Here is a 229,170-nt window from a genome sequence, read left to right on the forward strand (position 1 = left end):
CAGAGGAAACAGATATCAAATTGTCAGCATTCGTTGGATCAAAGGGAAAGCAAGGGAATTCCAGAAAAACATCTACTTCTGCCTCATTGACTCTGCTAAAGCCTTCATGTGAATCATAACAAACAGTGAAAAATTCTTAAAGAGATGGGAATACCAAACCACATTACCTGCCTCTTGGGAAACTTGTATGCAGGTCAAGAAGCAATGGTTAGAACCTTATATGGAAAAACTGGTTCAAAACTGGGAAAGGAGTAAGACAAGGCTGTATATCGTTACCCTGCTTATTTAACTTCTATGCAGAGTACATCATGCGAAATGCCAGGCTGGATGAATCACAGGCTGGAATCAAGACTGCCAGGAAAAATATCAACAACTTCAGATATGCAGATGATATGACTCTAATGGCAGAAAGCGAAGAGGAACTAAAGAGTCTCTTGATGAAGGTGAAAGAGGACAGTGAAAAAACTGGCTTAAAACGAAGTCTTCAAAAAACTAAGATCATGGTATTGGGTCCCATAACTTCATGGCAAATAGAAAGGGAAAAGTGGAAACAGGGACAGATTTTATTTTCTTGGGCTCCAAAATCAGTGTGAAAAAAAAAAAAAAAAACCAACAACAAAAAACAAAATCACTGTGAATGGTGACTGCAGCCATGAAATTAAAAGATGCTTACCCATTGGAAGGAAAGCTGTGACAAACCTAGACAGCATATTAAAAATCAGACATCACTTTGCCGACAAAGGTACATATATTCAAAACTATGGTTTTTCCAGTAGTCATGTATGGATGTGAAGTTGGATCATAAAGAAGGCTGAGTGCAGAAGAATCGATGCCTTCGAACTATGGTGTTGGAGAAGACTCTTGATAGTCCCTTGGACTACAAGGAGATCAAACTAGTCAATCCTGAAGGAAATCAACCATGAATATTCATTGGAAAGACTGAACGTTGAAGCTGAAGCGCTGGTACTTTCGCTACCTTATGTGAAGAGCCGATTCACTGTAAAGACCTTGATGCTAGGAAAGATTGAGTGCAAAAGGAGAAGGAGGTGGCAGAGGATAAGATGGTTAGATAGCATCATTTACTCGATGTACATGAATGTGAGCAAGCTCTGGGAGATAGTGAAGGACAGGAAAGCCTAGCATGCTGCAGTTCATGGGGTCACAAAGAGTTGGACAGGACTGAGCAAATGAACAACAGCAACTTCTGTTGTAGCTACTACAGGATGGGTTAGATCCTGTCCCTTTCTTGACATGCTCTGGCTTTGTGGGGGATGTGATCACTGAGGGCATTTCCTTGTCTTTTTAATGATTTAAAAAATATTTATTTATTTGGCTGCATCAAGTCTTAGTTGGGTCATGCAAGGTCTTTCGTGGAGGGGCACAGACTGTGATTGTGGCAGGCAGACGTCCACGGTCTCCAAGCCCGGGTTATGGAGCACAGGGACTCAGTGGTTGCATTGTGCAGGCTTAGTTGCCCCATGACATGTGGGGTCTTAGTTCCCTGACCAGGGATCGAGCCCACGTCCCCTGCATTGCAAGAGGAATTCTTAACCACTGGGCCACCAGGTAAGTCCTGAGGGCATCTGAAAGGGACATTCAAGGGGCCATGGGAACTCAGATGAGGCAGACACTGACTCTAATCTGGCTTCACAGAACCCAGGCTTCCTTGAGCCTTATGTCCTCGGGTTCTACCACCCTCTGTTCCACCTCCTCATTGACATCTGTGGACTCCTCGGTTCCTTCTCCTTCCTGAAGACTCTAGCACATCGTCACAGACCTCCTTTCCACGCCAGCTCCTGCCATTCTGCTGGGATCCTTAACCTCTGTGTGGTGACCCATCCTTCTAATTATCTGGTCTCTTGGTCTTTCCCACCTCATCCTCAGTGACCTTCTTCCCACGCCAGCCACCACTGCCATGACCACACCTTGGCCTTAGTCATTACCCGGAAGCGCAGGGCACATAGTGAGCATTTACCACGCACTCACACCACATGCCAGGCCCTGTGCCGAATGGTTTACACGTTTACTCCTCACAAAAACCTGTAGTGTTGGTATTTTAAAGATGAGGATACACACTCAGAAAAGTGAAGTCACTTCCCTGGGTGACACATTTAGTAAAGGGCTGAGCCAAGATTGTATTAATAACACAGAACTCTCTGGGTCCCAAATTAGAAATCCCTGGGTCTTAACCACAACCCTGTTCTGTCTTCCATGTTCAAAATCCAGTACTCTGGGCTCTGATCCCAACACCTGCCTTCCAGGTCTGGCAGGCATCAACTGCCGTCACACCTGTAGCACCAGCTCAGAGAGAGAGCTCCACTGTCTTGATCCCTCTGTTTCCTGACAGTTGGCCAGATACCTCCTGGCTCCTCTCCCTTCTCTGCTCAGCCAGAATCTCACGTTGGACCATCTGATCTCTCTGGCTAGCTCTCTAGCTGTCAGGGTCCCAGAGGGAAACAGAGGGCTCCGACAGCTGGGATTTTGAAGATAATTTAACGAAGGGACTTTTGCAGAGAGTGTGGGTCAGGTTGAGAGAACCAGCAAGGGAGGTGAAGGCAGTAGGATGTTGGGGCCCCTCCGTGGTCTGCAGGGGTGAGGAAGGGAAAGGGTGTTACTGGAGCATGGTGAGACCATGGAGCATACCTGAGCGGTGTGGAGGGTACGGTACTGATCCAGAGCTGGGAGCAGGAGATGAAAAATCCAGAACAGTGCTTCCCCACCCCCCCGCCACACTCTCTAATGTCCTGCTGGTGCTGTGCCTGAAGGACCCAGTTAGAAGTCAGGGGGCAAGGGAGCCCAGATAATGCTGTCCATATGGGCTGAGAAGGGCAGAGGTGGGCCTGGAGGGGGCAAGGGGAAATGGCCAGCACGCTCTTGACTCCCGTGTGCCCTAGCCTCTGCCTCATCTATCAGCACACCCCTACCCTTGCTTCGAGATTGGCTCAGAGGAGAATGCTGGCACGTCCAGTGGTTAAGAACCTGCCTTCTGATGCAGGGGACACTGGTTCAGTCCCTTGTCTGAGAAGATTCCACATGCTGTGCAGCAATAAGCCCGTGCGCCACCACCCCTGAGCCCACGCTCTGGAGCTCATGCACCGCAGCTGGAGAGTAGCGCTCTCCATAACTAGAGAAAGCTCGGGCGCAGCAACAAAGACTCTGTGCGGCCAAAAAAACACAAATGGTGACAAATGATACATACAGGTGCCACTCCGACTTCTTGGTCAGCCCCCTCTCTCTGTCACCACTCTCCCATGAGCATCCCCCAGTGATCCCCTTTCAGTCTCAACACATAAAAGTAAGGCTAATCAGTCATGCATTTCCTTCAGCTTCCTATATACACCCACAGGAATTCACACCCAGATTTACTTCACTGCTCCATGCTCTGTGTGAGTGCAGCCTCTCCACCCATGCATCACCTGTCATCATGACTCCCAGAATATCACTCCATCGTTCTTCCCTTCTCAGCTTCAACAGTCCTTCCTTCCCTCTCCTCCTTCTTAGCTATAAATATGTGCAAATTTTTACCATTAAAAAAAAAAAAAAACGAACTGAAAACCTCTCCCTCCCTTTACTTTGTGCTCCCTCTAGTGCCTGTCCTCTATGTTTCTTTTCATCCCACCCAGAATTATTCTTCTTTTTAAAAATATTTATTTGCCTGCACCGTGTCTTAGTTGCAGTATGAGGGAATCTTAGTTTCAGCATGTGAACTCTTAGTTGCGGCAGGTGGGATCTAGTTCCCTGACCAGGGATTGAACCTGGGCCCCCTGCAATGGGCGCCTTAACCACTGGACCACCAGGGAAGTCCCCCGCTAAATTTCTTAAAAGAACAAATGTGAGTTAGCGTTCTTTGGCTACAAACAATAGAGACTGACTTGCTAATTTAAGCAAACAAGGAATTTATTAGAAGGAAATGAAGATGACACACACAGTGGAGGAAAGATGGAAAAAACAGGCTTTGGAAAAGGCTGGAACCAGGGCAGGGGCAGGAATCAAGAAAGGAGGAAAGAATAGCTGTATGATTCAGCTCCAGCCAGGTTCAGGCATCCTGTCACGTCAGCTCACCATTCAAATTCCAGGGAGAGCTTCTGATTGGTACAGTTTGAGTCATGTGGCCCTCCCTTTGGCCTGTGGAGGGCTGGGCACCCTGACGGACACAGCTTCATGAAATCCTATCCCGTAGGCCATGGGTGGTTGCTCAGAGAAAAATCAGGGAGCTGTTGTAGCCGATGGGGAAATGGACGTTGGGCGGGCAGAATTGACAGACGTCCACTGCTCGCCGGCCCCAGCTTTCACCTCCCATTTGAGTCTCCACTCACGGAAACCATTTGCACCAAGCATGTTAATGACCTTCTCTTGCCAAACCCAAGGACATTTTTCAGTTTTTGTTTGCAGTTTTTAATTCCATTGACCAGTGCCTCTCTTTTGAAAATTTTTCCTCCCTTGGCTTCAGCATAAGAAATCAACCCAAAACTTCGCTTCTCAAAATAACAAACATTTGAGGACTTCCCTGGTGGTCCAGTGGTTAAGAATCTGCCTTGCAATGCAGGGGATGTGGGTGTGATCCTTGGTTGGGGTTAGGGTACTGAGCCCGCATGCTCTAGAGCCGGTGCTCTGTAACAAGATAAGCCTGTGCACCACAACTGGAGAAGCCCGGGACACTGCAAGGAAGGCCCAGCACAGCCCCACCCCCCAAAAAAAAACCCCTAACATTGATTATCTCATAGTTTGAGCAGGTCAGAAATCCATGAACAACCTAGCTGAGGGGTTGTTGTCTCTTCTGAAGGCTTGGGTTGTGTGAGTGTGGATGGATAGCGTGGCCTAGGAGAGAAGGGGAAAAATAAAGACATGCACACATACCAGAAAGCTGTGCACGTTAAGTCGCTTCAGTCATGTCCAACTCTTTGCAGCCCCTTGGACTGTAGCTTGCCAGGCTCTTCTGTCCATGGGATTCTCCAGGCAAGAGTACTGAAGTGGGTTGCCATGCTCTTCTCCAGGGGATCTTCCTGACCCAGAGATCAAATCTGCATTTCTTATGTCTTCTGCATTGGCAGGTGGGTTCTTTATCATTAGCTCCACATGGGAAGCCCACATGGAAGCTGTGTTCCTCTTTTTTTTTTTTTGGCTTGCAGGCTTTTAGTTCCCCAACCAGGGATTGAACCCCAGGCCCTCAGCAGTGAGAACAGGGAGTTCCTCACCAGGGATTTCCCAGTGTGATCTTTTTTAATAGCCTAATCTTGGAAGTGACACCCCATCACTTCTGCCATATTCTATTCATTAGAAGTGAATCACGGGACTTCTCTGGTGGTCCAGTGTTTAAGACTCTGCACTCCCAATGCAAGGGGCCCAGGGCTAATTCCTGGTCAGGGAACTAGGTCCCACATAACACAAGTAAGAGTTCATATGCTGCAACTAAAGATCCTGCATCCCGCAACAAAGATCGAAGATCCTGCGTGCCACGACTAAGACCCAGAACAGCCATATAAACAAATGAAAATAAATATTAAAGGAAAAGAAGTGGGTCATTAGGTCCAGCTCACACTCACAGAGAAGGGATCACAGAAGTGCACGAACACCAGGAGGTGGGGGTCACAGGGGCCTCTTAGGGGCTGCCTACCATAGTTTCCTTGGTGCCTCAGATGGTAGAGAATCCACCTGTAATGTGCGAGATGCAGGTTCAATCCCTGGGTCGGGAAGATCTCTGGAGAAGGGAATGGCTACCCACTCAGTATTCTTGGCTGGAGAATTCCATCCACAGAGAAGTCAGGCAGGCTATAGTCCAGGGGTGGGGGGTGCTAAGAGACGGACACAACTTTCACTTTTCAGCATAGCTTCCATGATGTAGTGATTCTCCTTCCTTCCCGACAGCTTTTCTAGTCCAGGTAGGGGTTCCTCTTACTCTGCCCACCTTTGAAATATGGCTCTTCCCCTGGGCTCCTTCCTTGGTCCATAGCTCTCAGTCTACATATTCTTCCTGAGAGGCATCATCCATCCTCGTGAATTCAGCTATCACCTGTCTGCTGCCGATGCCCAAATCTTCAGTGCCGACATAAATATATCCTATTGTTGGCTGCAAAGCCAACACAGACTCATATCCCATGAGCACCTCAGACATAAGAAGTTCCATAAAGAACTTCATTGGATAAGTTCTGTGCCACCTTTCATTTTCTCCCTAGTCAGCAGATGGGACCTCCACACACTCAGGCATCCAGCTGAAGAGTGAGGCCCTGACACCATCTCCCCCTCAACCTCATATCAAACACGAAGCCTGGCTGATTTGGTTCACCTCAAGGTTTTTCCAGCCCACGCCCTCTTCTGTGTCCTTGGTACCACTGTCGTAATGCCAGCTTTTAGCACCTCTAGCCTGGGCTATTGCAACAACTTCCAGATTTTACAGGCTTCTTCCTTCTTATACTTGCCCCCTCTCAAAAACGCAAAGCTGCCCTTGAAACAAACTCCATGGCCTCCGAGATCAAAAGATGTGTAATGCCCGGGCCCCCTCCAGCCTTTCCAGAAGCATCTTTCCTTCACAGCTTGTGCTTTAGTGATAGCCCTGACTGCCCGCACACAGCCTGCTCTGCTTCAGGTGTCTTTTTGTTGTTCTTGTTGTTCATACCATCTCTCTGAGTTTCATGCCACCTCCAACTCAGGAGAATGAGTTCCCCTTGAAAACTGAAGAGAATTTGAGCTCTTTAAAAAAATATATTTATTTTATTTATTTGTCTGAGCTGGGTTTTAGTTGCAATGTTGCCTCTTACTTGCATTACATGGGATCTGGTTCCCTGACCAGGGATCAAACCCGGGTCCCCTGCTTTGGAAACACGGAGTCTTAGCCACTGGACCACCAGGGAATTCCCAAGGATTTGAGTTCTTGAGGGCAGGAATTATATTCTCTCCTGCTTTGCATCCCTAGCAGCTTCCATGGAAGTCACACATATAGGTCACTCAGTTTGTGTATTGAGTGGAAGAATGTATAAACTGGAGATGGACAGTAGCATAGGATATGGGAGCTGGCTCTTCAGGTCTAATAGGTTAGCCAGTGGGCAGAAGAGTGGGAAGAGCATCCTTTTTTAAAAAAAAAATTTTTTTATTTGACTGCACCAGGTCATTTTTAATAGATTTTTTTAAATTACTTAACTAATTAGTTGTTTTTGGCCGTGCTGGGTCTTCATTGCTGCCCCCAGTTTTTCTCTAGTTGCGGTGAGCGGGGGCTGCTCTCTGCTGCTCTCTAGTTGTGGTGCTTGGGCTTCTCACTGCAGGGGCTTCTCTTGTTGAGGAGCGCGGGCTCTAGAGCGCAGGCTCAGTAGTTGTGGTGCATGGGCTCAGTACTTGCGGCACTTGGGCTTAGTTGCTCCGAAGCATGTGGGAACGTAGTTCTACCAGGGAATTTCTGGGAAGGGTATTCTAATTATAGGGAACTGCATGTACCAAGGCCAAGAGGTGAGAGGAGGCAGATTCAAGGAAGTGGTGGTGGTCTGGTGTGGTTGATAGGATACGTGGTAGGAACTGGAGGGGACCGAAGCCAGATATTGCAAAGGTTGTGGAAAGCTGGCTAAGGGGTCTGGCTTTTGTTCTGTTTGCAACGGGGAGCCCTGAAAGAGTCTGACTCAGGGAGCGGTTTCATCAGAGCCATGTTGTAGAAAGATCACCCCAGGGGTCAGACTGGACACTGGGAGACCAGGTAGGAAGCGGTGCACCGGCCTGAGCAGGAGGTGTGGAGGCCTGAGCCAGGACACTAGGGGCAGGGGAGAGCAGAGGAGATGGACTTGAAAAATACCAGGTTGAAGTTTATGAAACTGCTCATTTGTAAGGAAAAGCTGATGAATGATTGGTAATTTTCGTATGGTTCATCTTTTTTTTTCTTTTTAAATTTATTTTTAATTGGAGGATAATTGCTTTAAAATGTTGTGTTGGTTTCTTCTGTACAACAAGGTAAATCAGCCATAAGTATACATATGTTCCCTCCCTCTTGAGCCTCTTTCAACACCCATCTTTTTTTTTTAAGTTATTTTTTTCAGTTGGTTTTTACATTGTATTTATTTATTTTATATTGGAGTGTAGTTGATTAACAATGTTGCGTTAGTTTCAGTTGTACAGGGAAGTGATTCAGTTATACATATCCATGTATCTATTCTTTTTCAAATTCTTTCCCCATTTAGGTTATTGGAGAACATTGAGCAGTGTTCCCTGTGCTATACAGTAGGTCCCTGTTGGTTATCTGTTTTAAATATGGCTGTGTGTACATGTCAGTCCCAAACTCCCAATCTATCCCTCCCCTGCCCCCTCAGTTTATCTTAATATTAAGGAGGTAAGTGAACTGAATTGGATTTTGAGCCCGATTTGGATGTAAGCGTGAGGAGGAGGCTGTCAGGCTTGGGGGACATTTTTCTTGAGTTGGTTGCCAGATCTAATGGAGGTGCTAACACAGGGAGAGGGAATCCAGGTGTGTGTGTGTGTGTGTGTGAGAGCATGTGTGGGGGGGGCATGATGGGGAAGAGGCATTTCAGCTTGGACTTGTTGATTTTGAGGTGCCTTTGGGACCCCCCAGGAGGTGGCTGGATATCTGGCCTGAAGCTTAGGAGAGAGCAATAAGCTGGGGACAAGTTTGGGGTTACCAGCAGAGAGAAGACAGTTTCTGGGAGAAGAGCCCAGACAGCAGGAAAACCAAAGGAGTGAACTTTCTTAGATGTGAAGAGGAGGATTTTTAAAAGATAGTTGTGTGCTGCAGAGAAGGAAAGTCCCGAAGGATTGAAAAGTGCCTGTTGGATTTAGCAAGGAGGAGGCCGTTTGGAGGGGGGACACTGATGGGCGTGGCCTGGCCTGGGCTCTGAAGTGGCAGACTAGGGCCTGGCCTGGGCACTGTCCCTTCATCCTCAGTAATGCATGACTGTAGCCACCAGGGGGCAGTGGCCACACAGAATCCAGGTTGGAGGGATCCACTGGGACCTGCAAGCTTGCAGAGATGTGAGCTGTGGGCACAGACGGTGGGGGTGTTGCTGGCCCACTGTGAGGGCTGTTGCCTGGTGGGGAGGGACGTTCCCACGTGAAGGGAGCAGGGAAGAAGTTCCAGGAGGGCAGGGAAAGGAACTGTTTTTTGTGGGGTGGCCGTGGGCAGATTACTAATTCCCAGTTCTGTCTTGCATGCAATGGGTCTCTGGGGGTGCTAGTGGGGTTTATTCAACCTGGCACACCAGGGGTCACGGGATTTGCATTTTGGACTCTAATTTTCTCTGCCCACATTACTTGATAGTCCTACTTTGCATTCTGTGTTTGAGACACACTGAACTTTTCTCAGCTCACACCTGCTTTCGTGTGAAAGTCCTGCTTCCGTGGAAATGTCTTACCCCCACCCCCATCCTTAAGGTCTTATCTCAGGCGTCACCTCTTTCTGGAAGCCCCCTTCACTGCCCCTTCTTCGACTTCTTGGTTCCTCCAGAGCACAGTTTTTACCATCTTCAGCCTTAATATTCTGGTGCATAATATTTGTTTATTTACGTATTTTTGGTCAGTTTTATTGCAGTATAGTTTTTTTTTTTTTTTTTTTTTGCCACAGTGCATGGCATGTGGAACTTCTCTGACCAGGGGTTGAAACCATGTCCCCTGCAATGGAAGCACAGAATTTTAACCACTGGACTGCCTGGGAAGTCTTATTGCAGTATAAATACAATAAAGTGTTAGTCGCTCAGGTGTGTCCAACTCTTTGCAGCCCCATTGACTGGACTAGAGCCTATCAGGTTCCTCTGTCCATGGAATTCTCCAGGCAAGAATACTGGGGTGGGCTGCCATTCCCTTTTCCAGGGAATCTTCCCTACCCAGGGATCAAACCCTGGTCTCCTGCATTTCAGGCAGATTCTTTACCGTCTGAGCCACCAGGGAAGCCCCAAGAATATGGGAGTGGGTGGCAATAACATTTACCAATTTTAAGTTGACAGCGTGATGGGGCTTCACACACAGGGCAGAGCCATGTAACTACCACCACAGTCAGGGTGCCAAACCTTCTCATGACCCCCAGTGTCCCCTCCTGTCCCTTTGCTGCAGTCTCTCCTCCCAGCCCAAGCCCCTTTCCACCACGGAGCTGCTTTCCTGTCACTACAGTTTCGCTCCGTATAGAATTTTGTGTAAATGGAATCCTACCACACGTAGTCTTCCGTGACAAGCCTTGTTCACGTTGCTTTTCGGGTTCATCTGTGCTGCTGTGTGTCTCAGTAGCCACGTATTTCATTGTCTGTTTTTTATTGTCTGCCCCAGACCCGGGTCTCTATGAGCGTCACGTTGGTGCCTTCATGCCGCCCTCCAGCTGCTCCTCCACTTGCCTTGGCCATTTCAAGCCAGCAGGCTCTCTCTCCTTGCCGCTTTCTAAGCTTCTTCCCCCGCCTGGTTCCTGGTTCCCCACACCTGCCTGCTGGTTGGGACGCCTCTGTACCACTAAGCTGGGGCCTCCTTGCATCCGCCAGCCCCTCCTCCCATCATCTCCAGGACCTGCCTGCTGCAGCTGCCTCCCCACCTCAGGTTGGCTCTGGATACCTTTCTCTGTGCCCCAGGAGCCCTTCTCTCTGAGCTCCTCTGAGCTGCCCCATCCTGGAACACTGTGTTATTTAATTTCTCTTTCCTCCTGTCTTCTGCTTCCTGCCATCCCCTTTGTGCCCCAGTCAAACATTTTCCCATGGGAGGACCTTGGGGGAATCTCTAAATTTTGTACAGGCCAGAAAAACCTCTGTCTCTCTGGTTTCCTTCCCTCTCCTCCTTCCCTCCACCTCGCATTTTCTTTCTCCTCTCGCCAGTCTGTGTCCCTCTTCTTGATGCCCTCAGCCTGCTCACTTTTCTCTGGTCTCCGTTCGCCCCACTCACCTCCTTTCTGCTCTGGCCTCCCCTCCATTCTCAGGCATCATCACCTGCTGTCCTTGTGTTCCCCTTTCCTCGTCCACTGTCTCCCGTCTCCTTCTGTCCTCAGGGCCTCCTTTCTTCCTTCCCTAGGGCCCATTCCACTTCCACTTCTCTTTTCCCTCCCTTCTTTTTTTGGCTATGTTGTGCAGCATAGGGGATCTTAGTTCCCCAGCCAGGAATTGAACCCATGCCCCTGCAGTGGAAGCGTGGAGTCCTAACCACTAGACCGCTAGGGAAGCCCCCCACTGTCTGCTTCTTCTTGTACCACTTCCCTCCTCCTTCTCCCAGCTTTCTTCCCTTCTCCTGTGCTCCCATTTTCCATAAATTACCCCCTTTATCCTCAGGGGTATAAGGGAGATCCAAGACTTGTGACCCAGACACAAAGATACACACACACGCGCACACACACACAGGTGGCCGCATATGCATGAATAGATACGTTGCATTAGTGAGCATGTGCCATACATTCAGATATGCAGACACAATGACAAGTGCCAACAGCTTACAACGTAGTGCATTTAGTATACACCAGGTACTGTTATTTTTACACGTTTTTGTATATGAATGAGCAGGCCAAGGAGGGCTAAGAGCTAAGCATCCAAGTTGACTTACACAGGAAGGGCCACGTGCATGCACACCTGTACCCGGACATGGCCCTCACACAGACCCGCATGCACACACTCCTCAGGGGAATCCGGAACTTCCGGAACTGGGGCTCTTTCAGAAGCAGAGAGAGCACGCACACACATTTTCCCAGCGTCATGTGCCATGTCCTGCATACATCTTTGCGTGTGCCTCGTGGCTGCCTCAACCCACCCGGAGTTATGACTCAGGACGGGGTGGAGCCCTCGAGAGCATTTAGGACCACCTGCACTCAAGGCTCTCCTCCTGGCTGAGGCGTGTCAGCTTCTGCTTAGGGTGGATATTCTGGATAATTAGGGGTTATGACTCAACTCACCATTCAGCACCCTGTCCAGTGAACACCTGAAAGGATCTCCCACGTAACAAATCAATGTTTTTTGGATCCTTAACACTGGTCCTTGTGTCTTTAGTGTATATTCATCAGTTGCTTGTCCAGGGGATCTTCCCAACCCAGGGATAGAACCCGGATCTCCCGCATTGCAGGCAGATTCTTTACCATCTGAGCCATCAGGGAAGCCCGTATCCATCACACACATAATTATCGCAGACTTGGTCATTCTTGGGAGGGATGAGCACCCAGCACGTGCATCCTTTTAGGATGCTGGGGGCAAGGCAGAGCACAGCCCATGCTTGTCCTTGGCCCCAGCCCTGGCCCGGAGCCTCCCTTCTAGCAGTCACGCTCTGTCTGTTGTGCACACACCCGGGTCAGTTGGGTCCGTTCATTGCAGGGTCCGTGTTCCTTCTTGCTCCTTCCAGGGTGGGCAGTTCCTGTGTTGTCACTGTCGTTGTTGTTGAGTTGCTCAGTTGTGTCCGACTCTTTTGCAACTCCATGGACTGTAGCCCTCCAGGTTCCTCCTCTGTCCATGGGGTTTCCCAGGCAAGAATACTGGAGAAGGTTGCCGTTTCCTCCTCCAGGGGATCTTCCCAACCCAGGGCTGGAACCCGCATCTCCTGCATTGATCGGCAGGTGGATTCTTTAACACTGAGCCACCTGGGAAGCCCATGTAGCCATTACACACACCGTTTTTGGGTGTTTCCTTATTACCAGTGGGACCCACGTACCTTGGTGTGCAAATAGAGTGGGGTTTCTTATAGTACCTTGTGATATACTTATGCTGTGGGGCGCCAGGCCCTGCTTGTGGGCGTCTGCCATGTTCGCACTAGGGAGGCCCGTTGAGTCCTGCGCCTGCTTTACAGGCCGGGGCCATCAGTGCTCCTGCGTTCATCTGTGCTGTGCATAGCTGTGGGCTCTGACCAGCTGCTTGGTAGGTGGTTCCTTGTCCTTGATGTTCATGCCTTGTAGGTCTTGTGTGCCTAGTCTGTGTGCGGGTGCGGCCGGGAGTTTCCTGTATCTGTGTCCTGAACAGGTAGTGTGGGGCCTGGGGGCCTGTGCTGTGTAGTGGGTATTAAGTCTCTTATGTAGGGGCTGCGAGAGTCCCTGCACCTACTTGGTATGCAAGGGGGTGGCTGGGTGGGTGTTTCTTGCATTTATTTGTGTTGTACACACAGAGTGGGTCCCAGGAGACTGCTGCACATGGGGCAGAGGGTTGGGGGGCAATAGGTAGTTCCGTGTCTGTTAAGCGCGCTGCGCAGTCCCGTGTACTTACTTTGTACGCCCGCGGGGTAGGTGTTTCCTGTATTTAATTCTCTTACTCACTTGCAGTGTAGGTCCCGGGAGCCCTCTCGGTACACGTGGGCAGTTGGTGATTCTCATGTTTCTCTCACGCACCCAACGCGAGGGTCCTGTGTGCCCATTCGGTCCGCGCGGGGCAGCCGGACGGGTAACAAAGCGTCGGGCGGCAGCTGAGCCCAGACCGCGCGGCGCGCGCCCGCGCCCTCCTCCCCCAAACGCCTCCCGGCCTGGGTGCCACTCGTAGCCCCTCTCTCACTCGTAGTCCTCCTCTCCGCGCCGCAGCGCCCCCACCGGCCGGGGCCGGCAGACACGCGTCCTCCTCAGACCGTGCGCAGGCTGGCGCAGGGCCCAGGGTGCCCTCCTCCTCAACCTCCCCAGCCTTACTGTGTCCCGCACAGCGGAGGTGTTCCGTGACCAGGCCCTGCCCTTCTTTGCTCCCCTCCCCTCCCTGCGGCTCTCCCCCCACCTGCTGTCTCCCCTTGCTGCTCCCCTAGCTCCTCTTTTCACGCTCCTGGCCTCTGTTCTCACCCCAGCCTGCACCTTCCCGCTTTCCCTCGGCTCTGTCTCTTTGTCCCCACTCCCCACCTTTTCCAGTTCCCATTCTCTATTTCGGACTCTCCATTATCTCTTGGTGTCTCTGTCGTGGATCTCCCTATGGATCTCTGTCCACCAGGGAGCTTGTTCCAGTATCTGTTCCCATCCACCATCTCTCTCTGTCTCTTTAGATGTCTCCTTTTCCAGCTCTTGCAGTCTCTGTGTATGTCTCTGTCTGCATCTCTGTGTTTCTCTGCATCACCACTTTGACTCTCTCAATCTGCCTTTGCTTTCCGTCTCTCACTGCCTGTATTTCTTCTTGTTCCTTTTTCTGTCTTGGTCACTGTGTCTCCTTTGGCACGTTTCTGTCTTTCTGTCTCTTAGGTTCCTTCTCAGAATCCTTGTTTTGTTTCTCTGTGTTTCTGTCTGCATCTCACTAATCCCCTGCCCCTGTCTCTCTGCCCGCCTCTCTCTGTCTCTGTCCCCATCTCTGTTTCTTTTGGTCTCTGTCAGTGTCTTTCTGGTATTGCCTCTCTCTGGCTCTTTCTTCATGTCTCTGACTCTGGATGTCTCTCTTATCTCTGTGTCCATCTCTCCACGCCTGTCTCTTTCTGTGTGTCTTCCTATCTCTGTATCTCTCCAACTCTGTCTTGCCTCTTCCTCTTTCTCTGAGTGTGGCTCTTCTATCTCTGATTCTTGCATGTCTCTCTCTTATCTGTGTCTCTGTCTCTGTATGGCTATTCATATCTGCTGTCTGTGCGTCTGCTTCTTTGTGGCTGTTTTTCTGGCTCTTCGTCTCGCTTATCTCTGCCTGGATCTCTTCTTATCTCTTTGTCTCTGAGTGTCTCTGTCCTTAGTGCCTCTCTCTGCTTTCATGTTCCCATCTGCTCTCCCCACTTCTGTCTCCACCCCTCCCCCCATGCCTGTGTCTCCATGTTTCTCATGTCTCTGGCATCTCTCTGCCTCTGTTCGTCTCTCCCTGCCTCCATATCCCCTGTACTCCCATCCTCTCCCTTTCCTTCCTGTGTACTGTGTCTCTGGTATCTCTTTGAGTCTCTGGCTCTTAGGGCCTCTCCCTGCCTTTTGAGTCCTGCTCTGCTTCCCACCCCTCTCTGTCTCTGTGTATATGTTTCTGTGTGTCTCTGTATATCTCTGTGTCTCTCTGACTTTATGACTGTCTCTGGGCATCTCTTTGTCTCTATGAGTCTTTCCCTGTCTCTATGAGCACAGTCCTCTGTGCTCCCTGCCTTATTCCCTCCCCGCCTCCCCCCCCCCTTCTCTGTCTCTGGATGTCTCTGTGTCTCAGGGTGTCTCTGTGGATCTCTGAGCCTCAGGGTGTCTTCCTGCTCTTGCATCCACCTCTCTTTCCCTGCCCCCCATTTCCCCTCTGTCTCTTTCTCTGTGTCTCTGTGTCTCTCTGTGTGTCTCTATAGATCTCTGTGGGCTTCTTGTCTCTGTGTCCCCCTCGACTCCCCACCCCACTCTCCTGTCTCTGTTACTGCATCTCTGTTTCAGCCTGTCTCTGCGTGTCTCTGCGTGTCTCTGTCTCTGCGTGTCTCTGTGTCTCTGAGTCTCGGGCCTCTCCCTGCCTCCGTGTCCCCTGCGCTCCCCGCCCTCTCCCTCTCCCTCTCTCCCCCCTCGCTCTCTCGCTCGCGCTCTCTCTCTGAGCATCCTTGGGCCCGGGGTTGCCATGGGGACAAGGTGGGAGCCGGGGATGGCGCGCGCCTGGGCTCGCGCCGGCAGCTCAGGCGAGGAGCAGCGGCCAGAGCAGCGCCAGCAGCAGGCAGCGAGCGGGCGCGGGAGCGGGAGCGGGAGCGGGGGTAGCGTTGGCGGCGGCGGCTCCTCCTCGGCCATCCCCTCGGAGCCGTGCAGCTGACGCGCATGGCGAAGACAGCGGCGCCTACCGATGGGAGCAGCGGTAAGGCAAGGCGGCGCGGCGCAGCCGGGCGGGCGGGCGGCGGGCAGCCTCCTCCTCTCCCCAGCTCGCCTGCGCGCCGCCCGCCCGCCCTCCCTTCCTCCCTCTCCCCTCGCAGCCCCTGCCTGCCCGCCCGCGCCACGCTCGCCCTTCCATTTAAAAATCTTTAAAACTTTGCATATTAATATCTGCGCTTTGCATAATCTGACCCGCGCTTTATTGATTGCAAGAAGCTTAATGCAGCCGGCTCGGCCTATTGCAGAGAGCTCTCCGGGCGGGAGCCGGGCGGGCGCCGCTCGCTCCGCACCGCGCTCCGGCTGCCCGCCGCCGCTGCGGCCCCGGCCCTCTCGCCTCCCTCCCGGCGCCCGGCGTCGGGGCTTTGCCCCCTGGCTGGGTATCTTTATTATTTGGGGGCGAGGTGTGTGTGTGTGGTGGGGGTCGGCTTACTGTCTGTGGCAGCGAGGGAACCGAAGGAGAGATGTGCGTGGTGGGGGGCTGGGGAGGGATAGGAAGAAATGGGGACGAAGAGGAGGTGAAGAGGGAGAGAAAAAAGGGGAGAAGGGGCAAGAAGGAAGGGGAAAGGAGAGGCGTGGAAGAGGCGGCCGTAGAGAGAGGAGAGAGCAGTCGGCTGAGGACGGAGCTGAAAGGACGGAGGAGCCGAGCGGAGACAGAGAAGAGAAAGGAGGGAGGCAGAGGAGCGCAGACTAGAGAAAGAGCCACCTGCCCGGAGCCTGTGGAGGGGACCGGGCGGTGGGCGCTTTCATCGCTGCCGTCCTCAGGCCAGAAAATAAAGAAAAAGAGGAGAAAAAATAACACCAATAAAAAGACGAAAATAAAACACACCGCGGCCGGGGCCATCATATACAAAAAGGAGAGAGCGCAGAGAGGAGAGACAAGGCGGCATGGGTGCCCGGCAGGCTTCGGCGCTTTGGAGAGGCTCCCCGGGCTGGGCGGGATCCCCATTTTGGACCCTGCATCTGGGGAAGGGGCGACTGTGGAGAAAATGAGACGAGAGGGGTCATGGATGGTGGCGGTGCCGCCTGTTGTTTTTTTTTCCCTTTGCTAGGGGTGTGGGGGCCGCTGTAGTGTGATGGTGGTGAGGATGTCGGTTGGTGATGCTGTCGGAAGCTCGGAAGCAAGCAGGGCGCATGGGGGGGGGGGGGGCGAGGTAAGAGGGCACGGGGAAGCAGGAAGGGCTGGGGTGGGAATGAGGGCGAGAGAAAGAAATGGGGTGCCTCGGATTGCGGGAAGGGTGGGAGCTGAGATGGGGAGCAGCTGGGATGGGATTCTGAGAGGTGGGCGGTGGAGCTCCAGGGCCCGGGAGCGACGCCGGGGAGCCGGGTGCGCCCCTCAGCTCTCTAGGCAAAGTCTGTAACTTGGGGAGCCCCCTGTCTGTCTCCTCCTGCTCCTCAGCTCCCTGCTCTTTTCTTCCTCTTGTGTCCTTCTTCCGGGCTTCTTTTTCTCCATCTCCTTTGCTGGTTTCTCTTTCTCCTGTTTTCCAGTTTCTCTGTCTCTTCCTTCTCTCCATAAAAACTACCCCCCACCCCCTCAGGTTTGTTTTTTTTTTTTTTTTCAGGTTTTCTTTTTTTTTTTTTCCAGCTTCCTTTTTTCCACCCCTCCTTTTCTTTTTCTGTCTTTCCCATTTCCCCCTTTCTCCTTTTCTCTCATTCCCCCTCCCTGCCACTCATTTCCCCTGTTGCCCTGTCCCTTCTGGCCCCTCCCTCAGTTTCATTTATTCTTCACTTTTGTATCATTTGCCCTGAACAGCATGCCAGGGAGAGGGTCTCTGTGCAGAGACAGGACTCCCCCAAGTTCCCAGCAGAGCATAACCCCTATTCCACATCCCTGTTTGTTCCTGCCCTCCTTTTTCCCAGCTAGGGGCCTGGATCTGCCCTGGGGAGGGGGGCTATAGCGCCACCCTCCTGTTTTCCCTGGCCTCCTGGAGAAGTCCCGGAGGGTGCTCACTGGGGCCATAGGAGGGGGAGGGGAGGACTGTAAGCGAGGGCTCAGGGCTCTGGACTCAGCCCCACTGAGAGAGAAGGGTGTGGACGAAGGAGAGAATGACACGAATCGCTAGTGGGAAGTGGAAAGGGGAGGCAGTCGGGGAGGGGGTCCATCTGAGAGGGTCCTCAGAGCTTTTGCGCCCCAGGTAAAAGATCTGAAGAGAAAGCCTCTGGCCTGCCAACCACTCCCCGCTTTCTCCCTCCAACCTGGGGCCTGTGGAGTTGGGGAGTAGGTCTTGGATTTCAAAAAAACCCAATGAGATGCTTAACTCAGTAGGTTTTAGTCTCTTACCATTCAGCCAGGCAAATTTGCCCCCTCCCTCAGGGCAGAAAGGGAGAGCGTGGCGTCAGTGGGTGGTGGTGGGGCTGGTATGTACAGTCAGACCATGGCGGCTGTGTGCGTGTGTACATGGCCTGCGTGCATTGCAAGAGGCGTGCTGGACAGACTGACTGTGTGCGGGGCTTGGGAGCCTTGGCAGAGTGAAGAACCAAAGGGGTAGAATCGTGACACGTGTGTCCAGCGGGGGGCCGGGTACGGGGGCTTCCCATTGTGGACGAGGTGTGTGCAGGAAGGAGTCGGCGCGAGTATTTATCCTGTGAGGTCCTTCCCTTGTCTCGATGTTCATGGAGCCCTGGCTGCGTGTGTACTCGGGAGGCACTCTCTGGCTCTGTGCGAGGCGGCCGTCGGCGCGTGTGCGGGTCGGCGATGGGTGCGTCCATCTGGACGGGCTGCGTGGTTGGCATAGAGACTCTGCATGCAGGTACTAGGTCTGACTGTGGTGTGTGCCCCGAGAATACACATGAAATAAAGTCACATATGTGAAAGTACCATGTCGACGCAGAACTGTTTTTACTGTTGTGCTGGTTATTCTTCTTAGGTGTCTCTGGGTCTCTGTGGCCTAGGTCAGAGGGAGGCTGGGTTTGTGAAGCCGAGCCCGGGTGCAGCGATGAGAAATGTGCGCAGAGGTCGCGGGCGTAGGGGTGAGCTTAACAGCATGCTTGCACAGCAACCTTGAAGCTGGGTTCAAGAAAACAAAACAAGAAAAGATCCCCCCTCCCTGAAGTCTGCCAGCCCACAGAAACCTTCCCTGGCTCCTCCGTGGTAACAAAGCGTCGTCCCGTGTCAGGGGGTGGCAGGCTGGCCAGGAGGGAAGTGGATCAAGGCCGCGGGCAGCGTCTCCAGTTGCTGGTAATGTGATTCTGCGTCTACGTCCCGATTCCTGGGTGATGGTGGACAGAGGCCCACCCATGTCCATCGGGAAGGTCCAGATCCCCAGTCCTGTAGGCTGCTGGCCCACGCTCTGGCTGGCTGCCATCCTTGGGGGTCTTAGTCGTCCTCACTTCTGTCAGTCTTTGCAGGGAAAATGGAGGGTGTCTGTTTCAGGGATCACGATATGAAAAGAACGCAGCCACAGTGTGTGTGTGTGTGTGAATGTGTGTGTGTGCGCGTGCGCCCACACCCATGCTGAGTGTGTGAGGGAGGTTAACTTGTACCTCCTTAACAGCATGTTAGCCAGATTTTTTTTCCAGCGGATCCATCAGTGCTCACCCCAGGACACCTGCATTCTGGTTCACACACTCTTGCTCCTTGCATGCAGGGGCCACAGGCCAGAGGCCCTTCCCCCACCAATGAGACAGCTGCACCAAGGGCCCCAAGCTCAGCACCCCTTGGGTAGAGCCTGTCACTGCCCTGGTGGTATTCCTAGTGTGTAGGAACATGACCCTGGTGGGGGAGACAGATGGGCATGGCAGAGGCTACTTGGGGAAGCAGTTTCCCCATCTAGCACATTCTCGTTAATTTCCAGTATTTTTTTCAGGATCGAAATGGTTGAGAATCCTGGGTGTGGAGAATTGTTGGGAGGAGAGAGTAGGTGTGGGGGTCTCCTCAGACTGGGGTCTGTTCTTCTAAATATATAGCACTCATTGTTATTCCCATAGGCCCAGCACCTCCTGATCTAATTATAATAATAATAATATTGGCGATGATGACTCCCCTTCCATCCACCTAGCTCTTAGGGCAGCCCTGATGGTGCCCCCTTTCACTGATGAGGGTTTGAGGTCCATATGGTTCTCTCAGCCTATGAGTGACCAAGCAGCGCCAGGACTGAGGTCTTTGGGCTCCTGGTCCTGACCCCGGCCTGTCTCTGGAGGTTTGTCTGATCCTGTCCCCGTAGCTGTCCCAGCACCATTTGTTTTCTCTGGCTTCCCCCTTCCCCCTTCCTCCCTGCCCCCTGAGATGTCTGTCCACAGGCCCGTCTCTCAGTGCCTGTCAGGTGGATGGATGCCTTATAGGGCTCAGCACGGGCTTGGAGGACCTGGGCTTCGCATTGTGTCCTGAAGAGAAAGCCAGCAAATGAGAGAGGTTGAGAGCCCACTCTGGCTGACAGTTTGGCGCTGGGCCTCTTCAAAGGCAGGATTACTGATGAGCTTCCATCCCTTCCGCAACCTGTGCTGGTGAGCCCTGTGCTGCGCGGCCAACCGGGAAGCCAGCGGTGGGCTTGGGAGGCAGGACCCCCTTCCCTCACTCCCCACAGCCCCACCTTCTTTAGCTCCTCGGGACAGGCAGTTTCCCCACGTCCCAGGCCCCTGAATTCAATAGGCATTTATTGAGTGGTGTGTCACCCCCCGAATGAGGTACAGTTAGTTTCCTGAGGAAGTCAGGTGATGATAGCATGATCACTCCTTACCTGAAAATGATTGTCACGGGCTCTGAAGTGAAACCAGGCTTACACAAGATTCTGGGGTGCCGGGAGCACAAAGGGAGCTTCTGGGTCCTGGGGAATCTGGAGGAGGGAGGTGCGGGTCCTCAGGCGCTGAGGAAGGGGGCAGGAAGACGGGCGAGGGAGCGGGGAAGAAGCGGGCTAGCTGGGGGCACGGCCCTCAGAGCAGAGACGCACTTGGTGCCCCGGGCCGTCCGTGGAGGTTCTGAGAAGTTTGGACTTGGTCTCTGCGGCCCTGGGGAGCTGGCACACCCATGTGCGTCTCGCGACAGTGTGCCTTGGACAACATGGACTGGTGTGTGAGTGTGAGTGAGCGCCCATGCACACACACACAGAGCCCTTCACCCTGGCATCCGTTCGGACACACTGTCCTTCAAAGACACTGGAAGGCGGGACTTCAGTTGTCATCCTCAGGACCCTATACTGTTGAGGGCTGTGGCTCGCAAACATGAGTGTCAGCGCAGGCCGGGGACCCTCCCCCACCGGGGTGCAGACTCATGTGGCATTCACAGACTTAATCCGCCGCAGTGAGGCCAGGGAGGCAGCATCTGTCACTTTCACAAACACAGGCAACGGAGTCTGGAGAGACACACTCCACTTGCTCACAACCGTCTGAAAAGCAGATGCCTGTACCGCGCTGACCCCCACGGCCGAGACAGAAACAGCCCTCATGGCCCCCCCGCCCCAGGGCCAGACCTGTACACCTAGTGCCCCCTGCATTCAAGCACACACACATGCGCACACGCACACACACACGTGTGAAGCATGTCCCAACATCCTAATTCTGCACAGGCACTATCACACTCAGATACTCCTTGACTTTAAGCACAGCTGCTGACACTCTAACCCCTTATTCACATGTGTGCACGTGCACACACACACACACACTCTCACGCACATACAGTCCTTTTGACTTAAAGCACAGCTGTAGCCACCCCACCAGCCATACACACATGCCTCCGAGCAGACTCACACACACACATGCTCAAACACACAGGCTCGAGACCCACCAGAACCACTGTGGGCAGCGGCCATTGAAGAATGACCGCCTGAGCGTTGTGCTGAGGGGAGGGGTCACCCTGAGGCCTGGGCTGGGGGCACACGACAGGGGGCCTCGGAATCCCTTGGGGAAGGGGTCAGGCAGACCCTGAAAGGGCTCCGTGGGTCTGGACGGTTCTGCCAGGTAAGGGAGACTCGACAAACACAGGCCAGAGGCGGGAGCCGAGTAATGGCCGAGGCTGCTGATGGCCGAGAGGGCTGGTCAGCAAGGAGGGAGGCTCGACAATTGATATGACTCAGGGCTGGACAAATGGTGGCGCATCTGGCTGGGGCTGGCTGGGGGGCCAGGGACCAGAGACTGGGGGGGCCCTTCTCGCCTCAGTGGGGAGAGGGCCGGAGCTGGCTGGATTGCGGCAGGGTGCATTTCCCAGCCCGGCTTGGCCAGCATCCTGCCTGGTGTGGGTGTCTTGGGGTCTTTGTATGTGTGAATGTGCGCGTGTGCATTTGTGTGTGTGTATACGTCACTGTGCACCTGCCTTCATAGAACTTTGTGTCCTGGGGACTCTCATGTGCATCTTTGTGTGTGTACTTGCATCTGTGTGTATATAAACACGCCCACCCACAAAGTGGATGGGGCCCTTCTTATTGCCCCGTGCACCTTTGTGCTCACGTGTGCATATGTGTATTGAGTGTGTAAGAACGTTTCTTTATGTGAGGTGCTATGCACTCTGGTGTGCTTGTGTTTTGTGAGGTTTTTTGGTGTTGTGTGAAGGTTGGGGCGAGGGAGAAGGGTGTCCCTGGATTCCGGCTGTCCAGCACCCGGTGGCCCGCAAGGCCGTCTTTGTGTGTCCGTCAGAGCCTGTCGGGGCGTCAGCGGGTGTGGGCTCGTGTGCCTGCCTGCTCCAGAGTCCAAATACCCGTGTGTCCACGACAGCAGCTCCCTCTGCACATGGCTGCGGGTGGGGTGGGCCGGGCTGGACGAGGGGGACAGCCCCCTGAATCTGTGTCTCATCCCTCCGGAGCGGGTCACACAACCCCTCCGGGGCCTGGCTGGGACCCAGAGGCTCCGCGCGGTGCAGACCACCCCTCCTCCTCCCCGCCGTGACCTTTGAGCACAGCAGCCCCAAATACATATTTATCAGAGGGGCTGTGGGGACCAGCCCCGCCCCCATCACTCCCCTCAGGGCCCAGCCTGCCTGGCTGCGGAGAATTAACCTTGTGACACAGGAGCTCGCGGACACCCCGGCCCCCTCCCTCCCCGCACGGCGCATATGAGCACGGGTGGGTGTGAGAGACAAGGCAGAGAAGAGAATAGGTCCTCGTCCAGGCCGGAAAGGCAGCCAGCCGCAGCCGGGGAAAGGGAGACGCACAGGTGTACACATGTCCATGTCAGTCTTCACACACACACACACTCAAAACTACAGAGTATAGTTGGAGACTTTGAGATTTTGAAACACATCTACATGCAGACACATGCAGTGGTTCTAAAATAGACACTCACACAGATTCTCAAGTCCACGATAGATTCATGCGCCCGTGGGTCTCAAGACCCAGGTACAGATACCCTTGGTCAGAGATTCTCTTAGGAAATGCACAACTACTAATGCCTCCGGATTCACGCACACATTTCTGTCCACATCTCCGGACACGTTGGAATGGACACACCAGGTACAGAAACAAGGATAGGCACACACTCACACACAGGTGTGATAGTCCAGACAGCCACATGGGCACGTGGGGACCGAGACATCACAGGGCAAGACAAATACTGAAACGCCAGGGTGCTCCTCGTGTGGAGAGTTTTTTCCAGCAGCAAAGGTACAAACACAGTAACTGTGGCCGCACCCCAGTCCACACGCCCATGGGAGCACACAGGCCACATTCAGACATCCCCGGGGAAGCCACATGCAGCGACCAGAAGGGACATGGCCTGTTACTGCACACACACAGCCCCCCTGTGGACTTGTCCCCTTCCAGCAAAATGCACATAGGTAGATGCTCAGGTCTGAAAACGTTCACGGGATGAATTTGTTCGTCACATGGGAACTGGGCCCGACATGAGCCAGGTCCATCTTAGAAGTTGGAAAACTGACTTATAAGACAGACCTGGGCTGTGTTCTTGGAGAGCTCTCAGGGCCAACAGGATGACCACTGATTGGACCTCCGTGTGTAGTTAGTTATAAACAGAGATAACGTCTTGGAAGGAGAGGAACACGGGGCTGGGGAAGGGGACATGAGAGAACCCGGTTTAGACTGGTAGGTCAGCTGTTCCACCTCTGCGGAAGTGACATTTAAGCTGAGTGTCAGACGCAACACATCGATTCTAAATGCACGCTCACAACCCTCTCCAAATTATCTGAGGCAGCACAGGCATGGAACATGCAGGACCCAGAGGCCCCACCCCACTCCTCTGTGCCTTAGTGACCCTCTAGAAAACTCCTCTGGTGGGAAATGGGGTCCCCCTGGCTGGGGTCCAGATGTCCAGGCTGACAGAGGTGCACAGCGTGTACCAGAGCCATGCTGCCTGGGAGGGTCCAGGGGCTTCACTGAGGCGGTGACGTGGAGAATGGGGGTCAGGGTCTGGAGGAAAAGGGGAGGCGGAAAGCTGTTCAGGCATGGCACTTCCAAGGGACTCCCCCGGCGGCCCAATGGTTAAGACTGCATCCCTGGTGGCTCAGATGATAAAGAATCTGCCTGCAGTGCAGAAGACCCGGATTCGATCCCTGGGTCGGGAGCATCCCCTGGAGAAGTGAACGGCTATCCACTCCAGTATTCTTGCCTGGAAAATTCCATGGACTGAGGAGCCTCGTGGGCTACGGTCCATGGGGTTGCAAAGTCAGACACAACTGAGCGACTAACACTAACACTTTCCACTGCAGGGGGCACAGGTTTGATCCCTGGTTGGGGAACTAAGATCTGACGTACTGCATGGCGTGGCCAAAAAAAACCAAATAAGTAAAAATAAAGAAACAGAGGCATTCTCTGTGCACAGGCATGGAGGTGTGAGCAAATGTGAACATCACTGGACCCGCGGGTGTGTAGGGGCGAGAAACAAGGCTTGACACCACTGGGAAGGGCTAGGAGGCTAGGATTTATTCTGGGCGCACCGCACACACAGAAGGGACTTGACAGGATGTGAGCTGGGTACTAAGTCAGGGATCTCAGAGTCTGCTGCGGAGGAGGGACGGGAGGAGGACGGGGAGGCCCTGGAGGGAGTGAACTCCTGCCCTGCCAGTCCATGCTGGGAACCCCGGACAAGGCCTGGCCAGGGGAGGGGGCTGACGCGTTTGCCTTCCCCTTGCTCCAGCCCCTTCTGTCTCCCACTGGACAGAGTTGAACAAGCTACACCTTGCTTCCACAGGGAGATGTGCTGAATGGTAGAGGTCAGGGGTTACAGTTCCTCTTAGTAACCATTGACACCCTGCTGTTTTCTGAGGCCTCCTATGGCTGGGCCTGAGCTGGGTGCCAAGGGGCGTGGATGAGCCAGTCCCTCCCGTGACCCACACACTCCAGTGTTCTTGCTTGGAGAATCCCAGGGACGGAGGAGCCTGGTAGGCCACCGTCTGTGGGGTCGCACAGAGTCGGACACAACTGAAGCGACTTAGCAGCAGCAGCAGCTCTCGTGACCCAGAGGAGTCCCCAGGTAGGGGAGGTCAACACTTGAAGGCCTTATCTGGGACTAGGGGTTCACTGAAGGCGTCTAGAGCTTGTTCTTAAAGAATGAATGGGTCACACGTGGTTTGCAGGGAAGTGATGAAGATGGAGCTTGGTTTTTGAAGGTGAGACCAACTTTCAGAGAGGCCAAGTGACTTACCCAGGGTCACACAGCATTTTGACCACCATTATCTTCTGCTGCATAGAATCTCCCACAGTGAGGGAAAGCCTCTCATTCCCCCATTGCACTTAGAGCATCCTCTTTAGCCTGGAAGCCCTGCAGGAACAGGAACCCACCTGCTTGTTCAGTGTCCACTCCTTTCCTCCTGCCTCCAGAGGCTCAGGCCACTCTGGCCTTGCTCAAGCACATCGACCTTGTTCCTACCTCAGGGCCTTTGCACCTGCTGTTTCTTTTGCCAGGAAAGCTCTTGCCTCCAACACTTCATTCAGGCTACTACTCAAAACCCACCTTCCCCGACTGGTCTTTCCTGACTTCACAGTCTAAAGTGACATCATCTTGTAACCCACTCTTTCACCTGCTTTATTGTCTTTCCTAGCTCCAAAGTATATATTCTCATCTATTGTGTCCCTTTCTCCACTGAGAGGTCAACACTGTGAGGGCGGGGACTTTGTCTTGTTCGTGGCTGTATCCCCGCTGCTTGGAACGATGCTCAGCACACTCAGTGCTCAGAGGACGTTTGTCGGGTGAATAGGAGCTGGGCCCTTGCCATCCTATTGCCCAGCATAATGGTGGAGCTGGATGTTGGAGGTGCTGAGCAAGCGTGGAGCAATCTCACCTTCTGGGGGAGGGGGGGGCACACCTACCAGTGTAGGGGCATCGGCAAGCCAGGCCACCTCCTCCTGCCTGAGGCTCGATGCAGCCGGACTCCAAGCTCATCATCCAGGGCCCATCCACTGCACTCCATCTTCCTGACAGTGCTCCCCTCACCCTAGCCAGTGCATCCTTGCCACCCCGCCCCGCCCCGCCCTGCCATCGGCACCCCTGCTTCCCCCCTACTGTTTCCCTTCCCCCACTCCCAGGCCCTGACTCCTCCCCCCCCAGCCAGCCACAGGAAAAGGCAGACCCCAGACTGTGGGGTCGCACACACCCCGCTTTGACTCCCAACCGCGACCGTGGGCAAATCACATCACTCCTTTTAAATCTCAACTTTCCTCGTCGGCAAAATAAGGTTTTTGTGGGGATCAAGAGTGATCTGGTGTGTGATGATGATGCTAATAATAGCTACTATTTATCGAGGACCCTGCCAGGTGTTAGGCATTGTGCTCGGTGCTTTGAACATTTCTTTTTTCATTAAAAAAAAAAAAAAACAGAGGAAAAAAAAATCGAGCCCGGCTTGTCCCCAGAGTGTCAGGCTTGGTGCATGCGACTGTGAAACACAAAGATGGACACAGCCCATGTGCACAGAGCTTACTATCCCTCTGTGTGTGAACACACATCCCTGAAGTACACACTGGCCTCACACTCCTGCTCAGCCCCTTTCAGCGGAAACCTCAAGGGACAGTTGGGAGGCCTCTGAGGCAAGCAGCTCTCACAGATGAGAGAGCAGCCGGGCCACCCCCAATTCCTCTTCACTATCTCAGTGGGAACTTCCATTGTTCACGTCCAGATTGCAAGGCTTGGCACAGGGTCTAACCTAGAACTGGCCTCAGGAAATGTTTACTGAATGAATGAATGAACAAAGGAATATCTTTTTTTGGCCACGCCAGTTAGTATGTGGGAATCTCAGTTCCCTGACAGGGGCTTGAACTTGCGCCCCCTGCAGTGGAAGCACAGAGTGTTAGCCACTGGACCACCAGGGAAGTCGCCAGAGGAACATACTGAGCCAGGTGTCTTCACTGCATTTGTTCACCCCAAGTCAGGGCACCAGAACAGACCTTGCTTCTTCCCGCTTCCCACTGCATTCCTGCCCTCACCCTGCACATTCTACTCATACACATCACTTGTGGCGATAATCATAATATCATTTCCACCATTCACCTGCCCCTTTCTCTGTCAGCTCTCTCTAAGTTCATTATTAGCATGGTCTTGTTGACTTCTCTCACTGGGTCTGTGAGGCAGGGGTTATTATTATTCTCATTTTGTGTTTGAGTAAACTGAGGCTTCCCTGATAGCTCAGTTGGTAATGAATCCACCTGCAATGCAGGAGACCCCGGTTCGATTCCTGGGTTGGAAAGATCAACTGGAGAAGGGATAGGCTACCCATTCTAGTATTCTTGGGCTTCCCTTGTGGCTCAGCTGGTAAAAAATCCGCCTGTAATGTGGGAGACCTGGGTTTGATCCCTGGGTTGGGAAGATCCCCTGGAGAAGGGAAAGGCTATCCACTCCAGTATTCTTGCCTGGAGAATTCATGGACTGTATAGTCCATGGGGGTCACAAAGAGTCGGACATGACTGAGCGACTTTCATTTTCCCTTTCAAACTGAGGCTCAGACAGGTGAAGTGACTTGCGCAAGGTCACACAGATTTTGGACCACCATGCTCTTGAGCTCTGTAGAATTGCATACGCTTGCACTAGTCCCTGGCCTGCATGCACATTTGATCTTGCAGGTTTTTCTCATCTCAGAGGTGAGAGAGTGCAACCCAGGAGCCAGCTTGGGTCCTAGCTCTGTCACAAACAGCTGTGTGATGATTTGAAAATCTGTTCCCTCCCTCTGGACCTTGGCTTCCCCTCCAACCGTCCCCCCTGCCTGTGAGCCCTCAGTCAGATTCCTGAAGCAGGGACAGGGCACGGAATTCGGCTTGGTCCTACCAAACGCTGGAGCAAGTATTTCTGCACTGGGCAGATTTCAGATTCATTCACGTTCTGAGGGGCTCTGGGCTTGGCTGGGCTTGGACACAGGGGGAGCTTATGCTGGGACATAAGCCAGCTAGCCAAGCCTGGCTGGGAGAGGGAAGGGGCTCCGAGAAACACTGCCCATTGTGTGTTTGCCGCGAACCTCGCCACAGTCCCGCCAATGCAGGATTCGTTAGCCCCACCTTTTGCAGTTGTGAGCGAATGTCAACTCATGTGACGCATGTTCACTGGAAAAAAGTAGGAAATGCAGATACTCAAAGAGATGAAAGAAACCCCATCATGATCATCTAGTTACATGAAAAAAAGTTTTTTGATGCCTATCTTTCTAGATAGCTTTTTCTCAAATGGGAGTATGTCTACGAGTTTACCCAAAGATGGCTCAGCCCTAAAGAATCTGCCTGCAACGCAGAAGACACAGGAGTCTCAGGTTCGATCCCTGGGTTAGGAAGATCCGCTGGAGAAGGGAGTGGCTACCCACTGTAGTATTCTTGCCTGGAGAATCCCCATGGACAGAGGAGCCTGGTGGGCTGCAGTCCATATGGGTCTCAAAGAGTCAGATATGACAAGGCACGAGCACAGTTTCACCCAAAGAATAAATTAAGATTCAGAAACCTGGAACCAAATTCAGAATGTTGACTTCTGGGAATTCCCTGGCGGTCCAGTTTGTAGGACTCTGTGCCATCACTGCTGGGGCCCAGGAATAAGGCCCAGGTTCGAGCCCTGGTCAGGGAACTAAGATCCCGCAAGCTGTGTGGTATAGCCAAAAAAAAAAAAGAATTCTGACTTCTGCTCTAAACCTTTTTCTTTAGGATAAAAAAAGTGTGTGTGTGTGTGTTTCATAAAAAGGAAACCATCACCTACATACCAGTTTATAATCTGTCTTTTATTCCTTTCTAACAATGGATTATGAACGTCGCTCCCTTGTCAATGAATTTATTTCAAGCATATTTTCTACAACTCTGCAGCCCTCCTTTATCAGGCTGCTACACCATCACGTATTGTCCCAGTCCCCAGTCGTCAGGTATCTAGGTTGTCTCCTGGCATTTCCTGTTATAATTATCACCAGTTTGCAGAACAGGACATTGAGATTCAGAGAAGTCCCTCCCCTGTGTGAGAAGCTAAGGTACGAGCCAAGAGGACCTGAGGGTGGCTTGGGCACTGGGGACGGTTCCCAGCCTCAGTCAGGACAAGCCTGAGGAGCCCTGACCAGAGGGAGAGGCTTGTGTAGAAGCCCCCACATATGGGACTTCCCTGGTGGTCCAGTTGCCAGTGGTTAGGAATCCACCTTCCAATGTGGGGGACATGGGTTCAATCCCTGGTTGGGGAACTATGATCCCACATGCCACAGAGCAGCTAAGCCTGCATGCCACAGTGAAGACCCAGCACAGCCAAGGGTAAATAGATTAATTTTTTTTTTTTTTTTAAAAAGAAGCCCCCGCAGAGAAGACCTGTGACTTATCAGAGGAGTGGTGGGTGGGGTTGCCTGAGGAGGAGACCGCCCTCTCTTAGGCCCCCAGACTTGGCACGCTGCCCATCCAGCTTCCCCCAGCCCTCTCCCTGCTTTCCTCCCTGAGCCCACTCACCGCCTGCTCCATCCTTGCCAGCTTATCAATAGGTTAAGTGGTCAGGTCAGCGATATTGACCATTTGATTAGGACCTTGTCAGATCAATCCCTGGCTCATCTCACGGGCCTCCTCACCAGCCCACACCCCCGCCCTGCTGCCGTGCTGGGAGCAGGTGGCTGCAGAAGGCTCCCCCTGCACCCACGTGGCACCCCAGAACCTGGAGCCCTCAGGCACGTTCAGAGAAGCTGAGGGCCAGCCCTGGCCTCCCGGCCTCGTGTCCTCGTCCTGCCAGGTCAGGAGCTCCCAGTGTGTCTCCAGGTCCCCTGCCCTGCCCACCCCACCCCTGCCTCCTGGGCCTGTGCTGAGCCTCTCCTGGTCCCCATCCAGGCGCTGGGTTCCTGTACCCCCTATTTGTACGCACCCTCTTGCTTGCAGTCATTGGATCTTGCTTGCCCTGTGTCCTTCTCCCCTCAGAGACTGGTCAGACTGAGCTACTGGCTGTGTGACCCCGGGCAAGTGGCTTCACCTTTCTGAGTCTCCATTTCCTCATCTGTATCGTGAGAATGATACTCACCAAATGGTTGAGACTGCAAGATCACACCCGCAGAGCAGCTAACCACACCTGACACGTAGCTAGCACCCAGGAAATCCCGGCTGCTCTCACTCAGGGCCGCTCTGCTGGACTAATCTGAGCTGATGTGTTTGTGGGGGACAGTGGTTCCACCGCATGTAGCTCAGCGAAAATGTATGTGGGCAGTCTTCTGTGCAGCCAGTGGGCACTGTCATCCTCACTTGTCTAAGCTCAGGGTCATACTCTGGCCTGGGCAGTGCTGGGGACCCCCAGAGAAGCCAGACCCCAACCTGCCTGCAGGAGAGTCATCCTGGCTTCAAGGAATGCTGAGGGGCCAGGACTTCCTTTCCTTCTCCTGTGAAATCAGTCAGTTCCTTCCCTTGTCTGTGGTGCAGCTATAAGGAACAGAGACTCTGGAGTCAGAGAAGTCAGGGTTCTAGTCCTGGCTCCTTAGCTTCCTCTGCCAGGTCACTACAGGCCACTTGCTTTCCCTCTCTGCTCCTCAGAGTTCCTGTCTGTGAAATGGGGAGAAGGCATCTTCTACACAGCTCCCATTCCTATCTTCCAGGCTCAGGGCCCTGCTGGGAATATGGCTGCAATTGCACAGGGTTGCCTGCCTCTCCCGAGAGGAGAGGCTGTTTACTTGGGAGAGGGGTCTGTCAGGCAGGGGAATGGGGGGTGCGGGGCCCAGAGAAATGCCACGAGGAGGAGAATTGGAGGCAGACAGGCCGGGATGGTCCTGCCTGTGGGCATCGCCGCCGTTGAGGGTGGCAGAGGGCAGACACCAGGTGGGGAGGGGGCACTGCTGGAGGGAAGTCCCAACTAGGGGCGCTGCCTTGAGGGAAGACCCCAGCCCGAAGGCGCCGTCTGACTCTGGGCCCCCGAGAGGCCCGGGGAATCCCCCTCCCGCCCCGCCATCACTTACACCAATATTGACGGTTAATGCCGTGTCGCCACCGTGTTCAACACTCAGCGCGGCTAATTGTTTTGACTGGGAATCGGCAAGGCGATTAAACGCCATCGATTTTGCCCTGCGCGCTGCATCGATTTTTAAATTTCCTATTGATCCCGGCCCTAAATCTCCTTAACCAAGACCTCACGGTGGAGATGACAGCCGCTGATTAGCTCTGGGGGCGGGGGCGGGGGTGGGGAGCAGACCCTGAGTGGGGGGAGAAACCCCAGGCCCTCCCTCCCCACAGGGACGGAGGGTCCTGGTCCCCTCTGCCCCGGAAAATGGGGGCCCAGATAGAGAGAGGGGGAGGAGTTGGTCAGGCCCCTTGTTCCTTTGACTCCCCTTTATTCATTCCTATTTGGGCTTTCTGGTCTCTCTGCTTGTGTCTCCCTCCACTCCTCACCTCTGAATGTCTGGGTCTCCCCAACTCTTTCTCTTCTAACCAGCCATCTATCCATCTCTCTCGGTTCATCTTTTTGTCTTTCTCTTTTCTCCGTCTGATCTCCAGTCCTGCCTTCACCAATCCCTTGTGTCCTTGGCTGGTCCTGGGCCTCAGTTTCCCCATCTGTACTGGCAGACTTGCCATGAGATAGCCAAGCACCTGCCAGACATCCAGGCCTGTGGCCATCCTTCCCGTCCCCCTGAAGGTCCCCCTCTGGAGACACGCAGGTGTCAGGTGGATGTGAGCCTTCTGGCTCTGTGACCCCCCTCTACCCAGAGCTCTCCCTCTCTGACCCCCAGCTTCTGAAGTTGCCCACTGTCCACTCATGGGGACCCGCCTGGGAGGAAGGTCTCCCTGAAACCCTGTCTCCTTCCCCCGTCCTACAGTCCCCGCACCTTCTCTGACTGCCCACGACAAGAGTGGTCTTTGTACAGGTTCAAGCAGCTTTTTCAAGACCACGTTCCCAGAAGGCAGGAAATGTGGGTTTCAGTAGGAGGCACGTAGGCCTGACCTTGATAACCAGCTCCGCCCCTTGCCAAGCTGTACAGGACCCTGGGAAAGTCATCTGCTCACAGCCTCGCCTGCCCATCTGTAAAGTGGGGATGACACCAGCCGTCGCTTTGCCTTCCTGTGGGTCTGCGGAGAGGCTCAGCCAACACTCCTTGGAGAGGGTCTCCCCATTTCCCGTCGACCTCTCTATCCTCCTGTCTCTTACACAGCAAGCAGCGGGACTTTACCTGAAGACAGACTGCATCGTCTCCTGGCTGTTTGGACTGGGTCCTGCCGGCTGTAGCCCCAGTCATCTTTCCCAGCCCTCTCGCTGAAGCCTGGGGGATCGAAGGCTTGACATTGTCTTTCCTCCCACCCGGTCCCTCCACCTGGCTAAAGTGGGTTTGTTTGCCAGGCTTGGTTCGGAGGCCACATCCCCCCTGAGTCTTCCCTGACCTCTTCTAGGATTCCCCCTGCATCCTCTGCTTACACCGGTGTGTGGGCATCGGCTTTTTTTTTTTTTCAAATTAGGGTATAATTGCTTTGGCTGTCCTGATGGCTCACTGGTAAAGAACTTGCCTGCCAATGCAGGAGACGCAGGAGATGTGAGTTCCATCCCTGGGTCGGGAAGATCCCCTGGAGGAGGAAATGGCAACCGCCTCCAGTATTCTTGCCTGAGAAATCCCAGGGACAGAGGAGCCTGGTGGGCTACAGTCCAAAGGTTCGCAAGGAATTGGACACTAAAGTTGGACACTGAGCTACTAAACAACAGCTGTTGCTTTACAATTGTTGTGTTAGTTTCTGCTGCACTGCAAAGTGATTCGGCTATATACCTACATATATCCCCTCCCTCTTGGACCTCCCCCTGCATCCCACCCATCTAGGTCATCACAGAGCCCTGAGCTGAGCTCCCTGCGCTACACAGCAGCTTCCCACTAGTTGTTTTAGCATAGCAGTGTACACATGTCAGTCCAGGTCTCCCAGTTCATCCCACCCTTCCACCCTTCTCCATGTCCCTATGTCTACATTCGTTCCCTATGTCTGCGTCTCTGTTCCTACCCTGAAGATAGGTTCATCTGTACCATTTTTCTAGATTCCACGTACATGTGTTAATACATGATATTTATTTTTCTCTTTCTGACTTACTTCAGTCTATGGCATCAGCTATTCGTTTGGTCTCCCTAGCTCACCTTCAGGCCCCCAGTAGACAGGGCAACGACCTGGTTTGGTCCATCTCCGCATCTCCCACACTTGATCCAGAGCCCAGCTCAGACGAGCCTCCGTATCTGCTGCTTGTTGTTTGTTGTTTAGTTGCTCAGTCGTGTCCGACTCTTTGCAACCCCATGGACTATAGCCCGCCAGGCTCCTCTGTCCATGGGATTTTTTTCCCAGGCAAGAATACCGGTGTGGGTTGCCATTTCCTTCTCCAGGGGATCTCTCCAACCCAGGGATTGTATCCGGGTCTCCTGCCTGACAGGTGGATTCTTTACCACTTAGCTACCTGGGAAGCCCATCTTCTGATTAACCACATGAATAAATGAGTGAACAAATATACCAGTCAGAAGCATCATTGTGGCTTTTATTTTCATCTCCCCACAGCACATAGGCATCTGATAATGAGTAACCCTGTCACATTTCTCATTTGTCTCTCCCTGCAGTTGTTGGGCTTTTTTATGTATATATTTATTTACTATTTATTTTTGGCTGTGCTGGTCTTCGTTGCTGCTCGGGCTTTTCTTCAGTTGCACTGAGCAAGGACTACTCTCTAGTTGGGTGCGTGGACTTCTCATTTCAGTGGCTCTCTTGTTGTAGAGCACAGGCTCTGGGGCGCAAGGGCTTCAGTAGCTGCAGGCTTAATATTTGTGGCATATGGGCTTAGCTGCCCCACAGCAAGTGCGATCTTCCCGGACCTGGAAAGGAACCCATGCCTCCTACACTAGGGGGTGGATTCTGTACCACGGAGCCACCAGGGAAGCTGCCCAGAGTCCTTTGAGACACATAGTTGGTCAATTAGTTACGCCCTCTCGCCATCCATCCATTCACTCAAATCATCCAGCTTGTCCTTCCTCAGTATCCCATGTTTGCCAGGCCCTCTGTCAAGGGCTGAAGGTGTAAGACACAGTCCTTGCCCATTAAGGAAGCTCCAGTCTAATGGAAAATACAGATGTTCAACAAGGGAACGCATCAGAATGCCCATTCATGAGCTGGGGTATCTGAGGCTCAGAACCCGGAAATGCAGGTAGCCAGTGGCTGTCAGGACCTGAGTCTACAGTCACCGACTTGTGACTCCCGATGGTGTGACAAGAGCAGGGTCCCTCTGCCTCAGGAGGGCCCCCTCCTGCTCAAGGAGGTGATGCCTCTCAAATTCCCCAGCATGCTGACTTCCTTCTCCTCTCTCTCCAGGTTCTCTACTGGACCGGGTTGGTGGCCTGAATGTATTAGCTTCGCTGCTTCTGCCCAAGAGGTAAGGGCTGCGGCTCCCCAAGCTCTGCTAATTGCGGAGTCTTGTCTCCTCTCGGAAGCCCTGGCTTTCCCATCCTTGTCCCCGGCCCATCCCCGGGGTGCTGTCCTTTCTCTTCCTGCCTCCATGCTCCACGTGGTCAGTCTGAGTGATGTGCGTTTTCATCCTCTGTTCATCCTGTGGCTTCCTGGCCAAACCTGTGGTTCTGGACATTGGCGACAGTGGGAATTTCAGCTGATGAGAGTAGGGGCTCAGGAGGAAAGGTGGGGGTAGCTTGGTGGCTCAGATCACAGCTTGGGGTCAGGCCCTCCTGTGTTGGAATCTCTTTTCCGTCCCTTCTTAACTGCAAGTGGTTTGGGACAGTCAGAGCCTCATCTGTAAAGGGGTGTAGTAACAGAACCCGTCGGACATGCTGTCCTGAGGACGGAAGCCTAGGAAGGCCATTCAGGTTCCAGTTTTGGAGCCAGGGAGCACTTGCCCTGCCGGCGGCCAGCTGTGCGAGCCTCAGTTTCCCTGTCTGTCAAAAGAGGGTGATAACAGCACCCCCCTCCCCCACCCCACACACACATGAGGAAGTGAAGATGAAAGAAGTTAACTCGATGAAAGCAGGAGGTTTCAGGAAGCCAGGACTTGAGATACTGCTGGAAGCTTCCCTGGACAAGTTGGGGTTTGTGAGGTGCCTCCTTGGATACCACTGAGACCCTGAGCTGGAAGCAGGGGTTCTCCAGCCACTCAGCTTGCAGGAAGCAGAGGCTCTGGGCATCAGCTCTGGGGTTTGTTCCACCAGCTTGGTGAGGCCTCAGCAGTGTGCGTCTGGGGAGGGGTAGGGACAGGGCCTCTGAATTGGAACCCGCCGAGTGCTGCACCAACCAGAGCAGTTTAACTGTACACATCTCAGGACCCCAGGGAGGCCTCTGCTTGCTCTCATTGGCTTCTTGCTCTTGGGGGGCGGGGGTGGGGGGGTCACAGCCTGACTTTAAGAAACAGAGAAAGCTGTAGCCTAGGGATGGCGATCTGGTGTGGTAGGGACTGCACCAGACTGGAAAATGCATTGGCAGGAGTTGGGGTGCTGCTTTTCAGCCCCATTGACTGTCCCTCCATAGAAACATGCCCCCCATTTGTCAGCTTTTTGGATTTTTCAAGAGAAGCCAGAAGTCCAGACTGTTATGTGAAATCTCTCAATTTTTAAATATTGGTAACTCTCCACAATTTCAAAAATCTCCTTGTGGTTCGAACCACATGTTTCAGGCAACCTTTGGTCCATGGATTTCCAGTTTTGCAACATTTAGTATAGACTTTCTCCCAGGAAAACGCATCCCTACATCTACTCAATTGTGCTCTGACCTCAGGATGCTCACAGACCCCCCAAAGCGCATCTATAGACCCCATTCTAGCTGGTAAGGGATGTAGGAGTCTGAACTACTTTCTCCAAGAACCAGAAGTGTAGCTTTCCCAGGAACTGCTGTGTCTTCTGCTGCTCTTGATATTGAAAAGAAGGTCAAGGAGCTTCCAGGCTGCAGAATTCATCTGGGGGCTAGAGGCTGGCTTTGAGGAATGCCCGGAAGTTGGGCTAAAGTAACAGATGTTTAAAAAGAATTATGTGTCAGAGTTGGTGGAGGTTACAGTGGAGGCTATGATTTTAGGTCTTTGTGTTCAAATAGATGTTTGTTAAATAGTCAAGTTTTCACGGACAGACACATGACAGATTGGATAACACATGCCAGAGAGCTGTTATAGTCTAATGGGGAAACTGATATTTATCTGGGGCCACCTCTATGCCAGGGCCTGTTCTGGGCACTGGCTGCCACCCTGTGAAGTGGATGTGAGTCACCTGTTGTAAAAGAAGGAAACTGAGCCAAAGACAAGAGATGCCACTGGCCTCAGGTCACCTAAGGTTACCATGGTAACCGTGATAGAGTCTGAATGTCTACCTGAGCTTGATGCTCTCATTCTTCCATTTCACCAACACCCACCCCAGGTTTGGAATCTCCTCGAGGTGGCCAGTCTTTGTGCTTCGGGGATGAATTTGATTTGTGGGATGGGGTGCAGAGGGGGATACCCGAAATCTTATTTGGAACCAACTCTGATCAATTTGGGGCTTCCCTGGTGGCTCAGATGGTAAAAAATCTGCCTTCAATGCCTGGGTTCAGTCCCTGGATCAGGAAGATTCCCTGGAGAAGGGAATGGCTACTCACTCCAGTATTCTTGCCTGGAGAATCCCATGGACAGAGGAGCCTGGCAGGCTACAGTCCATGTGGTCCCAGAGTCAGACACGACTGAGTGACTAATACTTTCACTTTTCTGATCAATTTAGCAGTGCTGATACTAATAACGGATGATACTGTGACTGCTTGCCGGTGTTTTGATATAAACTAGAGACAATTATACAGTAGAGATGTTTTTGCTGATGGAGTCTGTAAACTAAAGCAGACTTAAAGGCTGTTGCCAAATTACCTGAGTGGTTTGAAGATAAGTTCAACCCCCCAGAGAGATGTTTGAAGGGAGCCACACCCTTTAAAGTCTATAATTTTGTTACAAAACAATTACAGCAAATGGCGTTCCCATCCCCCATTGTTTCTTGGGAGGTGACTAGTTCCCTAAAGGTGTCCAGAGGCCTCCTCAATGCCCCAGAAGGAACTGGAACGCTGGGTCAGCCTCTGGCGCCCACGCGGCGGCTCCCCCTCCTTCACTCCCTCTGGCCCTTCCTCTGGCTTGCCTCCCGTCCCAGCCCAGGGCCTTGGCTCCACTCTTGGTTGGGCTTACCTTTCCACCGTTCCATCTAGGGCTCCCCGAACCCCCTGGCCTGGCCAGGCCCCCCACCTTGTTCTTCCTTCTTGCCCATTGTCCCTGCATCTGATCGTATATTCTGTGTAGTGTTTCCCCCGCTTAAGCTTCATGGAGGGGACAAGAGAGATGTCTCTACTTATCCAACACGTCGACACCCAGCCCTTAGCATAGTATAAGTGTTCAGTTAAGTATTCATTGAGGGGACTTCCCTGGTGGTCCAGCGGTTACACTCCATGCTTCCTCTGCAGGGGGCACAAGTGCAATCCTTGGTCAGTAACTAAGATCCTGCATGCCTCATGGTGCAGCCAAAAAAAAAGGTATTTTGTTGAATGAATAAATGAGTGAGCACATAGACATTTAAACCCACATCCATCCATTTATTCCTTCAGCCACCATCTCCTGGGGGTTCTTGTGTGCTGAGCCTTGTGCTGTGATCAGGTGACAATGCAGAGGGGAAGCAGCCCGGTGTGGCCTCTGGGGGGCTTCCTGGCTGGTGTGCAGGGGGGTGGAGATAGGCCCAAACGCTACTAACCTGAACCTGGGGCTCAGGGAGGGACTGGACCCCGAAAGAAGGAGGAGTCTTTGGCAGGAGGAGGTGGGAAGGCGTCTCCTGAGGGTCTTGGAAAACAAAGGGGATGTTACAGTCCAGGTTGGAGGTGGTCACTCATGGAGACCATGAATGCTGGCTTGACTTGAGTCCCTGTGGACGTCTGAGGCAGGAGCAGGGCTGTGGCCCCACCTTGTCTCCCTCCCTCCTGTCCTTCCATCCTTCCACAAAAAGACATGATGGCCTTCGGTGTGGACCCAGGACCTGGGGGCCCAGAGATGACTGTGGCCCAAGCGCCAGGGCCCACCTGGAGTGCCCGTACATCCCACAGAATGCCCTGGAAGCTGGAGCTTAGCGGTGGGTGAAAGGCTTCTGGTGCTGGTCTGGTGGGGTGATGGGACGGAACCCAGGACTGCATCAGGAGGAAGACGTTGAGCTGCTTGGTGGGCAGGTCCTCTCTGGAGGGGGCGGGTGTGGCCTGGGACACTCCGGGATCAGAAATGCCAGCCTGTGTGGCCGCGCAGGTGTTCTGAGAGCCGAGGAACCAGAAAGTGGGGCCGGGAACTTGCTCTGATCCCTCAGGCCCGGCTAGCACCCGGGGAGGGGGCTCTGGCTCCAGGAATGGGGTGTGTGCTGTTGCAGATGTGGCCTGGGGGTTGGGGGCTGGGCCAGGCTGGAGCTTCATGGCCCTGGCTGCCTGGATGCTACTGTTTGGTCGGCCCCCGGCTGGTGCACAGGGCGCAGCTGGTCTGTGCTGGTGCGGGCAGGCCGGCCAGGCCATGGGTGACGGCGCTCCTTGTCGAGTGTAGAGTTGGGTTCCCTGGGGGGCTGCTGTTTGTCACTGTGGGGTGCTGTGAAGCAGCAAGAGGTCCCTTTGGTGCCTCTGCCATCCCTGGGTGGGTGGAGACGTCACCCACCCAGGACTGGGAGTATCTCAGGTGGGGCCTTACAGATGTGGAGGAGGTGAGAGTGGCTGGCCCTCTTAGTAGTTTCGGGGACCGATGAGTGCCTGGCGTCCCTGACAGTCCCAGGGCAAACAGAAGCTGGAGTGCCTGCCATCCAGCAAGCGTGGAGCCCCTGGGGTTGAGGGCACACACCTGACCCTGATTGCACACCGAGGGAACCGGTGAGGGCGCGGTGGCAGCAGACAGGCCACAGAGTCTGACCCCAGATGCTGCCGTGAGCGCCCGCCCCCACAGGGGCACCGTCCCGCTCCCGCTGCTGCATGGCCTCTGCTTGTCTCCGAGTTCCCTTCTCTCCTCTTCCTCGCCCTGGGGCTCCACCTCCGTCTTCCTCTTCCTTTTTCCTTCTCTTGGTCACCTTCCATGTCTGGTCTCTCCATCCTACCCTGGTGGCCTCCTTTTCCTCTGAGCCTGGATTGGCTTCCAGTCTTGAGTGCAGGGTGCATGTGGGTCCCTGTATAGCTTTCTGTCTGCAGCGAGAACCACGGCGGGGATGTGGACCTGCTGCAGGTGGGGAGAGGGGCCAAGAAGAGAGAAGGAGAAAAGGTACATGAAGGAGAAGCAAGACAGGAGGGGCACCCCCAACTCCAGGACAGCTTCTGAGGCCCCTGAAGGGCCAGCATGTGTGGACAGGAGGGCGGGCCGAGGGGTCTTCTGAGAAAGGGGGGTCCAGGCATATGCCAGAGAAGAGTGGGAGAGAGAGACTCGGGGAGACTCAGAGTATACCCCACGACAGAGTAAGGCCTGGAGAGAAGGGGCAGTGAAGAGCAGGTAAAGAGCCATGGAGACAGCACGAAAGTCAGCTGGACAGAAAGAAGGCTGAGCGTGCGCTGCTGAGGCCGCCAGGCTCGAGGGGAGGAGGCAGCAAGAAAGATGGGGCCTCGGGCCACGGGAGAAGGTAGCAGAGCCGTGGGGCAGGAGGGACACGCTTCATGCCCACCCCCCGCTAGCCTGCTGAGCCCAGGTGAAAGGGACCTGCCTGAGGACCCTGTGTGCGTGAGGGCATGGTGGCCAGGAGCGGGCAGCTGGGGTGTGCCGCCGCTACCCGCTCTGTGGTGCTGAGCCCAGTCTGCCCCATGCCCTCCCTGTCCATTCGGCCTGTCCCCTCCCCAGCTCCTCCATCCCTGGGGTTTTGGTTCTGTTGTGTTCTGGCCCACATGGAGCCCAGAGGGCCGTGACCACGGAGAGTGCTGGGGCACCGAGAACTTCTGACCTGGGGGAGGGGGAGAGGCGTGTGTGTGTGTGTGTGTGTGTGTGTGAGAGAGAGAGAGAGAGAGAGAGAGAGAGAGAGAGAGAGACAGAGAGCTGGAGTCACTCTGGGCTTGGCCGCCCTGGGCTCAGCTCCAGCTGTCTGTCGGTCTGTCTCTCCTGCGCACCACCTGCCCCCACCTCTAGCTGCGTGTGTCTCTGGAGCCCCTCTCACCAGCCATCTCTCACTCGCTGTCTCCCCTGCCTGTCCCTCTCTGTCTTCTCTCTCTGTCCCGGCCTCGTCTCGGGCTCTCACTGGCGTTCCAGTTGCCTCTGGTTGGCTCCCGTTCCCCCTGTCTCTGTCTCCCTGCTCTCTGGCTCTCCGCGTCCTCCTTGTGCCTCCGTCCCTGGCTCTTCGGTTCTGCTGTGCCCTGGCCCTCTTGTCTCTCTCTCCTGTCTCCCCACTCTCCATTTCGGCGTGTCCCTCCATCGGGCCCTCCCGTCTGCCCTTCCCCGGCTCTTTCTCCCTGCCTTTGCCTCCCGTGTCTGCGTCTGTCTCTCCTGGTCCCTTTCATGTCCTGTCTCTCCCCGTCTGTCTCTCACTCGCTGTGGATCTCTCTCGTCCCTCATCTCTGCGGGCCTCTGGCCGTCCATCCCTGCCTCTGTGTGTCTCTCACTCCCCCTCCCTTCCCCCTTTTTTTTCTGTCTCTAACACCCACACTCACATCTACCTCAGGAGTAATTGCTTTTGTCTGGGTTGGACTGGACTTGTGGTGGGGGGAGGGTGGGGGGAGCGGTGGTGCTGGGGGGGTTGGGAGGGACGGAGGTCGCTTGGTGGAGTTGAGGTGGCCTCCGCCAGAGCAGGGGGTGCTGAGGGGCAGAGGTCCGGTCACCCAAGGGGGCTGGGGGTGGGGGCCCTGGACCCATGCTGGCAGGGGTCTGGGGCTTCTGACGGGGAGGAGAAGAAGGCAGACAGGTCCTCACGTTCGGATTTGGAGACAATGTAGTGGCAAAACAGGCTAGCCAGCGTCACAGTGGCAGTCTCGGCCTCGAGCCCTCCCCCGTTCAGATACCCACACTTCCCCCACCCCTGAAACGCCATCGTGTGCCTCGAGTCACCGTGATACACATGGGGACACACCCAGAGCCTCCAGCCACTCGTGGAAACACACGCGGCCATTGGCACGCAGGGACATGCCAAGTCACGTAGACACACAGGAAGCACACTGGGTCTCTGACACTCACCTTTAAGCCGCCAACACACCAGAGACAAACACACCTACAGCCACCCCCGACACAGGCACAGAATCCACACACACACAAACACATGGGGACTCAGGTTCTGGTTCCCAGACGCTCACAGAACCATCCACGCCCAGACATACTCAGCAGGGGCTGGAGCACACACACCAACTCCCACGGGTTTCCTAGAACCCAGGAACATGAAGGCACCACGTTACTGGGCCCCAGGGGTCACTGAGATGCCCCTGGGCACACACCCACACTTCCGGTGGGGACAGGCAGATCCGCATACACACACTTAACATACTCGGGGACACCCAGGTGGAGGGAACTCTGGCGGAAGCACACGCGCACAGAGCCACCGCGTCCCCTGGGACACACCCACCGCCTCGTGGTCGCACGGGGTGACTCAGTGGATGAGACACGCGGGGATACACAGTCCTGGAGCCCCAGCACCGAGCCAGAGGACTCACGGACTCGCCTCTCCAGGCGTGCCTGGGATGCACGCACGCCCTACACACATGGCCGCTCGGCCACTGCAGCCTCCCCTGGAATCCCCTGTCAGATGCCTCACAAGCCCTCCCCCACACCCCACGGTGCACGCCAGGCCTTGGGGCGAAGCCAAGGTGGAGCTGCCCACAGAGGCCCTAGGAGGGAGCAGCCAGGACTCTGTGGGTGGGCACCAGGCTGCCCGGGGGCAGCCCCAATGTTCTTGGCATCCACTCTCCCAAGCTTACCCCAGCACCCCCCACCCCATGGGCTCCGGACAATGCCTCCCCAGCCCCCCGGTGCCCACTGCCCACCTCCCAGAGGTCCATCCCTCTTGTACCTTCAGAGGGTTCCATCTCCCTGAACCACTCCCAATTGAGCAGGGACCTGCTTTATCCCAGGAGCTCTGTCCCTCCATGTCTTCCAGCCCCCTGACCTGACAGTGGGACCCCCATCCCCACCTGCTGCCCTGCCCACCCCCATACTCACCCCCTCTCCTGGCTGTCCAGGCTCTCCCCCTCCCGCTGTAGGGGGCTGGCACCGGGTGGAGGGCCTGGCCCCTCAGAGGCGTGGGTAAGGGGTCCATGGGGGTGGGGGGTCTGGGCGCGGCTCTGGGAAAGGGAAGCAAGGCAAGCGGGGGAGAGAGAGAGAGGCAGAGGCAGGCAGGCAGCCAGCCGGCTTTATATCCCTGCCGTATTGATCTACCATGTCACAGACCCGGTCGATAGCCAGCCGAGAAGGAGAGGGAGAGAAGGGAGGGGAGGTTTGGGGGAGGGCAGTGGGACCCCTATAGCCCTCGGCCCATCTGGGCCCTTCCTGGCAGGCTTCAGGGGGTCTGTTCCAGCTGCCCCCTCCCCAAAAGGGGCCGGTTGTGTCCTCCCCGTCTCCCTCTTGAGTGCGGCCCTCTTTCCCCGAAAGCTGCCTTGGTAGAAGACTTTCAGCACAGGAGATGGGCACATTTCTTTCTGTCTCTGGCGGCTCTCAGTCTCTCTCATGGGCACAGGGAATGGGGGTTTGGGAATGGGGAGCTCTGTGTTGTTCACTGTCTCAGCTCCCCTTGGCCCTGTGTCGGGCTGGGCAGGTGGGAGGCCCAGTGACAGTGTGGGCTTAGGACAAGGATGGGCGGGACTACAGATCTTCCTTCTTTGCTGTGTGCATCTTGGGCACGCCAGAGAACCTCTCTGAACACCCTCTTCTGAAGCCATCTTTAGCACAGGAGGGTGCTAAAACCCTCCCACCTTTAGCACAGGGGGCTCTATCCTCATTGGTTTTCTGCCCTTTTTGACTTGAAGTTCCACCTCGAAGCTGTACTAGGCCAGCGCTAGAGACAGACGGTGTTCAGCGGCCTGAGAGGAGAAAACAGCCTCTTGCTCGCCTCAGCCTCCTCTTCCCTCTGAAGAAACTGCTTCCACCTGCTCCCCACCCTATCTAGGGTTCCCCTGACAGGGCGGGAAGGGAGGGGTGTCTCCCTAGACAGGAAGCGGAGAAGAGTAGGGGCTCCATCTAACGGGACAGCGCTGAGAACCCTGGGCTGTGCCTCCCTTCCGGATCCAGCCCTGCCTCTGTCTCCTTTCCCGGCCTCAGTTTCCCCCCCAGCCCCAAGCTGGCTCTGGGATCCACAGGGGTTGGTGCTGCCGGGAGGCAGGGCCACCCGGAGAGTGAGACCAAGGCCGGAGGGGCGCCTGCCACCCCACCCTCCGCCAGGAAGGCCTGGGTCCCAGGTGCGGCCCCCTAGCCTCCAGCTCCCCGGGGCTCCAGCTCTTTGTCTGTCCAGACCCTCCTCCCCTCCCAGCCCAGCCTCCCGGAGAGGTTGAGGAATCACCTTAGCCTTGACCCGAGGGGGAGGGCAGCGGAGGGGCAGGCAGGCCCCACCCCGCCTCCTGCCCACGGCCATCCCCACAGCCTCCTTCCTGCTTCCCCGAGTTCCAGGCTGGCGCCCCCCCAAGCGACAGGCCGCTGCTCCCTTTGTTAGGGAGGGGGAGGGGAGAGAGCTGAGCTGAGGGGACGTGGCTTGACCCTCGACCTCTCCCCTTCCCTCCTCCCATCAGGGTCCCCAGGGGCTCAGAGCCCCCTTGACGGACAGTTCTGACCATCAGCCAAATGGCTCTGGGAGTGAGCAGGGAGCCAGGTAGGGGGGAGGGGAGGAAGGCCTGGCTTGGGCCCTGAGCTCCCCAGAGGGGGGTGTCATGTCATGGGTTGGGGGGAGGCCCTTAGGACGAGGGGCAGGGGACGATAGGCACCCATATCTTGAGGGGAGCCTGATTTGACTGCGGGCTGTGGAAGCAAAGCGAGGCTCAGCCCAGAGACAGCAGCTCTGGACACCCTATGCGTAGGGGCCTGGCCGGGCAGATGCCCCCACCCCACCCCCACCCGGCCTGCGGCTTTGGGAGTGCAGCAAGGTTTTTTTAAAAAAAAAATTAAAAGAAAAAAAAAAATAACAGGAGCAAGAGAAGCTGGGGGAAAAAATATATAAGAAAAAATATAATAAGAACTAAGCGGTGGCTGCAGGAGAGAGAAAGGGCAGGAGGCGGGGAGGGGGGCGCAGGGGGGAGGGCGGCTCGGGCCCTGGTCGCTGCGGAGGCCCGGCCGCCGGCCTCCGCGCCGAGCCCTCCGCGTCCCCCCTGCCGGCCCCCTCCAGCCCCGATCGATCCAGTTTCTTGGCAATAAAGCATTTTTATTGTCAGCTGCCCTGAATGCCAAATGTGAGCCTGGTCCTGCTCCCCCCTCAACCCGCTTCCTCGCCACCCCTCCCCCAGCCCTCTTCCACCCCCTCTCCCGCTGGCCCCCACCGCAGAATCCGCCTAGTCCATCACCGCGACCCCCTCCTCTTCCTCCTGGTCCATGTCAGCCGCAGTCCTGTACATGCTCAATAATCCACCAAGCCCCCTCCCCAGCTCGGCTGCTGGGCACCCCTCCCTGACCCCAAACCCAAAGGGGAGCTGAAAGGTGGGCTCCGGTGGAATGGCCTGGGGGGCACAGAACGGACAGGAGGCTGTCGGGGCAGGCAGGCGGGAGCTGGTGGCCACAGGTTGAGGGAGCCGCAAGCAGAGGGAACAGGTGGGGGGCGCAGGCCCAGCCCCTCTGGCTCCTGCCCCTGTCTCGCCGTCATGGTCCCCCAGGGTCAGCTCGCTCCCTCCACACTGAACCCAGGTGGGCCCCGGTCCATCCAGCCCCTGCCGCTGTGGGCAGGGAGACAGGCTAGAGTTGGACACCCCTGGCACACACGGCCGCCTCGGCCCCTTCAGGTTCTGGGGACAACGGCACACACCCCACAGGACCACGGTGTGAGGGCCAGAGGAGCGGGTGTCGGCGAAGCAGCTTGCAGAAGGCCCTGGCGGCCCCACCGCGGCCGTCTTTCCTCCTGCTCTCCGTTCTTTGTCCCTCTCTCCACTTTCCCCATCTCTGTCTCTGTCTCTGCATCTCTCTGTCTCTGACTCTCTTTTCTGCCGCCTCTCCCCCCGGGGATATAAGCACACACACCTTCTCTGTTCTCCCCATCCAGTCCAGCGGCTCCTCTCCACACCCCTCTTATTCTGCCCGGCTCCCTGCTTTTGCCTTTCTCGTCCCACCCGACCCCTGCGTCCCCCTCTCATTTCAGTCTCTCTTGGGCTACCTCCCCTCCCACGGCTGAGAAAATAAACAGAGGCCCAGGTCCTGGAGAGCCAGCAGAAGGCGGAGGCAACAGGGCTCAGCCCTCTCTTTCTCTTTGCGTGTAGGCTGACCCTGTCTACACAGGCTGGCCCTGTCTACACCTGCAGAGATGGAACTGGAGAACCCGGTTCTCCAGAGATGGGCTGCAGAGACGGCCTGTGTTTCAGCCACTTGCCTGCTCTGAACCTTGGTTTGCCCCTGAAAAACGCTGCTCAGAGGGCACTTATGGCCCCTCCTGTGGAAAACCCGTGCTGCAAAGGCCTGGAGTTCTCTGGGGAGGGCGCGGGGTGGGGGACCGAATCCTTCCACTGGGGGGCATGGTCACCCCTCCACACAGGTGCCCCCGGATGGCATCTCAAGGCTGCAGGCCTGCTCTCTCCTTTCTCCTGGCAGCCGGGGATGGCGAGCTGAAGAGAACCCGGGTGCCAGGCTTTCCACTCTTGGTCTGGGCAGGGGGGTCGACTGCACTAGGGTGGTGCTTTAGGGAGCAGTGCAGGGCGTGACCTCAGCCCACCTCCCCTGTCAACTCTGGCGGTCAGGGGCTGCCTCACTTGTCCCCAGATCCGGGTCTTCCCACGGAAGGGTTCCGGAGATCTGTGTGGAGCCAGTGAAGAGGTGAGGAAGGACCTGCCCCATGTATAGACCAGAGGAGAGAGGGAGGGAGGGAGGGGAGATGGCCGGGAGGCGGAGCAGAGCGGGGGCCAGGGCTGCGGGTTGGGGGAAAGAGCAAAGGGGTTCAGACACCTGTGGGTTGAATCCATGGGAAGGTGGGGGACTCTGGGGAGGAGGAAGACTCCGGGACGACCCCAGTCTCCTTGCCAAGCCGCCAGCCTCCACTGAGCACTCGGTGCCCCGCCCTTCATCACATGCCTACATTAGGGCATTCCCCCTCGCCCCCAACCCCGTTTGCCAAGGGGAGGAAGGAGCTCGCTGTCAGTCCCTCTGGCACGTGGCACCAGGCAGTGTGGTGTAAAGGGTGATGTCTGCGCGCGTGCACCTCCTCACACATCATGTGCTCACTTACGCCTCAAACACTTCTTACTTTTCACCATGATGAGTTCTTTGGTATTATCTTCAGATGCTAGTTTCCCGACTAGTAAAGAACCTCCCTAACAGGAGAGAGGAAGATCCCTGTGAGGGAGGCTGGGCCCCCCTGGCCTGGGCCCTGAGATGGAAATGAGGCTTACAGGTGACTGGTGTGTGAAGGCCTGAAAAACCTGGAAGGAGTTGGGGGAGGTCTAGGCGGTGAAGGGTGGAGAGGGGCAGATCGAAAGGCTCTCTCCACCATTTCCTGGTTCCTGCCTCTACAGCCAGCGCAGACTTGGGAGTCCGGTTCCAGATGCCCCTCCTTTGAGAGGAACTTTCTGGTGACCTTGTCCCCACCGGCCTCTCATCATTTCCCAAATCTGCCCCCAGGCTTTGCTCACGTGGTCCCCTCACGTGGAAGGCAACCAGGTAACAGCTGCTCATGGACCACGTACTGTGTGCTACACACCTGGGCTTCAGGCTCTTGCCGGATCCCCATCAGATGGTGGGGCATGATCATTATTCCCATTTTGCAGATGGGGACACTGAGGCTCAGGGAAGGGAAGTGGCTCATCCAAGATCACCAGCCAGGGAGCAGCAGAGCCAGGACTGCCATTCAGACCCTCTGCATTGGTCCAATCCCACAAATGTTGGTCAAGAACTCACTGCAGGGACCTCCCTGCCCCAGTGGTTAGGATTTCATGCTTCCACGGCAGGGGCCATTGGTTGAATCCCTGGTCAGGGAACTAAGGTTCCACGTTCCCACATGCCCTGCAGTCCAGGCAAAAGAAGGAAAAAAAAAAACCACTGTGAGGGGATCAGGTTTTGTTGCACATGCGTGGTAAATGTAACGACCTTGATGTGAGGGGCTCCAGTCCCAGCTCTGCCGTGGACTTGCTGTGACACCATGGGAAGGTGGTTTCTCCTCTCTGAACTTGGATTTCCTCCTCTGGGTTGGAGCCACCATCTCCTAAGAGCCAGAGAACAAGGAGCTGTAAAATGCCTGGCAGATAAGGTTACTTGACAAATGGCCATGCCCTCCTCTCTTGTTCTTCTCTGATCGTGGCCCATCCTCTAGGTTCCAGCTCTTTCAAGCTTTTATATTTGAAGGGTATTTTCCCAGGTGGCTCAGCGATAAAGAATCCGCCTGCCAAGCAGGAGACATGGGTTTGATCCCTGGTTTGGGAAGATTCCCTGGAGAAGGAAATGGCAACCCACTCCAGTATTCTTGCCTGGGAAATCCCACAGACAGAGGAGTCTGGCGGGCCATAGTCCATGGGGTCGCAAAAGAGTCGGACACGACTTAGAGACTAAACAGCAACCACATCTCGTGCCCAGTCTTGTCTCTTTTTTTTCCCCGAAACACTGTCAATATTTTTTGTCTCTTGGAATCCTCACCACTACCATCTAAGGGAGGCATTATATATATTTGTATACACACATATATATACACACACAAAAGGTATATATAACTTTTCTTTTTGGCTACATTGCACGGCATGCGGGGGTCTTAGTTTCCTGACCAGGGACTGAGCCCTTGCGCCCTGTAGTAGAAGGACGGAGTCTTAACCGCTGAACTGCCAGGGAAGTCCTGGGAGGCATTATTGTATTGATTTGACAGAAGGAGAAACTGAGGCTCAGAAGACTCAAGTCTTCTGCCTCAGGTCCTCATCCCCATAAAAGACTCATTTGTCTGAGCACTTGCTCTGTGCCAGGCCCTTGGAGATAAAGAAGTGAACAAAACTGGCACAGTTGACGTCCACAGAGTCGACAAACCAAGAGAGGAGGCAGATTTTTAACTGTAAATATTGGTTAAATGCAAAATCAGAAATTGTGATAAAGTCCCCTAAAGGAGAGACAGAATAGGGAGCCCACACGGAGAGGGCAGGACGTTTAAGCTGAGCCTTGAAAGATGAATAAGATTTAACCAGGCAGAGAGCATTTGAGGAAGAGAGACCGGCACATGCAAAGGGCCTGGGGTCGGAAAGAGCTTGGTTTGAGGAGCACAGAGGAGGTGGTGAGGCTTAGAGAAGGGGAAAGTGGTGGGGGGAGAGGGGAGAGTGGTCGGCAGAGGTCAGATCACACAGGACTCCAGGCTGAACTAAGGGGCTTGTTTTCTGGTTTAGGTCTTCGTTTTTGTTTTGGCCGCCACGCATGGCTTGCAGGATCATAGTTCTCCGACCAGGGACTGAACTCGCATCCTTGACAGTGAAAGCGCAGAGTCCTAACCTCTGGACCACCAGAGAATTCCTGGATTAAGGGGTTTGGGGTTTATTCCCCAAAGGAGAGAGGTTTCTGAAAAGCCTGAAGCAAGGGGGCAACCCAGCCTGATCAAATTTCAGAAAGACCCTTTCTGGGTACAAGGGGGCAGATGAGACTATCAGGGTCCGGCGTGGACACCCAGAGACCAGCAAGAAGGAGGCTGCTGACATCACCAGGGCCAGAGATGGTGGCGGCCCGGGCAAGTGGAGCAATGGGGAGAACCTTTGAAACTGTGCCGATGGCAAGGCTCAGAGAAGTGGGGTTGCTGATCCAAGGTCACACAGCTGGTTGGGCAGAGCAAGGGTCTGACCCAGCACACACCTGAGATTTCCTCTCACTAGACAGGCGAGAGGCTGCTTTCCTCTGGGGAGGCCTCTCGGAGGCAGAGTGTATCCATTTGATGTTCTCCACACACACCTCAAAGTGCCTGGTGTCTTGGGCACTGATGGGCAGTCCAAGGTTAGAAAGAGGTCGCCCATGGAAGTGAGTGAGAGGGCTTCCCTGGGGAGACTCCAGGAAGGAGGTGAGCAGGGAGTGAGCAGGTCTGAAGAAGTGTGAGCCTGGAAAATGGACCAGGGCCCAGAGACACGGTTCATTGTGCAGCCCAGCCTTGCTGTGACTCAAGGTGGGTCACCAGCATGACAGCTTTTAGGAAATGGTTCATATTGGCAAGAGCCCCCGCTGGGCCAGAGGTGGGAGGCATGTAGCTGTCTCAGGCGGCCAACCCAGGTCCAAGTCCAGTGTTTCCTGCCACACTAAAGGGAAGAGCCGGCAAGGGTCTGGGGAAGAAGGGGAATCCACCTGCCTGGATGCTGTTCCTGGTTCCATCTGGGGGACCCCAGGCACATGATTCAACCTGGCAGAGCATCAGTTCTTTCACCTGTAAAATGGGCATGGTGACAATGGTTTCTCCTTGGAGCGCGTGGAGGAGATTCAATGAGAAGATGCATGGAAAGTGTTTCTAACTGTAGTTCAGGGTTTCACCTTGAATCGTCTAAAACAGAACTCTTGATTCCCTGTCCCTGGGCTCTTCTAGGAGCTGTCCTCCACCTCAGTAAATGGTTGTTTTGTGTGTGTGTGTGCTCAGTCACTTCAGTTATGTCCAGCTCTTTGCGACCCCAAGGACTGTAGCCTGCCAGGTTTTCTATCCATTGGGATTCTCCAGGCAAGAATACTGGAGTGGATTGCCATGCCCTTCTGCAGGGGATCTTCCCAACCAAGGGATCAAATTTGTGTCTCTCCATCTCCTTATTGGCAGGCGAATTCTTTACCACTAGCACCACCCGGGAAGCCAGTAAACCGGTAAATGACTATCACACAAAAAACCCTTCTCCCAAGATCCTTCGCTTCCTTTCAAGTGTCCAGAGCTCGAAGTTTGCTTCCATGATGGCAGGAAGTATGTCTCATAGGGTCTGGGTCAACCTGATTCCATCAAGTTAAAATATTTGTGGAGCAGGGCCCTCTGCAGATGCTGCCCAGAGACCACACAGTTCTGGAAGAGGTACAGAGAGGTTGAGTGGTTTGCATGGAGTCACACAGCAAGGACTCAGCAGGCTCCACAGAGTCTGAGAGGGGCCAGGCCACTTCTCGTTTTTGAGCCTCCTAGGATGCTGAGAGTGAAAGAAAGCCAAAAAGGAGTTACAGGCTGGGCTCCAAGCAACAACAACAACAAAGTGCCACACTAACTGATATTTACAAGGTCATTACAGGATTTATTAGAACAAAATTCAGCGCGTCCTACGGCTGATGTGGTTTGGCAGTGGCACCCAACTGTAAAATCAAAAATGCACATCTCGGTTAATGAGGCCCTTCGTGAATATAATACCCGGGCCAGGTGACACCCCCGCCCCCGCCCCCAATGCCTCCCTGAACTCTGCAGCTGGGACCTGACCACTTGTTACATGACTTCAAAGTTGACACCTTTTCCATCATCCTCAGTTACTTTTGCAGAGATACAGGAGGCCTAGGACCTCCCGGATTTTTGAGGGGAGAAGCATGCACACGATCACGCAGGCAGCGTGCCTGGTGGTAAGGAGAGCCAGACTCTGGGGTTGACCTGCAGGCTACGGTCCACCTCAGGGTGTGCCTCTGAAAAGCGGGGGGTAATAACAGCACCTGCTTTATTGGATCGCTGGGACGATGCCAAGACAGGATGTACAGAGCCCAGGGCTGCCTGGAACAGGCGCCTCCCGGTAGCTGCTCTTATAACTTACAATAATCATGGGACCCTGAAGGGGTGGGATGGGTGGGGGGAGATGAGGGCACCGGGAGGTTTGAGAATGCTCAGGGGCATGGCCAAGGCTGATTACCCCAGTGTCCTCAGCTCTTTCGAGCTTCCCTGGTGGCTTAGTCAGTAAGGAATCTGCGAATCTGCCCACAATGAGGGAGACCCAGGTTCGATCCCTGGGTCGAGAAGATCCCCTGGAGAAGGAAATGACAACCCACTCTGGTATTCTTGCCTGGTAAATCCCATGGACGGAGGAGCCTGGCGGGCTACAGTCCGTGGGATCACAGAGTCGGACACGACTGAGCGACTAAACCACCAACCAACTCTCTATCTTTTTAAAATATTTTTTTATTTGGCTGCACCAGGTCTTCGTTGCAGCGTGCGGGATCTTTGATCTTTGTTGTATCGTGCAGAACCTTTAGTTGTGACATGCAGACTTCTTAGTTGTGGCATGTGGGATCTAGTTCCCTGACCAGGGATCGAACTTGGGTCCCCTGCATTGGGAACTCAGAGTCATAGTCACTGGACGACTAGGGAAGTCCCTCTGTGTCCCCAGTTCTTGGCACAGGGTCTGGCACAGTGGGCCATCCATGACAGTGTAGGATTGAATTGTCTTGAAGAAACTTTGGCTAGGTTGAACGAGGGGGTGGGAGCACCAGGGAGGAGGGGGGAGCTTATGGGAGGGCATGGCCTTTGGTTTCTCCTCCCCCTCCTTGTGAGGCCATGCGGGCGCTCCTGTGAGCTTCCTGTTGCGTGGTGCCCCTTAATTCCTGCAGCAAACAGATCCTCCTCGCTGGCAGGTACAAGGGACACAGCAGTGCACACGTCAGACACGAGTCAGTGTGACTTGTCACAGTTCTAATCTATATGGTGAGTAGTGGCTTTACGTGAACACATAATAATGTGTCCACATAATTTATTAAATATAAATTAAATAAACAAGCAAATAAAGAATAGAAGAGGGCTCTGCCCATCCCAGTGATGGGAGAAATCCATGAACCACGGGTTGTGATTAATGCCATTTTGTGCACCTGAGGCCCTTTTATATAGGAGGGTGAAACCGAACAGAGCAGACCTGCTCCCTGTCCTCCCAGCGTGAACATTCAAGTGGGTGGAGATGGATGATGAACAAGCACGTGAACACACAGAAACTCGAATGTCAGTGACAAGTGCTGGAAGAAAACGATAGCCAGTGAAATATGGAGAGTGATGAGGAGGGGAAAGGCTGTGTGGGTTGGGATGATCAAAAAGACTTCTCTGTGGAGAGGATGTGTCAGTGGACTCCTGGAACAAGTGAGGGCATGCTCCACTGCCATACCTGGGCAAAGACAGCACCAGCCGGCAGGGAGAGAGAGCAAAGGTCCTGAGGCACATGGGAGCTTCAGCCTGGAGGACGTGAGCGAATGGCGAGGGGCAACGGGTGTGTGCACGAGCGTGCTCAGTCTCTTTGGTCGTATCTGACTCCTTGCAACCCCATGGACTGTAGCCCACCAGGCTCTGTTCCATGGGATTCTCCAGGCAAGAATACTGGAGTGGTTTGCCATGCCCTCCTTCAGGGGATCTTTGCAACCCAAGAATTGAACCCACGTCTCTTATGTCCTTTGCATTGGCAGGCAGGTTTTTTTTTACCACTAGCGCCACCTGGGAAGGCCTGGGGAGCAATGGAAGGTGATGTGTTAGAGGCGAGCAGGAGCCGGGTCGCAGAGGGGCCAATTAGGATATTGGGTCTGGAAGCTGTCTTCGTTGGCCAGCCTCCCTGAGGCTTCCCAGGCTTTGGACTTTAGTACCCTGGACAGCAGCCTTGGCCCCTTGGAGCTCTAGCAGCCTAGGGTGCACGCTACCGAATCTGGCCTTTTATTAACATCTGCTTCTGGGCAGTGAACTGGGGGTGCAGAGCAGATGATACCAAAATGAGTGGGAATTGGCCCTGCCTGCAGGAAGCACGCTTATTTGAGAGAGTTATCAATGCACAGTTGAGTCCATCTTTATCAAGTGGACGTCTGTGGGGTTGCCACCGAGGTTTGTATACAGGAGGCAGCCAGAGCCCAGGATCCGCCCCTGCCCTGTCCCTCCCTCCCTGCTGAAGGTGACCACTTTCCTCACTGTGGGGGACATCAGCCCTTTGTTTCACTTTGTAGTTTGCTACCTATAGCTCATAGACTAATGTTAATTCAAAAATGAATACAATCTCATTATAAAAACCAAAACCATAGCAGAAAAGGTTAAAACCTCATTTGAGGGACTTACCTGGTGGTCCAGTGGTTAAGACTTCACCTTCCAATGCAGGGGATGGGGGTTCCATCCCTGGTTGGGGATCTAAAATCCCACATGCCTTGTGGCCAAAAAAAAAAAAAAAAAAAAAAAAAACCCAAAACATAAAACAGAAGCAATACTGTAACAAATTCAGTAAAAACTTTGAAAATGTTCTATATAAAAAAAAAATCTTTAAAAAATCCCATTTGAGTCCACTCTGCTTTCCCAGGGGGCTTCCCAGGTTGCTCAGTGGTGAAGAACCCATCTTCCAACACAGGAGACACAAAAGACGTGGGTTCGGTCCCTGGGTCAGGAAGATCCCCTGGAGGAGGAAATGGCAACCCACTCCAGTATTCTTGCCTGGAGAATCCCATGGACACAGGCGCCTGGGGGCTGCAGTTCACGGGGCTGTAAAGAGTCAGACACGACTGAGCCTGCACACACACGGGGACACACTCGTGTGCTTGCCCACTGCTGGTCCACTCACCAGAGGTAGTTGTCATTAGCTGATTAGTTACCCTTTGGGCCTTTTCTCTGCATTTGTCAATACCTGCACACCCAAAGAAAACACATAGAGGTTTTGGTATGTGATTTATATCAGTAATGTTAAGTTGTGTCAATCATTCTGCACCTTGTCTTTGCATTCAGCAGAGTCTTGGAGAACTTTCCGTGTCCTATTCATAGATCAGTTCCATCATCTCTCATGATCACATACTGTTCCTGAGTATGAATATGCCACGCTTTATTTAGCCACTGTCCTATGGTAGCATTCTATGTTATTTCTGATTTTCTCTATTTCAAACTTTGGTGTGATAAACACTGAACTTTCTGAACTCCTTGTGCATGGTAATCAGTATTATATTTAAGATTAATGATAACAAGTCCTACTCTATAGCACAAGAAACCGTTAAAAACAAACAAAAAAAAAGATGAATGAAGTTCCTGTCAGCCCACGTTGCATGCGTGCTCAGTCTTGTCTGACTCTGCTGTCCCACGGACTGTAACCTGCCACGCTCCTCTGTCCATGGGATTTCCCAGGTAAGAATACTGGAGTGGTTTACCATTTCCTTCTCCAGGGGATCTTCCTGACCCAGGGATCCGAACTTGGGTCTCATGCATCTCCTGCTTTGATAGGTGAATTCTTTACTACTGATCAGCCCATGTTACTGCCCCCTTTTCAAAGATGAGAATCCTCAGAGGCTCAGAGAGGTGAAATCACCTGCCCAGGGTCATACAGCAAGTGAATGGAAAGACCAGTTTCCAGGCTTTCAAATGTTCGACTCCCAGATCAGTGCTTCCATGCTAAGTTGCTTGTCGTGTCCAACTCTTTGCAACCCTGTGGACTGTAACCCGCCAGGCTCCTCTGTCCCTGAGGTTCTCCAGGCAAGAATGCTGGAGTGGGCTGCCATTTCCTAACCCGCATCTCTATGTCTCCTGCACTGGCAGCTGGGCTCTTTACCACTAGCTCCACCTGGGAAGCGCTAGTGCTTACATCCAGCTCTACAAAGTGTCAGTCTGCGGGGCAGGTGTCCTCATTCAACGGGGCTTATCTGCAGACCAGTGCTGGACTCCATTCTACAAAAATGAATGAAACCCCACCCTGCCCTCCAGCCCTGCCTGTGAGGGCAGCCTCATTGGGAAGTAATTTCAATGCAGTACGATTAGTGCTAAGCCCAAGATGCCTGAACTGTGGGAAGACTGAGGCCATCACTATTAAGTAGGCCTCCCATGGAGTCAGAGACAGCTTCCAGAGAGGAGAGATTTGAGCTGAGGCTGTAGAGGCCAGTAGAATTTGCCCAATGAACACAGGAAGCTCGGAGGATGGGTACATAGGGAACCCCAAGTTGCCGAACCCAGAGGAAGAAGGTGAGCTCTGAAGGCGATTTGCCCATGGAGATTGGCAGAGGCCCATGTCCACTTGAGCTTGGAAAGCCAGCCCTGGATTTCATTCTGTGGGCTGTGGGAGCCTGGAAGAATCCATTCATTCAACAAATAGCATCTAAGCGCGTGGTGTGTCCCTTTCAGAAAGGAATACCGCAGAAAACAAGACCAAAAAAACCACCTGCTTTCAGAGAGCTTACATTTCAGAGGGGGAAACAGTAAGGCAAGGTGACAGCGCCTGAGCTGCAGACAGCACTACAAAGAGAACAACACTGGCCACTGGCTCGAGGGGTGTGAGCCCGAGCAGACGCCGGCCGACAGTGACGGACAGGGAAGCCTGGCGTGCTGCAGTCCATGGGGTCGCAGAGTCGGACACGACTTAGCAACTGAGCAATAGCTGGAGTGGAGAGTGGCCGAGGGAGGGCTTCTGGGAGGAGGCGGCCTTTGAGCTAAGTCCTGAAGGGTCAGAGGAAAGGGAAGAGATGGGGAACAGCGTCCTAGGGGAGGGGTCGGCAAGGTCAGAGGCCCCAAGTGGGAACAGACTTGGCTTTCTCTGGTGTGGCAGGCACACAGTGCTCTCATTAGGAGAAGTGAAGTCCCGCGGGTGCCTGGAGGCCATCCATGGTGAGCAGGCCGGGCTTTCCTGGAGACAGCAGCAGGGTTACTACTGGAGGGCTTCTGGACTACTCCGAGGGCCCTTGCATTTCAGCCTTTGGACAGCTCCCTGGGCTGGGAGGAAGGAAAGAGCCATCAGCCTGCAGTCAGTGCTGGTGCTGGTGCTGGTGAGCAGGAGGTCTGGGCTGGAGCAGAGTCTGCAGCCTAGGGGTGGGGTGGGGGGGCTCCTGTGCCCAGGGCAGAGCCTCCTCAGGGGAGGCCCAGGGCCCGGCACCTGCCTCTTTCGATGTCCCGGTGGGTCTGTTCCGGGACAGCCTACAGCCTGGGACACGTACAAGCCCAAGTAAGGAGCCGCAAGCCCAGAACAGCAGTCTTGGCGCAGGCTTTGGGGTCAGAGAGACTCAGGGTCCACCCAGGCCAGCTGTGTGAACGTGGCTGCTAATGGAGCCATCAGTCCATCTTGCTGTTCCTGTCCCTTTCAAGCCACAGAATGTTAACAGCTTGAAGAAGTCTTAGAATGCTCCTCCAGCCCACCTCCCACTTTTAGGTGGGGAAACAGAGGCCCGGAGATTGTAGGGGGCTGGCCCTGTGCCACCAGATGGCCAAGTTCAGAATGGGGAGCTGCTGGTCTTCTGACTTTTATCTTCTTTGGGCCATGATGCTTCCTAATTTCTTTTTGTGTGTGGTGAATTCTGGGATTTCTGGTGGGTCTGGGAAACTGGTGGTAGGCAGGAGATGCGTGAGGAGTATTTGTGTCAATGTGAATTTATTCAGCATCTGCTGCCTTCCTGGTCCATAGACCTTGCTGACCTCCCCCCAACCCCCAATCCCCGGCACTGACATAAGCATCTTCCCCAAATCTGCTCCCCTTCCCAGTGTCCATCAGTGATGGCCTGAGCACCCACCCATCCACCCTGCTCAGCTGCCTGCTTGCAAGTCCACCAAAGTCCTCAAGACTCTCACTCAAACTCATACTCTCATCTGCATCCTCATGGCCACATTCTCTCCTGTTGTCTAGACCACTGTCCCAGCCTCTCCTCTGGTCATCTTCTCCAGCTTCTACCCACTAGCCTGCTCTCACACCAGTCCCCGGAGGACCTCTCTTATACAGACTCTTCCTGCTCAGAATCTTTCCACCTACAACATCAAATCCAGCCTCAAGTCTATGTCTTGGGATTCATCTTTGACTAGCATTTATCGGATACTTTCTGAGTCACTTGTGGAATATCAGAAAACTCCCATCAAATCCAGTCTCCCCCTTGGACTCTGAGCTCCCTGAGGGCAGATTTCAGATCCAGTTCTCTTCTAAGTCCTCAGCACCCAGCTCACAGCTTGGCTCTAAGGAACACGCAGGAAAAGCTTGGGGGCTTCCCAGGTGGCACAGTGGTAAAGAATCTACCTGCCAATGCTTGAGACATGGGTTCAATCCCTGGGTCAGAAAGATCCCCTGGAGAAGGAAATGGCAACCCACTCCAGTAATCTTGCCTGGAAAATTCCATGGACAGAGGAACCTGGAGGGTTATAGTCCATGGGGTCACAGAAAGACTTGGACATGACTTAGCAATTAAATACATCAAACAAATATCACTGATTATACTGCAGGTAAATGGTCTCAGCCTGGGGTTGGCAAACTATGGCCCACAGGCCAGATCTGACTTACTGTCTGTTTTTGTGCAGCTCTGAATGCAAGGCTGAGAATGAAGGAGGTGTGTAAACAGGAAACGAAGGCTTGAGCCCAGAAGTCAGGAAGAGGTGGACAGGCAGTGCCCGGGGTGAGGGGGCAGGCGGGGTTTGATTCCAGAGTATCGGGGGCCTAACTGGGAGGATTGCACGACCCTGCAGCAGGACCAGCCAGACATACTTCAGTGTATGTGTCTGTCTGCCACCCCTCATTCTGCTTTCCTCTGTGTCTGGGTTCCTAAGTCAGCTTTCCCTGACTGTCCCCCCACCGACCCGCCTCACCATGCAGAGGCGGCCCTCCTTGGGCTCTGCTGAAGGCAGAACGCTGAGATGCAAAGGGAGGTTAATATCGATGAATCTCAGACCCGAGCTTACCTTCTGGCTCGGCTGTCAACTCATAGGCAACCCGGTCTCCTTGTCTCCTGCCAACCTGGGTCCCTCTCTGAGCTCCGACATGCTACAGCCCCAGAGATGAGGCAGCACTTCAAGGAAACCCTGCTCGGGTACCCACGCAGAGCAGGGACATGGCTGGGGGTCCCCACGCGGAGCAGGGACATGGGCGGGGGCTGAGCGAAGAGGTCGCCAGACACAGCGGGATGCAGAAAGAGGCTGGGGAGCCAAGCCACAGAGAGGGTCCCCCGGGGCAGCCGAGAAGAAGAGGCCATGGTTGGGGCCCCTGAGGGGTGAAGAATCTCACTCTGCTGTCCCCGGTGGGCTGGCTGCTCCCCCCACCACTCCCCGCCGGGCCCCCAGGGGACCTCGCTCTAATAATGTATTTGATCGACTCGCCGGCCGCGTACAAGCGATTATTGTCTTGTCGGGAGTCAAACGTATCGATCCGGTGAGAAATATGAGCGGAGCAATGGGGCCCGCGTGTCAGTTACCAGCCCCGCTGGCCCTGGGGAGCCCCCTACGTCTCCTTTAATTACCGCTCAGCCCTGAGCCCAGCCTGGTCTCCCCTGCGCCGCCTCCCTCCGAGGCTCCCTGCACCCCCAGTAGCCCCCGCTGCTCCCCAGCTCCCAGGGCCTACCTGCCTGGCTCAACTTGGCCTGAGGCCTCGTCTCCAGCTAAACAGCCACCATCTCCCGTGCCTGGGCCTCCCCGTTCCTGGCTGCCAGGCCCTGCCCACCCAGCGTGCCCCTAACTCAGCCCCTCTTGTCTTCTCCTGGGCAGGTGGAAGTCTCAGGCCCATCCTTCTTCAAGATGCCTCAATTCCAGCTCAGGGACTTAATTCTGGTCTGCCAGAGGCGATAATAGTGGAGTCAGCTTGAGAGGCAAGAGGGGTGGGGTGATTTCACCCACCACAGGTAGGGGGGCCATGAAAGGCTGTCCCCAGCTCCACCTCTCAGCCGCAGGCCTGGGAGGGCAGCACCAGAAACAGAGGGTGCATCTCTCCCTTCTCTGAGTTACCACCCCGGAGCTCCCTCCTGACAAGGATGCTGTTGACTGTGGAGCACGGGGGGTGTTTTGGTGGGGTTTTGCTCCCTCTATAAAGTCCTTATTACCCTTATTTCCAAGTCTTCCAAAACATAAATCCTAAATAAAAGAGTTTAGCGGGCAAATGCAGTTTCAAGACAAGGCTCCAGTGCCATCATCCACCAGATACCTGATCCTCCCATATAGAAATCCTGCCATCTGAGAGAGAGGCAAAGAGGTGGGCCCCGGAGGCAGGAGGTCTGAGGTGAAGCCAGCGGATGCTGCAGGGTCTCCGAATCTGCTCAGAGGAATGGCCTTCACAATATGGAATGTTATGAGTGTAGTTGGTGGGGCCACTGTCCCCTCTGTGCAGATTTAAGGACCACCATCATTCTCATGGAGTGGGCCTGCCTGCCTGGGCGTGTCTGGGCTGCACAGGGCCTGTGTACAGGCAGAAAGGCACTCTTGAAGGCACTCACACTAACCTGCATGAGTGTGCATGGGTGTGAACGTGGGCACACATGGCCGGGAAGTATGCCTGGGTACACTTGTATAGCCGTGCCCGTGTGCCCGCATGACAGAGCAGAGGGTTCTGGGCACACGCGGGTAGTGTTAGTTGTTGTCAGGGCCTGGGCACCAAGGAGTGTTTCCATGTGTCTGGATGTGCACACGTGTGTGTGAAGTGCTGGGGTCCCTGTGTAAAAACACTTGAGCGTGTGTACAGGAGTCCAGCCGTCGTGTGCGCGCGCGTGCTCTGGGGGTCCGTCAGCGTAGGGTAGGGGCGCAGCGAGCCCTGCAGGGCCCGGAGCGAGCAGGTGGGCTGTTTGGAGGCACCAGGTGGCCCAGCAGCCTCGGACCGCGCGCGGGGAGACGGAAGAGGGCAGCGGGCTCGGCCGCGCCTTTGTCTGCGCCGCCGCGCGCGGGGAGTCCTGCGCCTTTGTGTGACCCTCGCAGGTGTGCGCGCGGGGGCGGGAGGGGGAAGGGGAGGGGCGGAGGGCGGGGCGCCTCTTCCGCAGTCGGCCCCGCCCTCTGGCCAATTGGTTGGGCGCTGCCGCCCTCTGGCGGCCACGGAGGGAAGCGTTGGGCCGCGAGCGCCGCAGCGCGAAGGGCCAGCCCGTGGCCCTGGGACCCGGTACTTCCCTCCACCCCAGCCACCTCCGGCGCCTGCTTTGCCCTCTGGCGGACCTCCTGCCGCTCCAGGGCAAGGCCCGGCCCTACCACTGCCCATGGGTACCTCTTCTCCCAATGGTGGCCGCGGACGCCTCACCTGCGGGCAGAGGCGCGGCTGGGTTCCCCGTTGGCCACAGTCTGCGGAAGCCTCCTCCTGCCCTGCTTCTTGGCTTCAACGCTTCTTGCCTCTGAGCCCTTAGAGAGGCCACCTCACTTCTCTGGTCCTCAGTCTTTGTCTGTAAAATGGGGGCAAATAGCACCTTCAGAGATGATGCCTGTCAGGTGTGATAGGCAGGGCCTAGCATTGGGAAAGGCCCGCCCCAAACTCCTAGCCAGTGTTTTAGTGTCGTGTTCTGGGTCCACCTTCTCTCCCAGACCCACAAGCCCTGCTCCAGATGTGCCGGCCGGGTGGAGGCGGCCGAGGGGCAGGACGCACTTCCTGGGGGCACAGCTGCAGAGTCAGCTCTTCCAGCTTTCCTGCGCGCTACCTCCCCCCACCCCCACTTCCCCAACACACATACACACACACACAACATGATTTGGGGTCCGCTGCCGGCTGGGGTGGGCCTTCGGGCACGGGTATTTTCCCTTCCGAAGGGGGCGGACCCTGTGGTTTCCTCCCTGGGTGACTTCCGGCAGCGAGAGCTTGGCCCCCAGAGAGGGCGGGGAGATGACACAGTTGTTCCCCCAGCCCTGCGGGGCGGGCAGCATGGTTCACTCCAGCATGGGGGCTCCAGGTAAGGGGCCGGGGCGCACAGGCAGCACCCTGGGGTTCGTTCTGGCTCGGCCTGCCCTTCCTCTCCGGCTGCTCCTCTGCTCTCTGACTCTGTGCCTCAGCAGCTGCCCCTTTCCCCATCCTGCGTCCCCACCCCCAGCTCCTCTTTCCCCTCCCCTTTCGCATCAGCCCTGGGGGGCTTCAGCCCTCTTCTCTTCCTCTGCTGCTCCCTGTCCTGAGGGGTCCGGGGGAGGAGGATGGAGCCAGGTGTTGGTCTCCTGCTCTCTTACACAGGACCAGCGGGTGGGCGACGTGGGTGATCCTGGGAGAGGACTGCCTGGAGGCTGGACCTCTGTGTACGCGCTTGTGAACAGTGGTTCTGCGTTTTCTATATATGACTGTTAGGTGTGCGTGTGCAAGGGGCTGTGTGTGCGGCACTGTGGGATAGCCTTGGCAAGGCTCTCTTGATTTACTTCCTCACTTCATTCACCTCCGATGTCCCCTTCTCGGGTGGCCTCCCCTGCTTTCCCCATCTAAACGGGCAGCCAGTCCCGTCACTCTCGGGCCCCTCACCCTGTTCTGTCTTTTCTTCATGGTACTCATCACCCCTGAAAATTTATGATACGTTTGTGTGTTTATGAACCGCCTCGCTTACCAAGTGTCAGCGGACTGAGCGAACACTGTCCGCCAAGGGCTGTACAAAGTGACTTGTACATGTTGACTCATTTGGCATAACATGTCCATCTCTGCATAATGATGCTCTAGGCAGTGCGGATGGGAGAGTTAAGTGAGGTAATACAGTAATAGTGGGGCCTGGACCATGGCCAGTGTCCATACTTCAAGGGTGTATTGTTTGCGGCCCTATAGTTCTGACCGTGGGGATGTGTCCCATTTGTGGGTGTCTGTGGGGCTGAATCTTGGTTTGGCCTGCGTCTGTGTGCATCAGCTTTTGCGGGTGTCCTGTGATCCATCATCAACACGTATTTACGGAGCAGTTCTGTGCTGGATGATGGAAATACTACTGAAGAAGGCAGTTCTGGGTCTGTCTTCCTGGAGTGCCTGGTTCAGGAACGGAGACAGACCTGTCACCAGATAAGGGAGGAAGCACAGGCAGACGGGTGAGAGCTGGGATGCAGGAGGCACAGGGCACTGGGCGAGCCCAGAAGACTTGCCCAATTCGGCTAATGGGGCATCAGAAAGGACTTCCTGGAGGAGGGCATGTCTGGTCTGAGATGAAGGATGAGTGGGTATGAGTAGGCAAGGGAGGCAAGCGGGGGCTGAGGTAGAAGGAAGGTTACTTGCAGGATGCTGTGTGATGTGATGATTTACTGAAGTGACTGTATGTGCAACTATGGATGTGTGTGTGTGTGCGCGCATGTTCACATGTGTGCACAGCGCAGACACAGCGACCCAGGGCATCCGCACAGGATAACGTGTGCATACTGTCTCTTCCCTGTCTGGGGTCAGTGGCGGCTTTATCAGGCACTGGGTTAGCCCCTTTATTTGGCATTTCTCAGAGAATCGCCCAGCCTGCAAGGCCTGCCTGGGCGCCCCAGCCTGGACATGAATTAACACATGTGTGGTCTTGAGCAGGTCATGCCTCCTGCTCGGTCGTGGCCTCCACATCTCTGGACTGGATTCTGGGTTGCACCCTGGCCATCTCCCAGGAGGAGGGGACTCTGGGAGTGTGAGTAGGTGCACGTGTGTGTGTGTGTCTGAGTGACCTGTGTGTGTGTACACATCTCTGTATGTCTGTCTAGTGACTGTGTGTGTGTATACATTTGAGTCTACCTTTATGTCTGAGCGACTCTGGGTGTATGTGTGTGTGCATATCTTGTGTGAGTACATCTTTGTCTATATGAGTGACCCGGATGTGTGTGTATATGCACATCTGTATCTGTGTGTCTGAGTGACTCTTGGTGTGTGAGTGTGTAGCTGTTTGTATGTGTGAGTGACTCTGGGTGTGTGTATGTGTGTGTGTACTTCTCTGTGTGTCTGAGTGACTCTGGGTGTGTGAGTGTGTAGCTCTCTGTGTGTCTGAATGAGTCTGAGTGAGTGTGCACAGCTTGTGTATGTACATCTTGGTGTGTCTATCTCAATGACCTGGGTGTGAGTGTGTACCTGTCTCTGTCATGCTGTGTGTGTGTGTACATCTGGTGTGTGTGTATCTGAGTGACCTGGGTGTGTATGTGTGTATGCACATCTGTGTCTATCTGTGCCTCTGTCTGTGAGTGACTCTGGGATGTGCGTGTGTGTGTATGTACTTCTCTGTGTGTCTGAGTGACTCTGGGTGTGTGAGTGTGTAGCTGTCTGTATGTGTGAGTGACTCTGGGTGTGTGTGTGTGTACTTCTCTGTGTGTCTGAGTGACTCTGGGTGTGTGTGTGTACACCTGTTTGTATGTGTGAGTGACTCTGGAGGTGTGAGTGTGTAGCTATTTGTATGTGTGAGTGACTCTGGGTGTGTGTGTGTGTGTGTGTGTGTGTGTGTAGCTGTCTGTGTGAGTGACTGGGTGTGTGACTGTGTAGCTGTTTGTATGTGTGAGTGACTCTAGGTGTGTGTATGTGTGTGTGTACTTCTTTGTGTGTCTGAGTGACTCTGGGTGTGTGAGTGTGTAGCTGTCTGTGTGTCTGAATGAGTCTGAGTGAGTGTGCACAGCTTGTGTATGTACATCTTGGTGTGTCTATCTCAATGACCTGGGTGTGAGTGTGTACCTGTCTCTGTCACTGTGTGTGTGTGTGTGTGTACATCTGGTGTGTGTCTGTCTGAGTGACCTGGGTGTGTATGTGTGTATGCACATCTGTGTCTATCTGTGCCTCTGTCTGTGAGTGACTCTGGGATGTGCGTGTATGTGTGTGTACTTCTCTGTGTGTCTGAGTGACTCTGGGTGTGTGAGTGTGTAGCTGTCTGTATGTGTGTCTGAATGAGTCTGAGTGAGTGTGCACAGCTTGTGTATGTACATCTTGGTGTGTCTATCTCAATGACCTGGGTGTGAGTGTGTACCTGTCTCTGTCACTGTGTGTGTGTGTGTGTGTACATCTGGTGTGTGTCTGTCTGAGTGACCTGGGTGTGTATGTGTGTATGCATATCTGTGTCTATCTGTGCCTCTGTCTGTGAGTGACTCTGGGATGTGCGTGTATGTGTGTGTACTTCTCTGTGTGTCTGAGTGACTCTGGGTGTGTGAGTGTGTAGCTGTCTGTATGTGTATCTGAATGAGTCTGAGTGAGTGTGCACAGCTTGTGTATGTACATCTTGGTGTGTCTATCTCAGTGACCTGGGTGTGAGTGTGTACCTGTCTCTGTCACGCTGTGTGTGTGTACATCTGGTGTGTGTCTATCTGAGTGACCTGGGTATGTATGTGTGTATGCATGTCTGTGTCTATCTGTGCCTCTGTCTGTGAGTGACTCTGGGATGTGCGTGTGTACGTGTCTGGGGTGACTTGGTGTGCGAGTGTGTGTACAGGCAGGTGTGCCCACACACGTCTGGGCGTGCGTTTTGCATATCTGCTGGTGTCGTTGTGTCTGGGCTCGCGTCTTCATCTGCACACATTCCCGTCTGGGATCCGCGCACCTGTCCCCTGTGCGTTTGCATGGGGCTTGGTCCGTGTCGGGGCCCCGCCTGGCTGGGGCTGTGGTGTGTACGCTCCGTGGCGGCTCCTGTCAGCACAGCTGCGGGGCCACCGCTCTTGTTGTGTCTGCATCCTCCTCCCTGACACCCAGGAGTGTTCGCTCCCTGGAGGCCGCCCCAGGGACAGCTGTGGGGTGTGGGTGTGAAACGCTGCTCCTGGGGAGGCCGGGCTGGGCCAGTGGGCGCGCAGAGGTTCCCGGCAGCGCCCACCCAGCCCACAGGGGCTCCCAGGCCCCAGCCTTGCTTGTGGGCTTTGGAGGCCGGGGACCCAAGGGACAGGCCAAGCGGGGCTGGGAGGGGTGAGGGGCAGCCCTTGGGCCCTCTATATTTAGCCCGGTTTTCGGTAAGTGCTAACGAGAAGCTGGCCCAAGTCTGCTAAAACCGGCTGGGGGAACTGCAGAGGAGAAGTGAAAGTCCGGGGAGGGAGGGGGGGGCAGAGGGGACCCAGGGCCCCAGGCCTGGGGCAGTCGGGCAGAGCCCAGGGGCGGGGCAGCCCTGGGCGGGTCTGACCCTCAGGCGGTGAGACCCAGGGGCCCCGCTGGGTCCTACAGGGCTTTTTCCTGCCCTTTCCTCTGAAAAGTCGCACGCTTCCTGTGTTGGGAGGAGGGAGGGTGACCCTAAGCAGCCACCCAGACTTTCTGTGCAGATGAATGAGGCTTTGAGGGGGCACTTCTGAAGGTTGGCGGTAGGGGGGTGGGGATGTTAGAGCAAATTAGAGTCACCTGGAAGGGGGCTTGAAAAAATTAGGACACTTAGGTTTCACCTTGTGCCATAACACTGTGCCAGAGTATTATGGGGTGGGATTGGGCATGAGTCTTTGTCTAGAGTTGAGAGAGAGAGGGAACGAGAGAGCCTGCAGGATGGGGTCTCAGCGAGCCTCTTGTCAGGGTCACCATACCCTGAGTCCCCATGAAGACATCACTGAAGCTTTGGGTCCATGGTGGAAATGGAGTGCCCCCAGTTCATCCCTGGTGGGGATGGTTTGATGAGACCCTCCTCTTGGGTTGGGCTCGATGAAGGAAGAGGAGAGGGGAGGGCAGAGGCCTGGGAATGGTCTGCTCTGGCCATTCTGCTGTCGCCCAGCCGATGCTGCAGGGGTGTGTGGGCTGTGTGGGAGCTGGGGGCGGGGGCAGGATTGGGGAAACAGTGGTAGAGAGTTCCCCTCAGACCACGTTTGCCTCTGCAGCCACCGTTCCTCCAGAGGGGAGGTGACCTTAAAGGGTTAAGGTCAGGTGGGAGCCCCTGGGGGCCTGGGGCTGAGGGTCGAAGGTCAGGTGACCACAGAGAGAGGATCCTTTCCTGCATTCGTTCATTCCAAAGACAGAGTCCCAGACTGTGCGGTGGTGACTCCAGCCTGGGCCCTAAGGAGCCCACCGTCTAGAGTAGGGGTCACTGCCTAGGCAGTCAGGGCGTGTTGGGGCAAAGGGAGCCCAGATGAGAGAGGCACTGACCATCTGGGCAGTCCAGGAAGACCTCACAGAGGAGGTGATGTGGAGGTGGGGCCTTAAAGAGGAGCAGGAGTTTGCTAGTCAAGAAGGAAGGGGTCGTCCCATGTGGGAGGGGAACAGAGGCAAAGGCCTGGAGGGGAGGGAGCAGGGCGGCCCTGCTCATCCCGCCCACGCGGCCTGTTGAGGACCCCAGATGAGTCAGCCCTGCCCCGAGGGCTTCCTAGCCTGATGGGGGAGATATTCTGGGGCCCAGATGCCTGCAGCCCTTAGGACAGTGATGGGGAGGTGGAGCCAGGGTGGAGGGAAGAGGGCAGAGACCCCCCACCTGAAGTCATCATGGTGGTGACTTCAAAGAGAACGGAGCCTGTGCTGGGTCCTGAAGGATGAGTAGGAGGTCGCCAGGCAGACAGAGGGGAACAGCGTTCCAGGCCGAGGGACCAGCCCACGCCAAGGCTCTTTACGTGACAGAGAGAGAGCAGGACAGAGGCAGGCACCAGTAAGAGACAGGGAGCCGCAGAGAGGCACAGGCGTTTATAACCTGGGCTTCCAAGCTGGGTGATGCCAGGGACCCAGCAGTGAGTCAGCCCAGGCCTGTCCTCTGATCAGTGGGGAAGGACAAGGGCACAGGTGACCACAGCCCTGTAGGCTCGGGGCTTGATTGGTGAGGAGAGGCTGCCTTAGTTGGCTAGGGCTGCCATAGCAAAGTACCCCCAGACGAGATGGCTTACACGATAGAAATTATTTTTCTCAAAATTCTGGAGGCTGGAAGTCCAAGGTCAAGCTGTCATTGGGGTTAGTTTCTTCCGAGGCCTTCCCCCTTGGCTTGGGGTGGCCGTCGGCTCCCTGGGTCCTCACCTGGTCTTCCCTCTGTGCCTGTCCGTGTCCCAGTCTTCTTGTCTTATTAGGGACACCAGTCAACCTGGATCAGGGCCTAGCCTGAGGCCCTGATCCGTACGTGGGGCCTGATCTCATTTTGGCTTCATTACCTCTGTAAAGATCCTGTCTCCAAAGATGGTCACAGTCTGAGTTACTGGGGTTATGAATCCAAGAGAGGAATGTCAAGGGGTACAGCTCAGCACACAGCAGAGGCCGAGGATGAGCACGGGCCCTCTGGGGTGGAGGTGGGGCCCGAGGCCGCCCCGGTCCGTGAGCAGGAGGGGCATTCACTGGCGAGGTGGGGAGGAAAGAACCTGTACGGCCTGGACCCCTGCCCCCTGCCCCTCGTCAAGCAGAGGGCGATGCCAGCATGACTGAAGAGAAAGGTGCATGAGTGCTAAGAGATGGGCAGCAGAGGGTGACGAGGGTCACACCCTGATGACCAAGATGGGAGCCTGGGCTTTTCTTAGGAGACGGGGAACCGTGGAAGTGGTCCCGGCTGGGGAAGGGGCTCCTGGTGGCAGCATGGTCGCTGGCTGGAAGGAGGGGCTGCGGAGGTGGCCGGGGCATGGCTTTCCAGAATGCTGGCAGGGATGTAGGGCCACTCTCGGGTTTGTGGTTGCCTGCAGCAGGGCCAAGGGCTGAGAGATTTATTTGCTTGGCTTTAAAATGTTATTTATTCTTTATCTGGCTGTGCTGGGACTTCGTCACTGCACAGGTTTTTCTCTAGTTCCGGTGAGCAGGGGCCGCTCTCCAGTTGCCGTGCGCGGGCTTCTCATTGCAGTGGCCTCCCTTGTGGTGGAGCGCGGGCTCTAGGGCACTCAGGCCTCCGTCGTTAGGGCTCCCAGGATCTAGAGCACAGGCTCAGTAGTTGTGGCACATGGGCTCAGCTGCCCCGCGGCATGTGGAATCTTCCCAGACCAGGGATTGAACTTGTGTCTCCTGCAGGTGACAGGAGGATTATTGGCAAGTGGATTCTTTACCACTGAGCCACCAAGGAAGCCGAGTCTGGGAATTTTAGAGCCAGGATCAGGCAGGACTCCTGCTTCTTGATGCCCCAGGGTCAGGAGGCAGGGGGACTCCTTCCTTGGCTCCCTTTGTGACCTCCTGGGTCTCGGGGTCCTTAACCACTCAATGCTCCTTCCCCAGTGCCCGGCAACAGGGCCTGAACTCTGGGAGCATCTGGGCACCTGCTCCCCACCCCCACCTCATAAGCTTATGCCTTAGTAGGACTATGTGCTGGCTTATTATTATTAGCTTGTTTTATTTCTTTTTTGTGTGTGAAAACATACATATAGTAAAATGCTCAGGTTTTAACTGTACAGTTTGATGAATTTTACATATGTACAGAACCCCTCCCCCACCACCGCCAAACCACCAAACAGATCACCTCCCAGGACATTTCTAACCCTCTGAAGGCTTCTTCACACCCTTTCCAGGTCAGCACCCCTCAAAAGGTGTCCAGTAATCTGACCTTAATCACCTGAGATCATCCTGCCTGTTTCTGAGTTTCCCTTAATTGGGGTCCTGCTGTCTGTCCACTTCTGTTGTCTCACGTCTTTCCCTTGGCAGCAGGTTTGCGAGATTCAGTGTGTGTGATGCAGGAGCTGGTTCTTTTCTGGGCTGTGGAGTATTTCACTGTCCAGACATACCAGTGTGTTAGCTCATCCCCGGTTAACGGGCCCCGGAGCCGTTTCCAGCGTGGGGGGGCAGTTAGAAAAGGGCTGCTGCCCGGAACACATGTGCCTGGGGCGGTGGTAGGCAGGACGCTGCGTCCTCTGGGGTGGATGCCGGGAGAGGATGTGCTGGGAAGCGGTGCCTCTAACTTTCCTGGACTGTGCTTGGATGGGTTTACAGCCCCGTCAGCAGTGTGCGCCCTGGCTTTTTCCCCTTTTTCCCCTTTGCTGGCGCCCGGCCTTCGTTGCTGCACGGGCTGCTGCCCAGTTGCGGTGCACAGGCTCCTCTGCTTGCGGAGCGCGGGCTCGAGAGCCCAGGCGTCAGTAGTTGTGGTGCCTGGGCTTAGTTGCTCCGAGGCATGTGGGATCTTCCTGGATCAGGGATCAAACCCGTGTCCCCTGCACTGGCAGGCAGATTCTTTACCACTGAGCCACAAGGGAAGCCCTGAGCTGGTTTTTTAATCAGGAGTTTCAAATCAGAGTGGCATTCATTGTCAAGTGACCCTCAGTTGCAAAATATCTGGACTTCTTTTTCAGTTGCAGAGGCTCTTTCAGGTCTCTTTTCTAGCTGGCCTGCTTTAACTGTCTTGGACACAGAGCATGTTAGCGTTGGATGGCTCCTTTGATAGAACGGGGTCTTGGTGGGGATTTGGAGTGAGTTGTGAAATGTTAGGATCAGAGTCAGGGTCGGGAGTAAGGTCTGAGGCCAAGCTGGGAGTCGAGGTCAGATGAAGGACTTGGGCTGTCTGGACGAGGGCTGGGGATCAGCATGGGTAAGAAAATTGCAAATGCGTCGGTCAGAAACCCAGACTAGGAGTCTAGGACCAGGAAGGGCTGGGTTTGAATGGCTCTCAGGGTGAGCCTGGATTGGAGTCACTGTGGAGATGAGATGGAGGGGATCAGAACGGGTTCATCAGACCGTAGTGATACTGATTAGAAGCGGGAGCCCCAGAGTCACGAGGACCCCGGTCCAACCTGGGTGCCTTTGCTGTCTCACGGGGCTCTTGGGGAGGTGCCATCTGCCTGGAACCTCAGTTTTCTCCCCTGTAAAATGGGGGTAGTACTGGCACCAGCTGCCAACGTGAGCTCTGAGTCATATCTCGCGCTGTGCTGGTAGCACTCACCTTCCCGTGACCAGAATCGGAGCGTTGTGAGCATGGGGTTGTTTCCCTTGCTCCGGGTCCCCTGTTTGCCACCTCTTTCCATTTCCTGGGCCTGCGGGACTGTAGGGTGGGATGGGGTTAGTAGGGTGGGGGCTCCAGGTTGGATTAAGGGCTGCAGTCCCAGGTAAGGCTGCAGTCTAGCGTTAGCTCTGAGGACAAGGTCAGGGCAGAAGCGGATGGGGTTGGAGTTGGAGTCACAGAGATGAGAGCGGGGCCGCCCAGCCTGAAAGGGAGGCAGAGGGGGGAGTGGACGGGAAAGTGGTGGGCCGGGGAGGGGGCCTGGGGCGCTGAATCACACCCAGAGATCTGAGGACTCGCTCCTGGGGGATGCTGCCGTCCCTCACACCTCCCAGGCCCTACTCAGAGTGGAAAACACGCCTCACCGAAACCTGGTGGGGCAGGACGGGCGCCTGGGCGGCCGCTGTGAGGAGGCCCAAGGCTGACTCGCTCCTTCGGAGCATCACCAGCCTCCCCCAACCCTGGGCGGCCAGAGCCGCGCCAGGACCAAGGGCCAACCTCACCTCCCGCCCTGCCCCAGGTCTCTCGGGGGGTTGGAGGTGACCCTCCCTGTGCCACCTGCCAGAGGGGCCAAGAGGCTTCTCTCCTGTCCTACCGGTGGAGGGCAGGGGCCTGGAGCAGAGGGCATGTCTCCAGGAAAGAGACACTTGCAAGGTGGCAGGGGGCGTGGGGATATGGGGGAGAGGCTGGGTGGTGCTGGGGGAGCGGCCCCAGAGCCCTACTGGCTTCCGCACCCTCACCTCACTGGCATCCCTCCTTTGTCCTCAGAAATAAGAATGTCTAAGCCCCTGGAGGCCGAGAAGCAAGGTCTGGACTCCCCGTCAGAGCACCCAGGTACGTGGGGAACGGGGCAGGGAGGGCAGAGGTCACCACGGGCAGAGGGCAGGGGTGCTCGGGGGCGTTAGGGTCAGGGGCTAGTGACAGCTCACCCCTCGCCCCTCTCTTTGCAGACACTGAAAGAAATGGACCAGACACTAACCATCAGGTCAGGAGGCAGGGGATGGGTATCGGGGAGAGGGGCAGAAGAGAGCAGAGCAGAGCTCTGTGGGGCAGGGCCAGGGCATCAGAAGTTGCTTCATCTCACTGTTCCCATCGCCCACCCCCACTTGCTCTTTGCAGAACCCCCAGAATAAGACCTCCCCGTTCTCGGTGTCCCCGACTGGCCCCAGCACCAAGGTAAGCCCCGGTCAGAGCAGCCAGGGTGACCGCTCAGGTATGACATTTGATGGAGGGTCCCAGATGCCTGCTGTGGGCCCAGGGCCTGGCACCTTGGTGACAGGACTCCTCCCGCCCCTTCTCACCCTCAGACTCCCGCCCCAGGCCTGTGACTCACCAGGGCTCCTTCCCCTTCCCTGGGGGGGTGGGGGTGGCCAGGGAAATCCCCCCCAGAGCCCCAGTGCGATGAACAACAGGAAACTGAGGGCCCCGCCCCCATCCCAACTTCCCTGACTGAACAGAGGCCCGCCCCACCCCCACCCCCCCAACGCACACACTCGGGGCCAGGCCAGGAGTGGGAGCAGGTGGGGGCGGGCAGGTCCAGTGAGGATGCTGCAGGAGAGGCCAGCGGGCAGGCCGGAAGGGGCCAGATGGAGCACATCCAGATGGGCCCTGCTGCAGGGCACAGCTGGGCTTCAGGGGGTATCTGGTGCCTGGGTCTCCACCCTCCAGTCTGGTGGGGGTGGCTGGCCGATCCAGAGACCTGAAGATGGCACAGGGGCAGAGGGGGCCCGGGCAGGACTCCTGACTCTGACCAGTGGTGGCTGGAGGCCGGGGTAGGGGGCCAGGAGGTGCTCTGAGACCATGGGAAAGTCACCCTCCCACTCTGGGCTCCTCAGTCTCCTCCAGCCTGGGAGTGGGGGCGGGCAGATTAGATGACCCCTTGACAGGTGTCTGGTTCAGAGTGCGCGGACATGACCCCAAGGAGAAGGCCCCTGACTCTGACCAGCTTCACTCTGATCTCAAGCTGGGCTCTGGCCTCTGCCCTCAGAGCCAAGAGCATCCATTGCCCGCCTCCCCGCCCCCCAGCCCCAGCCCCGCCCCCGAATCTTTGCCTCCCGTCCTGCCCCACAGCAGCCCTGCTTCTCCCCTAGGAGACCAGTGGGGCCCAGGGGAGCAAAGGGCCCGCTCCCTTCCCCACCAGGCCTCTGTCTACGTCTGGTCTGCGCTCCCTGCCCTTGCTGCTCCATCCCACCGCCTCTCTTCTGTGTCAGTCTTTCCCTCAGGGCAGTCCTTCATGGGCTTCCATCAGGATGTCAGACAGATGCACACACCACCCTGTATAATTATTTACATCACAATTTTGTTAAATTGGTTCAATTTAAAAAAATTTTATTATGGAAAATGTGAAACAGATACAAAAGTAGAAGGAAGACCATAGCGAAAACAAACCTCCAGGTACCTGTCACTCAGCTTCAACAATAATCAATTCATGAACTGGCTTGCTTTCTCAACAGCTAAAATAAAACTTTTTTTTTTAATGGAAATTTTATGAATGGAAAACCAGAATCACTTGCCATGGAAATAAAGACAATGATTATTAAAATTACCCAGAGGCTCTTGCCTGTTGTAGGATCTAAGCCTGAGACCAGTTCTCTATTTGTTAGAAGGGAAGGGGAGCCAGGGTTGGAAGGTATTAGAGACATCCTTGCACCTAATGAAGACTTCTCTTAAAAGACCCAGAGAGAAGGAAAGAGCCCCGAGAAGCCTCGGACTCTCACCATGACACACGGTGTTAGTTTTTTAAAAACCTTTCATTAAAATATGACACACACTTAGATCCTTGGCATACAACTCTGGATTTTCACAAATTGAACACCTGTGTTGTCAGCATCAGATCAAAAAACAGAAGACGACCAGACTTCCAGAAGGCCCTTAATTTCCCCAGGAGGGCGGCCATGGCCCTGACCTCTAGTTCCGCTGTTTCACACTGCATCCCCACACCCCTCAGACTTTCTGACCCTTGGATCCCACCCCCTGGGGCGTGCCACTCACTCTCTGTTATTTGCCCTTTCCCAGGCCTCTGTCTGTGAGTCTCAGTCTGTGTTGCAAGTGCCATGCTCGCTCCTGCCAAGTTGCTGTGTTGCCTTGCACAAGTCGTTTTCCCTCTATGAACCTCCTTTTGCAAGATGTTGTTGGGATAGTGGGCTGAAGGATGATGCCTAACATTCCCCTCTGGGCCCGAGAGTGGGACCCATCAAGCGCACACCCCCACCCCATGTGTCTTTTACCAACAGACCTCTCAGGCCAGCCCACCATTGTCTGGCTTTTTGCTCAGGAGGGGAAGAAGGCAGGGACCTAGGGACCACTGTAAGCTGGTCTGTTGTGCGTGGTGGATGCAGATGCACCTGTATACTCCACGGAGAGATGAGAAGGGGCTCAGTGGACTTGGGTGGAGGCTGACAAAAGACCTGAGCCACATCTGGCCTGCAGACACCTTATGCTGACCTTGCTGCGTTTCTGCCTTAGATTTTTACTGGCAGGGAGCAGAGTGGGGGCTGGTCAGGCCCCCCTTCAGGCAGGCGGGCATGCTCTTTCCAGCCCACTCTGTCCACACCTGCCCAAATCATCCATTTGCGCCATCTGCCTGTTTCCTTCGGCTTTGACTTCATGACCCATATTCTAAGGCGGTGATTTTTCTTTAATACCTTAAGACCCTTTCTTCCAACAAAATCTTGTTCCACTGGACAGACAAGAGATGTACTTTGGGCTGAAGCAGATGAGGGATGTGGTACCCAGAATCCTCGGGTCCCCCAGGCATCATTTCCCATTTGACACATGGGGAACTGACCCCCAAGAGGGTAAAAGCACTCTCCGAAGGCGACCCTCTTCTGTCGGGAGTTTGAGTGCAGAGGGTGTGTTAATCCTTCTGACCGATGTGTAAACTGAGGCTAAACTGAGCGGCTAGCCGGCCCCTGCAGACCTGGCCTTCGCCCCCCAGTCTGCTCCTTCGCGTGCGAGCGCAGGGCTGGCGTAGCCACCCACACACGTGCCCTCTCTTTGGTTCGCAGGTGGGCATTCTCTCTGGCCTCCACTTAACATTCTGGGGTCCCGGACCCTGCCTCTCTCCCCCCCAGATCAAGGCTGAAGACCCCAGCGGCGACTCAGCCCCAGCAGCACCCCCGCTCCCGCAGCCGGCTCAGCCACACCTGCCCCAGGCCCAACTCATGTTGACTGGCAGCCAGCTAGCCGGGGTAAGTACCGGGGCACAGGGACGGGGGACGGTGCGGGGGCTGGGGGGGGAGGGGACACGCCAGCCGCCTCCCGTCTGTTACAGGACCCACGGTGGCCTGGGGTACTCCTCCAGTCCCACGGCCACTCTGTCCGCGCCTGCCTCTTCTGCCCGGTAACCCGCTTGGCTCGAGGCGCTAACTAACCCATCTCTGCCTTCTCCGCTCCTCCTACGCTCCTCCTGCGGCCCCGCTCCGGCCCCGCCCCCACCCCCCGCAGCTCACGGCGCTGATGCCGGCTCAGCAGCAGCTCCTCCTGCAGCAAGCGCAGGCCCAGCTCCTGGCCGCCGCCGTGCAGCAGTCCAGCGCCGTCGCCGCCGCCGCCGCCTCCACCTCCTCCTCTTCTTCCTCCTCCTCCTCCTCCTCCGCCTCCTCCTCGACCTCGCAGGCCCCAGCCTCCTCCTCCTCCGGGGGAGGCGACCTGCCACCACCACAGTCTGCCAGCCAGCCCCCGGGGACCCCACAGCTTACCCTGTCCCAGCCCATCCAGCTCACAGCACAGGTAAGGGCGGCCCCCAGGGGAGCACACTCCCCCAGCCGAGGACCCGAGACTGTGCAGGAGGCTGGCTGGTCCCCGGGTACCATTTACCATTCTGACCACCAGCCACCGGCCGGGCAGTCCCCCGGCAACCCTAGGAAGCCTTGGGACACGCAGCCACCCATCACTGGGGGGCTAGAGCGAGGCTCGGAGGGAGCACACCCTCCAGGTGAGGGGAGCACCTGACTCCCCAATTTCTGTGCACCTCGCTGCGGGGGCCCAGCCACCTGGGAGGCTGACACGTCATCCTCAGTTTAGAGCAGAGGAAACCGGGGGTCACCTCAGTGGGCAGGACCTGTGTGTGGGCCCCGAATGAAAGGGTGAGAATCAGAATCAGTGTCCCCACATCATGTCCCCTGGCTCATCCAGTGAGACCCTCTTTCAGAAAGAGGCCCATGACCTATGGGTCAGGAAATGCCACATTCTCTCTCCCCATTCTACAGACTTCCGGTCTACGTGGAATCATGCATATGAGGGGCCATATTAGCTTCTAGGCCTTCCACAACAAAGTATCACAAATGGGGTGGCTTAAAACAACCAAAATGCATCATGTTAGACCAGAAGTCCAAAATCAAGGTGTCAGCAGAGCTGGGCTCTCTGTGAAGGCTCTCGGGGGAATCCCTCTTTGCTTCTTCCAGCTTCTGGTGGTGTGGGAAATCACTGGCTTTCTCATAGATGGATGACTCCAATCTCTGCCCCTCTCATCGCATGGCCATCTTCTCTGTGCATATCGGTCTCTATGTCCACATTTCCCCTCCTTGTATAAGGACAGCAGTCATTGAATTAGGGCCCACCCTAATGACCTCATTTTAACTTGATCATATCTGCAAAGACCTCGTTTCCAGACCAGGTCATAGTTACAGGCACCAGGGGTTAGAATTCCCGCCATATCTTTTTAGGGAACACAGTCCAACCATGGCAGTGGCCCATTCAACTGTTGGCAGTGGCCCACAGGCTTCCCATAAGGACCCCTGACAGGAGCTGAGCAGACGCTGGGCAGGCCTCCTCTTCTGACAGGCTGCTCTCTCCGGCGCACCCCTTCCTTTCACACCTGCCCATGTCACCCATCTGTGCTGTTCACCTGGTTTCCATATAGCATTTGAGTCTGTGACCGGTGTTGCAGGACAGCGAAGGGCCTAGGAAGCCTTAGGACAAGGGACCCTGTTGAACTCCACACAGCCCTGAGTTTCTCACAGAGACTGTTCCTAGGACCCTCCTCTTTCCCCGCCCCTTCCCTAGGAATCCCCTGGCGGCCTGTGCTATCTGCACCAGGGAGCTGTCCAGCGCCCGCGAGGCTGTTCCCTTGGCAGCCGTTAGCCTCTGATGGCCCGGCTCCACTGCTGGCCAGCACTCTCATTTGGGGCTTAGCACTGAGCGCATCTCTGCCTTCTTAGCGCTTCCTGCCACGAGGTCTGGCTCCTCAGAAACAGAGCAATCTGGCCTCGCTGCTCTGTAGTGACTTTCCCAAACAGAGCCTCCCGACGCCTGGCTCTCCACTGTTGCCCCATGTAGTCTGTTGGATGCGGCCTTGGTACCAGGCACTATGCTAACGCGACTGCCTGAACCCAGAGACCCTCATGCCTGAGGCTCCAGGAGAGTGAAGTGACTTCGCCTGCCTCAGGTCATACCGTGAGCTCAAGGGGCATTGCCAGCCCAGGAGTCCAGAGCTGTAACCACATGATCTGGGGCTCCTGCCCCTCTCTGGCACCCCTCCCTCCCTGGCCACCAGAGACCCCTGCGATTTGCCTCGCAGCGCACACCTCTCTTCACTGGGCAGTGCTGAGGCTCAGGGCTCCTCACTAGGCTCCTCCAGTCTCTGTCCTCTTTTCTACCTGGAGGTCAGCCCCCTGTTTTTATCTGGTCAGCTCCTCCTCTTCCTTTAAGTCCCAGCTCAGGAGTCTGTGCCTCCAGGAAGTCTTCCATGACTTCTCTTTCTCTCTCTGGTTTGATTTTCTGCTTTCTGATCACCAGAGGCTGTGTGAAAATAGGCCCTCGAAAATCTCTGTTGAAGGAACACAGACTACAGGGAGGGTGGAGGGACAGGGCAGCCCAGTGCAGACCCAACCAGGCCATCAGCCCCAGGAGCAGCAGACGCTCCTGTTCAGCCAGCGCCTCCAGGCTCCCCACGGACCCCGGGAACGCAGGCTGACCCTCTGCCGCCCACTGTCCTGCCCGCGCCGACTCTCCAGGCCGCCTCCTGCCCAGCCCTCTCCTCTCGCTCTGCCTGCCCCAGCTTCCCCCAGTTCTGATCTTCATCTGTCCACTGCAAGTGCCAAGCTAGGCTGAGGTGGTTTCCTGGGAGTTCCGTCACCCCGTGATCTCACTTCCCCAGCAGATAAATGTTTATCCCGGGCAGCCCAGGAGCAGGGAAACGAGCTGCCTGCGCTCAGGCCACAGTGGGCACCACGTCCTCCCGTGCTCACTGCCCTGCTGCAGTCACAGCCGGCCCGGCCCTGGCTTGACTCTCTTCCCATCCTGTGTCTTGTGTATGCCGGGTCCATTTAACTTCTCGTGCCTGCTCAGCTCCGTCCCGCCCTCACTTCACAGATATGTCCCTCTGTTGAGCCCTGGCAAGAAGCAGGCATGACTCACACAGAGCCTTGTCCCTGGAGGGGCTCCCAGTCTCATAGGGAAACAGACACACCAATAAGCCACCAAGAAATGTTTGAGAAGTTCTAAGAAAGTTAAAGGGCTTCCCAGGTGGCACTAGTGGTAAAGAACCTGCCTGCCAATGCAGGAGATCTAAGAGATGCGGGTTCAATCCCTGGGTCATCAAGATCCCATAGAGGAGGGCATGGCAACCCACTTCAGTATTCTTGCCTGGAGAATCCCATGGACAGAGGAGCCTTGTGGGCTATGGTCCATAGGGTCCCACAGAGTTGGACACAACTGAAGTGACTTAGCACACATGCAGGCAAGAAAGTCAAAAGCATTCATAGTCCTATCACTTTGAAATTGTATATAAAGTACAAAGAGAAAGTCCAGCTTCTGTCCCTGTAATGCCAGCTTCCAAAAAGTAAACTCGGTCAGCTTGGCAGGAACCTTCCTTGCATTTTCCTATCTTGAACAGATGAAGAGCTGATTATAATACCATTTTATCACTGACTTTTTTTTTTCGCTGCACCGCCTGTGTTGTGGAATCTTAGTTCCCTGACCAGGCATTGAACCCGAGTGCTTGGCGGTGAGAGCAGAGTCCTAACCACTGGGCCACCGCAGAACTCCCTCTAATTTTTACACTCTGTGTGGTCAGCACTGGGCACGGTGCCTTCTACCAAGGTGGCCTCACAGATACTTACTGAATCAATGAGAGATGTTTTGCTGCAGCTTTTCAATCAAGGGTAGGGAAGACATCTCTCCAGGGGAGTCATTCAGAATGTCTGGGGTAGGAGAGGCATTGATTGAACATATATATTCACTGCTCAAACATCATTTTGTCTCTGGAGGGCCCGGGGAGTTGGGGGGATGTCCCCATTCCATCTTACAGCCTCAGCAAATAGAGCTCGAGACAATATTTTAGGCAGGCAGGACCTAGTGAAGAAAGGTGACTGGGAGAAACCTGCTGGGAGTGGTGGGGACAGAGGAAAAGGAAAGCGGCGTGTCTGAGGGAGTCAGGGCAGGCTTCCCGGAGAAAGTGACATCCGCACCAAGGAGGGACAGGCGGGAGTTTGCCAGGTGGATGAGTGGAGAAGGGGTTCCAGGCATGGGAATGGCAAATGCAAAGAGAGAGAGCAGAGCAGGCTTAGGGAGGCAGTGGGTGGGCACCAATAAAGGATGAGGTGGGAGTGGGAGGAGGTGTCAGTGTGGCCACAGCCCCCGCTCTAGGCAGTTAAAGAGGAAGAGGGAATATTTGGCTCAGGCCACTGAAAAGGCCCAGCCTAGAACATCAGACCTGGCCCCAGGGATCTGTCTTCCTTTTCATTCTGCGACGGGCACAGTGGATACCAGCACTTCTAGCCTTGCAGCCACCGTGCCCAGCGACATAAAACACACCCACTGCCAAGAGTCCTTGTCTCCTGACCCCTGAGAAGGTGGGCTCCTGGAGAAGGGAATGGCAACCCACTCCAGTTTTGTTGCCTGGAGAATCCCATGGACAGAGGAGCCTGGCGGGCTATAGGATCACAAAGAGTCCAACACAACTTGGTGACTAACAGCAGCACGGGATATTATATGCAACTGGCATGTAGGTGTTTTCCCTCCCTGTTGACTGGTGCTCTGTCCACGGTGTTCTGCCCCAGTCGCTGCTCCACATGGCAGGGCCAGCCTCTGGGGGCTGGGGGTATACATAGAAGATCTTGTGCTAGAGACAGCCACCTCTGTCCACCTGCAACCCCAACCTTTAGAGCTTCCCCCAGTGGAGGGGACTGGAAGAATCATAGTCATTTATTCATTCAACTAACATTTCCTGAGCACCTCGTGTGTGCCAGGCTCTCATTCGTGGCCCCGAGGGGACAGCTGGGAGCAAGGCAGAGGGGGCTGCCCTTGAGGGCGTTATTATGTTCTAGTGGAGAGACAGACAGTAAACAAGTCAACAGACCAGCCAAACAAGACGGTTTTAGCATAAGTGTGATGGAGAAAATGAAACAGGGTGCTGCCCTAGAGGGAGGAAGCCACTTTTTTTTTTTTTTGGCAGCGCTACACAACATGCTGGGTTGGGGATCGAACCCTTATTTATTTAACACCAAAAGCATTTTGTATTGGGGTATGGCCGGTTAACAATGTTGTGATAGTTTCAGGTGGACAGCGAAGGGATTCAGCCGTACATACACATGCATCCATTCTTCCCCACACCGCGGGAGGAAGTCACTTTCAATGGGTAGTCAGGAAAAGTTTCACTGACAAGGTGGCCTTTGAGAACCAAGGCCTGACTGAGTCAGGCATGAAGGCAGTGGGAGAGCTTGGGAAAGGGCAACAGCAGGTACAAGGGTCCTGAGGTAGAAGCCACCCTGACTTGTTCAGGGCACAGAGGACGGTGCAGTGTGTGAAACAGAGTGAGTGGGGGGCAAGTGGGAGGTGAGGAGCCGTGGCAGAGGCCAGAAGGACTGGCTTTTGCAGCGTCTCGTAGGCAAGATCAAGGAGTTGGGAAGGTGTGCTGGGTATGATGGGAGGCAGTGGGGGTTGCCAACCAGGTTAGGAGTGTGCCCCAACTGACCCTTTACAAAGCTCCTTCCAGCTGCTGTGGGTAGAATGGACTAGAAGCAAGGAGCCGAGTGGGAAGCCCTCGTAGGCATCCCTGAAGGCGATGAGGGTGGAGGTGGGGTCCAGTATGCTATTTTGTATGGATCCTGTAGGTCAAGGGTGACTCCTGGGACTCTGGCTTCAGTGACTGGGTAGTGGCGAGGTGGTTTCCTGAGCTGGGGAAGGCAGGGGAGGAACAGGGTGTTTTGGAGGGCGGGGCTGAGGAACCAGGAGTTTCACTTTGGACATGGTAGGGTTCAGAGAGTCTGTTAATCACCCAAAAGTAGAGACATCAAATAGGCAGATGGATATTGGAGGCTGAAGCTCGGTGGAAGGTCTGGGCAGGAGCTGAAAGTTGTCACTTTGCAGGAAGAGGATGGACCCATGGGGCTCCTGCCCTCGAGAGCTCATGGGGTGACATGAGGCGGGTGATGGGAGGGTGCAGTGCCAGCGAATGCTTGTGTTGGGGCAGTATGTTCTGGTTTTCGAGATGCTTTGAGAATAATAATATTACTCAGGCCTCAAAACAACCCAGTGAAGAGTTAGACATTATTACTCTTGTTTTATAGATGAAAGAGGAATCCAGGTGGTGCTAGTGGTAAAGAACCGACCTGCCAGTGCAGGAGACGTAAGAGACACGAGTTCAATCCCTGAGTCAGGAAGATTCCCTGGAGAAGGAAATGGCAACCCACTCCAGTATTCTTGCCTGGAGAATCCCGTGGACAGAGGAGCCTGGTGGGCTACAGTCCATAGGGTCTCAAAGAGTCAGATACGACTGAAGCGACTTAGCATGTATGTACACACAGGTGAAAACCTGAGGCCCCAAGAGAAATGACTCAGTAAAAATGACGGCTGTTTAAGGAGAACCCCTTGAGTGAATCAGGGATCAGGCTAAATGTTCTACATGCATTGTCTCATTTAATTAACAGCCCCATGAGATAAGAATTGCTGAGGTGTCATTTCAAGAAATTGAGGCTTAAAGAGGGTAAAGAACTGCCCGTGGTCTAGGTGTGTAAAGGACAGTCAGGTGTCTGGCTGGCTCCAGAGCCCAGGTATTCCAGGACACCATGCATTGTTACCCTAGTCAGTACAGCCCAGAGAGAGAGCTGGCTTACCCCCAAGTCACTCAGGAATTTGCTGGTGGTGCAGTGGTTAAGGGGCTTCCCTGGTTGCTCAGTGGTAAAAGAATCTTCCTGCCAATGTAGGAGATACAGGTTCGATCCCTGGGTTGGGAAGATCCCCTGGAGAAGGAAATGGCAACCCACTGCAGTATTCTTGCCAGGAAGATTCCATGGACAGAGGAACCTTGGGGTCTCGGAGTTGGACATGACTGAGCCGCTGTGCATGGACACACGCCAGTGATTAGGACTATGTGCTCTCACTGCCAAGGGCCTGAGTTTGAACCCTGGCTGGAGAACTAACATCCCACAAGCTGTGAAGTGTGCCCCCACCCTAAAAAAGGAGGAAGCAGGCACAACATCCAAGACTCGAATCGCCACGGTTCTCAGATGAAAGGGCCCTTGCACCCCCAGGTGACCTTCCCACCCGTTATGGGAACTCCCTCCATACTGTTCTGAGCAGGTGGGGGTGCATTGTCACCCAGGTGGCCCCCAGGATGGATGCTTCCTGCCCCCCATGGTCCCTTCCACTGCTGGGCTCTCGCACAGTCACTGCAGTGTACTCCACACTGTTCCCAGCCCCCGTCCCTTCCTGTCCTCCGCACTCTGGACCTCACTTCAGGCTCTTCATGCTCTGGCAGCACAGTGTCCAGAACAGGTTATAATTTGCCCTATCAGGGAGGGCAAGCCAGTGTAGACGTGCGCACTGACACCTTCCCCTTAGGGTGGCTGTCGGTGTGTGTGGAGGCCAGTCTTGGGGGGCAGGGAAGTCGGCCTGTGCGGTGGAGTGAGGCGCTGCACCTGCTGGGCTCGGCCTGGTGCCTCTAGTTCCTTCTCAAGGCTGCCTCCTCCCCACCAGGTGGAACCGGCCCAGTGGGCGATTACACTGCAGTTGACCCATAGGTCATATAACTGCCCTGTCTCAGTCTTTTTGCCCCCAGTCTGCTGCCAAGATCCTACTAGTGGCAAAACCAGTTGGCACCCAGACACCATCAGTCCTAAGATTTATCCTATGCGTTCTCTGAAAATTCGTGTATCATCTGTACCGCCCTTCTCTGGGGCAGGGGAGTGATCAGATAACAGCGATGACCAAGAATGTGGCCCTTTCCTTCTCAGCTTTGATAGGCTGTGCTAGCCCTCTGTTCTGGTTTTTCTCGAAGGTTAGGGACAGAGCAGATGATCCACTAATATCCCAGCGAGGGTCCAGCAGACATGCCTCCGCTTACTCTAACTTTTCCACGGCCTGTTTCGGTTCTAACACGCCCCCAAGTGGCTTCAGATGGCGAGCCGGTTCAGATGGCGCTAGGTTGTGGAGAAACGGCGCCCCCTACTGGCTAACCCTTGGTCTTGCGGCAGCTCACCGCTCTTCCCAGAATCTCCTCTCTCGTTCTTTTTTCCCATATATTGATGTATGTATGTATGTATTCCTTTGGCTGTGCCAGGTCTTAATTGCAGCAGGCAGGATCTTTAGTTGCCTCATGTGAACTCCCTCGTCAGGGAACGAAGATCTCCAAAGCTGTGTGACAGCTAAAATAAATAAATCCAATGGAAAGTTGTAGAGGCTTTATTTTTTTGTTTCTTTTGGCTGCCACGCAGCTTGCAAGTTCTTCGGTCCTGACCAGGGATCGAACCCAGGCCCCAGCAGTGAAAGCGCAGAATTCTGACCACCAGATTGCCAGGGAATTCCCTCTATTAATATTTAAGAACAAGAACCTGGGTTCCACAGACCATCCCAACAGGGGTCTGTGGATAGAATTCAAGGGTGAGAGTCCATGAACTTGGATGGGAAAAAATTATGTCTCGGTTTTCACTATCCTCTCACTTAAAATGTAGCATTTCCTTCCGGTGTGCATAAAGGCAGCGGAGCACAGTAGTATTGGGAGGGCTTGGACTTTGTCACCTATAGAATGCACAGATATTTCCATATTCTGTTACAGTTGTTGCAGATCTTTTAAAATATAATTTTCAATCTTTGTTTTGAAATTACAGTAGTCATTCAGCTTGTTGCTTGCTCCTATTTAATGGGTTAACAAAGAAGCCCATTGATTACTGTTTATCGCAGTCAAAAATATATTTGATGATTGTATTTTAATATAAGTGATTTGCTTTAAAGTTTATATTTTACGTTGCACATTTTTTTTTAATTCTGAGAAGGGGTGTAGGTTTTGGCAGATGTTGAAGCATTCAAAGCACAGAAGTGTGTAGAAAAAAATTTGGTAGGGGACTTCGCTGGCAGTCTAGTGGTTAGGACTCTGTGCTTCCACAGCAGGGGTCATCAGTTCAATCCCTGGTCGGGGAATTAAGAACCTGCAAGCTGTGACACTCGGCCAAAAAAAAGATACGAAAAAATTTTTGGTAGGACTTATGGGTAGACTGGATGGATAAAGGAGGGAGAAATCAGAGCTGATCCCCCAGTCTGTGGTCTGAGTAATGGTGGGTGGGGGACTGGTTAAGGTTCTCATGCAAGTCCTCACTGTGAGACCCACGCAAATTGCGACGCGTTTCCCCATCTTTTCCCTCTCCCTGCTGATTCAGAAAGAAATCTGCAGACCTCTTTTTCAGCCTTCTGGAGATAAAGGGGGATTTCTCCTGAGAGTCACACTCCCACAGAGACAGGAGTTAGCAAATATTTTTATTCTTACTCTTATTTATTTATTTTAATCAATAAGCTGAGAGTTATACGAAATCAGAACCATACTACTAACAAGATTATTTCTGGCCTTACTTTGTGGATTCAATTCCGTGGGCACTGAACGGGGGCTTTCCAGGCTCTCCTAAGGGTGAGGTGTTGCTTAGTTGCTCAGTCGTGTCCAACTCTTTGCGAGCCCATGGACTGTAGTCCACCAGGTTCCTCTGTCCCAGGGATTTCCCAAGGAAGAATACTGGAGTAGGTTGCCATTTCCTTCTCCAGCAGATTTTCCTGAACCAGGGATCGAATCCAGGTCTCCTACAGTCCAGGCGGATTCTTTACTGCTGAGCCACTGGGCCTTTTAAGGAAAAGAGGACAGGGAGTTCTCTGGTGTCCCAGTGGCTAGGATTCCAGGCTTTCACTTCCTTGAGCCTGGGTTTGTTCCCTGGTTGGGGAACTGAGATCCCATGAGCCACATAGCGTGGCCAAAACAATAATAAATAAATATAAAATGAAAACTACTGAACACAGATCGTGAGTATACAGCTCAGTGAGACTCACAAACCGAGCACACCCATTTAACAGGCACCCAGATCAAGAAACTGAATATGGCGAGGCCTCTAGAAGCCCCTAAAGATTGTTTTTGGTCTGTGAAAGTGTTAGTGGCTCAGTTGTGTTCAACTCTTTGCGATCCCATGGACTGTAGCCTGTCAGGCTCCTCTGTCCCATCAGATTCTCCAGGCAAGAATACTGGAGTTGGGTGCCATTCCCTTCTCTAGGGGATCTTCCTGACCCAGGGATCGAACCTGGATCTCCTGCACTGCAGGCAGATTCTATATGCTCTGAGCCACACATGCAAATAGAACTTAAAAATCCAGGTGTAGCCAAGGTTGGTTCCTCCTGAGGGCTGGAGAAAAGGATCTGTTCCAGGCCTCTCTGCTTGGCTTGCAGATGACCGCCTTCTCCCTGCATCTCTTCATGTCATCTTCCCTCTATCCATGTGTGTCTCTGTCTGCAAATTTCCCCAGATTATATGGATACTAGTCATATTGGATCAGTGCCCACCCTAATGACCTCACATTAACATGATCATCTGCAAATACTCTATTTCCAAATAACATCACCCTCTGGGGTTCTGGGGAGGTTAGGATTCCAATCTATCTTTTTTTTCGGGGGGTAAGGGGGGAACGACACAATTCAACTCATAACAATGCCAAAGAGTTTTCCTAAGTGATTGTGCCAATTTAATCAGCCACTTGTTCAGTCGCTAGGTTGTGTCCAGCTCTTTGCAACTCCATGGACTGCATGCAGCATGCCAGGCTTCCCTGTCCTTCTCTATCTCCTGGAGCTTGCTCAAGCTCATGTCTACTGAGTTGGTGATGCCATCCAACCAATCCAACCATCTCATCCTCTGTTGAGCCCCCTTCTCGTGCCTTCAAGCTTTCCCAGCATCAGGGTCTTTTCTAATGAGTCAACTCTTCGCATCAGGTGGCCAAAGCTTCAGCTTCAGCACCAGTCCTTCCAATGAATATTCAGGGTTGATTTCCTTTAGAATTGATTGGTTTGATCTCCTTGGAGTCCAAGGGACTCTCAAGAGTCTGGTCACTAGGGGCTGGAGTATTTTAAAGCTAATTCCAGACATGATATCATATGCTCTGGGAGTGTTTTAAAAGGAAGGAAGACTCGGTCTGATTTACATTTTTAAGCGATTCTATCTGTTCTGTGGGAATATAAGACAAGGCAAATATCCCATCAAGAAAGAAAAGATAAATATAGAGTGAGCTCTCCTGTGATGACACATGTAGGATGCTCAGGCCTCCCGGGTGCCCTCAGCTCAGGGATGTGTCCAGCGACCCGTGCTCCGTCCTTGATGACTGGTGCCAGCCTGCCCTGTGGAGCACCACTTGGGGTTTGGGGGATGCTGAGGGAGGAACCAGGCCAGGACTCAGGCTGTCTTTCTGTCCGCCCTCCTCCCTGCCAGGACATCCAGCAGCTCCTCCAGCTCCAGCAGCTGGTGCTTGTGCCAGGCCACCACCTCCAGCCACCTGCTCAGTTCCTGCTGCCGCAGGCCCAGCAGAGTCAGCCAGGTAAGACCCCTTACCCTGGACGGCCTCCCCCGACGCCTCCATATGACTCCCGCTTCCCCCCCTCACCCCGTGTGGTCCCTCTTGTCTCCCCAGGCCTGCTACCAACGCCAAATCTATTCCAGCTACCTCAGCAAACCCAGGGAGCTCTTCTGACCTCCCAGCCCCGGGCAGGGCTGCCCACACAGGTAAGCAGTCTACTGAGTACTTCAGGGTGTGGGTGAAAGGTGTGAAGTTGGAGGAGTGAGGGTCTGCTTCCCATTTGGCCCACCCACAGCCACAGGGGCCAAGATGGGGGTCGGGAGCTGCAGGGCCCAGCGCTGTTCTGCCACTGATTTGCTGTGGGACCCTAGGCAAGCTGCTCTCTCTGTCTGAGTTGGTTTGCTCCTCCACAGAATGAGGGAAGTCAGCCAGACCAGTGGCTCTTAACCCTTGCAGGCACATGGGTTCCTTGGAGAATCTGATGGAAGATTTGAGTCTGACCTCCCACTGCCCCAAAAAGGCACAAGTGCACAAAACAAAATTTCAGGGGCTTCACAAGCCTTTAGATCACAAATGCTTCAGATCTCCAGCACTCCAAGCAGGGTAGGTGGGGGGTTCCCTGAGGAAGGCGTCTGTTGGTTCATGTCCCCTTTCCAGACCAGAGACTGCAAACGGTGGCCCACACTCACTGAAAAATTGAGTTAGTTATCAACAAAATTCCCAGATTCCCAGCTTCTTTTGACAAAGCAGAAGCTATGGGAAGGCTGGATCTGCATTCAGAGGGTATGAGCACAGGCCCCTTCCCGCATGATGTGAGCTCTCCCGGCTGTCTCGTCCCATGGCCTTTTTTTTAGTTTGCTGCCTGCGTTCTAAACTTTGATCATGCGTGAGTGCTTAGTTGCTTCCGCCGTGTCTGACTCTGTGCAACGCTATGAACTATAGCCTGCCAGGCTCCTCCGTCCATGGGTTCTCCAGGCAAGAATACTGGAGTAGATTGCCATGCCCTCCTCCAGGGGATCTTCCCCACCCAGGGATAGAACTCTCTGCGTCTCCTGTGTCTTCTGCATCACAGGCAGATTCTTTGACGCTGAGCCACCCGGGAACCCCCCAGCTTTGATAATACTCTTTCATGATTACAATTTCAAAGTTCCCTCCTACCTATTTTTCATAACAGCCCTTTCAAAAAATATATAAACTATTTCAGAAAACCTGAAAAGTTTAAATGCTAATACAGGGCTTGGCTACAATACTAGAATGCAAAATGCTCAGAAAATCAAGTTGGTTTTGTAATGTGGGGACCGGAAGTCATTTGGCTGCAAAACCTGTCTTAACCTGAATTGAGGCAGTGTGTGACTTCTTTATCCCTCTTGTGTGATGTTCACCCTTAACTGACAGCTGTTGATATGCCTGAATATAGGGTAATGCCTTGACCCTAATTAGAGGAGAGTTTACATTATCTGTGATATATGCCCCATGCCGGCTTTCTAAAACCTGAAAAATTTCTGAATTCTAAAACACATGTGGCCCTGAGGTTTTTGGATAATGGATCAAGGGCTTGTGTGTCCAACATCCCTGCACCCATCACCTGTTTAGATGTTTCATTTTTAGGGAAATGAAGCATTCCAGAGAGAACTGCTGCTTCCTTGTAAATTTCCCTAGTGTCCCTCCCTATTTTTTTTTTTTAATTTTACTTTATTTGCAGCCTAGTCATTTTTAACCTGATTCTCCCAACAACCCCGTGGGGTAGGTAGAGTAGCCATGATTGTTCCCATTCCGCGGAGGGAGAAACTGAGGCCCAGGGAGATTAAGAAATTTCCCTGAATCCCCAGCAACTGGATAGCAGAGCCAGTCCTTGATTTCCTGCCTGAAAGGAGGCTAAAACCGTGAACCCCCGTGGAAACAGCCTTTGGTGGAAGGAGATGGCTGCTCCTTATGGGCGTCTGCAGGCCAGGAGGGAATGTGCAGAGAATTTTGGGCAGTGAGAGCGCCCTTGTGGGGCAGCAGAGGTCAGCTTGATTGGCCATGAGTGGGGAGGAGCCACCTGGGGGCAGATGGAGGGGAGTCTGCAGGGAGAGTCTGGATGGCAGGGAGGGAGGGAGGGGGACCGAGCAGCCAAGGTTGAGCCCCATCCTGGTCCTCGGGCCTGCATCCCACCCACCTGCCCACCCCACCAGGCCGTGACCCGCCCCACGCTGCCCGATCCGCACCTCTCACACCCGCAGCCCCCCAAATGCTTGGAGCCACCATCCCATCCCGAGGAGCCCAGTGATCTGGAGGAGCTGGAGCAGTTCGCTCGCACCTTCAAGCAACGCCGCATCAAGCTGGGTTTCACACAGGTCTGAGGCCGCCCGCCAGGACATGTGGTGGGCGTGGGGTGACAGGGCGGCGGGACCCTTTGGTGGCGGGAGGGGTGGGGCCTCGTTATCTGGTGGGCGGAGTAGGGGGTGTGGCCAGATGGTGGGCAGGGTGAGGGGTGGGGAGCATAGGCGTCTAGTAGGCGGGGTGAAGGGGGTAGAATCATCTAATGGGCGGGGTTAGGGCTGGCTTAGATGCTGGGCGGGGCTGAGCCTTCTGCCCAGCCCTGACCGCCGTCCCTTCGCCCCACCGGCCCAGGGTGACGTGGGCCTGGCCATGGGCAAGCTCTATGGCAACGACTTCAGCCAGACGACTATTTCCCGCTTCGAGGCCCTCAACCTGAGCTTCAAGAACATGTGCAAACTCAAGCCCCTCCTGGAGAAGTGGCTCAATGACGCAGGTGGGACTTGGGCTGGGGTTCCCGCACGGGCGGCGGGCCGGGGGAGGCGCCCTTTCACGCCCCCATCTCCTCCCGGACACAGAGACTATGTCTGTGGACTCAAGCCTGCCCAGCCCCAACCAGCTGAGCAGCCCCAGCCTGGGTTTCGACGGGCTCCCTGGCCGGAGACGCAAGAAGAGGACCAGCATCGAGACAAACGTCCGCTTCGCCTTAGAGAAGAGTTTTCTAGCGGTGAGGTCCCACCTCCGGGCGGCCCCGAGGGCTGGCGGGAGGGTGCGCCCGGGGCTGACGAGCCCTCTGTCCGCAGAACCAGAAGCCTACCTCAGAGGAGATCCTGCTGATCGCAGAGCAGCTGCACATGGAGAAGGAAGTAATCCGCGTCTGGTTCTGCAACCGGCGCCAGAAGGAGAAACGCATCAATCCCTGCAGCGCGGCCCCCATGCTGCCCAGCCCGGGCAAGCCGGCCAGCTACAGCCCCCACCTGGTACCAAGAGCCCCGCGCGGGGAGGAGGGGTCTCCAAGCTCAGGCACACCCTCACCCCTTGGCTGGCACCTCGTGTGAAGCACAACCTACCTGGTTGTCCACAGTGTTCCTAGAATGGGTGGAGGCAGGGAGAGCCACCCTTGGGGACAGGCTGTCACATGGGTGGAGCAGAGTCACACAGCACACACTGTTCTGACGGAGATCCAGGCACCACCGCACACACTGGCGTGGCCACACACAGAACTGCCCCAAGGTGCAGCCACACGGGGACGACCCAAGGTAGAGCTCCCCCCTCACACAGATTGACAGCCACTCAGACCCTGGCAGGGCGTCAGTACAGCCCTGGTTGTGCACGAGACATCCCTTTTTCCCACCTAGGGTGGAAGGCGATGTGACACTACAGAGAGGGGCAAGGGGCCCAGAGGAGCCCCCCACCCAGGGATGTGACGGAAGGAGGGACCATCTGAGCTGAGTCACGAGGACAAGGAGAGTGAGCCAGCCACGTGAGGGACAGGCAAAGGGATCTGTGTGCACAAAGGCCTAGAAGCCAGAGTGTGCTGAGCCCAGTTCGACGAACTCCAGTGCAATTTAGTGTGGTTAGAGCTGGAATGTTTATGAATGAGTATGGGGGAGGGGTGGAGGATAGGCAAGGGCCAGATACCAAGTCAAGTGCTGAAAGAGCTTTAACCTGAACCACAGGCAGTGAGGCACTCAGGATGGGTTTGGAGCCTAAGAGGGACTGGCTCACATTTACAGTGAGGCTTCTGGGATTAGGATGAGACTGGAGGCAGGGAGGCTAAGAAGGAGACTGGTGAATGGTCCCCCCAAAATCAAGCAATATAACATCTCAACACTGTGGTGCAGAGATACACCTTACGCTCCTAACCACCCGCACCCCACCACGTGCATGTGCAGAGACACGCATACTTCAGACCTGCAGTGGGACAGCGTCGGAGGAGAGGCAGGGAATGACCGCCTCCTGTCGGGGGCCTAGGATCACCTAGGACAAATGTGGCGAAAGCTGATGGAAAGCCCCTGGCATGATCGAAACACAGCCTTGCAACCACAGCCCCTTTCCCCACCCTGGAGGCACATGTGCAGGGGTAGGACCCACAGAAAGCACTGGGGAGCTGCTGGAAGACAGCGCCTTCTCTCCTCTCTCCCCAGGTCACACCACAAGGGGGCGCCGGGACCCTGCCGTTGTCCCAAGCTTCCAGCAGTCTGAGCACAACAGGTCAGAGCGGGCAGTGGGCAGTGACAGGGTGCTGGGAGAACGCAGGGCAGGCTCGAGCCTGAGGTCCTCAAGGCCACGGTGTCTCAGGGCATCTATGGGCCTCGAGACTGAGCCTGGAGGTGGGGGATGGGGAAGAGGACAGACTCACCCCTACCTGCCAGAGCAGCTCAGGCTTCATCTGCTCCATAATTTCATTTGAGAAAAGCAGGAGGCTGATAAAGGTGATGTGTCTGGGTTCTGTTTCTGGCATTTATAAACTGAACTCCAGAAGTAACTTTACCTCTCTGAGTCTCAGTTATAAAATGATTGTGAATGTATCATATATACCGAAGCTACATCCATGAATATAGACATACAAAAGTGTGTATGCACATATGCACATACACACTTTTGTACCCAAAGCCCTCCTTTGTTTCTTCCTGGGGCGCGTGCGTACTAAGTTGCTTCAGTCGTGTCCAACTCTGTGTGACCTCATGGACTGTAGCCCGCCAGGTTCCTCTGTCCATGGGATTTCCCAGGCAAGAATACTGGAGTGGGTTGCCCTGCCCTCCTCTAAGGGATCTTCCCGACCCAGAGAACGAACCGGCGTCTCTTAGGTCTCCTGCATTGGCAGGTGGGTTCCTCACCGCTAGCGCCACCTGGGAAGCCCCCTTCCTGGGGGTAGGGCATGTTTAACACCATATATAAAAATAATATAAAAACAAACACCAAATCGCCCCCCCTCAGGTTAAGAAATAGTAAGTGGAAGTTTATGAAGTAGTAAGGGTGTGCCTGGTTCTAGGTCTAAACTCTTTATAATGAGTGTTGACTTCACACCCATTTTATTAGACTCTGCTATCTTCCCCATTTTCCAATGAGGGAACTGAAGGCCAGAGAGGTGAAGGTACTCACCCAAGGGCACAGCTGCGATGTTGCAAAGCTGGGAATTGTTGTCCCGGGTGTCTGACCTGAGTCTGCGCTCTGCACTCTCAGCCTCAGCTGCAACCCCCTTCCTGGCCCCTAGAGGGAGCCATAGGGGGTCTGTCCTCTGGGCACCCCTGGTTCTTTGTACAAAGGGGCCCAGAGGTGAGATTCAGGGCTGGATAAGCAGGGTGTGAGCGCACTCTGGGCTCAGGGCACAGGCCCTGTGGGTGGCTGCCGCCTGTGCTGGGATTACTGTCATTGTGGCAGAGGCTGTGGGACAAAAGGGCAGAAGGCCTAAATGTGTTCCGACTGAGGAGAGGTTGCGGGACTGGGCAGGCGTCGACCTCGGTGGAGGACGAGTGGAAGCTGAAGTCTCCATCTCTTTGTCTCTCTCTGGCAGTTACTACCTTATCCTCAGCTGTGGGGACACTCCACCCCAGCCGGACAGCTGGAGGGGGTGGGGCCGGGGGCGGGGCCGCGCCCCCCCTCAATTCCATCCCCTCTGTCACCCCCCCACCCCCGGCCACCACCAACAGCACAAATCCCAGCCCTCAAGGCAGCCATTCGGCCATCGGTTTGTCGGGCCTGAGCCCCAGCACGGGGTAAGTGGGCAGCAGCAGGTAGGAGGCTGTGGGGGAGAGCAGGGTCGCTGCTGCTTCCAGGGTGGGGAGCTGCGCCCCCGGTCCTGCAGGAGGGTCTCTGCCCCGCTAACGCCTCTGCTTTGCCTCTTGCAGAAGCACAATGGTGGGGTTGAGCTCCGGGCTGAGTCCAGCCCTCATGAGCAACAACCCTTTGGCCACTATCCAAGGTGCGTGCTGCCTTAGGTCACTCCCACTGTCACCAGCCCCGTCCCCCGGGGCCTGGAGCCCCCCCTTTGCTGCTCCAGCCATGCCATCCTGCCCTCGCTCACTGCATCGCTCATCTCTTCATACCCATCTCACCTCTGGGGAAGGTGTGAGGGGTGCTGATGGGGTCCGTGGGTCGGATGGGAGGACAGAGGGCATCGCGGGCTGGATGCTGGAAGGCACGCCCAGCCCAGCCTCTCTCTCTCTCCCTCCCAGCCCTGGCCTCTGGTGGAACCCTGCCCCTTACCAGCCTTGACAGCAGCGGGAACCTGGTGCTGGGGGCGGCTGGCGCAGCCCCAGGGAGCCCGGGCCTGGTGACCTCACCACTCTTCTTGAACCACGCTGGGCTGCCCCTGCTCAGCGCCCCGCCTGGCGTGGGCCTGGTCTCGGCAGCCGCTGCGGCCGTGGCGGCCTCCATCTCCAGCAAGTCTCCTGGCCTGTCCTCGTCCTCCTCTTCGTCCTCCTCCTCGTCCTCCTCTACCTGCAGTGAGACGGCAGCACAGACCCCTGGAGGCCCAGGGGGACCCGAGGTAGGGTCCAAGCCCGAGTGAGGGCCCGCCATGCCTCCCCTCCGACTCCTCTGACACTCCCCCCTGGCTCCGCCCCCCACCTGGGAAGCAGGTGAGGAGGCCGGCGGTGGGGGCACCGAGGGTCCTCGGAGCAGGAGTGACAAAGGAGGAAAGACCAAAAAATAAAAAAATAAAAAACAAAAGACCAACCAACAAACCAAAAAGAAAAAAAAAGAAAAGAAATCAACCAACAGAAAAAAGAAAACCAAAAATAATCACAAAGAAACCAGCTGCCCCAAAGGAACCAGAGGTAAAAAACAAACAAACATTCAAAACAAAAACCAAAAAACAAACAAAAAATTCCTCACCAAACCGAACAAACCAAATACCAGTCTGGAGCCAGACCTCAACGTGCTCACCCTCACTGCTATGACACCAAATAAGCACCCAGCCAGGGGCAGAGCGGCCTCAGTAGGGTGGACCTTACACGACCCCTGGCTGTAGGGCCCGGGCTCCCCCCTGGGGGGGGCGGTGGCCAGAGAAGGAAGAAGAGAATGTGCCAGCCTCCCAGCCTGTACCCCCGGCCCTGGGCCAGCCAAGACAGGGCACGGCCTGCGGTAGGGGGGGTGGGCTCAGAACCACCCACCAAATACTCTTTTCCAGAAGGTGAAAGAGAAAGGGCGTGAACAAACTTACACCAAATATTCAGTAGCTTCATCCAAAGGATGTACAGAATTTTTAGCGTTGTGCTCGACAGAATGTGTCCCTGTCATGTGTCCCCCCCTCCCCGGGACTCCCACTTTAACCTCCTCCCTCCCCCACCCAGGGGAGAGTTCCAGGCAAGGCCTGGGATGACTTTTCAGCCCTTTTACCTCCCCCGCCCTTTCCCTTTGAAGGGTGGGCTGGGCCATTTTGCCAAGCTCTAGCTCTCACATGTTCCCCCTACCCCACCCCACCCTGCCCACCCGTCACCCTCCTCTGTTCTGGAACCTCCCACTATCCCTGGTCCAAGGGAAGGAGGAAGTTTCAGGCAAGAGAGAAGAAGGTGAGGGCGTTGAAGTTGTCTTTTTTTCCATCCTCGTCTGTCAGTTTCCCTTAAAGAAAAAAAAAATTCATATTCCAGTGCCTATCCGTGGGATCCTTCACGTTCTTTGACATTTTTGACCAGAAACCAAAAAGAGAACTCACCTCGCTCTTCCCGCCCTGTGCCCCTCTGATCCTGGCAGATGCCTCTCCCTCCCCTCTCCACCCCACATGCACACACGCACGCACCCCAGTGGTGGGGTTCCTCCAGATGGCGTCCCCATCAGGGTCGGTGTGGCAGGGACAGTGCCATGGCCCGTGGTCCCCATCCGAGTGGGCGCTGTGGTGACCACCACTCCCATGAGACCTCCCTCGAGTCTTGGCTGGACCCCATGTTTGCCCAGCCCCGGACGCATCTCTACGGAAGAGGAGAGACGCTGCTGGGAGCCACGTTGCCCTCCTGCTACTGGGGAGGCCAACAAAGTTTTGAACCAAAAAAAAAAAAAACAAAAAAACCAAACAAACAATAAATTAAAACTAGGAAAAAAGAAAGAATTTATAGATATATATATATTTAAGGGAAAGAAGACGAGGACTCTTCAACGAATAAGAAGGAGCCGCAAGGTGGAGCCAGGCCCCTGCACCAGTGGTCCAGGCCTTTGGTCCCCGAGGCGGATGGAAGGATGGATGCTTCTTTCTCTTCACAAATACCTCATGGACGTCGTCTTCGGGAAAGCTGGAGGGGCGGCTGGGGCCGGGCCTGTCCCTCAGCCAGGGCGGATGGAAGCGGGTGGGCAGGGCTGAGAGAGGGTGTCAGGGACGGGGGTGAAGAGCCCCAAGCTCCCCGCCTCCCCCCCCCCCCCCAATCAACTGAAAAAGCTTTAAAAAAACAAAACAGGAAAAAAGAAATGAGAAAGCAAAAAAGAATGGACGAAGGAAAACTAACAAACTTTCGGGTGGTTTGATTCCTCCTCTTGAGTTCTTCCGTTCTCTTCGGTCTGTCCTCTCCCCCTCTCCTCCTTTCTCTCAGCTGTCCTTCCCTCTTCCTCCCCTCCTATCTCACCTCTCTCCATCTCCTTGTTTCTCTGTGTCTCTCCTCAAACCAAAGTGTTGCTGTGAAGGACGCGAGCCATTGAAATCAGAGTGGCCCCCGCCCCTGGCTGGGCAGGCGCAGAGGGAGGGGAGAGCCCCAGGAGACTGGCGGGGCTGCTGGATACTCCCAGGAGAGGCAGACGGAGCCTCGGATGCCACCCTGGGCCCTGAGGCCTCAGCGTTCTCACTTTCTTTGTTGTCTCCCTTCTCCGACCTGGGAAATGAAACTTTTAGGCTGGGCCACGGAGGCAGCAGAGACTCGGCTGTTTCAGGGGTCTCGGGTGCCTTGTCTGGGAAGTGGTGGAGTGGTTGCCCCTCCCACCCGGGCACCGATGGAGCCTGGCATGCCGTCGACCCATCCTCGCCAGAATGTAAGCATCTCCGCTGAACCGACTCCCCGCCCTTACCCTACTTCTGATTTTGTCCGTTTTTATTTCCTGAAGAGAAAGGACTGGCTAGCGGGCCTGGGCCCTAGCCCAAGGGTTGAGACGGGGCCAAGGGCTCCTGAACGGATAGGAAGGACGTTTGAGCAGAGCCAAGTGAAAGGAATTGCAACCAAAAACCCCTCCGAGAAGACAGGCAGCATGGAAGGCATGGTGGAGATGACTCAATAAACTATGATTCTAGACCAAAAAATAGAAAAAAATAGAAAAAAAAAGAAAAAAAAAGGGGAAAAAAAAAAAAAAAAAGAAAGAAAATCCAGGACTCACCACCACCCACTTCATCCTGCTTCCTCCCCATCAAGTCCTGCCTCCCAGACTGCTCCACCACCCCAGTAGGAAGCGGGCAGAGAGGAAAGGAGGAAGCAGGGGGCAGGGATGGGCCGATGCCCTGACACTGGTGGAGGGACCCCCGTGCAGCCAGGGTGGTGGGGACCCTCCCCATCCAACCCCCATTATCTGGGAAAAGAAAAAACAAGAGAAAAAGAAAATTCCTGGGAGGGGGAAAAAATAACCAAATCCCAAGCTTTAACTACAGCTGTGAAACCAAATATTGGGAAGGGGGTGGGAGGGAGGGAGGGGCAAGTGTGCCCCAGGTCTCCCCCCTGGGCCCCCTCCCCCGAGGACTCGAGATAAGGCACCAAATACCTCATAGAACTTTAATGTTAAAAAATGGAAACCAAATATCGTTGGCTGGGGGCCAGCCAGGGCAAGGGGCTGGGGGGGGCTGAGGGAGCCAGGGTTAGGAAGGTGATGGGGGAATTCATGCCCCCCACCTCCCTCTGCCCCTTCCACTCCAGCCTCCCCCGTCTCGACTCCGGGAAACAAAACTATCTCATCGTTTTTATTTTGTGGTCTGTACAGAGCCTGTGTCCGTGTGTCTGTGTGCGAGCGAGAGAGTTGGGGGGCTGGGGAACTTTATGTGGGGTTGGGGAAGGAGACCCCAGGCCAGGTTCTGGGCTAGGGGAGATGTCTGAGGTGGGGGGCCAGGGGCCTGGGCTAGGAAGAAGGATGAGTGGACTGAAGAAAGTGGGAACCCTCTGAATTTCTCCTCCCCAACCTGACCTCCTTACTCAAGGGAGGGACAGACTGGGTCTACCTAACGGTAGGCCTTTTAATTGTGCCAAAAAAAAAAAAAAACTTGCCAGTAACTAAAACACCTCTCTCTGGCCTCTTCTGGGAGGGCGGGGGCTGGGAGTGGGAGGAACGACTGGGGGAGGGGAGGCAGGGTCAGTGGCGCTGAAGAACCAAGGCTCTGTATGACCTGGGGCTACGACCAGGAGGAGGGGTAAGGCTCTGAGTTTCCCGAAGGTCTCCTCCCTGGGAAGGCCAAGAGAGGCTCTCCAAGCCCTGCACCCTGGGAAGATGGGGTAAGGGACTAGCCATGTGGTGAGGGCACCTCTTGACCTGGCTAGATCTCCACCCCCACCCCCACCCAAACCCCAGGGTGCCTCTCTCCCTTTAGCCCAGGGTAGGGAGAACTGAGTGAGAGAGAGAGTGAAACGGACTGAGCAAGACTGAGACACGCGGGTCCCCACTGGCCTCTGAGTGGGAAAGGCAAGTGCGAGAGATAAAGGCCTCCAAGAGAAAAAAGAAACAAACCAAAGATTTAACCATTAAAAAAAAAAACCCACAGACAACTCCGCTACCTTTTTATACGTTGGAAAAAAAAGTGAAAAAAATTAAAAAATAAAAATAAAAAAAAAATACACAAAAACTCCAAGCCGCAGTTCCTTCATGCGGTTTGAACTTTGACCTCAGCAGTCTCCAAAGCAAGATGACGATGAGAAAGGGGAACAAAACAAAGAAAAAATAATGTATATTTTTAAGTATTTGTCCTTGAGATGTTAGCTCCTTGTTAAACAAACACAAAAAGGAGAGAAAAATCCAGAGAGAAGTGTTGCTGGGACGGAGACAACTATTTACTATGTCTGTGACCCCTCCCCTCTGCCTCCCCTTCCTCTCCTTTCCTCTGTCCCCGCTGTCCCTCCCCCGACCTGTCCCCCCAAGCCCAGGGGCTCAGTATTTATTTATTTATATGATTGCAGGGTGACTGGGGGCCTCTCTCAGCAACTTGTGGAGAGGCCCTTTGGATCATGGTAGGGTGGGGAAGGGCCGAGGAGTCTGGAGAAAAGCAGGAGCCTGACCTTTGGTCAGTTCCTGTCTGCCGGCTCCTTTCTGGCTGCTTGTGTCGCTGCTGCCACCTTCACCTCCCAAATCCAAGGCTGTTTCACGAGGGCAAGGTGACCACCCCACCTTGTGAAGATGGAACTGTTTCAGCCCTTTCTGGGGTGGGTGTCTCCCCCCTTTGAAAGACCAGGTTCGAATGGGGAGGGGAAGAGTGGCTAGTAGTGGGCAAGGGAGACCGAGGAGTCTCACCCAGACACGGAGCAGGCCCTGGAGGAGGCCTGCCTCTCCTTCGTCCTCACCAACTTAGCCCCCCTTTCAGTTCTGTTGGTCCCATGTAGCCCCTCCCCTTCCACCCTGGACCCCCCTCCCTGTCTCTTCTCGTGGTAGCGGGTTAGCGTTTCAGTGTTCTTAACTCCAATCTGCTTGTTCATTGTACAATGTGCTTCTTTTAAGGCCCCATTTTTGTAACTTGAGTGTGTCATTCATCTGAACAACATCAAAAAATAAAAAATGAAAAACTGTACAGAGAGAAACACTGCCTGCTCTCCTTGGTCTCCTATCTTGGGAAAGGTGGTGGGGAAATCAGGGTGTGGGGTGGGCGTGTGTGTGCCTGGGAGGGGAAGGGTTTACTTCTGTTCAATGTTCAGAAGTAAGGCCTGAGCAATTTTTTTTCACCAATTAAAAAAACAAGTCTGGAATCTTAGAACAAATTCAAATTCCTGATTTTAAATCTCATTTCTTGGAGAAGGAAATGGCAACCCACTCCAGTATTCTTGCCTGGAAAATCCCATGGATGGAGGAGCCTGGTAGGCTACAGTCCATGGGGTCGCAAAGAATCGGACACGACTGAGCGAATTCACTCACTCAATTATCTTTCAATAAACTAAGCTTTAAAAAAAAAAAATTTCATTTCTGGGGACCTCCCTTGCAATCCAGTGGTTAAGACTCCGTGTTTCGACTGCAGGGTGCTCGGGTTCGATCCCTCATTGGGGAACTAAGATCCCATATGCCCGTGTGACACAAAAAGAAATAAATCTCTTATGCCATTTTATAGATATGTGACCTTCAGTGTGTGAGCTTCAATGTCGGCATCTATTACACTGGGACAATATGTAGCCTGTGGTGGTGGTAAGGATTCAAGATGATCTCCAGCAGACAGACTTCGATAAATGAGTACTATGAGCAAATCAGGAAGCCAGAGAGCAGTTCCCTACTTCCATCCACAGAGGACTTGAGACCATTTAAAAAGAGTTGACTTTGAAGTTGTCTGGTGATACAAGATACACATCTGACTTCTTTTTCAGAATGACATTAGGGCGCTCACTCAAATTTTCGTGCTTGTCATTCGGCAGGAACGACTTGTTTCACACACCAGACCATGGGCTGAACCCTAAGATCTCACCGCTGAAAATCATCGGTGGGTCATCTCACTGTCGTCAGGTCTTCCTGTCATCATTCTACCCTCTGATGTATGCCTGACTCAGAGGTGCTGGAATTCTGCAAAATTCAATAGCGAGGGATAGGGGAACAGGAGAAAGGAAAAGAGTAGGAGAGGGTTTGATCATTTTGAAAGAGAGAAAGTATTAACACTTTGGGAATTCCCTGATGGTCCAGTGGCTAGGACTCTGTGCTCTGCGCTCCCACTGCAGGGAGGCACAGGTCCCATCCCTGGTAAGGGAACTAGAATGCCACAGACAACATGGTGCAGCCAAAAAAATTAAGAATCACCCGCACTGCACTGTTTTGGCAAGACAGAAAAGTGCTTCTCCAACTCTCAAGCCAAGTCAGTAGGGATAGGTGAGTGGCATGTTGGGCTGGAAAACAGGTCTTTTGTTCCAGTCCTCTGCCTGTAGAGGGATGCAGTCAGAGCCATATAGACCCGAAAGGACTCTGTCTCCCAGGCCAGTCTGTGACAATCAGAGATGGCACATGCAAGAGCACTCCAGAGCTGAACTTGGTGGCATCCACTTACAGCCCCGTAAATGTGCTTAACTGTTCCAAGCAGCGCCCCCTGCACAAGCCATACTTGGGCTCACACACCCTGAAGAACATGTTGTCACTGGAGGACCACCATTCTGTTCCCTTGAGTGCTCTGCTGAAGCAGCTTCTACATCTGAAAAATCTAGCAACGCAAGGTTCTTTGTGGGGTCAAGTCACCACCACCAAAATTGCTGTGTTCAAAATGCAGATTCTTCGGTCTTAAGACAAGCTGCTGGATCCAAATCTCTGGGGAAATTCCCAAACATAAAGTTCAAGAGCCTTTGCCTGTCCAACTCAAACGCCAGCATCCAGCAACGGTTTGATTAGTGCATCTTCTTTAGGACCATGGTCCAACTGAAGACTCTGGAAGTTTCAGTGGGGTGAACAATGATTCTTGTTCATAAACACATTTGTGCACATAAACTTTTCTCAAGAAGGGAGTCTTGAAAAGTTCTCACTAGGAGGCTCTAGAAAGGAACCACAATAGAGGTGACCCCTGTCCCCAGCACTGTTAAAGAGCTTGCTTCTCTGCGGAAAGCATCTTTATTGAGGAGTCAACCAGAACCCTCAGGGTTTTTCCCTCCATTCCTGTCCCTTGGTTCAGCCTGATTTTTATCTGGTTTTGCAAAGAGAAATCCTCTAATTGTTCTAAGTATTTATTTGACATGACTTTTTCGATGTTACAGCTCTTCTTGAAAGCAAGCAGTTTGAGAATGAATCTTTACTTGTGGATTAAGGGGCTCTGGAATGCTCGGCTAAGATGGTTCTAGTCCTTTCTGTAGGGTATGAGGTTACTAAAAGATGGAGCCCACGATCAACACGCTCTGGTCAAAAACCACGGCTTAACAGATAAGTGCTGTTCTTCATTAGGAGCTTTCAAGATATCAAAGGGTTGAGAGCTTTACCTTTTTAAAAAATGAAGCCTAAGCCTAAGCCCCAGTGCCCACAGAGGGCTACAGGATTGCTGAAGGGAGTCAATCAAGAGCAATGGAGAGGCTGAGGGGGCAGCTCTTAGGCCTCCCTTTCCACTGGTCTCAATGCAGAGAGCTCCCTTTACCTCTCATTCCCTAGGGTTCCAGTAAGAATCCTAAAAGACTGGGGTAACCCTGGGGCTGGGGGAGGGTGGGGAGGGAAGGGGGGAGCGGGGGGCTGTTAGAGACAAAGACTAGCATAGAAGCCAGGCACTTCCAGTCACACACTCACCATCTCTTCTCCACCGCCCTCCCCCTCAAGGATGTAGAAGACAGCAGAATGTAGAGGGAAGCACACAGGTGATTAAGTCAATTGAAACTACGCTGAAATTCAAGCTCTGCCTTGTGCAGGTTGAATGACCTTGGGTAAGTCTCCTCACTACTTTTGACTTCAGATTCCTTTCCTACAAAATGTTCTTGTCACAGGACCAGGGTGAAGATTCCAAAAAATATAAGCAAACACTTGAGACAAATTAGGCATTCAAACATCAGCCAGCCACCCCAACCACCTCTCCCGCCACAACAAGCAACTGTTGCTAACTCCAGGTGGGTGTCAGAGCACCTTCCTACCCCCAGAAACTGTTCATCTTCTCCAGCCCCACAGCTGGATCTTGTCCCAGAAGCCACCTCCTCCACTGCCCCTGAGATCATACCTTTCCGAGACGTGCATTTGCCCTCAGGGGTCCATGATGAGAACACCAGATGGCCTTGGAGGAGACCGCTCACATCAGGCCAGAGCAGGGGCAACACGGTGGTAACAACCTGAAGACTTTCCTAAAGGTTCCTGCCCCCAAGCAGAAACAGCTTCGTTTTTCCATGGGGCTTTGGGGACCTCTAGTGGTCAGAGAACCACACTGCCCCGACCTATGACCAGAGGGAAGTCGCTGCTCAGAGAGCCCACGGACTCCAAGTCCTCCTCTTAGGTTCTGGGTTCCCGTTTACTGAGCTCCACCACTTGTCAGGCTCTGCTCTAGGCACTGGGGATGCAGCCATGACAAGTCAGACCCAAGAACCTGGGGGCTCACAGTTACCAAGTTCCACCATCCCACATAGTCAGGCCAGACAAAAGCATGTAAATGTCCAACTCAGTCTTTATTGACTGTTTTACCTTGGGGCCACCAGTGCTAACAGGTGTGGGGGGGCCCACCTTTATTCATGTCAAGGACCCTACAGCACCCCCCTCAGAAGACAATAAATCCAGTTACAGAACTTACATGGCAGTTGGGAGGAGTGGAAAGGGGCACAGTATGTACAGAGACCTAAGGGGGCGGTGGAGGTTCTTCAGCAACCGGGCCTGGTGGTGCTGAAGAGGGAAATGAGCTGCAGTCAGCCACTGATCTGGACCCCCTCGGCCTCAGCCAGAGGGTAGATCTCAATGGCCTCCACCAGGGGCAGAGCCTCCACTGCAGTCTCCATCACAGCCAGGCCCACGGCGGCTTCGGCCTCTGCCAGCTGCTGCCGCACAGCTGCCTGGTGCTGCTGCTGGTGGGTCTTGCGGTGCTTCCACAGGTTGGAGAAGGAGCGGTAGCTCTTGCCACAGTCGGGGCACGAGTAGGGCCGTTCGCCCGTGTGGATGCGGCGATGTTCTGCCAAGCGCATGGAGATGGCAAAGGCCTTGCCACACACTTCACAGGCAAACGGCCGCTCACCGGTGTGCAGGCGGCGGTGGTCCTTCAGGTGGGTACTCTGACGGAAGGCCTTGCCACAGTCCGGGCACGGGTACGGCCGCTCGCCGGTGTGGATGCGCCGGTGCACCTGCAGCGACGTCTCCGTGCTGAACAGCTTCTTACACTCGCTGCACTCCAGGCCACGACGTCGGGCGGGGGCCGCAGGGGCAGCGGGGGCCGCGCTCCCGAGGGTTGTCGGGGAGGCGATGGGTGTGCGCGCAGCCCGCGGGGCCCGAGGGGCTGGGGGCTCCTTAGCCAGGACCTCCCCCGGCCCAGCTGCCGCGTGCGCAGCCTCGTGCGCCTGCAGCCGAGCGGCCGAGCCCACTTTCTTGCCACACGTGCCGCACTCGAAGCGCCGCGGGGCCTGGGCGGCCGCAGCTGCACAGCGGTGCTCCCGCAGCCGCAGCGAGGAGGGGAAGGCAGCGCCACAGGACGAGCAGCGGTGGGGCTGGCGCCCGGCATGGGCCACCAGCTGGTGCACCTCCAGCAGCCGGCGCAGTAGGAAGGAGCGGGGGCACTCACGACACTTGTAGGGGTACTCGCCCGTGTGGTGGTAGCGGTGCATGAGCAGGCGGTAGGGCCGGTGAAAGCGCACCCCGCACTCCTGGCAGCGGTACGGGAAGTGCTGGGCATGCACCAGACGGTGCTGCCTCAGCGTGGAGCTCTGGGTGAAGGCCTTGCCGCAGTCCCCGCAGCGGTAGGGCCGCTCCCCTGTGTGTGTGAGGCGGTGGCGGGCCAGGTTGGCGGGCGAGTTGAAGGGCTTGGAGCAGTCCGGGCAGGGGAAGGGCCGCTCGCCCGTGTGCGTGCGCAGGTGGTTACGCACGTGTGACTTCTTCTTGAACATCTTGCCGCAGATGCTGCACTTGTGGCGCCGTTCCAGCCGGTGCACAAAACGCTGGTGCCGGGTCAGCTGCAGCGCCTTGCCAAACTCGCGGCTGCAGAGGAGGCAGCGGTAGGTGCCTGGGGCGGCGGGCTCCGCCGAGCTCTCCTCGGCCACGGGGGGTTCCGGGGCCTCTGGCTCTCCAGTCTCTGCTGGGGCTGGCTCAGGAAAGCCAAGGACGGGCTCCTCCGGGGGGACTGGTGTTGTGGGCAGAGGAACACCCCCAACCCCATGGGTACGCCGGTGATAAAGGAATTTGGTGAGGTTGACAAAGGTCTTTCCACACGGACACGAATGCAGAGGATTGGGGGTGTGGGCTCGCCGGTGGGCCAGGAGGAGGGCCTCCGTGCCAAAGGCCAGGCCACAGTCCACACAAAGGAAATGAGACTCACTGCTGTGGTCTCCAAGGTGCTGGTCCAGACTGGAAGGGCTGGGAAAGACACGACTGCACAGGGGGCACTTGAAGACACCCTCCCGGTGACTCCGCAGGTGCTGCTGTAGCTGGTGAGGTGAGAGAAAGAGCTGGTCACAGGCTGAGCAAAAGAGCTCCTGGGTGGCTGCCCCGCCTGGCTCTCCGCTGTTGTTCCTCCGTGCCCTGCGCCCCCGGCGATCGCGCCCGAGGGCTTCCCCGTTGCGCAGCTCATAACTGTGGTCAGAGGAGGGCACGGGCTCAGGCTGAGACACAGGCACCTCCACTGGCGCTGGGGTCAGAGTCTCCTGCTGCAAGACGGGCTCCTCAGACTCCGGGGCGGGAGCAGGGAAGTGGGTGGCCTGATGCTCCAGGAAGTCGGCTGGCAGCTGGAAGAGCTGAGAGCACTCCGAACACTTGTAGAGGAGCAGCTCCACCTCGGTTACCACCTCAGTGGTGGTGGCAGCGGCAGACGGGACAGCTGCCCCTTCCCCACCCTCTTCTGCTTTGCGGTACGAGTGCTCCACAGCCACACGGGTCTGGCCCATGGGGGACCCCACAACAACTGGGGACCCCAGGACAACTGGAGTCGGAGGCTTGGTGGGAGTGGCCCGGAGGTGCGTCTGCCGGTGGTTCAGCCAGAGCTCCTGGCTGGCAAAGAGAGCCTTGCAATCTACACACTCATAGTGGATGGTACTGGAGCTCAGGGCAGGCGCCTTGGGTGGTGGCTCAGCTGGCACTGCCTCCTGGGGTGCCATCATCTTCAGGTGCAGCTCCTGGTGCTCCAGGAGCTGGCTGGGTGACATGAGCAGCTGCCCACACTCCAAGCACTGGTACTGGCTCTCCTGGACGAGGGTCTGATAGAGGCCGGTGCCAGAAGCTGCCTCTGCAGCCACAGTGACTCCAGGGTCAGCCACACCCACCAGCTCAAAGTGCTGCTGGGGCACGTGGGAGTTCTGATGCATGAGCACCTCCTCCAGGGATCCATAGAGCTGGTTGCACTCAGAGCAGACATAGCGGTGCTCAATGTACAGGACCGTTTCCTCTGACTCCTCAGTCATGACGGTGGCAACACCCTGAGCTGGGAGATGTGGGGACAAATCATATCTAAGTCACTGATTCTTCAGTCCTTCCCAGGGACAGTTCTTTCCCTTTATCATTGCTCTACCAAAACCCTAGATCAATTTCCCCCTCTAACTTTTTGCTTCCATATTTCTACCCCCACCCCACTCCCTTCCTCTCCTGAACACACAAGAACACCAAGCACAAAATCTTTCCCCCAGTCCCTTCCCAGTCAATCTACCCAAATCTTATCTCTGAATCTTAAATTCCCCCCACCAGATCCTTGCAACCTGTTGACTCTCTCATTCTCCTGCCCCACAGCTGGCCCAAGGCGCCAACCTACCACACAGGAACCTCTTCAGTCAATACTTCCTCTACTGACTCCTTACCAACACACTACCCATCCCTACCCCAGATGCCCAGGAGAGTCCTCACAGGCTTGGACCATCCACTTCTCACAGCTCGCTCCTCCTCTGCTTCCACCCCGAGGGTCTCTCTCTTCACACCCCAACCACTCAAACTGTCCCAATGCCCGACCACTTTCAGCACCTTTTCATGGTTCAACCTCCCTCCTCTGCACATAGCCCATCACCCACTAACCTTCTCCCTTTGGTGCCCAGGTTCCTCACATCAATAAACTTTTCTCACATTGGCCTAACCCATCTCCCCACCCAGACCTTGCCCACCTTAACCACTTTCCCACGATTCCCAGGTCCCTCTGTTCAAATTACTTAACTCCCTCTACACATTAAGGTCCTTTCCCACAATCCTAATAGCCTACCCAGAACTTCTAGACTCATCATCACAAAAGACAGCCAGAACTTTCTTCACACTTAGACCCCTCCCACCACCCTAACGCATGTCTCCAGAGCACCCAGACACTCTTCCCATTAATCCTCTACCTCTTCTGTGCACTGAGACCTCATCCACAATTCTAAGTCCCTCTGAGGTACCCAGCCCCCTCTTCGTACTGACTTAAGCCCCACTTCATAGACAACCACCCTGGACAATTGAGGGATTCCCAGAACCTCTCTCCACATATTCTTCTTCACAAAAAAGACCCTTCCCGTCCTAACTTATTCTTGGGATACCCAGATCCTTCTTTAAAAAAGACCCACCCTCACCCTAATCCATTCCAGGGACAGACCCTCCCCCCCCTCCCAGCCACACACACACACATTATTAATCTAACCTTTTCTTCCTTGCAGAAAGACCAGCTTCCTCCCACCCTAACCCATTCTAGGAACGCCCAGACACCCTTCTTCCTATCAATCTAAGCCCCTCTTTTCCGCAGAAAGACCCAACCCCACCCTAACCCACTCCAGGGATGCTCAGATCCCCTCTTGATACCCAAATTCCTCTTTTCTGCAAAAAGATCCCACACATACTCTATCCAATCCAAGAATATCCAGACTACCCTTCATAATGGCTTAGATTCCTTTCCCACATACTCCTCCCACTGTCCAAATCTCATTAAGAATACCTAAACCTTGCATCAGCACCCTAACCCTGATAGCCAGCCAGATCCTCCTTCCTAACAACCCAAGCCCCTCTCATCAGCCTATTATCCCTGGGGGGCTACCCAGACCCCCTGACCCACCCTAGACACACAGATCGTTCTCACCACCCTAAAATCCTCAAGGGACCCCCAATTTCTACTCTTCACCTTGACCTAATTCCTGGTACTTTCCAAAAAGACTACTTCTCAAGTTATTCGATAAACACGAAGACCACAGTTTCATATAAGATAAAACTTCTTTACACAGAGACCCATTCTCAGGTCTCAACCCATTCCAAGAGTGCCCAACGCTCCCCGCTCGCCCTCCCGCCCCACATACTTTGGTTTAACTCTTCACATTAATGTAACTCATCCTCATCCTTCACACTGGGACCTCCACCTCGCCCTAAGATACCAGGCATATCCATTTCCTGGTATCTTTTCACACTGAAGACCTAACTCATGAGCCTAACTCTCCAGGCATAACTAGATTTTCGCTTTACGTCAACTTAACCACCTCCGTTCTCACGGCCGGAACCCCTCCCCGGGCACCCAGCTGTCCTTTAACCGTCCAGCCTTCGTCCTGGGTTGTCCCACAGCCAAGCCCCTATCCGCGTACTCCCTGGAGTCTTAGAGACCCTCCCGGGGACACTCGAACGCCTCCCTTCCCACCCAAGTACCCGATAGCGCCCAGCCCGAGCCCCGTCCCTCCTCAATCAGCCCTTCCCACGACTCTCGCCCCCTTCCGACCCGCCGCCCCGGCCCGGTCTCACGCGCACCCCGCGGGCCGTTGGTACCGCTCCGCCCCACCTCCCGGCGCGCGCCCCCCCTCCGGTCCTCAGTGCGCAGGCGAGGTGGCGAGAGAAGGCCGCACGGGCAGGGTGGGGAGCCCGGCCGGCCCTTCACGCGCCCGCTCGCACGTACCCGCCTCCGCCGTCTCGCACGCCCCGGGGCCAGACCCGGACCCGGGCCGCAGCTCCCCTTGCGCGGCCACCCTAGCGGTGCGCCCTCTCTAGCTCCCGCCGTCACCTCTCGCCTGCTCCGCAGCCTCGCTCTCGCCCCCGATCGCCCGCAGCAACGCCCCTCCCACCTTCCTCCTTGGCCGCCGCGCGGATGGCCGAGTGCGCCCAATCATCGTCCGTCTGGCCTCTGCCGTTGGGCCAATCGACGCTCACGTCTCCGAGCCCTGGACCAATAGTATCGGGCGTTGGGCTCCCTCCGCAGCACCCAACCAATCCTCCAGCGACGTTTTCTCACTGGCCCGCCTCCGACTGATAGGGCCCGCCTCCTTACGCCCTCTGAAGGATGTTCCTCCTCCACCTCCTCCTCGACCCCTCTTGACGGCTCGAGAAGGGAGGGCGGCGCGATGACGTCAGGCGGCGGAGCGACGCTTCTGGCGCCATCTTGGGGCCGCTGGGCGGTAGGTGGGTGGTTCTCCAAGGGGAAAGTAGGGGAAGTTGAGGCACAAACACCAGGAGGACGGCGGAGGTTGGGGAGCTGAGGCTTAGGAATCCCTGAAGAGCGAAGGGAGAGAGCGAAGCTCTGGTCAGCGCGAAGGGAAGGAGAAAAAGGGGAAATCAGGGCTCTAGACTTTGTTAGAGAAGAATAAAGGCAGAAAGAAAGAAGGGAAGAAAAACCGAGGGACCCTTGACGGAAGGGGGAGGAAGAAATGTCGGAGGAAAAGCACGAATAGAGAATCTGAGCGAGCCAGAAAGATCTGAAGGGTAAGGGAGGAAATGGAAGTTGGAAGGAGAAACAGTAAAATCCAGGAGGGGCATTTGTTTTGTTTCCTATCGTGAATATTTAATAAGCGGATGCAATATGCCAAGTCAAGGTTAATCTTTGTAGGGATAGAGAAGGAACAGGAAAAGTCTGTGCCCTCCTGGATTTTAATTTCTGAGAATATAAAAGTATCAGGTTCAGGGCTTCCTTGGTGGCTCAACCAGTGGTTAAGAATCCGCCTACCAGTGCAGGAGACACCCGTTGCATTCCTGATCTGAGAATGTCCCACATGCATCGGGGCAGGTAGGCCAGAGGACAGCAACTACAGAGCCTGTGTTCTGCCCCAAGGGAAGCTACCACAAAGAGACGCCTGTGTACTGCAAATAGAGAGTAGCCCCTGCTCCCTCCAACTAGAGAAAGCCCACATATAGTAAAGCCAAGTGCAGCCAAAAATAAATACTGTAAGAAAAGAAAAGATCAGGGTACACAAGTAGCTGTAGACAGCCAGTGACGGTAGTTGTAAAGAAAATAAAGCAGGGGGACAGAGGACATGGACTGATCTTGGATGGCAGGGAGGCCTCTCTCTGAGGTCACTGAGGAATGACAGGAAGGAGCCAGGAAGGAGACTGCTGTCAGGGTGGGAAAGGTACCCAGATGGATCCTCATTTTTCCCCAAACTCCTTTCAACTCAGGCTCTGGTCCAGGAGAATTTCAAAGTAAACCAAGTCCAGGACAGTGATGTTCCTGCCTTCATTATCAAGGCTTTCAGAGCCAGGAGAGAGGAGATGGCAATGGGAATCTCCTGGGCCCCCTTCTCTCCCTGCCATGATACCCCTAGGCTTCCTCTAGCCCAGGCCAGAGGTCTGAATTCCTACCTTTTGGGAAATCTGGCCCCCACTCCACCTCCCATACTGAAGAGTCACTAAGGTGTCAGGCCAGGCCAGCTAGCTCTGGCAATTCCATTTGAAGAAACAAGATGTGTAGGGGGTTGCTGCTGCTGCTGCTGCTGCTGCTAAGTCACTTCAGTCGTGTCCGACTCTGTGTGACCCCATAGACAGCAGCCCACCAGGCTTCCCCGTGCCTGGGATTCTCCAGGCAAGAACACTGGAGTGGGTTGCCATTTCTTTCTCCAATGCATGAAAGTGAAAAGTGAAAGTCAAGTGGCTCAGTCATGTCCGACTGTTAGCGACCCCATGGACTGCAGCCTACCAGGCTCCTCCATCCATGGGATTTTCCAGGCAAGAGTACTGGAGTGGGGTGCCATTGCCTTCTCCATGTGTAGAGGGTAGATGACCTGAAAGACAACCAGGGTGAGAACCTGAAGGTGGTGACCCTGTAGTGTCTGGACTGTATTCCACTTTCTTCTAGGGTGCTCTTTTTCCAGGCTGATGGCCCAGAAGCTCAGGAAGGCTGGAATCCCCATATGTTTGAGGAGCTCTGGACTACTCACATCCCCTTATGGATGGCCCTCAGGGCCTTGGAAGCAAGTTGCCCCCGAACCAGCACTGCAGTTGTCAGAGCTGCTCTACTCCCCAAGGACAGGAGGGGACCTGCAAGAGATTCAATTGTTCTAATTGCTTCCCCTCCCTCCATTGCTAAATGTCCACCAACAGATGAATGGATAAAGAAGATGTGGTATATATACACAATGGAATACTACTCAGCCGTAAAAAATGAAATAATGTCAATTTGCAGCAATATGTATGGAATTAGAGTTTATCATAGTAAGTCAACTAAGAGGAAGATAAATGCCATATGATACAACTTATACATAGAATCTAAAACATGACACAACAGAAGATATCCATGAAGCAAACATGCTCACAGATACAGAGAACAGACCTGTGGTTGCCAAGCAGGTGGGGTGGGAGAGTGAAAGATTGGGAGCCTGGAGTTAGCAGATAAAAACTATATCAATATCCTGTGATAAAGCATAATGGAAAAGAATATGATGGGAGTTCTCTGGTGGTCCAGTGGTTAAGAATCTGCCTTCCAATGCAGGGCATGCAGGTTCAATCCCTGGTCAGGGAGTTAAGATCCCACACACCTTGGGGCATCTAAGCCCATGCACCACAACTATAGAGTCCATACGCTGCAAACGAAAGATCCTGCATGCTGCAACTAAAACGCAACATAGCCAGATATATAATAATAAATACTAAGAATATTAAAGCATATATATGTATATCTGAATCACTTTGCTGTACAGCAAAAATTAACAACATTGTAAATCAACTATAATAAATATTTTAAAAAAATTTTTAAAAGTTGTGTAAGATTTATTTTTATTAGGATCTCAAGTGCTTCCTTTTTAAAACAATTTATTTTGGCTGTGCAGCATGCAAGACCTTAGTTTCCAACCCTAAGGATAGAACTCATACCCCATGCATTGGAAGCGTTGAGTCTTAACCACTAGACCACCAGGGAAGTCCCTATGCTCTGTGCTTTCCGTGCATTTTCCAACATAATCCTCTCAATAACTCTAGAAAGGAGGGAGGAACTAATGTTCTCACTCTACAGAGAAAATGATGCTCAGAGAAATTAAATAACATGTCTCATAATTAGGAAGAGACACAACCAGGATTCTAACACAGGAGTGCACTCCAAGATCTACAGTCTTAGGTCCCACTCAGGTGGGACATCCAGAGCCTCATACCAAATGGATGCATGCACTGCATGTGTGCTAAGTCACTTCAGTCATGTCTGACTCTGCCACCCTATGGAGAAGGCTCTCAAAGGCCTAGTTTGAGCGCCTCCCCATCTCTGAACTGATCCCTGTGGCCAGGACGATGTGGTTCTCTGATTCTGGGTCAGGAATCAATCAGTTCTGGGAACCATGTGGTTCTCTGAGGGAAAGTTCAAGTTCTGCCATGGGGATGGGCACTGGGCAGGTAAAAACAAGATTCTGCCCGCCTCCCAGCCTGGAGATACATGCATGTATAAGGAGAAAGAAAAGGGAAGAAAGAGAGCCAGTAAATGCAACAGAGGAACAGTGTTTGGGGTGTAGAACATAGAGGGAACTTTGGCTGTGGATTCAGGGTAGAAGGGATGTTGGATGAACCTTAGATGGTTGTTGTTTAGTCATTAAGTCGTATCGGACTCTTGTGATCCTATGGACTGTAGCCCACCAGGCTCCTCTGTCCATGTGATTTCCCAGGCAAGATACTGGAGTGGGTTGCCATGCACCTCCTCCAGGGGATCTTCCCGAACCAGGAATCGAACCAATGTCTCTTACATCTCCTGAATTGGCAGGAGAGTTCTTTACCACTAGCACCATCTGGGAAGTCCGGATGAATCCATTATTGCCTACAGGGTGAAAGCACCAGGGGCAGGAACCAGATAACCTGGAAGCTAGACTCAGCCTTTGGGGTTCCATGCTCTTGGGCAGATTCTCACTCTTCAGTGGCCTCTTTTCCCCACTTGAAAACGGAAGGGTCCAGCTTGACTTATCTTTCTGCTTATACCTTCAGCTTGGAATTCCCAGTTTATCTGGATTGACTAGGTCGCTTCACTTCAGATGATGCAGGAGTAAGCTGAGGCCTGCATCAGTTTTTCTGGAGGTGGTGGCACGGGACTAGGGCATCTGGGACAGGATCAGCTTAGAGAGAATATCATTCTATGCTGGGATCCCTGCATAAGCAATGGCCTGGAGGCCACTGTAAATCTGGGCTTTCAGATCTAGCTGGAGCTGAGAGTGGGTGTTGGGGTTCCTTAAATCACGTGAGGAGGGGCATGCAAAGTCAGAGGTCCTTCAGGGTCAAATATATGTGTCAGATGTATGTTGGGGCCACCCCACATGCCAGCTGCCGAGGGACTTCTGTGCCAGGCCGATGTGAGAGTTGCCACGTGCCGACTGTGTGCCTTCTCGCGAGGCATGCAGTCACGTGTGCTGGGGGCTGCACGTGAGTGACTGCGTTAGTGTCTCCTCCCCATCACGAGCATTGGGGGTGGTGGTGAGTCACGGACTCAGCCTTCAGCGCCAACTGTCATGTTCCTTCCCCCCAAATTTCACCCCCCACCCAGCCGTGCACCACCCACCCCCACTCCTGCTTCTCTCTGCCATCCCCCTGCCCTGCTCAGCTCTCTCCCAGAGGGAGGGAGTCTCCCACTTCTGTGGGCTCTGCCCTCCAGCTCCCTGCCCTTGCCCACTGCCTCTATGCTCGGGTGGGTGACTCTCCTCCCCACCCACTCAGGTCCCCGGGATTTCTCTGCTTCATGGAGAATTCCCCTACTCACCACCCATCCCTGCATTCCTGTTTCTAGGGGCTACTCCCTCTTTCCCACAGGCTCGATGTGCCTGCCTCAGCGGGTCTTTTGGGTCCTCATTCTGCCTTTCTGGATTTTCTGGCCCCTGTGGGCCTCCCTCCAGGTCCATGACCCACTCCCCCTTTCCCTGGCCCTCCTCCCAGTCTCTGTGATGTGCGTCCTTGTTCCAGTTTCTGTGGGCCTCTTCTCCGGTCACCCCAGACCACTCCCCATGTCTTCTGTGCCCTAGGGCCTCAGTCCACCAGCTTCCCTCTGTCCGCCTCTTCACGAGGGGCTCTCTGGGTCCACCAGCTGCCCTTGCCTCCGAGGTCCTTAGCTTGTCTCTGTGGTCTGCTCCCTTGTCTCGATGGCCCTTTCTTTGCGCTGGGCTTCTTCCTGTCCTTGTCCTTGTGGGCTTTGTGGACCCTGGTCCACCTCTGTGGCTGTTGATGGCTGTCTTGCCGTTTCTCTGCATTTTTCTTCATCTCCGTAGCCCTCTCCCCCAGCTGCATGGCGTTCTCCCCAGGTCTCCCTGCCTCTCAGTCTCTGTCTCCTGTGGGCGCCTGTGCCCAAGGGCTGCCCGGGCAGGGCGGTGGCATGGTGTGGTGGAGGAGGTGGCCCGAGGGGTGGGCCCTCTGTCCAATGCAGCGCCTTGCCCTCATCAGCATTCTCCTCGCGGGGGCCCCCCAGCCGGACCAACGGGCTCCCCCTCCCCCGACTCCCCTCTCTCCGATCTCTCCCTCTCTCTCCGTCTTCCTCTCTCTCTATCTCCGCCTGCCTCCCTCCCTTCCTCCTGCCCGCTCTCCTCCCTGTCTCCCTCCCTCGCTCCCTCCTCTCTCCCCCCACCCCCCTGCGCTCCAGGACCCAGCGCGGGCGGCAGGCGGGCAGGCAGGCGGCGGCCTCGGAGGGGAGAAGAAGTGGCGGCGGCGGCGGGGAGGGAGGCCCAGCTGGGAGCCCGGAGCCGGCGGCTGCTCCTCGCAAGGGACCAGGAGTCCGTGGCCAGGCCCTCCCGCCGAGGCCCTGCGCTGGGCGCCCCGGGACACCCCACCCTCCTCCGCCTTCCTCTTCCACCTGCTCCTCTCCATCCTCCCCTCCCTCCTCTTCTCCATCTCTCCACCTCTCCGGCCCGGCTCGTCGGCGGCGGCTCTTCTCGGGGTCTCCCAGCACCCCCTCCTACCCCGGCCCCGCCACTCGTCCGCCTCTCCCCGCCCCCAGCATGCCTTCCCGGCGCGGGCTGAGGGCTTGAGGACTCCAGGCCCCAGCCTCCTCATCCAGGGCCGGCCCGGGCTCCAGGGGGGAGGGGGGAAGGGGTGCCCCCCCCCCCCCCCCCAGCCAGCCCTCCCCTCCCCCACCTCTCCTGATGGCCGGCTTCCCTGTCGCCACCCAGGCCTCGCCCCCTGTGGCCCCCCCAGGCCGGCCCGGCTAGGGGAGGGGGCGGGGGCCCTTGCCTGGGCCGGCTTCCCCCTCCCCCGGCTCTGCCTGTGCCCCCTCCCTTGCGTTTTCACCTTCCTGCCTCCTTTCCCTCTCCTCTCTCCCCTTCCCTCCTCCATTTTCTCCTTTCCCCTTCCTCCCCTCCCTGCCCGCCCTCTTCTCTTCCACCTGTCCTTCCTCCTTGCCCCCCGGGGAGCCCCCTGTTTGGGATTAGTTGGGGGCCACCGCCAGAGGCGGGGGAGGGGGCCCTGTGGACTGCCCTCTCCCCCCCCGCCCCAACCACGCCGCCCAGCGCCGGAGCATCTCCCCCTTGTCGATCCGATCCTTGGGCCTCGAGGGAGCCCAGCCCTCCGTCCCACCAGGATCCGTGAGTGTCTGCAGGGTGCGGGTTGGGCCTGGGCCTGGAAGGCTGGGCTCACTGCCGGCGGCTGGTGGGGGGCCCACATCCCCCTTATCCCCCCGACCGGCAGACACCCTCCCCCACCAAGGGCCTGCCCTGCACCCTCCATCTCCCCACCTCCTTTCCCCTCAGCCTCTCCTCACCCCTTCTTTTCATTGCCCAGCTCAGCCCTGCCCCTCAGCCCCCCAGCTGCTGGGCTCCTGAGGGGCTGATTTGGCTCTGACTCGCGGCCTCACTCCGCCTCCGGGACTCCTGGCTGGTCTCCGCCCCTGCTAGCTCCAGCCTCGGTCCGCGTTGGCCGGCTGTGCTCTCTCACTCTGCTCCCTTCTCTCTCTCCTTTCCCCTGAGCCTCATCCTCTCCACCTACCGTGGGCCCCATCCCAGCCGGTCTCTGTCTCCTGAAAGTGTCTTTTCTCCGTTTTTGAATCTCCCATTTCATGTGTCTGTTGGACCTCTCTCTGACTCTGTCCAACTTCTTTCTCTTTGCGGTGAGCCCAGCCTTTTCTTGGTGTGTCTCTATGGATCTCCCGGTCTCCCTCCCCTCCCTCCTGTCTCTCAAAACTCGCCTGTCTCCTCTCTGTCTGGGAGGATCCTCTGCCTGGTCTCACCCTCTCCCCACTGCCCTCTGTCCACTGTTCACTTTGCTGGGGCCTCTCCTCACCTGTCTGCCTCTGTCTCCACCTCTGGGCTTGGAGGCCGTCTTCCTTCTCTTACTTTCTGCTTTCTTCCCCCAGATCCACTCCTCATCCTGTCTCCTCCATCCCTCACTCCCTAGCCACTGCCCTGCTTTGCGGTCCACTTTGTCTTTTCCGTGATGATCTCCCAGGCCCCCTATTCTCTCTTCCCCTTCTGAGTCCTCCCCTTGCCTTGGGGCTTGCAGTCTCTAGGGTTGACCTGATTCCAAGATGCTCCTCTGTGCGGATGGATGGATGTGTGGGTGCTTATCCCCTGCCTGTGCCCCTCCAGGTCACTCACTCTTCTTCCCTCCCTCCGTCTCCCTCCTTGACTCTCCTTTCTCCTCTCTCCATGCTGGGGAGTCTGTCTCTCAATCTTGTGTCTGTCTCTCCCACTTGGTCTTTCCTCTTCTCTAGAGAAGCTGTGTGGCTCATAGACCTTTTCTCTCCATCTCTCTCTTTCCGACTAGCCCTCCTTGTCAGAGTTTGGTGATTTCTTTCCTCCCCTCTGTTCCTGTACCTGTTCATCTTTTTTCTCTATCCCTCACCCCATTTGCCCTCTCTCCTTTGCTATATTTCTCACTTGCCCACTTGTCTGTCTTCCTCTCCTGGCAGGGCCCGTTCCGCTCACTCAGCTGCTGTGTTTCCATCTTTATCTGGCTCTGCTTAAGTCTCTGGGCCCGATTCCCTGCCCTCCTCTCTCTCTGTGCTCTCCCTCTTGTCTCTGTCCCCTTTGGTGTCTCACTTCTAGGTGATGTCTGTGTGTCCTTCTCCCTCATTGAGCCCCACTCACTTCCCTTTGGTTTGTCTGTCTTTCTGTCTGTGCCTTCCTGTGCCTCTGTGTCCATCTGCTGCCCCAGCCAAGTCTCTTGACTGTCTCTTTCAGCTCCCACTGGTGTCTGCCATCTGCGGGTCCCTGCCCTTCTGGCCCCTGGCTCTTTCTTGGTCTTTATGTTTCTAGTCTCCTCCCTGATTTGTCCCCAGAAGCCCCTGGAGCTCAGGATGACCCCTCACTTGCACCGCTCTCCTAGCCCCGCCCTGCACACCCCTGTCCCTGTGAGTTCTTCTGGGTTCACCCTGCCTCTTTCGGTCCTGCACCCTTGACAGGCCTTCACCTTCGATGCAGATTATAGTCCAGAGGCCCCAGGTGGTCCAGCAGGCCCTCCTACCCCCAGCCTGTCTTTCCCAGAGGTCCTGAGAGAGAGGGACCTGTTCAAGGTCACCTGGGAGGTGGCGGCAGAGCAGGGACCCAGGGAGTCTCTGGCGGCCCTGGCCTAGGTTTTTCTGGCTACAAGGGATGATGTGAAGTGTTGCCGTGTGCTTCTGCCTCCTCCATTGGTGGGTCTCATTCTGCCATCTCCCCAGCCTAAGCCCTCCTCCCATGGGAATGAGTGGGGTGTGGCGAGTCCCCCAGGCTCACATCACCCCACTCCAGGCCTCTTAGGAACCCTTTCCCATGGAAACCCAAGTGTCCTTTCCCATGGGGCCCGGCCCTTGACCAGGGGAGCCATGCAATTGGCCAGACTCATCCCTGCCCAGTGGTCCCCCTGCAGAAGGCAAGGGCACTGGAGCAATTGTGGGAAGCAGAGACTCACTGGCTCCCACTAGTCTTCAGCTCCCTAGAGCGGGGGGGTGCCATAGTTTGGCACGCGATTCAGCAGATAGTGCCCTCCCCCCGCTTTATTCACTCCTTCCATCCAGCTTACTGGTGGCATCTCGAGTAGATTTGTGTCTTCTCTCCATTCTGTCTTCGTGTTCTATGCCGTGTCCCTCCTGTGTCTTTTTTGTGTGTGTCACACTGCTTGGCATGTGGAATCTTAGTTCCCCTGTGCCCCTTACACTGGGAGCCTGGAGTCCTAACCACTGGACCACCAGGGAAGTCCCCTCCTGTGTCTTGATTTCCCTCTCTTCTACCTGCCCACTCTCTTCCTCTCCCTGCCCTGCCCGTGCTCTCTCTGTCTCCATGTCTTCCTGTCTTCTGTCTTCTCCTTCTTTCTCTTTCCTAGTCCTGTCCTCTTCTTCCTACAACTCTCCTTCTCTGTTTCTTCCCATTACGAGAGAAATGTTTCTCTCCATTGTTTCTCCCAATTCTCTTGTCTTCACATCATCTTTCTGTTCCCTTATATTTTGGCCTATTTTCCCTTTTTCCTTTCTTGAGTTTCTTCATATCTCTGCCACCCCCAGCCTCTTTTCTTTCTCTCTGTCTGTTTTTGTCTTTCTCCCTCATTACTCTTTTTTTCCCCCTTTTTTCTTTTTTAGCCCCTTAGGTGCCTTGGATCTTCCCATCTGTCTCCATCTGTGTGTCTCCATGTGTCTTTCTCTTCCCAAGTTTCTTAACTCCCGGATACTTTCCCCTCCAGACCCCGGATGTCCAGGCTCCTCTCCCCGTGGGATTGTGGGAACCAGGGACGTCAGGAAGGTGGCAAGTGAGGCCTGGGATGGGGTTGCCTAGCAACCACTGCATCCTCTCCAGCCGGTTTCTGTTGCCTAGTAACGGCTGCCTGCCCAGAGACAGGGGCGGAACTGGGTGGGGGGTGGCACTTCCTGGTTTCCTATTGGGGTGGAGATAGTCCCTGGAATCTGCTCTTACCTGAGATCCTCTTCATATCTCCCTCCCATTTGGGTAGCTGTGAACATCCTCCATCAGTGCTTCTCCCCTTTGGTGCCGGGGTGCTATGAGCCTCGGCCCCCACCACGGCTAGTCTCCTGAGTCTTGGCGCCCCCAGCGATGGCTTCAGTACTGTCAGCTCTAATGAGGGCAAGGCCCTTCGGAGCTCAGCAACTGCGTCCCAGGCTCTGTGGTCACCACCCCATCCGGCAGTCCACAGAGGGGCTCAGAAGCCCCCGTTTTGGCAATCTCCCCGTGGGCGGGGGGGTCTCCCTGCAGGTGGCAAGTGGGGGCCGCGGCAGCTGCGTCCCCATGAGGAGGGGAGGAAGATGCCGGCTGAGCTGCTGCTGCTGCTGATTGTCGCCTTCGCCAGCCCCAGCCGCCAGGTGCTCTCATCACTGCGCATGGGTGAGGCCCTGAAGCCCCCCTCCGCCCTGCCTCCCCACAGACCCTCCCACTGGGCCCTGGGGCTCTTCTCTGATCATGCCGGTCCCTCAGGAACCTAGAGATCCGGGCCCCAGTCTGGCAGCCCCTGCCCAGCTCCTTCCTCCCCCTGAGCCTAGGAGTCAGCATCCCAGGTCTCTCCAAGCTCAGATTCAGGAGTCTGGACCCCTTCATCCCACCTCCAGCCCTACCTCAGAGCCAAGGAGTCCAGGAGCCCAGCCCCTCCTCCCTCAGGACCCACGAGTATGGTCCCCAACTCCTGTGTTCCCTCAGCTGCCATCCTGGATGACCAGACAGTGTGTGGCCGCGGCGAACGTCTGGCCCTGGCCCTGGCCCGGGAGCAGATCAACGGGATCATCGAGGTCCCAGCCAAGGCCCGCGTGGAAGTGGACATCTTTGAGCTGCAGCGGGACAGCCAGTACGAGACCACGGACACCAGTGAGCAGGGCCACAGGGGGGCGGGGGTGAGGCAGGCCGGGCTGCTGCCTCCATCCCTCCCTCAGCCTGCCCTATTCTGGGTGCTGCCCTGGAGGACCCGAGGGCCTCGTTTGAAAGACAAGCTTCATGACTGGCTGGGGATGCTTAGCCCCCAGAACTAAGTAACGAGGGGCCCAGGCAGTGGGGCTGGAGGCCTCAGGGGCAGGGACAGCAAAGGTGTTCTGGAGGAGGCTAACCTGAAGCTGAGCTCTGAAACATGAGCAGGATCTAGAAAGAGAGGCATTGCTCAAGATCCAGCCTGTGAAACACAACCAGCCCTCTAGTAGGGGTGCATGAGTCTATTGAGTACTCACAGAGTGAGCGAATGTCCCTTGAACAGACGTGCTGGGGACACAGACTTGAGGGCCTTCAAACGAGTTTTAGATTTCTTCCCTGCAGACCTTATCAGAACCTTTATTTTGTTCACGTTTGTTTCAGATCTTTGAAAGGCCAAATGGGGTCCAGTGACTCCTGGACTTTTTGGGCTGGAGTAGCACAGAACACAAATTGAGAGAATGGATCGGAGGGTGTGGAGGCAGATGGTGTTCTAGGCATGTGCCTGTAGTCTGGAGCTGGGGCAGAGGGGAGGACTGAGTGTTTGGAGGCAAGGAACATGATGTGGGATTGCACTCAGCCTGACCACCTGGGCTCAGGACCTGTTTGCAGGGATCGTGAGAGACTAGAGTATAGCTGGGTGATGGGAGGTGAGGCTGGGCAAGTTGACAGGTCAGCTCGAGGAGGCTGAAAGATGCCGTCTTCACCTGCAGGCAGCGGGGAGTCATTGATGGGTTTGGAGCAGGGAGCTGGTGAAAGTAGAACTTGGAGGCTAGACTTGGGTGGCTGATGAGGAGGCTGGTGACTGCCTGAGTTGACAGCCCTGAGATAGGACAGGGGAGGAGGAGTTGAAGAGAGGGAGAAAGATGTGAGAAAATCTGAGGACAAAAAAGAGACAGGACTTGGTGACTTGACCATTAGGAGAAAGATCAAAGCTGAGGATCATTTCCAGGGATGTGGTGTGTGTGAATGGTGACCCCGCCCCCCTCACCAACACGGAAGGCGTGCAGGGAGTACATTTGGAGGAAAAATGAGATGTTTAGTTACGATGCTCTTTGTTGGGTGGCAGAAACCCAACTCAGGCTGACTTAAGAAAAACAACTTATCAGGCCATGTCACTAAAGGCCCTGATGCTGGGAAAGGTTGAAGGCAAAAGGAGAAGGGGGCAGCAGAGGATGAGATGGTCAGATAGCATCACCGACTCAATGGACATGAATCGGAGCAAACCTCCGGGAGATAGTGGAGGACAAGGGAGCCTGACGTGGTGCAGTCCATGGGGTTGCAAAGAGTCAGACATGACTTGGTGACTGAATAACAGCAAAATAACCTAAAGATTAATTTGGGGCTTGCTTGGATCCAAGTACTCGAATGATATCCCTGGATTGTTTCTGGCATGGCTTAATACAGATACTCAAGTGGTGTTCCAGGGAGCTCTGTGTCTTCATCTCTGGGCCCTACTTTCCTCTCAGTTGGTTTTGTTTTCAGGAGTGCCCTCCCCAGCTGGTGTCAGGATGGCCACAACAGGTCAAAACTTTACATCTCTCCAGTTTAGCAAAGCCAGGGATAATTTTAGCAGGGGGCCTGGGGAAGGCTCTCAATGGCCTAGTTTGAGCCCGTCCCCATCTCTGAACCGATCCCTGTGGCCAGGACGATGTGGTTCTTTGATCCTGGGTCAGGAATCAATCAGTTCTGGGAACCATGTGGTTCCCCGAGGGAAAGTTCAAGTTCTGCCATGAGGATGGGCACTGGGCAGGTGAAAACAAGACTCTGCCCGCCTCCCAGCCTAGCGACGCATACGTGTATAAGAAGAAAGAAAAGGGGAGAAAGAGCCAGTAAATGCAACAGAGGAACGGTGTTTGGGGTGTAGAGCATAGAGGGAACCCTGGCTGTCGCCCCCATGTGCTGCAGCCCACCAGCGTCCTCTGTCCATGGGATTCTCCAGGCAAGAATACTAGAGCAGGTTACCATTTCCTCCTCCAGGGGATCTTCCTGACCCGGGGCTGCAACATGCCTCTCCTGTGTCTCCTGCATTGGCAGGTGGATTCTTTTACCACTGAGTCGCCTGGGAAGCCCCGTACCCTAGGTTTTATGTGGTTAAAAAGGTTGAGAAAGACAAAGGCTGAGAAACCAGACACTGGATTTGCAGCCAGAAGGAGGTCCTTGGTGTCTCCTCTTCCCCTCTTTGTTTCTCTCTTGCTCTGACCTGGCTCTCTGTTGCCATGTCTCCCTGTCCACCTCTGTCTCGTGGCCCCTCTGTTTTCTTCCCCTGCGATGGCCAGGTCAGGGATCGGGCCTCCGGGTGCCTGGCATGGGGAGGAGGATCAGGCAGCCCTGTGTGGAGTGTGGGGTTCTCTCCTGGGCCAGGGAAGGGTCTCCAAGGGTGGGGACAGAGAGGAGGAAGCAGGCGCCTGAATCTGCGATCTCCTCTTGCCCCTCATAGTGTGTCAGATCCTGCCCAAGGGGGTTGTGTCTGTCCTGGGACCCTCCTCTAGCCCCGCGTCCGCCTCCACCGTGAGCCATATCTGTGGAGAGAAGGAGGTGAGAGGCGAGCCTGGGGGGTGGGGGCGCGGGTCCCTGGAGGATGAGGGCCGGGGAGGGGGAGCAGGATGGGAGCACAAGCTCTTCTCTCTTTAGATCCCCCACATCAAGGTGGGTCCCGAGGAGACGCCCCGCCTTCAGTACCTCCGCTTCGCGTCCGTCAGCTTGTACCCCAGTAACGAGGACGTCAGCCTGGCCGTCTCCCGGATCCTCAAGTCCTTCAACTACCCCTCAGCCAGCCTCATCTGCGCCAAGGCCGAGTGTGAGGGAGAATGGTTTTTTTTAATCTCATTTTCACTTATTTGATTTTGTTGGCCACACCTTGCAGCTTGAGGGATCTTAGTTCCCCGACCAGGGGTCAAACCTGGGCCCTTGGCGGTGAGAATGCGGAGCCCTAGCCACTGGACTGCCAGGGAATTCCCACGAGGGAGGAAGACGGGAGGCTTTGTTTTCTGTTTCCCCAAACTCCTCTTCCCAAGAGATCTAGTCTCTCACAGTCATTGGTGCCCCTGGTTGTAAGGGCTGGGGGAGTCAGACACAGTCTCTCCTTGTCCCTGCATCCCTTTGCCTTTAGGAACCCAGATCTCTGGTTCCGTAGAGCTTCTCACTCCCCCACCCCCAAGGAGACCCTTTAATGTGCAGATCATCACTAGGCATGGCTCAGAGCAGGGCCCTGTAGGTCCCAGCGTGTCCTCAGTGAGTAGTGCTAGGCTGGGTCCCTGACTTCCCAGAGTTCCGGGGCCACTGGGCTGCACGGTGGTCGAACGGTTGTGATTCAGAGTGATGCGAGCTCTCAGGAGTTGAGCGGGCGGTGATCCTACCCTGGTCTGAGAGCCTCAGAGGCCGCCTCCCAGAGAAAGTGACCCCTATGCTGGACCTGAAGGGTGGGGATGAGTTGAGGTGGGAGAGGAGGGAAGGCGTGGGTACTGAGTAGAAAGCAAGGCAGAGGCAAGGCCCAGAGAGGCTCAAAGATGCCCCCTGCGCGGAAGTAATGAAGCAGGACCCAGGGATGGGGCTCTGTCGCTCCGGGCCTGTGTTTTATCCTGAAGGTGATGTGCTAAATCACTCAGTTGTGTCCGACTCTTGTGACCCCGTGGACTGTAGCCCGCCAGGCTCCTCTGTCCATGGGATTTCCCAGGCGAAAATACTGGAGTGGGTTGCCATTTCTACCTCCAGGGGATCTTCCCCACCCAGGGATGGAACACAGGTGTGTCTCCTGTGTCTTCTGCATTGCAGGCGGCTTCTTTACCCGTTGAGACATCAGGGAAGCCCAGCGATGGAGGGTGGGGAAAGGACCCGCGCCAGGCAGGGGAGTGTGTCACAAGAAGAGCTCTCTGGGCCCTTTGGCTGCAGTGTAGAGAGCAGACTTGGAGAGTGACAGGAGATGTGACAGGGAGAGCCCCCAGAGGTGGGGAGGGATGGTCTTGGTTAGAGCTCAGGTGGTGGCAGGGGCCAGAGGGGCCAGAATGGATCTGAGGAGCATCGTGAGGGAAGGCCAGAGGGGTCATGGACGGTGACCAGGTCCTGCCTGAGGAGGAAGGGATGGTCAGTTCTGGGGTACGCAATGGGTTTGAGATGTCCTTGAGACAGTCAAGTGGGGACGTCTAGGGGGCTGGTGAGCCTGTGGGTGTGCAGCTGGAGAGAGAGGACCACGCTCAGTCACCTCCAGGAAGAAGTCCTCTTTCGTAAGGTATTTCCTGCACTTGCCGTGGTCCAGACATTCTTCTTGGTCTTAGGTATCAGGCTGTGCGTGAGCCAGGCCAGGGGTCCCCACCCTTGTTAGAGCTAATGAGAGGAGCCAGGTGGTGAACATATGTGGTCCAGTCAGCAGTGTTGAGTCCTGTGGACAGGAACTTCCCTGGCGGTCCAGTGGCTAAGACTCGACTCTCCCATACAGGGGCTGTGGGTTTGGTCCCTGGTTGGGGAACTGGGATCCCATGTTGCACAACACAGACCAAAAAAAAAAAAAGTATATATATGTGTGTATATATATGTGTGTGTTTGTGTGTGTGTGTATATATATATATATATATATATAGTCCTGTGGATAAATAGAGGAAGATGACAGGAACTGGGAGAGCTGGGGCAGTGGATGGTATTTGAAATGGGCTGGTGGGCTTGGGCCTCGTTGAGGAGGTGACATTTGAGTAGAGATCTGAAGGTGGTGAGGGAGGGAGCTGAGTGGGGATCTGGAGAAGAGCGTTCCAGGCAGAGGGGACAGCAAGCGCGGAGGCCACCGGGTGTGTGTGTGTGTGCACGTGTGTGTGCGTGTGTGTGAACGAGGAAGCCAGCATGGCTGAGAGTGAGTGAGAGGAGCTGAGGTCAGGGAGATGAGGTGCGTGGGCAGATGGAGTGGGGCCTCGGGGGCGGTGAGGACTTTGGCCTTCACTCTGAACAAATGAGAAGGCGTCGGAGGGTTTGGAACAGACGGGGACATGCCTGCTTACAGCAGTTCTGGCTGCTGCCCGGGGAACAGGCTCTCCTGGGGGTGCGGGGCGGGTGCGGCCGTTGTAACGGGCAGGAGATGGCAGCGGCCTGGGCCAGGGCGGTGATGGTGGCTCAGCCCCGTGGGGTATGCTTTGAAACTCGAGCCTGGGTGGATTGGGCGCTGATGTGAGATGGAGAGGAAGCCAGGCTGCCAGCAAAGGTTTTGGCCTGAGCGCCTGGCCGGCTGGAGTTTATGCGCTGACCCCTAGAGACTGCCGGTTTGGCGAGAAGAGCAGATTGCGGCTCCGCACGTGCAAAGCGTGCGTGCCTGTGACGCAGCCCGTTGGGCCAGAAAGGTGGCAGAAGACGGGTGTGTGGAGGTCAGGGGAGGTCCTGGCCCAGCGCCCCAAGAGAGCCAGCTGCGCTCTGGACAGCTGCCCCGCGTCCTCTCCCCAGCTACCCCGTGTCAGGGAGGAGGGAGCGGCCTCTCCCATCCGGGCGCACGGAGAGGCTCTAACCCAGGGCCCCTTCCCTCCCTCAGGCCTGCTGCGATTGGAGGAGCTGGTGCGTGGCTTCCTCATCTCCAAGGAGACGCTGTCTGTGAGGATGCTGGATGACAGCCGGGACCCCACGCCCCTGCTCAAGGAGATCCGTGACGACAAAGTGTCCACCATCATCATCGACGCCAATGCATCCATCTCCCACCTCATTCTCCGTAAGGTGGGTTCCTCCCCATCCCATCTCTGATGCCCTGCAGGGTCAGGAGCAGAAACGTGGGGTGACAGAGCAAGTCAGCCGAGGCCCTCAGTGGTCACGGGGCGGTCCGGAGCCCCGGTCCCCACGTGCAAGCACTAACCAGGAAGTTCTGTCTCTTCCCGCTTGCACCCCTAGTTGGATCCTGGACAGTTGCCTCCCCTTTTTGAGAATACTTCCTACCTCAGTGGGTTGCCACGAGGGTTAATGAGGGAATGGTGGGGAGGCACCCGGATGGCCCCTGGCACAGGGTAGATGTTGGCATACTGGGAGTGCCCTGTGGTCTTTACTGAGTGCTTGTCCTGGTCTGTGTTGGGGTGTTTGCGTGTCTTCTTTAATTTGGCTCTTGGGAATTAGCTGGTGGTCCAGTGGTTAGGTTCCACGCTTTCACCGTAGGGAACATGGGTTCGATCCTGGTCGGAGAATTAGTATTCCACAAGCTGCACAGCTCAGCCAAAAAAAAAAATTATATAGGCTTCCCAGGTGGCACTAGTGGTGAAGAACCCCCCTGGCAATGCAGGAGATGCAAGAAATGCGGGTTTAATCCCTGGGTCAGGAAGATCCCCTGGAGGAGGGCATGGCAACCCAGTCTAGTATTCTTGCCTGGAGAATCCCATGAACGGAGGAGCCTGATGGGCTACAGTCCATGGGGTCACAAGGAGATGAACATGACTGAAGGGACTTAGCATATCACAGCATATATATGTATTTGGCTCTCATCCCACCCTGCAGGGCAAGTATGATACCATTTTGTGAATGAAGAAGCAGGGGTTCGGGGGCAGAGGCGGACTGGCTCAAGGCCACCCAGGATGGGCCAGCCCCAGGACCTTCCCCTCCCACCCCAGGGCCCTCCAAGTTCCACCCACCGGTGACCCACATTCATTAATCATTCATTGTTCCCTGCTCTTAATTTTCCTTATAATCTAATCTGTATTATTTATTTTTCTCCAGCTTTTAAAAAATTAAAACCATATGTCATTGCTGAGTGTAGCTTCTAGGAAAGAAGTGTGACAGCATCCATGCGGCTCTTGAGGCAGGCGTCTGAGAGAAAAGATTTTGGGTTCTCAGGGCAGGCAGGGCAGGCCTGGGCCGGGGTCCCAGCCCCTCCTGTGTGAGCCGGGTGACCAGTGATCCCCTTCCTCTCCGGCCCGCACTTTCCTGTCCTGGAAGGGGCTGTAACCACGCACTAACAGCCCCTGCCACGCAGGAAGTGCAGGCTGGTGCCATTTCCTGTTCTAATGATCAGAGCGGGACAGCCCTGGGCACTGCTGGCCTGAGATGTCTTCCAACTTTGTTCTCCTTGAGGACTGTGAGAAAGGGGGCTCACAGCCTGAATCTTGAGAGTTATTTATTTATTTTCTAAAATTTTTTCTTTTTTGGCCATGCTGCGAGGCAGGTGGGCTCCTAGATTCCCTATTGAACCTGTGCCCCCTGCAGTGGAAGCGCAGAGTCCTGACCACTGGACCTCCAGGGAATTCCCCCAAATCTTGAGATTTAAATGGGCATCCTTTCATGGCAAAGTGCTTTTAAAGATGGCAAGGCGTAGTCTTTCTGACCTGTGACCAGGCTGAGCCCTACACATTAGCAGCCCCAAACTTGGCTTTGGGGCAACCTGGGGGTTAAAGTTAAGGTTACCTACCCCACCTCCACCCTTTTTCCTTGTCTCTCTCTGTCCCTGGGTGTCTCTTACTATTTCCCACGGGGTGTCTCTCAGCTTCTTCCCATTTCTGCCTCCTCTGTTCTCCAGGCCTCAGAGCTGGGAATGACCTCAGCGTTTTACAAGTACATCCTCACCACCATGGTGCGTACCCCCTGCAGCCCCCACCCGCTTCTGCCCCAGGCGGGCCCGCCCCAGCCTCACGCCCACTTCTCGGCCCCAGGACTTCCCCATCCTGCACTTGGACGGGGTCGTGGAGGACTCCTCCAACATCCTGGGCTTCTCCATGTTCAACACCTCGCACCCCTTCTATCCCGAGTTCGTGCGCAGCCTCAACATGTCCTGGAGGGAGAACTGTGAAGCCAGCACCTACCCCGGCCCTGCGGTGAGCTCGCACCCTCCTCCCAGCACATAGACACGTCTGGGGCCCCTTCAGGCTTTGGCCGATCGTGCTCAGAACCCCCAGTACCCCTCTTGCTTTCTGAGTTCATCCAGGAGGCCTCATGGTGCAGCCCCGGGGTTAAGTCTGACCCTTTCTTCCTCTCCACCTGCTCCAGCCACACCTCCAGGTGCCCCAGCACATGCACACCCCAGGGCCTTTGCACTTGCTCTTCCTGCTGCTCTGCATGCACATCCCCAGGGAGCTAGCAGTTCGCTCCCTCATCACCAAGTTACTGCTTAAATGCCCCCCTATTTTAAAAATGGCCAACTACCTGCTATTTGCAATGTGAGAGACCCGAGTTCCATCTCTGGGTCGGGAAGATCCCCTGGAGAAGGAAATGGCAACCCACTCCAGTATTCTTGCCTGGAGAATCCCATGGACAGAAGAGCCTGGAGGGCTACAGTCCATGGGGTCACAGAGAGTCGGACACGACTGAGTGACTAACACACACCCACTGTTTAGCCCCCTTCCCTGCTGGGTTCTTCTCCATAGCACCTGTCTTTGCTTGTCTAATCACCCCCTGGCTTGCTGTATGTTGTGCTTAGATGTATTTATAGGGATTTAGGTTGTAAGTTCCATGAGGGCAGGGGTTTCTGTCTGTTTTGTTCATTATTGTATCCCCACACCTAAAACCAGCTGGCTCAGGGTAGATGTCCGAAAACGTGTTGAATAAATGCAGACATACAAAAGATGCATACTTAACGTGTATTTGTTCACAGACATCTAGTCAGACACTAGGGTACCGAGAAGACACACCTTGGTGCACAGAAACTCACACAGACACCGAGCCACGCGTTCAGACGTGTGCATGCAGGGCCCTCATGCACACACACGGACAGACGCGCATCCGTCCGCACCCTGCACCTACCGACACCACACGGCTACTCAGACTGTCACACCCAGCCCGCTGAGACATGTTCTGCCAGGTTCTCCCAGACACACGCCCCGAATTCACAGACACAGCCCAGTGGCCTGTGCGTGTTGAGCCCTCACTGGGTGCCAGGCGCTGTTTTGAGCTCTTTGCATGCGTTCTGTCCCTGGAACCCCACATAAGCACTCGGAGGCAGAGTTAACTGTTACCTTTACTTTTACCAGGGAGGAAGTGGAGATGTGGGGAGGGGTGTGGACTCAGCTCTCTGCAGGAAATATTAGTAGCAGAGCCAGGCCTCTAGCTCGGAGTCGCCTGCCACCCAGCCCCTGGCCCATAACCCTCATGCCCTCCTGTCTCCTGCACATGGCGCCCCTCCCCCCACGGATAGACAAATATGCACGTTTGTCCAGCCCCGCCCACATAAGTGTGTCCCTGGACACACTCAGACAGGGGCTGTGGCCGTCTCCCTTCCCCACCTCCATGACCCCATGTCAGCCACAAAGACGCATGGATCCCTGTGCCCACGAACCTCCCCGCTGTGGGGGTGACAGCTGGCTGTCCAGGCAAGCCCTCTTGGACGTGCCCTTCCCATGACACATGCCACACAGGACAAGCCGCCCTGACGACGGGAGAAACCCCTCCTCGCTCCTGACCTCATGATTTTACATTCCTGGAGAGAGCAATATCTGAGGGCTTGGGGTAAATACCACGGAGCTTTGGGCCTCCCTTGGCTGAACTCCGTCTTTCCCACCCGTTCCCCATCTCTGCCCCCCACCCCACCGTCCACCCCCCAGCTGTCGGCTGCCCTGATGTTTGATGCCGTGCATGTGGTGGTGAGCGCCGTCCGGGAGCTGAACCGCAGCCAGGAGATCGGCGTGAAGCCTCTGGCCTGTACATCGGCCAACATTTGGCCCCACGGGACCAGCCTCATGAACTACCTGCGCATGGTGAGCCGGGAGCGGGGCGGGCCGAGGGGGCGCGGCAGCCTGCTTCGGGCGTGGGGGCACTCACTATGTCCCCCCGCGCCCCACTCCCTGTGCCTCCGACCTTGCTCCCCGCCTCTGTGCTCCCTCTGGCCCCGGCCTTCCTCCGTCTGTGCTGTTCTCGCCCCATTTCTCTGTCCCGCCTCCTCTCTGTTCACCTGCGGTCCTTCCTGGTCCCTCTCCCTCTCTCTCTCTGTCGTCTCCTCCCTCTGGGCCCCTGCCACCCCTCCCTCTGCCCTCCTCCCGCCCTGCTAGGTAGAGTATGACGGGCTAACTGGGCGGGTCGAGTTCAACAGCAAAGGGCAGAGGACCAACTACACGCTGCGCATCTTGGAGAAGTCTCGGCAGGGCCACCGGGAGGTGAGCTTCCCCAGGGTGATGGCAGGGGGCCTTGATGGGGTTGGGGGGTGAGGGTAGGGCAGGGCCCGAGGGCTGAGGCATCTTCTGGTGGGGCAGAGCCCGTGCTGACGGCGCCCTCTCTGCCTCAGATCGGGGTGTGGTACTCTAACCGGACGCTGGCCATGAACGCCACCACCCTGGATATCAACCTGTCACAGACGCTGGCCAACAAGACGCTGGTGGTTACGACCATCCTGGTGAGTGGCGCTCGTCGGGGTGGGCCATGGATGCAGCGGCCTCTGCTGAGCGGTGCCCCCGCCTGGTCCTAGTGAGGAGGCGGGATGCATTGCCAGGGCTGGCCCAGCACCTGGAACAGGGGAGATGTCACCCGGGCACCCGACGACCCCTGATTGTGGACAAGATGTTACCTGCCTAATTGCTGCTGGAGCCTCAGCGGGCACAGACTCTGACCTTATTAGAGCCAGGTCCAGCCCCGGGAGCTGCCAGCCTGCCAATGCCTGGCAGAGACGGTAACCACTGTCAGCATGAGCATTCCACTGGCACCGCAGGCAGGGGCCTCGCACAGCGCCCGGCCCAGGGTGGCCCCCGTGAATCACCATCGCGGGAAAGGTCATTTTGTCACATTGGCCCTCCAAGCCTATTGACACACACCAGCTTATTTAATATCCATCTTGAAGAGGCTCAGAGAGGTGAAGCGACTTGGCCAGGTCACACAGCAAGTCTAAGGCATGGCCGAGATGGATGCCACGTCTCTGCATCTACGCAGCTTGGGTCTTAAGCACTATGCTCTGAAGGCCAGTCCTCCCCTTCCTGAGCCCTGGCACGATCATGGCCCTGTGGCCCCTGGGGCGCCAGTCCTACGTTTCGCCAGGTCAGAGACCAAGGAGCCGTTGTGTGTCAGTGAGGATTTCGAACCTGCTTTTACGTCAGGCAGTGTGCTAGGCCCTGGCAGGCGTCGCTCTTTAAACCTCTCAGCTGCTCGGTGAGGTCTGTCCTGTCTTTCTCCTTTTGACGGTCAGGTAGCAGTTTACAAGCTGGGTCCTGGCTGGAGCTGAGGAACATACTTGCAACCCCTGCCCTGTCCCCTGAACCCTCTGCCTCCTGCCAGGAGGTCAGGGAGGGGAGATGCTCAGGACCTGGGGAGCAGGAGGGTGCCCCGAGCCGCTGGGCTTTGGAGCAGCTGGGTCCCTGGCCGGGTGGTATCTGTTGTCTGGGGGGAACCCCCCGGTCACTGTGAGCTGGGCTGGCCGATAGCTGTGGACGCTGAGCTTGGGAGGATTACACGGGTTCCGCAGGACGGCAGAGGCCCCAAAGCAGTGTGTCGCACGCTGAGCCATTCCCTTGGTCCCTGGGGAACTCCAAACCTAGTGTGGGCCTCGCGTCCCTCTGGAGAAGGGCCAGCGAGCCTGCTGGGGAGGGACAGATGGCCTGTAGACGGGAAACCAGACGCTTCCTAACAGCCTCACCGAGGGGCCCTGAGGGCCAGGCCAGGCTGACTGGGAGAAGGAGCACCTCCTTGCACACGTGGAAGCGAAGTGCACCCCAGAGGCTTCCTGGGGTTCTGGGTGGGGAGCAGGGGCAGACGTCAGGGCGGGTATGTCAGGAGAGCACAGCCATGACCTGGGGGCTTCCGGCCTCTTCCCGCACTTGTCTCCCCTTTTCCCCAGGGCCCCTGAGCCCGTGTTGCCCTCCTCCTAACCTTCATTTTTCTTGTGATGGAGTCATTCATTTGCTCATCCATTCTACAAATATTTACTGAAGCTGCACCAGATCTGATACAAATCCCAGAGTATCACTGGGATGAGTCACAGGTGGTCTCGTGGTCTCTCTGTCCTCCAGTGGCCCCGGGGAGGGGATCCCAGTCTGATGAAGGAGGTGGACCTGGACACAATCATTCCCAGCCAGGGTGATAGGGGGCCCCACAGAAAGGAGGGGCTGCCTGAACGTTCAAAAGCCTGAGGAAGGAAGGCTTCACGGAGGAGGTGGCATTAGATGGGGCTTTAGAAGCTGTGTAGGAGTTGGGTGCACAGAGGAGGGGGCCTGGCCTCCCAGGCAGCAGGAACTCCCAGGAGGAGGGGCCTCAGGAAGTGTTTGCCTGGTTGAATGTGGAAGCAGCAGCCTCAGTGTGCCTCTTTGTTCATGAACTTTCTCAGACTCATGTTTCTGGGCAGGGCCTGTGCCAGGCACTTGGCAACACAGGCGTGAGTCAGCCTGGGCACCGGCGGGAGGGGCACGAAGTTGTCAGGACCTGTCTTATTTCGCGCTCTGGTCCCCAGGGCTTGGGATGGCGCCTGCACCCAGCGAGCATGGAGGAGTGGTGAACGCCGTGACAGGTGGGGAGGGCCTCTGAAGAGCTTAGTCATGCTCATTCTGTACCTTGGAGGGGTTGCCCTGGTGGCTCAGCAGCCAAGAATCCGCCTGTAATGCAGGAGATGCAGGTTTGATCCCTGGGTTGGGAAGATCCCCTTGAGGAGGGCACAGCAACCCACTCCAGGATTCTTGCTTGGAGAATCCTGTGGACAGAGGAGCCTGGCAGTCTACAAAGAGTCCAGCGTGACTGAAGTGGCTGGCATGTACCTTGGAGACTGTTAAACCGGAAGGGACAGGGCCAGATCTGGATGTTTGGAAAAGCTGGGCCCTGAGGGAGACTGCAGGAGAGAGATGCTCCAGGTCAGATGGGAGGATGAGGCTTGAGCTGGGCTGGGGGTGTGGGGAGGGAGGGACCTGATGTGGGGTGCTGATGGGCTGGCCTGAGGGAAGGAGCAGGAGGAGGTCCTTGATGGGGTGGAGGCTGGGGTTATCCCCAGGGTGGGGTCCACATGTCTGGAGCTGAGAGATCAGGCTGGTGCCAAGACTGAAGGAGGTCCCACAGGGAAGCTGCGGGTGTGGGACAGGTCCCAGGGGATGATGCCGTGCTGGGCCATCCCAGAGAGTTTTCTCCTTTCCTGGCATTCCTTTTCATTAAGGCATGACATCTTATCTTGCTCTTTGGTTTTCTGGGGTCAGACAGACCTCACTTGCATTCCTGACTTCACCTGGACCTCAGTGTCCGACTCTCTAGGTTCCATACCTTTATCTGTAAATGGGTCTAATAGTCCCACCTTGAAACGCTGTGGCAGGATTGCATGAGATCAGAGGACCCCCCTGGCAATGTCCTGCTGGCAAAACATGCTGAGCACATGGGAATCCCTTTTTTCTCTTTTTTCTGACCTGGTATCCTCAATAAGAATAGCAACTGAGACTTCCCTGGCGGTTCAGTGGTTACGACTCCAGACTTCCATTGCAGGGGGCATGGGTTCAATCCCTAGTGAGGGAACTAAGATCCCAGCTCAAACAAGCCACATGGCATGGCTGCCCCACAAAAGAGTAGCAATCATCATGCCCAGCGTCTTTGAGCTGTGTGCCGAGTCCTTTGCTGGAGTTACTCAGTGTTCATGGCAGTCCTGAGGCTGGTACAATGGTGACTCCCAATTTTCAGACAAAAATAAGGCACAGGAGGGTTAGGGGACATGAGTGGCCCAACTGGAAGATGGCAGGGCGCACGTGTCTCTACCTTGAACCACAACACGTCGATCTCTGCTTCTTTCCAAGCCTTCACTTCCGTTCTAGACCTGGCCCAGCTGTCTGTACACTTGGTGACCAGGGTGGGTCTCTTCTGTCTGTTCTCAGCTTCCTCCTGTAAAATGAAGGAATTAAAATATTCATGACAGAGTGAAGGGTGGTGGACTAGATCAAGGTTCTTTAAACTGAGCTCCAGGAAGTCATGGATATGGAGTTGGGTCCTGGCTTCATCAAAGGGTCAAGGCAAGCAGCTTGTGAAGAATTTTCCAGAACCCATCCTACTTTAACATTTTTGGTTTTAGTTTCAAGGGTTTTTTTTCCCTAGCAGTGTAACATGCATACAGAAACTTTCACAAATCATGAGCGTACTTACTGATCACTGAATTTTCAGTAACTGAGCACACTTGTGGGACCAGCCGTCCACATGCCCCTTCGGGTCTCTTAACTCCTGCCACGGTCTCAACTTTTATCACCACAGAGTAGATTTGCCTGCTTTGAACTTCACATAAATGGCATCATATTCTGTATTCTCTCTTGTGCATACATTTGTGAGATTCACCAACTTTGTTGCAAATGGTTTAGTCGCATTGTGGTCCAGTCGCAAAGTCACGTCCGACTCATGGCGACCCCATCGACTGTAGCCCGCCAGGCTCCTCTGTCCATGGGATTCTCCAGGCAAGAATACTGGAGTGGGTTGCCATTTCCTTCTCCAGGGGATCTTCCTGGACCAGGGATCGAACAATGTCTCCTGTTTGGCAGGCAGATTCTTTACTGCTGAACCACCAGGGAAGCCTTTAGTGTTGTTAACCTGTTGTGTTACATGAACGAACCTCGATTTATTTACCCACCAAATTGATGGGTGTTGGAGCTGTTTCTAGTTCTTTTGCTGTTGTGAATAGTCTTGCTGTGGATACTCTGCCACATGCCCTTTGGTGAACGGATAGGCATTCCTGTCAAGTGTATAGGCAAGAGAAGAATCGTTGGGGTTTTCAGCTTCTGCAGATACTAACAAAGCATCTTCCTAAGCCATGGTACCCATCTCTATTCCCACCCATGGTGTATGAAGGAGGATTCCAGTCGCTACTCACTTCTGCTGGTGCTGAGTACAGAAAGCCACCGACCCTATTGTGATTTTCATGTACGTTTCCTTAATGGTCAGGGAAGTTGACCACTTTTCATTTATTGCCTATCTGAAATCTCCTTTTGGGAGGTCCCTGCTCAAAGCTTTCTGTATATTCAGAAACTTGGGATATCTGACCTTTTTATTGATTTGTAATATATTTGTGTATTCTGGATATAAGTTCTTTGTCGGAATATGCATTGCAGAGATCTTCTCCCACTTTGTGACTTTCCTTTTCACTCTCGGAGGTTTGTTTTTTCTTTTTTTCAGCCGCGCTTGTGTGGCTTTTGGAATCTTAGTTCCCTGACCAGAGATCAAACCCGGGCCCTTGGCAGTGAAAGCGTGGAGTCCTAACCACTCAACCACCAGGGAATTCCCCTCAGTGGTATCTTTTGAGGAAAAGATTTTTAATTTTCCTAAAGTCCATTTTATCCATTTTCCCCCCTTTCTGCTTAATGCTTTTAGAATTTAAGAATTCTTGGGACTTCCCTGGTGGTCCAGTGATTAAGACCCTGCATTTCCACTGTAGGGGGCATGGGTTTGATCGCTGGTTGGGGAACTAAGATCTAACATGTGGTAAGGCATGGACAAAAAAAAAAAAGAATTCTCTGCCTACCCCAAAATCATAAACATACTATTTTCCTGTATGTTTCTTTGTAATAATTTTGTCTTTTACATTTAGATCTACAGTCCACCTAGAATTGCTTTTTATGTATCATGTGAGGAGGAGTGATCAGAATACTTTTTTCCCATATGGATGTTTTATTGAAAGGCATCATTTATCAAAATGTTCATTCTTTCTTTTCTCGCTACAGTCTTACCCTTGTCATAAATCATGCATGCTTGCATGCTAAGTCGCTTCAGTTGTGTCTGATTCTGTGTGACCCTATGGACTGTAACCCGCCAGGCTCCTCTGTCCATGAGATTCTCCAGGCAAGAATAGGGGAGTGGGTTGCCATGCCGTCCTCCAGGGCATCTTCCCGACCCGGGGTTTGAACCCACAACTCTTATGTCTCCTGCATTGGCAGGCAGGTTACCACTAGCGCCACCTAAATCAAGTATACATTTACCTGTGGATGTACAGATTCTTCATTCTACTGTCTGTCTGTCTGTCTTTGCTCTACTACCACATTGTCTTAAAACACCACGGCTTTAAGTTGTGTTAAAGCTATGGTAAACCCTTCAGTTCTCATATTCTACTTTAGGATTGCTTTGGTTCTTTTGATCTTTTGCATTTTCATATACATTTACATATCATCTTTAAGATGTTTTAAATATTTTAAAATTAAAAATGTTAAACTGGGGGTGGGACAGAAGTAATTAAATAGAATTAAATAGCATTCAATTTAATTCTCCATTAAATTGAATTCAAGGCTTGCAGGGTGGGTAAGGAGTGAAAAAAATCTGTCTCTTTCCCTCTCCAGTCCCCATTTTTTCCCCATCCTCCCAGAAATATCTGAGCATATACAAGCACATCCCCACTCTTGCCTTCACAAAGAATAGCATATTGTACACGTTGTTCTGTAGCTTGTTTTTTTCCTCTTAATATATCTTATAGAACTTGTTATTTCAGTAGTTGCCTGGGATTCTTTGATGACATCAATAATCTTTTTAACCTGTTCCAAATTAGGCTGTTTCAGTCTTTGTTCCTGCTACAAGAGGCGCTGCCGTGACTCCCCTGGACCTGCATTCTTGTGCGCAGGTGCATAGCCACTCGGATGAATTCTCAGAATCAGACTTAGCAACATCCCACTGTCTGCAAAGCTGGGTTTTCTGCAGAAGATTCTTTTTTGAAGGAGTCCGAAAACCTTGGATTAGAGGCTCCTTCAGGCCCCCAGCTCTGATGGTCTGGGACTGCAGATTGAATGCTAGATCACTTGTTTTCTGACCTTGAGTTCTGTTCCCAGGCCTCAGCCCTTATTTTTGGCTCTGTCAGTTCCCACCCTGATCCTGAGGCTTTGAACCCAAATCTACAGCCCAGATGCCTCAGTCTTGAATTGGGAGAGCGGCCTGATGGAAGGAATGAGGGCTTTGGCGAGTACAGCAATGGGTTTCAAATCCAGCCTCTGCTCCATCTCCCCTTCCCACTGCCTTGCTTCGGCTGTGTGACCTTGGGCAAGGCACTTGACTTCTCTGAACTTCAGTTTCCTCCTCTGTATGTCCAGAGGTCTGTACCAGAACCTTCCAGCTCTAACACTTGCTTGTTTAGAGAATTCCTAATTTCTGATTCTCTGGCTTCGGTACCTGGGCTTCCCCTTCCTCACCCCCATCTCTGTATCTGGCTACTCACAGGTCTGCTCTCTGATTCTGTCCACTTGAGTTTAGTCTGGCGCAGAGCTTAAGAGCAGAGCTGTGGACTCAGCCTGACTTGTCCATCTCAACCACTTACTACTTCACTTCTAGGGACCTGTGTCCTCATCTCTCAAATAGAGGTAATAATACCGACCTCCTACGCTGACAGGACAGCTGTCGCACAGCAAGCCCACGAAATGCTAGCTGCCGCTGCTATTATTAGCATCGTCTCATCCCTGCTCTCGGCTCCACAAGTTTGGATTTAGAAATGTGGCTTTGGAGAGAGAGAAAAGTACTGACTTCCCTCCGCCCCATCTCCCCTCAGCTCAGGGGCTTTGCTGGGGTCCAGGAATCCAGTCTGTAGCATCTTATAGGTACCTTCTAGTACCTATCAGGCTTCCCTGGTGGTTCAGATGGTAAAGAGTCCGCCTGCAATGCAGAAGACCCAGGTTCGAGCCCTGGGTAGGGAAGATCCCCTGGAAAAGGGAATGGCTACCCACTCCAGTATTCTTGCCTGGAGAATCCCATGGACAGAGGAGCCTGGTGGGCTACAGTCCTTGGGGTCAAGAAGAGTCAGATGTGACTGAGTGACTAACACCATAGTACCTACCACTGTAGAACAAACTGCCCCCAAACCTGGAGGCTTCCAACAATGATGATCATTTCTCATGATGCTATGGGTCAACTGAACAGTTTTGTTTTGTTTTTCTAATGTGGCCGCAGCATGCAGCTTGTGGGATATTAGTTCCCCGACCAGGAATTGAGCCAGCACCCTCGGTGGTGAAAACACAGAATCCTAAGCACTTGACCCCCAGGGGAGTCCCTAAAACTGATGTATTGATTTACTTAATTATTTTTGACTGCATCTCGACGCTTGTGGCATTTTTGTTTCCCAACCAGGGATCGAACCCAGACCCTTGGCAGGGAGAGTGCAGAGCCCTAACCACTGGACCACCAGGGAATTCCCTGAGCAGTTCTGCTGCGCTCACTGCGGTTGTGTGCAGCTGGTGTCTAGGCTGGGCTGTTGGCCAGCATACCTTGGTCCATTCATCCTTACTCATCCTTCAGCAGGCTGGCCCAGGCTTCCTTACGCTGAGGTCCCAAGAGGTCTGCCTGAGGACCCAGGCGCTGAAAGTCACACAGCACTACTTCCGCCACACTCTGTTGGCCAAAGCAAGTCTTGAGGCCAGCTCAGACCCAAGAGGAAATCCACTCTACCTCTTGACGGGAGGAGCTGCAGAATACTGTGCGTCTACCCCAGAGCTCAGGAATTCTGTATTGAATGAGAGGCAGCAGGATGACCTCTGTGAACCTCAGTTTGTGTTTTTTTTTAATTCATTCATTCATTCATTTTTGGCTGGCTGGGTCTTCATTGCTGCACACATGTGGGCTTTCTCTAGCTGCAGCGAGCCGGGGCTGCTCTCTAGTCGCAGTGCACAGGCTTCTCATTGTGGCGGCTTTTCTTGTTACAGAGCATGGCTCTAGAGTGCGGGCTCAGCAGTTGCAGAGCACAGGCTTAGTTGCCCCAGGGCATGTGGGATCTTCCTGGACCAGGGATCGAACCCTAGTCCACTGCATTGGCAGGTGGATTCCTGACCATTAGACCACCAGGGAATTCCAAGCCCTAGTTTCCACGTATGTAAAGTGAGTCTAAGAATACCACCCATGTAAGGTTGCTGTGAGGAAATAAAGTGATAAGATCCAAAGAACACACGCAGTGCAGGAGCTGGTACTCAGCAGGTGTTCAGTCCATATGGTAACCATTGTGGATATTATTGGCCAAGGTTCTTCTGGCTGCTTCCTAAGTCATAACTCCTTTTATTCCTAAGTCCAAGGTGACACTGTACAACCATTTAGACAATAACTGCACAGATAAATTTCCCTTTTGTTACCATCATCTTCCTATACCTCATCTTAGTAACACTTGGAATATTCTCTCTGCTTTTGTCTCATTTGGCACAATAAAAGTCAGTAAAGTCTGCTCAGACCCCTCAGAAATAAGCATTAGCGTAGCAAAACGGCTGTAGGCCAGAGACTGCAAACTGTTAGGTGTTTGTTTAGCCTGCAAAGCATTAAAAAAAAGATGGTATTAGAATTTGAATTCTTGCTAACCTTTATAATCAGGAGATTTTACAAAACAACCTGGGTTTCCAAATTCTCTTAACATTGGACCATCTGGCATCTCAGGCCTGCTACTCTCATGACAGCGTTGGGCTGGAGCTAAATCCTGGTAGGGCAGATCCTCTTGGATCCCTTGGTGGCTCGTGAAGTCAGTTGAGTGGGTCGCTATCGATTGTGTAGGAAAATGAGACAGAGCAGGACAGAAAATACCAGGATATTCTGCCATAGTTGTAAGAAGGACTGCTTTGTGGAACTAAGTGTAGTGACGCACACGCAGCTGCAGTCACACAGGCATATGTGTGTGACTTGGATTACAAGTAATTCGTCTCAAGGGGCTTCCCACGTGGCACTAGTGCAAAGAACCTAGGGGACGCAAGAAACATGGGTTCCATCTCTGGGTCGGGAAGATACCCAGAGGAGGGCATGGAAACCCACTCCAGTATTCTTGCCTGGAGAATCCCATGAACAGAGGAGCCTGGTGGGCTATAATCCATGAGGTCGCAACAACTGAGCGCCCATGCACGCCGTGCAGACTGATTCACTCGGGTCACCTGCCTTGCTCATAGCCATTTGAGTTTTTTTTTTTTTTAATGGGCTGCGCTGCTTGGCTTGTGGAATCTTACTTTCCTGACCAGGGATTGAACCCAGGGCTCTAGCAGTGAAGGTGCCGAGTCCTAACCACCAGACTGCCAGGGAGGTTCCCATTTGAACTGAGATAAATGAATGTTAACTTGGCTGGTGGAGATCAAACCAGCTCCCTGGGATCTGCTAGGGGCTGGCAGGTTCCCTGTGCTTTTTCCATGGCTCTGAGTATTTATGTTTTTTAGTAGTTATTGATATTTTTTTGAGGTATAGTTGATCTACAGTGTTGTTAGTTTCAGGTCTATAATATGGTAATCACCTTTTACACACACACACACACATATATATTCTTTTTTTCAGCTTCTTCTCCCTTATAGGTTATTACAAAATATGAATATAGTTCTCTGGGCTGCACAGTAGGTCCTCATTGATTATCGATTTGTGGTGCTGGAGAAGACTCTTCAGAGTCCCTTGGACTGCAAGGAAATCAAATCAGTCAATCCTAAAGGAAATCAACCCTGAATATTTATTGGACGGACTGATGCTGAAGCTGAAACTCCAATACTTTGGTCACCTGATGGGAAGGGCTGACTCACTGGAAAAGACCCTGCCTGCCCTGATGCTGGGAAAGACTGAACGCCAAAGGAGAAGGGGGCGACAGAGGATGAGACGGTTGGATGGCATTACCGACTCAGTAACACTGAGTTTGAGCAAACTCCAGGAGACACTGATGGACATAGGAGCCTGGAGTACTGCAGTCCATGGGGTGGCAAAGAGTTGGACACCACTTAGCGACTAAACAACAACAATATGTTAATTCCAACCTCCTAATTTATCCCACCTCTCCCAACCCTGCCCTGGCTCTGAGCATTAGTAAACAGGGGGTGTAGGTAGGCCAGGACTCCGTCACCCCTGCTCTGGGAGCAGGTTCCGGAGCTAGCTGCTGGCGTGGACTCTGGGACCCAGACGTCCCCTCGATGCCCCGTCTCTGACCCCACCCCCTCTTCTTGCCTGCTTCCCCAGGAGAACCCGTACGTCATGCGCCGGCCCAACTTCCAGGCTCTGTCCGGGAACGAGCGCTTCGAGGGCTTCTGCGTGGACATGCTGCGGGAGCTGGCCGAGCTGCTGCGCTTCCGGTACCGCCTGCGCCTGGTGGAGGACGGGCTGTACGGGGCGCCCGAGCCCAATGGCTCCTGGACGGGCATGGTTGGCGAGCTCATCAACCGGGTACGGCGGGGCTGGGGCTGCGGAAGGGGTGAGGGCCGGGTGAGGAGGGAGGGAGGGCAGTCAATGGGGCCTCAGGGCCAGCCTGGCATGTACACTAGGCACCAGCCCATGGTGTGCTGTGCCCCTGTGGCTGGTGAGCACCACGGGGCCAGCACAGACGGGAAGGGGACAGTGCATCACTTCCGGTGTCAAAGGCCATGCACATCACTTCCTGTGTCCGGCTTCCAGATGCTTCCTTCTTGCCGCCTCGGCTTTGTCTTTGTTCAAAGTTCAGACGGGAAAGAATCTACCCGTGATGTGGGAGTTCCCCTGGAGAAGGGAATGGCTATCCACTCCAATATTCTTGCCTGGAAAATCCCATGGACAGAGGCTACAGTCCATGGGGTTGCGAAGAGTTGGACATGATTGAGCGACTAACAAAGACTTGAGTGAATGAAGGAGACGAGAAGTCGGAAATGGAGGGACTGGACAACGGGAGGAGGTGGAGAAAGCTTCCTGTGGGAGGCGGAGCTAGGAGGGGCAGCTGGGGACTGCACCTCAGGTGTGCTGTGCCCTGGCACTTGCCAGCAGGTGGACTTCGAGGTTACCCACTGCTCTCGCAAGTCCACTCTTCCCGTAGATGTGTGTAGAATGTCTAGTGTGTGCCTGGAGAAGGCAATGGCACCCCACTCCAGTACTCTTGCCTGGAAAATCCCATGGACGGAGGAGCCTGGTAGGCTGCAGTCCACAGGGTCGTTAAGAGTCGGACACGAGAGCGACTTCCCTTTCACTTTTCAGTTTCATGCACTGGAGAAGGAAATGGCAACCCAATTCAGTATTCTTGCCTGGAGAACCCCAGGGGCGGGGGCAGACTGATGGGCTGCCCTCTATGGGGTCGCACAGACTCGGACACGACTGAAGCCACTTAGCAGCAGCAGCAGCAGTGTGTGCCTTGCACCTTGCTAGGCCTAGGGTATAGTGATGAGCCTAGGGGACCTGGACCCTGCTTCCAAGAGCTCAGGGCCCCATTGAGATGTAGAAAAACAAATGACCACAAGACAGAACCTTCCGGACTTTGAGGGGGAAAACTCAAGGGAGGGACCCAGAGGCTCCTGACCCAGCCGGGGATCCAGGGAGGGCTTCCTGGAAGAGGTGACACCCCAGCAGATTCCCAAAGAGTGTGAAATAGTCAGCTGGGTGAAGTGGGGTTTGGGAGGAGGAGAACTTATTTGAAGGAGAAGAAATGGCATTTACAAACAGCTGGGTGGGGTGTGTGTAAGAGAGAGAGGGATGTATCAGAAGAGCAGCTGGGCCCTGAGTGTGGGCAGGATGTGAGGGTAAGGTGAGGAGGGGAGAGGAAGGGCAGGTGGGAGGTGGTAGGCGAGGGTGCAGTGGAAAGACTATTTTGGAGTCAGGCCCACCCTGGTATGAGTGCTGTCGTGAGTCATTTCTCTCCTCCCAGCCTCAGTTTCCCCTTCCTAGGATGGGGGCTAATGATAGCTGACAGGTCTGTAATGAGGGTTACAGACACACCACACGTGTTGCTGGTCATATGTAGTTCCTGAGTTCCTCTTTGTTTCTGGTTGCCCTGCAGGCTTTAAAGATCTTGGTTCCTCAACCAGGGATTGAACCCAGGGCCCCAGCAGTGAAAGTGTGGATTCCTAATCACTGGACCACCAGGGAACTACTGGAACCACCCTGTAGTTCCTTTTTCTTCCAGACACTAGAAGCTGCATGGGCAAATGCCCAGAAAAGACAAACAGGCCCCTGGCTTAGGGCATGTCCAGGGCAGGTGTGTGGAGCAGGGACCTTTGGCCATAAACAGTCAGGGTGGCCTTGACATTGGACTTGGCAGAGGGCATTGGAGACTGTCACTTTCTTGTCTCTTTCATCCAGAACTCACTGCATGCGAGCCCCTGAATGTCACCAGGGTAAACTCAAAAAGGCCACTTTGCTTGACAAGGACGTTGATCCCTTAGGGCACTGATTTTCAAAAGTTGTTTTGACTGCAGAACTTTTTTTCCAATTGAAAGGGCCCTCAGAACCCTGGACAAAACAGCTGCTCTGGTGGAGAAGGAGGTGGGGGTGTCCCCCAGGGTACTGGTGACTCAGTCTTCCCCCCGACCCAAGCCAATTCCAACTGGCAGGCCTGAGGCACTGTTCTGCAGGCACCAGCTGGTTGAAAGCTTCAGCCCTGGGTGGGTTTAAGAGTCTGAAGCCAGGACCTGAGGAGCCCAGAGGCAGAAGCTAGTGCCTTAATGCCCACCTCACTGGCAGCCTTACCTGTGACCTCATCGCCATAGCCTGGTCCCCAGTCATGTAAACTCAGAACTTTGTGTTCATCGGGGCCCCCAGAAATAAGATTCCAGGAGAGTAACAACCACCCCCAACCAAAGTCACCGTCAACTGGACGCCTGTCCATTCATCAAGGAAGAAGTCCTATTTATAAGTGTATGACCTTGGGCAAGAGTTTAACTCCTTGTGCCTTAGGACTTGGTGTGAAGGTGCTTGGGGTGAGCACCTGGGGTGAGGATTGGGAACTTTGCTGATTGGTGGCTGCTAATCATAAAAGTTTATGCTCCTGGGTCCTGGGTCTTGTTTGAATCTCTGCAGAGCATTTGTTGTGTGACATTGGGCAAGTTATTTAACCTCCCTGTAAAACTGAAGAAATAACAGATGCTGGCACATAGGGTCGTTGTGAGTGTAAAATGAGTTAATCTGCGTAGGGGCTTGGAACAGGGCCCTGCAAGTAGTGGGCGCTGTGTGCCTGAACTCTCTTTCTATCGTTGTTAGTGTTATTCCTGCCAGCATGGACATCCATTCATGCATTCATCTGCCCTCCAGCCAGCTAGCATTTACTGAGTGCCTGCTGTATACCAGTAGGAAAAATCACCTGATGCTGGCAAAGATTGAAGGCAAAAGGAAAAGAGAGCGGCAGAGGATGAGATGGTTAGATAGCATCATTGACTCTATGGACATGAACTTGAGTGGGAGATAGTGGGGGACAGGGAAGCCTGGTGGGCTGCAGTCCATGGGGTCACAAAGAGTCGGACATGACTTAGCAACTGCATACCAGATGCTGTGGTACACCCTGGGGATTCAGTGGCCTGGGTTTGCTCTTAGGGTTAAAGACTTTGGTCCTCAGCTGGCGGCCATGGGGTGCACCCCCTGCACACAAAGGGTTGAGCTGGCTCAAATGAGGAGACGGTCGTGGGGTGGGGAGTGGCAGGGGCTGCCAGAGGGTCTTTAGGGATGGAAGGGGAGGCTGGAGAGGGCCTGGACTTGGTGACTGCCTGGGGTGAGGGACGGAGGAGAGAGGACGTGAGCGCGCCTCCTGTTTCTGATTTGGGCAACCGGGCACCAGCGATGACATTTAGGGGAAGAACACTGGAGGAGGAGCAGGCTGACTGCAAAGGATGGGCAAGGTTTGGCCTCGCCGAGGCTCATCTGCCTGCTGTGGAAGGCCAGGCACACTGAGCTTCACACAGACACTCCCCACTGTTTTCCCGATGGTGGCAGCTGACGTCAGTGAACTTCACGCCACGTGCCGGGAACTTTGCACGTGTCACTTACTTCTGACAATCCTTCCTGGCCCAGACGATCACTGCCCTCCTACCGATGTGAGATCAGGGGCTCAGCCGTGAAGGGACCAGCCCCCAGCACGCAAGGCTGCAGATGGGTGTGTCTGACCCGAGGCCTTTCCAGACACTCGGCAGGTCCTTGGGAAGCCTGGAGTGGTCAGGGTGATGCTCACACCATGCCAGGCCCTTGTCCGAACTTTATGAACTTAACACAACTCCTTGACTCCTCACGGCCACCCCTTTGAGGAAGGCCTGGTGTTAGCTCAGATTTCTGTAATGGACAGAGTGAGGCACTCAGATACCATGCCCAGAGCACATGGCTGGTGACAGGCAGAGCCAGGGCTGGCACCCCGGCAGGCTGGCCCAGAGCTGATGACTGACTTCCAGAGGGAAAACAGCCCGGGGCACCAGCAGCCCCCCAACCACCCCAGGACCAGGTGCAGGGCGCAGACGCCAGGCTCCAATTATGGTCCATTTATTCCACCCAGTGGCCACTGCTGGAATTGGCTTTATCCCTGCTGTCACTGGCAGGCTGTGAACTCAGCCCCGCCCCTCTCAGCCGCCTGCTCTGGGCCTCCATCTCTCTCCATTCCAGTTTGTCCTCTAGTTTCAGACACGACTGAGCGAGCAACACACTTCAGTTGTCACCCCCCAGGCCTGCAGGCTAAACTCTATGCACTTTGGTCTGGCACTTAAGAGATCAGGAAGCGAATTTCCAGGTGGAAATCAGCAGGCAGGAGGTGTGTGGGGGCGCCCTTAGAAACCTACCTTGTGAGGTGGTGCGCAGGAAAGAACCCATCTGCCAATGCAGGAGATGCAGGAGACCCAGGTTCCATCCCTGGGTGGGGAAGATCCCTTGAAGGAAGGCATGGCAACCCACTCCAGTATTCTTGCCTGGAGAGTTGCATGGACAGAGGAGCCTGGTGGGCTACAGTCCATGGGGTCGCAAAGAGTCAGACACGACTGAAGTGACTTAGCACGAGGGAAGGGAGGAGCAGGCTTGGGCAGAGAGGGAGGAGTTGAGCTGTGAGGCAGTCGTGACCATCCTGCGGGCAGCTCTGGAGCTGGGGTGGCCATTAAAGATGTCCCCCTGAGGGAAGGGACCAGGCTTTTATGCCCCCCACCGACAAATCATTGAAGAGGGGCTGTCCTCAGGGGACATCAAGGGGCTTCTTCCACCTACAGAGCAAACAGCCACCAACACCTGGGCCCGTGAGTGTCCCGTCCTGAAGAAGGGTCCAGGCAGCCACCACGGTGTCCACAGCTGTGAGCTGGTCAGACACCAGATGGAGCCGGCCTCAGGTTGGAAGTGTTCCCATGTGATCTCTGACAAGCCACTTCACCTCTCTGATCTCAGTTTCCCCTCTTGAAATGGGAATGATGTTCCCTCTGTCACAGATTTGCGGGGAGTGGGCAAGGGGGGATTCAAGGCCCAAGGACAGAGCCTGGGTCACTGGGGTCTTGCAGGTATGGAATTTGGGTGTGTTTTGTTTTTTGTTTTCCTTTTTGACCTCGCTACATGGCTTGAGGATCCTAGTTCCCCAGACAGGGATGGAACCCAGGCCCCGTGAGTGAAAACACTTGATTCCCAACTACTGGACCACCAGGAATTCCTTCTTTTTTTCTCTCTCTTTTTGGATTGTATTTTTATTGTGTTGTGCAGCCACGGGAAGGTTTTAAGCAGGGAAGGTGCCATGATCTAATTTCTTTATTCTTTTTTTATTGAGGTGAAGTTCATATAAAAGTAACCATTTTAAAGCATACAATTCAGTGGCGTTTAGTATATTCACAGTATTGTATAACCATTGCCTCTCTCTAGTTTCAAGACGTTTTCATGACCCCCAAAGAAAACCCAAACCCAACAGCAGTCACTGTCATTTGCCCCTTTTCCCAGCATCTGGCAATTACCACTCTGCTCTCTGTCTCCATGATTTACTTATTCTAGACATTTTGTGTAAATGGAACCAGCCAATATGTGGCCTTTTGAGTCTGGCTTCTTTCACACAGCATAGTGTGCTTGAGAGGTTCATCCACATTATAGCGTGATGAGTACTGCTTTTCTTTTTAAAAAAGTATTATTATTATTCTGGAGGAGGGCATGGCAACCCACTCCCGTATTCTTGCCTGGAAAATCCCATGGACGGAGGAGCCTGGCTGGCTACAGTCCATGGGGTCACAAAGAGTCTGACACCACTGAGCTACTGAGCACGCGTGCGTGCGCACACACACGCACACACACACACACACACACACGTTATTACTATTATTATTATTATTAGGCTACCCCGTGCAGCACGTAGGATCTTAGTTCCCTGACCAGGGATGCAACCTGCACCCCCTGCATTGCAAGTGTGGAGTCTTAACTGCTGCACCACCAGGGAAGTCCCCTGCCTTCCTTTTTGAGGCTGAATAATATTCCATTACATGGATATAGGGCCTTGATTTAATTTCAAAAACATTTAAAAATGATTACTCTGGGCAGGGCTTCCCTGGTGTCGCTAGTGGTAAAGAACCCACCTGCCGATGCAGGAGACAAAAAAGATGCAGGTTCGATCCCTGGGTCAGGAATATCCCCTGGAGGAGGGCATGGCAACCCACTTCAGTATTCCTGCCTGGAGAATCCCCTGGACAGAGGAACCTGGCAGGCTACAGTCCACAGGGTGGCAAAGACTCGGACGTGACTGAATGAGCGTGCATGCAGTGGTGGCTGAGAAATAACCGTAGTGGTCCAAGAGTAGAGACAGGACGGTCCATTTCAGAGGTTGTTGGAAGGTGTGGAAGAGAGAAGATGCTGTGCTGGGGTGGTAGCTATGTCAGGTGTACCGCCAGGTAGGGTGTGTGCCAGAGGCCACAAGGAGTCAAGTAACTGCAGGGTTTGGCTAAACAGCTGGGCAAAACCGGTAAAGCCAGTTTCCATGGTGGGGAGGATATAGGAGGGGCAGACTCTGAGTGGGGAGGATGAGAGTTCTCTCTGGGCGTGGATCATTGGAGATACCTACTTGAAATTCAAGTGGAGACAAAAGGATTTCCTTGTGCGACTGGGCATGAATTATTTAACTCATCCCCTATTGATGGATATTTGGATGGTTTCCAGTTTTTGCAAGCATAGACAATGCTACCATCAACTGGGCCTGTGGATTGGTGGGGGTGTTCCTGAGGGATAAATTCCAAGCAGTGGAAGCATTGGGTCAAAGGGTATGAATATTTTTTAAGTACATACTGCCAAATGGCCCTTCAAAAAGGTTCCACCAATTTATATTCCCACCCAGAGTGCACGAGAATGTCAAATTTCCCACACTCTTGCCAACAATGGGTATTATCAATCTTTTAAAAAAATCTTTGCCAACCCGAAAGGCTAAAAATAATCTTAGCGTTTTAACCTAAACACAGTGTCACGCGGCTGCACATTAACCCCCATGTGGATGTACTGTAATTTATTGAAGCGTTTTTTAGTTGTTTCCAGGTATTTTTATCCATCTGTTTGTGCTGTTATAAACAACCACAAGCAAACATCTTCATGCACAAAAGCTTAGTCTGCATTGTAGCTGACTAGAATTGACTCTCAATAGAATTACCAGGTGAAAGAGGAAAACCTTTTGTATGGCTTTTGTTATATATCGTGGAACTGCTTTCTGGAAAGACTGTACCAGGTTCTTCTTTCTTTTCTTTTTTTTTCCGGCTGTGCCACATGGCATAAAATATCTTAGTTCTCTGTATGCACGCATGGTCAGTCACTAAGTTATGTCTGACTCTTTGCGACTCCATGGACTGTAGCCCACCAGGCTCCTCTGTCCCTAGGATTTCCCTGGCAAGAATACTGGAGTGGGTTGCCGTTTCCTTCTCCAGTGGACCAGGGGTGGAACCCGAATCTCCTGCATTGGCAGGAGATTCTTTACCACTGAGCCATTGGAAAGCTCCTTAATACCCTGACCAGGGATCAAACCCATGACTCTTGCGGTGCAAGCTCAAAGTCTGAAACACTGGACCACCAAGGAAATCCCTTCTTTTCTCTTTTTTCAAGCCCAGTTTCTTTTAACACCAGCTTTGTCTCAGCACTGAGGATTTGATGGGTTTTTAGATTTTCAGACAACCTCCTATCATTTTCATAGATGGCAAGGCATTTTGGGTTTTCCTGCTTTTACTGGTGGACCACCATAAGGGTTCTGTGGCTGTGTGATCCATGCAGTCTGAGCCCAAGTTCCACTCAGGAGGGGCCCGATGGATCTGTGGACTCCCTCTGTGTTCCCCAGGTCTGGGTTGTATAATTGGGACAGACGTATATGGCAGCTGGCAGAATCCCACACTGGTTTTCTGACCCATGGAGTGTCAGGATCATTGTTGTAGAAAGAACCAGTGGAAGCCCCCAGAACGCCCCACATTTTCCAGGATGGAAATCCAAAAGCAATTCTACCGCCTTTGGAGGAACTGCAGATTAGTGCCACCATTAACGGCTCAAAAGAAGCTGGGGTGGTGATCTCATCTTTGTTCCACTGGCCTGTTTGGGGACTCCCCTAGCAGTCCAGTGGCTAAGACTGTGCTTCCAGTGCAGGGGGCATGGGTTTGATCCCTGGTCAGGGAACTAAGATCCTGCATGCCACAAGACACAGCCAAAAAACAAATAGACAAAAAACGACTGACCTGTTTGGCTTGTATGGAAGGCAGATGGATCTCGGAGAATGACTGTGGATCACTGTAAATGCAATCAGGCGGTGATCCCAATTGCAGTTTCTGGCCCAAATGAAGTGTCTTTACTGGAGCACATCGGCACAGCCCTTGGCAGCCGTTGTGAGCTACTGACTGACCTGGCAAATGCTTTTGTCTCCATACCACTTTCCAAGGACCACCAGAAGCCAGGAGTACAAACCTTGAGTCTTGCTGAAGGCTGACATCCACTGTCTTGCTTTTCGCCATCACCTAGATCACTGAGATACAGTGTTGCCCTCGTCCATCACACTGGCAACATTCTGCTGATCCGATCTTAAGAGGAGGAAACAGCATTTAGTAAGGAGGTTGGCAGTAAACCCACTGCTGATATCAGCCAGTTATGGTCCAATCTGGAGACAAAACAACACCAGTTCCTTGAACAGAATCATGTCACTCAGTTGTGTCTGACTCTTTGTAACCCTACGGACTGCAGCACGCCAGGCTCCTCTGTCCTCCACTATCTCCCGCAGTTTATTCAAAGTCACATCCATTGAGTCGGTGATGCTAGCTAACTATCTCATCCTCTCCCGCCCTCTTCTCCTTTTGCCTTCAGTCTTTCCCAGCATCAAGGTCTTCTCTAAGTTGTCTCTTCGCATCAGGTGGTCAAAGTATTGGTGCTTCAGCTTCAGATTTAGTCCTTCCAATAAATACTCAGGGTTGATTTCCTTTAGGATTGACTGGTTTGATCTCCTTGCAGAATCATATCAGCTATTGTTGTATGTTTGTTTTTATTTTATTTTTGGTCGCAGTGTGCATGCAGGATCTTAGTTCCCTGACCAGGGTTGGACCTGTGCCCCTTGCATTGGAAGCTCTGAGTGCTGAAACTGTGCACCTCTGATGAACCCATGTGTGAGGATTCAAAGCCAACCAAAACGCAGATTGGGACTTGAACCCACGGTCCTTTTTCTTTTATTTTTAAATATTTATTTATTTGGCTGCGTCGGGTCTTAGCTGTGGCTTGAAGCATCTTCACTGCATCATATGGGATCTTTTGTTGCAACATACGAACTCTCTAGTTGCGGTGCACCGGCTCCAGAGCTCGCAGGCAGGCTCAGTGTTGCAGCACATGGGCATCGTTGCTCTGCAGCTTGTAGGATCTCAGCTCCCCCACCAGGGATTGAACCCGAGTTCTCTGCCCTGCAAGGTGGATTCGTAACCACTGGACCACCAGGAAAGTTCTGAATCAACTGTCTCTTAATTAGAATCACTCACCTGGTGTCCAAACTTGGGTTCTTTGAGTCTCAGCACAGAAGGAATTCAGGGAGAGGCAAAGTGATAGGCAAGAAGTAGAATTACTAATATTCTACTTGCTTGTGTGGGATGCAAGTGGGCAGGTGAGGGGGCTGTGTCCCAAAACTACATTTTGGGTTTAACTGGTAGCTCAGAAGGGAAAGAATCTGCCTGCAATGCAGGAGACCTAGGTTCGATCCCTGGGTTGGGAAGATTCCCTGGAAGGGGAAATGGCTACCCGCTCCAGTATTTTTGGCTGGGAAATCCCATGGACAGAGGAACCTGGTGGGCTACAGTCTATGGGGTTACAAAGAGGACACGACTGAGCAACTTATACCCTTATAAGTTGACTGAACACTAACACTTATAATCAAAGGAAAGTGGAGGAGCGGGGAAAGGACCGCCTTCTTCCTCATTCTTCCAGTTGATGTCAGGCTTACATCACTAGCTTCTTTAGAGTGTTTGACCCTATGAGGTCAAACTAGGACTGTCACAGAGCTTATGGAAATCAGCAGAAGGGTGGTAACATGTCCTAAAATACATTGAATCATCTCAGTTTCCATGTAACGACAGTCTCGTGCTTTGAAATGTCAACCTTTCCCTTAAATCTGTCCTTAATCCTAAGGAGCATTATTTTGTTGATCTCGACCAGCACAATGCAAGCTTCATTTTTTTTTTTTTTTTCCTTTCACTTAATGACCTGGGGCATATCGCATGCTCTTACTCATGGCTTTGTAGTTAAGCAAACCTGCTTTATCCCAGGATGTTGTAATAGCTTTCTTGAGTGACCCTTACCTTAGAGTAGGGCTTCCCCGGTGGCTCAGATGGTAAAGAGGCTGCCTGCAGTGCAGGAGACCTGGGTTTGATCCCTGGGATGGGAAGATCACCTGGAGAAGGAAATGGCAACCCACTCCAGTGTTCTTGCCTGGAAAACACCATGGACAGAGGAGCCTTGTGGGCTACAGTCCATGGGATCACAAAGAGTTGGACATGACTAAGTGACTTCACTTTCACTTTACCTTAGAACGGTCTCTTGAAGTTCCCTAGGTTTTCCTGTCTATCTACAATCCCCTACTGGGACTTCTACAGCCATCTATGTAACTATCTATTTTTATCCCTATCAGTTTTTTAAATTTTATTTTAAAATATTTCTTTATTTGGCCGCATCGGGTCCTAGTTAGAACGTGTGATATCTTCACTGAATCTTGTGGGATCTTTCCTTGTGGTGCCTGGACTTCCTCATTGTGAGGTGCGGGCTTAGTTGCCCCAAGGTATGTGGGATCTTAGTTCCTCGACAAGGGATAGAACCCACGTCCCCTGCGTTGCAGGGTGGATTCTTAACCCCTGGGGCCATCAGGGAAGTCCCATCCATATCAGTCTTAACCACTGGACCGCCAGGGATTTTTCCTCCTATCAGCTATTGGAATAGAGAGAATTTAATATAGCTATTTGTTGTGCTTCCCTGGTAGTCCAGTGGTTAAGAATCCACCTGCCAAAGCAGGGGAGATGGATTCGATCCCTGTTCTGGGAAGATCCTATGTGCTGCGAAGCAACCGAGCTTGTGCCACAACTACTGAGCCCCTGCTCTGGAGCCTGTGAGCCACAACTAGAGAGGAGCCCCCGCTTGCCACAACTACAGAAAGTCCTTGTGCAGCAACAAAGACCCAGCGCAGCCAAAAATAGACAAATCTCTTCAAAAAAGAATTCTTAGCTTGGGAAATCCCGGCAGTCCAGCGGTTAAGACTCCGTGCTTCCTCTGCTCAGTGTGCGGGCAGATCCTGCAGGCTTCACAGTGTAGCCAAAAAAAAAAAAAAGAATTGTTAACTAGATGTAAAGGTGTTAGAGGGCTTCCCTGTTGTCTCAGTGGGAAAGAATCCACCTGCCAATGCAGAGACGGGGATTCTATCCTTGGGTTGGGAAGATCCCCTGGAGAGGGAATGGCAACCCACTCCGGTATTCCTGCCTGGAGAATCCCACGAACAAAGGAGCCTGGCAGGCTACAGTCCATGGGGCTGCAAAAAAGTTGGGACACAATTTAACAACAAAATGAAACTTGTGAACCTACTAACCAAAAGAGTGAAAAGGAAACTAAGGGATCCTGAGGGTAGCAGCTGCAGGAAGCACCCACCACCCTGAGCGCTAAGGGGAAAGGAGAAGAAGTTGGAAAGACTGAAACGTAGAAACTCGAGAGAGGCCCAGTAGAGCTGAGACTCAGACCTTTGAGGCAGAGATGCTGTTGGTCTGGTTTTGCGGATGTTTGGTGGGACTTTGGATTTGAGCAGCAGCTTACCCCTGGGTCTCACTGCGCGTGCTGCTTCTGTCCTTTTACCAAACAATTTGTAAGACTTTTCATTTTGAGGGAGGCCCAGAGTACAAAGACTGCAGCAGGTGCTGGCTTCATGTAATCTGACCTGACTGACGCCCGGACCTGATGACCCGGCAGATCCAGGGATGTGCAGAGTGCTGGTGGCAAATAGGGATCAGGCAGCAGGAGGTCACTCACTGCAGACCGCCAGGGCTTTGAAGCAAATCAGGCTCTTTTCTGTAGATACTATTTTTTCAGTTTGAGAAACTGCTCATTACTGGGCCCCCATAGAGATCGAACACCTCCCCATGGATAGTGACCATGTGACCTGAGGACTCGTGTGATCTGAGTATTGTCATCTGGGCACCAGTCAGGGTCCTACCAGGAAACAGGTCACTCCAAATATCTGAATGAAGAGAAGTATTCACTAGGAATGAAGTTGCTAACTAGGCAACTGGGAGGGTAAAAGTTGAAGTCCAAGGCCAACTTTTTCTGCAAGGGGCCGGATGTAAATAGTCCCGGCTTCCAGGTCATCCTGTCGCTACTCAACTCTTCTTTTGTCTGGAAAGCAGTTGCAGATGATAGCTAAACGAGTGAGGCTGGCTGGGTTCCAATAAGACTTCATTTACAAAATTGGGCAGATGCAGTAGACCTGGCCGTGGTTCACAAACCCTTGCTCTCAGGCACGGAGGTAGCAAGTCAGGAAGCCACTCTGTCTCAAGTTCCGAAGGAACAGAGAGGAGCTGACGCTGTTGGAAACTTTGAGGAAGGGCTCTGTGAGGCTCGTTCCGCAAGCGCTTGTTGTCCTTCTTAGTCGCTAAGTCATGTCAGACTTTTTTGTGACCCCATGGACTGTAGCCTGCCAGGCTTCTCTGTCCATGGGATTTTCCAGGCAAGAATGCTGGAGTGGGTTGCCATTTCCTTACACAGGGGATCTTCCCCACCCAGGGATCGAATCCCTGTCTCCTGCATTAGCAGGCGGATTCTTTACCACCGAGCTATCAGGAAGCCCACTGCAAGTGCTAGGAAGCTGCAGACTGGATTTGTCTGCTGTCCTGGGAAGAACCGCAGCCACCTTGGGTGCAGAAAGGAAGGCTGGGGACCCAAGAGCCCACTGGAAAGTGAAGGTCACTCTCATTCCTCCAGCCCTGCAGCCTTCCTCTGGCGCCCCCTACAGGGAGCCGATGGCACAGCACAGGTGGTTTGCACAGAGCTGGTGCACAGGGCAGGTTGGGGGCTGCGGGACAGTAACAAGTGGTTGGTTTTTAGACATTTAGACAACCCCTCGCCCCCCATCATTTCTACAGGTGGCTTATCATTTGGCTTCTTCCCGATTTCATCCCAGAGATGAAACTGTCAGGGTCCCCTTGGGGAAGGGAAGTCTTCTCGAAGGAATGGGTGTCTCTTTTGGGAAATGAAGAGGCGGGGAGGAGGAGGTGGAAAGGGAGGGGGAGCTTTAAGTCTCTGAGAGGAGTCTAGAAGGAACTTTCAGCCTTTAAGGATCTGTCTGTCCTCTGTTCAGAATGAAACCTGAATCTGACCACCACCACTTTGCCCGCCCCCAGCATCTCCATGGACACCTTTAGTCAGCTTTCTCCCTGCCCATCTCACCCCTATGCCTGCTTCCACTCTTGCCCCTGTGGTCTGTTCTCAAGGCAACCAGATCAGTCACCTCCTGCTCACACCCTGTGATGTGATGTCTTCCACTGTCCTTGGAGCAGAATTGGCCGCCTTACCCTGGCCTGCAGGACCCTGAAGGGCTCTGGTCCCCACTCCACTGAATTTCCCACCCCTCGCTTTCTTTTTCTTTTTTTAATATTTATTTATTTGGCTGCACCAGCTCTTAGTTGCAGCACACAGGATCTTCAGTCTCAGTTGTGGCAAGACCAGGGGTCGAACCCGGGTCCCTGCTTTGGGAGCACAGAGTCTTAGCCACTGGACCACCAGGGAAGTCCTCTACCCCTCCTTTTCTGCTTCAGCCACCCTGGACACTGTCTTGGGTGCAGTGGGGAAGCCACCCCTGGGTTTTAAACAGGTGATTATCACTTTGGATTGGGGGTGTTATTAGCAGAGGTGGGGGTGTGTGTGGCTAATGGGTTATCATGGAGGACCTTTGTCAAGACAGACCTCCTGGGGTGCGTAAAATATAATAAGATTCCTGTATTTGCTGGCATTGTTCCTGACAGTTCACATATCAGTCATAAGAGGGGCAAGTGCACAACAAAGGAGAAAACCGGAATTCCCTGGTGGTCCAGTGGTTAGGACTTGGTGCTTTCACTGCTGGGGGCACAGGTTCGATTCCTGGTCACAGAACTCAGAATCTGCAAGTTGTGGGCCAAAAAAAAAAAAAAAAAACAGAGGGAACCGCCCCTTACTCTCAACATGCAGAAATCCCCGAGGGTGGGCTGTGAACCCAGTGTGTTCTGGGCCCTTGCCACACGTCGAAGCCTCTGGCTTCACCATCGCTGCTCCCAAGTCTTACTGGGGCCATGTCGTCTGACCCCCACCTGGCAGGAATCGTTTCACCTGCATCATCTCCCTCTGCTCTTGGTTTGTCTTTCGGGTCTGTCCTCTTTCCCTGACATCAAGTTATCTTTCAGATGGGTCTCTTCCGGTCGCAGATTTCATTTGGGCCCCACGTGATCTCTCTGTGACCCTGGTTCTGATGCAGCCTGTGGCACCCCTCTCTCCTTCGAGGCCTGAGCCCTCTCTCCCTTCCCCCAGTTCTGCCCCAGCCTCTGTTACCTCCCACGCTGCCAGTCTCAGTGCCTTGGGGAGGTGAGCACGTCCCTCCTCCCAGGCCAGTGATCCAGGACCTTGACTCTTCTGTTTCAGCCCCAGGGTTGAAGGTCTGTGCTTGAATTGGGAGTCAGTGCTAGGCCCAGTTGAGGCCGTGGGGGCGGAGCCGGTATTCATGGAAGAGGCACCCTGGGAGCCGGGTCCCAACCCAGGAGACGTCTCGCCTACATGTATTGCCCCCATTTTACAGAGAAACAAACTGAGGCTCAGAGACATGGAAGCCCCTGTCCCCGGTCACCCAGCGAGCTTGGGTCAGAGCCAGGGCTCCCTCCTCCCACACCAGGCCCTTACCAGCTCCCTGCCTCCTCTGTCATGTATGTGTGCGTGTGAGGCCACGTGTTCACGTGTGTGCACTGTGCCTCCAGGGGATGACCCCCCCACACCACATCACCTGCACTCGTGTACTGGGCACGTGTCTGTCTGCCTGAGTCCACGTGGGTAGCCTGTGTCTGGACACTCATGTGGATTTGGCGTGGTGTGCACATGTTGCTGGTGTAAACTTGATGTGTACAGTGCTCACATGGGCAGAGTGTGTGTGTGTGTGTGTCTCCAGGGTATGTATATGTGTGTGTGAAGTGCCAGGTTTTTTCCCAGCCTGGGTCCTGCCCACAGCTAATGACTGACTGATGTCCACTTGAGCAAGATGGCCTCTTTGGGTCAGGCATCCCGGTGTGCCAGCCAGACCTCCCCAACACACCCTTTTCTCCCTCCCTTCACCACGTCAGACGTGGGCCCCAGCCACCCACCCCTCCCTGACTCAAGACTCTGTGCAGCTCCTCTCGAGGTCATTCTCTCAACAGAGCTGGGCATAGTCCTGGGTCTCGGGATGCCTGGGTGCACACACCTGGGTCCCTAGCACCTGCCAGGGGCAGGAGAGTGGAGGTCACACGTCTGTGTTATGATCCCCAGCTCTTGTGCCTTTATTCCTCAGTGCCTTGGCCTCTCCGAGACTCAGTCTCCCCAGCTGTAAAATGGGGCTAGTACTGGCCCCCAGGGAGCTGTTGAGAAGATTATACAAGATAAACCCTATAAAGTGGCATCTAGCTCGGAGCCTGGCACGAAGTAAGCTTGATAAATGTTACCTGTTAACTGTTCATACCGAAGAGAAACCAAGGCTCCCGGAGGGTCCTGAGTGGGTCAGCGTCTGGGCATCTTGACTCCAATCTCAGGACCCCGGCGTGGTGGGAGTGGCTGGGGGTCTGTGGTAGATTTTATAAAGCAGGGCCTTAAATGATGAGCTTGACGTCGGGGGAGGGGAGCGGGAGAGATTGGATGAGGCGGGGCAGCTGGGAGGAAGGAGGACGTGAGATGACAGGGGTCCAATACGGGGCCCAGGGTGCACTCCTGGAGCCAGTCTGGTCCCCTGGCTCCTCCTGCCGTCCTGCTCTCTGGGTGTCTCTCTCTTGGCTTCTGATACTCCAAATCGCTCCCTCGGTACAGCTCTCTCTAACTGCGTGTCTGTCTCCCTGGCCCACCCCTCTGCCCCCACCCCGCCTCCCCTCCAGCAGAAGGCAGACCTGGCTGTGGCTGCGTTCACCATCACAGCTGAGCGGGAGAAGGTCATCGACTTCTCCAAGCCCTTCATGACCCTGGGGATCAGCATCCTCTACCGGGTGCATATGGTATGGTTCCCCTGGAGACGTGGCCGGGGGTGGGGCGGGGGTGGCATTGAGGCCCGAGGGAGACAGAGGCTGCAGGCTGGACCTTGCCTGCTGTGGTGGGACCTGTGGGCCCCGGGGCTTTGGGAGGGCCTGGGGGGGACTCTGCTCACACTCCCTCCCCCACCAGGGCCGCAAGCCCGGCTACTTTTCCTTCCTGGACCCCTTCTCTCCGGCCGTTTGGCTCTTCATGCTTCTTGCCTATCTGGCCGTCAGTTGCGTCCTGTTCCTGGCCGCCAGGTGAGCCCACTACCTGCTGCCTGGGAAGAAGGGGGCGGGGCGGACGCAGAAGCCGGGCTCTCCGCGGCTGACCTTCCTGTCTGTCCTGATTGTCTCGGCTCCACTTGGAGTCTTGGGTTCCCTGCACCCGCCCTCCCTTCTCCCTTTCCGGCCCATCTCTGTGTTTCCTCCCTGTGTCTCTGGCTTCTGCTCCGCGGTCCTCTCCAGGCCTCTCCCCTTCTCGTTCTTCTGTCCTCTTCCTCTTTTGCCCCCACTGTCTGTGTGTGTGTCTGTCTCTGCTCGTCTGTGTCTCTCTTCCTCTCCATGTGTGTCTTCCCATCTCTTCTGATCATGGTGGCTCTCTCTCTCTCCTGTTCTCTTTCTTCCCACCTGCTGTGTCTCTCCACAGGCTGAGCCCCTACGAGTGGTACAACCCGCACCCATGCCTGCGGGCGCGCCCCCACATCCTGGAGAACCAGTATACGCTGGGCAACAGCCTCTGGTTCCCCGTGGGGGGCTTCATGCAGCAGGGCTCGGAGATCATGCCCCGGGCGCTGTCCACGCGCTGCGTCAGCGGAGTCTGGTGAGAGGCTGTCTGCCCGCCCCAACCGGGGTGGGTGGGGTGTTTTGGGGGGACCCTCCTGAGACCTGGGCCCATTCCTGTTCCCCATGCCAGCCGTGTGATGGGACACGGGGTAGGGCGAGCTAAGCCCCAGCTCCGCAGCTCACTGGCTGTATGACCCTCTCCATGCCTCAGTCTCCTCATCCGAGAAATGGGAGTAAAAATGCCCACGTCTCATATAATCAGGACAGCATGAGTGTGGTAGTCACTGTCTGAGACATTGCCCCAGGCAGTCACAGAGACTAGAATCCTTGAGCCACGACAGCCTTCACTGTCCAGAGGCCAAGGCTGAGGCCCAGTCAGACACCTGCTCCCTCAGAGCCCCACAGGGACCCAGTACCTTGAACAGAGCTTATTTTGGCTCTGAGACAAGCTCCGAGAAGCTTCATGCCAGAGAGCAGACACTGACAACCGGTGGTGTCTGGTTCATAGCTTTACATTTTTTGGATTAGTTGTCATTTAAAAATTGGGCAAATTCACTTACAAATTCAGATTTCTTTCTTCTTAAAAGAAAAATACTTAATTAAATTAGTTTATTTGTTGGCCACGTGGCATGTAGAAGCTTAGTTCCCCAGATCCTATAGGGATCGAAGCCATGCCCCCTGCATTGGGAGCTCGGCTGTTCTTAACCACTGGACTACCAGGGAAGCCCCAGGCTTCTTTCTTTTTCTGTTTTGTTTTGGCTACGCCACACGGCTTGCAGGAATCTGTTTCCCAGCCAGGGATTGAACCCCAGGCCTCAGCAGTGAGAGCCCGTTGCCCTAACCACGAGGCCACCAGGGAACTCCCCACATTCAGATTTCTCACTTTTCTGAAAGCTTTGGGAGCTCTGGTGTTGTGCAGCTGGCACTCCCACCTGGTGTCGATGCTGCTCCATTGGCCCCAGGCCCTCTGCCTCCTCCGGTCACTTTCTGGCCTCGCTTCCATAAGCGCTCATGTCTGCCACTCTGTCTTTGATTTATTTAGCCCCATGGTATGTGGGTGGAGAAGGCAATGGCACCCCACTCCAGTACTCTTGCCTGGAAAATCCCATGGACGGAGGAGCCTGGTAGGCTGCAGTCCATGGGGTCACGAAGAGTCGGACACGACTGAGCAACTTCCCTTTCACTTTTCACTTTCATGCATTGGAGAAGGAAATGGCAACCCACTCCAGTGTTCTTGCCTGGAGAATGCCAGGGACGGGGGAGCCTGGTGGGCTGCCGTCTCTGGGGTCGCACAGAGTCGGACACGACTGAAGTGACAGCAGGGGGATGGTATGTGGGATCTTAGTTCTCCAACCAGGGATGGAACCTGTGCCCCCTGCCTGCATCAGGAGTGCAGAGTCTTAACCACTGGACCACCAGGGAAGTCCCCATCCTGTCTTTTAAATAGCAGATGGGCTTGGTTGCAGCTCATGTGACTCTTCTCAGCTCCTTTTCCTCCTTCAGTTCAGTTCAGTCGCTCAGTCATGTCCAACTCTTTGCAACCCCATGAATCGCAGCACACCAGGCCTCCCTGTCCATCACCAACACCCAGAGTTCACTCAGACTCACATCCATCGAGTCAGTAATGCCATCCAGCCATCTCATCCTCTATCGTCCCCTTCTCCTCCTGCCCTCAATCCCTCCCAGCATCAGAGTCTTTCCCAATGAGTCAACTCTTTGCATGAGGTGGCCAAAGTACTGGAGTTTCAGCTTTAGCATCATTCCTTCCAAAGAAATCCCAGGGCTAATCTCCCTCAGAATGGACTGGTTGGATCTCCTTGCAGTCCAAGGGACTCTCAAGAGTCTTCTCAAACACCACAGTTCAAAAGCATCAATTCTTCGGCACTCAGCCTTCTTCACAGTCCAACTTTCACATCCATACATGACCACAGGAAAAACCATAGCTTTGACTAGACGGACCTTTGTTGGCAAAGTAATGTCTCTGCTTTTGAATATGCTATCTAGGTTGGTCATGACTTTTCCTCCTTAGAACCACAGAAAGCTGAGGAGCACGCCTAGAACAAGGAACATTCTCCCAGTTTTATGGATTAGAAGGCCGAGACCCAGAGAGAGGAAGTGGTTTCCTAGAGAGTGCATTTGGCTAGAGGCAGGGTGGGGCTGAGCCAGCTTCCCGCCCCAGTGCCACCCACCCCCCAGTCCCTGGGTGCTGCCTGAGCCTGGCTCTGCTCCCCAGGCCCTTGGTGACCTCTCCAGGGCAACCCAAGACGTTGGGCCTGGTCCCTGTCTGTTACAATCAGTGCGTCAATAGTCATTCAGCACAAAGTGCTTCTGAGCCCTTTCTATGTGCCACGTACTCAGGTGAAAAATTAAGGAGGCAAAGGAGCTGAGAATAAATAAGTAAAGAGATAAATAAACACAAGAACATCATATTTTATGCCAGGATTGTATCCCAATGATATTGTCTGATTCAAAACTTGTTCATTCAAGACCAACCATAATGGTGGCAGGTCTTTCTCTCAACTAAGTGGGACGAACTACCGTCTGGCGGTTGTTTGCAGTTTGCTTGGCCCACTGGCTTTGAAACTTTTGAATCTCAATGATTTCTTTTAAATGTCTTGGAATTGGCATCACTTCAGGAGTTACACCCTGCCTTCAGTTTTCTGTTGCTGTTGCAACAAATTACCACAAACTTAGTGGTTTTAAAAACAATGTAAATTTATTCTCTTACAGCTCTGGAGGTCAGAAGTGCAAGATAGATATCACTGGGCTAAAGTCAAGGTGTTGGCAGGGCCAATTCTGAAGGCTCTAGGGGAGAATCCATTTCCTTGCCTTTTCCAGCTTTTAGAAGCTGCCTGCATTCCTGGGCTTGTGGCCCCTTCCTCCAGCTTCAAAGCCAGCAGCACAGCATCCTCAAATCTCTCTCTGACTCTGACCTCCTTCTTCCTCTTATAAGGACCCCTGTGATTCCATGGGTCCACCTGGATACTCCAGGTCAATCTCCCAATCTCAGGATGCTTAACTTAATTCTATCTTCAAAGACCCTTTTTAACAAAAAAATTATTTATTTGGATGCACTGGGTCTTAGTTCTGGCACTCAGAATCTTTGATCTTCATTATGACATGCCAGGTCTTCAGTTGCAGCATGCTAACTCCTAGTTATGGCATATGGAATCGAGCTTCCTGACCAAGGATCGAATCTGGGCCCCCTGCACTGGAAGTACAGAGTCTTAGCCACTGGACCACCAGGGAAGTCCCCTGTAAAGAGCCTCTCACTCTGAAGGAACATACAAGTTCCAGGAATGTGCATATAGACATCTTAGGGGCAAGGATTTCTTCTGCCTACCACACATCCTAAGTGAATTTTATTAGCATTTTAAATGTAACGATGTATCAGATGTACATAAGCTGAGCTATTGAAGAACCTAACAGGGTGCAGTGAAAAAGAATGAAGATGCTTAGGAAGGGCACCTCTGAGGGAGGAGTCCTAAAGGTGCAAACAGAGGCAGACCTGCCAAGGAGAGGGAGGCACATTCAGCCAGGCAGGAGAGGGCGGCCTGTGTGAGGAGGTGGCTGCAAGGGCAGGGAGGGACCCACCGTGACAGATCTGGCTGAGTCCCCAGGTCAGGTGGGGGACCAGTGACCACCTCTCTGTAGCCCATCCCTTCTGCTCCTCAGTCAGGGACCCTCTTCCCCAGCTGCGTGTTCTATGCCCCAGAGATGTGGTTGCCACAGGAACAGCAGCAGCCCCCCCCAAAGCCCGCCTCTTGGGCCCCTCATCTCCTGTCCACCCGAGCCACAGCCTCCTGCAGCCACACCCAAGGGCGCATCATCATTTGGGACAGTTCTGCCTTGATTCTTTATTATTTTTGGCCATGCCCCCATGGCCTGTGGGATCTTAGTTCCCCAAATAGGGATTGAACTCGCACCCCCTGCACTGGAAGCCCTGAGTCTTAACCACTGGACTGCCAGGGAGGCCCCAGTTCTGCCTTGAAAATCAGTATTTCCGAGTTCATGCTCTGACCCCAGCTCTGTCCCTCCTGGGCTCCCCCAGTCACTGCCTTGAAGTCGGTCCTTACACCTCCTTTGCCCTTGTCAACTTCTCAGGCCAGGTCACCCTCGCCTCATGCCCTCCTGGTAAAGAAAGCCCCCAAACCTCAGGTCTCGCTCTGCTCCCTTCCCCACGTCCACCAGGGTCACATGGGCCCCCTGTATTGATATGGCCAGCACACCCTGTTAGCCATCCTCTTTCTAGAAACTCTTTGCTCCTAGGCTGCTGTGTCTTCCTGGTTCCCTGCGACCTCTTTGGATCCTCTGTTCCATTTCACCATGGGCTCCTTTGGCCCTTGCTCTCTCTCACTCCACACCAGTGATTCTTCAGTGCTCACAGACTCAATGCGCTCTTTAAAAAACAAACAAAACACTATTTACTTGTTTATTTTAACCATTCCACACCACGTGTGGTATCTCAATCCCTGACCAGGGCTTGAATGCAGGCCACAGTAGTGAAAATGCAGACTCCTAACCACTAGCCTGTGCACACGCTAAGTTACTTCAGTTGTGTCTGAGTCTTTGCGACCCCCTGGACTGTAGCCCACCAGGCTCCTCTGTCCATGGGATTCTCCAGGCAAGAATACTGGAGTGGGTTGCCATGGCCTCCTCCAGGGGATCTTCCCAACCCAGGGATCGAACCCATGTCTCTTAAGTCTCCTGCAGTGGCAGGTGGGTTCTTTACCACTAGCGCCACCTGGGAAGCCCCTCTTAACCACTAGACCACTAGGGAACTCCTTCAGTGCCTTCTTTTTTTAAAAAAATTAATTTATTTATTTGTGGCTGTGCTGGGTCTTCGTTGCTGCATGGCCTTTCCTCTAGTGGCGAGTGGAGGCTACCCTCTAGCTGAAGTGCACAGGCTTTGCAGTGCCGTGGCCTCTCTTGTGGCCGAGCACGGGCCCTAGGGCACTTGGGCTCCAGTAGTTGCAGTTGATAGGCTCTGGAGCACAGGATCAATAGTTCTGGTACATGGGCTCAATTACTCTGTAGCATGTGGGATCTTCCCGGATCAGGGATCAAACATGTGTCTTCTGCATTGGCAGGCAGATTCTTTACTACTTAGCCACCAAGGAACCCAATGCCCTGTTTTTATAACAAATATTTGGTAACATCTCTTTTCCGCCCTAATGAAATTCAAAGGTAATACATCAACCTACACACATGATTCAGAACAAATCAATATAATGCCCTGATTTCAATACAAAGGAGAAAAGGGGAAGTGATTGACGATAAAACAGTAGGAAAGCAATACCTAAATGCTTGGGTGGGACTGTGCTTCAAGACAGATTGCAGTGGTCAGGTGGCCGAACCTACGGGTAGTGGATACCTTTGCAATTATGAGAAGACAAACTGTTTAATAGAATGATGTCAATACCTGAGGCGTTACGCTTTGAAATCATTGGCAGATAAGTGTATCTGTAAAACTACAAATTACCATGAATGTGAGACTCATCAACGCAGCTGGTCCAAGTGTCCACACAGTGAGTCAAATACCACAAGCAGGGCGGCTGTCAGAGACACGATTTCCCCAAATTGTGAACAGTTCTTGGCAAGGTTTCAAATAAAACAACATCCAGCTTTGTTCCTCAATCTAAACAATAGGTAAACATTTCTAAACATTTCTAGAAATGTTGGTTTCTATTCTAGCCATGCCAAAAATATTTTTGTTTTTATGTCCGTGCATGCTCAGTCATGTCCGACTCTTTGCAACCCCATGGACTGTCGCCCACCAGGCTCCTCTGTCCATAGGATTCTCCAGGTGGGAACACTGGGGTGGATTGCCATTTCCTTCTCCAGGGGATCTTCCTGACCCAGAGATCGAACCTGAGTCTCCTGTGTTGGCAAGCAGATTCTTTACCACTAGTGCCTCCTGGGAAGCCCTGGTTTTTATGTATCAGGGAGTTAAGAGTCAGATAACCATGTACAGGATTTTCCATGTTTAGACTAGGCTGTCTGGTCGACACCTGTCCCCACCCACTGACATTAGGACTCCACACAATCACTGGTCACCAAAGTGCCCCACACCTCACCAAGCACTTTCCTCAAACAACCCTGGGGCCACTCCCTGCCGGGGAACCACCACCCTATACCCCCAGCTTCCCTTCCCAAGTCCTCAACTGTAGATCCCTCCATGCGGCACCCTCAAACTCAGCTTGCCCAAAGTGGAGCTCACGTCCTTAATCCCAAATTGGTCCCCAGGTTCTATCTTGGTGAACGGCCCCATCACCCCCACCATTGCCACTGCCCGTCTGCCATGCTGTCCCTGGGGTTTCAGGGTGCCTGGGTTGTATCAGGCACTGAATAGTTTTGTCTTGAGTGAATGACACCATTGACCCGTGGGGTAGGTTTGAAGAGACTTGGGTTCCAGAGAGATCATGGTGGACCCTGGATCTTTGTGTGAGTCGAGTTTGGGTTGCTTTTGGAAAAGGCGTATTATTCATCCGTTTATCCTACACTCCTCCCGCATCCCAGCACCTAGCACAGGAGTGAGTATGCATGCTCAGCAGAGGACAGCTGCTCTTCTCATCATTATCCTCTGGAGGAGGGGGTGGTCTGGAAGGACCTCTCAGCATCTTTCCTGTCTTCAGGCCCCACAGATCTGTATCTGTACTTCAGCAGGGAGCCTAGCCCCTCTCATCTGCCTGGTGGGAGGACAGAGGGCCAGGCCAAGACAGGTGACTGCCTTTGGGTCTAGAGCCAGGCCAGTGGGTACTTCTTTTCCCAAGTCTGTCCTGAGTCACAGGACCATGAAAGCACACACGTGCATGGCACTTGGTCTGTGTCGTAACTCACTCTTAGAACAGCCCTGTGAGGAGAGACCTACAATTATTATCATCATTATTACTATTATTATAAATACTGTTATTATGGCCACACAAGAGGCTTATGGGATCTTAGTTCCTCCACCAGGGATTGAACCCATCCACTTGACATTGAAAGCATGGAGTCCTAACCACTGGCCTGCGAGGGAATTCCTATGGGGGCCTATGATTATACTTAACCTCACGGGTGAATCCATGGTTTCAGGGCTCATCAGTGATGGAGCCAGGATTTGGGGATTTTCCAGGGACCTTGATTTCTACTTTATTTCCACTGTGGTCAGTGAATATTCTCTGTATGATTTTAATCCTTTGTCATTTGTTGAGACTTGTTTTATGACTCAGCATAGAGTCTATCCTGGTAAATGTTCTACATGCACATGCATAGAATGTGTGTTTTGCTGTTGGGGGGTGCAACGTTTTGTAAATGGGAATTAGGACTAGTAGGTTACTCTTGTCTTCATGTCTTCTATATGCTTATTGACTTTCTGTTTACTGATTCTATCAATTACTGAGAGAAGAGTGTTGAGATCACCACTTGTAACTGTGGAGAAATTTTATGTTTCTCTTTTCAGTTCTATCAGGTTTTGCTTTATGAATTTTGAAGCCGTGTAATTAAGTGCATCAATGTTTGGGACTGTTGTGTCTTTTTGATGAATTGACCCCTTTGCTATTATGTAGCTCAGTTGGTAAAGAATCTGCCTGCAATGCAGGAGACCCTGGTTTGATTCCTGGGTCGGGAAGATCCCCTGGAGAAGGGAAAGGCTACCCACTCCAGTATTCTTGGGCTTCCCTTGTGGCTCAGCTGGTAAAGAACCCACCTGCAATGCAGGAGACCTGGGTTCAATTTCTGGGTTGGGAAGATCCCCTGGAGAAGGGAAAGGCTACCCACTACAGTATTCTGGCCTAGAGAATTGGCCAGAATTGACTATAATAGTCCATGGGGTCTCAGAGTCGGACACGACTAAGTGACTTTCACTTTCACTTCTTTATTCCTGATAAATTCCTTGTTTTGGGGTTACCTTTTTTGATATTCATATAGCCATCCCAGCTTTTTTTAAAAAGTATTTATTTATTTGGCTGCACTGCATCTTAGTTGCAGCATGTGGGATCTAGTTCCCTGACCAGGGATCGAACCAGGGCCCCCTGTTCAATCACTGTAGCATGGAGTCTTAGCCACTGGACCAACCAGGGCCATCCCCAACATTTTTAGTGCAGTGTTTCATAGTATATCTTTCCCCCATCCTTTCATTGTCAGCTTACCTACACTGTTATATTTAAAGTGGTTTTCTTATAGACAGCACGTACTTAGGCCTAGGACCAGGGATTGGCAAAGTTTTTTTGAGTATTGGGCCAAATTATAAATATTTCAGGCTTTGCTGGTCATATGGTATCTGTTGCATCTACTTAACCCTGATTATGGTACAGAAGCAGCCTTGATTGAATGAGTGTGGTTGTGTTCCAATTAAACTTTTTTTTTTGGCTGCACAGCGGGGCATGTGGGATCTTAGTTCCCCAACCAGGGATCCAACCCACGCCCCATCCCCCCCACATTGGAAGCTCAGAGTCCTAACCGCTGAATTGCCAGGGAATTCCCCCAATAAAACTTTATGGACACTGACAGTGAAATTTGAATTTTATGTGTCATGTGTCATGAGCTGTTACTCTTCCTTCAGTTTCTTCTTAAGCATTTTAAAATGTGAAAGCCATTCTTAGCCTGTGGGTTGCACAGAAGCATTAAGTCAGATCTGGCCTGTGGGCCATAGTTTGCCAACCCCAGGCTGAGACCATTTACCTGCAGTATAATTATTGGTATTTGTTTGATGTTGTTTAATTGCTAGGTCGTATATTTTTTTGACCCCATGGACTGTAGCCCACCAGGCTTCTCTGTCCGTGGGATTTCCCAGGCAGGAATACTAGAGTGGGTTGCCATTTCCTTCTCTAGGGGTCTTCCTGACCCAGGGATCAAACCTGGGTTTCCATGTCTCCTGCATTGCAGGTGGATTCTTCACCACTGAGCCACCTGGAAAGCTCATAAAACCCAGCATTTACTTATAAGAATTAGTTGCATTCATTCAGAAAAAATTCAGACTTTATAAACTTGGTGTAAAATGTTACTAGCTATTTCTAAAACAAGAAATAACTAATAACATGTGTGTATCTATGTTGTCCTACTTGGGGTTTATTGAGATTCTTGGATCTGCAAGTTTATAATTTTCACTAAATTTGAAAAATTTTGGACATTACTTTTTCCAATATTTTTTTCTGTTACCCCCTTACTCTCTTCTGTCTCTGGGACTTCCATCATGGATGTAAGACCACTTGGTGTTATTCCTCAGGCCACTAAGTCTCTGTGTTCATTGTTGGTCATTTTTTTCCCTCTTTGTGTTTCATTTTTCGTGTATGTGTTTCTTTTGAATAGATTCTTTTGCTGTCTTCAAAATCTGTTTTCTTTTCTGTGCAGTGTCTAATCTGTGTAGATCCTTCCAGTAAAAATTTCCTTTTAGATGTTGTATATTTCATATAGAGATTTCTGTTCTTTTCTTCCATTTCCCTCTGCAACATGTTCATGTTTTTCTTTACATCCTTGATCATTCTGAATGTCTTTGTAATAGCTGTTTAATATCCTTGCTGCTAATTCCACCATCTCTGCCAATTCTAGTTCGGCTTCCATTGAACAACTTTTTCCTAGTTGTAAGTCAGTTTCCTGCACGTTTGTTTATCTGGTATTTTTTTTTTATTGGATGACAGACATTGTGGATTTTATGTTGTTTACATTGTTGCATGTATTAAAGAATCTTTGGGTTTGTTGGTTTTTTTTTCTCTGCAAGACAGTTACTTGTGGATTCTTTTGAGTCTTTCCAGGCCTGTTTTTAAGCTCTTTTAGGGTAGGTCTAGCCGTCTATGGGGTCGCATAGAGTCGGACACGACTGAAGCGACTTAGCAGTAGCAGTAGCAGCATAACAACTAATTCTAATGTGTTATCCTTTATCTCTATTGAATGTCTTATGCATTCAAAGAAATCTCTCTACTCTGGTTAGGAGCTCAAAAGATTCCCATCCCTGTACGAGCCCTTGAAATTGTTCTCCCTTTGAACGTTCTTATCTGACCCCTTGGAGTTTTATCCAGTGCATACACAGACTGACATTCAGCCAAAGATTCAAAAGAGAAGCTTTGCAGATTACTAGAACGCTGAGCATTCTGCTGCTTCCTCTTGGGCATTCTGTCTCATGAATGCCAGCCATCTCTCGGCCTTCTTGATCTCTGATCTCCATCTCTACAGCTCAGTGAGTTTGCCAGACTCTGGGTTTTCCTTCCTGGCACGGCCGTCTATAAATTAAGTCCAGCTGGGTAATGGCAAGCAAGTCTGTCTTCATTATTTCTCTTCCCTCAGGGATCCTGGTCCTGTAATGCCTGTTGTCCTTTGTCTAAGGTCATTTCCTATACCCTGTCCAGTTTTCTATTAATAGTTCACAGTGAGAGGGTATTTTCAGACCATCTCATTCTCTTGTGTTTCTGACAGCGGAAGTCTCTGGAAAGAAAGTGTTAGTTGCTCAGTTGTGTCCAACTCTTTGTGACACCATGGACTGTAGCCTGCCAGGCTCCTCTGTCCATGGGATTCTCCAGGAAAGAATACTGGAGTGGGTTGCCATGCCCTCCTCCAGGGGATCTTCCCAACCCTAGGATCAAATCTGGGTCTTCTGCATTGCAGATGGAGTCTTTACTGTCTGAGCTACCAGGAAGTCTCTGGAAGTAATACTTAAACCCAGGGAAGGGACTTCCCTGGTGGTCCAGTGGCTTCAACTCTGCGCTCCCAATGGAGGGGGACCTTTGTTCAATCCCTGCTCAGGGAACTATATCCCACACGCTCAACTAAGACCTGGTGCAGCCAAATAAATAAATAAAAATCTTTTTAAAAATGTAAACCCAGGGATCTGGCTCCAGATTCTATGATCCCAGCCCCTCCCAACTCTTTGTGATGCCATGTACTGTAGCCCACGGCTCCTCTGTCCATGGGATTCTGTGATCCCAGATTCTATGATCCCAGTCAGCAATCAGCCTTCTAGCCTTCTAGATGCTGGGGTCACTGGGGGGGGCACGACCAAGGGGTGCATGGCCACAGGGGCAAAGTGGCAGGGGTGGCTCCAGCCCGTAGCTCACCCCTCCCACCCCTCAGGTGGGCCTTCACCTTGATCATCATCTCCTCCTACACGGCCAACCTGGCCGCCTTCCTCACCGTGCAGCGCATGGAGGTGCCCGTGGAGTCGGCCGATGACCTGGCAGACCAGACCAACATCGAGTACGGCACCATCCACGCCGGCTCCACCATGACCTTCTTTCAGGTGGGGCCCCCGGGGCCACCCTGGCTTGGTGTTGGGGTCACCGCCATGCACAGCAGCTTAGGTAGGGCAGGGCATTCCTCATAAGGTCCCCACAGGGCCTGGAGGAGGAAAGCTGTCCTGTTTGGCCTGGATGGAGGTCTCCCTGAAGCAGGCTGGGCCCTGGAGAGATAATGGGGTGGAGCCTCTGCTTCTCTGGATATACCCTGGGAACACTGGGAAGACAGGGCTGGGTGGAAGGGTGGGAGAGAGAAAAAGGGTTGGAAAACAGGTCATGCCCCCTCCTTCCCAAGCCTTCAGTCCTCAGCTTCCTCGCTGGGCTGGTGGGTGTGGGGATGGTTTGGACCTGGCCTTGAGCAGTCTGTCTGTCTGTCTGTCTGTCTTGTCTCTCTCTGTCCTTGGCTCTGTCTTCCTCTGGTCTCCTCACTCTCTCCGCTTGAGGGAGACCTCTTGGAGGGCAGAGGGCTTGGGGAAAGGCAGGAGTGGAAAGACCCTCACCCGTGCTCCCCTCCCCATGCTCCCATTGCCCAGAATTCACGGTACCAGACGTACCAGCGGATGTGGAACTACATGCAGTCAAAGCAGCCCAGCGTGTTTGTCAAGAGCACAGAGGAGGGCATCGCCCGCGTCCTCAACTCCCGCTACGCCTTCCTGCTCGAGTCCACCATGAACGAGTACCACCGGCGCCTCAACTGCAACCTCACCCAGATCGGGGGCCTCCTCGACACCAAGGGCTATGGCATCGGCATGCCGCTGGGTATGGCAGCCCTGGGGCCCCGGCCGGCCAGGACCAAGCTGTGTGAGCAGGCCACAGGGTGGGCCAGACCCTCCCTGAGCAGGCTGGGTGTGCTCTGTGTAGCCTCCTGCCTGTGTGGCCTTGGGCAGGTGTTGCCACCTTCCTGAGCCTCTGTGCCCTCCACCCGGATAAACAGGCCTAGGAGCCATCCACTCCAGCCCTGCAGGGCAGCTGGGAGAACCCTGTGAGGCTCGCCACCTTCTCCCATTGGTCCCAGGGCCCCTCCAGGGGGAGGGTATGGTTTTGCTGACTTCACATTCTCTGCACCAAACCCACAGCTTGGCCCAGCGCAGGTGCTCAGGAAATGACAATGGATGTTGTTGGATGGGTGGAAGGGAGGGAGGAAGAATGATGGATGGATCTGCCAGGGAGACCTGGACGTGTTTTTCCAGGGCTGGTGCTGGAAACTCACCACTGATTTTGTCACCCAGTTTTGGCTTTTAAACCTACCTATATTCTGCTGATTGCTGCGTTACTTACCTGTGACTACATAACAAATGAGCCCAAATTTTAGCAGCTTTGCAGTAGGATCAGTGCTGTTATCGGGGAAACTGTGGCGCCTGGTGCTCTGAGAGACAGGATCCGGAGTCACACCAACCTGGATTACAATCCCAGCTTCCTCCCTGACTCAGGCGACAATGTCATCTGCCTCCTTCAGATAACGAGGGTGGTAATACCTACCTCAGGCTTCCCTGGTGGCTCAGCGGTCAAGAATCCACCTGCCAATGCAGGAGATGAGGGTTCAGTCCCTGAGTGGGGAAGATGCCCTGAAGAAGGAAATGGCAACCCACTCCAGTATTCTTGCCGGGAAAATCCCTCGGACAGGGGAGCCTGGCGGTTACAGTCCATGAGGTCTCAAAGGGTCGGACACAACTTAGTGACTGAACAGCAACAGTACATGCCTCACAGGATCACTGTGGGACCTGAATACATTTCTATAGACCAAGGGTCTAGCACACAGTAGGTGTCTGCTAAATACCCATCACCACACTTGCCCTAGTTTCTGGCACCTGGAATCATCACAGTGGGGTCTCCCCTGGTGGTCCAGTGGTTAAGACTTCATCTTCCAATGCAGGGGGCGCAGGTTTGATCCCTGGTCGGGAAGCTAAGATGCCTTACAGTCAAAAAACCAAAACATAAAACAGAAGCAATATTGTAACAAATTCAATAAAGACCTTAAAAGTGGTCCACAGAAAAAAATATTTTTTAAAAAAGAATTACCATAATTAGTTCAGGGTAGGATGTGGATGGGACCCAAGGATAGTTTAAGGGAAGGATCTGAGGGCAGGGAGGAGAGAGGTGGTTCAGGTCTGGGGCCACGCAGAGGAGAGGCGTGAATGGGCATGTGGCAGGTCTGATGCCCTACTGTGTGCCAGGACTCTGCTGGGTACTCAGAGGCCACAGCAGGGAGCTAGCTGCTGAGCCCCCACCTCAGCTGTCTACTGGGGAAAAGATGGCAGACAGACAGTTAACACATAGCCTTATAAGGTGACATCATGTGGTCACAACTGCTCTGAAGTAAATTAGCGGAAGAGATGGACAGGGAGTGGGGTGCTTGTTGTCATCTTTTTTTAATCTGGCTGCACCACATAGCTTGCCGTATCTTAGTTCACCAACCAGGGATTGAACCCGTAGTGAAAGCACAGAGCCCTAACCACCAGACTGCTGGGGAAGTCCCTGGCATTTTAAATAGAGTTAGAGAAGACCTTTCTGAGGCACCGTGTGAGCTGCACCTTGAGTGAAGTAAGGAAACGAACATTCCAGGCAGAAGCAAAAGTCCTAAGGGTGGCAGGACCAGTGAATGCAGGATCTTGTTGAACCTGTGAACATCTTTTTTTTTTCTAGCTGCAAACAGAAGTCATTGGAGAGTTTTAAGCACCAGAGAGGTGTGATCTATGACTGTGTTTCTGAAATTGTCTCTCTGGCTGCTGTGTTGAGAAGAGCTTCAGTGAGGAGTGAGGGAGGGGGCCACAAGGAAGGAAGTGGTGGTGTTCAGTCGCTGAGTTGTGTCTGACTCTTTGTAATCCCACGGACTGCAGCATGCCAGGCTTCACTGTCCTTCACTATCTCCCAGAGTCTGCTCAAACTCATGTCCATTGAGTTGATGATGCCATCCAACCATCTCATCCTCTGTGCCCCGCTTCTCCACCTGCCTTCAGTCTTTCTCAGCATCAGGGTCTTTTCCAATGAGTCAGCTCTTTGCATCAGGTGGCCAAAGTATTGGAGCTTCAGCTTCAGCATCAGTTTTTCCAATTCAGGGTTGATTTCCTTTAGGATTGACTGGTTTGATCTCCTTGCTGTCCTGGGAGGGGGAAATGGTAACAAATGTGACAGGTCGGGGGCTTGGCCCAGGGGTGGTTAAGGGGAGGTGGAGAGCAGTAGTCAGATAGAGGGTGGACAGGGAAGATGTTGGGCACACGGCAGAGCCGGGGGGAGAGGAGCTGGGCCTTGGGGGGCAGGGCTCCAGGGTCCCGATGACCTGCCCCTGCCATGTGCCTGGTCCAGGCTCCCCGTTCCGGGATGAGATCACGCTGGCCATCCTTCAGCTTCAGGAGAACAACCGGCTGGAGATCCTGAAGCGCAAGTGGTGGGAGGGGGGCCGCTGCCCCAAGGAGGAGGACCACAGAGCCAAAGGTCAGCTGCCCCCACACGCCCTGCCCTTCCCGGAGGCCCCTCACTGGCCCCTTCCTCCCCCACCCACAAGGCCCGACCCCTGGCTCTCTCCCTCCACCCCCAGGCTTGGGCATGGAGAACATCGGGGGCATTTTTGTTGTGCTCATCTGTGGCCTCATCATCGCTGTCTTCGTGGCGGTCATGGAGTTCATATGGTCCACACGGAGGTCGGCAGAGTCGGAAGAGGTAAGGAGGCTAATGAAGGGTATGCAGGGAAAAGCAGGACCTCGGGGGTGGTGGGGGGTCGTGAAGACTGTGGCATTGGGAGCCATTCCTGGAAGAATGCGGGGGAAGGGGTGGGAGCCAGGGAGGGGAGAGACGATCCTCCAGGGGTCCCAGAGCTCCAGAAAGAGGTGAGAGCAGGGACTTCGCTGGTGGTCCAGTGGTTAGGACTTGGTGGTCTCAAGTAAGAGGGTACCGGTTCAATCCCTGGTCGGGGAACTAAGATCCCACAAGCTGCAGGGCAGCCAAATTTTAAAAAAAGAGGCGAGGGCAGAAGGAAGACGAGAGGGTCCACGGACATGAGGAAAGGTAGAGCGGGAAGAGGGCACAGGCAGCCGTGAGGATGCGGGGGAAGGAGTGAGGAGGGACACCGAGAGAAGGCTGGGGGAGAGAACGAGGTGGTGGATAAGGAAGAAATAGCAGGAGAGACAACGGGGCAAGGAGAATGCAGCTGTATGCGGCAGCAAGGAAGCCGGCTTGCTGGCCGCTCTCACGCCCTGTGCCGTTGCGGGCTGCCCACCCACACTCCACCGCTGACCCGCCGGCCCGCCCCCTCGCTCCTCCTCCGCGATTCCCACCTTGCGCGCCTTCTGCCAGCCTCCAGCCCCGCCTCCCACTCCCGCTGTGAGCCCTTGACCTTGCTTCTGCTCGCCTGAGAAAAGCAGAGGAGTCCGAGAGCCTGCCAGCCCTCACCTCCACATCTCGCCACCCGTCTGCTCTCTCCACTCGCCCCGTTAGTTATTCCAAATGAGCATCCACCTCCTCGCTAACACTCCTTCCACCTGTGCCCGGTACCCTCTCGCCTTCCCAAGGACATGCCTCAGCCTTCCTTCCCTGCGGCATCATCAGTTTTCCTCTATCGGATCAAGCCAGGTGGCAGACAGATACACTATCGTTTCTCCCATCTTCAAGGAATCTTCTCTCTTGACCCAGATTCCCCTCCTGGTCACCAGCCCATTCCTCCCCTTCTGTGGTAGGCTTGACAGGGTGTTTCCAGTTTCTATCCTTCTATTCATTCTTGGACACACTCCCATCCACCTTCTGTCCCCGCCCCTCTGCTGAAGCCAGTCTCGCCATCCACGACCTTCACATCTGAAATCCAGTGCCTGAGTCTCCAGCCTCATCACGGTGAGGTAGCCCAGGGCTCCCACACAGCCGGTCACCACCTCCTCAGCCCTCTCTGGTCCTGCTCCTGTCTCATCTTCCTCCTACCTCTCTGACATTCTCGTTGGGGGGCCCTAGGGCTCGGGCCTTGGACTTCTCTTCCTCCCCTCCCTCGGTGATCTCTTCCAGCCAAATGGTTTGCAAGACTGTATGCTGATGACTCCTGCATTATTCATCCGTTGCCACGTAACAAGCTATCCCCCGTTTTAGCAACTTCCAACAACAAACTGATACCAGTTCATAGTTTCCATAGGTCAGGAATCTGGAGCAGCTTAGCTGGGTGGTCCTGGCAGCTCAGTGTCTCTGCTAAGGTCACGTGCATGATGTCATGGGGAGTTGCTGTTGTCTGGGGGCTTCCCAGGTGGTGCTAGTGGTAAAGAACCTGCCTGCCAATCCAGGATATGTAAGAGATGCGGGTTCGATTCCTGGGTCAGGAAGATCTCCTGAAGGAGGGGGCATGGCAATCCACTCCAGTATTCTTGCCTGGAGAATCCCATGAACAGAGGAGCCTGGCGGCTACAGTCCATAGGGTCGCACAGAGTCGGACATGACTGAAGTGACTTAGCACGCACGCACAGAGGCCCACTGGGGCTAGAGGATCTGTTTCTAGGATGGCTCCCTGTCTCACAGTGTACTTGGGGTTTTAATTTATGGGAGTGACTGGGTGATGATTTGGAGACGCCAGTGCCAGGGAAAGAAGAATTTAGTACTTATATCACCTAACAGAAGCCCATGCTCCCCCCACCACCACCGCCACTGGGGCCACAAGGAAAGCACCAGCTTTGGTCAGGAAGCAGAAGAAGGGAGAGAGAAGCCTAGGGCAGAGGCTTTATTGGGAAAGGCAAGGCAAGTGGGGAAATGGCTTAGTACTCGGCCATGTGAACGCTGTTAGCAGGCTCTGGGCTAGAGGGGTGGTCTCTACTTGTCTGGTACCTGCCCTGGGTTGTTTTAGGGTTTGGTGTGTGAGTCAGATAAAGGGGGAGTATAGATTCAGAACTGGTTGGGTTTTCATATGAAAGGCAGGTTCCCAACTCTTTGCTGTCCCTAAGAATCGGCTAGCTCTGGGAGGGTGGTCTCTCCCTGGCTAGCAAGATGTTTAAGATGTCAAAACATCCTGAGATAGAATAAAAATACACTCATTCACATGGCAGTGGGCAGGAGGCCTCAGTTCCTCACTCAGAGACTTCTCCATAGGGCTGCTTGAGCGTCCTCAGGCTGTGGCAGCCGACTTGTCCCAGAGCGAGGAATCCAAGAGAGAGCCGAAATGTCAGCCGACCTAGCCTTATTCTGTGGATCACACAGTGACCTTCCTACAAAGGCAAAGGGGATTACACAAAGGTGTGAACACCCCGGGGGCAGGATCTTGGAGGCTGACTGCCATAACCCCCAGGTGTGTATCCCTTCCAGGGACCTCTCCCTGAACCCACAGTTTGTAAATTCAGCTCCCTGTACCCTGCACCTCCACGCGGATGTCCACCAGGCGGTGCATGACGTCATGTGGCCAACACGGAGCTCCTGCCCACCCACCAGGCAACACTGTCATTGCTGGGGCCAAAATATGTGGAGTCACCCTTCACCCCTCCCTCTTTCTCACACCCTCTACCTGATCTCAGCAAAAACTGTGGGCTCCACCTTTGAAACACACCCAGAATTCAAACTCTTCTCACCTCCTTGGCCACCACCACACTGGTCCAGCCACTGCCATCTCTTGCCTGGTGATCAGAGTGGTTTCTTAGGGGGCTCTCTGCTCTTGCCCTTGGCCTCCCTACAGTCTTCTCAGCACAGCTTCAGAGTGATCTGGTGAAAGCACAGCAGTCCTATATCTAAAACTCTTCTGACTCAGTGGTTGTTCAGTCGCTCAGTCGTGTCTGACTCTTTGGGACCCCATGGACTGCACCACGCCAGGCTTGCCTGTCCTTCACCATCTCCTGGAGCTTGCTCAAACTCATGTCCATTGAGTCAGTGATGCCATCCCACCATCTCGTCCTCTGTCATCCCCTTCTTCTACCTTCAATCTTTCCCAGCATCAGGGTCTTTTCCAGTGAGTCGGCTCATCTGACTCAGAGTAAAAGTCAAATGCTTACCGTGGACTCTGGGCCTTAAACGAGCCAGCCCCCATTGCTCCTCTGACCTCATCTCCTGCCATGCCCCCCTGCCCACCCCACCCCAACCACCCTGACCTGCTCCAGGTTCTTCCAGCACCTCCACACCTGTATCCAGCTGAACTGTCTGCCCTCCCTCCTACCGGGTCCTCCTACCCACCCTGCCTTTGTCTACTTGCAAGTCCTCTTCTCAACGAGTCTCCCCTAAGGTCTCATCTCAACATTCCACCTTGCTCCCCACCCACGCCCCTATCTCTCTTCCGAATTTAATTTTTCTCCAAAGCACTCATCACCATCGAACATACTGTGTCTTTAGGTTTTGTCTCTGCATGCTGGAATATAACCTCCAGGAGGGCAGGGGCTTCCACCTGTTCTCTGCTGTGGCCCTAATGCTCCCAGACAGTGCCTGGGACACTGTAGGTGGTCTGCCTGTACGTTGTGAAAGTGTTAGTCACTCAGTTGTGTCTGACTCTTTGCGACCCCATGGGCTGCAGCTCTCTAGGTTCCTCTGTCCGTGGGATTTTCTAGGCAAGAGTACTGGAGTAAGTAGCCATTGCCTTCTCCAGGGGATCTTCCCCACCCAGGGATCAAACCTGGGTCTCCTGCTATGCAGGCAGATTCTTTACCATCTGAGCCACCAGTAGGCGGTCAGTACCGAGCACAGGTATCAGTGACAGAGGATGGAGAACAAGTAGGAGGGAAGGACTAGAAGCAGTTAGAAACTTTCGAGTGAAAAGACAAGAGGCGAGATAGTAGGAGGAGAGGAGCATGGCTCAGAGGTGAAGGGCCGATTGAAGAACAAATCCAGAGAATAAGGGAGACGGGAGAGAGAAGTGGAGGACAGACAGGAGTTGAGAGGCGAGAAGGAAGAGCACGGGGAGAGAAGGGACCTGCGAGGGAAGAGACTAGGAAGCGAGGAGAGGACGGAAAGAAGGGAGAGGACGAGAGCGCAGGTGGGAAAGAGGAAGAGAGGTGAACACAGCGGTGGGGCGGGGAGAGCAGGAGGATGTGAAGAGCGTGGCCTGGAGGACCAGAGGCGTAGAGAGGGAGGAGGCGCGGCGGCAGGGAGGGCGCAGACCGTGACCGCCGCCCCGCGCCGCCCCCAGGTGTCGGTGTGCCAGGAGATGCTGCAGGAGCTGCGGCACGCCGTGTCCTGCCGCAAGACGTCGCGTTCCCGCCGGCGCCGGCGGCCCGGCGGCCCCAGCAGGGCCCTGCTGTCGCTGCGCGCCGTCCGCGAGATGCGCCTTAGCAACGGCAAGCTCTACTCTGCTGGCGCGGATGCGGGCAGCGCACACGGGGGCCCCCAGCGCCTCCTAGACGATCCGGGGCCGCCAGGCGGGGCCCGGCCCCCCGCCCCCACGCCCTGCACCCACGTGCGCGTCTGCCAGGAGTGCCGGCGCATCCAGGCGCTGCGGGCGTCCGGGGCCGGCGCGCCCCCGCGTGGCCTGGGCGCCCCCGCCGAAGCCACCAGCCCGCCCCGGCCCCGCCCCGCCGGCCCCCGCGAGCTGGCCGAGCACGAGTGACCACGGGCGGGCGCCCGGACTGATGCAGGGGCCGGGCCCGCCCCAGGCCCCGGTCGCCCTCGCTTCCCCAGTGGGCGAGGGACGGGACTTGCGCCCGCCGCGCGCCGGACGCCGCGATTTTGCCTTCGGTTCCCGGTGAAGTCCGAGGCTCGGTTCCAGAGCCTGCCTGCGCCCCCTAGTGGACTCGCCGGAGGGAGCCGCGGACGCCCGCACTCCGCCCCCGACTGCGGACAAAGACGAGCGCAGGGACCGAGAACTCCGGGGGCCGGGACTGCAGGGGTCGTTCCCGGAAGCGGAAAGCAGTCCGCGGGGAGAACCCCATCCTGGGACTGCTCAGGCTCCCCAAGACTTGACGCAGCCCTCCCCACTTCTGGAGAAGTGGGAAGCCTCTGGGCAGATGGGTGTCCCCTGGCGCCCCTCGACTCTTCTCTTTCTCTCTTTTTTTTGGGGAGAAACCTCCGAATTTCTATGAGACCCCCACAGGGAGGGGGTCAGTTGGGCCTCCATCCCTCCCCCTGCCACAGCCCAGTCCCTGTTGGAATAAAAAAAAGAACAAAACCCCAAAGCTGGGGATACGCAGGTCTCATTTCCTGGGGGTGTGAGGGCACCGAAGGCTTGGGCTTCCTCTCCCCACCCCCAGGGAGTCTGCTTAGAACCGCAGACTGGATGGTCACCCCTTCACTCTCTCGATTCTCCGCCCTGCCCGCAGACAGCAGGTCAGCGCAGGTCCGGGCAGCTGGCCCTTCTCCACTGACCTTCTCCCAGGACAGAAGGAGGCAGTTCTCCCTGAGACAGATGGAGAGATGCAGGGATCTGGAGAGGCGGAGACACCAGGAAAAGGAGACATAGAATGAGAGAAACCAGATGGGGCTGGGGGAGGGGAGGGCTAGTGAACAGTTCAGTGTGGTGGTGCTCCGGCTAGCCCGGACGGTGACAGGTGTGTGCCTGGGCCAGGGTGATTTGTTGGCTTTGTAATCGTGTGCATGTGTGAACCTCCCTGAGACCACCTTCAGTTGTCTGTGCCCCTGATCCTGTGTTTCTGCTGAAAACGTAACTCCCCAGCCCCTAAGAGAGGAAGTGAGAAATCCCAGTGGAGGGGGAGGTGGCGGGGCGGGAGGCCGAAGGGCCGGTGGAGCAGGGAAAAGGGTGGGTCTGCTTTCTGTCCCCGCCCTCCCCCGCCCCGCTGGAGGTTTCTGTGGAAACTGCCGCTGAGAAAGGACGAGTGAAGGTCACACAGCCAGAGCCAAAACGAGGCCGAGTGGAAGGGGGAGATATGGAGAGGTGGAGAGAAAGAGATGGGACAGGAATGGGCAAGAAACAGAAAGGGAAGAGACGCAAATGGAGTAGCGATGGGGAGAGACCACGGAGGGGAACAGAGAGGGATGGGGAAATAAGCCAAAGGGGAAACAGGGAGACAAGCCATAATGAGGTGGGAGAAGGGTGAGACAGAATGGGAGAGAGGAGGGGTAGTCAGAGAAAACAGGTTAAGAGACCGGGAGTTGTTGGGGCTGAGAGAAGCAGAGACTGAAGTAGAGCAGAGATAGGTGAGAAACAAGAAGCCTTGGAAAACTAGATGTAGACGTTTCCCGAGCCGTGGAAATGCTAGAGATCGAGCGAGGGAAAGGAGCGAGGCTGGGCCCCGCCCCTCGGGCAGGCGGCCCAGAGCTCGGGAGCTGTCCGTTCAGCACCGGCCTGGCGCTCAGCAGCGCCCTGTCTCCCCGACAGGACCTGCCAGCCTTCGCGGGGCTTGGGCACGCCACATCCGGGGGACCCCGCCTGTCACACAGCACCCCGTCTCAACCTGGCCTCTTCCGTGTCTCAGACACTTGCCACATGTGTGCCCTTCAGAGGCAGGTGTGGGGGCGAGCTTGTGTCTCAGGATGTTTCTTGTTTCCACATCTCTTAGAAACTAATCAATGGCTCTGCCCTTGAGCGGGAATGTCAGTCCGTCAAGGTGATAGAATATGGCTGCAGACATTTGTGGTCTCTCCCATTCTCTGTCCCAATACCAAGCATCAGTTCTCCCATTTCTGAGTCTCCCCCACCCCCATTTCTGCTCTATCTCTTCAGTCTTTATCTCTGTCTCCCCAGTTTGCCAAATATGTCTGCCTGGCTCTCTATGTCCCGTCTCTGTCATCTTCACTAAGTAATGCAGTTGATCTGTCTCCTCCATCTGTTTCCTCATTTCTGTCTTTGCCAGTCTGTCTGTCTTTGTCGGTCTTTCTGTTTTTCCTTTCCTATTTGCATCTCTCTGGTTTTGAACTCTGTGTCCATTCCTCCCCTTAGTCTCTCCTTCCATCTCTCTTGCCGAGTTCCCTTGTCCCCATCCATTCCTGTGACCTTCGTAAATCTTCCTCCTCCCCCACCCAACTTCCGCAAAGCCTCACGCTGGGAACACTATGCACAGTCATCAGTCTCCCCAAACTGAGGAGGGAGTGCATGAGGGGGGACATGAGCCTGTCTGGGGTGCAGTCTCCCCCAGCCCAGCTGGTGAGCAGGAGGAGAGAAGGCCAAGAATCTCCTGGGATCCTGAAACCCCTCAGGCTTCTCCATCCCCCCAATCTCTCTGCCATGGTCCAGGCTCATCCCTGCAGGATAAGGTAGAGAGGAAAAAGATAGAGGTGGGACAGAGCCTCCCCCCTTCCCTCCCATCCTCCTCTTGAAAGGGGACAGAGTTCCGCAGAGGGGCCAACTACCAGGGCTAGAAGATGTGGCTCCCCCCCCCCCACCAGTCTCCATGGAGACAGGCCAGATCTGTAAACCCAGCCTCCTTTGCTGCATACGCTGCCTCCCTGTTACTATGGCAACAAAGGACAGCAGGGAAGGATGGGGACGGGTCAGAGTACAGGATTGGGCTGAGGTTCTGGGTGCTGGAGGAAGGAATGAACCCACCTGCCTGCCCCCTTTTGCTCTCTGGCCCAGTCTCCCTGTCCTTGTGGTTCTGTGATTTTGAATCTCCCATTTTTTGTGTCTCACTCCAGCCTTCAGCCTTTCACACAAATCAGTGACCTGGTCCTTAACCTTCACGCCCCTTGCCTGTCCCCCACATCTCAACTTCCACAGGTGGGAGGATACCCACATTCTGAAAAAGCTACAGAGACAGGCTCTTGCCTGCTCTCTGCCCTTTCTGCCATCCCCACAGAGTCTGGGAGTGTTCCTCATAGAGCAGAGAGGTGTGGGTGGGAGGCTGTAACTCCTCAGGCTCCAGTGGGTGGCCGATGGGATGTCGTGTGTATTGTGGCAGGCCTGGGATGTGGGTGCCAGCTGTGCATCTGTGTGTGTGTGTATCAATATATGCCGAGCTGGGATGTGCACAGCGTGGGGGTGTGGGCATTGGGGGTGTTTGAAGCTACAATGCAAGTATATAAGACAGCATTGCAATACATGATGAGTGTAGTGTGTGAGGTGTGTGGGATGGTGTTGCGTGATCTGTGTCTGTGAATTAGTGTGCCGTGCATGAGTCCGAGTGCACCCTTTGTCTGTCATTCACAATTAGCAATACTTTGGCAGTTTGGCATGGAGGGTCTTTGCATGTGCCCAGATATATTGGGAAGGAGTGTTTGTGATGTTGTGTGACTACACAGCAGAGTCCACAAAGGTTCAAATGGTGTCTGGGGCAGTGTGAGGCCTATGTCTGTGTGATGGTGCTGAGTGTGGATGTGTACTGGTTCATGGGCCCATGGGTGAAATATTTACTGGTCTCTGTGTGAGATGGCTTAAGGCCAGCTATGACGGAGCGTGTGACATATGTGTCTGTGAGGTGGTGTTTTCAGGGTGTGTGTTCCTCTGCATGGCATTTTATGCCTGTGTGATTCTGTTGTGGTGTGCTGGGGTGTGCAGTGTGCTGTGTGTTCGTGAGTCTCTGGGCTTGTTTTGATGGGGTACTGTGAGATGTGTGGGAGATGATAAGTTGGTGTGTGACGGAATGTGATTGTGAAACTGGTGGTGTTGGTGGGTGTCCCCAGCGTCTGTGTTCTCCGGGTGATGGTCGGGTGTGAGTGCCATGCTTGGTGGGATTCTCTGGCTGTGATGTGTCTCCTGTGTACCTGTGCAGTTGTGTCTCGTTGGATAACTGCAGCGCCATAGTGGGTGGGGGGAGGTCACACACAGGGGGACTCGGGGCCCCGCCCCCCCCTGCAGCGTCCCTGCTCATCGCGGGGTATCTTTCTCGCCTCTTGGGTTCCCTCCATCTCCGCCTCCTGAACAGCACCCCACAGTCTCCAGGGCTCCCCCTGCCTCACTGCAGAGAAGGGTGCTCTGGCCCTCCTTCCTTATTGCAGTGGCTTACGGGGCTTCCCCCCACCCGGTGTGCACCTTCCACAGCGCACCCCTCCCTCTGGTGGCACACAATGAGGGGGATTCCGGGGCTCTCCCACCCTCAGCGCCCCCTCCTAGGAGGCGACACCCCACACTGCAGGGGCTTCCAGGTCCCTCATTGGCGGGGGGGGGGGGGCCTCCGGGTTCTCGGCTTCCCGCAGCGCTCCCCCTTCGCCGCCTAGCCGCCACTTTGCGGAGGCTGGGGGGCGGGGAGAACAGCTGCAGTGCCGGGGGCGGGGCCGCGGGCCATCCATCAGGGCGGCGGCGCCTCTGATTGGCCGGCGCCGGCCCCCCCGCGGGCGCGGGCATATGAGGAGGCGGAGGCGGCGGCGGGCGCCGCAGACTCTGTGCGGTAGGGCTGACCGCCGGACCCACGCGCGGACCGAGGCGCGGGCGCTGCAGAGGCCCCCAGCCCGAGCCCGCGCCTAAGCCCACCCTGAGGCCCCCTGCCTCGGCCCCTGCCCCGCCTGAGTGCCCCTGTCCCCCGGAGCCGCCAAGATGGGGGTAGGTGCTCGGGCCAGCCAGGCGATGCCTGTGTGCGAGTGTGTGTGTGTGTGTGTGCGCGCGTGCCTGTGTGTGTGACATTGTGGGTCCAGTGACATTGGGTGTCTGCGGAGAGCGGGGGACGAGGACTCTGGGACCTCTGCTCTCCGGGACCCGGGTGCAGATCCCTGGGAGCCAGCTGACCCTGCCCATCCGTGTGGTTGTGTCGCTGGCTGAGTGCGTGCCCGGGGCCGCCTGGGTCGGTGGGAGTCTGTGGCGCATGTTGGCGTGTCCTTTGTGTGCGGGGTCCGCGGGGCACGGACCGGCCTTCGGCCTCTCTGTCTGCCCTGGTGTGGTTCCCTGCTCAGCCGAAGATGTGCGTGTGCGTGTGCGCGTTCCTGGTTCTGTCGGGCCTGGCAGCACCGTTCGCCTGCGATTGTGTGGCCCGGGTCGTGTCTGAATGTCTGCACCCGTGTCTGGGTGTGTCTGAACGCCGGTGTTTGTGTCTGGGGGTGTTGAAGCCCGTCTGCTTCCGTGGCCAGGCGGGGATAGATCCAGACTATGAGATGCACATCCGATGACCTCCCTTTCTCCTTCCAGGCCCTCATGGGGTTGCTCCGCAGTGCGGAGCAGCCTGGGTCTGCAGCGTGTGTCTACCTCCTAATCTGGGGGAGCAGACCTGGGGGCTGGGGGGAGCAGGAGAGCCACGGCAGGGAGACTGAGTGCCTTGCTGAGGGCTATGTGTGCAAATGCGTGTTGTGGGGGTATTGTGCATGCCCGGCTATGCCCTTTCCTCTGTGTCCGTGTGTCCTTGTCTGTGAGTTTCTCCAGCAGATGCCGCCTCTTTCCCTGGCTGACCACCTGACCCCCCAGCTGCAGCCCTGGATCCCTCCCTGAGTGTCTGGGGCGGGGCCAGAGGGAGGGGGTGGGGGCAAGGAGGCTGGTGGGCTGGGCTGGGTAGGATGAAGAGAGAGGGGGTTGGGATGGGAGAGCGAATATGAGGGATGGGAGAAAGATGGCGGAGGAAGGCTGTTGGGTCCAGGAACGGAGGTGGGGGATGGGACTGCAGGTCGGTGGATGGGGGTGGGCGAGGCTGAAGGGGAAGAAGAATTGGATGGGGAGAGGACTGGGAGAGAGAAGGTGCAGGTGGGAGTCAGTGATGGCTTCCAGGTAAGTGGAAATGGAAGGGAAGCCATGGGTAGATTGGAAGACAGGACTGAGGCTAAATGCCTTAGATAAGAAATTGGGGGCGGGTCTTAGGAAAAGACGTGGGACAGGAGAAGTGAGCGCTGTAGACATGGGAGACAGAGACATGGGAAGACAGAGAGAAATGGGCAGACACAGAGAGAGATGCTCTGAAAGAGACAAAGAGATAGAGAGACAAAGAGAGAAAAAGATATAGAGACAAAGAAAGAGACAGACACGGGCAGGAGGATATGGAAAGATAGAGAGATACAGACAAGGAGAGACATGGAGAGACAAAGAGAGAAACTGAGGCTGAGATGAGGAGACCCAAGGACAGACATATCCCATCCAGAGACAGCCAGAGGCAGCCTGGATGACAGGAAAAGGGGACAAAGGGCACAAGGGGAGGTCGACTGAGAGACGCCGGGATGAGGCCTCAGACACCTTGAAAGGGGGAGGGACGGGCGGGCCGAGGGGCAGAGCCTGCCTGAGCTCGGCTGGCGTGGAAAATGGCAAGGAGCTGCAGAGGCGGCTGCAGCGGCCAGACACGCGTGTCCCCCACCCTCCGAGGTGCTCCCGCCCCGCAGTGCGCCCATCTGGGCCTCCTGCCTTGACTGGGAAAGCCTCGGCTCGCCCTCCAACAGATGGAAGCCCGCCCCCAAGGGAGTCTGGTCATGACAAGGGCAACCAGCAACCAAGGCTCACCTGCCAGGGACCGGGGTACCCCAGTCCCTCATCCCTCAGACCCAGGAGTCCAGGCCCCCAGCCCCTCCTCCCCCAGCCCCAGGATCAAGACCCCCAGCCTCTCCTCTCTCAGATGGAGGAGTCTGGGACTGCAGCCCTGGGTCTCATAGGGACACAAGCATCAGCTCCTGGCCTTCCCTAAGGTTTCAGGGGTGGGCAGCTAGTTTTCTTCCCACCTCCCTCCAGGCCCCTCTCTTTCCTCTCTTGCCTGCCCTTCATTTCTCTAACTTGTGCCCACGACCTTGTGCTCCATCTGTGGGTCTGCCCCTTGTGGAGGCTGAGACCCCTCCTGAAGCGGGGGTGGAGGAGGGTCCTCCCTGCCCGCCTGAATCTCCATGCTCAGTGTCAGACACAGCGCTGCTGCAGGGCTGGCCCAGTGCCAAGCCACCCTCCTGCCCCCTGAAACCCCGGCTTCCAGGCCTTTAGGATGCAGTAGCCCCCCAGGCTCAGCCTCCGGGTCTGGGGGCAGACAGCAGGCAGCTCAACCCTCTACAAGGTCACGAGGGGATTAGCGCTGAGCCGCGCTGAGCCTGGGATCCCAGCTTGGCTCTGGGCCTGTAAGATCTGTCAGCGGGCCGCTATCAGCACCCAGCCTCACCCCACCCCTCCTGCCAGCCTCCAAGGACGCTGGCTTCCCCATGAGCCCAAGCCCCCAGACTAGAACTTCCCTCATTCCCCCCACACTACATCCAGTTCACGCCAGGCCTGGGGGACTTCTTCCTCTTGCTCTTCTGCACCCCGAATCCCAGCCAGCAGCTAGTCTGTCCTTCAGAGACCTAAACATGCCCACCCCCACCCAAACGTATTCATGGCTCCCGCCAGCCCCCAGGAGAGAGGCTAGGCCACAGCTTGTCAGTCAAGCCCCTCGGGACCGACTGCACGTCCAGCCAGGCCACCATCCCTGGGCCCAACAGGCGACCTCCTGGGCATTTGTCCCAACTGGTCCTCTGAGAGAGACATCCATGGAGTTGGGAGAAGAGACCCAAGAAAAGAGCCAGGAAGAAAAGACAGGGAGAGACCTGGGGGAATTATATGGGGGAGGCCTGGAGCTGGAAGCACAGAGATGCCAAGATGGATGAGAGAGAGAGAGTGAAAGATACGGGGGTAGAGAGGAAGATGGCAGAGCAAGACCGTGAGACACAGACAGACAAGATGTTTGAAATAGTAGAGACAGGGAGAGACGCACCAAGCGTTACAGAAAAGCAGGTACCTTGAGAGATGAAGACAGAAAGAAGTAGAGATAAGGATGGACAGAAAATACTGACACTCAGGGATAATCTAAGATCCCCACACACCAACTTGGAAAGAGATAGAAACCCAGGGAGAACACAGAGAGACTGACTCAGCCAGACTCAGGGAAAGAGTTCAAGAGACGGTGACAGATATTGTATGAGATGGCAAACATAAAGAGCCGGAGATCAGAGAGAGACAACAGTCTCAGAGAGACACGCATAAAGATGCAGAGACAGAGAATGTGAGAGACATTCTCTGAGAGACAGTGAGATCAGAGAAAGAACTGCAGAGAGATGGAGATAGCCACAGATGGAGAGGTAAAGCGGCAGAAGGAGACAGAGAGACAAAAGGGAATAAGACAGGCACAAGCAGAGACCTGGAGAGGCAGATCAAGAGAGACAGACCAACAGACATAGCAAGAGACAGACACTTGGGGTGGGGTGGGGGGCCTTGGGCAAGCCCAGGGACAGGAAGTAAGAGACAGAAAGAGACACACAGAGGAAAAAAGGACATATGGAGACTGAAGGGGAGAGACCTAGAGACAGAGAGAGAGAGAGACAGAGGCATAGACAGACCCAGATGGAGACTCGCTGGCACAGAGATCCAAGGAGCCAGAGATGGGGGGTGTAGGGTGGCGGGGTGGGAAGCAATAGGAGAAGACAAGCCTCGGGAGTTCTGAGAGACACCCAGGCTGAAGGGCAGGGACAGACAGAGCCCCCAGAGCAGGCCCTGCCCGGAGACGCAGCTGCACAGCCGCAGGGCCGGTGCCCCCCTGTAACCCCTTCTCGCCCGCAGTCTGGTGGTTCTGACAGCTATCGTGTCGCCACCTCGCAGGACAAGAAAGATGACAAGGGCTCGCCCAAGAAGAGCAAGGGCACCAAAGACCGCCGGGACCTGGATGACCTCAAGAAGGAGGTGGCTATGGTGAGTCCCACCCTCTGTACCCACCCGGAGCAGACCCCTCCCCCAATGACCCCCCTACCGCCAGGCCTCCACGCTCACCCGATGTCTCCCCAAACTCCTGTTCCTCAGACAGAGCACAAGATGTCCGTGGAAGAGGTCTGCCGGAAATATAACACCGACTGTGTACAGGTGCGGCCGGGCTGGAGGGACAGGGGTCCCTGGGGTGGGGGTGGGGGAGGCATGACCCCCCCAATGCCTGAGGGTGCTCTGTAGTGTTGGGGTGCCAGGTTTCTCCAGGAGGGTCCTATGTGAGTCCTGTGTCCCCCAGGGTCTGACCCACAGCAAAGCCCAGGAGATCCTTGCCCGAGATGGGCCCAATGCGCTCACACCGCCGCCGACCACCCCGGAGTGGGTCAAGTTCTGCCGCCAGCTCTTCGGGGGCTTCTCGATCCTGCTGTGGATCGGGGCCATCCTCTGCTTCCTGGCCTACGGCATCCAGGCGGGCACAGAGGACGACCCTTCTGGCGACAACGTGAGTGCCCTCCACCCACCCCGCCCAGGAGCTCCTCCGCATAGAGACATGCATGTCTCACTCCTCCCCTTGGACTTTTCAAAGCCCCGCCTCTGACTTCTTCCCATCTAACTTTCACAATCACTCAGTGAGAAAACCAGAGATGCAAGGAGGAAAACGGGCTCAGAAAGGACAAGTATGGGACTTCCTGGCGATCCAGTGGTTAGGGCTTGGCACTTCCACTGCAGGGGGCCTGGGTTCGATTTCTGGTTGGGAACTAAGATCCTGCAAGCCACATGGTACAGTCAAAAATAAATAAATAAATAAAAAAGACCAAGTTGCTTGTTCAAGGTCACACAGTAGGGAGTATGAGCTGGGGCTCCATCCCAAAGCTGTGTTGTAACATCACTGGCCTTGAGGGTAGACACAAGCAGGTGGTCCTGGCCTAAAAGATGCTCAGTGAATGGGCTCATGTAGAGACCCAGGCGCACCCACGTGCTGATTTATCAGGTCCTGTTCACTCAGCACAGGGGACACACACACGCACAGTCTCAACAGACATGACGCTCATAAACATAGACCTGTATTCTGACTACATGGAGATCCTTGCACGCACACACCCACACATGCGCATGTACACACTACTGCAGAGTCAGTGCAGGCAGTCACACTAACACGTAGATTCAAGCACGGCCACCTAGTTCAGACGCAGGCACAGACACAGACATGGACCGAGAGACAGACAGACAGACACAAGCACCCAAACACACAGAGTCGCAGGCATAACCTGGTGGTGGACAGAGCGGTGTGAGAGTCAAGCGCAGACAGGATTCTCAGAAATTAAAACCTGAACAGGTGAACAGACCCAGAGTCTCAGACCTACACAGACCAACAGAGGGAGACAGAGACCCACCTAGAGAGAGTCAAACACAAACAGTCTCCTACATTTAAAGTCAGGCATTCAGTCAGACAGGCACGTTGATCTTAACACAGACAGACACATGGACAACAGCATACACACCGATTCTCTGACATAGGCTGAGAGACCCACAAAATAGAGAGACGGACAGACCAGAGGCTCAGGCACACTTTTGTTCAGGAAGAGAGATTCAAGGGAATTCCCTGGTGGTCCAATGGTGAGGACTCCATGCTTTCACTGCTGAGGGCCTGGGTTTGATCCCTGGTCAGGGAACTAAGATCCCATAAGTTGTATGGCAAGGCCAATAAATAAACAGAACAAACATTTTTTAAAAAAGAGAAAGAAAGAGAGACTCAAACATGGACAGCCAGAGAGACACAGACCGTCAAATAGATACAACCTGAGGTCAGACATACAATTGCAGAAGCCCACTTACTCAAAGCTCTCTCCCCAGACTGCACACATCTCTGGGTAGGGCCGGTGGGGAGTTGCTGTGGGGCGAGCCGTGACCTTGAGTCTGCCCACAGCTGTACCTGGGCATCGTGCTGGCGGCCGTGGTCATCATCACCGGCTGCTTCTCCTACTACCAGGAAGCCAAGAGCTCCAAGATCATGGAATCCTTCAAGAACATGGTTCCCCAGGTGAGGGGTGCCCAGGAAGGGGCCAGGTGGGGTGTGGACAGCTGCCGAGGCTGTGCCCAGAGACCTCAGGCAGAGAGCGTCAGGGAGGTGACGCCTCTCCATCCCACCCGCAGCAAGCCCTGGTCATCCGGGAAGGTGAGAAGATGCAGGTGAATGCTGAGGAGGTGGTGGTTGGGGACCTTGTGGAGATCAAGGGTGGAGACCGAGTTCCAGCCGACCTGCGCATCATCTCAGCCCACGGCTGCAAGGTGGGTGTGGGGCCTAGCTCTGCCCTTCCTGGAGCAGCCCAGGAGTCCAGACCCCCAGCCCCTCCTCCTCGGACCCAGGAGTCCAGGCCCCCTCCTCCTCCCCTAGACCTGCAAGTGCCTTTGACCTTGCCTAGAAGTTGTACCCTCTCCACCTTCAAGAGCCCAACTCTGACACCCAGACTTCTAGGTCTCTAGCTGTGACCTCCACAGACACAGGTTTCCTTAATTAATGAGATTTCCGCCTCGTTAACAAAACAAACGAACAAACAAAAATCTTGAAATCTCCTCTGAGCAAATGCCAGTTGACCCCAGGCCCGGGGTTGAGCCCTGTCCCCTGTGCCCCCACCCCAGGTGGACAACTCTTCCTTGACCGGCGAATCAGAGCCCCAGACCCGCTCCCCCGACTGCACGCACGACAACCCCCTGGAGACCCGGAATATCACCTTCTTTTCCACCAACTGCGTGGAAGGTGAGACGGTTGGGGTGGGGTGGGTACCCGGGTGGGGCCAGGCTGGTCCAGACAGACAGACGCACCTCAGGGGCTTGGGGTCTCTCTGCACCTTGCTGAGGATCAGCCCTGTCCCCTCTGGCCACACAGGCACGGCTCGGGGCGTGGTGGTGGCCACAGGCGACCGCACCGTCATGGGCCGCATCGCCACTCTGGCTTCGGGGCTGGAGGTGGGCAAGACGCCCATCGCCATCGAGATCGAACACTTCATCCAGCTCATCACTGGCGTGGCCGTCTTCCTGGGCGTCTCCTTCTTCATCCTGTCCCTCATTCTTGGATACACCTGGCTTGAGGCTGTCATCTTCCTCATCGGCATCATCGTGGCCAATGTCCCAGAGGGCCTGCTGGCCACTGTCACCGTAAGGCCCAGACCCCTGGGTCTGAGGGAGGAGGGGGCTGGGGGCCTGATGGCAAAGATCTTTTCTTTTAAAACGTTTTTTTTACTTGGCTTCACTGGGTCTTAGTTGCCCCATGCAGAACCCTTAGGCAATGATCTTATTTTATTTACTTATTTTTTTTGGCTGCAGCACACAGCATGTGGGATCTTAGTGCTCTGACCAGGAGTCGAAACTATGCCCCCTGCATTAGAAGGCGAATTCTTAACCACTGAAGTCCAATGGCAATGATCTTGATTGCAACTTGGGGGGCCGAATTGCAATCAAGACATCAAGGGCCAAATCCTCCCAGACATTGAAGAAGGAGGGTCCTGGGACTCAGCGGGCCTCATGAACAAAACAAACTAACAGGGATTTCCCTGGCTGTCCAGCGGTTAGGACTCCGTGCTCTCACTGCCGAGGGCCTGGGTTTGATCCCTGGTCAGGGAACTAAGATCCCGCAAGCTAACCACCCTATCATTTTTGAAGTTAACTTACAAAATTAAGAAGTACACCTTCATGGTAAAAAAATCAAAAGAATACATTAAAATAGTTAAAGAGTAAAATAACAGTCTGGACCCACTGCCTAGCCTAGCCATCACCCCCCTTCTGAAGCAGGCTCACTGTACCGTTCCCAGGAGAGGTGGGCATATTCCCACATATGTAGTAACTGTTTTCAGCGTACACAGAAGGGACCATCCTAGGAATACTGTTCTGCTCCTTGATTCTTTTAGAATCAATAGATCCTGCAAACTTTTCCATATTAGCAAATTCAAAGCTACTCTAGGTCAAGGCCTTTTATTGACCTACACTGTACACGCGAGAGTTGCACATGAACATACTGATGAGCTGGAGTCAGTTGAACACACCCTAGGTCATCTGCACCCAGATGGAGTTCCCTAGAAGCCCTCTCAAGACCTTGTTCAGCCCTTCCCCTGCAACCCCAGGATTACCCCTAGGATAGCCTGGTTTCAAACAGTAGTTTTTTTACTCCACATCAGTGAAATCATTCAGCAGCAACTCTTGTTTCTGGCTCTTCTTTGCTGAACATTGTTTTTGAGCTTCACCCACGAGGTTGTAGGTACTGATCTCTTATCCTTTTTCATCTCTGTATAGTATTCCCATCTTTTATTTCTCCAATTTTCTCTTCTGCTGTTAGAGAACATTTTGATTGTTTCAGTTTGGGACTATTATGTTGCTGCTGTGAACATTCTAGTATATTTTGGGGGGTGCATCTGAGCCCATTTCTATGAGTCTGTGCCTTGGGTGGAGTCTCTGGGTGATTCTTTGCCCAGGATTCTCTTTGGGCTAAGCAGTCAGGTTGTTGGACAGTCGTGTTGCCGGCCCAGCCCCGCCACCTGACTCTACCTGTAACTCACCTGTCCTTGCACGGGCCCAGGTCTGTCTGACACTGACTGCCAAGCGCATGGCTCGGAAGAACTGCCTTGTGAAGAACCTAGAGGCTGTAGAGACCCTGGGCTCCACGTCCACCATCTGCTCAGACAAGACAGGGACCCTCACCCAGAACCGCATGACAGTTGCCCACATGTGGTTTGACAACCAGATCCACGAGGCCGACACCACTGAGGACCAGTCAGGTGAGGGTGGAGCCAGACAAGAGGGTGCTTGGCCCCCCGCCCCGGGTGCCCCTTGCCCTGATTGGTGGCTTTTTCAGGGACTTCATTCGACAAGAGCTCGCACACCTGGGTGGCCCTGTCCCATATCGCTGGACTCTGCAACCGTGCTGTCTTCAAGGGGGGTCAGGACAATGTCCCTGTGCTCAAGGTGGGCCCCCCCTCTCACTGGCCTCAGCCTGGCTCTTGCCCACCCCATGCTTCTCTGCTCTGACAGCCCTCTCTCCCGCCCTACAGAGGGATGTGGCCGGGGATGCCTCCGAATCTGCTCTGCTCAAGTGCATCGAATTGTCCTCTGGCTCTGTGAAGCTGATGCGTGAACGTAATAAGAAAGTGGCCGAGATCCCCTTCAACTCCACTAACAAATACCAGGTACCCTGGGGCTCTCCACTTTCTCTGTGATGCCCCAAAAAGCAGTCAGCTCTGCCCCACTGCCCTCCTGCTTTGGGCAAGCTATTAACTTTCCCAGAGCCTCAGTTTCCCCATCTGTAAAATGGGACTGAGAGTGGAGAGAGGAACAGAGATGGGAGTGAGAGCGAGGTCTCTGTGGGAGTAGGAGGCAGAGGAGTAAAGATTTCCTGCAGCAGAGTGGGAACCAGCCAGAGATCTCATTCATTCATTCAGCAGATATATTTTTAAGCAGCCACCATATGTCTGGGAGGCTTGTGTTAGGTGCTGGGGAGACATAACAGCAGTGAGTGAAACAGTGAAGTTCCTCCTCTTGTGGAACTTATGCTCCTGTGCCAGGAGACAGACGATAACAGAGGCATGAGGACTTGAGGGAATTTGGAATATGTCAGGAAATCACCGTGCTGAGGAAGGAAGCCCTGCAGGTATCTGGGGGCAGTGTGCATAGTATGTGCAAAGGTCCTGAGGCAGGAAAGTGTTGAGGTGTCTGAACAGGGGGTTGTGGAACCAGGAAGCATGGTGGGAGATGAGGGCTCTGTGTGCTGGGCCAAGTCCCATCAGGCCTCATGGGCTGTGGACACAACTTGGGTGTGACCCTGGTGGCGGGGCATGAGCCAAGGAGCAGGGTAGAGATGGGACCTGACTCACATTTTTAAAAACTGCTTTATTGAGGTGTAGTTCGTACACCATCGTAGATCACCCACGTAGTACATAATTCAAGAGTCTTAGTATAGTCACACATAGTATATAGTATAGTATATACAACGTAGCATAGTTAGCGTCTACTCAGTCAGCTTTAGAGAATTCCCATCCTCTCAAAAAACACCCTCACACTCTCTGGCTTTGTTCCCCTACCTCCCCCGTCTCCCCAAGCCCTAAGCAACTACTAATCCACGTCCTGTCTCTATGCCCTTGCTTATTCTCGACACTTCATGTCAACAGAATCCTACAATATGTGTTTTTGAGCGTCTGAGTCCTCTCACTCAGCATCGTGTTTTCCAGGCTCCTCAGGGCTCCCCTAGTAGCTCAGACAGTAAAGAATCCGCCTGCAATGCGGGAGACCTGGTTTCGATCCCTGGGTTGGGAAGATCCCCTGGAGAAGGGAATGGCTACCCACTCTGGTATTCTGGCCTGGAGAATCCCATGGCCTGCAGAGTCCATGGGGCCACAGAGTCGGACACGGCTGAGCGACTCTCACTTCCCTTCCCTTCCGTGTCGTAGCACGCGTCAGTACTCCATTCCTTTTTATGGCTGAATGACTTCGTGTTGTATAGCGAGATCACATTTTGTTGATCCATTCATCTATCAATGGACATTTGGGTTATTTGCACCCTTTGGCTACTATGAATAATGCTGCAGTGAACATCCGCCTACAAGTTCCTGTGTGGACATCGCCTGCACGCCTCTTGGGTGTATACCCGGGGATGGCCGGCTTACGTCGTAACCCTATGTTTAAGCTTTGTGGGGATAGCTAGGCTGTTTTCCAAAGTGGCTGCACCAGTTTTCACTGACGCTCATATTTTAAAGTCTCCTTCTGCCTACCATGGGGAGAAAATAAAAGACAATGGGGAGGGGAGGACAGACACAGGGACTCGATGTGGGGTGCTGCTGTGATATTTCATATGAGAGATGCTGGTGGGTGAATGGGAAGGCAGGGGAGGTGAGAGAAGTCAGAATCTGGGTACTTCAGAGGTGAGCTGAACAGATTCGGTGATGGCCTCTAATGTGAGATGAGAGATCGTCGGACGAGGCAGAGAGAAATGCCCGTATCCTCAGGACCCTTGAGATTTCTGTGAGAGAGACACAGAGGAGAAGAAATATTGTCAAAGAGACAGAAACGGGCAGGGATGAGCAGAGATCTCTGTGAGAGGGTCCGAGAAACAGATGACAATCTCTCAGGTAGTGCCTTCTGGGAGCCCGGCTGTGGTCTGTCCTGGCATCCGTGGCACCCTGGCACCCGAGGGGGTGGCGGGGAGTCCTCTTCCCCCCGGCCGGGCGCAGGGAGCCTCCAGGTCCCTGGGAGGCTCAGGCATGGCCACCCTCTGCTCTGTTTGCAGCTCTCCATCCACGAGACTGAGGACCCCAATGACAACCGGTACCTGCTGGTGATGAAGGGCGCCCCCGAGCGCATCCTGGACCGCTGCTCCACCATCCTGCTGCACGGCAAGGAGCAGCCGCTGGATGAAGAGATGAAGGAGGCCTTCCAGAATGCCTACCTCGAGCTCGGTGGCCTGGGCGAGCGTGTGCTTGGTGGGCACCAGGGGTGGGGCCAAGTTGGGGCAGGGGCTGGAGGGTAAAGAGGGATGTGGTGCTGCCCAGAGCCTGGCTCAGAATAGGATCTCTCAGAATGCACTGTGATTGACTGAATGAATGACAGGGGAAGCCATCTTTCGGAAATGAGTGTGGACTGACTCTGGCCAGCTGGGGAGTTTGATTGCTGCCACGGGAGCTGTGGGCAGGAGGCAGGGGGGACTGAGGCTACAGCCCCTCTTCCTTTCTCCCCACACCAGGTTTCTGCCACTACTACCTGCCCGAGGAGCAGTTCCCCAAGGGCTTTGCCTTCGACTGTGACGACGTGAACTTCACCACTGACAACCTCTGCTTCGTGGGTCTCATGTCCATGATTGACCCTCCCCGAGCGGCTGTCCCCGACGCGGTGGGCAAGTGCCGCAGTGCAGGCATCAAGGTGTGGCCCGGGGGGCATCAGGGGAGGCAGGGCCAGGGCTCCAGGGGCCAGCAGTGAGGCTGGACCATTTGCACACAATGCCCACAGGTCATCATGGTCACCGGCGATCACCCCATCACGGCCAAGGCCATTGCCAAGGGCGTGGGCATCATCTCCGAGGGCAATGAGACTGTAGAGGACATCGCTGCCCGGCTCAACATTCCTGTCAGCCAGGTCAACCCTCGGTGAGCCCCGCCCAGCCCGACTCAGGTCCCTCTGGGACAGTGGGTCCCATTCCTCCAGGGTCTCCTCTGTTGACTCAGCATCTGGGCCCCATTCCTCTTCTGTCTTAATGATGCGGAGCCTGGTGTTCCAGCTGCGTGAGGCTGGCAAGGGGTGGGCTCACATCCCAGCTTGGCCACGCGTGAGCTGTGTGACATTGGGTGAGTCATTTAGCCTCTCTGAGCCCCAGTTTCCTCCTCTCTAAAATGGGCTGCTAGTAATTCCCATCTGGGAGGATTCTATGACGTCCCTCATTCCTGTGTCCATCAGTCTCTTCCTGCCTGTCTTTTATGTCGTTGTCTCTCTCATCTCTGTTCTGACTCCCTCAGCTTTCCCATCCTCATGTCTCTCTCTGTGTCTGTTTCTATTTCCTGCTTGTCTACATATCTCTGTTCCTCTGAGTCCAGGGTCCCAAATTTCTTCCTGAGGTCTGCCCTCCATCCCTCCTGCAGCCCCTCCGCCCCCATTTCCCTTCATCTCTGATCCCCCCACACCTACCCCCGCAAAGCCCTTTGTCCCTCTCTCAGAGCCTGGTCCGTCCCCCCTCCCTGTCTGTCGGTCTGTCCGCATGTCCTGACCACTCTCTGCTCTCCCCAGGGATGCCAAGGCCTGTGTGATCCACGGCACTGACCTCAAGGACTTCACCTCCGAGCAAATCGATGAGATCCTGCAGAACCACACTGAGATCGTCTTCGCCCGCACCTCCCCCCAGCAGAAGCTCATTATTGTGGAGGGTTGTCAGAGACAGGTGGGGGCTGGGGTCCCTCGGGGGAAAGGGGCTGGGGGCCAGGACTCCGGGGTCCATGATGAGAAGAGGGTTGGTGCCAGGCCTCCAGGTGCCGTGCTCACCCTCTCTCCCTCCAGGGAGCCATCGTGGCCGTGACCGGGGATGGTGTGAACGACTCTCCCGCCCTGAAGAAGGCCGACATTGGGGTGGCCATGGGCATCGCCGGCTCTGACGTCTCCAAACAGGCAGCTGACATGATTCTTCTGGATGACAACTTTGCCTCCATTGTCACGGGTGTGGAGGAGGGTGAGTGAGTCGGCCCAGGTGGCCCTGGAGACTGGGGTCCCTGCGTGAAGCCCGAGAAGGGCGAGGGGAACAGGCCAGGGCTGCAGCAGGTGCACGATGGGGAGACGGCGGAATCCTACCAGGCCCCCAGTGCAGCCTGAGCTTGTCCTTTTCAATTTTCTTCCCCTCACAGTGTTGGGGGCTCCCTGGGGGCAGGACCGAGCTGATACACTTCAGGGTCTCTGTGTTGCCCAGCAAGGACCCAGTCTGTTGGGCAAGGCAGAGGTGGAAGTATTTAAAAGATACTCAGAAGTACAACCTCAGGGAGGCAGAGGGTCAAGCAGAGGGGCCCTGAGGAGGCCTCTCCCCCAGCCTTCATTCGGGGGCCAAGGAAGCTTCCCCAGGTGGGCAGGAGTCACTGTGCCAAGTCCCCAGGGCCATTGGGAATTTTCACACAGAGAAATGCCAGCGAAGGGAGTTGCAGGCAGAGGCACGGCCATGTGGGGGCGCTGGCGGGTGAGGCTGGGCCGCCAAAAGCCCAGACCTCAGGGTCCCCTGGGCACCACTTCCTGACGGGCCTAGATGCGGCTGCAGATGGGGCTTGTTCATGTTCGATTTTATTCTGATCATCCAAGTAATTCATGATAAATACAGAAAATGCAAAAAAGCATTAAGAAGCACATTGGCATCGCCCACAACCTCACCATCCAAAAATATTCACAGTTCACACTGTGGTTGCATTTTCTTCCAGTCTCTCTCTCACATTTCAAATGAGCCCAGTGTGAAGAATAACTCGTGATGAGGGAGAATTCAAACAGTAGAGCTGAGCCTACAGCCTCAGGTTAAATGCCCTGAGCCCTTGTCTCCTATGGCCCAGAGGACACATGGTTAACCCTTTCTCACCGCCCCCCAAAACATGTTACACGCATGTGCAGAGCACGCACTCATGGATGCTCTAGTTCACACCTCCCAGACATTTCTTGGGCTCCTACCTTGTGCATCACGCCAGGGGCTGGGGAATCAGCTACAAGCAAAGCAGACATGGTCCCTGCCCTCCAGTAACTGGGGGGCCTTCCCCAAGTTAACAAATTATAACATAACAAATGAAATTACAGGGACTTTCCTGGAAGTCCAGTAGTTAAGACTCCATGCTTCCAGTGCAGGAAGCACGGGTTCTATTCCTGGTCAGAGAGCTAAGATCCCACATTTCATGCAGCACAGCCAAAACAAACAAAACCAAAAATAAACAAAACAAAAAACTAAACATAATTACTTATGGTGACAAGAAAACCAGCAGGGTGCTATGATAGATGATAACAGGGGTCCTACCTTAAAAAAAACACTTTTTTGGCTGCACTGCATGGAGTTGGGGATCCTAATTCCCCCACCAGGGATTGAACTCGTGCCTCCTGCGTTGGAACCACGGAGTCCTAACCACTGGACCTCCAGGGAAGTCCCAGCAGGGGTCCTACCTAGATAAGGAGGGGCAAAGAAGGCCTCTCTGAAGTGAAAGAAGCAGCACAGTTTAACCTTCAGTAGGGGGAAGTCCAGACACACCCACAAGCAGAGCAAGTGGTACAGCAAACCCCGTCACATCGCCCGGCTCAGTACACACACTGGGCTATGCTGAAGTACACTTAAATCATCACCCATAAGTACTTAGGGTGAGACCCTGGTAGTTTGTGGAGAGCCACACCTTGAGGGGACAGGCAACAGCAGGTGTGACCAACTAGGTGCCTTATTTTTTACACAAAGGGGATCATACCATCTATGCCACCTCCCGCAGAACAGCCTGCCTGTCTGTCCCTTTTTAAAAAATAAGTATGGCAATTCCCTTTTTTTTTTTTGCTGTGCCATTTGGCTTGTGGAATCTTAGTTCTCTGACCGGGGATCAAACTTACGCCCCTGCAGTGGAAGCAGGGAGTCTTAACCAACAGGCCACCAGGGAAGTCCCTCTTTTTTGGCTATTATAATGCTATGGTGGGGCTTCCCTGATAAAGATAAAGATAAAGTTGGTACAGAATCCGCCTGCAATGCAGGAGACCCTGGATTGATTCCTGGGTTGGGAAGATCCGCTGGAGAAGGGATAGGCTACCCACTCCAGTATTCTTGTGCTTCCCTTGTGGCTCAGCTAGTAAAGGATCCTCCTGCAATGCAGGAGACTTGGGTTCGATCTCTGGGTTGGGAAGATCTACTGGAAAAGGGAGAGGCTACCCACTCCAGTATTCTGCCTGGAAAATTCCATGAACTATATAGTCCATGAGGTCTCAAAGAGTCGGACACAACTGAGCGACTTTGACTTTCAATGCTATGATGAACATTCTTGTACTTGCTTTTTGGTGGACATAAACACTCATCCTATAAACCTATGATGAGGATTGCTGGGTCAATAAGGCAGGGATGCTTAACTTTAACAAAAAGTACTGGGAACTCCCTGGCGGTCTAGTGGTCAAGACTGCACTTTCGCTGCTGTGGGCACAGGTTCAATTGCTGGTCAGGGCAACCAAGATCCCACAAGCCATGCTGCATAGCCAAAAAAGGGAAAAAGAAAAACTGCTATGCAGTCTTCCTAAGTGGTTGTATTTTGAGAATGTTTGAACAGAGGCAACATGGTTGGATGTCTGAATGGAAAGGCGGGTGGTGAGGAGATGGATTAGGAAGGATGCCTGGACTGGGTAGGGAAGGGGCAGCAGGACTAGGGTGCCCTGGCGTGGGTACTGAGGTCTGAGCCCACCCTGCCAACAGGCCGCCTGATCTTTGACAACCTGAAGAAGTCCATTGCCTACACCCTGACCAGCAACATCCCAGAGATCACACCCTTCCTGCTGTTCATCATGGCCAACATCCCACTTCCTCTGGGCACCATCACCATCCTCTGCATCGACCTGGGCACCGACATGGTGAGCCCTGGCCACCCCCAAGCTCTGGGAGGGCAGGGTTCCCCAACACCACCCCGATTCACCGGCTTCTCCTGCCCAGGTCCCTGCCATCTCATTGGCGTACGAGGCTGCTGAGAGTGACATCATGAAGAGACAGCCCAGGAACCCACGCACTGACAAGCTGGTCAATGAGAGACTCATCAGCATGGCCTACGGACAGATCGGTGAGGACCTGGGGCCCCCGCCTGGCTTACGGCTGAATGCCCAGCGCCTGGCCCACCCTGGGCACTCGGGAACCTTGTGTTGAATGAGTGGAGTGAAAAGCAGGACATGCTGCCATAGGTCTAGTCGTGGCAGTCCAAACATGGGCTGGAGAAGAATTTCCAGACACAGAGCATTTCAGAAAGGAGTGAGTGTATTAAGAGCAAGGAGCAGAGATAATGAAGATACTGCAAATGTAGTGGGTGGGGGAGAGTCAATGCTTTTTATGGGTTAGCAGCCAGTTTTTTAGCCTCACGATGAAGAAAACTCCTGCTAGAAGGGTGGCATTAAGTGACTGGTTAGGGCGCTAGAGGGTGAGTACCGGGGTGGGCATATTTACCTAATATAAGGTCAGGAAGCTGGCCAGGAAGGATCGCAGTGTGGGCGGGGTTGGCAGCAGTTACAGTGGGGTTCAGTCAGTTCCAGAGGTGACCTTGGTTCTGGGCTCCCCTTCTGTGGCCTGGGTGCCAGGTCTCACGCCTGTGACCTTGGTGTGGGACTCCACAAGTTTGGAAGGAGTGACTTAGAGATGGGGGGTGGAGGAAAGGCCTCCCCGGGGTGCGTGTGGGATACTGAGTGGCCCAGGAGGGCCACGCCACTGCTCCACCCCCCACCATGCTGGGAAGGACCAGTCAGCCTGTGAGCTCTCTGAGGGCAGGGGCGAGCCCCACCCGTTCCTGCCTCCTCCTCCGTCTGCTGCTGGAGGGGAGAGTGCAGAGCTTTACAGGTGTCCCAGCAGAGGCCTGGTGGTGGTGGTCAGAGGCCTGAGAAAGTCATTCCTGCGTGGGGGTCCTCAGGGACTTCCTGATGTCCACGTGGCCTGGGTCAAGTGGGAGGAATTCCAGGTTCTCCATCTCTGGGGAGCCCCCTCCCTAAGTCTGCTGCTCCAGGGAGCGCTTTTCAGGTGCTCACCACCAGGTGGCGCTCTCAGATCGTCCTCTGGGAGCCCAGCCAGGAGGATGCTCAGGCAGAGGACGGAGTCTCAAGGGGCCCCAGAGGTGCCCTGGGCTGGCTGCCCGCCCCACCTGAGCCTCTCCTCATCTCCCTACTCTCCTCCCCCAGGAATGATCCAGGCTCTTGGTGGCTTCTTCTCCTACTTCGTGATCCTGGCAGAAAATGGCTTCTTGCCCGGCAACCTGGTGGGCATCCGGCTGAACTGGGATGACCGCACGGTTAATGACTTGGAGGACAGTTATGGACAGCAGTGGGTGCGTAGGGCCGGGTCCCACAGCGTGGCCGTGGGCCTCCCAGGTGGGGTCTCGGCCCACAGCATCCTGGGCCATGGTGGGCTGTCCTATCCATGCACGGGTGGCTTCCTGTGATGGCCCCTCTGCCCTGGGGGTCATCAAGACCCTCCCCCGGACACAAAGGGTCTCCTGGCGCTCTTGCCCCAACCCATTGTGGTCCTGTCCACTGGCCAGGCTCTCTGCCCTGCCAGGCAGGAAGCCTTTGTGACCCCCTTCCCAGTCTCTGTCTTCCCTTCACAGCCCAGCCAGTGTCCCCCCAGGAGGCCCCCAGGTTCTCTGGTCCACAACTAAGGTCACCAGTATGCTCTCTTCTTCCTTGTCCATTTCCTGACTCTTCCTGAGGGGCTCTGAGCTACAGAGGTCAGACATGTCCTCCCAGGGGACCCCATCTGGACAGAGTCCCCGCTTTGCCCTGGGGACCTACACAGGGATGGTGCACACAAGGAGCACGTGGGCAAGGAGTAGGGGCCGGGGCTGCGGCCACACTGACCACTGACTGACACTGCATCGTCACCCTCGCAGACCTACGAGCAGAGGAAGGTGGTGGAGTTCACGTGCCACACGGCTTTCTTTGTGAGCATAGTGGTCGTGCAGTGGGCTGACCTGATCATCTGCAAGACCCGGAGGAACTCTGTCTTCCAGCAGGGCATGAAGTGAGGGTCATGGTCGCTGTGGCTGCTTTCCCTCCCGCCCCATGTCTGTCTGTTCTGGTTTTGCCTCTGAGTTGATTTTCTCTCCAGTGGTCACATCTATCTTGGATTCCCTGTGTGTGTGTGTGTGTGTGTGTGTGTGTGTGTGTGTGCGCGCGCGCACGTGCGTGCGTGCGCACGCGCTACTGGGATGTTCCTGCGTCCCTCTCCAAATCTGTTTTATCTTTTTCTACCCCGGCCTATCTGTGTGTCTCTGTCTTCATATTTCACCGTCGCCATCTCCCTGGACCCGTCTGTGCCTCGCTGCCTCTTTCTGTTTCCATCCCTGTGTGTCTCCTTGTCTGTCTCTCTCCGTCTGCCCGGGGCGGGGTGCCTCTGTGTCTGTGGGGTGGGGATGCCGGGTGGGCTTCTCTGGGTCCAGCCCTGACTGTGCCTGCAGGAACAAGATCCTGATCTTTGGCTTGTTTGAGGAGACGGCCCTGGCGGCCTTCCTGTCCTACTGCCCAGGCATGGATGTGGCCCTTCGCATGTACCCTCTCAAGTGAGTGCCTTTCCCCCTCCAGGTACCACCTGTTCCAGGGCCCTCCCAGGAGCCTTTGCAGTGGAACACCGTCATGGGTGGGGGGTGGGGTGGGGCTCTGTAGACCCCGGCCCAGAGCCATGGCCAGGGCACCTGTCACCTTGGGCACGAAGGATCAGGGGGCACTGCGCTGGGCGTGGCCCCTCCTTTCCTCCGTGTTGCCCGGAGGCGCTGACTCGCTCCTCCTCTGCTTCTCCGCAGGCCCAGCTGGTGGTTCTGTGCCTTCCCCTACAGTTTCCTCATCTTCGTCTACGACGAAATCCGCAAACTCATCCTGCGCAGGAACCCCGGGGGTGAGGGGCTAACGGGGGTAGAGGTGGGAGGCCGGGGGGAATGGGACCGGGCAGCTGGAGGGGGAGGTGGGAGAGCGCCGCCTGGTGACGATGCTAACCTCACTGTCTTCCCCCTCCTCCCGCCCTTCCCATACCCCCTCCTCCCTTCCGCGCTGTCTCTCCATCCCCTTGGCACCTCTTCCCTCTCCCCTTCTCTCCGGGCCTCCTCCTCTCTGTGTCTGTCTCTGTGTCTTTGCCCCTTTGGACTTCTTTCTGTGTCGCTGCCTCTCTGTCTCTGCTTGTGTGTCTCTCCGTGCCCGTCTCTCCCGTCTGTGTCTCTTTCCTCCTTTGTCTCTCCAGGTTGGGTGGAGAAGGAAACCTACTACTGACCTCAGCCCCACCACGTCTCGCATCTCTTTCCTGCCCTCGCGAGCCCAGGACCGCCCACTCCAGTGCCCCTCATTTTGTATTCTGGGGGGAGGGGCCCTCTCTCCCCTTGGCCCCGCCTCCTCAAGTGATCTCCCGCCTCCCTCCCCCACGCCCCGCCCCCTGGCTGGCTTCTCTCCCCGCCCCCGCCCCGCCCCCTGCCTCTCTACCCTCTCTGTCTTTTGTGTGTGTCTGTTCCTCTCCTCCTCACCCCTGCCTCCCAGACCCCTCCCTGGACTCTTTTTTACTCCCCGTCGCCCCCTGGCTGATGCCATCTCTGGTTCTGGACAATTATCAAATATATCAGTGGGGAGAGAGAAGCCATGTGTGTCGTGCTTTGCTTTGTTGGGGGGGTTCAGTGGGGGGTGTGTGGGCGGGACAGCGTTCCCTGTGCTGGCACCCATGACTGGGTGATTCACAGAAGCCCAGAAATTTAGCCCGGCATGAATGTGGGAGTCATGGAATCTCAAAGTCATCAAATCACAGAGTTTTAGGCCCAACAAGGATTTGTGTGAGAACACTGTGAATTCGCCAGGTGATGGGATCCTGGGATCAGAACACGAGAGAGGGGGTCAGACTCTGGATCCTCTCATATTGGAGAGGACCCTGGGGGACCATGATGATATAATGGTTCACTGAGCTCCCACTCTGTGCTCTGCCCTCTTCTAAACATTCTACCTGTATTAGTTCACTTAATCCTCACAAGGCACAGAGAGGGAAAGTAACCTGCTCGAGGTCACACAGCTGCGAGGGGACAAATCTGGATGACAGGCTTAGGATGCCCAAGCTCTAAGTCACCATGTTCTTCTCTTGTTGAGATAAGCTTCCATCTGTCACTTGCACAGATCTCAAAGGCATAGCTCAATGATTTAAATAATTATATCCACGTAGCCACCATCCATATTGAGCTGTAGAACATTTACATCTACCCAGAAAGTCCCTTCATTGCCCCTTCCCAGTCAGCAGCCCCTCCACAGGCAACCACTGATCTGCTTTCTGTTACCACCTTTTGGTTGTGCCTGTTCTTGGACTCTGTAGAATGAAATCTTCTGGTGTGCTGCCGCAGGTCCTTCTTGTCCTCAACATCAGGTCTATGAGGGTCATCCATGGTGTCTCAAGTGTTGGTAGCCAACACTTTTTAATTGCAGGGTTTCCCCACTGTGTGACTATTATGCTACTTGTCAACCCACTCTCCTGTTGATGGAGTTGTTGTTTCTCTGTTGGGAGCCTCTAGGAACATTCTAGTAACATCCTCTGATGACACATGTGGGCATCTCTGTTGGGTACATGCCTAGAAATGGAATTGCTGATTGGGGATAGACTGTGTTTACCTTTCATAGAAATAGCCAGGCCCTTTCCAAAGCTCTTATGTCATTGGCATTGCCACAATGTATCACATTTCCAGTTGCTCCACATCCTTGTCAACACTTGCTATTGTCAGTCTTTTGAATTTTAGCCCTTCTAGTTGGGCAGCCCTACCACTTCCCTTGAGGCAGCCTTTCTAACAGAGATGGCAGTGAGAGGAAAGCCTGGGGCTGGTCCTTGGCCAACCTGCCTCCCAGCTCAAATGTCTGGGATGCTGAGAGTCCACATGAGTGTGAGTGTGTGCGCATGCCCACTGCATAAGACAGTGCTGAGAAAGAGTGCCTTAATCTGAAGGGGAAGACAGTCAGAGGGCAGGGGTCATGATGCCAGACACCGCCTGTGATGCCCAGGGCAGAGCCTGGTCCTGGTAAGTGTTGTGAGCCTGGACCTCCCCTAGGGAGGCCAGAGAACCTACTTTATTCATCGGGTACAGGGAGAAGAATACTCCCATAGTCAGGTGGGCAATCTGAGGTCCAGAGACGGCAGGGACTTCCTTGAGGTCACACAGCAGATACATAACCCAGGTTTCCAATTGTCTATCTTCCTACCCTCCCAGCTCCATTTCTTCCAGGGATCCAAGAGGCAGGAAGGTGGCCTCAGGCTGGAGGGACCCCCTTATCTCCAGCCATCCCCCTAATTCATGGCTCGCTTGCCATAGGACCCTTTCCCCTGGTCTCCCCTCACCCCCTGTCTCGGAGATCTTCCCATCTCTCACAGTATCTCTGCCTTAGGGCTTCCTCCCACAATCCCTGTTTCAAGGGGCTCCTACCTCCCATTGCCCTTATGTCAAGTCCCCCCCTGCCGCACTCAGAGGGTCCCTCCCCACAATGTCCTTGCCTCTCGACCCCACCATCCACAGCTCATGCTTTTTGACATCTCCAGGCCTTTGCTTATTATGTCCTCTGCTCAGAGCAAGTACTCACAGGAACACAAACATGAGTTATGAGTGAAATGACTTTTATTTGTGTTGTATGAGGAAGTCCCAGAGCTCTCATAACAAAAGTCAAATCCCATTTCCCCAAGGTTGGCCCTGGAAGAAGGCAGCTGGGTCTCTGCCTCCAACCCTCTGCTCCTCAAGACTCATCTTTCGCTTGGGGGCTCTTCCAGTTACCTCCACTGCTCCCATTACTTTGAAATCAGGTGGCTGCTCCCCTATTAATGCTCTGGACTAACTGTGGACTCACAGGAAACCCCCTACCCCAATTACCTGAAGCCCAGCTCGACCCAAGTGGGAAACCTGAACAACTTCTACTAAAAGCCTGGGGCTGACAAAGAGGAAAAGTGAAAATGTCAGTTGCTCACTCGACCCCATGGACTGTAGCCTGTAAGGATCCTCTGTCCATGGAATTCTCCAGGCAAGAAAACTAGAGTGGGTAGCCATTCCCATCTCCAGGAGATCTTCCTGACCCAGGGATCGAACCTGGGTCTCCCGCATTGCAGGCAGATTCTTTACCGTCTGAGCCACCAAATATCTCATTGGGTATTCTCCTTTAGCCCCACCCAGCCTCGGAAAATGAGGTTCTCAGTCTGTGTAAGGGAGCCCAGGTTTCCCGAAACTTCTACACATTTCTTGAGGCTGTTCTGGTGCACCTCCTTAGAACTCTGGCTGGTTTTCTACAACTCACCCTGCGGCAGGGGCAAAGACTGAGAGAGCTAAGACTCTGGGAACCAGGGGAAAGAAAGGCCCATGTCTCAGACACCAGCCACTCAAGGGGACGGTGAGAAGGCTGGGACTTCCCTGGTGATATAGTGCTTAAGAATCCACTTTGCAATGCAGGGGACCTGGGTTCGATCCCTGGTCTGGGAACCAAGATCCCACATGCCACAAACCAAGTAAGCACCATGTGTTATAACTAAGACTTGATGTAGCCGAAAATAAACAAATAAAATTTTAAAAAAATTTTGAGAAGGCTGAACTCTGGAAATAATTATAACAGCCATGATAATGTAGTGGCAATAGCATGGACTACTGCTTATCAAACAGTTATGAAATATCAAGACTCTTTCAAGCACTTTTCATGGATCATTCAACCCAATCTCAATCCCATGAGTGTGGTACTCCCAGGATCTTCACTGTCCACATGAAGACACTGAGGTTCAGGGAGGTGATGAGCTCAACACAGCTTGAAGTTTGACCTCTGACCCCAGAATCCCAGTTCTTAGTTATGACATCTACATCTTTAAAAAATTCTCACCCCTTCGATAAAACTGGACAAAAAAATGATAAATGAAAAAATAAAATCTCAACCTTTCCCTCCACTTCCCTTCACCCTAACCAAGGTCCCTAATCCTAACCCATTCATCCTTGGTAGCCCAAGGGTGGGGCTGGAGCTTTGCTCCCCACCTTAGACACCCCCTCCAGCAACCATGGCCCCATCACTAGCCTGTTAAAGAAGGAAGGAATAGACTCCCACGAACTCTTTACAGTCTCGCTATTCAAAATGTGGGCCATGGACCAGAAGCATCAACATCACCTAGAAACTTGTTAGAAACGCAGATGAAGGGACTCGCCCTAGATCTGCTGAATCAGAACATCTGAGTGTTTTATCAAGTGTTTTTTTATACCTCCTAGAGACAGAATGACAGCTCTACACGGTCCCAACTGTAGCCTGCACGGGGGAGTACACAGCGTCTTCTTGCCTTTAGAGCTTGCCTAACGCCCTGACTCCTGACAACTCACTTTCCCCGACTCCACGCGTCCTAATTCGGAAACTACACTTCCCACAATGCCCAGAGGGGCTCTGGGTTATTTCACACGACTACAACTCCCAAAGTGCTTCGCGAGTCATGCCACCATCATGGTGCCCATTTTCCCCGGCACCATCAGGACTACAACTCCCACAATGCTCGGCAGCAGAACTACCGTTCCCCAGCGGCTCCAGAACGACTACACGTCCGCTCCAGCTCTGCTGGGTGAGGCCGGGCTCGGGCGGGGCCCGCGGGGTCTGCAGAGCCCTGGGCTCCTCAGTTCTTTCCCAGACAACATAGACATGGCGGGCGAGAAGGACCAGCAGAAGGATGCCGAGGCGGAAGGACTGAGCGCCGCGTGAGCAACCGAGACCCGGGAGTCCTGGTCCCCCGACCCCTCCCCCCTGGGGGGTCCTAGGAATCCTGGCCTCTAGACATAAGAGCTTGGGCCTCTGTTGTCCTCTTCGAGGACTCTGGAGTCTGGGCCCTCAGCCCCTTTCTCCCCTGAGATCCAGGAGCCTGGGACCATTATCCACCCCAGAACCCCGGAGTCCGGCCCCCCTCGGTCCTCTTCTTGCTGGAGGGTCCGGACTCCATCCCGGTCGGTCGATCGCTGACGTGACCCCTCACCCATCAGGACCCTGCTGCCGAAACTGATTCCATCTGGCGCGGGCCGCGAGTGGCTGGAGCGGCGCCGTGCGACCATCCGGTCCTGGGGCTCCTTCGTGGACCAGCGGCGCTTCTCGCGGCCCCGCAACCTGGGCGAGCTGTGCCAGCGCCTCGTACGCAACGTGGAGTACTACCAGAGCAACTATGTGTTCGTGTTTCTGGGCCTCATCCTGTACTGTGTGTGAGTGCCTCTTCGGCCAGTCCGCGCTCCCGTCCCCACCCCCACCAGGCTGCGTGGCCCGCGCTGGCCTACCCCGCCCTCGGCATCCGGCCCCACCTCTCACTGCCCGGGCCCCATTCCCATGGGATAGTTCTGCCGGAAGTTTTCACCGAAGGGCCAGGTCCCTAGTCCCCCCATCAACCTGGCCAGGATTCAGTGTGACCAAATGTGACTTCCCCGGCCCCAAGCAGATTGCCTGCCATCCGCCAATGGGAAGGTCAGGGCCTCCTTGTCTGGCCTAGCCCCAGCTCCCTGACGCATGGCTCCCTGCCCCCTTCCAGGGCGACGTCTCCCATGCTGCTGGTGGCTCTGGCTGTCTTCTTTGGCGCCTGCTACATCCTCTATCTGCGCACGTTGCAGTCCAAGTTTGTGCTGTTCGGTGAGAAACCCTTTGCCCAGACTGTTCACATCCTGGTCTCTTGGAACACAAACCTTTTGACACCAAACCCAAGTCCTTTTGAACCCACGTCTGCCCAAGCCTCTTATCTACACTAGATTCTCCCAAACTCGGTCCCTTAAAGTCTCAGATACACCTGATGCTCCCACCCAGTCTCAGCCCCCCCAGGTTGTTATCCCCCAAGTCCAGAAGATACCCCAGAACCCACCTCCGCCTGACTCCTTAAACCTCTTTCCCTCTCCCTCCTGCCTGACCTCCTGCCTGACCTCCTGCCAAAAACGTCAGCTGCACGTACCCACATCGGCCACCAGGTGGCGACTTCTCACTGGCCTATATCCGTGCTTCCCCTTTCCAACTTCCTGGGGTGGAAGTGGAAATCTTGGGATTTCTCAAAGAGGGAAGCTGAGCCCTGTGGCTCAGGTGGTCCCAGACTGACACCGGAAACACCACTGAGAAGAAAGACAGGCCTGAGGACTTCCCTTGTGGTTCAGTGGTTAAGACCATGCTTCCAACGCAGGGGGACATGGGTTCCATCCCCCATCAGGGAACTAAGTCACATATTATGTGCGGTGCTGGCAGAAGATTTAAAAATAAAACAGAGGGCCCTGAGTTCCCAGCTAGGGGATGCTCAAGGGCTTTGGAGTGGGGATAAGGGGGAATTGGGCTCAGATGAACAGGTAGACCTAAGACAGAATGCTTCAGAAGCCTGCTGGTCACGTACATGACAAAGGTGGGCTGGGTGGAGGGGGGCATCGAGCTAGCCCAGGGCATGGAGGGAGCACTTGGAGTATAGACACGACTTGGCTTCAGCTACTGCTGCCCCCAGTACCTGCAGATCCGACCTTCCAATCCATCACGAGAAGCCAGACATCTGTACAGCTGCCCCTTGGTGTACATAGGGGATTGTTCCAGGAGCCCCCATGGATGGCAAAGTCCACCAATGCTCAAGTCCTTTATGAAAAATGATGTAGTACAATGATCCACGGGTTTCCATCCGTGGATGCAGAGGGCCGGCCTATTGTTACGTGAAATTATCCAGTTTTTCTGGCAGCCACAAACCAAATTCTGATGGAATAATGTGCAGACTCAAAAGACACATCCCCAGGTCAGATTTGGCTCTTAGGCTGCCAGTCAGAGGTTCCAGATCTGCGCGAGTGCAGGTTGGAGCAGGAGAACTATAGTCAGGAGAGGGAGGCTGGGAGCTTCCTAGCAGAAGTGGGGTTGAAGGGCAGAAGGCAGGGGGCTGAGGAAGGCACTCTGTGTTCCCACGGTCAGTGGCTCGGGCCAAGGGCTGGAGGGCCTTGGCACAAGTTTAGATTAGACCCTGAGATTAGACCCGGAGCTTGCGAGTTTTGGGGGAGCATCAGGGGTTACTCTGGGAGGAGGCACGAGTCAGAACAGCTGACCCAATGCCCTCTGCCCCGCAGGCCGTGAGGTGAGCCCTGCCCATCAGTATGCTCTGGCTGGGGGCGTCTCCTTTCCCTTCTTCTGGCTGGCTGGCGCGGGCTCCGCTGTCTTCTGGGTCCTGGGTGAGTACAGGGTCTGGGCAGCGCTGTGGGCGGTGGGGGCCAGGTGAGGCCACCAGGCCCTGAACTGCCCATTTTCCTGCAGGAGCCACTCTCGTAGTCATCGGCTCCCATGCTGCCTTCCACCAGATAGAGGCTGTGGATGGGGAGGAGCTGCAGATGGAACCCGTGTGATGTGGCTTCGTGGGCCCACCAGCCTCCCAAGCTAGCTGCCCCTGTTCACCCGGTCCCACTCGGCTCTGCAGCTCCGGCCAAAGGCCCCCTTCCCACATCAAGACCGGGGAGGGTCTCCACCTTTGGAAATAAAACTGTTACAGTTGTTCAGCAAATATTCTCCCTCTTCTGTGGGTCTGTGTCAGTGATGCTGGGCTCCTGCAGAGACCAAGAAGGTGGGGGTGGGCCGTGGATGGAGGTGGGGGTGGGGAGTGGACAATAAGCAAGATAAATAGCAAATATGATAGGATGGTCAGTGGCAACAAGTTCTAAGGAGGAGAAAAGAGTATGTCGGGGCCCCTGAGATCACCCCCATGTTTCAGGATTTGCTAGGAGGACTCAGGACTCAGGCACCAGCCGTATTCATCTGGCACCAGCTGCAATCTGTTATCATGAAAGGTTATGAAGCAAAATGTCGCATAGTCATGTCCGATACTTTGTGACCCCATGGACTGTAGCCCACCAGGCTACTGTCCATGCAGTGGGTTGCCATGCCCTTCTCCAGGGAATCTTCCTGATAAAGGGATTGAACCCAGTTCTCCCACATTGCAGGCACTGTTACCTATGAAGCAAAATCAGCAAAAAAAAAAAGGCACGTGGGGCGAACTCCAGAAGAAACCAGACACAAGCTTCCCAGAGCCCTCTCCCAGTGGGGCCACCAGGCTGGGTGCAGTCACGCAACAGTGAAATGCTGTCTGCAGAGAAGTTCACCACAGACTCAGTACCCAGAAAGAAAGCAGGTCTTCAGCATAAACAACGTGGTTTGCACAGTGTAGACGCAAGAGCCATTCTTTCAGGAAGCAGCAAGAACCTTGCTGAAATCCAGGTTCCCAGAGGCAGACAAGGGCCACTGCACAAGCACACCTCTCGAAGGGTGTCCAGCGCCATATCAACTCCTCACAGAGAAGGTTCTGGAAGTGAGTGATAGGTGTAAGAAGCTTCCCTGAGGTGATGTTCAGTGAAGACTTAAATTGAGTGAGGCCGACTTCCCTGGTGGTTTCAGTGATTAAGAATCTGCCTGCCAATCCAGGGAGCATGGGTTTGGTCCCTACACCAGGAAGATTCCACATGTTGCGGGCCAGCTAAGCCCATGTGCCACAACTACTGAGCCCGTGTACCTAGAGCCCCCACCCTGAAATGAGAAGCCCCCCACCCCCGCCCCTGCACAGCAAGGAAGACCCAGCACAGCCAAACAATTTTAAAAAATTGAGTGAGGGAGGGAATTCCCGGGTGGCCAAGTGATTAGGACTCCATGCTCTCACTGCCAGGGACCTAGGGTCAATCCCTGGTCAGGGAATTAAGCTCACATAAACCATGTGGTGTGGAAAAGAAAAAATTTTTTTGAACAAAGACCTACTAGCTTTCACACTTAGATATTAATTGGTGGCTAATCAGCTTTAGTTTGTGAAGCGAGTGAAAGTCGCTCAGTCGTGTCTGACTCTTTGCAACCCCATGGACTATATAGGCCATGGAATTCTCCAGGCCAGAATACTGCAGTGGGTAGCCTTTCCCTTCTCCAGGAGGTCTTCCCAACCCAGGGATCCATCCCAGGTCTCCTGCATCGCAAGTGGGTTCTTTACCAACTGAGCTATCAGAGAAGCCCCTAAATAATCATAAAGTGAGAGCAGGAGCAGCCACAGACCCCTCCCTCCCAGAGGGAGAACGTTCTGGTGAGAGGAAAAAGTAGGTGAAATGCCGGGAGACAGCAGCGGGCCTGGAGGCAGGGACAGTGAGGAGGCCCCTACGGCTGGAGCAGATGGGCAGGCGGGTAGGAGAACTGTCCCCCCTTTGGCGGGGAAGGGGCGTTGGTTCTCCTGAGTGAGGTGAGAGAGGCACCCTCGGCTCTTCGCTGTAGCGTGAAGGCCACTGTGTGGTACAACCACCGACTAAGCAGAAAGGCAGGTGGTAGGGAAAGCAGTTGGCAGGTGTGATGACAAGTGAGGTGGCAGATAGGGCCCAAAGAGCCACTTCAGAGGGGGCTCGCTGAAGGGGCGACGTTTCCGTGAGCTCGGAGGGACACAGAGCCGGCCACAGGAAGAGCCGCGGGCCAAGTGGCCTAGCAGGGGCACAGTGCCCCACACAGCCAGTTGAGGCTGGCCTCCCCACCCTCCGGTCTCATCAAAATCCACTAGTTCACTGTTCTTTTCAGTAAGTGTTTATTGAGGGCCCACTGAGTGCCCAGTATTGTTCTGGAATTCTGTCACATAGGGTGGCCATCAGCCATGTATGGCGGGTTTCCCTGGTGGCTCAGACGGTAAGGAGTCTGCCCACAATGCGGGAGACCTGGGTTCCATTCCTGGGTCGGGAAGATCCCCTGGAGAAGGAAATGGCAACCACTCCAGTATCCTTGCCTGGGAAATCCCATGGACGGAGGAGCCTGGTAGGCTACAGTCCATGGGGCTGCAAGAGAGTCGGACATGACTGAGCAACTTCGTAGCCGTATATGGCTACTAGCTTCTTGAAACATGGCTGATCCGGATTGAGACATGCTGTAAGTATAAAATACACACCAGATTTCAAAGACTTAGTAGGAAAAGAGTGTAAAATATCTCATTAATAATTTTTATATTGGTTATGTGCCAGAAGGATAATCTATCGGATGTTGTTGTTGTTTAGTCACTAAATCATGTCCAACTCTTGCAATCCCATGGACTGTAGCCCACCAGGCTCTTCTATCTATGGGATTCTCCAGGTAAGAATACTAGAGTGGGTTGCCATTTCCTTCTCCAGGGGATCTTCCCAACCCAGGGTTCGAACTGGAGTCTCCTGCACTGTAGGCGGATTCTTTACCACTAAGCCACCTGGGAAGCTGGTGGATATGTTGGCTCTCTGTTGGATATGCTAGGGTTGCATATGTTAGGGTAAATTAGTATTTTTACTTTTTCTTTATTTTTTAAAATGTGAGGGAATTCCCTGGTGGTCCAGTGGTTAGGACTTGGCACTCTCACTGCAGGGGCCGGGGTTCGACCCCTGGTCAAGGAACTAAGATCCCCCATACCACACAGACAGCATGGCCAAAAAAAAAAAAAATACATATATATATATATGATTAGGTAAATAATACAACATTACATCTGTAGCTCCTATCCTGTTTCTACTAGACATGCTGGCTTAAATGCTGAAGAAACAACAGCACCACAGTTGAGGCCCTGCCTTCTTGGAACTCATATTCATGAACCAAACAACCAACCAATAGGAAGCTCTCAGACAGCCAAGACTATGAAACAGGAGACTGGATGTGACTAGAGGGTAATTGTGGAAGGCAGGGCTCGATTAGAGAGGAGGGGCAGGGACTTGCTGGGCAATGAGGAGGAACTTGCCCCTCAGAGGTCTCGGGGGAAAAGAGTATTCCGGCTAGAGGGAATTGCAAGTTCAAAGGCCCTGAGGTAGGACTTGCTCAATGACAAGGCACGGCTGTGGCTGGGGTGAAGGGAGAGACAAAGGAGATGACGGTGGGGAGGATGGCAGGGGCCGGATCAGGCAGGACCTGGGAGCCATGCGGAGGTTTTGATCTATAGCTTAAGGCAATGTAAAACTATGGAAGGCTTTTGAGCAAGGAAGGGAGAAGGTCAGGTATGAATGTCAGGAATATCCCCAAGCGACTTCCCTTGGAGGTCTAGTGGTTAAGACTCTGTGCTTCCTTTGCAGGGGGCACAGGTTCGATCCCTAGTGGGGAACTAAGATCCCATAAGCCACGCTGTGTGGCAAAAAACAAAACAAAACAAAACAAAACTATCCTTTGGGGTCCTGCGGGAGATGGGCTGGAGGCAGTAAGACCATGGAGGTTGAGCCAAGCTGGTGAAGATGAGGCAGGGACTGTGAAATGGAAAGGACAGACAGGAAAAGCAGATTCAGGAAGATGAAGGTGGGGACTTGGTGACTGGCCTGTGTGGGAGGGAGCAGGCAAGGGGAACCCTCAGGCTTTCGGCAAAATGGGGAGACCAGGGGGCTTGTGTGTCCGGGTTCACAGTGTTCCCAGTCACCGGGGGCGCAGTTCCAGTGGTTGCCGCTAGAGGGGGGAAAAGCGCTTCGTCCAGCCCTTCTCCCCGGAGGGCGCCAGGGATGGGCTTGTTCTGGCAGAGGAGACCTGGAGTGTCTGCGGCTGCGGGTCAGGCTCCTGGGTCTAATCAGAGGCCAAGTTCCCAACTTGCGGATGGCTGCAGGTGTTCAGTTTGTTAATCCAGATGCCAGTATTCCCAGGGGAGACTGCCATCAGGGTGGGTGGTCACTCTGCCCAGTTTCCGTTGCTGGGCCTGGAGATGTGGTCAGACTGCCTCGATCGAAGGTGACTGAGGCCCGAGGCCCGAAGACCGGGGACTGAGCTCACTGGGGCAAGGGATCAAAGCCCAGGTCTGGGAGTGGGAGGCTGGGACTCGGGCCAGAGGCCTAATGTGGAGGTGACTGACTCCAGGTCCCTAACTCTGATATTGAGACCAGAAGCTTCCACGGGGTTGTTCATGAGTAGGGGGTCACTTCTCCATCTATCCTTTCCTGACTTGGAGTTGAAAGGTTTGTTTTGGGGTAACAGAAACTGGGGGACTTGGTGTCTCACCAAGAACCACAAGTCTGGTTGTCTATTTTTGTGATGGAGGTTGGGGGTCCAGCTGGCTGGTCGGGGTGACAGATTGAGGATCTGGCTGTCAGTTTCATGATTGAAGAGCCCGTGGGCTCAGGTTTGGGGTGACAGGGACAGTGGACCTACTTGTCCAGTGCAGACTGACAGAACCAGGGAGTGCTTGCCCTTCACCTGGGGTGTCAGACTGGGCATCTGATTGTCTTGTTTGGGGTGACAGCTTGGAGTCCAGTCCCTGATTTGGGGTAATAGAAATTGGGGTGCTCAGTCCCTCAGTCGTGTCTGACTCTTTGTGACCCCATGGACTGTAGCCCACCAGGCTCCTCTGTCCATGGGATTCTCCAGGCAAGAACACTGGAGTGGGTAGTGGGGCTGCCCCCTCCTTCTCCAGGGGATCTTCCTGACCCAGGGATCAAACCCAGGTCTCTTGCATTACCAGGCGGATTCTTTACCACTAGCACTACCTGAAAAGCCCCAGAAATTGAGGATCTGTTGTCAACTTTTAGGTGATTTATCTGGCTTGGGGTGACAGACTGGGAGTCCTGATGACACGGGGAGTCCAGGGCCCTAGTTTGGGATGACAAGGTAGGGAGCCCCCTGCACTGGGGGCATCCTGATGGGGGCTGGCTGTTTCCTTGAGGTGGCAGAGACAGGCAATACTGTCTGGCTGGTGGTGACAGAGCCTGGGGGTGCCATTTAGGGCACCAGGGGTTGGGGGCTCTCTGCCCAGTGTGAAGTGGACAGCAAATGAGAGATTTTTTTTTTTTTAACAACATTTGCCTTTTTTTTTTTTTGGCTCTGCTGCATGGCTTGCAGAATATCAGTTCCCCAATCAGGCATTGAACCCCCAGGCCATGGCCGTGAACACGCTGAATCCTAATCATTAGATTACCAGGGAACTCCCCAGGATTTTTTTTTTTTTTTTTAGTTTGAAGAATGTCTGTTTGTCTACTTTGAGATTGAAACACTGGATCTAGTTCTCAAATTTTTCTCTTTTTTCACACGCTGCTAGCTTCATGCAGGATCTTAGTTCCCCAACCAGGGATCCAACCTGCGCCCGTTGCAGTGGAGGCATGGAGTCTTAACCACTGGACTTCCAGAGAAGTCCCTAGTTCTCAAAGTTTAAGTGACAGATTAGGGACTCTTTTATCTGGTTGGGAGTGATAGAGACCAGAGTTGTGGGAGGTGTTAGGCACTGGGGTTCTTGTCAAAGTTGGGGTGATGGGGACTAGTCTAGTCTGGGGTGACAGACTGAGGGTCTTATTGTCTACTTTTTGGTGACCAAGACTGGGCTCTGGAGTTTCTTTAGGGGTGCCAGAGTTGGGATCTGGTCTTTTTGAGGGTGACAGAATGGTAGTCTAGTTTTTAGGCTGAGATGCCAAAATTCTAAGGTTTGGGATGCCAGATTGAAGATTCAGCTTCTAGTTTGGAGCTCTAGAAACTGGGGGTCTGGTGGGCCCCATTGGGGTGTCTGAGACTCGTAGTCTGATCATTCCTTTTGGGGTTCAGAGACACAAGGCTGGTTGTCTGACACGGGATTATAGAGGCCAAAGGTCTGGTTATTTAGTTTAGGTTGATGACACTGGGCATAAGGGTGTTAGTTTGGGTGAAAGACACTGGGGTGACCACCTGGATAGTATGAAGAGGCAGACACTACAGGTCTGGTTGCCTCACTGGGGTGACAGGCCAACTGGACTCCTCCTGTCTGTCTTGAGAGGCAGAGACCAGGATGACCGTCATCATGAGATTTCAGAGGGCTGTGGGGTTTTTTTGTCTAGTGTGAAGTGCCAGAGCCTGGGGGTCCAGATGTCTGGCTTGGGAACTCAGAAGTGGGGGTTCGGGGACTTCCCTGGTGGTCCAGTGGCTAAGATGCCATGGTTCCATTGCAGGGGGCCTGGGTCCAGTTGCTGGTCAGGAAACTACATCCTTTGCAATTAAAAAAACAAAACAAAACAAAGATCCTGCATGCTAGAACTAAGACCTGACACAGCCAGATAAATTTTAAAAATTAAAAAAAAAAAAAGGAGAAGAAGTGGCAATTCAGGACTTCCCTGGTGGCCTAGTGGCTGAGGATCCGCCTGCCAATGCAGGGGAGGTGGGTCGGATCCCTGGTCTGGGAAGATCCCACAGGCTGCGGGGCAACTAAGCCAGCGCGCCACAGTTATTGAGCCTGTGGACTCAGGAGCCTGTGCTCTCAGGAGCCTGTGCTCCACAACAAGAGAAACTACTGCAGTGGGAAGCCTGTGCATTGCAACTAGACAAAGTCCCTGCTCACCAAAACTAGAGAAAGCCCGCGCTGCGCGAGCAACGAAGACCCAGGGCAGCCAGAAAAGAAAAAAAAAAAAAAAAAAGAAACAAGGATCCATCTGTCTAGACTGAGGTGTCAGAGACCAAAGTTCTGGGATTCAGAACCGGATTTAGGGCGACGGAGACTAGGAGGTTGGTTGCCTAGTTTGGAGATTAGGGATCAGTTGTTCATTTGGGGATGAAATGATTGTGACTTAAGAGTTGCATTTAGGGTGACTTGTCTAGTTTGGCAGAAGTGAGAAATTAAAGACACTCCACTAGAAAGTGTGCTTGTCTAGTTTGGCAGAAGTGAGACCAGGGTTCTGGTTGTCCAGTTTAGGATGACAGACTGGAGTTTGACTGATATGATGAAGGCTGCAGGGGCTGGGGGCCAGGTCTCTAGTTGGAGATGACATTTATGTATCCAGATGCCCAGTATGGAGTGACAGAGCCTGGAGGTACCATTGTCTTGTTTAGGGGGGACAGAGACTGAGTCCCGGGGCATATTTGGGGTGTCAGAGACTGAGGGTTAAACTGGATTCCAGGGACATTCAGTTGTCAGAATCTGGAGGTCTGCTTGCCTACTTTTGTGGGACAGAGCTTAGGGTCCTGGTTGTATATGGAGTGACTGATGGAATCTGGCTGTTAAGGGTCAAATTGGGGGTGCCAAGGAATATTTGGGGGTTTGGCTGTGGGTCTGTTATCTAGTTTGGGGGATCATAATGTTGGGTTCCAAGGTATATTTGGGGTGAGAGACCAAGGGCATGGCTGTGTGGCTTTGGGGAGACAGAGTCCATAGTCCCAGGGTATACTGGGGGTGATAGAAAGGTTGTCTCATTTGGGGGATCAGAGACTGGGGTCCCAGGGTATATTTGAGGAGACAGAGAATGGGGTCTGGCTGTCTCGTTTGTTAGGACAGTGACTGGGATCTCAGAGTGTATTTGGGGTGGCAGAGGTTGAAGTCTGTCCAGTTTTGTGGAATAAACACTCAGGCCCCAGAGCATATTTGGGGTGACAGAGGTTGGGGTATGGGTTTAATTTCACATGACAGAGACTCAGGTCCCAGGGAGCATCTGGGGTAACAAAGCCTGGGATGTGGTTGTCTGTGTTGTGGGACTGAGAGACTGGCATCCAGGGTATTTGGGGGGCACCTGTCTTGTTTTCTAATCTGGGATGATGACTGGCATCTTTTGTCTAGTTTGGTTGACAGTGATCAGAGTTCAGTTGTCCGTTTGGGGGCGACGGGTACTGGGATCAACTGTCTAGTTTGAGGTGATGAGACCAGGTGTCTAAGGTAGCACAGGTTGGGGACAGCGTCTCTCCCTTCCAGGTGACAGAGACCACTTGTCCCTGGATCTGGAGCCAATTCATGTGAACAATGGCGCTAGCGGTAAAGAACCCACCCGCCAATGCAGCAGACGTAAGAGACGCAAGGTCGATCCCTGGGTCAGGAAGATCCCCTGGAGGAAGGTATGGCAACCCACTCCAGTATCCTTGCCTGGAGAATGCTATGGACAGAGGAGCCTGGTGGGCTACAGTCCATAGGGTTGCAAAGAGTCAGACACGACTGAAGCAACTTAGCATGCATGTACGTTGTGAACAATGGTTCAGTTGAGGGTGAAATTGTGAAGCCAATCATTTACTTTGGAATGATAGAACTGGGGTTCTCAAAATATATTTGGGGTGATGGATGGGGTGACTGAGAGAGGGGTGCCAGTGGAGAGTTGGGGGAACTGAGATGGGGGGCTAGCTTGCTTCCTGTGGGTGACAGAGACCAAGTACCCTGTTGGGGTGTCAGAGACTGGGATTCTGCTGATCGACTTCGGAGTGACAGATGAGCACTCAATTGCCTGGCTTGGGAAGACGCAACCTAGGGATCCAATGACCCGATTCAAGATGACGCATGGCATTGTGGAGACGGGTTATGTTTCCTTACCAAGGGTCTGGCGCTCCATTTAGGGTGGCGTGACAGTTGGTGGGGGGACCTAGTTTCTTATGACAGAGATTAAAGTTCAGGGTCTAGTTTGGAACATTAGGCAGGAATCCGGACTGTGTAGTGGGTGTTAGGGGGAGGCCAGCGGCCTAGCTCGGGGCACAGAGACTGGGGGTGTGGTTGTGCAGTTGGTCAGACTGAGGACCATCAGTTTTAGTCTGAGGAGGCAGAAACTGCCACTTGAGTCCTCTGGTTTGGGGTGCAGAGCCTGGGGACCCGGTGCCTTCCAAATGCTGAATCTGAGAATGCTGGTGCCTGAATATCCCTGGGGTGAACTGAGTCAGGGGTCTCCTGCACCCAGGGGCGGGGTCCCTGAGTAAGCGTGGCCTAGGTGTGGAGCCCTATTTGGGGGTTACTGAAGCTGAAGAGTCTGGGCTGTTGAAACCAGAAAAGAAATTCCCTGGCAGACCAGTGGTTTTGCTTCCACTGCTGAGGGCTCAGGTACAATCCCCAGTTGAGGAACTAAGATCCCGCAAGTCGTGTGATGAGGCCAAAAAAAAAAGTGGAACAGGAGAGGTTGGGACCCCAGGGCCCAGGATCCACTTGAGGGGTTATTGATTGGGTCTGGGGATGTCTGCAACACGAAAGGCCGGGGGCTTTCAAGGTAGGGACACATCCGCACGTGAATGTGGAGGTGATGGGCACGGCAGAGATACCCAGCATGGGGAAAATCAAGGACGAGACCCAGACGCAGGCCTTGGGGGAGGAGAGGGCCTCTGAGGCGGGGGCACAGTGGGCTGTGGAGCTTTCTGGCTGGGGGATCAGGCTGGTTCAACTGCCTTCATCAAACACAACAGCGTCCTGAAGGTCCAGGTTGAGTCTGGGGGCACGTGGCTGTGGTGGTTGCGGTGCATTGTTGCAGGTGATGAAAACCGGGGACTCAGATCCCTACTTTGGGAAGATTCTGAATTTGGGGTGACTGGAGTCCCTCCTGCCAAGTTTTGCTGCTCATGAGCCCACGTTCCTGGTTTGGGTGCCTGGGTTCTAAATCTGTGCAGACTTACACGAGGACCAGTGGGGGCCGCTGAGCCTTGCGTTAGAGCTGGAGACAGCCTGGATGGTAAGACTGGAGGGGCCTCCTGGGCCGCTTCCCCTGTCAAGACAGGGTGAGCCTGGGGACTCCACTGTCCAGTTGAGACTGACTGGCTTGGGGCTTAGTGATGACCGCATTCGGCAGCCCCTTTGCTCATCTGGGGGCTTCCCAGATGGCTCAGTGGTAAAGAACCCGCCTGCCAATGCAGAAGACACGAGTTCGATCCCTGGGTCAGGAAGATCCCTGGGAAAAGAAAATGGCAACCCACTCCAGTATTCTTGCCTGGGAAATCCCATGGACAGAGGAGCCTGATGGGCTACAGTCCACAGGTCACAAAAGAGTCGGACACGACCTAGCGACTAAACAACAACATGTTCATTTGGGGGTCCTATTGATTACTTTAGGACTGACTGAAGTTTGGGGCTCGCTAAGCCTGGGTGTCCCGCATCCTGGTTTAGGGGGTATCTGACCCTGGGAGCCCAGATGCCAAGCTGTGGGTGACCTGCTATATGGGTTTCAGTTGCGTATTCTGAGAGGGGCTTGCTGTGGCTTTACTTGACTGTGGGGCCCTGAAGTCAGGTAAATTTAGGGCTGAGTGAGACTATGGTCTGCATTCTAATTTTATTTTATTTTTAATTGGAAGACAAGTACAATATTGTGATGGTGTCTGCCATAAACCAACATGAATCAGCCATAAGTATGCATATGTCCCCTCCCTCTGAACCTCATTCCCACTTCCCTCCCCACCCCACCCCACCCCACCCCTCTAGGTTGTCATATAGCACCGGGTTGGTGTTCCCAGTGTCATATAGCAAATCCCCACTAGCGATCTATCTTATAACTTCTCTGGTGGCTCAGATGGTAAAGCATCTGCCTGCAACGTGGGAGACCCAGGTTCGATCCCAGGGTTGGGAAGATCCCCTGGAGAAGGAAATGGCAACCCACTCCAGTACTCTTGCCTGGAAAATCTCATGGACAGAGAGACCTGTTAGGCTACAGTCTTACCATATGTTACCTATCTTACATGGTGATGTGTAAAGTTGCCTGTCTTAGATGAGTTATGTGTATGTGCCCTGTCTTACATGGGTAATGTGTAATGTTGCCTGTCTTACATGGTGATGTGTAGTTGCCTGTCTTACATGGGTGATGTGTAGTTGCCTGTCTTACATGGTGATGTGTAGTTGCCTGTCTTACATGGGTGATGTGTATGTTGCCTGTCTTACATGGTGATGTATAGTTGCCTGTCTTACATGGTGATGTGTAGTTGCCTGTCTTACATGGTGATGGTAGTTGCCTGTCTTACATGGTGATGTGTAGTTGCCTGTCTTACATGGTGATGCCTAATGTTGCCTGTCTTACATGGTGATGCCTAATGTTGCCTGTCTTACATGGTAATGTGTAGTTGCCTGTCTTACATGGTGATGTGTAGTTGCCTGTCTTACATGGTGATGCCTAATGTTGCCTGTCTTACATGGTGATGCCTAATGTTGCCTGTCTTACATGGTGATGTGTAGTTGCCTGTCTTACATGGTGATGTGTAGTTGCCTGTCTTACATGGTGATGTGTAGTTGCCTGTCTTACATGGGTGATGTGTAGTTGCCTGTCTTACATGGTGATGTGTAGTTGCCTGTCTTACATGGTTGATGTGTGTTGCCTGTCTTACCTGGTGATGTGTAGTTGCCTGTCTTACATGGGTGATGTGTATGTTGCCTGTCTTACATGGGTGATGTGTATGTTGCCTGTCTTACATGGTGATGTGTAGTTGCCTGTCTTACATGGTTGATGTGTGTTGCCTGTCTTACATGGTGATGTGTATGTTGCCTGTCTTACATGGGTGATGTGTATGTTGCCTGTCTTACATGAGTGATGTGTAGTTGCCTGTCTTACACGGGTGATGTGTAGTTGCCTGTCTTACACGGGTGATGTGTGTGTTGCCTGTCTTACATGGGTGATGTGTATGTTGCCTGTCTTACATGGTGATGTGTAGTTGCCTGTCTTACATGGGTGATGTGTATGTTGCCTGTCTTACATGGGTGATGTGTATGTTGCCTGTCTTACATGGTGATGTGTAGTTGCCTGTCTTACATGGTGAGGTGTGTGTTGCCTGTCTTACATGGTGATTTGTAGTTGCCTGTCTTACATGGGTGATGCATATGTTGCCTGTCTTACATGGGTGATGCATATGTTGCCTGTCTTACATGGTGATGCGTGTGTTGCCTGTCTTACATGGTGATGTGTGTGTTGCCTGTGTTACATGGGTGATGTTTAATGTTGCCTGTGTTACATGGGTGATGTGTATGTTGCCTGTGTTACATGGGTGATATGTAGTTAGTTGCCTGTCTTACATGGTGATGTGTAGTTGCCTGTCTTACATGGGTGATGTGTATGTAATGTTGCCTGTTTTACATGGATGATGTGTGTATTGCCTGTCTTACATGGTGATGGGTAGTTGCCTGTCTTACATGGGTGGTGTGTGTGTTTCCTGTCTTACATGGGTGATGTGTATGTTGCCTGTCTTACATGGGTGATGTGTAGTTGCCTGTCTTACATGGTGATGTGTAGTTGCCTGTCTTACATGGTTGATGTGTGTTGCCTGTCTTGCCTGGTGATGTGTATGTTGCCTGTCTTACATGAGTGATGTGTAGTTGCCTGTCTTACACGGGTGATGTGTAGTTGCCTGTCTTACACGGGTGATGTGTGTGTTGCCTGTCTTACATGGGTGATGTGTATGTTGCCTGTCTTACATGGTGATGTGTAGTTGCCTGTCTTACATGGGTGATGTGTATGTTGCCTGTCTTACATGGGTGATGTGTATGTTGCCTGTCTTACATGGTGATGTGTAGTTGCCTGTCTTACATGGTGATGTGTGTGTTGCCTGTCTTACATGGTGATTTGTAGTTGCCTGTCTTACATGGGTGATGCATATGTTGCCTGTCTTACATGGGTGATGCATATGTTGCCTGTCTTACATGGTGATGCGTGTGTTGCCTGTCTTACATGGTGATGTGTGTGTTGCCTGTGTTACATGGGTGATGTTTAATGTTGCCTGTGTTACATGGGTGATGTGTATGTTGCCTGTGTTACATGGGTGATATGTAGTTAGTTGCCTGTCTTACATGGTGATGTGTAGTTGCCTGTCTTACATGGGTGATGTGTATGTAATGTTGCCTGTTTTACATGGATGATGTGTGTATTGCCTGTCTTACATGGTGATGGGTAGTTGCCTGTCTTACATGGGTGGTGTGTGTGTTTCCTGTCTTACATGGGTGATGTGTAATGTTGCCTGTCTTACATGGGTGATGTGTATGTTGCCTGTCTTACATGGTGATGTGTAGTTGCCTGTCTTACATGGGTGATGCGTATGTTGCCTGTCTTACATGGGTGATGTATAGTTGCCTGTCTTACATGGGTGATGTGTAGTTGCCTGTCTTACATGGTAATGTGTAGTTGCCTGTCTTACATGGGTGATGTATATGTTGTCTGTCTTATATGGTGATGTCTAATGTTGCCTGTGTTACATGGGTGATGTGTAGTTGCCTGTCTTACATGGGTGATGTGTGTTGCCTGTCTTACATGGTGATGGGTAGTTGCCTGTCTTACATGGTAATGTGTAGTTGCCTGTCTTACATGGGTGATGTGTAGTTGCCTGTCTTACATGGTTATGTGTAGTTGCCTGTGTTACATGGGTGTTGTGTATGTTGCCTATCTTACATGGTGATGTATAGTTGCCTGTCTTACATGGCTGATGTGTAGTTGCCTGTCACATGGGTGATGTGTACGTTGCCTGTCTTACATGGGTGATGTGTATGTTGCCTGTCGTATGGGTGATGTGTATGTTGCCTGTCTTACATGGGTGATGTGTAGTTGCCTGTCGTATGGGTGATGTGTATGTTGCCTGTCTTACATGGTGATGTGTAGTTGCCTGTCTTACATGGGTGATGTGTAGTTGCCTGTTATATGGGTGATGTGTACGTTGCCTGTCTTACATGGGTGATGTGTAGTTGCCTGTCTTATGGGTGATGTGTACGTTGCCTGTCTTACATGGGTGATATGTAGTTGCCTGTCATATGGGTGATGTGTAGGTTGCCTGTCTTACATGGGTGATATGTAGTTGCCTGTCTTACATGGTGGAGTGTAGTTGCCTGTCTTACATGGGTGATGTGTAGTTGCCTGTCTTACATAGTGATGTGTAGTTGCCTGTCACATGGGTGATGTGTAGTTGCCTGTCTTACATGGGTGATGTGTATGTTGCCTGTCTTACACGGTGATGTGTATGTTGCCTGTCTTACATGGGTGATGCGTATGTTGCCTGACTTACATGGGTGATGTGTATGTTGCCTGTCTTACATGGTGATGTCTAATGTTGCCTGTCTTACATGGTGATATGTATGTTGCCTGTCTTACATGGTTGATGTGTATGTTGCCTGTCTTACATGGTGATGTGTATGTTGCCTGTCTTACATGGTGATATGTATGTTGCCTGTCTTACATGGTTGATGTGTATGTTGCCTGTCTTACATGGGTGATGTGTATGTTGCTTGTCTTACATGGTGATGTCTAATGTTGCCTGTCTTACATGGTGATATGTATGTTGCCTGTCTTACATGGGTGATGCGTGTGTTTCCTGTCTTACATGGTGATGTGTATGTTGCCTGTCTTACATGGTGATGTGTATGTTGCCTGTCTTACATGGTTATGTGTAGTTGCCGTCTTACATGGTTGATGTGTGTGTTGCCTGTCTTACATGGTGATATGTGTGTTGCCTGTCTTACATGGGTGATGTGTATGTTGCCTGTCTTACATGGTGATGTCTAATGTTGCCTGTGTTACATGGGTGATGTGTGTGTGGCCTGTCATACATGGTGATGTGTAGTTGCCTGTCTTACACGGGTGATGTGTAGTTGCCTGTCTTACACGGGTGATGTGTAGTTGCCTGTCTTACATGGTGATGTGTGTGTTGCCTGTCTTACATGGGTGATGTGTATGTTGCCTGTCTTACATGGTGATGTGTAGTTGCCTGTCTTACATGGGTGACATGTAGTTGCCTGTCTTACATGGGTGACGTGTATGTTGCCTGTCTACATGTTGATGTGTAGTTGCCTGTCTTACATGGTGATGTGTAATGTTGCCTGTCTTACCTGCTGATGTTTAATGTTGCCTGTGTTACATGGGTGATGTGTGTGTTGCCTGTCTTACATGGTGATGTGTGTGTTGCCTGTGTTACATGGGTGATGTTTAATGTTGCCTGTGTTACATGGGTGATGTGTATGTTGCCTGTCTTACATGGGTGATATGTAGTTAGTTGCCTGTCTTACATGGTGATGTGTGTATTTCCTGTCTTACATGGTGATGGGTAGTTGCCTGTCTTACATGGGTGGTGTGTGTGTTTCCTGTCTTACATGGGTGATGTGTAGTTGCCTGTCTTACATGGGTGATGTGTAGTTGCCTGTCTTACATGGTGATGTGTAGTTGCCTGTCTTACATGGGTGATGCGTATGTTGCCTGTCTTACATGGTGATGTATAGTTGCCTGTCTTACATGGGTGATGTGTAGTTGCCTGTCTTACATGGTAATGTGTAGTTGCCTGTCTTACATGGGTGATGTATATGTTGTCTGTCTTACATGGTGATGTCTAATGTTGCCTGTGTTACATGGGTGATGTGTAGTTGCCTGTCTTACATGGGTGATGTGTGTTGCCTGTCTTACATGGTGATGGGTAGTTGTCTGTCTTACATGGGTGATCTGTGTTGCCTGTCTTACATGGTGATGGGTAGTTGCCTGTCTTACATGGGTGATGTGTAGTTGCCTGTCTTACATGGTAATGTGTAGTTGCCTGTCTTACATGGGTGATGTGTAGTTGCCTGTCTTACATGGTTATGTGTAGTTGCCTGTGTTACATGGGTGTTGTGTATGTTGCCTGTCTTACATGGTGATGTATAGTTGCCTGTCTTACATGGCTGATGTGTAGTTGCCTGTCACATGGGTGATGTGTACATTGCCTGTCTTACATGGGTGATATGTAGTTGCCTGTCATATGGGTGATGTGTACGTTGCCTGTCTTACATGGGTGATATGTAGTTGCCTGTCTTACATGGTGATGTGTAGTTGCCTGTCTTACATGGGTGATGTGTAGTTGCCTGTCATATGGGTGATGTGTACGTTGCCTGTCTTACATGGGTGATATGTAGTTGCCTGTCTTACATGGTGATGTGTAGTTGCCTGTCTTACATGGGTGATGTGTAGTTGCCTGTCACATGGGTGATGTGTACGTTGCCTGTCTTACATGGGTGATATGTAGTTGCCTGTCTTACAAGGTGGAGTGTAGTTGCCTGTCTTACATGGGTGATGCGTATGTTGCCTGTCTTACATGGTGATATGTATGTTGCCTGTCTTTCATGGGTGATGTGTATGTTGCCTGTCTTACATGGTGATGTGTATGTTGCCTGTCTTACATGGGTGATGTGTATGTTGCCTGTCTTACATGGTGATGTGTGTGTTGCCTGTCTTACATGGGTGATGTGTATGTTGCCTGTCTTACATGGTGATGTGTATGTTGCCTGTCTTACATGGGTGATGTGTATGTTGCCTGTCTTACATGGTGATGTGTGTGTTGCCTGTCTTACATGGGTGATGCGTATGTTGACTGTCTTACATGGTGATGTCTAATGTTGCCTGTCTTACATGGTGATATGTATGTTGCCTGTCTTACATGGGTGATGTGTATGTTTCCTGTCTTACATGGTGATGTGTATGTTGCCTGTCTTACATGGTGATGTCTAATGTTGCCTGTCTTACATGGGTGATGCGTATGTTTCCTGTCTTACATGGGTGATGTGTATGTTGCCTGTCTTACATGGTGATGTCTAATGTTGCCTGTCTTACATGGTGATATGTATGTTGCCTGTCTTACATGGGTGATGTGTATGTTGCCTGTCTTACATGGTGATGTGTTAGTTGCCTGTCTTACATGGTGATGTGTGTGTTGCCTGTCTTACATGGGTGATGTGTATGTTGCCTGTCTTCCATGGGTGATGTGTGTGTTGCCTGTCTTACATGGGTGATGCATATGTTTCCTGTCTTACATGGTGATGTGTATGTTGCCTGTCTTACATGGGTGATGTGTATGTTGCCTGTCTTACATGGTGATGTGTATGTTGCCTGTCTTACATGGGTGATGTGTAGTTGCCTGTGTACATGGTGATGTGTGTGTTGCCTGTCTTATATGGGTGATGTGTATGTTGCCTGTCTTACAGGGTGATGTGTGTTTTGCCTGTCTTACATGGGTGAAGCATATGTTGCCTGTCATACATGGTGATGTGTATGTTGCCTGTCTTACATGGGTGATGTGTATGTTGCCTTTCTTACATGGTTGATGCATATGTTGCCTGTCTTACATGGGTGATGTGTAGTTGCCTGTCTTACATGGTGATGCGTGTGTTGCCTATTTTACATGGGTGATGTGTATATTTCGATGCTACTCCCAGATCACCCTACCTTCTCTCTCCCCCACTGTGTCCACAAGTCTGTTCTCTTTGGCTGTGTCTCCATCGCTGCCCTGCAAACAGATTCATCAGTCCCATCTTTGCATTCTATTTTGAGGACTAATGCTGGGGCTCTAAATGCTGAAGCAGAGGTGACTTACCCTGGCGTCCAGATGGGAGGTTCTGGGACCCCAGAGCCCTAGTTCAGGGATAGCTGAGGCAAGCTGCTCAGATGTCTAGTTTTGCTGTGCTTAGTTGCTCAGTTGTGTCCAACTCTTTGCAACCGCATGGACTGTAGCCTGCCAGGCTCCTCTGTCCATGGAATTGTCCAGGCAAAAATACTTGAGTGGGTTTCTGTGCCCTCCTCCAGGGGATCTTCCCAATCCAGGGATTGTACCGGAGTCTCTTGCATTGCAGGCAGATTCTTTACCAGCTGAGCTACCAGGGAAGCCCCAATGTCTAGTTTTGAGGGGCCAAATATGGGCTTTCCAGATGCTGAGGTTGAGATGACCAACAGAGAGTCCAAGTGCCAGTCCAGGATGACAGCTGGGGCCTAGATGTCAAGTTTGGCGGTGACCCCCTTTGTTACCTGCAGTTGACTCTGTCTTCAAATGCCTCCCTGGGGGGTGTCATTCTTGTGTATCAGAAGACTAGTTTCAGGGGGCATTTGAGAAGGGGAATGCTTGACTAGCTGGGGATTACCAATTAATACATACAATTTGGGGTTCACTGAGCCTTGAGGCCTAGTAGCCAAAGTTTGAAGTGACTCTCACTGGGCTTCCTTATATCCGGTTTAGGGGTGATGGAGTTTGGAGTTGCCTATTGTGGGGGTTGGAGGACATGGCAACCCACTCCAGTATTCTTGCCTGGAGAATCCCCATGGACAGAGGAGCCTGGTGGGCTACAGTTCATGGGGTTGAAAAGAGTTGGACAGGCCTGAGCAACTGAGCACAGCCCATGGTGGTGTCTGAAGTTAAGCACCCAGGTACCTAGTTAAGGGGTGACTCACACGGAGGCGTAGACCTTGGAGGGCCTAGATGCCTGGTTTAGGAGTGGCTTAATGTGGGGGTCTTAATACCTAGTTTGGGGTGAGCCAACCTCGGAGCCCAGATGCTGAGTCTAAGTTTGCCGACTAGTGGGTTTCTAATGCTCATTTTGCTTTGGGGGTACTGAGACCAAGGGCCCAGTGGTCTCTTTTTGAGGTGTCTCAGCGTCAGGTGTTGTTTAGACTGTGGTGATGAAGAGGTTGGAGATTACCCTGTGGGGGTCCCACTGCTTCTTTTATTTTTAAATTATTTTATTTTTTGGCCACGACACTTGGCATGTGGGATCCCAGTTCCCTGACCAGGGAGGGATTGAACCCACAAGCCCCACAATGGAAACATGGAGCCCCAACCAACGGACCACTGGGGAAGTCCCCACCGTTTATTTCAGTGGTGACAGTGCCTCTGAATCCATGTACACACTCGGGGGCTGGGTGAGCCTCGGGACTTAGTTACCAAATTTGAGGGTGACTGTGGATCCCCAATGTCATGATGGTGGGTAATTGGGCTGAGATCCAGAAGTTTGAGCTGGGGAATTGAGGCTAGTTTGAGGCATCTGACTGTGGAGGTTCACATTTCTAGTCTGGGGGAATCACTGAGCTTAGGGATACAGAGGCTTGACTTTGGGGAGGGCTTGAATTAGTCTCCTGTGGCCAGTAACAAACCAAGTGGCTTAAAACAGGAGAAATTTATTCTCTCCCAGTTCTGGAGGCCAGAAGCCCCAAACGAAGATGTCAGCAGGGCTGTGATCCCTGCAAAGTCTCCAGGGGAGGATACTTCCTGGTCTCTTCCTGCCTCGGTCCTCACATGGCCTTCTCTGCATCTGCGGCTTGCTTCTCTTCCATCTCTTATAAGGATATCATCATCGTCATTGGATTTAGGACCTTTCCCTAGCTAATGCAGGATGGTCTCATCTGGAGATCCATCACTTAATAATATCCTTTTTTTTTTTTTAACTTAAATATTTTTAAACATTTATTTATTATTTATTTAATTTTTTTCGCTGTGCTGGGTCTTTGTCGCTCCATGGGCTTTTCTCTAGTTTGCAGCGAGCAGGGGCTACTCTCTAATTGCGGCGTGCAGGCTTCTCATTGCAGTGGCCTCTCTTGTTGCGGATCATGGGTTCTGGGGCATAGGGGTTTCAGTAGCTGCTGATCCCCAACTCTGGAGTGCAGGCTCAACAGTTATGGTGCATGGCCTTAGTTGCCCCACGCATATGGAATCTTCCTGGACCAGGGATCAAACCCGTGTCTCCTGCATTGGTAGGTGGATTCTTTACCGTGGAGCCACCGGGAAAGCCCCAACTTAATGATATCTTCAAAGACTCTTTATCCAATAATGTCACATTAGCAGGTTAGGACATGGGCATCTTTTGGGGGACCACCGCAACCCACCACAGGGGTGTTTGAGGAAGGCACCTTACATTCTGAGTTTGAGTCTCTCTGATTATGAGGTTCCCAGAATTTATTTTAGGATGACTGACCTGGAGGGTCAGCTGCACATGCCTGATTTGGAGGTTCCTGGCTTGATGTGCTACTTTTAGGATAACAGCCTGTGAGATACTAATAGTAGAGGAGTAACTGAAGGTTGGGGGCCAGAGGTATAATTTGGGGACTGTAGTTTGTAGTCGCTCAGTCGTATCCAGCTCTTTGCAACCCCATGGAGTTCTCCAAGCCAGAATACTGGAGTGGGTAGCCGTTCCCTTCTCCAAGGGATCGTCCCAACCCAGGGATCAAACCTAGGTCTTCTGCATTGCAGGTGGATTCTTGACCAGCTGAGCCACCAGGGAAGCCCAAGAATATTGGAGTGGGTAGCCTATCCCCTTCTCCAGGGGGATCTTCCCAACCCAGGAATCGAACCAGGGTCTCCTGAACTGCAGGCAGATTCTTTACCAGCTGACCTACCAGGGGAGCCAATTTGGGGATCACTAAGCTTCAGTGTCAGAGTCCTGTCTTTGCGGATGCCTGAGGTTGGGAGGCTAGCTGCCTAGTTTGTGGGTTAACTTACTAAGTTCCCAAGTCTTAGGGGAGGTAATGGGGGAGGGAGCTCAGATGTGCATTTTAAGGACAATTGATGATGGAGTTCCAGATGGCAAGTTGGGGAGTTAGTCAAGCTGGTTGTTGAAATGCCTTGATTAGAGTTACCAGTGACTGGGTCCAGATGCAAGGCTGGGCTGTGGGGAGAGTGGGTGTCTGAGTCTGTCAGGGCAACTAGATGACTAATGTCAAGTTGCTACAGGGTTTCTGACCTTGTCTTAGTGGAAACTGAGTCTGAGGAGCCAGCCAACTGTCTAGTTTGGGGAAATCTTAAGCGGGGTGGGGCCCCGAACCCAAGTTTGGACTGATTGAGTCTGGGGCCCCAGTTGTCAAGACTGGAGTTGCTCAGTGCTGGGGTGACTGAGTCTCAGCCCCATTTCCTAGTTTGTGTGGACAACAGCAGTCATGCCCTGAGCAGGGTGACAGCAGCTGGGGGGCCGTTTGTCTAGCTCCTGGTGACTTATCTCAAGGTCCTGATGTTTGCTTAGGGTTCAGTGAGGAAAGTCTAGTTTAGGTGTGCCAACTTTAGGGCCTCTGATGCCTAACTCTGGGGTGACTGAGTCTGAGGGAATAAGTGTCTACTTTAGGGGTGACATGTGGAGTTACTGACTTATTTGGGGGTGAATGATCTGAGGTCCAGCTCCCTTATCTTCTCAGTGTCTTGGGATGGAGGTTTGGAGTGAATGGTGCTGGGGTCCAGAACCCTCGTCTAGGGGTGTCTGGGGCTGGGCTGTGGGTAGAGTGGCTGTCTGAGTCTGAGTAACTTTACATGGCCTGGGGTGACTCAGCTTAAGGTATGGGTCTGATCATAGGGGTCTCTAGTTTGCTTGGGGGTTTCTGAGAGATGGTGGGGACTCACGTGCCTGGTTTGTAGGTTTGCAGCCGCCTCCTTTGGGGGAATTGGAGACTGGGGCCCAGAAGTGCTAAAGATCCCAGCCATCCCCAGGTCTGGGGAACCCCAGCTTCAGTGCTGCCCCCAAGACTGGGCCCCTCCTGTGGATCTTGCGGGCTGATCCATTTCTGGGGTGACTGATTTGGGGGCCCCATGCCTGGCATACGTGGGTCTGGAGGGGACAGAGGCGGCCCGGGCGGGCGGGCGTGGGGGCGCTGAGGCGCAGAGCCGGGCTGCGGCCCTGGGGGCTGGCTGCGGCGGGGGTTCCCGCGGGAAGCAGAGCGCGGCGGGGCAACCGGCGGCGGGAGGGCGAGCGCCGGAGTGACAGGAGAGGAAGAAAAATGGGCCGAGAAATCAGAGTGGACGCGCGGGGGGCGCGAGTCCGGGAGCGGGCGATGGCGGCGGCGGGCGGGGGCCGCGCCTCTGCCTCGGGGGACGCCGCCCGTGCGCCTTCCCGGGGACCCCCGCCCTGGAGGCTGGAGCCGGTGATCCGACCCCTCCCCTAATTCCAACCCCGCGCCCCTCCGGGTTCCCGGGATCCAGGTCCCCTCTCGGGTCCCCAGCGCCCCTCCCGAGCTCTCCCTCCCTCCAGGGAGTTCTGTTTACTTTTTCCACCTCCTGACCCCTGGGCGCGGCACCTTCTCCCCGCGTCCTCCGCCTGCTTTCTATCCGTGTCGCCCACTTTCTAAACTCTGCCTCTGCGGCCTAACCCCTTTCCCCTCCGCCTCCGACGCCCCATCCTCGTTTCCTAACTCTTCCCCTGCAGTCCAACTCCCTCCTTCTTAAACCCCACCCTCCCCCCATATTTTCTGCACCCCCTCTCCCCATCCATCCCTTCCAAAGGTTGGAAGCGGAAATGGGGCGCGCGGCGGGGGAGGGGCGGCGGCGGCGGCGGGGGAGGGGCGGGGCGGGGGCGGCGGCCAATGGAGCGGGAAGCAGGACAAATGAGGCCCGGCCCGCGCGGCCGACAGGCCCCTCCATCTTCCCATTAGCGCCTAATGGCCCCCCCGCCGCCGCCTGATGAAGATTTATCGGCCCCGGAACCCCCGCCCCCTCCGCCCCGGGCCTCCCCCTCGCCCGGCCCGGCCTCCCCCTCCCCCGGCCCCCGCCGCCCGGACACCTGATGAAGCCGTCAGCGGGGCGGCCTCGCAGAGACCCGACGAGACAGCCAGACAGAGATGCCGAGACGACGAAGAGAAAGTTCTGGGGACGCGGAGTCAGGGACTGTGGGAGGGAGTTGAGGGAAGGGTCTGATCGGCAGCACGTGGAGCCCCCCCCCAACCCCCGCCGCCCCCGCGACCGCGAATCGGTCCTTGATTCTCGGCCCAAGAGCCCGGGGAAGGAGTCGAGGCGGGGGTCCTGCCAAGGCTGAGGGTCTGGAAACCTGGACCTGGGAGAGAGGTGGACTCGGGGACCCGGGAGTCCCAGGGGCCTGGGATAGGCCGGGAGCTTGGCCTGGGGTGGGGGGTGGGGGCTGGGTTGGGAGGCCCCTGATTGATTTCTGTTTACCGGCTGTCCCCGGCGGGCGGAAGAGCGAATCGCGCCCCATCCATCAACAGGCTCGCAGCCTCCCTAATAAAAACATTTTACTCCTAAATGATCTCGAACTAATTAACTCAAAGTGTTAATTAAAGTTTGCGCAGACAGCATTGTCATCAGGGAGGGCGGTGGATCCATCTTCCTGAGAGAGAGACAGCGTTTGGGGGGGCATCTAGAGAACAAGGGAGAGTCCCCCCCAACTGATTCCTGTCCGCTGCTCCCCCACCTCTCCCCACAGCCTCCCCTGGTTTTCTCTGCATCTCTTGAGTGTTTTTCTGATGCTCCTTGTCTCGTCCATCTCTGTTGCCATG

At 54.1% G+C, this 229,170-nt stretch overlaps 5 protein-coding genes and 1 long non-coding RNA gene across 22 annotated transcripts; 4 read left to right on the top strand and 2 right to left on the bottom strand.

Annotated features, from left to right (window-relative positions):
• Positions 1 to 15,440: 15,440 nt before the first annotated feature.
• POU2F2 (POU class 2 homeobox 2) lies at positions 15,441 to 94,492 on the top strand. 10 transcript variants are annotated; one of them, XM_044931315.2, is made up of 16 exons: positions 15,441 to 15,608; positions 34,219 to 34,279; positions 69,962 to 70,027; positions 70,144 to 70,178; positions 70,313 to 70,369; positions 73,267 to 73,383; positions 84,861 to 84,966; positions 85,060 to 85,151; positions 87,120 to 87,281; positions 87,559 to 87,700; positions 87,783 to 87,931; positions 88,008 to 88,184; positions 89,352 to 89,418; positions 90,722 to 90,923; positions 91,056 to 91,129; positions 91,383 to 94,492. In XM_044931315.2, the coding sequence occupies exons 3-16, from the start codon at positions 69,970 to 69,972 to the stop codon at positions 91,715 to 91,717; spliced, it is 1,773 nt and encodes a 590-aa protein (XP_044787250.1). In that variant the 5' UTR covers positions 15,441 to 15,608; positions 34,219 to 34,279; positions 69,962 to 69,969; the 3' UTR covers positions 91,718 to 94,492. The 10 variants fall into 10 exon arrangements, 9 of the variants coding, with proteins under 9 accessions (XP_044787250.1, XP_044787251.1, XP_025124968.1 ...); XM_044931316.2 differs by lacking the exons at positions 15,441 to 15,608; positions 34,219 to 34,279 and adding exons at positions 60,281 to 60,409; positions 73,640 to 73,921 and having other exon boundaries at positions 87,168 to 87,281; XM_044931314.2 differs by lacking the exons at positions 15,441 to 15,608; positions 34,219 to 34,279 and adding exons at positions 60,339 to 60,409; positions 61,981 to 62,074.
• On the bottom strand, positions 53,997 to 60,328 carry LOC112580308. Its single transcript, XR_003104674.3, has 3 exons — positions 60,194 to 60,328; positions 59,770 to 59,908; positions 53,997 to 55,520 (listed from the first exon to the last, which is right to left on the bottom strand). It is a non-coding gene; the product is annotated as an uncharacterized LOC112580308 (long non-coding RNA).
• A 5,892-nt stretch (positions 94,493 to 100,384) lies between the features above and the next one.
• ZNF574 (zinc finger protein 574) lies at positions 100,385 to 105,977 on the bottom strand. Of its 2 annotated transcripts, none has more exons than XM_006041251.4 (2): positions 105,857 to 105,977; positions 100,385 to 103,348 (listed from the first exon to the last, which is right to left on the bottom strand). In XM_006041251.4, the coding sequence occupies exons 1-2, from the start codon at positions 105,960 to 105,962 to the stop codon at positions 100,638 to 100,640; spliced, it is 2,817 nt and encodes a 938-aa protein (XP_006041313.2). In that variant the 5' UTR covers positions 105,963 to 105,977; the 3' UTR covers positions 100,385 to 100,637. The 2 variants fall into 2 exon arrangements, with proteins under 2 accessions (XP_006041313.2, XP_006041312.1); XM_006041250.4 differs by having other exon boundaries at positions 105,752 to 105,927.
• A 5,403-nt stretch (positions 105,978 to 111,380) lies between these two features.
• On the top strand, positions 111,381 to 175,110 carry GRIK5 (glutamate ionotropic receptor kainate type subunit 5). Of its 6 annotated transcripts, none has more exons than XM_025269188.3 (20): positions 111,455 to 112,592; positions 116,187 to 116,315; positions 116,625 to 116,789; positions 119,323 to 119,420; positions 119,517 to 119,682; positions 122,389 to 122,567; positions 124,348 to 124,401; positions 124,481 to 124,642; positions 126,365 to 126,517; positions 126,809 to 126,913; positions 127,042 to 127,149; positions 137,613 to 137,816; positions 153,920 to 154,036; positions 154,203 to 154,312; positions 154,701 to 154,874; positions 165,881 to 166,046; positions 166,575 to 166,800; positions 169,345 to 169,473; positions 169,577 to 169,698; positions 174,107 to 175,110. In XM_025269188.3, the coding sequence occupies exons 2-20, from the start codon at positions 116,237 to 116,239 to the stop codon at positions 174,521 to 174,523; spliced, it is 2,934 nt and encodes a 977-aa protein (XP_025124973.1). In that variant the 5' UTR covers positions 111,455 to 112,592; positions 116,187 to 116,236; the 3' UTR covers positions 174,524 to 175,110. The 6 variants fall into 6 exon arrangements, with proteins under 6 accessions (XP_045019190.1, XP_045019189.1, XP_045019191.1 ...); XM_025269189.3 differs by having other exon boundaries at positions 111,463 to 112,592; positions 153,923 to 154,036; XM_045163253.1 differs by lacking the exons at positions 169,345 to 169,473; positions 169,577 to 169,698; positions 174,107 to 175,110 and having other exon boundaries at positions 111,389 to 112,592; positions 165,948 to 166,046; positions 166,575 to 166,711.
• Positions 175,111 to 179,169: 4,059 nt separating this feature from the next.
• On the top strand, positions 179,170 to 199,225 carry ATP1A3 (ATPase Na+/K+ transporting subunit alpha 3). Of its 2 annotated transcripts, none has more exons than XM_006041256.4 (23): positions 179,170 to 179,344; positions 183,281 to 183,409; positions 183,518 to 183,577; positions 183,717 to 183,920; positions 185,346 to 185,459; positions 185,573 to 185,707; positions 186,059 to 186,176; positions 186,306 to 186,574; positions 187,989 to 188,187; positions 188,265 to 188,374; positions 188,461 to 188,595; positions 190,689 to 190,881; positions 191,142 to 191,317; positions 191,405 to 191,541; positions 192,176 to 192,326; positions 192,443 to 192,611; positions 195,336 to 195,490; positions 195,570 to 195,693; positions 196,793 to 196,938; positions 197,500 to 197,630; positions 198,067 to 198,168; positions 198,409 to 198,500; positions 198,840 to 199,225. In XM_006041256.4, the coding sequence occupies exons 1-23, from the start codon at positions 179,339 to 179,341 to the stop codon at positions 198,866 to 198,868; spliced, it is 3,084 nt and encodes a 1,027-aa protein (XP_006041318.1). In that variant the 5' UTR covers positions 179,170 to 179,338; the 3' UTR covers positions 198,869 to 199,225. The 2 variants fall into 2 exon arrangements, with proteins under 2 accessions (XP_006041318.1, XP_025124982.1); XM_025269197.3 differs by having other exon boundaries at positions 183,320 to 183,409.
• Positions 199,226 to 203,122: 3,897 nt separating this feature from the next.
• On the top strand, positions 203,123 to 206,099 carry RABAC1 (Rab acceptor 1). Its single transcript, XM_006041257.3, has 5 exons — positions 203,123 to 203,316; positions 203,596 to 203,808; positions 204,129 to 204,226; positions 205,672 to 205,773; positions 205,856 to 206,099. Exons 1-5 carry the CDS (start codon positions 203,261 to 203,263, stop codon positions 205,942 to 205,944), a joined length of 558 nt encoding a protein of 185 aa, XP_006041319.2. The 5' UTR covers positions 203,123 to 203,260; the 3' UTR covers positions 205,945 to 206,099.
• The last annotated feature ends 23,071 nt before the right edge of the window (positions 206,100 to 229,170 follow it).

Source organism: Bubalus bubalis, chromosome 18 (assembly GCF_019923935.1).
Source record: "Bubalus bubalis isolate 160015118507 breed Murrah chromosome 18, NDDB_SH_1, whole genome shotgun sequence".
NCBI lineage: Eukaryota > Metazoa > Chordata > Mammalia > Artiodactyla > Bovidae > Bubalus > Bubalus bubalis.

Coding starts and splice junctions, on each gene's coding strand:
- GRIK5 (XM_045163253.1), top strand. CDS start 111,392: ATGGTGTGGTGGAGGAGGTGGCCCGAGGGGTGGGCCCTCTGTCCAATG. Junction 154,313..154,700: donor GTCCTGTTCCTGGCCGCCAG/GTGAGCCCACTA, acceptor GTCTCTCCACAG/GCTGAGCCCCTACGAGTGGT. Junction 154,875..165,947: donor CGCTGCGTCAGCGGAGTCTG/GTGAGAGGCTGT, acceptor CTCACCGTGCAG/CGCATGGAGGTGCCCGTGGA.
- POU2F2 (XM_044931316.2), top strand. CDS start 60,343: ATGACACAGTTGTTCCCCCAGCCCTGCGGGGCGGGCAGCATGGTTCAC. Junction 87,932..88,007: donor TAGAGAAGAGTTTTCTAGCG/GTGAGGTCCCAC, acceptor CTCTGTCCGCAG/AACCAGAAGCCTACCTCAGA. Junction 90,924..91,055: donor GGCCTGAGCCCCAGCACGGG/GTAAGTGGGCAG, acceptor TGCCTCTTGCAG/AAGCACAATGGTGGGGTTGA.
- RABAC1 (XM_006041257.3), top strand. CDS start 203,261: ATGGCGGGCGAGAAGGACCAGCAGAAGGATGCCGAGGCGGAAGGACTG. Junction 203,317..203,595: donor GCGGAAGGACTGAGCGCCGC/GTGAGCAACCGA, acceptor CTCACCCATCAG/GACCCTGCTGCCGAAACTGA. Junction 203,809..204,128: donor GGCCTCATCCTGTACTGTGT/GTGAGTGCCTCT, acceptor GCCCCCTTCCAG/GGCGACGTCTCCCATGCTGC.
- ZNF574 (XM_006041251.4), bottom strand. CDS start 105,962: ATGATTGGGCGCACTCGGCCATCCGCGCGGCGGCCAAGGAGGAAGGTG. Junction 103,349..105,856: donor GGCTGCGGAGCAGGCGAGAG/GTGACGGCGGGA, acceptor CACATCTCCCAG/CTCAGGGTGTTGCCACCGTC.
- ATP1A3 (XM_006041256.4), top strand. Junction 188,188..188,264: donor CACCACTGAGGACCAGTCAG/GTGAGGGTGGAG, acceptor TGGCTTTTTCAG/GGACTTCATTCGACAAGAGC. Junction 195,694..196,792: donor CATGGCCTACGGACAGATCG/GTGAGGACCTGG, acceptor CTCCTCCCCCAG/GAATGATCCAGGCTCTTGGT.